The sequence below is a fragment of the Notolepis coatsorum genome, assembly GCF_963971535.1.
Source record: "Notolepis coatsorum genome assembly, chromosome: 19".
NCBI classification, from domain to species: domain Eukaryota; kingdom Metazoa; phylum Chordata; class Actinopteri; order Aulopiformes; family Paralepididae; genus Notolepis; species Notolepis coatsorum.
The window spans coordinates 82,978,789-83,210,128 of NC_140183.1; the positions used below are offsets into that span (position 1 = coordinate 82,978,789).

At 43.7% G+C, this 231,340-nt stretch overlaps 7 protein-coding genes and 1 long non-coding RNA gene across 10 annotated transcripts; 6 read left to right on the forward strand and 2 right to left on the reverse strand.

The window, feature by feature from the left end:
• Nucleotides 1-4,452: 4,452 nt before the first annotated feature.
• Nucleotides 4,453-34,567, forward strand: LOC311246794 (germ cell-specific gene 1-like protein; the record flags this gene model as incomplete). The annotated part of the gene is made up of 6 exons (XM_084337044.1): nt 4,453-4,648; nt 16,045-16,227; nt 21,398-21,445; nt 21,680-21,832; nt 22,455-22,566; nt 34,189-34,567. 6 exons carry the CDS (start codon nt 4,453-4,455, stop codon nt 34,565-34,567), a joined length of 1,071 nt encoding a protein of 356 aa, XP_084193170.1.
• A 1,628-nt stretch (nt 34,568-36,195) lies between these two features.
• Nucleotides 36,196-49,778, reverse strand: LOC311246309 (visinin-like). Its single transcript, XM_084336459.1, has 5 exons — nt 49,665-49,778; nt 43,207-43,258; nt 42,447-43,043; nt 38,262-38,373; nt 36,196-37,662 (listed from the first exon to the last, which is right to left on the reverse strand). Exons 3-5 carry the CDS (start codon nt 42,825-42,827, stop codon nt 37,562-37,564), a joined length of 594 nt encoding a protein of 197 aa, XP_084192585.1. The 5' UTR covers nt 42,828-43,043; nt 43,207-43,258; nt 49,665-49,778; the 3' UTR covers nt 36,196-37,561.
• A 929-nt stretch (nt 49,779-50,707) lies between these two features.
• On the forward strand, nt 50,708-54,785 carry LOC311246310. Its single transcript, XR_014620795.1, has 2 exons — nt 50,708-51,313; nt 51,902-54,785. It is a non-coding gene; the product is annotated as an uncharacterized lncRNA (long non-coding RNA).
• Nucleotides 54,786-57,963: 3,178 nt separating this feature from the next.
• Nucleotides 57,964-154,014, forward strand: LOC311245739 (C-Jun-amino-terminal kinase-interacting protein 4). The gene is made up of 28 exons (XM_084335703.1): nt 57,964-58,094; nt 83,311-83,712; nt 84,993-85,187; nt 88,870-88,990; nt 101,151-101,221; nt 103,295-103,359; nt 104,344-104,419; nt 104,519-104,694; nt 107,075-107,376; nt 107,881-107,938; nt 108,160-108,312; nt 108,438-108,480; nt 108,639-108,766; nt 116,438-116,491; nt 126,075-126,215; nt 127,096-127,228; nt 133,152-133,238; nt 133,525-133,572; nt 133,698-133,839; nt 134,297-134,339; nt 134,844-134,924; nt 135,031-135,098; nt 135,226-135,374; nt 135,953-136,124; nt 149,431-149,544; nt 152,758-152,856; nt 152,994-153,083; nt 153,448-154,014. The coding sequence occupies exons 2-28, from the start codon at nt 83,614-83,616 to the stop codon at nt 153,567-153,569; spliced, it is 3,030 nt and encodes a 1,009-aa protein (XP_084191829.1). The 5' UTR covers nt 57,964-58,094; nt 83,311-83,613; the 3' UTR covers nt 153,570-154,014.
• A 147-nt stretch (nt 154,015-154,161) lies between these two features.
• LOC311245740 (transmembrane protein 238-like) lies at nt 154,162-157,507 on the reverse strand. Its single transcript, XM_084335704.1, has 2 exons — nt 157,369-157,507; nt 154,162-156,556 (listed from the first exon to the last, which is right to left on the reverse strand). The coding sequence occupies exon 2, from the start codon at nt 156,552-156,554 to the stop codon at nt 156,228-156,230; it is 327 nt and encodes a 108-aa protein (XP_084191830.1). The 5' UTR covers nt 156,555-156,556; nt 157,369-157,507; the 3' UTR covers nt 154,162-156,227.
• Nucleotides 157,508-158,195: 688 nt separating this feature from the next.
• ccdc106a (coiled-coil domain containing 106a) lies at nt 158,196-162,281 on the forward strand (the record flags this gene model as incomplete). Of its 2 annotated transcripts, none has more annotated exons than XM_084336116.1 (8): nt 158,196-158,292; nt 159,563-159,653; nt 159,748-159,846; nt 159,979-160,200; nt 161,019-161,075; nt 161,200-161,469; nt 161,630-161,794; nt 161,965-162,281. In XM_084336116.1, the coding sequence occupies exons 2-8, from the start codon at nt 159,584-159,586 to the stop codon at nt 162,279-162,281; spliced, it is 1,200 nt and encodes a 399-aa protein (XP_084192242.1). In that variant the 5' UTR covers nt 158,196-158,292; nt 159,563-159,583. The 2 variants fall into 2 exon arrangements, with proteins under 2 accessions (XP_084192242.1, XP_084192243.1); XM_084336117.1 differs by having other exon boundaries at nt 158,204-158,284.
• Nucleotides 162,282-186,531: 24,250 nt separating this feature from the next.
• On the forward strand, nt 186,532-219,523 carry u2af2a (U2 small nuclear RNA auxiliary factor 2a). Of its 2 annotated transcripts, none has more exons than XM_084337019.1 (13): nt 186,532-187,137; nt 187,958-188,108; nt 192,626-192,682; nt 193,880-193,918; nt 207,481-207,590; nt 207,963-208,114; nt 208,406-208,522; nt 208,643-208,814; nt 208,939-209,018; nt 209,733-209,855; nt 210,253-210,339; nt 218,718-218,969; nt 219,091-219,523. In XM_084337019.1, the coding sequence occupies exons 1-13, from the start codon at nt 187,089-187,091 to the stop codon at nt 219,223-219,225; spliced, it is 1,524 nt and encodes a 507-aa protein (XP_084193145.1). In that variant the 5' UTR covers nt 186,532-187,088; the 3' UTR covers nt 219,226-219,523. The 2 variants fall into 2 exon arrangements, with proteins under 2 accessions (XP_084193145.1, XP_084193146.1); XM_084337020.1 differs by having other exon boundaries at nt 208,643-208,781.
• An 8,922-nt stretch (nt 219,524-228,445) lies between these two features.
• On the forward strand, nt 228,446-228,883 carry cacng6b (calcium channel, voltage-dependent, gamma subunit 6b; the record flags this gene model as incomplete). Its single annotated transcript, XM_084336740.1, has 1 exon — nt 228,446-228,883. The coding sequence occupies one exon, from the start codon at nt 228,446-228,448 to the stop codon at nt 228,881-228,883; it is 438 nt and encodes a 145-aa protein (XP_084192866.1).
• Between the last annotated feature and the right edge of the window lie 2,457 nt (nt 228,884-231,340).

Here is a 231,340-nt window from a genome sequence, read left to right on the forward strand (position 1 = left end):
CATCAGTCTGTCTTGACAGGAGGATAAAGAGTACGACTAGAGAGGTAAGGAGGATAAAGAGTACGACTAGAGAGGTAAGGAGGATAAAGAGTACGACTAGAGAGGTAAGGAGGATAAAGAGTACGACTAGAGAGGTAAGGAGGATAAAGAGTACGACTAGAGAGGTAAGGAGGATAAAGAGTACGACTAGAGAGGCAAGGAGGATAAAGAGTACGACTAGAGAGGTAAGGAGGATAAAGAGTACGACTAGAGAGGTAAGGAGGATAAAGAGTACGACTAGAGAGGTAAGGAGGATAAATAGTACGACTAGAGAGGCAAGGAGGATACAGAGTGACAGGTAAGGAGGATAAAGAGTGACTAGAGAGCTAAGGGTCACGGATGCTCGTTCTGGTGTAATATAGACGGGGGAAGGAAACGCAACCAGAGAGAGAGCAGTGACTGACAAAGGGTTGCTCATGATGGAGGGATGGATGTAGACCTTTCTGCAAGAGAGGTGCATTGGCATAGAAAGCTCTTGACAACCCACACAAGTCTGAGGGATATTTGGAAAAAGGCTCCGTTGCCGGAAGTAGTGACAATCGAAACTACTGGCTTTGTATGAAGTAGCTTTGGGGAACAAAACTGATATGAAGGACTGTTGGAGGGAAAATTGTCACACACAAAAAAGGTATTTTACATCAGATTGACCTAAGGGTGGCTGCTTATTGCTGTAGATATTTGAACTAAGCATAAATATTTGTATATATATACCGTTATATATATATTTATACAGTGTGTGTGTATATATATATATATATATATATATATATGTAATTAGGGCATGAACAGCACCGTGGAGAGAAACGGGGAAACATGGATGAGAGGAGATGAATGAGAATGCACTTCACATGCAACATACAGTAGGTCTCAGTCAAACCCCAGATGATTAAATGATTTGTGCCTTAGCTTGGTGAGCCAGCAGGGCGCTCAGGATAAAGCTCTTCTTTACAAGATGATGCTGCGGACAATGTGATTATGAACTGAGATAAGGAGAGGGTGTTGTGGCTGGTGCCTTGTGTCATCGTGGGACAAGGAGAGGGTGTTGTGGCTGTTGTCTGGTGTCATCCTGAAGGAGAGGGTGTTGTGGCTGGTGTCTGGTGTCATCCTGAAGGAGAGGGTGTTGTGGCTGTTGTCTGGTGTCATCGTGAAGGAGAGGGTGTTGTGGCTGGTGTCTGGTGTCATCCTGAAGGAGAGGGTGTTGTGGCTGGTGTCTGGTGTCATCCTGAAGGAGAGGGTGTTGTGGCTGTTGTCTGGTGTCATCCTGAAGGAGAGGGTGTTGTGGCTGGTGTCTGGTGTCATCCTGAAGGAGAGGGTGTTGTGGCTGTTGTCTGGTGTCATCGTGGAGGAGAGGGTGTTGTCTGGTGTCATCGTGGAGGAGAGGGTGTTGTCTGGTGTCATCGTGAAGGAGAGGGTGTTGTGTCTGGTGTCATCGTGGGACAAGGAGAGGGTGTTGTGTCTGGTGTCATCGTGGGACAAGGAGAGGGTGTTGTGGCTGGTGTCTGGTGTCATCGTGGGACAAGGAGAGGGTGTTGTGGCTGTTGTCTTGTGTCATCGTGGGACAAGGAGAGGGTGTTGTGGCTGTTGTCTGGTGTCATCGTGAAGGAGAGGGTGTTGTGGCTGTTGTCTGGTGTCATCGTGGGACAAGGAGAGGGTGTTGTGGCTGTTGTCTGGTGTCATCGTGGAGGACAAGGAGAGGGTGTTGTGGCTGTTGTCTGGTGTCATCGTGAAGGAGAGGGTGTTGTGGCTGTTGTCTTGTGTCATCGTGAAGGAGAGGGTGTTGTGGCTGTTGTCTGGTGTCATCGTGAAGGAGAGGGTGTTGTGGCTGTTGTCTGGTGTCATCGTGAAGGAGAGGGTGTTGTGGCTGTTGTCTGGTGTCATCGTGAAGGAGAGGGTGTTGTGGCTGTTGTCTGGTGTCATCGTGGAGGAGAGGGTGTTGTGGCTGGTGTCTGGTGTCATCGTGGAGGAGAGGGTGTTGTGGCTGGTGCCTTGTGTCATCGTGAAGGAGAGGGTGTTGTGGCTGTTGTCTGGTGTCATCGTGGGACAAGGAGAGGGTGTTGTGGCTGTTGTCTGGTGTCATCGTGGGACAAGGTCCCTGAAGCATTGCATCACTATTTCTACGGACAGAGAAACGTGTAGATGCTACTGAGAAACCACAAAGCAGTACTCTCATTTAGGCCAGAATACTTGTCCTATTGAAGTAGATTTCTTTAATCCGTTAAGGCTGTAAATAGAATAGGCTAGTGAGATCAAACACGGCCTAGTTCATTGCTGATGGATGTTCTCCCAGCTGTATTAAGAATGTCCCTGCTTGCTTGCATCAAACCTGTTCTTGCTTCAGCACATTGGCAAGGGACAAATCTAGTATTGTCTTAATATACAAAACTATGGCACCCCAGTGTTCTGAATTGACAGACCTTTGTTTTATAATAATTGTATTTGTATAGCACCTTTCATACAGGGGATTGCAGTTCAAAGTGCTTTACACCAGCAGGAAATAAGACATCAAATCAGTGTAAAACAAGCAGCAAGAGCAAATCATAAAGTGGGATAAAATAATGCATATATATATATATATTAATCAAAATCATCTTGAATTTTTGTAATCTGTTACAAAACATGATAAAGGTTAAAGATAAGTGTAAAAGGGTAAAATGAGGACATAAAGTGCAGACATAAAATCACAGTTTTTCACATTAGGATCTAACATCCCAACAGGCCACTTTGTTTATGGGTTGATTAAGGTTGAGTAGAATAGACATGAAATGAGCACATAAAGTGCAGACATTATAAAAGCACAGTTTTTTACAGTGCAATAAAACATTTCTGGATTACTATTTGAGTTGGAAGAAATGACAGTGGTGATACTATAGATGTAGTATATAGTATAGTATTCTACTAGAAGGTGAGGTTTAGTGGAAATCTTACTTCAAATTATATAGATTTCAGGAGTATGCAATGACCTTTGGAACTAAAATAATTTCCTTTCAGATGAAAACATCTGTCTTTCGATTAATGAGAAGTAACTGACTTTATTATAATGATGCAAATTCTACGGTCATCAAAGATCTCAAAGCATAATATTCCTCAGATTTGATACCTTTTCTAAATGTATTATGGTGTCATTGTTTTGGTGTATTTAGTTGTTTTGTTATCTAGCAACAAAAACAACATTTGTGCACCCTCACTCAGATTAGGGACCGCTTTATTTGTCCGCTTGTTAACCATAATATGGTTTCTTGTGTTTCAGGGGTCATGGGCTGACAGAAAGAGAGTCAGACACAGCATGGCGCAGAGGCAGAGTGGGTTTCCCCTCTAAAACACACCTAAAACACAAACAGATTAAAGCAGATTAACAGGGATTAGGAGTAAATTGTGATGCCAATGCATCATTTCATCAAAAAACGTAATCTGTTGTGGTATTTTTTTTTTTTTTTTTTTTACCCCATTCCGTTTTCTCCTTTAATTAAGAGTCCGGCGGAGGAGGAGGGCATAATGACAAGCAGGAGCCAGACTGTCTTAATCAGAAAGCAGGGTCTTAACCTGGGTCACAGAACAGTATGCATTACTAATCCCTTGTGAGCAACAGACAACAGGAGGAGTTACTGTATGTGACCTGGGAACGACCCATACTGATCACTCGGCAGAGCTATAGATGTTCCACCATATGGAGCTCTCGGCCAGAGCTGCCCTCAGGTGCCCCGCGCCTCGGCCCCTTGTCTCAGTAGGGGATGAATTGTTTCTGAGGCTGGAACCTATGCCCACTTCAGGTTTATTAATCGTGCTGAGATGTGACACTAGTTGTTAAATGACCTTATATTTCTGTATATATATAATAGTTTGATAGAAATCAAACGGGGACATCCGGCGGCCAAGGACGGCTCTGGGTACGAGGTCGGAGGTCAAGGGATGTGTACAGTATGACCCCAGGGACATAACAGGATAACGGAGCGGAGCTAACCCGGGCGGACAGGCATATGCCCCTCTCATCCCCACTGTCTTCTCCTATAGTGGAAGCCACCCTCCATCTTAATACCGTTTGTTCATTTGTGCGTTCCATCTGTCCTGCCCCCCCCCCCACGCACACACCAGTATGCATTGACTTCAAACAATCTTATCCTGCTCTCCTCTTCCTCTTCATCCCCCTCTCTTTTAATCTCTCTGACTTTACAACCTCACTTTCTCCAGCCATCTTCCTTCTGTACAGTTACGTCAGCTTCATCTCTTATCCCTCGTCTTCTGTAACCTGGCAGTTTATCCCTTTCTGTAAACATCTCAAAACATCTGGCCCCTCCTCCTCCTCCTCTCTTCCATTCGCCTGGACTCCGCCTGCGCCTCCCTCCGTAGCTATTCCCCTCGCTTTCATCTCCTCTCTCCTGCCTGCTCCTGCTACTTGGCGTGTGTGTGTGTTTGGCAATGCTGGAGAGCCTGTCCCGTCGCTCTCGCTCCCTGCTCTCCCTGACTTTGACCTCTCTGGCTCTGGCCCTCTCCATCCTGGCTCTCTGCACCTCCTACTGGTGTGAGGGCACCCACAAGGTGGTGAAGCCCCTCTGTCTCTCGCCTGTCAAGATGAAGAACTGTGGCCAGAACAACAGCGAGCCTTACACCACAGGTACTGAGCTTGCCCTATCAAATGGTGTCAAATGTCTGCCACCTCCTAGTTCCTCTGTACTATAGATCCTAAATTCCCTCAAAGGTGCACTATGCAGTTGGGGGAGAAGCATTTACAATAGCCTACTGTAGGGATACACGATATGTTTTTTTTTAGGCCAATACCAATATCCGTTTTTTTCCCTCCCCATATCGACCGATGCCTATTGTTTGACACGTGCCTATCAGATAACAAAGTGGTATCATGAGTGTTAAAACACTGCTTGTGAGAAATCCAGTCAAATTAAATGAGCAATTAACTCTTTGTGTGTGTGTGGCCAATATGTTATTGATTGTCATTTAATGCTCACTTGGGTCAAGAACCAAAACATAAATACTGTTATCTAAGATCTTACAGAATGTATCAGAGACTTAAAAGGCAGCTCTCTGATTTTGCCACAACAAAGCATCAGGTCTCGATAGTTTGATTTTGAAAATGTATTGTATTTCATTATCCTTTCCCTTTGTCCCCGTATTAAAACCAATACCCAGAACTACTAATCTAGTTGGATGGATATTTCTGACTTGTTAGATTGTCCTTGGTTTTGATGAGTTTTTAATCCTTTTTCTTTGCACATACCTTGGTCACTGAGGGAACGTAACTTTGGCTTACTATTAATCTGGGAGTGGGTGTGAGTTTGTGGTCCATGTCTGCTGCTCTCTGCCCTTTATTTCCTCACGAGATGTGCCTAATCCTGAACGGGATTATCAGATCTATTCCTCCACACTAGACTCAACTTCCATCACTGTATGTTCTCCGTCTGTCCCCTGGACTTCCAAAATGAGAGGCCTACCTGATTCATGAACACACACACACTCATGGAAGGAGTGGTGCAGGCTGGATGCATGTGACTCTAAAACACAGGAGTCTGTCACTTCTGAGACCATGGTGTGACTCATGGATGCGCAGTGGTTCCTTTAGTTAAGTAAAATTCATTGAAATATAAATGAGTAACTCTGATAAAAGTAAAGGTCCTCCACTTAAGTAAAAGTAGGGAAGTATTTGCTATTGAATGTATTGTGACGAGCCTGGTGGGGTTCAGACTCGTCACGGTTCAAAAACAAACAAATTCAAATGTCCACACAAGTGCAATATCAATCAATAAGAATATTTATTGACTACAGGCAGAATATAGTTCGATGGGCAAATAGAATGTTCGTAATACAGTCCAATGTCCAAAACACAAAACAGGCTCTCGTACAGAAAAAGGATTGTTCAATACTCAGAGTAGTGGTCCGGTCCAGGGTCAGTACACAAGGGGGGTTCTGGCCTTCACCTCTCCTCTCACTACCTCTCACCTCGCAAAACTCTGTACACAACAATCTCTCTCTCAATACAACAACTCCTACCTCACCACCACTCAACTCTATCTGACCTAGTGTATTATAGTGTGTGTGTGGGATGTGGGTGATCTAATGATGCACATGTGTGTTCTATCAGTACTAATCAGCTACCTAATTATAATAATAATAATAATAATAATAACTTTATTTGTATAGCACTTTTCATACAGAGGTTGCAGTTCAAAGTGCTTCACAACAGTAAAAAAAAAATACAGGCATGAGCGAGCATAGCAAGGTATGGTAAATCACAGTGTTTCACATTAGGATCTAGCATCCTAATAGGCTCTCTATTCAGTAATACAAATAATAAAATAGTTTAAAATGATTAAGTTTAAAAATAGTCAAAAAATTATAAAATAGAACGGACATATAAGTAAAAAATACAGGCGAGCATAAAAATTTAAAATGTAAATAGCAATGTTACAGTAAAAAGTGTGATAAGATTGTTCAATCAGATGAAAATGGCCCAGTTAGGATAATCAACCTTGGCTAGGCGGTGAGGTTCACGATGTACCTAACTGGAATGGTAAACAACTTTGCTAGATTTAGGTCAAAAGTCATCTTCTCCTCACAACAGAGCATCACTCCAACATCATAGAACCGACATATGAATTTCATTGGAAGTGTATGAAAGTAGGTAGGGTAAGAATATAGCAAGGTATGGTAAATCACAGTGTTTCACATTAGGATCTAGCAATTGCTTCTACTCCTCCCGTGGCAGTAGTACCTCCTGTCCTTCACATATCCATGAGACGGGGTGATATCTGCCACAGTACTTAAATATCTAAAGTATGTATTCTACATGATGATTATGTATTCCAGTGCTTGGGAGCATTCAATCCTCGACCATTGACCTCTATACAGTAGGTTCTGTTAAAGTGGTACAGTATGTGGTATAGTTATGCTGCTCTGACTAAATTAGAAAAGTGGTATGTGGTCCAGTTATGCTGCTCTGTTTACTTTACGTCCTCTTGAAGTTGACACTCTTCAAATGTGAAAGTATATAATCTTCATACATTATTGCAATGTTTTTTATGAAAAATCTTTTTCTTCAAAGTAACTGATGGGTTCAGATAAATGTAGTGGAGAAAAAAAGTACAGTATTTACTTTGAAATTTAGTGGAGTAAAAGTATAAAGTTCCCTAAAATTAAAGTACAAGTAGCTCGGAATTGTACTTAAGTACAGTACTTGAGTAAAAATTACTTTCCAGCACTGTGGACACGGCAGGATACAATTTGTATGTTACCCCCATGTTTTGAATCTTGCCATCATTTCTTAAACACACATTCTATTTTCTTATTGGACTCCATAGAATGCCACATGCATACCTACAAATGTTTTATTGGCTGAGTTTGGATTTTAGGTGTGTGTGTGTGTTTTGATTTGATTCTCCTTTCTTAGACTTCTGGATGCATTGTGTTATAATATAGACATCAGTGGAATAATAATAATGATGCAAATCCATTTGACACATTCATATAGTTCCACACTGGCTTCTGGGAGAGCATATCACCCTATGTGACTGCATGCCATGTGTACAGTGTTGGGGAGTAGTACTACATGTAGTTCAATCACTGGTATAAAGGATAAGGACCTTTTTCCCCTTCTTTTTTATGTGGGACATTCTAGTAGCCTTGATATGAGTTTATATTTCAGACCTTTGCTCAATATTCTTTTCCATTATAGAGATAACCATTTGGTAGCCATCTTTCCCACAGGCTTCTGGTGTATCTGAACATGTACCTTCAACATCTTGTAGATGTTGCTCAGTACTAGCATCTGATAAAAAATGGTATGCTAACCTGTGGGTTGTGGCTTGAATACTGTTGCTCCTCTAAAGTTTCATTGTGCCATAGTCTAGAAGATGAGGAAGCGGCTCTCTTTGAGAGCATGTTTTATGGTATGATGAAGATGAGGAAGCGGCTCTCTTTGAGAGCATGTTTTATGGTATGATGAAGATGAGGAAGCGGCTCTCTCTGAGAGCATGTTTTATGGTATGATGAAGATGAGGAAGCGGCTCTCTTTAAGAGCATGTTTTATGGTATGATGAAGATGAGGAAGCGGCTCTCTCTGAGAGCATGTTTTATGGTATGATGAAGATGAGGAAGCGGCTCTCTTTAAGAGCATGTTTTATGGTATGATGAAGATGAGGAAGCGGCTCTCTTTAAGAGCATGTTTTATGGTATGATGAAGATGAGGAAGCGGCTCTCTCTGAGAGCATGTTTTATGGTATGATGAAGATGAGGAAGCGGCTCTCTTTAAGAGCATGTTTTATGGTAAGATGAAGATGAGGAAGCGGCTCTCTTTGAGAGCATGTTTTATGGTAAGATGAAGATGAGGAAGCGGCTCTCTTTGAGAGCATGTTTTATGGTAAGATGAAGATGAGGAAGCGGCTCTCTTTGAGAGCATGTTTTATGGTAAGATGAAGATGAGGAAGCGGCTCTCTTTAAGAGCATGTTTTATGGTAAGATGAAGATGAGGAAGCGGCTCTCTTTAAGAGCATGTTTTATGGTAAGATGAAGATGAGGAAGCGGCTCTCTTTGAGAGCATGTTTTATGGTAAGATGAAGATGAGGAAGCGGCTCTCTTTAAGAGAATGTTTTATGGTATGATGAAGATGAGGAAGCGGCTCTCTTTAAGAGAATGTTTTATGGTATGATGAAGATGAGGAAGCGGCTCTCTTTAAGAGAATGTTTTATGGTATGATGAAGATGAGGAAGCGGCTCTCTTTAAGAGAATGTTTTATGGTATGATGAAGATGAGGAAGCGGCTCTCTTTAAGAGCATGTTTTATGGTATGATGAAGATGAGGAAGCAGCTCTCTTTGAGAGCATGTTTTATGGTAAGATGAAGATGAGGAAGCGGCTCTCTTTGAGAGCATGTTTTATGGTATGATGAAGATGATGAAGCGGCTCTCTTTGAGAGCATGTTTTATGGTGTGATGAAGATGAGGAAGCGGCTCTCTTTGAGAGCATGTTTTATGGTAAGATGAAGATGAGGAAGCGGCTCTCTTTAAGAGAATGTTTTATGGTATGATGAAGATGAGGAAGCGGCTCTCTTTAAGAGAATGTTTTATGGTATGATGAAGATGAGGAAGCGGCTCTCTTTAAGAGAATGTTTTATGGTATGATGAAGATGAGGAAGCGGCTCTCTTTAAGAGCATGTTTTATGGTAAGATGAAGATGAGGAAGCGGCTCTCTTTGAGAGCATGTTTTATGGTAAGATGAAGATGAGGAAGCGGCTCTCTTTAAGAGCATGTTTTATGGTATGATGAAGATGAGGAAGCGGCTCTCTTTAAGAGCATGTTTTATGGTAAGATGAAGATGAGGAAGCGGCTCTCTTTGAGAGCATGTTTTATGGTAAGATGAAGATGAGGAAGCGGCTCTCTTTAAGAGCATGTTTTATGGTATGATGAAGATGAGGAAGCGGCTCTCTTTAAGAGCATGTTTTATGGTATGATGAAGATGATGAAGCGGCTCTCTTTAAGAGCATGTTTTATGGTATGATGAAGATGAGGAAGCGGCTCTCTTTGAGAGCATGTTTTATGGTAAGATGAAGATGAGGAAGCGGCTCTCTTTGAGAGCATGTTTTATGGTAAGATGAAGATGAGGAAGCGGCTCTCTTTAAGAGCATGTTTTATGGTATGATGAAGATGAGGAAGCGGCTCTCTCTGAGAGCATGTTTTATGGTATGATGAAGATGAGGAAGCGGCTCTCTTTGAGAGCATGTTTTATGGTAAGATGAAGATGAGGAAGCGGCTCTCTTTAAGAGCATGTTTTATGGTATGATGAAGATGATGAAGCGGCTCTCTTTAAGAGCATGTTTTATGGTGTGATGAAGATGAGGAAGCGGCTCTCTTTAAGAGCATGTTTTATGGTAAGATGAAGATGAGGAAGCGGCTCTCTTTAAGAGCATGTTTTATGGTAAGATGAAGATGATGAAGCGGCTCTCTTTAAGAGCATGTTTTATGGTGTGATGAAGATGAGGAAGCGGCTCTCTTTAAGAGCATGTTTTATGGTGTGATGAAGATGAGGAAGCGGCTCTCTTTGAGAGCATGTTTTATGGTAAGATGAAGATGATGAAGCGGCTCTCTTTGAGAGCATGTTTTATGGTATGATGAAGATGAGGAAGCGGCTCTCTTTAAGAGCATGTTTTATGGTGTGATGAAGATGAGGAAGCGGCTCTCTTTGAGAGCATGTTTTATGGTATGATGAAGATGATGAAGCGGCTCTCTTTAAGAGCATGTTTTATGGTAAGATGAAGATGAGGAAGCGGCTCTCTTTGAGAGCATGTTTTATGGTATGATGAAGATGAGGAAGCGGCTCTCTCTGAGAGCATGTTTTATGGTATGATGAAGATGAGGAAGCGGCTCTCTTTAAGAGCATGTTTTATGGTGTGATGAAGATGAGGAAGCGGCTCTCTTTAAGAGCATGTTTTATGGTATGATGAAGATGAGGAAGCGGCTCTCTCTGAGAGCATGTTTTATGGTATGATGAAGATGAGGAAGCGGCTCTCTTTAAGAGCATGTTTTATGGTAAGATGAAGATGAGGAAGCGGCTCTCTCTGAGAGCATGTTTTATGGTATGATGAAGATGAGGAAGCGGCTCTCTTTGAGAGCATGTTTTATGGTATGATGAAGATGAGGAAGCGGCTCTCTTTGAGAGCATGTTTTATGGTATGATGAAGATGAGGAAGCGGCTCTCTTTAAGAGCATGTTTTATGGTAAGATGAAGATGAGGAAGCGGCTCTCTTTGAGAGCATGTTTTATGGTATGATGAAGATGAGGAAGCGGCTCTCTTTGAGAGCATGTTTTATGGTATGATGAAGATGATGAAGCGGCTCTCTTTGAGAGCATGTTTTATGGTATGATGAAGATGATGAAGCGGCTCTCTTTGAGAGCATGTTTTATGGTATGATGAAGATGAGGAAGCGGCTCTCTTTAAGAGCATGTTTTATGGTATGATGAAGATGAGGAAGCGGCTCTCTTTGAGAGCATGTTTTATGGTATGATGAAGATGAGGAAGCGGCTCTCTTTAAGAGCATGTTTTATGGTATGATGAAGATGAGGAAGCGGCTCTCTTTGAGAGCATGTTTTATGGTATGATGAAGATGAGGAAGCGGCTCTCTTTAAGAGCATGTTTTATGGTATGATGAAGATGAGGAAGCGGCTCTCTTTGAGAGCATGTTTTATGGTATGATGAAGATGAGGAAGCGGCTCTCTTTGAGAGCATGTTTTATGGTATGATGAAGATGAGGAAGCGGCTCTCTTTAAGAGCATGTTTTATGGTATGATGAAGATGAGGAAGCGGCTCTCTTTGAGAGCATGTTTTATGGTATGATGAAGATGAGGAAGCGGCTCTCTTTAAGAGCATGTTTTATGGTGTGATGAAGATGAGGAAGCGGCTCTCTTTGAGAGCATGTTTTATGGTATGATGAAGATGAGGAAGCGGCTCTCTTTGAGAGCATGTTTTATGGTATGATGAAGATGAGGAAGCGGCTCTCTTTGAGAGCATGTTTTATGGTATGATGAAGATGAGGAAGCGGCTCTCTTTGAGAGCATGTTTTATGGTATGATGAAGATGAGGAAGCGGCTCTCTTTGAGAGCATGTTTTATGGTATGATGAAGATGAGGAAGCGGCTCTCTTTAAGAGAATGTTTTTTTTTTTTTTATCCACTTTTTCTCCCATTTTCTATTTCTCTCCCATCCCAATTTTCATATCGTCCAATTCAACCCTCCCCTGTCTTCGAACGTTGTTTCTTGCCTCCCACAAGCCGGCTGCAATGTGGACTAAGTCATACATAGCACGAATCCCCTCCGATACTCGAGGTAACAGCCGTTGCATCTTTTCACCTGCGCGGCTCGATCTTTCAGCGTCGGGGGTCTGCGCTTTGGAGGGGCCCTGCCCCCGTTGCTTCTTGATTCTACTGCGCAGGCGCACCAACCGACCTGTAGGAGTCGCTGTCCACAACGCCCGATCCCCACCCTTCAGTTTCCCTCCCCGTAATACGGCCAATGTGTATTACTGTGGACGACCATGCTGAAAGCAATGTGGAGAGAGGCATCCTGTTCGAGCCTAGTCTCCAGCATTCGTTGCGAGCGCCTTGCCCACTGCGCCACGTAGCCGCCCAGAGAATGTTTTATGGTATGATGAAGATGAGGAAGCGGCTCTCTTTGAGATAATGTTTTATGGAATGATGAAGATGAGGAATGTTTTATGGTATGATGATGTTATTTTAAAGGTCAACGGTGTAGACCCACAGGCAATGTTGGGGAGTAGTACTACATGTAGTTCAATTACTAGTTTAACTACATTTTGCAGTAGTTGGGTGGCAGTTCAACTAAATTAAAATCTCACTCGCTTTTTCATTAACTACTTTGGGTCATGTAGTTTAGGTAGTTAATTCCATATTTCCCCAGAAACGTCCTGATTCCACCTCAACAACGTCTCCCTAGAACAGAGCCCTGGGTCACTGCCGAGATTCTAAAAGCCATCAGAGTGAGAAATGAGAGCTTATCTAAATACAGAAAAACAAAAAATGAACAGCTCTTTGAGACCTGTAAAACACTAAGAAATGGAGTAACCAATATGATAAAAAAAAGCAAAACTGAACTATTTTAACGAAAAAATTGAGGAAAATAAAAAATAATCCTCAAAAATGGTGGAAGTCTTTAAAAACACTGGGTCACAATAATAGACTCAAGACTAAAACCACAAATCTCAACCTGAAAATAGATAACACGATCATCTCTTACAAATTGAGTGTAGCAAATTGTTTAAACACCTTCACAACTGTTGCTACCACTTTGGTGAACAAACTGCCGATCCACTCTGGCCGATATGGCATACAGCACATCCAGGCCTTTTATAAGGAACTGGGTGTATGTGAAAATGATTTTAAATGGACTGAAGTAACTACTGAAGAGGTTATGAAAAAGCTCAGTATGCTGCAGCCAACAAAAGCCACAGGCCATGACAATATTCCCACCAGATTTCTCAGAGACTCTGCTTCCATCATAGCTCCCATTGTAGCCCATATCACCAACCTCTCCATCAACCAGGGTCACATCCCGCAATAACTCAAGCTTGCTAGGGTAACCCCTCTTTAAAAAAGGAAGCAAACTGGATCCAGGTAACTACCGCCCCGTTTCTATCCTTTGTTCCATATCAAAGGTAATTGAGAGGCTGGTATATGAGCAGATAGACAACTACCTGACTGAACATAGACTACTGTACAAGTTCCAATCAGGTTTCAGAAAATCACACTCCACTGACACCTGTTTACTGTACCTGACCGATTATATAAAACATGAGATGGACAAGGGGAACTACTGCGGGATGGTCATGTTGGACCTGCAAAAGGCGTTTGACACGGTCAACCACTCCATCCTACTAGAAAAATTTAGAGCGATAGGCTTTGATAGCAAGTCAGCCAAATGGGTCAAGTCCTACCTGGAGGGAAGAGAACAGGTGGTAGACATCAATGGCACCTTGTCCTCGTCCCTTCTAGTGACATGTGGGGTCCCCCAAGGAAGCATTTTGGGGCCTCAACTGTTTTTAATATATTAATGACATGAAATCGGCATGCGATTGCAACCTGTTCCTGTTTGCTGACGACTCGGCACTCCTGGTCTCTGACAGGGATAAGTCTAAAGTGGAAAGTGTCCTGAGCAGTGAAATGAAAAAGATCTGCTCTTGGCTCAGTGACAATAAATTGTCTCTACATCTGGGAAAAACAGAGGCCATACTCTTTGGGTCAAACGCCAACCTAAAGAAATCCCAGGGTTTTAAAATTAGAGTAGGTGAAAACATTATTGAGGATAAAGAGGAGGTCACCTACCTGGGCTTTATTTTAAATAACAAACTTTCTAACGAAAAAATGGCACAAAAAGTGATTACTAAGGTCAATCAAAAAACCAAATTTTTATTTAGAATTTCCTTGTTCATAAATAGGACCCTAGCTGGAGCCCTCATCCAATGTCACTTTGACTATGCTTGCACTTCATGGTACAGCAACATATCCAAACAAATGAAGACAAAGCTCCAGACCTCCCAAAACAAACTAGTGAGACTCCTGCACAACCTTCACTTTAGGACTCACCTAACGCCCGCCCACTTTAGCAGTCTGGGATGGCTTAGGGTTGAGGAAAGGGTACACCAGCTTAAAATGCTACTGGTTTTTAAAGTACTGAAAGAAACGGTCCCCAAGTACCTAGTAAATAATTTTAATAAAGTAGGAGATGTCCACAAACACGCCACAAGAGGAAGCCCCACGGACCTGGTCCCGCCGAGAGTCAGGACATGCATGGGGAAAGATGCATTTTTTTTTTACTCGGCTACGGTAATGTGGAATGCCCTGCCAACATTCATAAAACTCCTGAACTCCCCTCTCGGATTTAAATCCGCCCTAAAAACATGGCTCAGCAGCAACTCAAATTGGTCTTAATATGTTTTTTATCTCTTTTATCATAACTTGGCTTTTATTTCTTTTATCATGAGTTGCTTTTATTTCTTTTATCATGAGTTGCTTTTAAGGGTTTGCGGATTTTCTTTTAACATTAGTTAACTGTATGAGTTGTCAGGTTAGGTGTTTTTATACACATTTTTAGGATGTGTCCTGTCTAGTGTACATTTATGTGTCCATTTGTGTTTCTGTGCCTTTTTATGTTCCATGTTTGGACCACAATGGAAACAAGCCTTGGCTTTATTGTGTTTTATCCATTTTTTACCAGCGTGTTGACACTGTTATTGTTTTGTCTTTTAAATGTTTTGTCCTACGATTGTGTCAAAATAAAGTATTCAATCAATCAATCCCTGTCCCCTCCTTAAAACACAGCCCTGGACCTATGTGAGGTTTGGCCTGCCCTAGTCCCTAAATCAAACACACCCACACTTTACAGTTCAGTTGTTGCTCTGTGTAATTATGATATTCCAGACTCAGACTTGTGATAATTTTCCGCAATGTAGTTTGGATGTAATTGAACTGCTATTAGTTAGTAAGTCGTTTTAGTTTGACAAACTATGTTTTTTTTTAAGTAGTAGTAGAACTTTGTGAAATAGCTAGTAGTAGTTTTAGAGTAGCTTCCTCAACGGTCCGTGCCCACATGTACAGTTAGCATGTTAGATGTGGTGGGTTTTGAACATCTACAAGGTGTACACTTTCAGAAATATTGTACACCTATGGAAAGTATGAATCTGCCAATATCTGTATAAGGGAAAACGTATTGAACGGTCTGATATACTGTGTCAACTCATATATCAGTTATCATTTAACTACATTTTGCAGTAGTGGAGGGTACAGCATTTTGCTGATTTCACCTAAACAACTGCTTCCTGTCCTCTCCCTGTCCTCTCACTATGAATTGAAAATGGGGGTCCCTGATGTAAACAAGACAAACGTCTTTCTCTGGTCTGCATCCCCTTAACAATTATGTGTATTGAGCCGTACTGTATTGTACCCATTCTGCAACCCCTCAGGCCTGCCCTGACCACTAAATCAAACACCCCCACAATTAACTTGTCATTTCAACTGTTACTCCATGTAGCCTATGACTATAGAATAGAATACAATAGAATACAAATACTTTATTCATCCCGAGGGAAATTTGGCACTACAGATTGCTCACAGTAAACAACAGTAAACATTTAGGTAGTCAAAAACTAAAGTCACGAATAAGAATAAAATAAGACTAAGAATAAAATACGGTCCGGGATATACATTTTCTATGTTGTGTATATACATTCTAATAAAAATATACAGAAATATACAGTAAGTGTATTTGTGTATGACACTCCATACTTTTGTTGAGTTAAACTGCTTTTACAAGGTGTTAGTTTGACAAACCACATTCATTGTAGAGTAATTTAGATGTTATTCAAATTCTTTCATGTCAAAATATTTTCAAGTTTGCAGTTTGCACTTTGTAGTTTAGCCAACTACATTTTGCGTGTGTGTGTGTACTACTGTATGTGCCCCTGCTCTCCTCAGTGCTGTTTCCCTCTTCTCTATCCTACAGAGAGCCCCACTCAGAACCCCTACAACCGCACACTATCTCCAGCCAGGAAGGAGGAGCTGGCCAAGATAAAGCAGAGGCAGCTGGCCAACGCAGTCCAGTATATCTGGGAGACAGGGGAGGACAAGTACACCTTCAGATACTTCCACACTGGCTTCTGGGAGAGCTGTGAAAAACATGACGATGGTAAGACTTTTGGCCCCGACTAACAGGAGCCCTCAAACAATACTATAGTGATGACCACCAGCTGATATCGATCTAGTGTTTTTATTTTTATTTTTTTAAAGCTAGTGCAAAGGTAGCGCTAATATGAAACTAGAGATTTTGAGGAATCCCTAGGTACTGAGCATATCAGGAAGAGGGCTACATAATATTGCTCTAAAGTCTTTGATTGAAAATATTGATGTGAAGAATTGTCACACTACTTTTAAAGGAGTCTCTTGACCTCTGACCTCTGAGATATATGAATGAAAATGGTCAATGGAACCTTTACAGTTTTAGGGACTGTAAAACCAGACGTGTGATCAGTGATTATCACGTTTCTCTTTTTATACATATTCATACACACACGCGCACGTACGCACACACGCATGCACGCACGCTCGCACACACACACACACACACACACACACACACACACACACACACACACACACACACACACACATATATATATAGGCCTTGCCTATTTTTTGACAGTAATGTTAGCAGATCAGGGTCAACTGTACTAGTCATACTCATACAGGAAAACATTACCAGTCAATGATGTCATTACATGTGTGATGTACTGTACATGATCAGTCCATGTGGCCTGTTATATATTGGAAAAACATCAAGAACCCTATAACTAAGTGAACACAAACGTCCCATTAGGCGGCCCACTTTAACCCTTTCAATACCACACTACAGACGGTTAACCTTTCACTACCACACTACAGATGGTTAACCGTCTGTAGTGTGGTAGTGAAATGGTTAACCTTCTGTAGTGTGGTAGTGAAAGGGTTAATGATTCCAAACATGATATTTGCAAGACCTTCACAGACCCTCTCTCTCCAAGGTAGGAATGAGGAGTTCTGCTGTAAGGATAAACTGCTGTACAGCCTACTAAAACTGATGCTTACTACATTTCTATATTTTCTGTGTTTTTCGAGTAGATATATTGTTGGTGTTTTTTCTGCATTGATAGGATATCTTTATGGTTTGACTATTGACACGCTGAACTATTGTGGGCCTATTTTAAGATGTATTTTGCAAATGTTATGATATATTGACTTTAACTGATTAGAGGTGTTCCATAGACTCACAGGAATTGTGTAAAAGTGCCCAAATAGTGAAAGAAATAGTAAAATAGTTCCCCTTTAAGCTCATCTCTGACGCACCTGCAAAAGAAATATTGGATATGCAAATTATTCTTCAATTGATATATTTTGTTATTAACATACCCATATTACCTAATATTACCTCATATGCATTTAGCCTTTTTCTATCAGTGGATAAAGTCAGAGTTCATTTTTCAGTTTCAATGTGATGAATAACAAAGTAAAAATGTATAGGGTGGAAATGTGGATTTAACTTTTCACGTAAAATACCCCATAAAATGGAAATGACTAAAATATCAGAAAAGCATCTGAAGATTACCAACTATTTTTGTTAAGAAGCATCATGTCAAATTTGGTGCCAGTATCTACAAATTAAGGTGAGAAAATGGCTGTTTAACTCAGTTACTTGGTGTACATGATGCAGCTTGTATAAAAATGTAATATTTGTATTTGCTTTTTATGATTGCTTTATATGTTTTATGAAAATACAGTAGTTTGTAGATGCCAAATACATAGTGCATATTGACATACTACAGTGTTGAGCCTTTTGCATTTCTAGAGGTATCACATAGTTTTGCATCAAATAGTGAACTCCACTGTGTGCAGAATGTTGTATGCATGTCTGCACAGTATTATACAAATGTTCATAGCTCACTGTCAGTAAATATTGGACAATAAGTACTGGACTACAAAAGAGTTACAAGCCTGCAAAGGTAGAGTTAAGCCCCTTTCGGACATGCACTGGATTCCTGGTCTTAATCACACATTAATATGAGGGGCTGTATGTTCCAATACAAACATTATTCCAAATTATTCCACACAGTTTACCCATAGATATATATATCACTACTAGATGACTCACCCACGCTGCTGGCCAACAGAGACTGACGTTGCCACATGGCGGCCATCATGTGTGGGTGGAGCACGCCCCCTGATAACATGCGTGTGCATGTGCTATTGAAATAACCATAGCTTGCTCAATTTTCAACCGTTTGGTTTGTTAAAAAACATTAGAGATGTATTTATCATACTGCATACTTATAATGGACTTTCATAAAAAATCTAAAAATCTTCCAAGCAAGAATCATACCCACGTTAATAACGTTTGTAATAAACCAAACCGTTTGTAAATCCGTCAAGATTTCAGCAAGTTAAGAGTATTTTTGTTTGTGCAGATCATCACCTTAACTCATTGACTGCCAGCATTATTGACCATTTTAGCGATGTTTGCAGACCCATCATGTGTTCTGTATTATAGCTATGGAGACAATAGTATGGCTAATTTTACAGGCATTGTTCATAGTCCATTACTGACTATCAGTTAATTTCTACACACTGTAGTTTGTTACACGCTACACGCTAAACATCGCCCCATTTCCAAAATAATCCAGTCTTTTTTCATAGATCGCGAGATATGACGCGTTTTATGCAATAAGCCCAAATCGTTCTGGTTGATCGCTTGAAACCCCAAATACTCCCAAATCAAAGGTATATACCAGTACTGTATTTGCAAATCTGGTATGTCATAAATGTATAGATGTAGCAGTACTGTAGGCGGCTAGGTGGTGTAGTGGACAAGTCACTCGCCACCAGTGTGGAGACGCTAGGATTCGCGTGTTCGAATCCAGCTCTCCACATTGTTTTTCAGTTTGGCTGGTCGTCCGCAGTAATACACATTGGCCGTATTACGGGGAGGGAAAACTGAAGGGTGGGGATCGAACGTTGTGAACAAGCGACTCCTACAAGTCGGTTGGTGCGCCTGCGCAGTAAAATCAGGAAGTGTCGGGGGCAGCGTGAGCCTCCCACGCGTTACTCCTCGACACTGAGAGATGGAGCTGCGCAGGTGAAAAGATGCGACTGCTGTTACCTCAAGTACCGGAGGGGACTTGTGCTATGTATGACTTAGTCCACATTGCAGCCGGCTTGTGGGAGGCAAGAAACAGCGTTCGTGACAGGGGAGGGTTGAATTGGATGATACGAAATTGGGATGGGAGAAAAAATATGAAAAATGGGAGAAAAAGTGGATCAAAAAAAAGATGTAGCAGTACTGTCTATCTGTATGTTGTGTATGTCATATATGTTACGATGAATTGAAAATGGGGGACCCTGATGTAAACAAGACGAAAGTCTTTCTCTGGTCTGCATCCCCTTAACAATTGTATGTATTGAACTGTACTGTATTGTACCCATTCTGCAATCTGTTAATAAACTTTTCAATCAATCAATCAATCAACACATGTGCCTTCACAAAATCATCAAAGGGGGGGGGGGGGGGGGGGGGGGGGGTAGTCTTACCCCGAAAATGCGATCGTTACTAGAAGCGGTTTATGTCCGGTAAGATACGACACTGTGATCGTTACAGAAACATGTTTCAGGTTCGGTAAAGTAGACATAGAATATACGTTACCTTAGCCAGGAGGTACTCCAAAAAGAATAATTCCAATGATCCCATCGGCGATCGCGATTACTCATTTGTATGTAATTACTCGCATACGGGAAACTATAGGTTTTGAGGCGAGGAGATCTCCTAGCGATTGCTTTGCAAGAGCTCCTCCCCCTCAGAGCGAGCCAGGAAAGAAAGGGACCAGGACAGAGACAGTTTAGTTCAGACAATCAGAGTTAAAAAGGTAGGCGATACTGCCACCTGGTGAGATTCGATCGTCATTGCAATTCCAACACAGGTAGATGAATCAAAGACACCTAGAGGGCTCCAGCTGATCGTATAGCACGGGAAAAATATATAAATAATACATTTAAATAAATACATTTCGGGTTTTGGCGTTCAACGCATGGCGAGATCACCCGACTTTTCTCTGGTTTGGCGGGCAAAGAGTTAAAGCAGTAGTCTACTCAAGCAAGATGGCCGCCGGTGAACTATGCGGGAGACTCCGCCTTGAGCCATCTAGTGTTTATATATCTATGAGTTTACCCACCCAGCTCCCTAGTTCTAAATCCACTACGACCCACCCCCATGTCTGAACACGAGCAGATTATTGTCTACAGTATTCACACAGCAAGCAAGTGTATTCCTATAATTAATATAGACTAACCATGTTCCATAGACAACCATGTTGCGTACAGATTTCCTGCTGATAGATAATGAAATGCATGGGTTGTGGATAAAATGTACATCTGTGCTATCATCATTTTCTTCAATTTCATTTGTCTCGTCAAGATTTGAGCAAGTTTGCGAGAAGTTTGTGGAGGTACGCACCTGGGAGACTGCAGCAAAGTTGTACATTCACATTAAATGTGTACTTCTCACAGTGTTTTAGCCTGTATGAAATGATGATTAAGTGGTAATAATTTGTTAAATAGTTCAGCTTTTGCTCAATAATGCTTTGGAACGGGAAATCTTTACAATATCAAGTCAGGATGAAATGCTGGCCACTTTGCTCCGCTGTCTGACTGAGGATGGATGAGAGATATGAAACGTTGTATGGTCGCCATGCTCTCGCTCTACCTAGGTGCCACCCCATGCCTAAACCCAGCGCAGTATTTCCATGTCTGAACACGTCTCCCCCGGATAATTGCATGCTGTGTGCTACTTCGGACAATGCCCGCACCCGATTATCTGCACATTGCCCCAAGTGCATGTCCGAAAAGGGCTTTACTTAAAGCTTTGGGTCGATTTGGTTTTGGATGTGTGGTTGTAGCCAGTGTTGCGTTGCTGATATCAAAGCTGGTTGCACGCTGTTTTAATGACGCCACGTGCACGCGCGCTCCCGTGCATAAATGTTCCCTCGCATAAGCACAGACTAAAGACTATGCCTAATTGCCTCTACGAATGGAATGTAACACATTTCATTCACAAGTTTTGTGTGAATGTATCTGAGAACAAATAGCAATTGTGCAGATTGTCCTGTGGTTGTGTGTTGGGCTCAATATGATTCTATTCATGGGGCTCAAACTCCCTGGTGCCATGTGTAGTTCACCCCCCCCCCCCCTCCCCCCCCCCCCCTCCCTCAACCCACAACCCACAGACACTACAGACACATAGACACTGGGTTGTAATATTGTTTCCATTTTGTCTGCAGGCGAAAAGTGTCGTAGCTTTATAGAGTTAACTCCTGGAGAAACGCAAGGTAAGTAGGTGTAATAAAGTCTATTACGTTTACTAACTTGTGAATGTTTCTCCCTGTACTGTGACATGATGAGTCCATTAGGTGGTTGATTCAGTTTATCATAGTATTAATTACAGTCGTGTACAATTGATCACATATTATTAATTGTGTGTGTGTGTGTGTGTGTGTGTGTGTGTGTGTGTGTGTGTGTGCGTGTGCGTGTGCGTGTGTGTGTGTGTTGTACATGCGCTGCAGGTGTGCTCTGGCTGTCAGTCATCTCAGAGTTCACCTACATCGGTCTGCTTGGGATGGGATTCCTGCTTATGTGGCTGGAGATGTTGTGTTCCCATAAGGAGATGCACTCACTCAAAATCAACGCCTACGCAGCCATCTGCACTGTACTGTCGGGTAAGACCTGTGTCTCTTTATAAAGAATAATTACAGTGAAATACTTGGTTCTGTATGAGCCCCTGAGAACGGGGGTTGGGTTTAGTGTTGCCATTGTGTTGTCATTGAGGATCCTGATGGCCTTTGATTGATTGAAAACTTTATTAACAGATTGCAGAATGGGTACAGTACAGCTCAATACATACAATTGTTAAGGGGATGCAGACCAGAGAAAGACTTTCATCTTGTTTACATCATTTTCAATTCATTCACTCTCAGACTGAGGTGTCAAAGGGGGGGGGGGGGGGGTTACATTGCTTTCTGGGTGAAGTAGTTTTTCCGGAATGGCTGACTTTTTAATGGCTTTGGTTTTTTGAAACCCTGTTGCTCAGAAGGAGCATTGTGGTATCACCATGATTCATAAGACACATATTGAAAAGTATCTGCCCAATTTGTACAAGTGATGGCTTATGTTGAAGGTAAGAGTGTCTGGTCACATATTATCCTCCCAAGATATGTTTGTTTCACCCCTGCCTCTCTACGCCCCTCAGACCTCTTCAATCCCTTGGTCAAAGTCTTCCTCACTTCCAATTCGTAAGACCCAGTATACTGTAAACAGTCTTCCATCTCGTGTCTTCTTCAGGTCTCATGGGGATGGTGGCCCATATGATGTTCACCACAGTGTTTCAAATGACTGTTATCATCGGACCTAAAGACTGGAGGCCTCAGACTTGGGATTACGGCTGGTCATTTGCGTAGGTGGCTTCAAGTTTGAGGACAAATATGACTTTGGTCGGGGACACACACACACACACACACACACACACACACACACATTTGTCAACCTTTCGGGAATTAAGAAAAACAGCCTAATTATGTTATACAGTACATTTGGGTTTATAGCAGTGAAACTTGCTCACAACACAGAGAACCACATGGAAATAATCAAAATTGGATTGAAGACGCAGGGACAGCAGTGATATAGACTAAATCTTGCAGGCATACATGTTAAAGTTAAGTTCAGAATTACCCTTATTGGCTATTTCCTATACTTACCAACGCTATTGTCGATCAGTAGAGTCCTGTCTCTGCACCGTCCACACTGTTTTTCATACTGGATACAATAAATGTTGAAACCTATTCCACACTACATTCTCAATATTTACTTCAGGGCTTGTTGTGACAAACTAAGCAGAACTGTGTATCCAGTGTGAAGAATGGCACGGCTAGTACTGAGAAGGATCCATGGCACCATTGGTGAGTAGGAAATAGGGCCAGGGGTTAAACATTCTGAACGTATCCTTTAAATAGACACGTTAAAAGCAACAACTGTAACATTCTAAAAGGACCCACGTTTTATTTCCTGTTGCAATGTTTGCTAATGCTATAGACCTGTTTGCTGTATACAAACATACCGTGTTCGAGCAATCGGCAACACTTACGGCATTCTGAAATCATGGGAGAGAGCGGGGGGAGAAAATGAATGAATGTGGATGAGAGCCTTGACGTTAAGTGGTTGTAGCTACGGCTGTGGGGGTGCTGGAGACATGATCCAATAGAACACGGAGCGACCAATCCCAAGTCGATCTGCACTTTCTCGGCCAAGCTATAGTCACTTTTCCGCACCTACTCCCGAACTCTGCATGCGCAGATTGACCACGGAGTCTCTGGATTGTCTATGCGTAGTTCGGGAGTAGGTGCGGGAAAGTGACTATAGCTCGGCAGAGAAAGTGCCGATCGACTTGGGATTGGTCGCTCCGTGTTCAGAAGACTCAGGCGTATAAAAGTATATTGGATCATGTCTCCAGCACCCCCACAGCCGTAGCTACAACTCTCATCCACATTCATTCATTTTCTCACCCCCCCCCCCCCCCCCCCCCAATGACTAAGTTGCCTCGGACCTGCGCGAGCTGCTGCGCAAAAATAATAAGATGGGGCTCTCGTGGCTGAGAAACCATGGCACTCCCCCTTTTGTTTCAAACAAAAACGGCTGGATGCCATTTTGCCAAATCAGCATGGCTGTGAATGTGAGTCTTTCACCTTTTACATATCTAGCTGTGGCATGGATTGATTGTTTAGATCGCTAGCATGGCTAACAAATGCATATATATTATAGTCTGCCCCGTTTTTTTCTGACCAGGATTACGTTCCTTTCTGCTCTGGTGATGCACGCGCACACTGAGTCTGACGTATACAGCGAACAGGTCTATATAGACAGGAAATACATTTTACAATACAAATAGTTCCCTAGAGTTCCGGTTCCGGGTCGAGGATGTGAGGTCGCATTCTGCTAAGCTGCTACTCCCTTTTTTTATATTTTACTTTAAAAGACTCCTTTTATACTCTCAACTCGGTTAAACCTGTATGTATACATCACCTTAGGTTTCCAACTAACTATATTGACTGAAAGAACCACAATGGCACAGAAGAAAACAAGCGAAACAAAGAAAGATGATGCTTCCACCGATATGGAATCCATTGCTAAACTAATCGAAGAGCTCACGCAATCCCAGATCAAGCTCACGCAATCCCAGCTCAAGCTCGAGCGCACCTTAACGGACGGTTTACACTCCCTAACCAACAGGCTGCCTCTAACAAAGAATCTATCGAATCCAAAATCGACAACCTCTGGGAAACGGTTGGTGCACAGACCGCTCGTCTAAACGATATGGAAACCGGCTTGAGTACTTGTGCTGACAAGGTGGAAGTGATAGATGCTAGATGTGGAGATCTAGAAAGAATCAACGATAAGCGAATGGCTAAGCTAACCGACGTCGAATACCGACTCCGTCAACCTAATATTTGCATAATAGGACTGGATGAGTCCGTGAGTTGCGACCAACCCAATGTCTTGTTTGCAAAGGTACTGGTTGAAATTCTGGGGGTGGGGATCCTCCCTATGACACCCAAATTGGATCAGTGTTACAGAATCGGGGGCCAAAGCTGCAAATAACTCCAGGCCTAGAGTAGTTATTGCTAGCTTACGTCAAATTGGAATAAAATAAATAATTGTTCGAGAGGCACGGAAGAGGAGGGGTAAACTGGTATACGGAGGGCACACAGTCCAAATCTATGAAGATTACTGCCCCGAAGTCGTGGAGCAGCGTTCCCGCTACAAGGCCGCCATGGCATCACTCTACAATCTAGGTTTCAAACCGTCTCTCCAGTACCCTGCGAAGCTGATCATCATTACCAAAGACGGAGTGAGGATACATGTTTCCTCGCCTAAGGAAGCGGCAACCTTCTTGAAGACCCAAGAGGACACCACGTTATAGGCTACAGTATACTGTTTTTGTGCAGTTAGCACTTCGTTATGGCTTAATTTTCACTATTTGGGCACTTTTACACAATTCCTGTGAGTCTATGGAACACCTCTGTAATATATATTTTTTTTTTATTCATTGTTTTGTATTTCTAATCAAGTCCTCAAAAACAGCATTTTTCTACCTCAAGATCTCGAGCTGTTTTGAGCCTGGGCTCCTAAACCACTGTGTGGCCTGCGCCGCCTCTTGAACATTAACATGCAGCAGTGACTATATGACATCACATATAGGCACATTTTCAAACGACTCAGTTCAGTGAGGGTGAATATTGTGAGAGGAGAATTGGAAGAATGCGCCAATATGAGAATTTTGAAACATAGATCATATTAATATAAGTTCACATAGCTAGGAAACAATGCTAAACACTCAAAAAGGCCATTTATAAGATAGTTCCCCTTTAAACGCCAAGCGGCGTCATATAATTTCGATAACTTTGTTTTTATAAATAGGTTAACTATGTGACGCTGGATATCGCCTAGATACTTTATTTAAATGTTTCGCTACATCTGATATAAGGGGGGTTTGGTCGGTTTTATTTTGATAACCATTGAACGTCCACTAAGGCTGGGGAGATAAACGTTAGCTCTGTTTAAATTATCTATGACTTTTATGCATGTCATTTACGTCGAGCCATGACTTCGTGGGTCCGTGAAGTTTTTTTTTTTTTTTTTGTATTCTTTGTGTGTGTACATATTTTTATTGGACTTCAAGATCTATTAACGTTTCAGACACGTTCCACCAGCCACTCACTCGGAATATAGTGGCGTCCACCACCAGCCTCATCATCTACTATTCACTTGTTGTGGACATACTAGAAACTCCGGCTAGACATATACTAAAATCGGAACTACACAGAGAAGATGCTAAAATGTCAGAGAAACTGTTGCACAACGCCCTCTCCTGACACGATGGTCTAATTGCACTTTTACTAAGCTGGAATGTTCTGTGACCTCTGATACATTCTGCTAACCACACATACGGCATATTTCATCATCTGGTTCATATGCTGTTGATCTACTAGTCGATAAAAAAAATAAGACGAACTGTTGTACAGCGCCAGGGGCGGGGCTAGCTACTTGGGCTCAAGCCCCGAATGTTTTCTGAAAAGCCCCGAATCTATTTAAATTTTTTTTTTTTTTTTTTTTTTTTTTTTTTTGACAATTCATCATTGTTACATGAAAATATGTTTGCACCAGATTTAGCAGAAGCTAATTTCCATCTGTGGTCTATCCAGCTGCTAACTGTATTTGAGTGAGTTAAGTCTGTTATGGTAGACTCAGACCTAAGCTTTATATCACAATCAACAAGTTGACAAAAACGTAATTCTTCCACCTTAGAAACATAGCTAAAGTACGGCCATTTATAAATCAAAAGGACGCTGAAAACCAGATCCATGCCTTTATCTCAAGCCAACTCGACTACTGTAATGCACTCCTTACCGGCCTCCCGAAAAAATACGATGATAACTATTTTATTGCAATGCACTATTGCATTATTTTATTCTATTTTACTAACTATTTTATTGCACTGAACTATTTTACTTTGTATCAGTGATAATCAAACCGTAAACAAAGACGCATATTAACACTTTCAAGGTGGTGGTATAAGTAAAAAATTGTGGTGTCGAAGTAAAAAAAAATCCTTGCCCGCTATCGCGGGCACCTATCTGGGCTAAGCCCCGGATCTCCTACAATCCTAAATCCGCCCCTGTACAGCGACTCTTCTGACACGGCGGTCTAATTACACTATGACAATGCTGGAATATTCTGGAATATTTTGTAACCTCTACTCTATGAATCATAGGAAACAACAGACTTCACAGCTGAACATCGCCCTCCCCTGGCCTGGTGGACGCACTGCACACGTATTATAACCACCCCCCACCCCTTTCTTTTGCAATAATTCCTATTCTAGGCTTTTTTCTTTTTACTCCTTCTTCTTCTTGTTTAAACTTAGCCATGTTCATATAAGGTTTAAGTGAATGTACTCTACTTTTTGAGGCATTTTATATCTTTTTATTTTCTTTATTTTAAGGGAGTGTGGCCAGCAGCCACTGAGAGAATAATCTACTTATGGTAGATTTGAGAGGTTTAGACCCTATGGCAATTTGCATAGGGTTGTTATGGTTGATATGCTCGATATGGGGATACTGGATAAGTATTTTAAAGGGTGGGAGGGGGGTGGGAATAGGGGATTATATGTTTTTTTGTTTTATATGTTTGTTTTATGCTGAAGCTCGGATCTCAACAGGACCTTAACAGTTGGATATATATCTATTATGAAATGCTACTCCAGACGAATTACACTCAGGCATACTGCAACCTGTTTAGACTATGGCTAATTTAAATATCTTGATTTGGAATACAGGGGGTCTTAATATTCATCATAAACGCACAAGCGTTTTAACATGGATGAAAAGACAACAGGTTGATGTGGCTCTTTTAAGTGAAACGCATCTTTTATTGGCTGACAATGTAAAGCTGGCGGATAAAGTATATCAAAACATAAGCTACTCCTCCTTTGGCACCAAATCCTGTGGTGTAGCTATAGTAGTGAAACGGAAGTTGAATATTAAATTGTTGGACGTGTGGTCTGATGCAGATGGTCGAGTAACTATTGCCAAGATAGATTACTTTAAATTGCTTTGGTAGCGGCTTATGCCCCTATTGTTTATGACGCTAACTTCTACGCTTCACTCACTAGAGCGATGCTAGATCTCCCTGAATATTCATTTATAATTGGTGCAGATTTTAATGCCATCTGGGATCCCTTGATTGATAAATCTAGTCTCACCACAACCTATGACCAGAGACAGGCCTCTACGGCACTACAGGCCTGGTCCAAGGACACAGGAGTAAATGATTTGTGGCGATCGCTAAATCCAACGGCGCAAGAGTTTTCCTTTTTCTCAGCAAGACACAGGACATTTTCTAGAATAGATTATGTTTTTGCATCCCCTAGACTATTTGATAGATTTGACGTTGAATTGGGGCCCATTGCACTGTCAGACCACAATTATCTACTCCTAAAGGGCTCATTCAGTAGAATGACATCCCGAGCCCCAAGATGGCGCTTTAACTCGACACTGTTGAAAAACAATGAATTCAACCTGCAATTTAAAGATACACTCACTGAATACCTGCAGTTTAATGCGGGTTCGGTACAAGACCCCAGAACTTTATGGAACTCGGTAAAGGGTTTTATCAGGAATAACACTACTATCTTTGCCTCCAACCTCCGCAAGAAACGTCTCTCCAACTGGAAGTGCTTCACTCTTCGTTGTTCTCCTCTTTACAACGCAACTACTCGTGTCGACTGGAGTCTCAAATGAAAATGTTGAAAAAGGAGATTAACTCCATCTTAACACTTTGAATGCCCAACCCAAGTTTTCTCGGGTTTACCCCCCGCGGGTTGAATGCCCACTCACGAGAATTCTCGTATTTTCTCGTTTTTCTTTTATTAGCGATCTGAAATCATATTTCATCAACCGAGTCTACCGTTGGAAATTCAGCCACTCCAGGCGCTCAGATGTGAAAAAAGCGCCCCCTATCGTCTCCCAGATGGTAATTCACTCTTTTGGATTGAACTCAATGAAAATGAATGAGAAAAAAAATCCCTGACTCCACATTTTACTTCTCACTCACGCAGCTGGGGTCAATCAGCTCCACTAGTGAGCCTCAGAGCAGCGGGGATTATGTGTTTTTACAGTATACACGGTGAATCAATAAAAGGATAGATTTTTTGGAATGGCGATCAGGAATTGGAATAATCCATTTGGATACCATCTTATCTTAGGTAAGGAATCTATGTTACCAGTCTTAGGATAATCAGACTCGTTTTCACGGAGATATAAGCTTTTATGTGATTATGTGATATGGCTGATTGACTGTGCGAGCGGTCAGGAAATGGGAGAATCGATTTTCAGCTTGCGGCCAGAGCGTGCGTGCATGCACATGTACTATCGATGATCTGGCGTTTGTTTGGGGGCGATTCATAAATGGGCCGAAGAATGACAACGTTCTAGAATATTCCAGTAAAGGGCGATTATCATGGAATGTCTTCACTTTTCCATGAAAATGAGTGCTTTTCAAAATGCTAGAAAATGGGAAATGAAGCGATAAAAAAACAATCTGCTACAACAATGTTGACTGGAAAATGAGTCTTTGATAAGCGACGGGCAGATTAGACACATAGCCATAATTTAAAACATAGATTAGGCGATATTAACGTTAACATTGAAGTGGTGCTGGGCATTCAAGGAGGTAAAAAGGAATTAAGTTTGGGCAGTGAAAGTGTTAAGACAACAATCTGAATTTCAGATACACAGAACAAGACAACATTATTACTTTCATGGCTCTAAACCTAGTCACCTACTAGCTATGAAGATACGAGTCAGAAGTGATCTTCGATCATAATAAACTGGAGAAATTCCTTGATCAAATTAACTTACCTCAACTCTCAGAGGAAGACGCTAAACGGTTAGATGCACCTATAGGCAACCCTAGGCACGCGTGCCTGCATAGGCACGCAGGGGCATTTTCATAGGCACAGGGGGCAGCATTAAAAAAATTAAATAAAAAATATTATTATTATTATTATTATTATTGCTTTGAAATATTATAGTGAAATATTTTGCACTGTTGTCGCATTTATCTTGTTGAAATCCTCCCACAGGTTCTTTTTACTACCACATATTTAATTGAGACCCTTTATTTGTTTATTATTTCAATTTAGCTGGAAACATTGCTACATCATTCAGTAACATTTGCAGAGCCTTATAACAAAAACATTATTACGGTCACCATTGTGACCAGTGGGATTAATCAACAAATTTTATTATTTATTTTTCTATTTCATTGAACATTGCACATGTTAAAAGCCATTTTTTTTACTCAAAATGTGAGTATTACCAAGTCAACTTGTGTTCTTAAAATAATGTGGTTGTGTACTTATTTTTCTGTTAACTTATTATGGATTGAAAACTGAAAACCTTAATACACAGTAACTGAACTCAATATGTTTAAGTTCTGGTAACTTATTATTATAATTTTTTTTACAGTGTAGTCTTGCGATCAATCAAACCTTATTTACACAATATACCTCACATTCACCCTCCATTCACATCCTGGTGTTCTCCTGGTGTTCTCCATTAGGCCTGTAGGTGGAGCTATGACAGCACACGTACAGTACACACACCGATGGTGTGTGATGTGTCCAAAAATGAATGGGCAAATGTGAGTGAAATGGTCACACTGTATGCAGCTGTTTGTCTGCATTGCATTCCCTCCCCCCCCCCCAACTCAGATTTAGGGTTGATACAACCGTCATAATAATATTGTTAATAATAACAATAACAATAATGATGTAATAATGTAAAAATTATCATTAAAAAGACCTGATTATGAGAAGAAAAAAATTACGATGCATGGAATATTGTTGAGGCACACTAGTTACAACTATATTTCAAACAGGCACTCCATGTCAAAAAGGTTGCTGACCCCTGCACTAGAGGAACTTAGGGAGGCTATTTCTGACTTGCAAAGTGGTAAAGCCCCTGGCTGGGATGGCATTCCACCCGAACTGTACCTCTCATGCTGGGATGTAATTGGACCCCTATTACTTGATATGATTTTACACTCAGTCAAAGAGGGAAACTTCTCCAGGGATGTCAATATGGCACTCATATCTGTCCTACTTAAGAAAGATAAGGACCCCACCGAATGCAGCAGTTATAGACCCTTAAGCCTCCTTGGAACCGATCTCAAGCTGTACGCTAAGGTACTAGCCATCCGACTTCAAAAGCATATGACATCTTTAGTTCACCCTGATCAGACAGGCTTCATAAGAGGCCGCCTGATCACAGATAATATTAGACGGTTACTGCATGTGATAGATGCCAGCAAGGATGCCGCACCTCCTACGGCTGTATTATCCTTAGACGCAATGAAAGCCTTTGACAGGTTGGAATGGTCTTATTTATGGGCAGTACTTAGAAGGATGGGGTTAGGTGATGGGTTCATTCATATGATCAAAGTACTATATACAGATCCATCTGCCATGATTTTAACAGGTAAATTCTGCTCTCCACCCTTCCCTGTGTCACGCTCGTCCAGACAGGGTTGGCCTCTTAGTCACGGACTATTTGCTCTATCCCTAGAACCTTTAGCACAGTACATAAGACAATCCCAGTCCATAGCACCGATCTCAATTAAGGGCACACAGCATCACATTAGCTTATATGCAGACGATGTAATCTTGTTCATGCAAAACCCTGCCACCTCCCTACCTCATCTTCTCAAAGTAATAGATGATTTTGGCAATCTATCAGGATTTAAGATAAACTGGCCAAAATCGGCCTTCCTTCCACTCAATGTGACTGCGAAGGCTACCACCCTCCCAGCAAATATACCCATGGTAGAACACTTTAGATATCTTGGAGTTGAAATATTCCCTACTACAGTATAAGCCAAACGGTGAAGTACTCCGGATTGCTAGACAGGATCACAAATGACTTCGGCAGGTGGTCAAAAAAAAAAAAAAACTCATTACAGGCCCAAGCGTCAATAGTTAAGATGAATGTTTTGCCCAGAATTAACTTCATCAGCTTGATGTTGCCGTTACACAACCCCCCCCCCGTTGGTTACTGGCAAAAACTACACTCCGCTGCATATACATTTATTTGGAACAACAAACGTCCACGATTAAAAAGATCCACTGCACAGATAAATAAATCCGACGGGGGTTTAGCCTTTCCAGACTTCAACTATTACTTTAAAGCGTTCTCTTTAAGACCACTGATCACCTGGTTTGATTCTCAAGCATCGGTATCCTGGAGGAGAACATGGTGGCACCACATAGAGTGCAGGATATAGTGTACACCAACTTATCAATTAAACAATGCAACTTGAGATTTGGCCCTCTTATTACACATGTGATCCGGATATGGCGTGACACACAGAAAAAGTGTACTAACCACCATAAATGGCACAGGCATTCTCCCCTATTTAATAACAATTTAATCCTTATTGCACAACAAACTATCAGATATCCTGGATGGGAAAAGAAAGGCATACACACATTGGGGGATATCTTCGATGACCATGGTCTCCGCAGTTATCGAGATATATTCAACACATTTAACCTCACCAGTTCCACTTATCTCTTCTATCTACAAAAAAGAGCAGCTTTGAGGGCTCACGGAGTCCCATTAGATATTCCACTTGAGCACCACAGATTTCACAAATTATTTTATGACAAGGAGACGTCGAGAGGCTTCGTCTCTGACTTTTATCACCACTTACTTACGTCCTCATATAAGGTCCTTCCCCTAGACTCTGTTTGGAGGAAGGATATCCCAAACCTGGAAGTAGATTTTGATTGGGATGCAGTCTGGGAAAATGTTCGGCTATCATCACGCAACCCAGATCACCAACAGATTAATCTTAATTTTGTTCATAGGACTTACCTGACCCCTAGACGATTGCACCTAATGGGTCTCAGACCGGACTCTCAATGCTCCTTGTGTTCAAACGATGCTATTGGTACATATATTATGCACAGCGATGCAGTCGTGCACACACACGGTTACACGCCGTTGTAGTAGATCACTGAGGCAGAAGTGCGCGCGGATGTGCACGCGCGCACACAAAAATGCGTTCACAATTGTCACTGGACTCGTCGCGCCGTGCTGCAAGTACCCGGCCGGCACTTATCACCTAGACTTTGCATAATAATAGGATACCGATAGCATAACAACGAGAAGAGCCAAACCAAAATACAAGCCCTGTACCAATTGGTGGGGGGTTGCTTGATCTGTGGTCCCGACTGGAAGGATGAGACATTAAGTTGTGCTTCAGTCTCTGAAGGAAACTGTCCTTCTGTAAACTAACTCTAAGTTACATTGTTAATTTAGTTTGTATTTACTTTTCTAGTTTAAGTTAATTCAATTAAAGAAATTGTAACTACAATTACATTTAAAACATTTATGCATAATAATCATCTGTTCTGTGCGCAACCGAGGGAACATGTATGCTTGTGCGCGTGCACGCGCGTGTGCGGGAGCGCGCGTGCACGTGGCGTTTGGGCAGTTCCCATATTACCACTGCACCACTGTATATGCATATGTATTGGGAATGCCCTCCTGTCAAGACTTTCTGGGAAAATGTCACCACTCAATGATCAGAATTTTTGTCTCTGACCATACCTACACTGCCTTCTGTATTGTTGTTGAATGATGTTTCTCAGTTATCGACCTCTGTACATGTAAAGGTATGGGTTCTTACCTATCTCGATGTGATTTATCTAGAGATATCCACTGCACGAATTTTTGGTGTTAATGAAGCCAGCATAGCAGTCTGGGTAGCTGTGGTGGAGAAGATAAAGGAACGCATATCAATTTGTAATTTTCTGATGTTAAATGAAGTAGTGGATGTATAGTCCAAGTGGGGGTCCTGAGGGGGGGGGGGGTGGAAGAGCGAGCAAGAGCCCATGTATTGTATTTATTATTTTTATGTCTTTTAATCTACATTCATTCTGATTTAATTACTGGACTGTCATTATTGTTATTATTATTTCTGTTATTGTCCTGTGATTTATCATTGATTATTACTGTTACTGTATTGTTTGTCTTGTTTCATGTTAAAAAAGGGAAAATAAAAAAACATTTGTTCAAAAATAAAAAATAAATAATTCCAGTGAAACCTCTTGCTCTTTTATACAACGTTGAGGTGTTTCTCAAGTTTAAGTTCAAGTTTTGTTTTATTTATCACATAAGGTACATGTATATTACAGTGAAATGCTTGGTTCTGTATGAGCCCTGAGAATGTGCTTCATACGGTAAAGAAGTTAAAAGAATAAAGTCCACTCCAAACACTATACAAAATATACAATATACAAACTAAAGTACAACCTAAAGTACAAAATACAAACAATGAAGTACAAAAAAACAATGAGGTATGGATGTAGTGCAAATATTTGTGTAATAAATAGATAAGATATGGTGTAGTGTTAAAAGTGTTTCTCTCCTGGTAACCGCTCTCCCTCTGTCCCTCCTAGTCTGGCCTGGGTGTCCTTCAGTTGCTGCATGGGGGCTGCAGTGGTCACCCTCAACTCCTACACCAAGACCATCATCGAGATCCGGCGTAAACAGAGGCTTCGTTTGGAGGAGGTCAGAGCGGCCTCGCAGGCCCCCTCCTACGATGACGTGGTCGCAGGGGGCGGGCTCTACTCCGTCAGTGGCCTACTGCAGTGTCCGGACGGCAGGACGGACACGCTGTGGGCTCCGGACAGAAGCGGCGTGATGGGAAGGGTGGGCAACGGGGACGTGCCGACGCTGGTGTTGGTCGGGGGCTGTGGACCCGAGGGGTGCGAAGACTGCGAGAGAGAGATGGACGAGATGGAGGAAGCCGTGGAGAGAGCTGACTCTCCTTGTTAAGCGAATGAAACAAACCCTGTCGTCTTTTAAAGTGTGAAAAACTGAAATGAAAAAAGACTTACCTCACTGGGATAAAGGATCAATGTGAGATAACATTATGGAACCGTGTTGTTCCCCTCTCCCACTTTGCCTTTCAACCAGGTTGGAAGGTATTATGCAGGCAAAATCACTCGACACATCAGCATGTATGGCCAATGTACTGTGCATGATTGTACATCTAACATTAATACGCACAATTCTCCATAATTTCTCAGTGCCTCTTAACAATACGAAATTGAAACCAATGTCTGTCTGTGTGTTATTTGTTGTTATATTTTCAGCTGAACATGGACTATAAGCTGATGACGGCCACGTTAATGTTTAATTTCACTGCTTGGTCGGAACGGATCCCATTTCTCCTGTCGATACCCCAGAACAGCCTCTCCCTGTAGATAGAATAATGGCCTATACATCCTGATTTGGCTGAGGGGAGAATTGTAAGCCATTTTTCACCCCTACTACAATTGGCCATCTCTTCTCTCTGTGTCTGTATCGGTTCCACATAAATCTTTGTTAAAGTGAAGTCAATTCAGGTTTCAGGTCAGAGAGGCCTCCCTCTGCTATCTGGTGTCCAGTTGTTACCTACCTAGGTGGATAAAGTATGTAGATTGTAGATGGAGGCCCAGCGAGCACATACTGTACAGCGGAGCCCAAAGATGATACGAGGAACAATATAATATGTCGCCAGATGCACAGAACACACAAGACAGACATGTACAGAAGATATAAAGATGTTTGGCAACGTTAAAAAGAAGATTATGACAGTAATCCCGAGTGGGATGGCAAGAAGGAGCGAGGGACTGAGGAGAGATGTAAGGAGTATGAAGGGATGGGGGGGGGGGGGGCGGATGGAGGGGGGAGGGAGGGGTGGTGTGGGAGGTCACGGAATGAGCTTGGAGAGAAATGCCAGCGTGCATAAACATGCAGAGTGCAATGACATGAATACAAGTGCAGTCTGCGTGGTTAAAAACATCACATCACTTATAGGGCGTGTATAGAAATACACATTTCTCCCATTAATCCCTCTCTCTCTCTATCTGTCGCAAGCATTTAGGGGGGCACACTAAGGAGCGGTGGTGGCCTAAAGGTTAGAGAACTGGGCTTGTGACTGGAAGGTCACCAGTTCAATCCCCCGGACTAGCAGGAAGAATGTGGGTGGAGAAGTGAATGAATACCTCTCTCTCGTCCTTCAATACCGACCGCTGAACTGCCCTTGAGAAAGACACTTAACTCCCAACTGCTCCAGTGGAGTTGCTCAGTGGCCAACAGTGTCAGACTGTGGTTGTACTGGACGGCTCCCAGGTGTGAATGAATGTAACTTTGTGAGTGTGAAGCAGGGACGCTGCTGAAAAAGAGCACCTGTGCTCAGTGAACCTACCCTGGGTAAATAAAGGTAAACATAAATAAAAACAAGACCTTTAGCACCATTTCTGTCAATTGGATTTTTGGCATCCCACATTCCTATAGTACACAGAGTATGTTTCTGGGTCAAAGAAGAATTTATTGTTTTCTATGATAGACATAATGGAATGATTTTCAATGCACAGTTTTTATGAGAAACCCTTTAATCCAGTGCAGCATTTTGATTATAAAGGTTTAAGACAATTTCAGGATAAAAGTCCAAAACTCTCAGGCTACAACTAACTTAGCTAGAAGTATTTGATGTTATATCTACATCACATTTGAGCTCTTGATGTGGTGTAATGACAGCGTATGCATGTATCTGAAGACTTTTCAGACCATCTGATGTGTTTATGTTTGCATTCACAACAGTCCCAGGAAGCCATTACTCTCATCATGGGTTACAATAACATAAGATAACATAGTATCTTCGTTAGATGGCTGCTTTTTTTATATAGAGGCGACAGTGGCTCGGGAGGTAGAGCAGTCGTCTGGCAATCCGGAGGTTCCCGGTTCGATTCCCGCTCCTCCCGGGCAGCGTGTCGATGTGTCCTTGAGCAAGACACTTAACCCTTAATTGCTCCCGATGAGCAGGTTGGCACCTTGCATGGTTGCCTCCGCCGTCGGTGTGTGAATGTGTTAGTTAATGTGTGCATGGGTAAAAATGTGAGTAACAAATTGTAAAGCGCTTTGGATAAAAGCGCTATATAAAAAAGCAGCCATTTCGTTAGATCATAGTTTATTGATCCCCCTTGGGTTACAGTTACAAAAGGCTGTGAAATCAATTTCACAAATTTTACAATTAATTGTAATTGCAATTAAAATGTTACCATTATCAGATTAGTGTAAATATAGTTGTAGATTATACATAGAGAGTTTATATAGACATATAGATATACAGGTTATTTTTCATATTGTTATATAGTCCACAAAAATCCATATCACACCATGCTAGTTACCAGAAACACAGATCTTCGTATCACGTATCTTGGTTGTGGTTGGCATACAATATGCCTCAAAATGACCTATATGTATTCACAAACATTAATACCGTTAGGTAATATCACACAAAGCAGACTGCTCCTCTGCTTACAGATACAGCATTGACACAGATGATGCGGTAAGGGGTTATTGCCACAGCAGGGAAGGAAGGCTCACATCGGGAACAGCCACTATACAAGGGAAGGAGAGAGAGAAGAAAGAGGTAGAGAGACACAGAGAGAGTGATGTGAATAAGGGGAAGGAGAGAGAGGAGAGAAAGGTGGAGACACAGAGAGAGTGAGGTGAAGAAGAGGAAGGAGAGAGAGAAGAGAAAGGTGCAGACACAGAGAGAGTGAGGTGAAGAGGAAGGAGAGAGAGAAAAGAGGTGGAGAGACAGAGAGTGAGGTGAAGAAGAGGAAGGAAAGAGAGAAGAGAGGTGGAGAGACAGAGAGTGATGTGAAGAAGAGGAAGGAGAAAGATAGAGACACAGAGAGAGTGATGTGAAGAAGAGAAAGGAGAGAAAGGTAGAGACACAGAGTGAGGTGAAGAAGAGGAAGGAGAGAGGAGAGGACTCTAGTTCTTGGTCTCTTCTTGCACGGGTTCATAGTGGATGAGACGCATGGCTCCTTCGTTCTCAGTCACACCTTTGATGAACTCTCCTTCCGCCAATCGTTCTGGTGGGAGAGAAAGAAAGATGTTACTGTGTGTGTGTGGGGGGGGGGGGGGGGGGGGGCTTAGCATGTGCTTTGACAACATGACCACATACACCACAGTCTTTGCCATAAGCCCTGAAGTTTCATACTGCATGCTGTGTATATTCTCACGGCACGTTGCTCGCATGACACAAATGATGCTGTAACATGGAATTTGCTACCAGGTGGATTTTCTGTTTGTACTACTGCTTCTTAAGCCAAAGAGCAGATGATGCCTTGATAGACCACATGTAAAATGTAATCTGTGTAATCTGCCCTACAGGATATAGGAACAGCTGCTGAGCAAAGGCAATAAAGGCTTACACCCCTCTCTCTCTCTCTCTCTCTCTCTCTCTCTCTCTCTCTCTCTCTCTCTCTCTCTCTCTCTCTCTCTCTCTCTCTCTCTCTCTCTCTCTCTCTCTCTCTCTCTCTCTCTCTCTCTCTCTCTCTCTCTCTCTCTCTCTCTCTCTCTCACACACACACACATGACCTCTGATTAACTGTATGGGTCTAGTGTGTGTGTGTGTGTGTGTGTGTGTGTGTGTGTGTGTGTGTGTGCATGTGCATGTGTTGCCCCTTACCGTTGTCTTTCTTCCCAAAGAAAGACCACAGCTTCTCGGCCCTCTTCTCAGCCGTGCTCTCGTCGGCCGGTAGCTTGCCCTGCTCCTCCTTGGGGATCAGCTTGAAGATGGCCTGAGAAACAGGGGGCAGGTATGAGATGTGTGTTATATAATGATGCAGAATTTATTTTTATAGAAAAAGACAAGCTGAACTAACGCATTTGACCACTAGAGAGAGGCAGGGAGCCAAGGAGCCTTACAGTGTGTTGTTAGATATCATTTTAGTGAGGCGGATCAATAAAACAACACCACATGGAATTATATCAAAGTCCATCAAAACGAATACGCCTTCGGCTGTGCAATACAACAGAAACTCTTGGCGGTCCTGAGAAACTTGGCTATGAAATGTCATGTGAGAGAAATTCAATTAGGATCACCGAAAATGTCAATTCAGCAATCTACAACAATAATATTATAATATTTTTCCAAAGAAACCCCATATTTCATTTGTACAGAGCCACTTAGCAGAGGTGGAACCATAGATATAAAGCAGTAGATGCAACGTGTCATAATCAATTGACATTCTAGAATGGGAACATGTGGCTCAGTTGGGTCGCCTAGCAATGTCATAGACGTTCATCACGCTGTACATGGCTTCACGGCGATAGCGTCAATTGAATCTGTATGTATCTGTACTGAACTGTTAGCTGTGTCAAGCTATCTTAATTAAGCTTAAAGATTTCCTGTGGACAGGTTTTGCCTTCACGTTGGGCAGAACTACGCCTCTTAGCGTAGTGATATAATAACTATATCCTGAACAGGCTCCAGTATGTGCAGAACTCAGCTGCCAGGGTTCTCACTCACACCAAGCCCTGGCAGCACATCACCCCCACCCTCATCCACCTCCACTGGCTCTCGGCCAAGTCCCGTATATCATATAAGTCGTGACTCTAGTCTGACTCGAATGTCCTCTGCCACTTAGCATCGAGCAGATTGTATGTGACTACACTTTGCCCTCAGTGGCCCACATAGAGAGGACATTAACATCTCCCACATTTAATTGGATTAGTTCCAAGACTTTGGCCATGGTCCCAAATACCAAGATGTCTTTTTCTCCCCTCCCTCTTCTCCCTCTCCATCTCGTGCTCCGCTTGGTTCAGGCTGGGAGAACGCAGATGACCAGTGGATGTCTTGACCAATGATAATCTTGCCCAAAATAGAAGCATGCAGAGAGCTGCCTTTACACCTGTACATCACAGCCTGCAAGACAGCTCTGCCCCAAGTGCCTATTACTGTAACCAAAACTGACTTCCTCAAGCACATTAGTTTGAAATAAAATGTGAGAATAACTTTGAATTGCATGTTCAAACATATCACAATATCACTTAGTATCACAAATAACAAAATATTATGCAGTTATATAGTTATCAGAAAAGTAAATCTTTTCAGCGTATCTTTACCTTTATGGCTGTGTTCATCGTTGTTTCCATGGACACAGTGACTAAACATTAGGGCTGTCCCCGACTAAGGATTTGGATGGTCGACTATGAGTCGACTATTGGTCGACAAAAAATTTTTTTTTTTTTTTTTTTAATTTTTTTTTTTTTTTTATCATTCCATTTGGGCTGTGGGGGGTGCTTAATGTCTGAAGGAGTCGACTGAAGGCTTCTTGTCCTCTGCAAAAGCATGCAATTGGTCCACTGATGGATACATCTTGATATTTGTCTATAGTGTGTTCATTAGATGGGTGAAATCCTCTTTCAGTACCTCTGTGCCTGTTTTCGTAGGCAGTTAGCCTCTGGTATGCGGGCCATTAGCGTTAGCCACGCTTCTAGGCCTCTTTTCTTTTGGAAAGAATGATAAAAAAAAATTAAATAAAAAAAATTATAAATATATATATATATATTTTTATATATTCGACTAAGAGGTTGGCCAGTCGACTACGGCTCCTTTCGACCGATTAGTCGACTAATCGACTAATAGGGGTCAGCCCTACTAAACATACATGCACAGACACCGTGAAGTAAAGTAATTTAACTCTTTTCAACCCATTTCCGGGTCTTATTTGTAAAGTAGGCTAACAAGGATAGGGGGGAGCAATTAATAGAAGATTATTTATTTAATATTAAGGGACAATAATATGAGAATAAGTAGCACCGGTTAGTTTACTTCCTATATGTTTGACGGTGGAACATTGTCCAACTTTCTGTTAAGACATGTGCATCCTGTCCCTGACTCAGACAGACATTACAAGTACACTCAACCCTATTTACCTGTTTCCGTATTGACTAGCCTGGCCCACCCTGCTCCAGTCATCTTCTGTGGTTTAAACTAATTTCCAGAACTGTAACACTATGCAGTACCCTGTAGTACCATGCAGCTCTATCCAGCTATATGCACACATTGCACACACAGAGAGCTGCCTCTACGCCTATACATCACAGCCTGCAAAACAGCTTTGCCCCGCCCCAACGTGCCTTATTACTGGAACAGAAACTGACTTCCGCAACCAAATTTGTGTGAAATAAAATGCGGGAATAATTTTGAATATTTGATATACCTCTCACCTATCGTATTAAGATCCAGATATTCCAGCCAGTGTAATTTCGATCTGAGAATTTTTTCTGAAACCGAAGATAAGAAACATTGCATCTCTCATCAGATTGAACCTTTATTTTATGATGATAATCATAAATCACTGGACAAGTGAAGCATGGTGTCTGGTATGTAAATTAGACTGTCAGACCAATCCCTCCATGAGCACAGCAGTACTGGGATAAGAGAAAGTAGAATTGCCTACAATTGTCTGAGGACTAAAACCTATAATCACACAGATTATGAGGATTGTGAGGCTCAAATGGGCTTGCTAATAGACGATTAGGATTGGGACCTACATACCAAGCAGAGGCTGCTTACCAGGAACATGGTAATACTTATGGTTGCCAACTGTCCCGTATTAGCAGGGCTAATATATATTGGGCTACATTGGTTTCTTCCATACAGGACTTCCCTTGTCCCGTATACTGATCAAATATTGAAATGATCTGTGAAAAGGAGAGGAGAGAAGAGAAGAGAAGAGGAGAGGGTAGTGGAGAGGATAGGAGATAGTGTGATGTTGTTTCAGAGCTGTCTGGTCTATGTGTAGAATACTCTCACACATAGTAGGCCTACCTTTCAGCTTGCCAGGATATTAAACATATCATAATGTTCCAAATGTTGTTTATTTCACAGATATGTTTCCTTTGTGTATTCCTGTCAAATTATTGCATTTTCTGTAATGTTGCTGATTTTGAGTGATTGTCTATAAAAGCAAGGAAAAATAACTTTCAGAGACTGCTGACACGAGTCACATAAGTCAAATATAAGTAAGAGATTCTGCTCTGACAACTACGCATTATTCAGTTCAGACCATTGTTATGATCAAGTTTGGTAAATAGTCTAAAAAGATTCAAGTTCAACATTTTGTTGACTGTTTTAAGATTGTGCAAGTCACATACAACAGAAGGTTAACGTTCCATGGACTATGGGCCATGGAGATACAGTAGGGTTATTTGGTGTTATTTCATGTCTGACTAAGAGAGGCTGTTTAAGAGGTAAAGTGACAGCACAGCAAACCCTTCAGGCCACCTGTTGTTCCTTCTTTGGTAGTAAGTTGACAGCCCTAAAGTTAATCTATTCATGATTATAATGGAAGGTCTTCCCCAGAGAAAAGAAAAGATTGTTGTGCCTTAGGAGAGGGGTTGCTCCTTTATCTTCTGCAGACCATCTGATGATCTGGACATTCAAACCAGCAGCAAAGTTTAAATCTATGGGAGTTATGTCTATTCCCCCAAAGTAGTTGTATAATTCTCTCCAAATCTCTTTCGGGTGGTGTTTCGGAGAGGAATAAATAAATAAAATAAAGTCTAAATAAATGTTTGCTGATTAATCATATTTTTCAGAAGAAGCTAAATGCTTTCACGTGTGACATGCCACTGCTCAATGTGCAGGCCACAAGATGAACAATGAACAACCAATAACTCCTATAGGGGAACCTGCCTCTAACCATGACCAAAACCATCACTGTCCTCTTTTTCATCATAATATCTCAATCATTAGCTCCTTCAGGCCACCCTACCCCATCCTCATATACAAGCTATCAAAAGGCTCATTAGTATATTCCTTCATCATTATTACTATTGCCTGCCTCGTGAGTTTCCAGCTCACCTGGCAGAGATCTGATACTTCTGATTTGGTGATGTATCCATTCTTATCCACGTCAAACAGTGAGAAGGCCCACTCCAGCTTCCTGGTCGTCTTCCCCGTAGAGGTCATGTGCAGCGCAATGATGTACTCCTTGAAGTCCAGCGTGCCGTCTTCGTTGGTGTCAAAGGAGCGAAACACGTGCTGGGCGTAGCACTTGGCCTCGCTCTCCGGAAAGAAGCGGTCGTAGATTTGCTCAAACTCCTCCGGAGTGATGCGTCCGGTTGGACACTGCTTCTGGAAGTTAGCATACCACTGGCAGAGCTCGTGCTCGGTGAACTTGGTGTGGAGCTTCAGGTCCTCCAGGATCTCCTTGGATATTGTGCTGGTAGTGGCATTCCCCATGGCAATGGACTTTCCCTGTGCCTCAGATGTATTTCCACACAGAGTTATGGACAGACTGTGTCAAATGGTGTTGGCAACGTTCTGCCGCTTGCTGTCTTTGGGGATCTTTCGTGGCGGGAGCTCCTCTAGGCCTCTTTTACTGTGTCAGTCAACCCTCTCTCTCTTTCTTGTAAAATCCGTTGCGCCGACTGACTTGGCCTCACTTACGTATCCAGGCTGCGAGAGTCCTCCAAGTAATTGTGAGGGATATTGTCAAAAACAGAGAGTAAATATATATATATATATACAGTATAATAATATATATTTTTAAATGCTACATTTGAACTACACCCTGTCAGAATGAGGGAGAACGGAGACAAAGTCAAGAGACATACAGTACCTGTGTGTGGACTGAGGATGAAGTGATGAGTGAGTTGGGGAAGGGCAATTGACTGCAGGGTGGATAACAGTAGGAGAATGAGCGATGATTAGAGGGAAGGGAAGAGGCGTTGGATTTAGGCTGCTACCTTTGACAGTTTGTAAGTCTCTTAGTACGGATTTAAGGTGGCTGAGCTTTTGACCTTATTAACCCCTCAGGTGTGCTCACCATCTCTTTTCCTCTGCAGTTCAGCTATGGCCCACATGAGGGGCCAGTTATCTAGGGGTCTCTTCTATTTCAGTGATGGCCTTTCAATGGGTTTAGTTGACCACTGGGCAACTAAGTCTGAACCACCATCTGCATAGGCTTCTCAAAGGGAATCCTGGACGTTCTCCTAACCTAGTTAAAGTAATCATTAGTAAGTAAGTGAGTTGTATTTCTAAAGCACATTTAGAACAACTGTAGAAGTACTGTACATATAAATGTCACTATAGTAAAAACACAGTAAGAACATGGAAAATTCAAAAGTGAGGAGAAACAATTGAAATGTGACAAATAAGGCAAATTGCATCCAGACTGTGATTGTTGTACTGTAGATGAGAACCTCACTGTACTATTGCACTATTTTACCCTGTCTATTCTATGCTAATTTATGTATATTTTATTGCAATGCTCTTATCCTGTCTATTTTTATACTCATTCTATGTCTGCATTTCATGCATTGCTTTTATTTTACACGATTCCCAATGGAAATCATTGGGTTGGACATTTTAACACAGACATATATCAAAATCTATAGATGTCTATTTTGTGTCTACATATACAAATTAAGTGTATTATTATAATTATAAATATAACAACAAATATTATGATTAAAAAGAATACAGGGTATAGGTGTGAGATCCAGACTATCCAGATCAAATCAAATCAAATGTATTTGTAAGGCCCGACAACACACGTTAATGTCCCCATGGGCCGGACACGTATTCTTTAAACAAGTCAAGAAGAAACATCACAATAAATCAAGAACAAAACAAAAACACCATAAAGTCCAATTTTTTTTTAAATAAATTAAGGAAAAACTCACTAAAACCTAGCAATAGGAAAAAATGCACCACAGGCAATGTGGAGGAGAGAAATCTTAGAAGGGCCATTCAAGGGGGGATCTCCCTTCTTAGATGTCGGTGATAGTGTTGCAAGCTAGAGACGAGCTAGAGTGATCGTCTGGTAATTGGAAGGTTCCCGGTTCGGTTCCCGCTCCTCCCAGGCAACGTGTCGAAGTGTCCTTGAGCAAGACACTTAACCCCTAATTGCTCCCGATGTGCAGGTGCGCAACTTCCGCTGTCGGTGTCTGAATGAGAGTGAATGTGAGGAACACATTTGTAAAGCACATTGGATAAAAGCGCTATATATAAAATAAAAAATGCACCATTTATCATTTAAATGTCAATTTTAAGAAGGTTATTAGGTCTCGATACAAGAATGTAAGGAATGAATCCCATATTTTATTGATTGTGTATGTAAGCCTTTCAATCGCTATAAGAAAGCTCATTAATCCAAATGTTCAAAGATGAACAAACACTTTTCCATTTTCTGGCAATAAGCCGTTTCACATGTATCAGGCAAAGATTAACCAACTTTTCTTCACAAGTTCTTAGCGTCAATGTTTCTGGAATAAGACCAAGAATACAATGGAATGTTGTAAATTGGAATTACTCCTTTCCAAAAGTCTTGTATGTGTTTGCACTTCCGAAAGCAATTCCTTTCTCTGTTCTACATTGTATGCAACTGTCTGGGATATTAGGATTTAATTTATTTAGTGTTGAATACATACATTCTCATAGACGAATAATATTGAATACATTGAAATATACTATTAATAGATATGTTTGTGCTTAATAATAACACGCTTTTTCCCATTCCTGGTCTGTACAATCTATCTGATCCTCTTCCAACAGCTCTGTCGTTAGCAGGCCAACCCACTGGGAAACCCCCTGGCGCTCCCTGTGGCAGGCCTGCCAATGCTTATGGTCACCAAGCTGTTTACTTTGTGTCTTCTTTGATTAACTTGATCAACATTACCTTCTCTCACCTGTTTCAGACAGATTTAGCACAGTCGTAGTGGTGAGGATACTACGTAACTTGGCTATTGCACATTTGCATTCAAATATAGAAACAGCATAGTATAGTTATTAAGAAAAGTTGCACGATAAACTATTGGATTAAAATATAGTTTGACAATATAACCTAGAATTAGTTTCCCCTTCTCCCTCCTCCTCACTCACCTCCTCCTCCTCACCTCTACCTTTTACAGCACAGTTTTCTCTGCTCTATAAATATGCCCAGAGTCGATCTATTGGATTATCCAATGCCTGCCCTGTACCGCACTATCCAACACTGAGCCAATTACAATTACCATTGTCACGCGACGCCCACACAAGGGAACCATGTCCTTTTCACAACAATCCATGCCACCTGACTTGTAGCCTATCATGCTCTCTAAGCCAGGGTTGATCTGTGTTTCTTTTTATGGGTTGGGATTTTCACAGTGGACCTTGGCACTAGATCTGGTTCTTCTTCTTCTGTTGGGTATATCTGATCTGAACCTCTATCTGGAGCAAGACACTTAACCCCTTAATTGCTCCCGATGAGCAGGTTGGCACCTTGCATGGTTGCCTTCGCCGTCGGTGTGAGAATGTGTGAGTGAATGGGTCAAATGTGAGGAACAAATTGTAAAGCGCTTTGGATAAAAGCGCTATATAAATGCAGCCATTTACCATTGATTAGAACCCAGAAAATAACCTTTAATAAAAACAAAAATCATGCAATTCCCTGTTTCTAATTCATTGCAAATTAATTGAAGTCACACATTTAATTTACATTGCTTCACATCACTTCTCTATCACATCACTGAAACATACATTCACTCTAAACCTGTTAAACCCTAAAACAACAAAGAATAAATATAAAACAAAAACTAGATTAGGTTCATTCTTTTCATGTCTTTTTTTGAAGCACAGTTGTAAATGTTAAGCCATTCACAATGTGTACTCTCCGTCTTTCTGTTTCTCTCTCCCTCTCTCTCTCTGCATGTGTGCGTGTGCGTGTGCGCGTGCGTGTGTGCGTGTGTGCGTGTGTGTGTGTGTGTGTGCGTGTGCGCGTGCGTGTGTGTGTGTGTGCGTGCGTGTAACAGACTACATCAAGCCGGTTATGAAGCACAATGATGTCACTTGAGTCTATTTACATACATCAAACTGTAAGACACCTCAATGTAGGCAAAAGGAACAACTAATTGTTTAATTAACGCTCATGTGTTCCCCTTGTGACATGACAACAAGCAATAAATCTGAACTAAAACATGCATATTTGCTTTGCTGAATTACAGGTGTTTCACATGAGAAAACATAAATACATTTGATCATGTTGCTGCTGGATGATGTTGTTGATGTATTTTGATTATAATGCTATGCTGGCAGGGATGTAAAGTACTTGAGTAATTGTACTTCGTTACAATACTTAAGTACTGTTTTGGGGGATTTGTACTTTACCCGAGTATTATTAGGTTTGTATACTTTGTACTTTTACTCCATTACATTTCAGAGAAAAAAACAAACATACTTGTTACTCCTTACATTTAAAATGCAGACCTACAAAGTACAAAGTACAAATCTCACAGGTCCAACCATTTTAATTAGTATATTGTAATTATTTATCTGGCCGAACTAACATTAACGTTATTAATCCTGTGACCGCAGGTAAACAGCCAATCAAATCCCCATCAATGGAAAATGAACCCGCCCATACCCATGCTGATTGGTCCTTGTGCAAGACTAGAAAGCGGGGATATTTGATTAAACACCTGCTATCAGAAGAATAGACAGTCAGATCCGCATTATGCTGTGGTTAATATTGTGATATTATTCAGGGTACTCCAGTATTCTGTCTTTAATATTGTGATATTATTCAGGGTACTCCAGTATTCTGTCTTTAATATTGTGATATTATTCAGGGTACTCCAGTATTCTGCCTTTAATATTGTGATATTATTCAGGGTACTCCAGTATTCTGCCTTTAATATTGTGATATTATTCAGGATAATCCAGTATGCTGTGGTTAATATTGTGATATTATTCAGGATACACCATTCTGTTTTTAATATTGTGATATTATTCATGCTGTGATGTGAATGCCGTCCATGTTAGTTTACTTTCAATGGAGAAGTGCATTAAATAATTTTAATGCAAAAGAAAGTGTCCTCTGTTCTTTCATTTCAGCATTGTTTATCGCAGAACACATTCCATTGTGGGCAGAGTGTATGCGTGGTTTCAGCCTTGCCTAAACACCAGCTGATGATTTCACTAATTGGCTCACCTCTTCAACTAAATCACCTGGTGCAATGTATAGTTAAAATGAAAACTTGGCCCACGATGGAATGAGTTTGAGACCCCTGGTCTATCCCTTTAAAAAATAATTTACTTTAACTTTTTAGTAGCCTACTTAAGTACATTTAAAAGTAGGACTTTTTTTTACTTTTACAAAAAGTGTGTTTTTAGCCAGATACTTTGACTTTTACTTGAGTCAGATTTTGAGACGGTACCCATACTTTCACTTAAGTATAATTTCTGGGTACTTTTTACACCCCTGTATGCTGGTCATACTTCATGCAGGGGGACGGTGCCACCGTCAGTTAAGCGGTCATCATTGTATTGTACTTATTGATGTTTCGATGGTTAATGTTCATTGATGCAGTGCTACTGTGTCTGTGTTACTTTTATTAATGTGATTTCATGTTTGTTTTTATGTTGCACTTTGTGCTGCACAACCAATTGCCCTTTGGGGACAAATAAAGTTTAACTTTAACAAAGACCAAAGATAAGTTTGGTAAAAGTATTTCTCAAACAATATATTTCATGATAGCTAAAGGGGTATTTAATTGACTGTCATCTATAAGCAAGTGTCCACTGCTGTCTCTGTCACCTGCTGTCAACACCACCATTCCTCCCAGGTGTTCCTCATTCACTTCCATTCATTTAGGGAACCAAGTCTAAATATTATACTTCTGAAGTACAAACATACTTTACAGTAATGTATTTTATAGAGATACACATGACACAGCACATGCAAACATCTACCGGCAATCTATCTGTCAAATGCCAAAACAAATACATACCTTTGACTCAGAATTGTCTGTTTCATTTAAATCTGCACAGCTATAGTTTGTTTATACTTCAGAAGTATGATATGGTCTAGGTCCCCAAAATGAATGCAGTGAATGAGGAGCCTGACATCTGGGAGGAATGGTGGCGTTGACGGCGGACGACAGGGACAGCAGTGGTCACTAGCTAACTTATAGATGCACTTACATAGAGGTAACTGCTGAAACATGACTCAAGTTCTGCTAAAGTGAAACATCCCTTTAAAAATAGATTCAAAGCTATATTCTACCTAAAGATTGGTTGAAAATAGTTTCAAAGCTAAAGTAATCTACGTAAGGTTACAGAATTCTAGAAATATAACTTAATAATATTTATTAACTTAATAAATGATACTTTTGATACTTTGGATTTTTATTTTATTAAAAAGAAATTACATGAAATTCACTACCCATGAAACGGGAAAGAGAGGGAAACAGAAGAGAAAATGTTTTGGAGAGGAAAAATCCACAGTCAACCCAAACAATGCCATGGTGGGACACAACCCAAGAGAGAGAGAGAGAGAGAGAGAGAGAGAGAGAGAGAGAGAGGAAGGGAGGGGGTCCTAGATAAATACCAGTTAATGGGTCATAATGACGCATAATGACAGACGAGACCTTCCTACTGAAAACAAGGAACGAGGGGGAAACAAACAAATGATAACAACAATCATCACAACCACCGCCAGCGTCTCGCTGGGGCCTCAGGTCGTGACGTCTTTGATAAAAAGGTAACAGAATGAGCCTTGGATTCCCCACTTCTACGATGCCTCGCCACAGGGAAGGTTTACAGCTTTAAGGTCTGACTGACTCACGACCCTCTTGTGCAGATTCATATCTGGAATAAACTGTGTCTTTAGAGGGCATTCATCTAGAAGAAAATCTCCACTGATTGGCAAACTTGTGGGTCAACATTTAGGTAAGTCATCATTTAAAATGTTTCCCGGTAAAAATGCATTGTTGTTTTTGTTTTTTTTAAGTTCATTTAAGTTTTCCTAAAGAAAGGACATTTTGGCCTCAGGTAATTCTAAAGTTCTCTCTATAAATATCACATCCAACTGTTTCCTGTTTGTTTAATCAGAGAATATAAAAATGGTGTAGTGGTGTTACATTTTGAAACATAGCCTAAAGCCAACAAGTTGGGTTATTTTCTCCTTTGATAGACAAATGTGAATGTTTCATTATATATGCTTATTTTCTAAATCACAGCTCCATGCCAAAAGACTGGACGCAGGCCAGGGCTGACAACTCAAGACAGTGAGAAGAGAGAGCTGTAAGAAGAACATACCTCATATTTTCACCCGTGTGACGAGGAATAAAATCAACCATGACATCAAAGATGGAAACCCTGGATCCCTCTGCTCTGCAAGCGTCCATCTCCGCGGTGACCTACGACCCCAAGTCTGAAACAGTGACCTTACCGCCGGGTGGGGTCGTTTCAGTGGCAGGCATCACTGTGGTGACCGGGGGAGCTGAACTATCCTGGGGATCCTGCATGATGGCCTTTGGAGTTTGGGGAACTCTTATTGGCTTGAGTGTGGTGGCTGTGGGAATCTGGGACCAACTGAATCATCATTCTGTGGGGAGGACGTCAAGCCTGCTGGGGCTGGGGGCGGTGATTCTGGCCATTAGTTTGGCAGTGGTGGGCAGCGTGGTGGGGTTTTACCTCCTGATGAAGGGGAGGAGAGAAAGGACAAGAGAGGAGAGGGAGGATGGGAAGGTGGTTCTTGTACAAGAGAGTGGGAGGAGAGTTATAAAAACACTCACTGTGTAAGAAGACATTAATGACGATGTTAAAGCTGCCATCACACCTAGTGCTCTGACTTAAATGAACCCTTCAGACAAAGAAGACTAATAGTATATTCAGATACAAATGGAAGAGAAATCTTGTCTTGCTTCGCTTGCATCAGCTTGACAGTTGATATAGCTAGCCCCTTTCGTGACTGCTGATGCACGCCTTGCTTTGAATACAGCAGTCACTTGCCCGACCTAACTAGCCATCGGAACATTCACTCTGAAGCACTGGTTATTTACAAACTGTTCGTTCTAAATGTATCACAGAGAAATGTCAATGGTACTCACAGTTGCACGAGGGTTTCACACACAAAACCGGGGTGGTTTGAAAGCTCGGCGTTGCTAATAAACATTTTAAATATTTTTTTATAAACTGGTCAACACTGCTCAAAAAACGGCTTTAGCCAATGCACCCAATGCCGGAAATAAAGCTGTGTTGACCAGTGTTGACCAGTTTATAAAAATTATTTAAAATGTTTATTAGCAACGCTGAGCTTTCAAACCACCCCGGTTTTGTGTGTGAAACCCTCGTGCAACTGTGAGTACCTTTGACATTTCTCTGTGATAAATTTAGAACGAACAGTTCGTAAATAACCAGTGCTTCAGAGTGAATGTTCCGATGGCTAGTTAGGTCGGGCAAGTGACTGCTGTATTCAAAGCAAGGCGTGCATCAGCAGTCACGAAAGGGGCTAATAACTGGCAAAACTGGCATGAAGACACGCTAGTGCCGTTGGTCTCAACCGCAGCATTGTTGACATTTACAGAAATGGGACCATTTCTAAATGTAACCTATTCAATATCTACAGGCCACAGAGCATTCATAGCAGTCCATTTCATATTCATTGTGAAGATATATACCCATATTTGTTCCATCACGCCAGCCAAATCTCTTGCTTGAGTTTGCCTAGAGTGAAGGTTGATCTGTTTCACCTCTGTTTGCGTCCTGCCATTGACTTTGTATGCATTTGCACCGGCTCCAACTTTCGTATTTGAATGTACTGTTAGTCCGTTTGGAAAATCTTTGAACAGCCAATGAATCTGTAATGCCGTCAAACAGCGACCTCTAGGCAAAGGAGCCCTGCTTGCTATTGCACCATGTGTACATTTTCTTTGTTTTGGTCTGATGCGTGGGTTGGAGTTTAGGCCTAACAAAAATAATAGTTGGTTTCAGGTTGGTTGTCAGTTTGGCCATGGGTAGGTAGGGAATTTATTTTATTTTTATTTTTTTTTATTCTTTCCCACGGCGACTATGGATAGGGAATTTCTTTATTTAATTAACCCTTTCACTGCCACACGACAGAAGGTTAGCCCTTTACTATCACACAACCGACGGCGATGCTCCATCATTAGCATCATTAGCTCCGCATCCGCGGAGCTAATGATGCTAATGATGGAGCATCGCCGTCGGTTGTGTGATAGTAAAGGGCTAACCTTCTGTATTGTCACAGTGAAAGGGTTAACCGGCTGTCGTGTGGCAGTGAAAGGGTTAAAATGTTCACAACAACATGGATGCATGTACTCTGCCAGCATGTTTAATATCCATAATACTAAATGTTTGACTAAGATTTCTATGAAACTTTATTCTAAAAAAAAAAAAAAAAAAAAAAAATGATTTTTTTTTTTTTAATATATAATTTTTTTTTTTAAACTCATAAAATATATTGGGTCGCACCTAAATCGGCAGGGTCGGTCGGCAACCTGAAACCAACCATTATTTTTGTTAGGCCTTAGTCTCCAGACAGACCTCTCTTGGCAGAGCCTGAGGTGTTGCCAGCAATAGCAACCCCTCTAAATGTTTGCTTAGAAGTCGCTGGTTGAGGCGGTCGGGTGGCGTAGCCGAGATTGCGCTCGTCACCAATGCAAGAGGCTGCGGTCTCGAGTCCCGGAGTCACCATTGCCTGCGGCTTGGGCCGATCGTCATACTAACTCGTTTGGCTGAGTTAGCGGGAGGGAAGTCGTGGGTGGGAATCTGGCGTTGTGGACAGCGACGCCTACAGGTCAGGTCTGGGCGCCTGCTCAGCGAAAGGCAGGAAGTGGTGAAGGCAGCGTGACCGCCCACGCGTTACACTTCACCAATGAGAGTCCTCGCTGCCAGGTGAAAAGAGAGCCACTGGCTGTCTCCGCATGTGTCGGAGGAAGCATGCGGTAGGCTTCAGGGTTCCCTTGTACCGACCAGTAGGGGGAACATGCGCACAACGACCAGGTAGGGGAGGGGGGGAATTGGCATAATGACTAAATTGGGATGGGGAGAAAAAGAGAAAAAAAGAGAAAGAGAGGATTAAAAAAAATTATAATCGCTGTTTGATAGCATTACAGATTCTATAAGAAGCAATCAACATGCACACTCTCAAAAAGGTTTGTGGTGCTGGGAGTAAATCCCCTTATGTAAGAACTTTCAAAGAAATTGCAGACTCCCCCGCTCACTTTCCTCTGCTTTATTCAGTCAACGTTTCAGTCAGAAACCTTCATCAGGACATAAAGATTGTAAAAATGGTGCTGTGGGTTCTTTAACACATTGCCCGCCGGGCATTGTACCCATCATTGTACCCAGTCTGCCAGTGCTATAAGTCTATGGAGTGGCTCACCTTCTTTGCAGGGCTATAACTTTTAAAATTGTATTGCTATATTGACATTACTATGGCCCATTCAACATCGATTATCTATCGCTCAGGATGTGGGAACGTTATACTTTTTCATTCATACATTCATACAAAAATACCTTCTAGAATATAAGTATGTTTTTATCGTTTTCTGCAGTAATTCCTAGAATGTGAGTTATAGGCCTAAACGCATATATAGATTATCGATTGCGGTTTCCCCCCTATACACGCTATATTAAAAGATTAAACTGTATATGATCGTATACGTTATGCTTCATCATGTAAATGCTTTATGTAGTATGGGTGGATATATTGATCAGATGGTTTGCAAACAAGGAAACTCACAATTGGGTTGAAAATAACGTTAGTGTCCTCTTACCGTGGGTCAAAGAGACTGGCGGTGAAAGATCCCAAGTATACGACGTCGATCGCCTAGGTCCATTTCCGGTTTGTATGTCGCAATAAACACAGAAATCATATCGATTATTAACTTTAGAAAGCGATCCATTATGTACATTGTGTCTGTCGGGGGCCTTGCAACGATATCTGACGGCCGGATGAATTTAATCGACGCACAGCAGCCATATCCTGTAAGCGAGTGTAACTCGCCCGACCATCCACCAGGCTGCGGTATTGAGCCGTCGTTGCCGTCACCTATAGGGTCCAGCTGGAGCGTTGCAGGTGTATATATGAATTATGAATGCCATGGCGAAAAAATGAAATATTGATCTCAATAACGCTGTACAGCGAGGTCTGGCGGTCAACGCATGGCGGGCAATAACGCTGTAAAGCGTTTCCGGCGGTGGATGTGTTAAAAGAGTATGCGGGAATGTGCAATTTATTTGAAAAAGGCATTACAGATTTACCTTTAAGATAAAAGGGGTCAGGTCAGGTATTACATGTACAGTGCAGTTGTAGACCTATATAGGAATCCCATGACATTGAGAAAGTAGGCTACATGTTACGTCACGCCCCTTTTATCTCAAACCATGAATTTACAACATGACTTTCTTTAGATAATGAGATATGAAACTTAAAATGGACTTGTGTAGTTCTTCAGCCGAAGGACTCATTACTGATATAACTACCTATAACTACCTATAAAGACACATGTTTGTTTCTCAAGCATACACACAGTAATGTTTTAATGTGTTTAGAATGATCGTTGTGGTGGGGAATACATACTGTAAATGTATACAAATTATAATCTTTTGTGATTATTTTCATAGCTGTTGTCCTAGGTGTGAAGGGAATTAGAAATAAAATAAAGTCGAAATCATTTTACACATCTGTGTTGAGCACTCAGTAGTAGCAAGCATTAGCACTCTACCATAGTTAAAGGTAGAATCTGTAATACTGTCAAACAGCCACCTCTATGCAAAAGAGCTTTGTTTACTTTTTTGTTTTGGTTTGACGTGTGGGTTGGAGTTTAGTAACTTATTATCCTGTGAATTTCTCCAGACCTCTCTTGGTAGAGCCTATACCCACTGAAATACAATCCACACATCAGACAAAAACTAAAACTATAAACAAAGCGCAGTACCAAGTTGTCATCTTTTGCCTCGAGGTCGCTGTTTGACAGATTCTACCTTTAAAATAAAACACACACTCATGTAAATAGAACACAAACTAATTTCCCTCTATTCCCAGTCATTTCTCTCTACTTTTTCCTCTTCCCTCTTTCACTCGACTTTAGAGAGGAATGCCACAGGAAAAGGTGGTGAGGGTTTTCCAAGAGAAGATAAAACATCCTCTTATACTTCACTGGTGAAACTGATGAATGCATGTCATTGTGAAATTCTTTGCGTTTTACTTGTGGTGTAAAAGGAAAGGAAAGACCTGTTACAAGCTTTCTAAGCATGTAGTGAGTGAGGTGTGTGCGTGTGTGTGTGTGTGTGTGGGAGAGAGAGAGAGAGAGAGAGAGAGAGAGAGAGAGAGAGAGAGAGAGAGAGAGAGAGAGAGAGAGAGAGAGAGAGAGAGAGAGAGAGAGAGAGAGAGAGAGAGAGAGAGAGAGAGATTTGTGCTTCCACCTGCTGGACAAAGGGAAAACTCTGACAAGAACAAGTTACAGGTTGAAAAAACCCTCAGCTCTGAACTAAGCAAAATCTGCATCTGGCTCGCTGATAACAAACTATCATTACACCTGGGTAAAACAGAGTCCATTATCTTCTGTTCAAATAACAAACTCAGCAAGACCGACGGCTTCTCAGTTAAAATGGGTGACAATATTGTCACAAGGAAAGATGAAGTCTAGGTTCCATCCTAGAGGCAAATCTTTCCTGTGACAAAATGGCATCCAATGTAATAAAAAAAGTCAACCAACAAACTCGATTCTTGTACCGGATCTCCTCTCTGGTAAACAAGAATACCCTGAAGTCTCTGGCAGGAGCACTCATTCAAGGGTACTACGACTATGCTTGCACCTCATGGTACCAAAGCACCTCAAAGGCGCTAAAAACTAAATTACAAACATCTCAAAACAAACTGGTCAGACTACTGCTTGACCTTACTCCTAGAACCCACCTCACCCCTGCCCACTTTGACAACCTAGGATGGCTTAGAGTAGACGACAGAGTACAGCAACTTGCAATGGGCCTGGTCTACAAGATACATCTCCGCGCCAAACATGGCACTCCGCGCCAAACATGGCAGCGGTAATACGCATACGTCTGTCTCAAAGAGTCCTGCATGTATAACAAATGCGCATGTTGGTGAATTTATGACTGTGTGCCATTATTACTATCAATGTAATAATTGTGGAATATTACTATAATGAGCTGTATGTTAAATCTCGTTGTGACAACTGTAACAATGACAATAAAGATCTATTCTACATACACGACTAAGGTACCCATGTACATGTCAAAATACTTCCCAAAGGTCAGTGAATACCACGACCACAACACCAGAGGGAGCTCCACAAATCATGTTAAACCCAGATTCGGCTCAAACAAGGGACTAAACATGTTTCGCAATTATGCCACATCAATGTGGAACACCCTACCCACAGCTGTAAAGGAATGTGAATCACTACCCACCTTCAAAACCACTCTCAAAGAGTACGAGAGACTGCAATTCGAAACTGGCCCCTGTAAATGTCCTCTAACGCAACCCCCTCCAATGTACAATAAATGTCCTATTAAACCCAATAATACACAAGACCCTCTTCTTGGGACCAAGTAAGGTTTCGTCAATAATCCAATGTACAGTTCAATCAATCAATCAATGTACCCCGAATAAATAAATCGAATAAATATTTTTTTGTGTGTGCCTTGTGCCTGCAGATTTGCAATATAATTGATTGTTATTATCATAGTAGACCACATTAAACCATTGATTGATTGATTGATTGATTGATTGATTGATTGATTGATTGATTGATTGATTGATTGATTGATTGAAAACTTTATTAACAGATTGCAGAATGGGTACAGTACAGTACAGCTCAATACATACAATTGTTAAGGGGATGCAGACCAGAGAAAGACTTTCGTCTTGTTTACATCAGGGTCCCCCATTTTCAATTCATCGTAACATATATGACATACATGACATACAGATAGATAGTACTGCTACATCTATACATTTATGACATACCAGATTTGCAAATACAGTACTGTTTGTGATACGAAAAGAGTCCAGAAAAAAAAGTATATACATTTGACGTAGAAACTGTACATTGGAGGAGGTTGGGTAGGTGGGGGACACTGTACATTGGAGGTGGTTGGGTGGGGGGGTTGGGTAGGAGGGGTGGGTGGGGGACACTGTACAACTGTACAAGCAAAACTGTACATTGGAATATTGACAAGACCATACTTGGTAATTTACTGTACATTGGAGGGGGTTGTGTTAGGACATTTACAGGGGCCAGTTTCGAATTGCAGTCTCCCGTAGGTGTTTTTTTAGAGTGTTTTTGAAAGTGGGTAGTGATTCACATTCCTTTACAGCTTTGGGTAGGGCGTTCCACATTGATGTGGCATAATTGCGAAACGTGTTTAGTCCCTTGTTTAAGCCGAATCTGGGTTTAACATGATTTGTGGAGCTCCCTCTGGTGTTGTGATCGTGGTATTCACTAACCTTTGGGAAGTATTTTGACATGTACATGGGTACCTTGGTCGTGTAGTGTATCTTGTATCCAAGGCCCATTACAAGTTGCTGTACTCTGTCGTCTACTCTAAGCCATCCTATAGGTTGTCACAGTGGGCAGGGGTGAGGTGGGTTCTAGGAGTAAGGTCAAGCAGTAGTCTGACCAGTTTGTTTTGAGATGTTTGTAATTTTGTTTTTAGCGCCTTTGAGGTGCTTTGGTACCATGAGGTGCAAGCATAGTCGTAGTACCCTTGAATGAGTGCTCCTGCCAGAGTCTTCAGGGTATTTTTGTTTACCAGTGAGGAGATCTGGTACAAGAATCAAGTTCGTTGGTTGACTTTTTTTATTACATTGGATGCCATTTTGTCACAGGAAAGATTTGCCTCTAGGATGGAACCCAGGTAGGTAATATCTTCTTTCCTTGTGACAATATTGTCACCCACTGTAACTGAGAAGCCGTCGGTCTTGCTGAGTTTGTTATTTGAACCGAAGAGAATGGACTCTGTTTTGCCCATGTGTAATGATAGTTTGTTATCAGCGAGCCATATGCAGATTTTGCCTAGTTCCGAGCTGAGGGTTTTTTCAACCTGTAACTTGTCAGAGACCAGCAGGGCTGAGTCGTCCGCAAACAGGAACAAGTTGCAGTCACAAGCTGACGACATGTCATTTGCATAAATTAGGAACAGTAGCGGACCATAGTGACCTTTCTTTGGTCACATATTGCATTTGGATCATTCCCAATATAATTCTGAGGTCAATTGGACTTGTTTGTGACTGGTATGAAACTTGACACCTGGAGTTAAATATCACTGACATGTTGCGAGCATTACGTCTTTAGATGCCTACTTTACGGCCGCAATGTGGTAAAGAAAACAGAGGGCATGTCAAGTATGTGAGATATTCAGACAGGTATTAGATCAGATCAGCTGACAGCCCACGGCCCTCGCCGGTCACGTGTAATTATTCGAGTTTCAGGAAACCTTTTCTCTGCTCCTTCGGAAAAACAAACCTGCCCAGGTCCCGCCTTCTCTTCGCGCCTATTGGTCGCAGTAGCCAATTCCATAGCTGCCATTGGTCAGCCCAATACGCCGTTCGTTCGTCCAAGTTCTGAATTAAACAACACCCCCGTCTTTAAACTCGTCTGTGTAATTGAGATCTTTTTTCCAAAGTAAACGACTGCAATTTCACTACTATGTGGCAGCGATATAAAACATAAGCAGAACGACTGAGGCGCTAAGGTGAGTTAATTTAATTGCACGCAAACAGACAAGTTTACAAACAAACAACTTTGTAAACTTGGTGCCAAAGGTCTCTCAGGTGTCCACTGTCACTGTCAGTCACGCTAAGGTTTCTTATGTGGATCTCAAACGCCATTCAAACGTTGCATCGAGGGTTTGCAGTAATGATCGAAGTTGTGTAGCCTGTTGCTGTCATTCAATCTCTCTTGTGTGTGTGTGTGTGTGTGTTCGTGATCGCGCTTTGTGTGCCAGTGTTCGTGCGTGTGGACGCTGTGTCTTCTCCCCTTTGTGCTGCTAGACATCACATTATTACATAATATAATAATAATAATAATAAGGAACAGGTTGCAACCCTATTGATAGCAGCAGGTCAAAGGGCGAAGGGGCTTTGCAACACAATAAAAGCCATGTCAGCAATGTATAAAGATAGCCTTGCATATTGTAGGCCTACTGTAACAACTACATTATGTCAGTTGAAGAGAAGATACAAGTTAACCTTTGCAAGACCCATTGCTAAAATGTACAGGCGAATGTGGACGTCAAATGTATATACTGTAGTGACTGTACATAATTCACAAGGAACTCGTTGGGAATGGTAGTTCCCCCCGGACGATTTATTGAATTGATTGATTGAAAAGTTTATTAACAGATTGCAGAATGGGTACAGTACAGTACATCTCAATACATACAATTGTTAAGGGGATGCAGACCAGAGAAAGACTTTCGTCTTGTTTCCACCAGGGTCCCCCATTTTCAATTCATCATAACATATATGACATACATGACATACAGATAGACAGTACTGCTACATCTATACATTTATGACATATCAGATTTGCAAATACAGTACTGTTTGTGATACAAAAGTGTCCAGAAAAGGAGTGTATATACATTTGGCGTAGAAACTGTACATTGGAGGAGGTTGGTGGGGTGGGGTTGGGTGGGTTGGGTGAGGGCTGTACATTGGAGGTGGGGGGGGGGGGGGGGGGGTTGGGTAGGGGACACACACACATTTTACACTGTACATTGGAATGTTGACAAAGCCTTACTTGGTCATTTACTGTACAACTAGGTTAGGACATTTGTAGGGGCCAGTTTCGAATTGCAGTCTCACGTAGGTGTTTTTTGAGAGTGTTTTTGAAGGTGGGTAGTGATTCACATTCCTTTACAGCTTTAGGCAGGGCGTTCCACATTGATGTGGCATAATTGCGAAACGTGTTTAGTCCCTTGTTTGAGCCGAATCTGGGTTTTACATGATTTGTGGAGCTCCCTCTGGTGTTGTGATCGTGGTATTCACTGACCTTTGGGAAGTATTTTGACATGTACATGGGTACCTTGGTCGCGTAGTGTATCTTGTAGACCAGGCCCATTGCAAGTTGCTGTACTCTGTCGTCTACTCTAAGCCATCCTAGGTTGTCAAAGTGGGCAGGGGTGAGGTGGGTTCTAGGAGTCAGGTCAAGTAGTAGTCTGACTAGCTTGTTTTGAGATGTTTGTAATTTGTTTTTTAGTGCCTTTGAGGTGCTTTGGTACCATGAGGTGCAAGCATAGTCGTAGTACCCTTGAATGAGTGCTCCTGCTAGAGTCTTCAGGGTATTCTTGTTTACCAGAGAGGAGATCCGGTACAAGAATCGCGTTCGTTGGTTGACTTTTTTTATTACATTGGATGCCATTTTGTCACAGGAAAGATTAGCCTCTAGGATGGAACCCAGGTAGGTAATTTCATCTTTCCTTGTGATAATATTGTCACCCACTGTAACCGAGAAGCCGTCGGTCTTGCTGAGTTTGTTATTTGAACCGAAGAGAATGGACTCTGTTTTGCCCATGTGTAATGATAGTTTGTTGTCGGCGAGCCATATGCAGATTTTGCCTAGTTCCGAGCTGAGGGCTTTTTCAACCTGTAACTTGTTCTTGTCAGAGACCAGCAGGGCTGAGTCGTCCGCAAACAGGAACAAGTTGCAGTCACAAGCTGACGACATGTCATTTGCATAAATTAGGAATAGTAGTGGTCCTAGTATGCTTCCTTGTGGAACACCACAGCTCACTGTGAGGGGGGGGGATAGGGTACCGTTTACTTCCACCATCTGTTCCCTCCCCTCCAGGTAGGATTGTATCCAGCTCACTGATAAACTATCAAAACCAATTGCTTTTAGCTTGTCAATCAGAATGGTGTGATTGACAGTGTCGAAGGCCTTTTGTAGGTCCAGCATGACCATGCCGCAGTATTTGCCCGCGTCCACCTCTTGTTTGATGTGGTCGTTCAAGTAGAGAAGGCATGTGTCAGTGGAGTGGGATGTTCTGAAGCCAGATTGGAATTCGTAGATTAGATTTTTTTCCGCGAGGTACTTTTCGATCTGTTCGTATACTATTTTTTCCATGACTTTCGAGATGGATGTAAGGATAGAAACAGGGCGGTAGTTACCCGGGTCTAATTTGCTGCCCTTTTTGTGCAGGGGTGTTACTCTCGCAATTTTGAAGTCCTTGGGGACGTGTCCCTGTTTTATGGAGAGGTTTATTATGTGTGTGATGACTGGGGTGATGGCTGCTGCTGAGTCTCTGAGGAATTTGGAGGGGATGTTGTCATGGCCAGTGGCCTTGTTTGGTTGGAGGGCGCTCAGTTTTTTGAGTACCTCATCTGTAGTTACTATTTCCAGTTTGAAGTCGTCTTTGTGGACGCCTAGGTTCATGTAGTATGCTACTATGTGTTCTACCCCATACTGCCCTGAGTGGGAGGGTAGTTTGTTTACCAGTGTTGTGGCTATGTTTGTGAAGAAAGTGTTTAAGTAATTGGCTACATCCAGCTTGTCTGTGATGAGCGTGTTGTCCGTCTTTATGTTTATGTTTGAGAACCTGGTTTTGAGTTTTTTACTGCAGCCTAGTTGATTGTTGAGTAATTTCCAAAGTTCACGTGGTTTATTTTTGTTTTCCTCGGTTTTGTCATTGATGACATTTTTTTTTGCAGTTTTGATCATGGAGTTTACGTCATTTCTTAGTCTGTTTCTTTCTAGTTTGAGTTCAGTCACGTGGTCTTGGAGTTCACTGCTCGTGCTTTTGGTAAGCTTTGACTGACTTTTACGAAACTCAGAGCATTTTTTGTCTCTGGCTTTCATAGCGGTCAGTATTTCAGTGTGCATCCATGGCTCAGCGCGATTTTTTACCCTGGTGGTTCTTAGGGGGGCCATTTTGTTTAGTATTGATGAAAATTTGGTTTTGAAGCCAAGCCAAGTTTCTTCAACCAGTGTACCATTGAGTTCATCTGACCAGTCCAGACTCTCCAGTTCAAGGTTAAAGGCCTCGCTAGAGTAGGTTTTGAGGTCTCTAGATGTGACTGTTTTGTGACAGCCAGCCTTTAGTTTTAGCTTTTTGCGGGTACAGAATATCATGTAATGATCACTTAACCCGCATGCTATAACCCCTTTACTGGAGATCTTGGACTTGTCAGAGGTCAGTATGAGGTCAATGGTAGTCTGAGTTGATTCACATATCCTTGTGGGTTGGGTGATTAGTTGGCTGAGGCCGTGCAGATCACAAAACCTATTGAAGGATTTGAAGACGGGTGCATTTTTTTGTTGCATATCCGTGTTCCAATCCCCAATAAGAATTTTTTCCGCATCCTCAGCTCCAGCTAAGCACACATCCAGAGTATCATAAAATCCAGTTTGATCTGGCGGTCTGTATATTGTGCCGACTAGAACAGATTTTGCCCTTTCAAATAAAATTTCCACCCATACGGTTTCAATTGTCTCATGATGAAGGTCAGTACGGGTAATGAATTTGGTGTCCTTATGTATGTACATACAAACACCACCTCCATACTGGTTTCTGTCATTACGGACTATAGTATAGTTCTCTATTTCTATTTCAGGGTCTGTTACAGATGGATCAAGTTTAGTTTCAGTAAAGCATATTATGTCTACCTTACCGCTCATAAACAGGTTTCTTAATTCGTCCAGCTTATGCTTAATGCTGTTTACATTAAGGTGAAAGATGTGGCATCTATTTTTCTGTAACTCGGGGAGGGGGGGGGGCAGTTGGCAGCATTTCCTTTTGTATGGTTGTTGAACTGATGCTGTTAAACTGGAAAAAAAAAAAAAAAATACCTATAAACATATTGTTTAAAAAAAAGAATGAAAAGGGAACAAGGGAACTATAAAATAAATTGAAATATAAATAAACAAGGTAAAGATAGAATTGACCGTTGAAATATCAAGATAGGGCCGATATGGGCCGATATAATTTTTTCCTTTTTTTTTTTTTTATTTATTAAAATGTAATATTATTTTTTCTTTTTACATGTTTTGGCCTTAAATTGTTTCAAAATATCAGTAATTTCTGAAAATAAGTTACAAAAGTAAAAAAAAAGTATGCGTTTTGGAAAGTAGCTCTTTGTTTGATTATCATAAAAAAGTGTTTTCTGTGCAGAGATGTCGACATCGGTGGATGTCGGTGCCGGCCAGAACAGCAATATTAATGTCGGTTATTGGTATCGGCCACCATTTTCACATCGGTGCATCACTATTCTTTTGGATGTTATAATTTTTTCTTTATTGTTTCTGTCTGTTTAATTGTATTGTCTGAGATGTTTGTAAATCAAAAATGCAAATAAAAATATAAGTTAAAAAAAAAAGGTGAAAGATGTGTAGTCCGTTTTTATTAGCTGTGTTATTGATGTCTTCGAGTTCCAGGTAATGGTCTTCTGGTGCTGCTGTGGGGGAGGGAGGGGGGGGGCTTTGTTGTTGTCTCCGTGATGTGTTGGTGTGTGGGGAGGGGGAGTCCTTTGTCCTGTATTTTCTGGCGGCAACCTTTTGTTCTCCTGGGCTGGTAAACATAGCCAGCCTGGCCAGGTTGGCTAGTTTATCAGGCGATTTGTCCGTGGGGTTGCCGGTTGGGGGGGCTTTGTTGACGTGGGTGGGAAGGGGGGAGGGGGGGGTCGGGACCCGCGCCGTGCTGGTACAACAAAGGACTCGGTCCAGAGTCCTTTGTTCCTGGATGTTTTCGCCGTTAGCTCCGCTGGCTAGCCGGCTATCGGGCGTCGAGATGTTTAAATCCCGCGTCGGGATGGTCGTCATTAGTGATGCACCGATGTGAAAATTGTGGCCGATACCGATAACCGATATTAATATTGCTGTTCTGGCCGATACCGATATTTACCGATGTCGATATCTCTGTATAGAAAACACTTTTTTAACGCATAATTTTTTTACTTTTGTAACTTATTTTCAGAAATGACTGATTTTTGAAACTATTTAAGGCCAAAACATGTAAAAAAAAAAAAAAAGATTAATTTTTTTTTTTTTTTTTTTTTTTTTTTTTAATATCGGATATCGGCCCCATCTTGATATCGGACCGATACAGATGTGTAAAAAAACGGCCATATCGGCCGATATTATATCGGCGGCCGATATATCGTGCATCACTAGTCGTCATGGTTTCGACCCTCGGTTCACCTCCTCTCGTCTCTGCCTCACGTGTGCTCGTCTGCTGCGGCGTCATTTGGGAAGAGTTGCCGTCCGCGCAGTGGATGTAGCCACAGGTTGAGTTGTTGATATTGGTCGCGATGGTAACCTCCCTCGCTTCTTGCGCTGCCAGACCAAGTCTTCTCGCCTGAGTTCTGGTCAAGACCGGGCCTGGGTTTAGATGAATGTCTCCCGAGAGTAGCAGGATAAGGGACAAAAAGGTCTTTCGGTCCATTCTGCCATTCGGGGGTCTGTTCTTTCTTTCAGGATTGGCCGTTAATGTTGCGTGAACGGTCGCTGTCCCCACGGCCAGGTGCTTATGTTCCGTGCCGTTTTGGAAATAAAAGTCGCTGTGTACCTCCTTTTCTATTTTTGCTCTTCTCTCCTCTTCTGTCTGGTTATGCTTCATCGTTGAGTAGAGGTACGAATCCGTTATCCAAAACATAACGAGGAGAAAATGTGCGCAAAATCTCTTTTGTTTACTGTATTGACGAGGGCTCCGGGAGCTCAGGAATTTGCGACCGCTCATGGCTGTGTCCTACAGGCTACACTTCCTGCCACCGGCATTCTTATTTACTGTCGACACGACTACGTCGATTTGTTGTTACGCTGATGAATAAAGGAATTAGGTTTAACTTCGAGACACCGCCTCCGACTCCTTCTTCTCAGCGCTACACTGGTGACCCCGACATTAGTCTCGAAGAAGTTTCCGAGACGGAGAATACGACGAACATGGCAAACAACGCTGGTTTTCTCAGACTGCCTGAGTTTTGGGAGCAGTCGGCGGCCGCGTGGTTCGCCCAGGCGGAGGCGCAATTCGCCCTACGGGGAATCGTGGATGACGCCGCTCGATACTTCCACGTCGTCTCGAGTCTGAACAACACTACGGCGGCGAGAACGGTAGGCTTCATTACCGCTCCGCCGGCCCGGGATAGATATGAGGCGTTTAAGACGCACCTACTCAGGATTTTTGAGTTGTCGCCGTCTGAGCGGGCCCGACGCTTGTTGGATATACGTGGCTTGGGAGACAGCAAGCCGTCGGCGCATATGGAGATGATGCTGAATCTACTGGGCGCCGAGCAGCCGAACTTTTTATTTAAAGAGCTGTTCCTCAGACACATGCCGCCACGGGTACAGACGGCGCTGGCCAATACAAACATTGTGGATCCCCGTGCTCTGGCAGAGGAGGCAGATCGGTTCTACCTGGCCACGCAGCACTTAGCCCCAGAGGTGCTGGCCCCGACACGGGCGAACATGCCCAGAGGGGGAGGGGCGAAGATGGAGAGGGGCGCCGCGGCCGACGGCAATAATGACACAGGCCTGTGTTATTTCCAGGTACGCAGGTACGTCGAACAGGCTACTCTTCATTAAGGACACACTCTCTGGTCGAGAATTCCTCTGCGACACCGGAGCACAGAGGAGCGTCCTACCGGCGACGGTGGAGGACACCGCCGGCGGGGGGGGGGGTCCGCGACTGACGACCGCCAACGGTAACCCGATCCGCACCTACGGCACGAGGACCGTGGAGTTGTGTTTCGGGGGACAGCGGTTCACGTGGGAGTTTGTCACGGCCGACGTCTCGTTCCCACTACTCGGGGCGGATTTCCTCTGCGCACATGGGCTCCTCGTGGACGTGAGGCACGGCCGCCTGGTAGACGCCCAGACGTACGCTTCCTTGACTTGTGTGCGCAATGAAGTGGTATACAGCGGGCTGGCCAGCTCGCTCGCAGAAGGTGACGTGTACCAACGCCTACTGCGGGAGTTTCCCGGCTTGACACAGCCTACGTTCTCGGCCGCGACCACCAAACACGGGGTCGAGCATCACATAGAGACTCAAGGAGCTCCCGTGTACGCTAGGGCCCGCCGGCTCAACCCTGACAGACTAGCAGTCGCTAGGTCAGAGTTCGCCAACATGGAGAAGTTGGGGATTGTCCGACGCTCGGACAGCCCCTGGGCCTCGCCGCTGCACATCGTGCCCAAACCGGACGGGGGATGGAGACCGTGCGGGGACTACAGACGCCTCAACGATGCTACCACGCCAGACCGCTACCCGGTCCCCCACATCCAGGACTTCTCAGGGCACCTGGCGGGTAAGCTGTTCTTTTCGAAGGTAGACCTGGTACGCGGTTACCACCAAGTGCCGGTACACCCCTTGGACATCCCGAAGACGGCGGTGGTAACACCCTTCGGTCTATTTGAGTTCCTACGGATGCCGTTCGGACTGAAGAACGCGGCACAGTCTTTCCAGAGGCTAATGGACTCGACGCTCAGAGACATGCCGTTTATTTTTGTCTACCTGGACGACATCCTCGTCGCCAGCTCCTCGCCCGAAGAGCACCTGGAGCACCTACGATGCCTCTTTACGAGGCTGGGCCAAAACGGCCTAATCATCAACCCGGCTAAGTGTCAGTTCGGGTTGACCTCCATACGGTTCCTCGGACACCTCATCGACAGGAGGGGGGCCGCCCATGAACAATACGTTGACGGCGCCTGGCAACCGCTGGCGTTTTTCAGCCGTCAACTGACCCCCAGGGAGCGCAAGTACAGCGCATTTGACAGAGAGCTCCTAGGTTTCTGGTTGGCGGTGCGCCATTTTCGTTTCATGCTGGAGGGCCGGGAGTTTACGGCCTTCGTCGACCACAAACCACTCATGTTCTCCATGTCCAAGGTGGCTGAACCGTGGTCCGCGCGACAACAGCGCCAACTCTCGTACATTTCCGAGTACACGACAGACATACGGCATATCGCCGGGAAAGCCAACGTGGTCGCAGACTGCCTATCCAGGGTCGTCATCGGAGCTGTGCAGCTGGGCCTCGACTACGTCGCCATGGGCTCGGAACAGGCCTCCGACCACGACATCCAGGCCCTCAGGACAGCGGATACCAGTCTGCGCCTCAGAGACGTCGCGATTGGCGGCTCGGGCGCGTCCCTGCTCTGTGACCTCTCCACCGGGCAACCCCGGCCGCTGGTCCCTATAGGCTGGCGCAGGCGGGCTTTCGAGGCTGTGCACGACCTGTCTCACCCCGGTAGGAAGCCTTCGAGCAGGTTGGTGTCACAGAAGTTTGTGTGGCGAGGGCTCAAGAAAGACGTGATGGCCTGGGTCGACGCGTGTGTGTCCTGCCAACGGGCTAAAGTGCACCGACATACCAAGGCCCCGCTTGTGACATTCGTGGTTCCCGAGAGGAGATTCGACCACGTCAATGTTGACCTCGTGGGCCCGCTTCCTTCCTCTCACGGGTTTACCTACCTGTTCACTATGGTGGACAGGACCACCCGTTGGCCGGAAGCCGTTCCCCTCGCCTCGACGTCTTCTTCCGACGTGGCCCGCGCCTTTATCAGCACGTGGATCGCACGTTTCGGGACCCCGTCTGACCTCTCCTCCGACCGGGGCTCGCAGTTCACCTCAGAGCTCTGGAACGCGGTCGCCAGCGGCCTGGGGGTTAAGCTGCACCGTACAACCGCGTACCACCCGCAGGCCAACGGGCTATGCGAACGTTTCCACCGGTCCATGAAGGCGGCGCTGCGCGCAGGCCTGACGGACGGCAACTGGGTGGATAAGCTGCCGTGGGTCATGCTCGGACTTAGGAGCGCCCCCAAGGAAGACCTGCAGGCCTCGTCCGCGGAACTGTTATACGGCCAGACATTGCGCGTCCCGGGGGATTTCATTCCGGACGCGACAACCCCTTGGTCCGCGGCCAGCCAGCGTTCCACCCTGCGAGAAGCGGCTCAGACCTTCGCCCCGATTCCCACGTCGCAGCATGGTACCCCCGTTTCCCGGGTGCCGCGCAGCCTGCACACGGCGGAGTATGTTTTTGTTCGCCACGATGCGCACCGTGGGCCCCTACGCCCCCCTTACGATGGCCCGTTTAGGGTCCTGCGACACGGTAACAAGGACCTCATGGTCGACATGGGCGGTAGGACGGAGACCGTGTCAATAGACAGGATCAAGCCCGCTCACGTAGACGTTTCACAGCCTTTGGAGTTGGCCCTTCCCCCCCCGCAGGGGTCGTCCGCCGTTGCCCCGGGTGCCACCGCCCACAGAGCCACCGGCGGCCTCACCGATGCCAGCGCCCCCGGGTGTCGGTGAGGGTACGGGCGCTTGCGACGCTTTCCCCTCTCCGCCCCCGGTTTTCCGCGCTCGCCGAGGCCGTTTCGTGCCCCCGGGTGTCGTGGACGGCACGGGCGCTTATGCCACTCCGCCCTCCCCGCCCCCGGCTTTCCGCACACGCAGAGGGCGGGCAATTGTTCCCCCACGCCGGGGGGATTTTGACTATGGGTGAATTCTGGGGGGGCTTGTGTAGTGACTGTACATAATTCACAAGGAACTCGTTGGGAATGGTAGTTCCCCCCGGACGATTTATAGGGTGGCACTTCCTGCCACCGGCATTCTTATTTACTGTCGACACGACTACGTCGATTTGTTGTTACGCTGATGAATAAAGGAATTAGGTTTAACTTCGAGACACCGCCTCCGACTCCTTCTTCTCAGCGCTACAATACTCTCTTTTCTGGACTCTTTTTGTATCACAAACAGTAGGCCTACTGTATTTGCAAATCTGGTATGTCATAAATGTATAGATATAGCAGTACTGTCTATCTGTATGTCGTGATTGATTGATATTGAAAACGTTATTAACAGATTGCAGAATGGGTACAGTACAGTACAGCTCAATACATACTGTAACTGAGGGGTACAATTCCCTGACTGTATTGATAAGTATGGTATCATTAAACCACTACCGCTTTATGTACTTTAACTACTGGCCACACAGTACATGATATAGATATGATGAACACTTTCCCACCATGAAACCAAGTCCACACAAATGTATAAGTCGAATATTTAATATATAGCAAAGGGTATATACAATGTTCACTTAATGACATTTATGATTTGAATGCACTTGTAAGGCAAATGAGTATTCGTAGGCAAATCAACATTGAATGTCCAATCTCTGGTTACGCAGGAAGCAAGTATACAACCTGGTTCTTTAGGGAACTATAGCGATGGTACTTAATGATTATAGCTGGATATACTAAAGGGGGGTCCTGCTGGTTGTAAGTCAGTAAGGGGGGGGGGTTAGGAGAGCCGCCGGCGATATCCCATCTGGCCAACGATTTCTTGGGAGAATTCAGAGTGCTGAACACGGTGCCCACAGAACCTTGGTCCACAGATGAATACAGTTGGGCCCTCTTGTAGACGGTAGCTGCCGGTCCACAACGAAGAGACGTGAGGCGACCTCACTCGGGGTAGAGCGCCGTCTCACCTGGACTCCTCTCGGGGGGTAGTTCCAACACTCACCAGTGTTGGCTGTTATCCATGGCATAAATCAAAGCACCCAAAGCAAGTAGATAATCCAAGCCGTGTAGGGCTCGCCGTCGTCCGGGTAAGGTAATCCAATGTGCAGGTCCACACGTCCTAGCCCAGAACTCCTCGGATGAAAGCACCACACGTGGTCTGCCCAGCCTGGTTAAGACTCTAGATAACGCGAGGAAACGATGGGGGTACTACTCACTGTATAACTCTAACCGAACGATGCACCATACATAATAGACTATTATTAACTTAATAGAAATACGTCCCACTCGACGGTATAGTGCCAAACTATGACAATTCAACTATTAATCCACACGATGTCTCAATGCCATTCTGAGGCCAAGTTGACCATACTGCACCACACGTGTATCGTGGGTGAGGCTTAACGTCTTGCCACTAGGTTGGAGGGTAAAGAACTAAGGGCTAAGGGACTAAAAGAAAGTTCTACTTTACTTGCGCCATATATATATGCGCTGTGAACAAATAGTACCATTCGTATTTCGCCAGACGTATTCCTACGCGGAACCGGGCTAGTAACGACATGTTCGTCGGCACGATTGAACTTGAACCAAGGGGCTTGGCTGCTGGCGCCAAGTTCTTGTCCAATGAGAGAATGAAACTATTATGGGCTGTTAGTAGACTAAAGGGATATTCAGTGTATATGTACAAGGAATATACAAGGGATATCAAACGATATACAAATACTATTAAATATATATCCATAAATAAATATATATATTCGGTTTAATCTGATCCTTCACAACAGCCGCCCCCTAATTAGTCCCACCTAATTAGCTAAGCAGAGACAGATTAACCGCACTGTCTACCACTCAAGGTCCGCTGTAAGGGTCAGTCAACTCACAAAGTCATGGGGTCATGGTCGTCATCGATAGTGTCTGGGAGTCTAGGCAGTTCTATCAGCCTCGCCACGGGTTGTGTGTAAGTTCGCCCTTGGACGAGCACTTCAGCTGCTCGGACCTTTCCATCGGCACCGGTGATCACTTTGCTTACGCGGCCAGCCGGCCACATAGCTCTGGGTAGTGACTGGTCGATAATCATGACGACTGTTCCTTCTGTCAAATTGTCTCTCTCTTTTACCCACTTCTGGCGGGTCTGTAGAGACGGTAGGTAGTGGAGTAGAAAGCTGTTCCAAAACTTGTCGGCCAGTACTTGACTGTACCTCCACATTCTTCGGCCGTTCGCTTCTTCAGGCCTGTACATTGTCTGGGGTAGCGCGGGGTCCAGCCGCCCCATCAAGAGTGTGTTGGGGGTGACTGGGTCGACATCTGCTATATCACTGGAGACGTAGCCGAGGGGCTTGGAGTTCAATACTCCCTCGATCTCCGTGAGGACTGTCATTAGGACTTCTTCCGCTACAGTCTGGGCCCCAAGCACGGCGTACAGGGCTGTCTTTATAGAACGTACTTCTCGTTCCCAGGTTCCACCGAAGTGGGGTGCGTTCGGGGGATTAAACTGGAAGTCAATCTGGGATGGAGCGAGGTGGGTCTTAAGTTCTGGGCCCATAGCTTGGAAGCTCTCTCTCAGCTCTCTTTCTCCGCTTTTGAAGTTTGTCCCGTGATCAGACAACAATGTAGACGGTTTTCCTTTCCGTGATGTGAATCTTCGGAAGGCCATAAGGAATGAGTCTGTGCTCATGGTTGGAAGGAGTTCGATATGTATCGCTCTGGTGGTCATGCATTTGAATACAATACCCCACCGCTTCTCGGTTCCTCTTCCTTTCTTTATATACAACGGGCCAAAACAGTCCATGCCTGTGGAGTGGAATGGCTTGTCGCCGAGTCGGAGGCGACAGGGAGGTAGGTCAGCCATCCGGGGTATGCTGGGCTGCGCGCGCCACTTTCGGCAGTCTAGACAGGTTCGCTGGAAGCGTCGCACTGCTTCTCTTCCTTGAAGTATCCAATAGCGACGTCTGATCTCCGCGAAGACTCTCTCTGCTCCTGCGTGGTGTACATCCTCGTCGTATTTCTTTATGATCAGCTCTGTGACCTTGTGTCGGCTGTTCAAGACTATCGGGTACTTAACGTCATCCGGTAGATTGGGGGCCCTCCGCAGACGACCACCCACTCTGATGAGATTATGGGCGTCGCTCTCGGGTGCCAGGTGGAGCAATCTGCTGTCTGATGGGACGGGCTTTCCTCCCTGTAGACAGTCTAGCTCGTCGGGGAACGAGTCTCTCTGGGCTCGTTGTAGTAGAAGAAGTTCTGCTTCTTCGTAGTCAGCTGCTGAAATGTCGGCAGTGGGCTGAATCTCTGGGTGGTGCCACAGAAATGTCTTTAGTTGCGCACTCTGTAGGGTGAGGCAATCATCTATGTTGGGGTCTGTGGAGGCGACTGTGCTCAGTCCACAGAACATAGGTTTCTTGTTCTCAGCCTCCTCTTTACTCGCCTCCCGTGGGGTGGGCGTAGGCCACTCTCCTTCCGGGAGCTTGAGGAACTCTGGTCCGTCACTGTAGATGTTGTGACGGGTGAGGTCATCTAGGGACATTCCCCGGGTGATGACGTCAGCTGGGTTGTGTTTGGTGTCCACATACCGCCAGCTCGCTGCTTCTGTTAACTCTTGAATCTCTGTGACTCTGACTCCCACGAAGACCTTGTATCTGCATGAATCAGACTTGATCCATGTGAGTACTGTCGTGGAATCTGACCACAAGATTGTTCTGTGCACCGGAATGGTGAGTTCACGTTGGATTAACGTGGCTAGATGCGCTCCTGCTAGGGCTGCGCAGAGCTCTAGACGTGGGATAGATTGTTGCTTTCATGGGGCTATTCTTGAGCGAGCCAGGATGAAGGCGGTGTGTATCTCTCCTCCCTTCTCTTGGGCACGCAAGTAGGCCACTGATCCATAGGCTACTTCGGAGGCGTCGCTGAAGACGTGTAGATCCATCTTGCATGTCTCTGGCCTCACTGTGGGTGGGAAGTAGCTGCGGCGTATATTGACGCCTGGGAGTGAGCGGAGTTCCGTCTCCCACTCTCTCCATGTGGAGGCAAGGGGTGCGGGTATTGGGTCGTCCCAGCCCTGGTCCTTGTCCCATAGTGCTCGTACAATCATCTTTGCCCTGGTGGTGTAAGGTAGAATACATCCCAACGGGTCATATTGTCTGGCGAGTGTTCTGTACACACTCCGTCTGGTGGTCGGTATCGCCGTCGACCTTCCCTGCTCCGTGGTCAGGGGTTTGTGTCTATAGTGGAGCGAGTCTGTTTTGAAGCGCCAGACTAGTCCTAGTGTCATTTCTTGGGCTTCTCCTGGGATTGTCGCCATCCAGGTCTCGCTGCTGGCAGCCTTGTCCGCGGGGGAGAGGCTGCGCAATACGTGCGGGTCGCTGCTGGCCCACTGCCTGAGATCAAAGCCGCCTTTGATCAGAGAGGCGCGTAGCTTGAGTAGGAGAGCCTTGGCTTCCTCTTGAGTCGAAACGCTTTGTAAACAGTTGTCCACGTAGAAACTGTTCTTCACACTGTGTCGGACCTCTTCATCTGCTGCTGGGTCCTCTGCGACGTGTTTCTGTAGTGCAAATGTAGCACAGCACGGGCTGCATGTGGTTCCGAAGGGGAGGACTTCCCACTGGTAGATGGCTGGGTGCTCATCTCCGATCCTCTCTCTCCATAGGAACCGCAGCAGGGGCTTATCCTCCTCCACTAGTCTCACCTGCAGGAATATCCCTTTGATATCCCCGCTGATAGCCACCTTGTCCTGGCGGAAGCGTAGTAGCACGCCTAGTAGAGAGGGGCCGAGTGTGGGGCCGGGCAAGAGCTCTTTATTCAGATTCTGGGATCCGATCTGGTAGCTGCAGTTAAACACAATGCGATCCTTGCCGTTGTGGTGGACCTTGTGGTGCGGCACGTACCATGATTCGGTCGTCTGATCGGCCTCTTTAATGTCAATCTTCATTACGTGTCTCGCTGTGATTAGCTTCTCAATCTCAGCGCGGTACACACTCTCTTGAGCGGGGTCTTTGGCTAGGCGCCGCTCTGTGTTCAATAGATACCGCTCCGTAGCTTCTTTCGTGGCGTGAAAGGTGGGCATTCCCTCTCGCCTCAGGAGTGGAGTTGCGTATCTCATCACTCCGCCGACTGTGACTCTCTTTGTCCCTTGCTCGAGGAGGTTTATGGCGTAAATGTCTTCTTTAGAATGAATGTCTTTCTTTTCGTTCTTAAAGGGCATTGTCTCTAGTGTCCATAGCCTCTCGACATGCTGCAGGAGAGTGGTGTCTTCTTCTGTCACTCTGGAGTGGAGGCAGCTAGTGGCTGCTGTTCGGTTAAGAGATTTAGCGAGGGGGCCTTGTAATGTCCATCCTAGGCGGGTCTCGACTGCTGCAGGACAGCCTCTGGGTCCTGTATGGACCCGGTCTATCGGGACTATGAGGTCTGCATGGTCGGAGCCTATCAGCAGGGTCGGGGTGGCGCCGTCTATGAGCGGGATAGGTAGTTGACGCAGGTGCACATATTTATCCATCAGTTTGGCGATGGGGTAGGTGTACTGTGATAGTCTTATTTCTTGGCTGGTGAAAGCATTTGTAATCCTATACCGTCGCTCTGGCTGCCCGCTTGCTGCGATAGTGAAGGAGACATTCTCGCCCTTTATCGTCTTTAAATCTCTTCTTATTGTCCGAATCGTCATTTGGTTCTCGCTCCCCCGCAGTCCCAGCTGGGCCGCAGCGGACGCGAGCAGAAGGGTCTTCTCTGACCCGTCATCAAGGACGGCGTAAGTGTCCATGACTTTATCTTGGTAGCTCAATGTTACACGGACTACCTTTAAGAGCACTTGGGCGCCGCTGCTGCTGGCGGGGTCAATGTACATGACACTTGCCTTTGTGCTGCTCGATGGTGCAGGTGCAGGCTTTCTTCTGTTACTGTCGTGTAGGACATCTAGGTGGGCTCCGTCACACCGACTGCACCTCTTCTTTAGGCGGCACTCGGCTGCCATGTGACTGCGCGCACATCGGTAACAGCGCCTGTTGGACTTTATCCATTGACTCACTTCTTCTGCATTCATCTTTGTGAACAGGTCACATTGTGACAGCCAGTGTTCCTTCTCGCAGTACGGGCACACCATCTTCCACTTCTCTTTTCTCGAGGGGGTACTGTGGTTCTTACTGCTCGGTACTGATTCTGATTGGTGCATGACAGTCACCGATCTTCTTCCATCGTTTATTCTCCTGGGTCCCTCTCTGGAGCTTGGTGTGCTCCGCACGAACGTATCCAGTCGTAGGCTGCTGACTTCTCTCGCCAGGAAGTCGGCTAGATCGAGGAGGGATGGTTCGGGACCGTTAGGATCACGGTGGTCTCTCTGCCGCCTGAAGCGCTCTTGTCTGGCGGGTGGCAGCTTCTCTAAAATCCTCTCGACGTTAGAGTTGGCGTATAGCTCGTGCATACCCTTTTCTCGTTGCGCTCCCAGCATCCCTACCAGGGACTGCACTTTTATAGACAGGTCGTCTAATGAGCGATTGTCTGTTGCTGGGGGTAGGCGGTCAATATGCCTTATCTCTTGGATTACGTAATCCCATATACGTCCATATCTCTGGTCCAGCGCTGCTAGAGCCGCAGTGTATGGGGTCGTAGAGGTGGCATAGGCTAGCGCTATATTGTGCGCTCGGGGTACTTTCAGGTGCTTCAGTAATATTGCATACTTGTGGCGTTCATCAGCGACATCCACCATCATTGTCTCTAAGCACATCCGGAGCTCCGTGTACTGTGCTCGATTCTCATAGGTGAAGTCTGGAAACGTCGGTGTGCCAATGTATGACGCCGTGGATGGCTGATACATCGGCGAGCGTTGGGGGAGAGGCCTCCTAGGCGAGTCTCCTCTTGCGCCTCTCTGTGGGCTGGTACCGGCAGGGTACCATGGCCCGCTGGTCCAGGTGCTATTCCTCGGGGCTGGTCGTGCGTCATGCTCACCCGTGAATAGAGTCGGGGGTCTGTAGCGCAGCGCCGCAGGGGTATAGCCTGGGCTGTACTGGACCTCCTGGTCCGGTGGAGTACTGTGCTGTCGTCGGGCTTGGTTCTCCTCCTCTCCCTCTTCTTCTTCTATCAGGTCCTCTAGATCCTGTAGTCGTTTATTTAGCTTCTCCGCAGTGTATGCCGCTCCTTCCTTGTAGCTGGGTCTCGCTTGGACCGGTCGGGGAAGGGGGTCTGCGGGGGGTATAGGCTTGGTCTGTTGGTCAAGTTCAGGGTCGCTTGCTCGGTTAGGGGATGCTGCCCTTGACTGTTGTCTCGACGAGTTCCTTGAACCCCTGGCGGAGGGAGAGGGTGTTGCCTTGGTGATCAGCTGCTCCATTAGCTGCGCTTGTAACTTGTCGCGCTCGGCTTGTAGTCTGTCGCGCTCGCCCTGTAGTCTGTCGCGCTCGGTTTCGCGCTGGATGAGAGCGAGGTCGCGCTCTGTTTCTCTTTGGGCACCGGCAGCGGCACGCTGGGTGTCTGCTCGGTCTCTTGCCATATTCTCTTCCGTCTGAAGGCGTCTCATCTCCAGGCGTATGCGCTCTTCTTCGCTCCGTTGCTGTGTCTGGAGTCGATCGCGTTCACCCTGAAGTCGATCGCGTTCACCCTGGAGTCGATCGCGTTCGGTAGAGGCTGTCAGGCTGACGAGGAACGCCTGTGATAGCATCCTCTCCGCTTCGCTGGGGGAAGACGGTTGTAGAGGTGAGCCGCTCCTGGCTGTACTCGTTGGGGAGTCCTGGAGCTCTATCTCCTCGGCGCTCTCCTCATCTTGTTCCGTGCAGAGTTCTCTCTCTGTAGGGTTGTCTTCCTCCCGGGGCTGGTCGGGGACTACTTCTTCGGTATTGGCGGGGGGTAAAGGCATGTCAGCTCCCTCCTGGTCCCCACCGTGAGCTTGGTCAGTTACATTAGAACCCACTAGGGCCTCTGTGGTCGGGGTAACCTGGTCGTTAAGGTCAGACATAATTTTACTTTCTACTTCTACCGCGTTTACCGTTTGTCGAAGGCTAGGTAGTTGACTGACAGCGTAATCCTCTAAGTACTGAGGTGTCTGTCGTCTGCGCCGCGGGCGTTCTACGTTAGGAGGACCGTTTCGTGGAGTGTTCATCATAGGCCATTTCAATATTAATAACACTATATTAATATTACACTAGTTACCCTCCGGCTCGAAGGACCAATTGTAACTGAGGGGTACAATTCCCTGACTGTATTGATAAGTATGGTATCATTAAACCACTACCGCTTTATGTACTTTAACTACTGGCCACACAGTACATGATATAGATATGATGAACACTTTCCCACCATGAAACCAAGTCCACACAAATGTATAAGTCGAATATTTAATATATAGCAAAGGGTATATACAACGTTCACTTAATGACATTTATGATTTGAATGCACTTGTAAGGCAAATGAGTATTCGTAGGCAAATCAACATTGAATGTCCAATCTCTGGTTACGCAGGAAGCAAGTATACAACCTGGTTCTTTAGGGAACTATAGCGATGGTACTTAATGATTATAGCTGGATATACTAAAGGGGGGTCCTGCTGGTTGTAAGTCAGTAAGGGGGGGGGTTAGGAGAGCCGCCGGCGATATCCCATCTGGCCAACGATTTATTGGGAGAATTCAGAGTGCTGAACACGGTGCCCACAGAACCTTGGTCCACAGATGAATACAGTTGGGCCCTCTTGTAGACGGTAGCTGCCGGTCCACAACGAAGAGACGTGAGGCGACCTCACTCGGGGTAGAGCGCCGTCTCACCTGGACTCCTCTCGGGGGGTAGTTCCAACACTCACCAGTGTTGGCTGTTATCCATGGCATAAATCAAAGCACCCAAAGCAAGTAGATAATCCAAGCCGTGTAGGGCTCGCCGTCGTCCGGGTAAGGTAATCCAATGTGCAGGTCCACTCGTCCTAGCCCAGAACTCCTCGGATGAAAGCACCACACGTGGTCTGCCCAGCCTGGTTAAGACTCTAGATAACGCGAGGAAACGATGGGGGTACTACTCACTGTATAACTCTAACCGAACGATGCACCATACATAATAGACTATTATTAACTTAATAGAAATACGTCCCACTCGACGGTATAGTGCCAAACTATGACAATTCAACTATTAATCCACACGATGTCTCAATGCCATTCTGAGGCCAAGTTGACCATACTGCACCACACGTGTATCGTGGGTGAGGCTTAACGTCTTGCCACTAGGTTGGAGGGTAAAGAACTAAGGGCTAAGGGACTAAAAGAAAGTTCTACTTTACTTGCGCCATATATATATGCGCTGTGAACAAATAGTACCATTCGTATTTCGCCAGACGTATTCCTACGCGGAACCGGGCTAGTAACGACATGTTCGTCGGCACGATTGAACTTGAACCAAGGGGCTTGGCTGCTGGCGCCAAGTTCTTGTCCAATGAGAGAATGAAACTATTATGGGCTGTTAGTAGACTAAAGGGATATTCAGTGTATATGTACAAGGAATATACAAGGGATATCAAACGATATACAAATACTATTAAATATATATCCATAAATAAATATATATATTCGGTTTAATCTGATCCTTCACAACACATACAATTGTTAAGGGGATGCAGACCAGAGAAAGACTTTCGTCTTGTTTACATCAGGGTCCCCCATTTTCAATTCATCATAACATATGACATACAGATAGACAGTACTGCTACATCTATACATTTATGACATACCAGATTTGCAAATACAGTACTGTTTGTGATACAAAAAGAGTCCAGAAAAGAGAGTATACATTTGACGTAGAAACTACATTGGAGGAGGTAGGTGGGGTGGGGTTGAGTGGGTGGGTGGGGGGGGGACGGGGGGGCTGTACATTGGAGGTGGTTGGGTGGGTGGGTGGGGGGGGGGGTTGGGTAGGAGTGGGGGACACTGTACAACTGTTCAAGCAAAACTGTACATTGGAATATTGATGACAAAACCATACTTGGTCATTTACTGTACATTGGAGGGGGTTGGGTTAGGACATGATCAAGGGCCAGTTTCGAATTGCAGTCTCCCGTAGGTGTTCTTTGAGAGTGGTTTTGAAAGTGGGAAGTCACGTGTATGTCATATATGTTATGATGAATTGAAAATGGGGGACCCTGATGTAAACAAGACGAAAGTCTTTCTCTGGGCCCTATTCCCCGTACCTGGTTCAACTAAGTCAATCAAAAGTCCCATTATCCAGATTCAATTAACCTGATGTTTGAATCCGCGCTTTCCCTGTTCCTCGAAGGTGGATTCAGTCTCGTTCATTTGAACCAGACTTGATGCTCAGGATAATTGCGCGCGGCCGCCTCAGCTGAAAAGACAGCAGGTGTCGATCGCAGAAATCCTGATTTTCTAACGGCATTGATTGATTGATTGATTTAAAACTTTATTAACAGATTACAGAATGGGTACAATACAGTACGGCTCAATAGCCTCGCCGACAAGTTAAATGCATATCTATAGGTTCATTTTAAGTCCCTCATTACCCCAATAAATCAGATTATATTTCTTTAAACGTGCCTGCTGGCACTAGGCTTAATGGAATGAATAATCAAATGAGATCTTGCTAGCGAAAATAATTTGTTCAACTCTTTCAGAATAAGGATAAAAACAAGCCCAAATAGTATATCTAATTGATACGAATTATATTATGAGGATATCTGTAGGCCTACTGTATGTGCTTATGTATTATGTACTATATAAATATTATACATGGTTCCCAAAGAGAGGCTTGGAGGGAGGCTTGCAGTTACACTATTAATCAGGTTTTAATCTGTTCATCATACATGCATTGAATTGATTAACCTTCAGTTTATACCAGTGACACCTCATGTTCATCATCAGATAACAGTGCTTGAAATGCATTTTCTCAAATTCATTCATCAAAACGTCAAAGGCTCATTCAATTTATCAAGTCACGTCACGTCATCAAATCCATCAAACAGCGCATCTCCTCATATATTTTAAACCCAGTTACAATATCACAATAACGTGTGACACTGTCACAGTGACAGTGATACAATTAAACACTCCACAGATTCAGATTCCTCATAATTCATATCCACAATCCGCGCATAGACGCTTCAGCTTGAATGAAACACAATCCGGGCGCTCCGTTAAGCAAATACACAGCAAAGAATATGAAACTAATCAGAGCCAAATGCCCGATAGGTTTCATTCATTAAAAATATCCCTGCGGGATTCACATTTGCAATTATCTGTTTAGTCCGCTATTAAAATAACTGTGTGTCGCGAGCACCGTATCCGTATAAATATGACGTGCATAATAGGACAACGTAAATTCATAGGCTGAATATGATTTATTATCAGCGTTACTGCAGACCTATTATTTTACATTTCAAACGAAGCACAAAAACATAATTCAGAATGGTATAATGGGATCTAGACTGTGAGAAATATTTCAGGAAGGGAGCTGGCATTTCTTTGCGAGGGTGTGGCCATGCAGGTTATCCAGCTAACTGAACTAAACCCAGGTTCAAACTTTCTGATCTGTTACCATGGCGATTTAGAAAATCCGACGTCGGGGAACGGAAATGTCTGGCTTAAGTCAAGCTATGCTGAAAATTATCCGGCTAACTCAGTTAGCCAGGTACGGAGAACGGGGGCCCTGGTCTGCATCCCCTTAACACTTTGAGAGCCAGTCCGTGTTTTCCTTTTTACCCCCTTGAATGCCCAAATCAACTCCAATGTTAACGTTAATATCGCCTAATCTATGTTTTAAATTATGGCTATGTGTCTAATCTGCCCGTCGCTTATCAAAGACTCATTTTCCAGTCAACATTGTCAAAGCAGATTGTTTTTTTATCGCTTCATTTCCGTTTGATAGCATTTTGAAAATCACTTGTTTTCGCGGAAAAAACAACACATCCTATGATAATCGCCTTTTACTGTAATATTCTAGAACGTTGTCATTTGTCGGCCTATTTATGAATCGTTTTCAAATAAACGCTAGATAATCGATAGTATATGTGTGCGCACGCACGCTCGTGCCGCGCGCTGATAATCGCTGCTCTTATTTCCTGATGGCTTTTACAGTCAAAACAGCCATATCACATATAGGGGAAACGCTTATATATCCGTGAAAACGAGTCTGATTATCCTAAGACTGATAACATAGATTCCTTACCTGAGATCAGATGGTATCCAAATGGATTATTCCAATTCCTGATCACCATTCGAAAAAATCGATCATTGTATTGATCAACCGTGTATACAGTAGAACACATAATCCCTGCTGCTCTTCAGGCTCCGGAGTGATGCCGGTCGATGCCGGCTGCGTGAGTGAGACGTAAAATGTGGAGTCAGAAATCCTTTCTCCCATTCACTTTCATTGAGTCCAATCCAAAAGGGTGATTTACCATCTGGGAGACGATAGGGGGGTGCTTTTTTCACATCTGAGCGCCTGGGGTGACTGGATCTCCAACGGTAGGCTCGCTTGATGCAATATGATTTCAGATCGCTAATAAAAATAAAAAACGAATAAAACGAATATTCTCGTGAGTGGGCATTCAACCCGGGGGGTAATAACACGAGAAAACTCGTGGGTGGCATTCAAAGTGTTAACAATTGTATGTATTGAGCTGTTGAACTGTTCCACAAGAGGGCGCTATAGGCGTAAGGAGACGCAGCTATAGCAGCTGACGTCAGGTAGCAGGTATAAGAGGGAATGTTCCCTCCCCCTCTGTCTCTTTCACTCTAGCTCTCAAGGAGAGCAGGTCTCGTGGTGGAAATGTACATATGAAATAAACCACGTCAGTTAAGGCTAAAGAGGACCTCGTTGTCATGACCAGTTATTTTGCTCCCCAGGTGACTCTGTCAACAGTACCCATTCTGCAATCTGTTAATAAAGTTTTCAATCAATCAATCAATCAAGACCACCAGACACTATAATGACGTGGGTAGCTAGATTCTGAACTTCAGACCCCGTGAGGAATATGATCATACAACTTGGGAGAATATAGGCTGGTATAACTGGTAGATTTGTTGAATACTGGAACAGCAGGGGCACAAGTACAGGCGTGCAGAAAAGGTGTGACTCACTCAGTATATTTTATGTGTATTAAGCAACAGTGCCAATTAGGGGTGGGACGATACATCGATCCAGATCGATACATCGATGTAATTATCAACAATCGAATCGGATCGATGCGATGTAATAAGATCGATTCATATCGATACTCTTATTTTGAAAATCCTGTGGCGAGTCTCATATCCGCCCAAGAACAACAGCAGTAGCTCCGTGTGTGTAGATGTTACAGCATAGCATTCTCCCTTTCTGTGTGTGTGTGTGTGCGCGCGTCTTTGGAAAGACCAGATGAGGTCAGAGGAGTTTGATGTTTAAATGTTATTTAAACATAAACAATATAATACATAATAAATGTAGGCCTATACATGATCATGCAACATCAACAAATTGTTGTAGGAACGGTTTGGGAGAGGGAGGTTGTGAGTTTTGAGTTCCAAAAAATGTAGCTTAAAGTTTAAAGCTCAATATATAAAAACGTGGCACTTTACAGTGAACAGGAGGTCTATTTGTATTAAAAACAATAGATTGATTTTCCTTTAAATGTCTGGAAGAGCTCAAAAATACAAATGTCAAATGATATTTTCATTACCTTTTTTTTGTTGATCTAAATGTTACTGATTGTGTTAAATGGGCATATGATATCATCTCATATCGATCGCAGGCACCTGAATCTAATCGTATCGTATTGTATCGTGAGAGACTTTGTGATATCAGCAAATATCGTATCGTTGTCCAAAGAATCGATATCGTATCGTATCGTGATGAAACTGGTGATTCCCACCCCTAGTGCCAATAGCGAAGCTCAGTCTACTGTAAGTCTTGAGTGTAGCCTATAACTATCATTACACATGGGCAAAACAGAGTCCATTCTCTTCGGTTCAAATAACAAACTCAGCAAGACCGACGGCTTCTCAGTTACAGTGGGTGACAATATTGTCACAAGGAAAGATGAAATTACCTACCTGGGTTCCATCCTAGAGGCTAATCTCTCCTGTGACAAAATGGCATCCAATGTAATAAAAAAAGTCAACCAACGAACTCGATTCTTGTACCGGATCTCCTCTCTGGTAAACAAGAATACCCTGAAGACTCTGGCAGGAGCACTCATTCAGGGGTACTACGACTATGCTTGCACCTCATGGTACCAAAGCACCTCAAAGGCGCTAAAAACAAAATTACAAACATCTCAAAACAAACTGGTCAGACTACTGCTTGACCTTACTCCTAGAACCCACCTCACCCCTGCCCACTTTGACAACCTAGGATGGCTTAGAGTAGACGACAGAGTACAGCAACTTGCAATGGGCCTGGTCTACAAGATACACTACACGACCAAGGTACCCATGTACATGTCAAAATACTTCCCAAAGGTCAGTGAATACCACGATCACAACACCAGAGGGAGCTCCACAAATCATGTTAAACCCAGATTCGGCTCAAATAAGGGACTAAACACGTTTCGCAATTATGCCACATCAATGTGGAACGCCCTACCCAAAGCTGTAAAGGAATGTGGATCACTACCCACTTTCAAAACCTCTCTCAAGGGACACCTACGGGAGACTGCAATTCAACACTGGCCCCTGTAAATATCCTAACCCAACCCCCTCCAATGTACAGTCATTTACCTAGTATGGTTTTGTCAATAGTCCAATGTACAATTTTGTTTGTTTGTACAGTGTCTCCCCCCCCCCCCCCCCTCAATGTACAGTTTTACTTGTTTATACAGTGTGCCCCCCCCCCCAACCACCTCCAATGTAAATTACCCAGTATGGTTGTCAATATCCCAATGTACCCAACCCCCCGGGCCCCCACCCAACCTCCTCCAATGTACAGTTTCTACGTCAAATGTATATACTCCCTTTTCTTGACTCCTTCTGTATCACAAACAGTACTGTATTTGCAAATCTGGTATGTCATAAATGTATAGATGTAGCAGTACTGACTATCTGTATGTCATGTATGTCATATATGTCCTGATGAATTGAAAATGGGGGACCCTGATGTAAACAAGACGAAAGTCTTTCTCTGGTCTGCATCCCCTTAACAATTGTGTGTATTGAGCTGTACTGTATTGTACCCATTCTGCAATCTGTTAATAAAGTTTTCAATCAATCAATCAATCAATCAATCAATCAATCAATCAATCAATCAATGTTGTGAACCAAATATCACCCTTGCTTTCTATTTGCCAAGAAGAACACTTTTCACCCAACTGTCAAGCCAAGAACATTGCATTATAAATTAACTTCCAGCCAAAAGGTTTACTAAATAAAAGCTGAAATTAGAAAATTCCAAGCTTGAGAAATGTGCCAAAAAGTTAATAATACAAAAAAAAAAAAAAAACACACACACACACATTCTCTATATTTGTCATTATATTATATTTGTACTGTTGATTGTCAATATTTCTAATATTTTCCTGTATTCTTTTTCAGAATGGACACTAAAACACCCCCTGACATCAGCTAAACTGTGCATGACAGGAATGGCTAGTGGAGTATAGTCGTAGAGTTGAGACTAGCCTATTCACTGTAGGCAGAAATGAGTGTTTCTGAAGGATGGGTGGTATGGGAGTCGGCGTTAGTGTTAGAAAGCCAGATGAACTAGTTGTATTACTGTGTAGTTGGATAGATATTTATAGATAAGAGGAAGTATTCGGCTCGTCAAATTGCAGGCCCATGTAGCTTTGGGGGTGTGTTGGGAATAAACCAGTAGATAGAGAGAGCTGATCTGAAAGAATGGAGTGTGGAGAGAGTTTCCTGTGTGGGGCCGGCGAGCTGGAATTGGACCCTGACATTGTGAGTGAGGAGGCAGGAAAACTGTACTCGGAACTACAGGTAAACCAGCCCTTATAGTCACATTTGTATTCTTCCATCAATCTCAACAAATGTATGTAAACGCTCCAGGCGCCCTAAACCAACTGATTAAAGTTAATACAGTCATGCTGCTATCCAAGCTCACTGTAGAGACAATTAACACTTTCAGTGCCAGCAGGGGGCGCACGATTTAGTGCTTGAGTGCCACCACCCACTTCAATGATAGCGCTCTCATGTGTCTAATCTCGCCGTTGCTTATCAATGACTTGTTTGCAGTCAACATTGTCGAAACGGATTGTATTTTAATCGGTTCATTTCCGTTTTATACCATTTTGAAAAACGCTTGTTTTTTGAAGGTTTCAGGAAAATATAAAGATTCTGTGATAAACGCCCTTTACTGGAATATTCTGGAATACACAAAAAATTTTGTCATTTTTCTGCCTATTTATAAATCGTTTTCAAATAAACGCTAGATTATCGATAGTATATGTGTACTTATGCACGCTAGGGAAGCTGGCTGAAAAATCGATTCTCTTATTTCCTGATCAGCACACATACACACATACACACAGGGCACACGTTGATATCTCTGAAAAAAGCTCTGATTATCCCAAGACTGGTCAAATAGATTCCTTACCTCAGATCAGATGTTCTCCAAAAAGATTATTCCAATTGCTAATCACCATTCCAAATATCGATCGCGTTTATTGATCCAACGATGGGTACTGGAAACACATTATCCGCTGTTCTGGTGGTCGGCGATGACTTCGATCCTCTCGGGTTACTTGTCTGACAAGTAAAATGTGGAAGCAGGACTTTTTTTTCTCCATGCGTTTCATTCAATCCAATCCAAAGGGGTGCAGTACCATCCGGAGAGACGATAGGGGGCGGTATTTTCCTAATGGAGCTCAGAGAGAGTTCCAGTGGTAACGTGAGGCTAGATTGATGAAATATGAATGGAAATCGCTAATAAAAAAAAAACAAGATCTCTCGTCTCTCTGGCACTCAACGGTTGGCATGAACTAACGAGAAATCTCGTCGTTGGCACTCAAAGTGTTAAAGTTAATACAGTCATGCTGCTATCCAAGCTCACTGTAGAGACAATTAACCTATATCAAGCCCCGCCCAATTTTCTTGATCCTCCAATCACAACAGTTGCCGTTCGCTTTGTCCGAGGGAAGCAACCGTTGTGATTGGAGGATCAAGGAAAGAGGGCGGGCTTGAGATAGGTCATTACTGGTGCCTCTGACTACTCTGCTGGGGTAGCTCTAATGACCCCTCTGCCGTGCCCTCTCTCCCAGACGGTGGTGGAGACCCACGGCGCAGGTGTGGTGGAGTCCCTGGTGCCCATCCTGGTGTGGGTCCTGGAGGGCCTGGCCAGCTCTCGAGCCCAGTTGAGAGAGAGGGAGGAGGAGGCGGAGAGAGAGAAGAGGGAGAGAGAGGAACTGCTGGAGAGATACCAAGCGGAGAAAACGCTGAGGAGAGAAAGTCAGGAGGTGAGGAAGTGGTGCAGAGCTGAAGGTGTGTGTGCGTGTGTGCGTGTGCGTGTGTGCGTGTGCGTGTGTGTGTGTGTGTGTGTGTGTGTGTGTGTGGGGATGTGGAGCCTCGCATGCTGTCGAGATATTGTTTTCTTTTGTAATGTCTCAAAAAAAACATGCATCCGACCTACGAGTGTGTGGCTACTCTTAACCCTTTCACCGCCGCACTACCAAAACGGTTAACCCTTTCACTGCGGCGACACACAGAAGGTTAACCCTTTCACTGCCACACGACAGCCGGTTAACCCTTTCACTGCCACACGACACAGAAGGTTAACCCTTGATAGTAAAGGGTTAACCTTCTGTCGTGTGGCAGTGAAAGGGTTAACTATACTGAAAGTGTGTGTGGACTTGGCCCACGTTGGTCAGTGTGAATCAGAGAATCCCACTAGGGCCTAACAAAAATAATAGTTGGTTTCAGGTTGGTTGTCAGTTTGGCCATGGGTAGGTAGGGAATTTATTTTATTTTTATTTTTTTTTTATTCTTTCCCACGGCGACTATGGATAGGGAATTTCTTTATTTAATTAACCCTTTCACTGCCACACGACAGAAGGTTAGCCCTTTACTATCACACAACCGACGGCGATGCTCCATCATTAGCATCATTAGCTCCGCATCCGCGGAGCTAATGATGCTAATGATGGAGCATCGCCGTCGGTTGTGTGATAGTAAAGGGCTAACCTTCTGTATTGTCACAGTGAAAGGGTTAACCGGCTGTCGTGTGGCAGTGAAAGGGTTAAAATGTCCGCGGAGCTAATGATGCTAATGATGGAGCATCGCCGTCGGTTGTGTGATAGTAAAGGGCTAACCTTCTGTATTGTCACAGTGAAAGGGTTAACCGGCTGTCGTGTGGCAGTGAAAGGGTTAAAATGTCCGCGGAGCTAATGATGCTAATGATGGAGCATCGCCGTCGGTTGTGTGATAGTAAAGGGCTAACCTTCTGTATTGTCACAGTGAAAGGGTTAACCGGCTGTCGTGTGGCAGTGAAAGGGTTAAAATGTTCACAACAACATGGATGCATGTACTCTGCCAGCATGTTTAATATCCATAATACTAAATGTTTGACTAAGATTTCTATGAAACTTTATTCTAAAAAAAAAAAAAAAAAAAAAAAAATGATTTTTTTTTTTTTAATATATAATTTTTTTTTTAAACTCATAAAATATATTGGGTCGCACCTAAATCGGCAGGGTCGGTCGGCAACCTGAAACCAACCATTATTTTTGTTAGGCCCTGGCAAGCCGGGGCACACGGTGGTGGTCGAAGAAGCCATTCTTCGCAAAAGGTTAATTATTTTCTTATGAACCTGAAAATCTTGTAAACTGTCGCCTTTTATGATTTTTAGTCAGCAACTCATCAACATAGGTGTGCGTTTTCCTTTTTCTTTTCTTCTTAGGGTAGGAAAGAAAATTTGCCACCGATACCGATTGTTCAACTAACACAATCGGCCGATACCGATACCGATATTTGTAGCAAAAAAATATAAATGTTTTTTTTTTAATGAAACTACTGTATATTTGTATGTCTCTAAAAATGTTTTGATTAATTGAAAATGGAGGACCCTTATGTAAAAAAGCCGAAAGTCTTTTTCTGGTCTTCATCTTCCAGTCCACTGAGCTGTACTGTATTGTACCCACTCTGCAATCTGTCAATAAAGCTTTCAATCAATCAGACAAATGCATAGAAAAGCCCTTATTATAACCAAATAACAAAAAATTATATTATTGTTTATGAAAATGTTTTAGCCCTATGCTTGACTATTATTTTAGCCATGGCAACAAATAAAATAATAATAATAAAATGAATAAATAAAATATTAAATAAATAGGCTACACGTCTCTCTTTTTGTGTTACAAATTGTGCTCACCGATATGAACATAGGCCTCTTTACTTACTTAAAAAAAGTAAACATCAAGAAATATGTTTATGGTATTAATTCCACCATGCCATGTAGCACTATCTCTCTCCCAGTATGGTCTGCTGGGCTGCAGCTGGATACTATTGTCTCAACCAGAGCTCTCAACCAAAGCAATGCAACAGAACAATTTTGATTGACAGTTGATTCTGCCAATTACGTCACACCGCTTGCACCCGCCTCTGCTGTTACCACCAATCGGCAAGCGCGTATTCGTTTTTTACTTCCTGGATGGACGCCATTGATCTGCAGCGAGAGATTGATTGATTGATTGAAAAGTTTATTAACAGATTGCAGAATGGGTACAGTACAGTACAGCTCAATACACACAATTGTTAAGGGGATGCAGACCAGAGAAAGACTTTCGTCTTGTTTACATCAGGGTCCCCCATTTTCAATTCATCATAACATATATGACATACATGACATACAGATAGACAGTACTGCTACATCTATACATTTATGACATATCAGATTTGCAAATACAGTACTGTTTGTGATACAAAAGTGTCCAGCAAAGGAGTGTATATACATTTGGCATAGAAACTGTACATTGGAGGAGGTTGGTTGGGTGGGGTTGGGTGGGTTGGGTGAGGGCTGTACATTGGAGGTTTGTCAACAACAAACCAACGCGCTAATAACGTTAGCTCCCCGCCGGCCACAAGTAGATTACCAGCGCTCTGCAGGATGACCAAACGAGGCATAATGATTTTACTGCAACAAATGTTATAATAAAACAAAGCTTTTCTATACATTTGTCTGATTGAAAACTTTATTAACAGATTGCAGAATGGGTACAACTCAGTACGGGCTCTGTAAATAATATGCTGATGTTATTGAACGTGTAACACTAACTATATAACGTTAATGCCACAAAACGAATGCCTTTGTTAATCATAAGTAGTAACTTTGATGCAATAGCTTGTGTGTGTGTGGGGGCGGCGTTGTGCAGGTCGCTTGACTGAACTTTATTTTTTTTGCCTTTTGACGCGACACTAATTGATGGATATTTATCGGCTACTGCCATCGGCACATTTGAGCTTATCGGCCGATAGGCCGATTGCAGTCAACAAGGCACTTATCGGCCGATACCGATACATCGGTGCACCCCTAGTATAATGTACTAAAGAAACACACTAACATGGGAAATTCTCCAGAGTCAGACAAGAAGATATATACCAGAAACCGGATAGCTTTCTACTGAACGCACAGATAGGAAACTGGTATCTATCTTGTCTAACTCTGGAGAAGGCGGTAAGCAAATTTCCCATAATGTTGGTGTGTTCCTTCAAAGCTCATGGAATGCCCCCCTGACACTGGGATTTCATGGGCATAAAACATGCCCTGAAAAAAACCCAGTCTCTAGTTTCAAGTTTCTTTAATAGTTGTCATACAGAAGTACAGAATACTTTTATACAAAATGCTTCTTACTGTTACGCTCCAGAGACTGTGCAAGACAAGATAAGTATGATATTAGAAGTAAAAAAAAATGAGGTCACAGTGTTCAGTATAGACATATGTACAATGTACAACAGCTCTAGTCTTTATTTTCATTCATGTGAGAGATTGTGTCTTTATTACATACCCTAGAAACACAGAGTACACTTTAGAAGCCCAGTTCCCCATTCCTTAGAAATGCATAGAAAAATCTGTTCATTTTAACATGTTCAAATGTGTTGAACTGTGATGAAGTAGGTGATGAGAGGTGCTGTTCTTTTCTTCAGAGGTATTTAGAGCTGGATGATCAAACTGAGCAGGAGAGGAGAGCAATGAGGGGAAGAGAGAAGGAGAGAGAGCGGAGAGGGAGAGACCTGGAGAACAAAGCCAGAGAGCAGGCGGACCAGCGTGAGTGTTTGGATTATTGGAATATATATATTTTTTTTTAATTGCACATTTGGAAATTCAGTATATGGGAAAATTCATTAAATGCATGATTGTGGTCCTATTGTGTTTCACACCTCAAAGAAACTGCTCCAGGGTTCACTTGGAAGCTGACTGAGACCACCTCAAACAGGTTCGATTCTGGTGTTCACATCAACCCAAATTAACTGTACCAAGGGGGTAAACGCTCCAGGGTTTGATGCAATTATTTTAAAGATTAAAGAGTACGATTTGAAATAATTTGAGACAGGGTGGGTTCAAGCATGTACAATATCACGTGGAATACACATGTAATTCGGTGGTCCAATGAGGCCTCTTCCTGGCCATCAGGCACTTCAGATTCCTGCTGGAGGGCCGACGGTTTACTGCCTTTGTGGACCACAAGCCACTCACCTTCGCCATGGCCATAGCCACCGAGCCGTGGTCAGGGCGCCAGCAGCGCCAACTCTCCGCCATCTCCGAGTTTACCACGGACATACGGCATGTCGCAGGCAAGGACTACTACGTCGCTGACTGCCTCTCCCGGACGGTGGTGGGGGCCGTCCACTTGGGACTGGACTACGCTGCCATGGCTGCCGACCAGGCCACTGACAAGGACATGCAGGCCTACCGAACAGCCAACACTGGGCTAAGGTTAGAGGATGTGCAGTTTGGTATTGCCAACACCACGCTCCTCTGTGACGTCTCCACCAGTCAGCCCCGTCCGATGGTTCCCGCTGGCTAGCGGCGGCAGGTATTCGAAGCCATCCATGTCCTGTCGCACCCGGGGGTGAAGGCGTCAACTAAGCTGGTCGGTGCTAAATTCGTCTGGCATGGCCTCAGGAAGGACATTGCAGCCTGGGCCGGCTCCTGCGTGGCGTGCCAGCGTGCAAAGATACACCGTCACACCTGTAATGGGAAATATTAAAGGGACAAAACGATGAGTTGTTTACATTAATGATTCTGAGTCATTATTAATAATAATAGGAACGTTTATTTCATCCGTGGCCACAAATGAAAGATCAGTTTACAATCAGAGACAACAATGTTCACACACAAGCGTCTGACCATAAAATGACAAAGAGCCAGACATACAATTAAATACATGAAAATGACGTAGAAGAAACAAAATGGCTGGTTAGAGAAATTAATAATACGACTATCACTGATTCTTGAGAGTCGGGACAAAACACTTTTTAATATTATATTTTGAGAATGCACACTATATTGATTAGAGTTGTATATTGATGTAGAGAAAGGTCTGAGCTATTTAACCATGTAAAGGTGCAGGCTCTACATTTCCAACAAATTCACATGTTTCCCTTTGAAACTTGATTTGTTTTAACTCCGTCAGACACACAAAAAGTATATAATTCTAATTATTCCAGTCCAACAAGAATCTAAAGTTCTGAAGTATGTTGTAATCGTGTTTAGTTACTCTGGTATGCAATCAAATATAATATATAAACCTCAGGTGTAATTTCACACTATTCTGAAAACCCAGATTTAGAAATATTTGCATTTTCAAACTTTGTTTTAAACTTTTATATGATAAAAAAGATCATTAAGTAAATAAGACAAGGGGATGAAGATCTGATGCTCCTTTATTACTTAAACAACATAAACTGAAGACGGAATTTGTATTTTCCACAAAATTAACAAAAACAAACATCTGACGGTGTTGACAAAGATCTGACAGTGTTGACGAGAAACTGACGGAGTTGACAAAATTGTATATGCATCTCTGATAAATGAACACATGCATTTTTTAAACAGATGGAAGTGACAATGATAAGAACTAATAACTCCTTGTCTTATACTGAACATTTTGTTAACTCAATTGTAATAACAACAAACTTTACATACACCGTTTCCAACTATTACGAAATGCACTGTTTCGAACAACAAAAACAGTAATGGAGACCAGGACCCCTTCTTCTCGTCCCTGTTTTCTTCCTGATCTCCACTTTCTCACCCTGCACTTCTCCTCTTCGTTTCCTTCTGCATTTCCGATTAGTTTCACTATCATGTCTTGAACTGGGCAGAAACCGAACCTTTTCTGTTGGACCAGGGGGATGCAGAAATTCCACTTTCACATCTTGTTGATCAGTATCCACATCGATGGTCTTGTCTAGCCACCAGTGGTCATCATATTAGGGCGGGCCATACTTTTGTGCAAACATGAATTTTAAAGACTTAATTCCCTGCATGCTGGTGCAGGACTTTTCAAATGTTTACCCTTTACATGCCATTGTTTGTGATGGCATCACAAATTATTGTTAAAAAAACACACAAATTTAAATATTTTCAATATATCAAATGCAAAGTGGATTTTTCTGGGGGGGATTATTACAGGCTAATAATTGTTATAATCATTATGTGTCAATGATTAGCAACAACACTGATTTTGATGGATTTTTTATTTTTGTAATGTCAGACTTAACAACAAAGTGAGAGTATTTCATTTTAATCTGACATTACAAGAAAAATGAAAAAGAAAAATGGTTATGATCAGGACTGAAGTTGAATAAAAGATTTATGGAAAAGAAAAGTGACAGGGGATGATGATGATGCATGGCAACGTTAGCTATGTTAGCTAGCTAGCATGTTTATTTTTATCACTGACTAACCTGGTGGTCCCGTGGTGCAAGAAAACATTTGGTCAATGTTGCCACATTTAGCGGCATCTCCTGCAAGGGCCTTTTTTATTATTTTTTTATCTCCCTCTCTGCTCCATGCTTCCTCTTTTTTTCACTGTTGAAGTGTTGAAACATTTCATTTCCAGTAATTTCCATCTGACTGTTATGTGAAATACAAGCAGTAAGCAGTATGTATTTTTCTCTCTTTCCCTCTCTGCTCCACCCTTCCTCTTTTTTCATTGTCCATTTTCAAGCGCAGGTTATGCTTGAAATTTTTTGTCTTTCGCTGTCTCTCCCTGTCATTTTGCAGAAGTGCCATCTGCCATTCCATTTGCCATCTCCACTGTCAATCAGTTGTATGGCCTGGTCCCGCCTCCACCAATCACATGCAGCTCCCTTTGTGTGTGTGTGACAGACAGACGGAGCTCCCGATGGCCAGTCCGGGCCGCCTGAATTCTTTCCCCACTACATTTCCAGTTCCGCGTTCGCGTTTTGCGCTCTGATTGGCCACTGACGTTTCTGGTCGCGCCAATCGTGTGACGGCAAGTTCTTTCACCGGTTAAGCTTAGGCACTCTTTCGAAGTTGGTTAAGGTTAGAGTTTGTCTTAGAGCAGGGCGATAGAACGCCAGCCCTGATTCCAAACTCTAACCTTAACCAACTTCGAAAGAGTCGCCTAAGCTTAACCAGTGATAAACTAGACGTTAGGTAGTTTGCAGATGCTCGAGGCGGAAATGGGCGCGTCACGCGATTGGGCGCACATGTCACATGACCAGAAACATCAGTGGCCAATCAGATCGCACCCGGAACCTTCGGTGGCCAATCAGATCGCAGAATGTGCACACGGAACTGGAAATGTAGTGGGGAAAGAATAGACGCGTCCGGGCCTTCGCCATACATGGATGCCAACATGAATCTGAAGGAAATCCTAACATGCAAGGTGTCTAAATGATGTGTTTCTTAATGGGGAATTTAAATACATTTTTGGGATAGGATAACTCTAACCTACATAATTTTGTATTGCAAAATTTCCAAATGTACCCATCCCCTTTCGAAGATTTTAAAAGATATGGGAAATCATTTATAATGACAAAGCCATCATTAGCACTATCCATCGTCACACATCGTCACACGTGCAGAGTTCAGGAAGAAATCCTGGACAGTCTTGTGTTATACCCTGTATGAATGTTGGCTTTTTCTGAGGATGCTCCCTTTCTCTCATTAACTTGTAGGTTAGCCCTAAGTCTTTAATTTGTTGAAGAAGACGATACTTTTTAAGAATCGTGCCTGATGACACACTCAGTGCTGGTTTTTGGCGCCGTGGGCCAGGAGTTTGTTTGTTTGTCTTCAGCTCTCTTCTGAGGATGTGGTGGAATAGCAGGGCCTTTTGGATTTTCTGATTCTTTACTTTGCTTCCTGATAGCATATTCTTTGTTTCCGTGCCTGGAGAGTCCAGTGGTGATGTATTTGTAGCCTTTTTTCAGCACATTATTGTTTTTCTCAGGTTGTTTTGTTGCTTTGTTACATTTGTAATCTTCTCTTTTAAAGTTTGTATTTCTCTTGAATGCCTTTTTCGCATTTTACTTTGTTTCTGTTCCTGTCTGAGAGACTCTCTGCGCTGTCTGGCATTGTTATCTAGAATATCCTGATCTGGGGGGGGTGTCTGCCTCCAGCACCGCACCTTCACAGGACCTTTTCTATCTGCACCTTTTCTGGACCTCTCTCCAATATTTTCTCCGATACCTCTCCCAGCTTGTCTATTTCTATTACTTTTTTGTCTTGAACCCTCTTCTTCCACCTTTGTCTTTCCTGCTCTTGCATGGCATGTTTGCTCTCTTCGTCACTGTGTAATTTTTCTCTTCTCTTTCATTGGTACTCTCTATTTCTTCTCCTTCGCTCCTCAACTGACAATTTTTGTCTAGCCATGCTTTCCTATAATACAAAAGTCATGAAAATGTATTAGAATAAGACTATAAAATCAGGTGTCTATTTACTAAACATGATTGATTGATTGACGTTAAAGCTGCAGTGCGTAGTTTCTACAACTAGATGTTGCAAACATCTTCACACTGGCTTGTGCAGACAATCCATGTTCAGTGGAAGCAGTGGGAGAAAATTCAAGAAGACAGTCATTCCAATAATCCTAGGCTATATTACAACTGATAAGATTGTGACAACTGACTAGCAAAGAATTATCCTGTTGATCACTCCATACCATAATGTATTACACTATGGATGGAAAGTCAGAGAAAGGATGATGCAGCAATCTAGACACGCATGAACCAGTCCTATATTAAGAATTATTATAAAGATATTAAGATGAAATATCCACAGTTTACCACTGTGCACCTTTGCTCTGATGATCTAAGTAAACAGTAACCAGAATAACTTTTCTTCTGTCTTGTATCCCTTCTGGGATATGAAAGGGCAACATGGAACTCTTTCCCCGCTCTATAAGAGGCAAGAGTGTAGATGTTTGGTAGTGAAAACTACACACTGCACCATATTTTACATCAATCAATCAATCAACGTAGACAAGTGATATATTTATATTTATTTATTAACACATGTGCTGGGAAAGTAAGACAATTATTCAATAAGCAGACCACAGCCTGCCCATGCTCTAAAAGTCAGAAGTGTATTGTAATTCATGCTATTATATGCACACTTCTGTGCAGATAAAACTCTGAAATAACATTTAAATCCTTTATCATGTCTGCATTTAAACACCAAAAAGACTGTTTGCATGTTTTTTTACAAAGAGGCTGATGAATACTGTCTCACCTGATGTCTATGTCAGAGGAGAAAGGTTGACAGTTGTATCCGAATATAAATACCTTGGGATAAAAATGGACTCCAACCTTACATTTAAAAAACAAATCAAATCGGTAGTAAACAATGCAAAGTTTCACTTATCAAACTTCCGTCACATCAGAAACTCTCTGTCAACAAAAGCAGCAGCACTGTATTTTAATGCCATTATTATGTCACACTTAACATACTGTCTGACTAGCTGGACACAAGCCTCCTGTACAACATTACGATCTGTACAGGTAGTTTACCATCAGGCTGTGAAAGTTCTGGACAGGAAAACAAACAGCCACCACCATTGTTATAGCATAGTAAACCAGAACCTACTGAGCTGGGACAATCTTGTCAAATTCAAAGATGCCTGCCTTACCTATAAAATCCTACATGGCTTGGCTCCTCCCCCCTCTGTACTTTCATAAAACAGAAAGCATCTGCTGATAGATATACCAGGTCTGTAGTCAGAGGGGACTGTGTAGTCCCAAACAGGAGGTCTGCTTTTAGTCAGACAGCCTTTTCCGTGAGAGCAGCCCACACCTGGAACAGTCTGCCAACAGGGCTCAGGGAGTATCAAAGTTACATCTCATTTAAAACTAACTTAAAATCATGGTTGAGAGATGGTCAAGTGTGCGACCATTTTAACTGAGGGGTTGTATTTTAATGTATTTATTTGTATGTATTTTAGTGTATTGTAACCTATACTGATTCCTACTGTGTTTTAATTACTGTACTATGTTTTTTAACTGAGGGGTTGTATTTTAATGTATTTATTTGTATGTATTTTAGTGTATTGTAACCTATACTGATTCCTACCGTGTTTTAATTATTGTACTATGTTTTAATTATTGTTGTGCTCATGTCACCTGCCCCAGAGACTACAGTTGAAAATTAGCCAACTTGGCTAAACTGGCATATTTACAGTCAAATGTTCCTTAATATGCACTGTCTCTGTATTTTAAACCAATAAATACAAAAATACAAAATACCATGTTCAGAAATAGTATAATAATAGCATATTATGAGGTTATTGATGTCAACTCCGTCAGCTTACACGTCAACTCCGTCAGACACAAAATCTGATGGAGTTGACGTCTGACAGTTGACAAAAGGGCACACATTTTCCCTCCAAGCCTGTATTGTGCAGTACAGCTAGCTAGTTGTTTGGCAGTTGCTAGCTGTCTTAATAATCTCACTGAAACACTTGAATTCAATCCACTATTGTTTTTTAAAAGTATAATAACGGAGAGACGGTGTTGACATGTTCCAGCTGTGACCATCGGAATATTGACGTTGTTTGTCTAAAATATCAAAAAGTGTAAAACTTACCAGACCATGTGTTGCATTCACCACATTCAGGGGAAGGAAAAGGGGTCCTCAGGGATAGAGCTGGCCATGCTATTGCCTGATTTAATTAGGTTTATGAAAAGGTCTGACAGAGTTGACATAAACTGAGGACACAACTTTGATAGGTAGATTTCTATGGACAATATTATTTGAGTTTCATGGCATGCATTGTTTTATACATGTATAACCCTTATCTTTGATTTGATATGTATGTTTTCACAAGTGGAGAGGTCTTTCAAGCTTTTTTCAAATAATGTGACCCCTTGCTGAGGACAAGATAATTAACATGGGAGCTTCTAACCACAGATTATACATTTAAACAAATATCCCCCAAAAAACAAATATATGTGCTAAAACATAACATCAGTATACACAATACCTTTAGATGTAACTTTGTGAGTATGTCAATCATTATGAATTTCTTAATTTCTTATATAAATTAGACTTTTCTATGTAGTACATGTTTTGTCCCAACTCTCAAGAATCAGTGCTATATTATGGCTATAGCCTGGAAGGAAAACAGCTTCGTCTAACTGTTCCCATAACCTTGGGTTATGGCTCTGAAGAAACACAATCCTTGCTAAGAGAGAAAAAGATTTAAAGGGACAGTAGTGCGTCTGCCATATCTGAGCACATTATATGGCTGGTCAGAGTGCACCAGTCAAGCTGTCTAATGACATGATAATATATTCCACGACACTCCCCCCTTTGATAATTAATTATCACTTCATAATGACAACCCAAAATATTATCATAACTCTACTACATCAAAAACTATTTTTATTATTTCCAAACAGTCACTAGAGGGAGACTTTAGTCCACACATAACCGTTATCCTCCGGACAGTCGATCACCCTCTAGATGAGTAGGGACGTTGGCATGATGAGCGATGCGTCGTGATGACGTTCGAGTCCCATTGCAAATGTTCAATGTATCAGATGGTCGAGAAGGACCCAGAGTACAGTGTCCAGCCTCTGTCAATCTCTGCTTTGGTCAAGGGTGTACAGCTGTAAGACAGAATCACAAAAAAAAAAAAACAGTACCTTGACAAAAATAATACCAATTCCCCCTCGTAGAGGAAAGACTCAAGGTTGCTACTCCCAAAGAGACAGCACAAACCAAAACAACCTTGCAAAATTACACTGTGTCTCTGCTTATGAGACAACTGCAGGAAAAACACTACAAAAAATGCTTCATTCTGAACAAAGTTCAGTACATTATTACCTAATATTTTTTAGATGATACTGTAATATCTGTATACAACAGGAGAGTATCTCGCAAAAAGAGAATTTCCCATACAAACTTATTCAAAACAAACATTCTCACAAAACTCTTTCAGTAGAGCGAAAACAGATTAACAGCAAGAAACACGTGACTGCAAACTGCACAGTGCTTGGAATCTCCCCGCAGAGGAAAGGCTCAAGGCTATTCCCTCAGAGCAGGGAGACAGCAAAAACAAAACAAACCTACAATTTGCAAAAACATCTTCATTCTGAACAAATATTATTACCTAATATTTCTGAGAGGAATACTGTAATATTTGTATGTGTGTGATTCAAACTTGCCTAATCATCATTTTTGAAGAATCCCGGAGCGGTCTTTCCTCCTCCCCCCGTCTGCAGTCCAAACACCCCCGTCTGCAGTCCATGGCTCCAGTATGCCGTGGCTCGGTTCTGATGATCCTCCCCTCTGATGCAAGGAGCGGTCCGGTGAATGGCTTAGACCTGCTGGCTTAGATCTTTGTCATCGGCTGATGCTCAAGGAGTCTGGTCAAAAGCCTGCTGGAAACTGTCTCTTAGATCTTTATCTCTGGACCAATGATACTATAATGCTGGGGTCAGCTGTCGGTTGATGGTCTTAGCGTCCCATAGCTGGGTGTTTGCGTTCACTAGCTGATAGGCCCTCTGCCTCCTAGATCTGGAGCAGATAGGGTCAGCTCACTTTCTCAGTAGTCAGCTGTAGTCGGTTCCCCCACCAGGTCCTCGGTTCGTTCCACTGATGGAACAGGCCTGCTGGAAACCGTCTCACAGATCTTTGTCTCCGGCTGATGGTCAAGGAGAACTGTCTCAGTGTCTTAGCTGTAGCTGCAGAGTGGAACCCCGGTTCAGTAGATTAGCTGGGCCAGCACTTGGTCAGTGGTCAGTGGTCCTCTGCGCCCAATAGCAGGGTGTCCTCTTCTCGGGCAGCGGCGGGGTATTCGGACCGGCACAGGAGAAGGAAGAGAGACACGCCCACCGAGAATCCACAAAAGAAAGAGAGCGAGAGAGAGACGGAAAGAAAAATCAAAAGCTGTCCGGTAACATTTTACACACTAAAATGGCAGAAAGGTGTCCACTCCAGGCTTGAAGTTAGGACATTCTATACCCTCAACTCAGCTCCAACGAGCAGGGCAGTTTCCTAAGTCAACAAAAACAACTGTCTCTTAGAGTCTCGTTGGCAAAAACCCTTATAGTACAGACAAACTATATATATATATATATATATATATATATATATATATATATATATATATATATATATATATATATATCTCGTGGTAGGCCCCCGCACCCCGTCTATAAGGCATGAGGCTAATCCCCCCCTAATACATCTGGGACGTACCAATATTGAGAAAACTATAGAAAAACCACTAAAACAATATCTTAATATACCCAAAACAAATAGCTCTGCACAAAAAATTAAAGGGTAGAAAAGTCTTTTGCTTTGAAGTCAAATAACAATTTCACAAACACAATGGCTCCTATACAAATATATTTGCTACCAAATAATCCCCAGATTCTTGAAAACATCACCTTTATGGAGTCTTTTACCACAAGACTTATCTAATTGCATTAGTGACAACTTTTCCTCGACCCCTAAAGCGCGATAGAAGTCTGTCTGATCTGTCACCCTCCTTCTCTTATTTTTCTCTTTTTCTCAACCATGCTTTAAAAGATTTTGCTCGTTATCACATTTCTTTCATCCAAATCATAGCGTCTACAGTGCAATAACGTTGTTCTGAAATGTTGTTAAACAGTTCAAAAGCCGTCTCGACCTCTGTTCGGTATCCCCAGTAAAAAAAACATGACAGTCTTCCCTCCTGTTCTACCCCTCCAACCCAAAACAACTCCCGCAGGGCAAACCTTCCCCTTTGGGTGCAGTTCCCTTTTTCAGCGTACAGTTCTAGGCCTGGGTCCTACACAGTTTTAAAACCTGACGGTTCCTCTTGTTTGATACACAAACAGTGCAATACCTGACAGTTTTGAACCTGTACTACTACTAAAACAATAGACAGAGTTAACTTAGTACAGTGTAAAAAAACCTTCTCTTTCATTTTGCTCCACGAACAGAGCAAGTTTCACACATACACGCATCAAGAAGCAGTGGCTCTAACTACCAGACGGAGCTGTGGTTCCCAAGTCATGGTTTTGATTAGAGGACTCTTATTGGGGATCGTCTGGTGTATTAATTAAACTGACTATTCGTGTGAGTGTCATACTCCTATTTTGGAACTGTTGCCTGAACTAAAAACAATATCCTAATATATCCAAAACAAATGGCTCTGACAGGCACCATGTTCGAGCTTAGACGTCCAATTTGAAATTCAACCGTTTTTAAATAGTCAGCCATACTATTGTTGGAAAACGCCTCATGGATAAAGTTACATGTCTAAATCGTTATCACGGCATGCTTTTATGGTCAATGTAATGTATTTAGCGTATGCTTGAAATAACATCTAATGCCTGAAGCTGCTCTCCATTGTCTATCAATTAACCTTGCAACCAATGTTCTAAATAATACCTCCTCTGTATTAGGAAATCAAGCTTTAAAAATGGGCACCGTTTCTCGTGCCGGAGAGGCGCTTTGACCATGTCAATGTGGACCTGGTGGGTCCCCTGCCCCCCTCCCACGGGTTCACTCACCTCCTCACCATGGTGGACAGAACCACTAGGTGGCCGGAGGTGGTCCCGCTGGCATCGACCACATCCGCCCAGGTGGCCCGGGCGTTCATTGGGTCCTGGGTAGCCCGTTTTGGCACACCATCTGATCTCACATCCGACCGGGGCCCACAGTTTACGTCCGGGCTCTGGACTGCAGTCGCCGAGGGCCTGGGAGTGAAGCTCCACCGCACCACAGCCTACAACCCACAGGGCAACGGCTTGTGTGAACGGTTTCACCGATCTATGAAGGCTGCTCTGCGGGCCAGCCTTACGGACGGCAACTGGGTCGACCGGCTTCCCTGGGTCATGCTTGGCCTGCTGAGCTGGTGTACGGACAGCCGCTGCGAGTCCCGGGGGAGTTTCTCCCGGATGCCGAGGCTCCCTGGTCGGTCACCTCATCTCGGACTGTGCTCAGGGATGGTGCCGGTGCCTTCACCCCAGTCCCAACTTCCCAGCACTGCCTCCCGCAGTCCTACATGCCTAGGGATCTGCAGTCAGCCAGGTATGTTTTCATTCGCCATGACAGCCACCGTACCCCACTGCAGCCCCCTTACGACGGCCCTTTTCGCGTCCTGGAGGCGGGCCTAAGAACTTCATGGTGGACATTGGAGGAAGGTCAGAGCGGGTATTGGTCGACCGGCTCAAGCCTGCCCATTTGGACCTAGACAGGCCAGTTGAACTGGCCCGGCCCCCGCGGCGTGGACGACCCCCTGCCCGGCCCCTGCCAACTGCTTTTCCCTCTCGTCACCTCATATCTCCTGAATCCCCCCCACATGCCCCAATCCCCACCTCTACCCCTGCACGGGTGATACGGAGTCGTTTTGGGCACCTGATCCGCCCCCCGCCTCGTTGACTGTGGATGATCTTTTGGGGGGTTATTGTGAATTATGGGGGGGCCTGTGTAGTGACTCACTTATCACGCACATTTGGTGCAGACATTCACTGGACTTGAGCAGCGGAGTGAGTGCTCCTTTAAGCCTGGGGATTCTGGGAACGGGGTGGGTATTTGGTAACCTATATTATGTCAGCTGTCAGCTGGCTGCTGTCACTTTCTAGTAGTAACGTTAACGTCTCTGCACTCTGTTGGATGTATGTAATTTATGTTGGGAAGTAAAAGGAAAGACTCGACTACCGTCTCCCGTTTCATCCTTTCTTGCGTTCCCACAACATACTGTATATTTTTAAGAAAAAGTATTTATATATATATATATAAAAATGAATATACTATTTTGAACGAAGCAGCACTATGACAATTGTATTACAAGATAAAGACATAAAAAAAATTCATCACATTGTAATTTGTATGGTCAAATACCGTTATACTGTCAAAACTAAGAAGATTCTGTGATATAATATTTTGGACACATCGCCCCACCCTACCAAGGCTGTCACTGAGAGCGATCGACTACTGATCACATCTGTTGTGTCTCCTGCAGTGGTGGCCTTGGAGGAGCAGAAGGCCGGGCTGAGCAGAGAGCTGAGTACACTGAGACACACTCACAACAAGGTCAGACGGCACGCCTCTCAGTGCCGCTTCATTAGTATACACGGGGTTCGCTTGTATATCGCTTGAAGTGCTTAAAAGGGCATTTAAAAAGGATACAATTCACATTTAAATGCCGTTTTTTATTGAAAAGAAAATTTGATCCAAAATGTATGGCTTTCTTTCTGACAATTAGTTACACTTTATATTAAACGGAACTATTTTATCATGGATGAACAACACTTTCAATGCGAATGGTTGATTTGAATTTCAATGACTTTTTAAGCACCTTGTTAAAAGAAATGGGCTGTTTTCAAGGAATTCCAGGCCTGGACTATTTCTTTTTACAAAAATCAAGCACTTTAAAATGGAAAATAGTGCTTAGAAAAGTACTTGAAAGTCCTTGAATTTCATTTAACAATGTCTGTGGGAACCTCTCAACTTTATTTGCAGGACGGCCAGCACAAAATGTATTGTATGTCTGGGGGGCAGAGCATAGACACGGGGGTCTGTATGCATGCTTGTTATTGTGCTGCATATTTCTTTAGACCCAAATTGGGACTTTATGGTGATTCTGTGGTTCTGTATATAAACAAGGGTATTTAAATTGCAGTCTCAGCTTTATAGGAAATGAAAATCACATCTTTGTACAAAACTGCATGGTTTTGACCCTTAACACTTTCAGAGCCCAAGCTTAATCTTGATTTACCGCTTGAAAGCCCACCATCCACTTCAATGTTAGCGTTAATAATGCCTAATCTATGTTTTAAATTATGGCTATGTGTCTAATCTGCCTGTCGCTTATCAATGACTCGTTTTCCAGTCAACATTGTCGAAGCGGATTGTTTTTTTATCGGTTCATTTTCGTTTTATAGCATTTTGAAAAGCCCTTGTTTTCAAGGAAAATATAAATATTCCATGATAATCGCCCTTTACTGGAATATTCTAGAATACACAAAAACGTTGTCATTTTTCGGCCTATTTATGAATCGTTTTCAAATAAACGCTAGATTATCGATAGTATATGTGTACGTATGCACGCTATATAGGCGATCTGAAAAATCGATTCTCTGACTTCCTCAAAGCGTTCGCGCACAAACAGCCACATCACACATAGGGCGAACGCTGAGATCTCAGCGAATACAACTCTGATTACCCCAAGACTTGTAAAATAGATTCCTTACCTCAGATCAGATGTTCTCCAAAAAGATCATTCCAATTCCTGATCGCCATTCCAAAAAGCGATCGCTTTTATTGATCCAACGCTACATACTGTACATATGTATTCCACGCTGTTCTGAGGCTCCACAATGAATCCGATCGGCTCGGGTTACATGCCTGAGAAGTAAAATGTGGATTCTGGATTTTTCTTTTCTCATCCATTTTCATTGAGTCCATTCCAAAAGGGTGCATTACCATCTGGGAGACGATAGGGGGCGGTTTTTTCACATCTGAGCTCCTACAGGGGCTGCATACCAACGGGAGACTCGGTTGATGAAATATGAATTCAGATCGCTAATAAAAAAATAAAACGCTAATCGTCGTCGTGGGCATTCAGGCATTGGGCTGATAAAACGTCTTATCACGTTTTGGGCATTGAAAGTGTTAACTGCATGGAACTAGCATACATTGGATATGGTTGTTATGGTTCCAATGTGCCCACTTACATTCAAATATCTTAAGGTGAGAGGTCAAGAGACCCCATTGTAATTGGGCTTACCGATTTCTTTCCTCGTCAAAATGTTGTGATTTTGGATTACATCACTTTCCCAATAACTTCCCAAAATCTGGCAAGTCCAGATTCCTCAAGGTCTCCAGTTTCAGATGATACTTACTATATCTTTGCTCTAGCCTTAAAACTGAGCTTGCGGTAGCCTCCGAAAGACAGTGATACGCTCATCTACAGAGGGTTCAAATCAAATATATGTTTTCGGAAATGTTAAGTGATATGATAAATGACCTCATGGGCCACTGAGGTTGAGTATCGCTGGTATACAGCCTTTGTTTCAACCTTCAACGCTGTATTATAGAATAATAAATAGAAAAATAACGCTTTTTCTTCCTTTTTTGCATCTTTCAAAACACTCTCTCTTCTAGTTGGTGGTCACTTATCGGGAGCTGCTGGAGAGGAGAAAGGACTCTGAAAGAGAGTCTCCTTTAAGGTTGTTCATCCCCCCTCCCCTCACATATCAAGCCCCACCCCCTTATTCTAATCCTCTAATCACAACTGCTGCCTTCGTTTGTCTGAGGAAAGCAACAGTTGTGATTGGAGGATCAAGAAAAGAGGGCAGGGTTTGGGATAGGTCAAATGTACTTGTACTGTAATGTAGGTATGTCACTCAAGCAAGTAGTTTCAACAAAATTGTGTTTCCAACATGTGTTTTTAACTACTGTACAGATGAACAAGGACTGAGAAGCATTGGGTTATTGTGCAACATTTTCATATACGTATGTTGGGGCAAACACAAAGCAGAGTGACAAATGAAAAAGAAAGAACATTCATATTTCTAAATTCTGTTTATTTGGTGGAAAGACTCTAAAGATTCAAGATTCAAGATTCAAGAGTTTTAATTGTCACGGTATACAGGTATACAATGAAATGCGGCTGGTCTTGCCCGCGACGATGTGCAATACAGTGGTACAACATATAATAGAGTCCAATAAAAATACAGTGGTACAACATATTACTAGAATCCAATAAAACAGTGCAATAAACAGGTACATGGTGTGCCATCTCGGTATCTGTACATTAGTATTTACAGAGCATATAGGACATGCTAGTTAGCTTTAGTAGTGCAATACACTGTTCCTGAAGTTATACTACTTTAAGTGGCCTTTCCTCTGGCCATAAGTGTGCGTGTGTGCGGCATGAGTGTTAAAGTGGCTGCTAGTGTGTGAGCGTGCTCAGCGTGCGTGTCGTGTATGTACTTGTGTGTGGATAGTTCAGTTTCTGTGTCTCTCAATGTTCATTGTTCAAGGCTCTGATGGCCTGGGGGAAGAAGCTTAGCCTAAGCCTCTCCGTCTTAGTCTCTAGTATTCGCAGGCGTCTGCCTGACCTCAGCAGCTGGAACAGGCTGTTATTGGGGTGGTGGGGGTCTTTCATTATCCTGCAGGCTCTAAAGGATTCCTATGTGTACTGGCTTCAGGAACCATGTGCGTGTCAGGGGTTCTGAAACTGCCTCCTCCACCCACACCCTGTCAGACCCCAGTGTAAATGATAAGGTAAGCTGATTTATACTTTACGTCTTTATTTAACATGTTGGATCAGATATTTTAGCCAGCTGGAGCTGCTACTGTTCTCTCCTCCTACTCTGTTTTTAGCCACCCAGTCCAACACCTGAGCCACTGCCTAGCCCCTCCTCTTTGGAAGATCCCGTAACCACGGAGGGAAGCGTGATTGACTTGGCAGCAAAGCCCGCTACCGATCCGGCCTTCATCAATGACATCATTAGCTCTACCCCGGAGCTGGCACAGTTTCATGGCTTCATGAATGCCAGGTGAGGGATCTGGAACCCACATTATTTATTAAGGTTCACAAGGGAACTTTTGGGAGAAAATTGTATGAATGAATCAGAGGTTTTCAGCCCAATTGACCTATCTCAAACTCTGTCCTCCTTTCTTGATCCTCCAATCACAACTGTTTGTCCAAGGGAATCAACAGTTGTGATTGGAGGATCAAGAAAATAGGGTGGGTATGAGATGATGAACTGAAACTGGGATCATGCAGCAATGGCACCTTTTCACTGCCAATACCTATTCTGAGTCTAAAAGGGGCACTTCACCCAAAATCGCTGCTTTATCTTGCATATAAATACAAACATTCATTCCTTGTGTTGTGTTAAGCAATGATGGGGATTGCTATTTCTTCATCGTCATCATATCAAAAAGCAGGGTAGCCGGACCAGCACTCATCATCCATTCATCTTCATCATTCCATTCAGCTGTATTTAATGCAGGATGCAGTGTCCTCCAATGATATCTTCAAACTGGAGGACATATTCAAACTCATTTACCCCTTAAGCCCGGGACGGGCCGGAATTAATATCACGTCATAAATAGATCAATACTGTCCGTATGAATTAATGTTGCATTTTCTTTTCAAATGTAGCCAAGAGTAAAGACCCTAACCCTATCAAAACAGCAGTCAAAGTGTATATTTTCAGCACTACGTTAGTTTACCAATGATTTTAATTGTTATTAGCGAAATATGAGTTCATAAATATCTCTGCGCATTCCGGTGGAAACAGGATGATTTAGACACGAGGAAATAACGTGTCATGAAAGCGTTGTAGTCCTAAGACAGAGGAGACCCAGGGCTTTCAATGGACAACATTTCATAAAACTACACTACGCAGCTCACACCAGCCTCTTGTGAAAGCTGCTGAAAATATTCTTTGCGGAAAGTTCTGACGGTATTTCCATGATTTTCTCTCACGGGTCGAACAAACCTGAAAGTTATTGCCATAAAATACAATATAGTTTGTTTCTTTACCTTTCTGTGAACGTAAAAAAAAATGCGTCTAAATCTGATGAAAAATGGCGGAGCTATTTACATTATAAAAAAGTAACTGTACTTACAGTAGATTTCATTCACGGCTTTTGCTGCCCTGTTACGGGTGCCTGGTGGTACTAAATCAAGATTGATCCAAAAATGTGTTTTTTCTACAGTTAACACCTCTTGGAGGAATGCTTTTGTCTATACAGATTGTTATTTGTGCAGAACTTGTTACCAGAGCACCTTTTTCACATTCTTCTACTGGGGGGGGGGGATGAATGAATGAATGAATGAATGAATGAATGAATGAATGAATGAATGAATGAATGAATGAATGAATGAATGAATGAATGAAAACTTTATTTAACAGATTGCAGAATGGGTACAATACAGTACGGCTCAATACATACAATTGTTAAGGGGATGCAGACCTGAGAAAGACGTTTGTCTTGTTTCCATCAGGGTCCCCCATTTTCAATTCATATAGATTCTCTGTACTTCTCTGTACCCCTGTTTGACGCAACTAATTCTACAAACCTGTCATGATCGCTATTGCCCAGCTGGCCATACTGTCATCCAGGAAATGCTGCTAACTGCTAACATGAAATGCTAACCAATGAAACTCTTGTGAAACTCTTGTGTAAGCTAAGAAGTATTGTGTAGAGAAAAGAGAAAGTTAACTGTATTTAACGTTGAGGGGGGAAGCCTTTTTCATCACAGACCTAAAATCTAGTTTTGCTTACATGCTTATATATTTCACATTAGACATGAAGCACTTTTTCATAAGCTCAGCTGCACTATAAATGTGTTTTTTGTTCAAGTGTTGATGTTCAGATGCACATCATGCACTTGTTTGTTTTTTATTTTATTTTTATATTGAAATGTTGAAGAGGAGATGTTGCAGTTGTTGCACAGTCATAAATGAAGCACTTTTTGCAGGAGATGTTGCAGATGTGGCACATAAATGAAGCACTTTTTTTGAAAAGTATACTACTTTTGCAATGTAGTTAAATAAAAGTTGTGAAAATGTGGTTGCGTGTTGTGTCAAGTGTACATATATTCATAGCACGGGGAGGCGCCTGGCCCCTTGGGTTTCTGACAATGTGGCCCCCTGAACAATTTAGTTGAATAGCCCTGCCTTAGACTATTAGACTATTAAAAATCTATTTTTCTCCATTAGATTTTTCTTTTTTAGTGGCTTTGTTTTGGTTTCTGACATGTTACATGTGAGTTGTGGTATCAGATTTTAGTGCTGGGGTAATTCTCTGATCATTGATGCACACACACACACACACACACACACACACACTCCACACTACACACTACACTAGCAATCTCCAAATGTACTTATTCTTGTTTCATAATTTTTCATTTATCATCAGCATCAGCCCCAGCACTAGCACCAGCACCCCAAATAAAGAGGATACCAAAGAGTCGCCTAGAGATGCCAACCTGGAGGAGGAGATGAAAGAGGTGACAGAGAACGAGGGAGAGGATGAAAAAGAGGAAGAGCAGGAGCAGGGAGGAGAGAAGCAAGAGAGAGTGGAAGAGGAGGAGGCGGAGGAGGAGGAGGAAGATGACAGCATGGAGTGGGAGCTGCGAAACACCGACTCTGTGTTTTCAGAACTATCTGAGCTGAGTCGTGATTATGTGGAGAGTGTGGACCATGGGGCCAGTGTCAGAGGTAAACAAATAGAAACACCATAATAATATTTTATTTATTTAACACATAATATATTTTTTGTATTGACTATCAATTCATTCAACAATTGTAATATACATGAAAGGTAATAGTTTTTATGTATTACTATGTTTTAATAAAAATGATTATTGTATTGCATATAATCAAACATAAACCAATTGTTTCTACCAATCACTGTCAACCTAGGACTTTGTGAGGTGTTTCTCTTGGAGGGCACTTCATGCAAAAGAAAATCTATATACATATGTTTGACGTGTATAATTGATGTGGTAAATGTTTTTTCTTCCCCTGCAAAGTGATACGTATTTTGCATCCATTATGGTTTCTCCACTGACAAGTCGAGTGAGAAAATCCCTTGGCTTTTAGGGGAAGTAGTGAGCCAACTGTACACTGTCAACACAGTTCTTGGGTAAACAAAGTGAAAGCAGTTGAATCAGTATTGCCCCCAGACTTCCAGTGTGTGTGTGTGTGTGTCTGTTTACACAGGCAGCGCCGACCAGTTTGAGGAGATTCTTTCACAGTACGAGGAGCTGAAACGCATGCAGTGAGTCGCCTATTTGAGCACTTCTGACCTAGCGATGACTAATGTGTGACTTATCTATCTATACAGGGGATTTTTCTGCATGCTGGGTTGTTGGCACTGAATCAGAAGAGGGGGGGGGGGGGAACATAATGACTGCCTTATTTGAGAAACCTCCATCTGCGTGACCTACACATAACCATTTATTCATAACATTCCTCTTTTCCGCTCCCTCCCCGTCTCAGTGAGGTGGTGGACGCAGCCCGCAAGGCACTGATCTCTCGGGTGGAAGAGTTGACCAATGACAGATCAGCTGTTGAACTGGAAGCGACCTCTCTCCAGGAGACTGTCACCCGATTGGAGGGCAGGATGAAGGAGATGGAGGAAGAAGCCAAGAGGTAATGAAGAGGGCAGGATCTACGTTTTTGGCTCGACTTGAAAATCTTTAGTTTTCAATAAAACCCTGACACATTTCTGTGCTTTATTATATTTATTATAATTGTATGATTCCCCCCCCCCATAGACTTCGGAAAGAACTGGAAGCATGCCAGTCTGATGATCCTGATGTAAGAAAGCATTTTGTTTTTAATATCCAACCATGATTAAGATGCATGTGGAACAGCGATATTGCAGTGTGACACATAGAATTCAGAGGCTATTAATGTTAATGATTGTAATCAATATGGTTCAACTCTGTTTTGTGACCCAAGTCTTTTCCTTTCAGGCTTCCCTTCCCACCTCCATGCGCCGGTTCTCTCGCTCCGAGATGGCCCGTGTGGTCATGGAGAAGAACCAATATAAAGAGCGTCTATTTGAACTGCAGGAGAGCCTGAGACGCAGTCAGATCCTCAGGTGACTCTTCTATGCTACTTCTATACTACTATTAAACGGTAGTTAACTACATAGATTTGTTCGGTCAACAGTTCAACTTTCATTCAGATCTTTATTGAAAATCGTGAATTTGTAGTTATCCTATAACCCTAGTTATATGATTACTGGCGAAGCGTCTATGGGATTGATGAATTGGCAATTTTATTAACAGATTGCAGAATGGGTACAATACACTGAATACAGTACGGCTCAATACACACAATTGGGATGCAGACCAGAGAAAGACTTTCATCTTGTTTACATCAGGGTCCCCCATTTTCAATTTATCATAACATTTATGACATACAGATAAACAGTACTGTTACATCCAGATATTTATGACATACAATATCTACAAATCTACAGTACTGTTTAAGAGACAGAGTTTCTAAAAGAGAGTACCGGTATATACATTTGAGGTGGAGGAAAACAGATCGCTTCTTGGCCCTGTTTCAACACATGGTTGACAAAATGCCAGAACAATAGTGTGGGTACTGTATTGGGGGGGGGGGGGGTAAATAATTGTTAATATTTGCAGTGGATTTGTATTCTCTTTACATATACATGTGAATTACTAGAATTTATATCAAGAGAACCTAGAAGTAAAAAGTTAATATGTACTACCAGTACCATGTAATACACTGCAGTACTCTGTATTAACCTGCAATACCATGTTGTACCCTGTACTACCATGGTCATATTCTGTTGTATCATGTAGTACGCTATACTGCCATGTAGTACCATGCAATACCATGTAGTACTACTATATATGCTTTATAGTCTCACCCATTCATCTTCTATTTGACTGACATACTGTATGAATATAAAGAACCTGACTAACATTTGATTAAACTTGTGCTACAAAATAACAACACAAAATGTCAAGAGTTTGATACCAAAAACCTTTTTATATACAAGCATAAACACTGAAGACATTCGTTATAATGTACATGGTATGCAGAGCAAGCTTCATGGTCCTTCTGATGTAAGCTGCCTGTAAGTAATGTAAACAGTCAGCATGTGGGTGTGTTGCGTCATTACGCTGTCGGCAACTGAGTGCTTAGTGCTGTCCCATTTCGTAGTGCAATTCACCCCTTGTGGCTCCGCTCTGAAGGGTGACTCCCATCAAGGGCACTCCAAGACGAGGGGTAGGGCCAAGCCGTAGAGTTGTACCCTTCCTGCTGTCTTGTTGTACAAAACTTGTAAGTCGCTTTGGATAAAAGCGTCAGTTAAATGACTAAATGTTAATGTAAATGTACCTGGCAACCTGGTCCCCAAGCAGAAATCGAACCCTGGACCTTCTAGCTGTGAGGCGACAGTGTTAACCACTACACCACCGTGCCGCTCTTACAGACAGGGTCTGAGAATAATTAATGAATGCATGAATGGTTTATTTCAAACAACAATAAAAATAATCAAGAAATAACATTGTTAGAAAACAAGAAAAAATGAATAATAAAGTAAGTAATGTAAACAGTCAAATAGCTTTAGCTCCCCGCTAGACAATGGCCAGGGGCATTTATTTAAGCAAAACAGAAAATTAAGAAAACCAACTCTAAATCATACTGGCTCCCATTGGAGCACCTAACTACCTTTACTGTAGGTTCTTTGTCTGTCCTCTTTGAGAGGCATGCTGATTGCCTAATTGGGAGACAGCTGTGTGTGTGAAGCTGTCAGTCCTCTTCTCTCCATTGGGAGGACCCAACAGGCAGGAACATACAGTAGACTGCATCAGTCACCATTCCCCTCAGCCCCTTACAGTAATAATAAACAAAACAGTCTCTTGTCCGAAAAGGAATGCGAAGAAGCAATTACCTTATCAGGTTTGACCCCTTATTGCAATAAACCCATTTCTGTGTTCAATTGTCTTCCAACAAAATCATCTGCAAACAAAATCATGTGTCCAGTAACAGTTGATATATAATCATTACTGTTAATAAATAATAAGTTATTTTACAATAAATAGGCTACTGTCCATCCAATATCTTTAGAAAGCAAAAGGTATATGCTGACTAGATCAGAACAAAAACTAACAAACAAAAACAAGTCAATAAATGCAACATCTCCATTAATTGATTGATTGATTTTATTTATGGATCCAAAGACAAAACAAATCCAAGGGATGACATGCAAAAGGGACAACACTTATTTCCAGCATGGTTCCCGATGTTCTGACCAAAGGACTTAATACACAAATAACATATAAAACAACACATAAAGCAAAAGTCCAATACAACAAATCCATATTCTACATATCTAAAAACAAGACGATAATTTCCTGACCAAATACCATAAAATAGTGCATTTCTTATACCATCATTAAAACAATAATCCAACAGGCAGTCGGGTGGCGTAGCGGAGATTGCGCTCATCACCAATGCAAGAGGCTGCGGTCTCTACTCCCGGAGTCAGCATTGCCCTGCGGCTTGGGCTGGTCGTCATACTAACTCGTTTGGCTGAGTTAGCGGGAGGGAAGTCGTGGGTGGTGATCTGGCGTTGTGGACAGCGACGCCTACAGGTCAGGTCTGGGCGCTTGCTCAGCGAAAGGCAGGAAATGGTGAAGGCAGCGTGACCTCCCACGCGTTACGCTTCACCAATGAGAGTCCTCGCTGCCAGGTGAAAAAAGAGCCACTGGCTGTCTCCACATGTGTCGGAGGAAGCATGTGCTGGACTTTAGGGTTCCCTTGTACCGACCAGTAGGAGGAACATGCGCACAACGACCAGGTAGGGGAGGGGGGGAATTGGCATAATGACTAAATTGGGATGGGGAGAAAAAAATGTATCAGGCGGGGAAAAAGAGGATTAAAAAAAGAAAAAAAACAATAATCCATGTATGACCTGACGGCTATCTGGCCACTTTACCCCAGAGATATGAGCGAATCTGACCTTTAAACATTCCTCTAGATCCTGACAGTTTTATACTAAGTGGAAGGCTGTTCCACGTTGAGATCCCTGTGTAGAAAAATTTGCTCTGAGCCATAGACTTAACCCGCGGCACCTTACAGGAGCGAACACTGGCCCTGGTATTGTGTCCATGCTGCATATAGACATATAGACTTCAAATAGCTTGGGACTGTACCATTGTCTATGTTCAACATGTGGTTCAGTTTAACCTGTTCAACCCTGAGGTGCACTGGTAGCAGTCCCACCTTTTTTTATTCGGCACTTCCTACATGCGTTCTGGGAGGCACACCTAGTATGTAACGAATAGTGTTGTTTTGCATCACCTGAAGTTTATTTTTTTATTTAGTCGACAGACCACTGTACCATACTGCGCTCGCGTAGTCAAAATGACACTGAAGCAAGGATGACACTAACAGCTTTTTAACAGCAAGTTCAAAAAGCCTGGTATTTCGATACAGGAACTTGCGTTTGCCTCTACACTTTGATAGAATGTTGGCAGCACTAGATTCACATGACACCCCTTCCTGACAGGGAGCGACGCGAGCGAGCGTGATTGCGAAAATGATTAAAATGTATTCGTTTCAATCAGACTATCCTGACCTGCCGCGAGCGACAGCGAACTGAGCAGCGATGTCGTCCACCCCTCAGATATTCGCTCGCTGTGTCTCTAGTTGAGCGATTACGCGGCCGAGTCCCGCCCCTAAACACTTTTTATTGGTCAAGAATCGCAGGCCCCCCCCACGTGTGCTTCCAGGTAACACACACACACACAGACACACTCGGACACGCGCCGCCTCATATCAGGACAGTGTCGCGCGCGATTTCGTCTCTAGTTCGCTCGCTCGCTCCCTGTCAGGAACCGGTGTTAGAGAGACTGCTCTAGTGTAAGTCCTAGGTACTTGACGCTAGTTTCCCCTGTGATTACGGCTCCGTTACAGGAGACTTCCATGCGATCGACTTTGCCTAATCTCCTTGTTGTGCCAAAAAGGATCGACTCAGTCTTGCCTAGATGAATGGACAGCTTGTTATCTATGAGCCACTTTCTGACACTTTCTAGCTCAGAACTCCGAGCTCTCTCAATCTCCCTGACATCCCTACCTGGCACCAGAAGGGCTGAATCATCTTCATACAATAACAGTTTACATTTCACAGATGCTGGCATGTCATTGACATATATCAGAAATAATAGAGGACCTAAAATGTATCCTTGAGGCACCCCACATACAATGTCCAAAGGTTCTGATCTGACGCCTTCCACCTCACAGACTTGAGTTCTCCCTGTGAGGTAAGAAGTGAACCAACTGACAGCAGTCTGACTAAAAACCATGCACTCTAGCTTTGACAACAATATAGTATGGTTCACGGTATCAAAAGCTTTCTGGAGGTCGAGCAAGATCATTCCAACATAATTACCATCCTCAAGATTTTGCTAGATGTAGTTGGATGATTGAGACGGGTCTCTGTGGAGTGGGCTGCTCTGAACCCTGACTGGTGTTCATACAGCAACTTGTTGTCTACTCCCCAACCTGCTCATAAACTAGACACTCAACTATCTTAGATGTAACTGTTAAAATAGAAACCGGCCTATAGTTTCCAACGTCTGTCTTACAATTCTTCTTAAAAAGGGGGACAACCTGGCCTTTTTTAGTTCAGACGGAAATTTGCCTTGGTTAATCGACAAGTTTATAATATGTGCAATTGTTCTAGAAATTACTTTAGCACTGTCCCTCATAAATCGGGCAGGAATAAGGTCAAGACCCGTCGCCTTATTAGTAGCTAGGGCAGATATGCATGCTCTTACCCTTTCCTCCGAGACGGGTCTGATAATGAATGCATCTGGAACTACATTTTTTGTTTTGTAGAACAAGCTCACAAAAGCTTGGCCATAGACTCCTGAGCCACAAGGCAGTTTATCCACCAAGCAGGCAGCGATTGTTGTAAAGAAAGTATTAAAATAGTAAGCCACCTTCCTTTTATCAAAGCACACACTGGGCCTCATGCATGAAGCGATATAAGAACAGATTTCATTCTTAACTAGCATTTCCTCTTACTTTGTTCTTACCTGGGATTCAGCAAAGTTTTCTTATTGTTGCTTTTTTCTCAGGCAAGAACAAATTATAAGAGTGGTCGAGAGCACTCTTACAGAAATAAGAAACTCTTACCCAAAATAAAAATAAAATAAAAAAGCATACCATTGGTTAATTGCCCCCAAATACGACTTAAAAAATACAGAACTTTTCAATAATAATAATAATAATAATTATTATAACTTATTGCGTGCGTTCTGTCTGAAATGGATTATATATTACTGTTAGAACAGTTATGCTCTGGCCGCCCAGGCCATTGATTGATTGAAGATTTTATTAACAGATTGCAGAATGGGTACAATACAGTACAGCTCAATACACACAATTGTTAAGGGATTGCAGACTAGAGAAAGACTTTCGTCTTGTTTACATCAGGGTCCCCCATTTTCAATTCATAATGACATTTATGACATACACAATATACAGATATATATCATGACATTTATGACATGACATACAGATATGCAGTACTGTATACGTAGCATAGAACCCATATTTAGAGATCGTCTATATCAGTGGTTCCCAAACTTCTGTTTTATGTGGACCACTAGATTGTTATCAAGAACATTTGCGGACTACCTCGTATGCAAACAGTAAAACATAAATAAATAAACAACTGACTTAAACCCAGTAATACACGAGACCCTCTTCTTGGACCAAGTAAGGTTTCGTCGATAATCCGATGTACAGTTACCCCCACCCCGCCTACCCATCCGCACCCACCCCACCCACCCAACCACCTCCAATGTACAGTTCCCCCCCCCACCTACCCAACCCCCCCCCCCCCCCCCCCACCTCCTCCAATGTACAGTTTCTTCGTCAAATGTATATACTCTCTTTTTTTTTTTACTCTTTTTGTATCACAAACAGTACTGTATTTGCAAATCTGGTATGTCATAAATGTATAGATGTAGCAGTACTGTCTATCTGTATGTCATGTATGTCATATATGTTATGATGAAATGAAAATGGGGGACCCTGGTGTAAACAAGACGAAAGTCTTTCTCTGGTCTGCATCCCCTTAACAATTGTGTGTATTGAGCTGTACTGTATTGCACCCATTCTGCAATCTGTTAATACAATTTTCAATCAATCAAGACCCGTGTCGCGGGCACTGCATTCCGTTCTCAAAATGGATTTGAGAGAGATGTGTCAGTCATCAGCAGGCTATATATGCGGAGATATTCAGACTCTAAATCTATTTGCAGAGCCAGATGAGATGAGGCAACCTGTGTGATTGGCTCTTGATAACGCACAGTCGTTCAATATTGTCAAAGAATACGGCCGGGGGATCCACAATGCAGACCCACGGCTCTCGTATTATAATGAGCCCGCGAGGCGTGTCTCTGTATGCAAATGACTTGCGCGAGAACGCGCATCCAGTTTAGAATGAGTGGGATTCACCATTAAAATCTCCTGGGTACGCACAGATTTCGAGGTTAAGAAGGACTTGATGAATGTGGCGGTGGCTTTTCTTATTGTTCTCTTAACAGACAGGTAAGCAAGAATATAAGAAAAATAATAAGAGAGTATTGTTGAATGAGGCCCAATATCCTTTATTTCCAGTCCAATATTTCCATATCTAGCGTTGGTCTTTCCTGTACAACCTAATTCACCAAGAATTTTCCACAGTTTCTTGGGCATTTTCCACAATGGAATCTATAAAATTGAGATTTGGCTCTCCTAGTGCTATAACTAGCTTGATTTCTGAAATAAATCTCTCATGGTATGTGGGCAGTTTTGTCTTTTTAAACTTTCTAAAATAAAAATAAATAGGGAAACAAGTCCAGGCACGCCAATAAATATATTAGGCGTTCATATTTATAGGCTGCCAATAAATATGAAAAACCTGGAGTGCGTGCCTGGACTTGTTTCCCTATTTTTTATGTATAGTATCAGGTTACAGCACCGAGTGTCAAGTCTAGTGAGGTGAGCGCGTTCTACTACTTTTTAAAACTTTCTAAAATAGAAATCATGTTTTGTAATCATATTAAGAATATCAGAGGTCATCCACTTTTCACCTCTCTGTTTAATTCTACACTCTGATTGGAGCTACATCATCTAAAACAGTCAAGTAGTGACTTTTAAAAAGATGCCAAGACTCATCAACATCCTTGCTACCCAGAACATCAGACCAGTCTCTCTGAAGTTTCTGTTCAAACGCCTCCTTTGAGTAGGTCTTAGTGCATCTAAAACTAATAGATCTGTGGTTCCCTGGATTGGTCTGTTTATTCGATATTTTCTGAGTGCAATATATCACATTGTGATCACTCAGAGCAATGTCAAGGACTCCTGATTGGGAAATCCTTTCCTGTTCCGATACTAAAATCAAATCTAAAATAGACTGGCTATTTACAGACACTCTAGTTGGCTCCTTTATTAACTGCTTTAGACCAAACACTTTACAAAAGTTAGCCAGTGATTTCACTAGACCGTTTTTGCGGGGGGACATTAATACATTGGAGTTAAAATCTCCCAGGATTAAACATTCTTTCTCCATAAAAAGTTTACTCTTATTACAGGCAGTTTCTAGCTATTCATAAAAATTATTTTGCTTACAAGAATGATGAACAACAACCGTAACAATGACAACAGGAGCAAAAGTACATCAGTAGTCTCTACGTTCCTCCTACTTCATGTTATTTTTATTGTTTTCTTTTAGGGCCACCATGGAGGAGAGGGTGACTGAAGAGAAAGGGACGACTGTATGGAGAAGGTAAATGTTCAGACCATCTCAAAACCGCCCTCTTTTCTTGACCCTCCTATCACAACGTTGCTTCCCTGTGACAAACGGTTGTGATTGTAGGATCAAGAAAATAGGGCAGGGTTTGAGATAGGTCAATTGGGCTGAAAGATATCTGAGATAGGTCAATTAGTGAATGTACTATACAGCCTGAAAGACATACGGTAAAATGAAGAGGACTTGTTTTTCCTGGCTCTTTCAGGATTCATGATGTTGGACTCAACCTGGCTGTTAATATTTACCTATAATAAGCAGGGGTCTACATGGTCTTCAGACCAAGCACATGACCAAGCTGCTTAGTGTGTGTTTACCGTAGGGTGTTGAATAGACACTGACTCACAGATAATGCTGTGTCTGAAATATTAATCGAGAGAATGTGGCATATTTTTTGGCAAAATGAAGATCTTCAATAAACAGTTCAGAGTTCAGAATTGTTAATCTGTTAATCTCTTCAATCTCTTCACAAAATAAATAATTAAACAAAGCACAATTATACCAAGCAGGGATATTTTGCCTAGAGGTCGCTGTGTGACTGCATTACAGATTATACCTTTAAATGTCCTTATTGAGTGGGAGAGTTAGTCAACTTTCTCATGAAATGAACACTTGTGCTCAACAATAATCTAAAGTATATTGAATAAGCACTCAGTGTTTTATCGATGCAGATGAATATCTGGCCCATTACAGTCATATATTATGCTCAGAGCTCTGGGAGGGTCATCAAAGAGAAGTCGTCTATTCTCGGTCCTTGCCCTACAATGGTGGAACGAACTTCCCACCACAGTTAGGACAGCCGAAACCCTTCCAATCTTTCGCTGTTGACTAAAGACGCACTTCTTCAATCATTATCTTAAATATAAAAAAAAATAGAAAATAAAAAAATCTAACCCTAACCTTACTGTCATGCACTTACTTATACTAACCTACACTGTAGCACTCAACACTTTGATGAACATTGTTACTCAGCTGATAGAGTTGTACCCTTCCTGCTGTCTTGTTGTACAAAACTTGTAAGTCGCTTTGGATAAAAGCGTTCCGCTAAATGACAACATGTAAATGTATTATATCTGGGAGACGTAAGTTGCATTGGAATCTTTTTATTTATAAAGCCATAATTGGAGATTGTCCAAATTACATTCTTTATTGGAATGGACCACTGGACGCCAGATAAAAACAGACATTCAGTTGATAATAGATAATAATAGAATAGAAAGAGTATATGAAAATAAATTCCTGGGAGTGATTTTAGACCATAAACTCTGCTGGAAACCCCATATAGAATATGTGAGGGCTAAGATGGCAAAGAGCATCTCAATTATTAGTAAGGTGAGACATGTACTCAATCCCAACTCATTGCACACTCTGTACTGTGCAATGATCTGGCCTTACCTGCATTACTGCACAGAGGTACGGGGTAACACATACAAAACAACCATAAATACATTGACTATCCTACAAAAAAGAGCAATAGGAGTAATAAACAATGCAGGATATCGGGACCACACACACACACTGTTTCTACAATCACACATTTTGAAGTTCATTGATATGGTAAACTTTAAAACTCTGCAAGTTATGTACAAAGCAAGAAATAATCAATTACCGGTAAAAGTAAGAAGCAAATTTCTGGATAAAGATAAATACAACCAGGCGGTCAGGTGGCGTAGCGGAGATTGTGCTCGTCGCCAACACAGGAGATGCTGGGTTCGAGCCCAGCTCTCGGCGTTGCTACCAGCTTGGCTGGCCGTTCACACTAATACAATTGGCAGTATTAGGGGGTGGGGAAGCTGGCGGGTGGGAATCTGGCGTTGTGGACAGCGACGCCTACAGGTCAGGTCTCGGCGCTTGCTAAGCGGGGCAGGACTTGGTGGAGATAGCGTGCCCTCCCATGCGTTACACTTCACCAATGAGAGTCCTCGCTGCCAAGTGAAAAGACGTCACTGGCTGTCGGCGCACGTCTCGGAGGAAGCGTGCGTACCGACTCGTAGGAGAACATGCATACTGCAGCCAGGTAGGGGAGGGGGAGGGGGGGGGAATTGGCACGACTAATTGGGACGGGGAGAAAATCAAAAAAAAAAAAAATAATTAAATACAACCTCAGAGGACTATTGAACTTCAAAAAACCTGTGATGAAAACCAACCTGATAATAATGTGTATCTCCTCTTACGCTCCGCTGTGAAAACATAAATCAATTCAAATCTAGACTAAAAAAATCTATTTTTGATAGGTACAGAAGGGAAGAAGAGCTTTAATGGCATATTAAAAAAAAGAATTATAATAATAAATACGTATGATACTGTATTGTGCGCTATATCATATCACATTATATAATCATTAAAATTAATTTGTATATTATATTGAACTATATTTGCAGTATGTACTATTATATTATGGTACTATATTGTATTGTATATATCATGTACTATATATCTCACATCACATTATATATGTGCTGTATACACTATTATGTACTATATACTATTATATATATACTATTATATACTGCAGGTATACTATACTGTAATGTGTACTGTAATGTGTACTATATGTGTGCACTGAAATGTGTACTATATGTATATACTATGTATGTATGTAAAAAAATAAAAATAAAAAGAATGAAACGTAAGTCTTCAGGGGTAGGGCCCGACAAGCTTAGTGCTTCTCCCTAGCCCTTTTCGGACAATTGGACAATGCTGCAATAGCAGCTGGTAAAAGTGTGGTGATTTATGGAATTACCGTTATGTGTCCAAAGCCAGAAATAAAAAATAACTGAACTGAACTGAACCCTGTCGTACACAATTCAGTGATTGGCTTACACTTAAGAGTGCCTAGAGTTTGTACTGAACTTGGTAGATCTGCTTTTGGCTTTTCTGCCCCTACATCATGGAATACCCTGCAGGAAACTCTGAAACTAGACACTCTAGTGTCTATGGGTCGGTTTAGAACCTTAATGACCAATCAGGCCACCACAATATACATTTACATTTAGTCATTTAGCTGACGCTATTATCCAAAGCGACTTACAGGTTCTGTACGACAAGCATCAGGAAGGGGACAATATATATATATATATTTTTTTTTTTTATTATTTCAGATAGTGGTTGAAGAAGTGCGTCTTTAGTCTACGGCGAAAGATTGGACGGGTTTTGGCTGTCCTAACTGGGGTGGGTAGTTCATTCCACCATTGTGGGGCAAGGACTGAGAAAAGGCAGGTTCTCCTTGATGACCCTCCCGGAGCTCGGATAGGAGTGGGTCTGAGACGGCCAGAAGATGCAGAGCGTAGGGGTCTTGAGGGTGTGTAGTTAGAGACCATTGACCGGAGGTAGGCGGGAGCGGTTCCCTTTGCCGCACGGTATGCCAGGTTGAGGGCCTTGAAGCGGATTCGTGCAGCAATGGGGAGCCAGTGCAGGTCCCTAAGAAGTGGGGTGACATGGGCCGACTTCGGTAGGTTTGAGATCTGGCGGGCCGCTGCGTTCTGAATGAGTTGAAGAGGCTTGGTGGCAGTGGCCGGGAGGCCAGCAAGCAGTGCGTTGCAGTAGTCGAGGCGGGAGATGACTGTTGATTGGACGAGGAGTTGGGTGGCTTCTTTTGTCAGGAAGGGGCGGTTCCTTCTGACGTTGCTCAGGAGGAATCTGCAGGTTCTGGTTGTCGCTGCGATGTGAGCGGAGAAGTTCAACTGGTCGTCAAGGACAACGTCACCAAGGTTCTTGGCGGTCGGGGACGCGGTCACAGCTGCATTCTCGACTGTGATGGAAAGGTCGGTCAGGGGGGAGGATTTGGCCGGCAGGTGGAGCAATTATCTTTTGCTTAGGTTCAGTTTGAGGTGGTTGGTCGTCAGGCGGAGATGTCGGACAGACAGGCCGAGATCCGCTCAGAGACGTGGATATCTGAGGGAGGGAAGGAGAGGAAGAGTTGAGTATCATCGGCATAACAATGATACGAGAAGGCATGAGACGTGATAATGTTACCCAGTGATTTAGTGTAGAGGGAGAAGAGAAGGGGTCCTAGGACCGAGCCCTGGGGGACACCCGTCCGCAGGGGGCGGGTGGCCGACAGGGTCCCTCTCCATGACACTTGGTAGGAGCGGTCATTGAGGTATGATGTCAGCCATGTCAGCGCAGAGCCAGCCACTCCCATTCCTGCGAGGGCCGCGAGGAGGATCTGATGGTTGACTGTGTCGAAGGCTGCAGATAGATCTAGGAGAATCAGGACAGAGGAGAGGCCTTTCGCTTTTGCTAAGTGAAGTGCCTCTGTGACCGCAATGAGGGCCGTTTCTGTGGAGTGACCAGTCCGTAAGCCTGACTGATTAGGGTCATTCTAGGAGGTCATTCTGTAAGAGATAAGCAGTAAGTTGGTTGGATACAGCACGTTCAAGTGTTTTAGAAAGGAAGGAGAGAAGAGAGACAGGACGATAGTTGCCTATGACGGTGGGGTTCAGGATTGTTTTTTTTATGAGCGGTGTGACTCTGGCTTGTTTTAGGGAGGTGGGGACCACCCCCGAGTTGAGGGAGGAGTTGATGGTTGCAGTTAGGAATGGGAGGATGTCTGATGCTATGGTCTTGAGGAGTGGGGAGGGTAACCGGTCCAGCTGGCATGTAGTCGGATGGTTCAACGTTACCAGTGTCAGGGTCTCGGTTTCTGTAATGGGAGAGAAAGATCGATCGATTCTGTATTTGGAATGGGTGGGGGTTGGGAGAAGGAGCTGCGGATGCTCTCCACTTTTTCCTCAAAGAAGATCGCAAAGTCTTCAGCAGAGAAAGATGAGGGGGGTGGGGGGGGAGTGAGGAGGGAGGACATTGTAGCATGCAGTTTGCGAAGGTTCTTGGCAGAGGCCTCGATTATTTTTTTTTGTATTTTATTTTTTTATTATTTTTTAAACAAACACATAAACCAGGGGTGGGCAATTATTTTTCCCAGGGGGCCGAATGAGCAACTGAAAATATGTTGGAGGGCCGGGCCAAAATTCCGAACTCAATTATGCATAATATACATTTTATTTCTATATAAAAAGCAGTAAATGGCATTGTTTTGACCCCTGGTAAGAGTGTATGTTATTATTTGGCAATTAAAAGGTGAGGTTACCTTTCAAAAATATAATTTATTCAAATAGAATTTATTTCCAAAATGATAAACAAAATGTGAAACATTAATAACAAAGGGCATTTTGAGTTTCATATACTATTGAAACAAGGATTTTCTTAGCTTTCTAAAGACATCACATCATCTTATAGCAAAAATAAACAAGACATGTCACTGAACTGTGTAAAGAAAAGTGTCCCAGTTTTGTAGCCTTTTTTACTTTACATGCCTATATTAAACATTTAATGTTTTCAGAACTGTGCAAAAAAAAGAAAGAAAATATCAAGTGTCCCATTTCACTTGTTATATTTCCACGTTTTAGTGTTCTTCAGTTCTTTTTTTTTCATTCAGTGTGAGAAATCCAGTCTGTTGAGCTTTAACAAGTCCATCAAAGTCAGGTTGCATGTCTGAGGTGGAGATGCGAAGCACAGCTGCCAGATGTTCATCAGTGAAAAAGGATCTGTACCTGGACTTGGTAAACGTCATGACTGAGTGTCTGTTCACATAGTTTCAAGTTTCAAGTTTCAAGTTTCTTTAATAGTTGTCATACAGAAGTACAGAATACTTTTGTACAAAATGCTTCTTACTGTTGCGCTCCAGAGACTGTGCATGACAAGATAAGTATGAAATAAAAACATAGTAAAAATAGTAAAAATTAGAAGTAAAAAAAGAGGTCACAGTGTTCAGTTTAGACATATGTACAATGTTCGTAGACGTAGTTACCATCCAATATACAATATCTTCTGAGCATGTCTCCTCATGTTTGGAAAGTTCTCCTCCTTGAGAGCAGAGTAGAACTCTAGCAGTGATGCTGACTTATAGTGCTCTTTCAGTAGTGAATCAGACTGCAGGTCAATGAGTTCAAGCTGAACAACTATCAACACTGCAGGTAAAGGGAGAGGAAACCAGCTGCATTTCATCCTCAACCTTTTTGAAATCTTGAAAACGCCTTGAAAATTCATCATGCAGTGCTCCCAACATGGATGAGTACCTGTGCCGGTGATCAGCTGATGGTTTGACTTCTTTCAGGGTTTTCATGTGTTTGAGATTGTTGCTGCCTAGTTGCCTTGAAATTAATTGCAACTTTGTCATGAAGGCTTTCACATGGCTATGCATTTCATGAGCGTAAGCGTATATTGTGCGTGTGAAAGAATCATCCGGTCAGAATCATCCCCGTACAATGCCCAGGTCTGACATAAACAAACATGACGACACACGATTAGATATACAAGCATTGTAAAACAGTGTACATCAGTTAACTCACCGTTTGGATAAATGTCTTATACAAGATATACCCCTAATACCTGCTATCTATTCCCCTACACACATTATGCTCTTGCTCGCACCCCCCGCCCTGGATCCCCCAATGGATAATCCATCCATTATCCTTCGCTCCTAACCAGACATTACCATTAAATGCTAGCTTTTATTCTCTCCACCACTTCTAACCACATTGTCAATTTGGATTCATTGAGACCCAAAATTCTTGCTGTAGATATTTCTAGATAAATCACATCGAGATATGTAAGAATCCAGACCTTTCGGCAATTTTTTTCCGGTTGAAACCATCGTGATGCTATCAGTTTTTTAGCCACTGTAATACCAGATAAAACCAATCTCTTTTGCTGTATAGGTACTGCATATTCAAAAACATCATTCAGCAGTAATATAGAGGGGTGTACAGGTATATTCCAAGTTAAGAGATTTGATAATTGCTGGGTCACCTCTTCCCAGAATATCTTAACTGGTGGGCAGTCCCAGTACATGTGCATAAATGTTCCCTCGTCCCCATTTGTACATAAGGATCATTTGGAGTCTTGTTTAAGACCCATTCTGTTCAGTCTTATAGGAGTCAAGTATGTCCTATGAATATAGTTAAGATTGATTTGTTGATGGTCCGGGTTCCTTGATGCAAGTCGAACATTTGCCCAGGCTTCTTGCCACTCAAAGTCTATTTCCAGGTCTGGTATATCCCTCCTCCAAACAGAGTCTAGGTGGAGGGTTTCATACGAAGCCGTTAGTAATTGATGATAAAAATCTGATACAAAACCTCTCAATGTCTCTCTTTCATAGAAAAATTTGTGGTATCTGTGGTGCGCAATTGGTATCCTTAATGGAACACCGTGAGTCTTCAAACATAACAATAATTGTGCGTAAAAAAGATATGTGGAACCGGTGAGATTACATTTTTTTTCTATTTCATCATAGCTACAAATACCCTGTTTGTTGAAAACATCTCCTAATGTATGTATGTCTTGCTTTTCCCATCTAGGGAATCTTATAGGTCGTTTTCTAATCAGGAGTGCATTGTTATTGAATAAGGGAGTATGATTATGCCATTTATGTGGATTAGAATATTTTTTTTGTGTTTCACGCCATATCCGGATCGCATGTGTAATTATGGGGCCAAATTTCAGTTCGCATTGCTTAATTGATATTTCGGTGTATACTATGTCCTGCAGTCTCTGTGGTGCTACTATATTTACTTCTAAATTTCTCCAGGATACTGATGCTTGGGGTTCAAACCAGGTTGTCAGTGGTCTTAAAGTGTACGCCTTAAAATAGTGGAAAAAATTTGGGATTGCCATTCCTCCGTCGGCTTTGTTTCTCTGTGCGGTGGATCTTTTTATACGTGGTGGTTTGTTATTCCAAATAAATTTATATGCGGAAGAGTGTAATTTTTTCCAGTAACCATCTGGAGGGGGTAACGGAAGCATTGAGCTGATGAAGTTGATTCTAGGTAAGACGTCCATCTTAACTATTGAAACCCGTGCCTGTACTGAGTTTTTAAGTTTTGACCACCTGTCAAGGTCGTATTTTATTTTATTTTGGATTTCTATGTAATTGTGTTTCACCGTTTGGCTTATGGTAGGGAATACTTCAACTCCCAAGCATCTAAAGTGTTTAACCATTGGTATTTCTTCTGGAAGACTTGTATTCTTTGCAGGGGCGTTCAGTGGAAGGAAAGCCGACTTTGGCCAGTTTATTTTAAATCCGATAGGTCGCCAAAGTCATTAATCAACTTGAGAAGATGAGGCATTGCGGTGTTAGGGTTTTGCATGAACAGTATTACGTTGTCCGCATATAGACAAATTTTGTGTTGTGTGCCCTTGATTACGATTGGTTCTATGAGTTGGGATTGTCTTATATATTGTGCTAAAGGTTCTAGTGATAAATCGAATAGTCCGGGACTAAGAGGGCAACCCTGTCTAGAAGAGCGTGATACCGGAAATATTCCGGAGGTGATTATACCTGTTGTAATCATGGCCCATGGGTCTTTGTATAATACTTTAATCATAAGAGGCCTCGATTCTATGGTGAAAGAAAGAAGCTTTGGCATTAGTAATGGTTTTGCTGAATGTTAACAAGAGGTTGTTACATTGTGATATGTGTCGATGCCAGCAGTGAGGCGTGACTTTCTATACTTCCTCTCAGCCGCTCTCAGGACCTGTCTTTGTTCTCTCACTGCATCCGTCAGCCATGGACTGGGTGGGGAACAGCGGGCAGGTTTCTCAACGAGGGTACAGAGCTTGTCGAAGGAGGTTGCAAGGGCTGAGAGGAGGGTGGAGGTTGCCATCTCTGTGGGGAGAGCAGAGAAGGTGTCACTCAAAGGTAGAGCGGATAGTATGTCAGAGGAGAGGGTGGAGGGGGATAGGGAGGGCAGGTTGCGTCTGAGTGAGACGGTTTGAGTTGGGGTGAAGGCCTTTCGGTTAAGCATGAGAGTTAGTGAGAAGGATATGAAGGAATGGTCAGATACATGCAGGGGAGCTACCGTGGTGTTAATAATGCTGGAGTTATGGGAAAATATGAGATCCAAGGAGATGCCTGCTTTGTGGGTGGGAGGCATGGCAGTGGGAGTCAGGTCAAAGGATTGTAGGAGGGCGACCAGCCGACCACTGTGTCCGACTGAGATGAGTCAGGCAGGTTGAAGTCGCCCATTAGAAGGAGTGGGGTACCATCTTCCGGTAAGGAGCTTAGAAGCATGTCCAGCTCATCTGGGAAGTGATCGAGCGGACCTGGAGAGCGATAGAGTGTAACAATGGTGAGATTGAAAGGATTAGAGACAGATACTGCATGATATTCGAGAGAGGAGAGTGACAGTTCTGGGAGTGGTGTAAAGTTTGTAGCCCATGAAGAAGATGTCATGAGGGCAGTGCCTCCACCCTGTCTGGAAGGTCGATATGTGTGAGTGAAGTTATAGTTTGTAGATAATGCTGCATTTTATTACATATTAATATGTAATTGTTTTTAAATGATTACCTCTGTTTAATTTTTTTTGCAAATTTTTATATATTTTTTAATGTATTTTAAAATGTGCTCTTAATTATTCTGATTGTCTGATGTCTTTATATTTATGAACGCACTGTGATACTTGTGAATGTAACATCTCGACGGCACTGTAAATTAGTTTAACAACTATTTATCGAGTATAAATAAAGATTGAATGAATAGCAACTGTCTGTCTCTTCACTCCAGGTTCAACCGCTTATTCGGCTTGTCCAGGGACACCTTGATCCCGCCCCCTCGTCTCCCGCCTGTCCTGCCAACGTCCCTGTCACCTTATCACTCACCGCTGGGGTCTCCCCGCCCACGGGCTGCCAGTCAAACTCACACAGAGTAAGCCGTGCCAATCTGACGTTTTACAATCAGAGGGCAATTATTAGCAAATGGACTGTGTGTTGCTTTCAGTTTAGCTGGTCGTCCGCACTAATACACATTGGCCGTATTAGGGGGTGGGAAACTGATGGGTGGGGATCGGGCGTTGTGGACAGCGACTCCTACAGGTCGGTTGGTGCGCCTGCGCAGTGGAATCAGGAAGTGTCGGGGGCAGCGTGAGCCTCCCACACGTTACTCCTCGCCACTGAGAGATCGAGCTGTGCAGGTGAAAAGATGCGACTGCTGTTACCGCAAGTACCGGAGGGGACTTGTGCTATGTATGACTTAGTCCACATTGCAGCCGGCTTGTGGGAGGCAAGAAACAGCGTCCGTGACAGGGGAGGGTTGAATTGGATGATACGAAATTGGGATGGGAGAAAATATAGAAAATGGGAGAAAAAGTGGATAAAAAAAAAAAAAGCAAATGGACTGTGTGATGGTTTAAAGAAGTGGTTTTCAAACTATGGGTCCTGGTGGGTCACAGGATGTGGGCAGAAAGAAAACGTCTGTATGAACAGAATGTACTGTGATATGGATTATATATTGATATTTTCACTTACAACTTTGAGTTGAACTTTTTCCCTCTCATCCCATGACCCACATGGCCCCCGGCCCCCCCCTCTCTCTCTCTCTCTCTCTCTCTCTCTCTCTCTCTCTCTCTCTCTCTCTCTCTCTCTCTCTCTCTCTCTCTCTCTCTCTCTCTCTCTCTCTCTCTCTCTCTCTCTCTCTCTCTCTCTCTCTCTCTCTCTCTCTCTCTCTCTCTCTCTCTCTCTCTCTCTCTCTCTCTCTCTCTCTCTCTCTCTCTCTCTCTCTCTCTCTCTCTCTCTCTCTCTCTCTCCAGTGCTACATCCGCTGCTGCTCTCTCTCCACGCGTCAGGAGGAAGGAGATCTACAGAGAGATCCGCTCCCACGTGTGGGAAACTCTGGGAAGACGTCAGCTCCACGGCTGGAGCATGCCGTTATCACACACACAGGTAGTACACACACACACACACATACATACACACTCAGATGAGTACACACTGGCAGGGGGTAGTCTGGGGAAGGGGTTTAAATACATGGCCCGGTGTTAGATCCACTTGTCATCATACTTCAGCCCAAAACGGTTAAATAATAATAATAATAATATATATATTTTTTTAAAGCGCTTCTCAATAACCCGAAGTCGCTGACAGTAGGCAAAAACAAAGAACCACAGGGAAAACGGGGAACAATATGAATGCACAGGAACAGGTAGGTTTTGAGACGGGATTTGAAGGTGGAGAGTGAGGGAGAGTCTCTAATGAAAGAGGTACAACGGCCATTTAGCGGGTAGTGAAACAAAACCCTGCAATGAATTCATGTCTGCATATAGATTTTCTTTTGCTGTTACCACTTAAAGGGGAACTATCTTACTATTTCTTTCACTATTTGGGCAATTTTACACAATTCCTGTAAGATTAAAAAAAAAATTAAAAATGCATTGTTTTGTATTTCTAATCAAGTACTCTAAACAGCATTTTTTTTTCACTTCAAGATTTCAAGCTGTTTTGGGCTGGGCTCAGCCTCCACCCATACTCGCAAAGCGCTTTGAGTGACAGTCACCAACCAACTTTACATCCAGCCTGTTTGAAAATACTAGAATCCAACATAGTCTGGTGAAAACGCACCTTATGTTATGGATAGATCATCACCGTTTGTCCTCTTCATAATAATATTCAATAGTTCGCTCTAGGCGATCGCCTACAATCGCCAGTACTGGAGCACTGCGGACTAGACGGGCGCCTAAAGGGTCTACTGTGAGAACAGTACCCGGCGGAAGGGGTGTTCGGTATGCTGTGCACCATGTCACAACCTCAACAAACCTGACCCCTCCAGCGGGGTCGAGGTTCAAAGGAGAGGCCAACACAATTGGCAGATGTCATGAAAAATGCGGGGCAACACTCTCGGGCAGACGGGGTCAAGCCCGGCCTCAACCCGAGAGTCGACTCTGCTACCAACACACCGGAGAACCAACCACCTCCATATGTTTAGTTTAACAGGAGGCGGTTGTTCCCTTAACCCACCAAGAAAAACCTAGAAACAAAGTGTTTCAGTTTTCAAAGGGTTAACCCAGGCCAACAGGTCGACGGGAACGAGTCCGTATCCCATGGCCGGAGGGAAATCCCGTGACCCACCCATCCTAAAAGGGAGTGGAACCAGGGAACCCCCCCCACCTTCCCCCTCCCTGTGACGCGCTGCCCCTCAGCCGACAGGGAAAACTGACAGGCAGGAGGTCCCACCTCTCGGCCAATCAGTAAAGGGGGGGGGGGTTTATCAGCCCACCCCTCATGACCCCTCACCCCTGATACGATGCAACGACAAAGCAGAGCCATGACACCAGTCATAGCGTGCTACATGAAAGCGCATTATACCTGTTGGGGTAACAGCTTCACATTCTGCACGCCAGCCACAGACGATGACCTCGTCTGTGCGAAAACTGGTTTTATACATGGCTTCAGGCTCATGTGCGAACTTGCCACCTGAATTTTTACACCTTTACCCTAAAGTAAGAAAAACACAGACCAAGACAGGGGCCAAGGGCCCTGGTACAAAAGCTACACATGTAACTTCTGTAGGCCAACACCTAACCCAGTTGTGGATTCAAAGCCACATTTACCTAACGTGAATACGATACACACAACCCTCCATCACAACAAAAAAGGGCAAAAAGTTCACTCTCACTACTGTAAGAGGAACGCCGTTTTTTATGATGAGAGAAGACATAAGTCCTCGATTAAGTGCTGGTCACAGGCCTTGCTAAGTCTACATGACAGCGACCAAACAATTTTCAGAGAAAATTGCCTCTCTCTAAGCAAGAGCACAACCCCAGCAGAATCTGAGGGATTTACACCGTATCCCCAAAAATATAGTGAATCAACACACATTTTGTAAACAAAATCATATTTGAGGGGGGGGGGGGGGGCGGGGGCAAACCAGGGAATAATTTCACCCACCCCTCACCACCTTACCCCTGATACAACGCCAAAATATGTAGAGTAAAAGCTTTACATCATGCACGCTAGCACAGCCGAAGACCTTGTTTGAAACAGGTTTCCCACAGCTCTGCTTATGTGTGAAAATAACTTGCCACTTGTTATTTTCATCATTACCCTCAAGTAAAGAATAACAAGCTAAGAGAGGGACTCAGCCCTCGATTATATGCCACTATGCACAGCATTGTAGGGTAACCCAGCCAGTTGTGGGCTCAGCCACGTTGTCTAAACGTTACATGAAGACACACAACTTCTCATCATACAACAAAAAACCCAGTTCATTTTACTCACATAAAAAACAATGCTGTTCCTAGGTAGAGAGAAAGGCACAAGCCTTGGCCAACGCTAACCCAAGCTATACAAAGCGACCAAGACAATTCTCACACAGCACACGTTGTATCTCCAAATGTAGTGAAGTAACATATGTTTTGTAGACAAAGACATCGTTATTAACAACATTCGGGAGGGGAAGGAAGGAAGAGTGGGGTAATGTCCATTGGACATCTTACCTGCACCAAGGAACGCAGGACGAAAGGCTGCAACACAGGTTGGTCCACCACGTCGACGAAGGCCTCTCGCTGGCTAGGCCAGAAGAAGCAATGGCCAGAGCCTCGCTCCGGCGTGACGCCCCCCTCCTGCAGCCGGTCATGGTGCAGGCCCAACGACATCTTCTGCCAAAGATGATGTCGTAGTCAGAGTGCCAGGGCCTGCTATTCTCACGGCTACGCCAATGGTTGTAGCACAAGCTAAACAGCTAACTCTAGGCTAACTGATAGCATCAAGCTAACGTTCCCAGCCGAGCGCAGCCGGCAGCTAACGTCGTAGCTAAACAGCTAACTGGCTAACAGTTAGCTCATACGGCTATCGCTAGCCACTAGCTAACGCAGAAGCAAGCTAAGCGGCTACTACTGAAAACTGTACAACGTGAGAAAAGCAATACAAGCCAACACTTCAGACAGCCGCTGTCTTTTCCTCTTCTTATGCGAAGAAAAAAGGGAAAAAGGCAACACACGTCCCTCTTCAGAACGGTGTTTACCAGACACAGCGGTGTCGGCACCAAGCCCCTCGTGGGCTATAGCCGACCTGAGCATGGAGATATTCTCATAACGAACACCAAGCTCACCTCCCTCGCACCGGGTGTTTTTCATCTTGAAAAGCGGGGCCAGCACGGCGACAGTGGGTATCCGTTTGTCCAGAGACCCGGAGAATTGAACCGCAGATTCGGAATCACGGTCCCAGGAAAACAAAGCTACGACTTCACTTGAGGAGGAGCTAATGTTATTGTGGGGCATCAAACTAGAACCCCCTCCACGCCGCTAAGGGGCAGCGAAAAGGATCCTAGCCTGGAGCCGACCTTCCTAAGCTGTGTAGTTGTTCCCCCCACAACCGGCAAGACCACCCGCATTTCATTGTATACCTGTATGCCGTGACAATTAAAACTCTTGACTTGACTTGACTTGACACACCTGGCGCCCCCGTCGCAAAAAACATAACCCGCCCAGAGAGGCCGTCAGCCCTCACACGGCCGATCGCCTCCCAAGCAAAGTGTCCAGCTGCAGAGCCGGAGGCAATGCCGGCAGGGATTGCTCAGCGACGCAAGCCCCTAATGCGAAGCGCCGGTGGAGGTCAGAATGATCATCATCTTCTAGACACTCCGGTGTCAAAGACATTATCGCTGTATTTCCTCGAAAAATTGTGAGAGAGAAAACAAAGATATAATGTCAACGCAGCTCCTTTTCTCCAATAACGTAACTCCTTTCCAATAACTATTTCGGCATCAAACTAAAGTGGTGTATACAGTCACTTTTCGGTGGTGAAAATAGGGAAGGAGCTGTTAGTATGGCCATGACCCCGCTTATGTAGAGGAGTGGGTGTGGCCAGGCGGATGGGTGTGTACATGTGGAGAAAATTATTCAGTATTAGATTGATAAAGGGATGTGGTTTCACTAGAGTGCAGAGCGTAAGCTATACGATAAAATAACCAATGGTCACAGGAAAACAAACTCAGAAATGTATTTATAATAAAACAAAAGATTATTGTGCCCTAATGATAAGAATAAGCGCTCAATGAAGAAACCCAATCCCAGTGACAAAAGTAAGTCTGACATGCCTATAGACACTTATACTATGGAACTATACACTGAATGTATTATTTACGTGGCCCATGACAGCCCCCAAACAGCATTGCTAACTTCAACAGACCCACGCCCCTTTTGTGAGCTTAGGTATTTACAATACAGATCCTACATACCCCTACCACATGGCCCCTAATGGCCACCACAAACCAAACATGTAGATAGAGATAGGCAGTGAGAGCCAGCACATCACCAGGCTTATCAAGTGGGTACCGACCTTAAGAAAGGCTAGTCTTACAGTCTGACTATGCCTCAAAGTTGCCGTCGCTGAACACAGTGGACACGATGGGTCCCCCATCTACCCACTGTTTTTAGGTTCTGGGGAGATTCAGATTCAGATTCCTTTATTGTCACTTATTTCAGTACTTTACAGCAAGAAGAGTGAAATTCTATTTATTGTGGTCCCTCGACCACAGCAGCTTCCAATAATAAAAAATACAATACATTTTGCATAGAATAAAATAAGATGACTAAAATAAAGATTACTATATACAGTTGTAAAAGGTGTGCAGTGCAATACAATACATTTAGCATAGAATAAAATAAGATGGCAGCACATCATCATAAGAAGCCCCTATCAGGAATTCTATATGATTTTCCTCCATACTGCACAGGTCCTTCCAGCTAAGCTTCCTCTTCTCTACACTTCCCCAGTTCATCCACTGTCCCTGCTTAGCCTGAGCCACAGCCTTGGTCCACCTCACTACTTCCTCTTGTTGACCTGTACCTGCTCCACTACCAGCTGCCTGCTTTACTCCACACTGGCTTCCCTGAGCTGAGCCCTAGGCCCCCAGGCCTTGTTGAGCTGCCTCTGCTTCCTCTACTCCCCGTCTTGGGTTCCATGTCCTCCCTCTAGTTGGATTTGGGACCATGTTATTAACTACTGTATCTTTGCTCCCTGATAACAACTCTGTTCTCACCTTCCCATACTAAAACTCCTCTGTTAAGACTAGTTACTGGTAGCTGAAGAATGCCTTTCCCTTACAATGCCACACTACTACTAATACACCATGGAACTCAACTCCTAGCCATTTCCTAATATAAGAATTAACCAATCTCTAAAGCCTTTACACTTTTGATATTGGCACTTTATATATTGACAATGGCCACATCAATGTAGGGAATAAACCAAACGGCAAACACCATAACTTCAACTTGCCTGGAAACCCTGACTTCTCTATTCTTCCTATCCCCTCTACAACATTTTCCTAGGTTGCTTTATCGGTTCACTGTCATTCAACTCCCCATTATACCACCTACCCCAACCTTTCACTGTCTTGTCCCTTATAGATGGAATGTCTTCCCCATCTACGTAGAACCTTCTCTCTACTACCTTCCCTCTGGTCAATGAAATGCTTCTCGACCTTTCACTTCTACACTGTCATGGGCACACATACCTGTCCAAGCTTATAAGCATTTCCTCTTCCAGAAAATGGCACTCAGCCTGTTTATTGAATAGGTATTCTTAAAGGTATATTATAGTTTATATTTTGCTGTAATTTCACATACCTCTCTTTTCCTCATTGTGCCGCCTGGCATGATTTCTTTGACGATTCTCTCGCCAGGGGGCTTTCCAGCGCATTCTCAGTGAACGCACAACTTGCAGTTTTTTTTTTGTACTACATGTTGTCCTAAAACGGCCGTTGTTCCCCTTTAACGATAGAAGAGACTGAACGAGAGAGACACACTGACACATTTTTATCAACTTATTCATCACTGGTCTCTTGGTTGTTATTTTTTCATCACAGGAATCCTCAGAACCCATTCCTGAGCCCAAAGATGTGCCTGTCCTTGTGCAGCTCAGACTGCTGGACCAGAGGGACTCTACAGCCAAGGTGCACTACCACACTGGTCTGGAATCAGTAGGCTAGAGTAAAGATATTACAGCCATGGTGCACGTCACTACCACACTGGTCTGGAATCAGTCGGCTAGAGTAACGATATTACAGCCATGGTGCACGTCACTACCACACTGGTCTGGGATCAGTAAGCTAGAGTAAAGCTATTAACAGCCATGGTGCACATCACTACCACACTGGTCTGGGATCAGTAAGTTAGAGTAAAGCTATTAACAGCCATGGTGCAGTTGAACATATTTCCTAACGTTCTTCTTCTCTGCAGCTGAGCTGTGCTGTAGCAGTCCCACCCGGGATCTCAGGGGAGGCCACGGTAAGGTGATCGTGATCTGGCCGTTATTACCACCAGGCACCGTGCGGTCCAGACATAACCACTATTGTAGGAACAAGTCATTGCATGTCAAACGCCATAACACCACGCCTTCTCCCCTGCTGTAGTGTTCTGTGTGGGTGGTTTCTGGCCCCGCCTCCAGCAGTGACATCACAGTGATTGATCCAGCACGGTCCAACACAGTTCTGGATCAGTTCAGCCTCCCTCCCACCTCTCCTGCCCTGTGCATCTGTGCCGTCCCCCCCATGGGTCAGTAGGAGAAACGTTTTAGGGCAGCTGGCTACTGACGTGGCCCGTCTGTTAGAGGAGCACCGACTATACGAGTACTGATCCGAGTGCTTCTGGATTATACGGACATTGATACTGGCAAATGTTCGTCCGTTATAAAACAATTATGTGCATTTGATTGTCGTTGTTCAAATTGAACTGCCAGTTTACAATTACGTCCCGGGACAGTTTCATTTGCCAAGGAAAATGAACATTACATAGGAGCTGGATTGGCTCTGATACTAGTACAGATAGGCTGCTGTTGGTGCACATCTAATTTTATGTCCCATTTATTAACCTCAAACACCATCTAGAAATAACAATTTACCTCACTCTTACCACTCACTACCAGACACTGTGGGTAGATGTACTCTGGTGGCACACTGCCGCTCGGTTGGACTTTGCTTTGACACATTCTGTTGTGCCTCTTCCTTTTCAGGGGACACCTCGGGAACCGTGTGGATCGGAACTCAGGAAGGAAGGTAGGACCTGCTGAATAAGCAGTGAACTTGAAGAAACAACACGACTTGAGCACACCACTTGGAGAGACTTAATGGCAAAACAATCTTTCTGTCTCTCTCATTCTCTCTCTCTCTCTCTCTCTCTCTCTCTCTCTCTCTCTCTCTCGCTCTCTCTCTCTCGCTCTCTCTCTCTCTCTCTCTCTCTCTCTCTCAATTCAATTCAATTCAAAGGGGCTTTATAGACATGGGAAACATACGTTCACGTTGCCAAAGCCAGTGTTAGAACAATCAAAACTTGTCAAAAAATATGTAAAATTTAAATTAAATGTAATATACTGTAGGCCTACTAGACTAAAGACATGTGTGAACAGAGCTGTGTCACATTGCACATCTCTCTCTCTCTCTTTCTGTCTCTCTTTCTCTCTTTGTCTCTCTTTCTGTCTCTCTCTGTGTGTCTCTTTCTGTGTCTCTCTCTTTCTGTGTCTCTCTCTCTGTGTCTCTCTCTCTGTCTCTCTTTCTCATTAGTGTGCTGGTACACTCGGCCTCCACAGGCAGGAAGCGCTGTCTACAATCTATTTCTCTCTCAGAGGGCATTCATTCACTCACGTGAGTTCTGATGTCGTGTCTCTGTGTTTTAACTGACGGAATTATATATATAAATAATATGTATGTAATGAGATGTTTTTTCAACTTTCAAATCTTTATCTTACAGGTATTCACAGGGTCAGGTTATAGCCGGATTATCTGACGGGACGATAGCATTTTTCTCTCACATTTCAGGTATTGTCCTTTTTCTTTCTCAGTAGTATCTGACTGTGACCACAGTCGTATTTACACATTAGATCGCTTAATTTGTACGTACCCCAAAGTTGATCCTTGGTGACTAATCAATACTGTGATTTGACAGGTGGCTGGGATCTCCAATCGCACAAGGTCATGCCCCTTGGATCCACCCCTTTGCAGCCTATTCGCTGTTGCCTAGCAAAAGGCGACCGCTTATGGGTTGGGTACTGGAACCGCGTGCTGGTTGTTGACATAGAGAATCACAAAGTTGAGGTGAGAAACGGAAGAGGGGTCACTATACTTACTATTGACCTATCTCAAGCGCCGCCCTCTTTTCTTGATCCTACAATCACAACTGTTGCTTCCCTCAGACAAACTTTTTTGAAATAGGTAAATTGTTATTCGTCATTTTACCAGAAATGGTCTAGAGGGAAGATCTGCCGCAAGTAAATGAGGCTTCATGGCAAAACAAATTATTGTTGTAGTTATTTCAAACCTTAATGTTTTTGCATTGGAGTTAATGCTGTCTCAATATCAACATCCATTCCCAAAAAGAAAAGATATTCTGACGTTTATTCACTAAGCACAATGGCTAACCAGCTGGGGGAGGGGTAAGGCTCTCTAAACAAAGATTATTATTATTTTCAGAGGAAAGTACACATATTTAATATCTATGTGCCTATTGTATGGTGATAAGAAAACCACTCTTTAAAATAGATTTTTTTTTTTTTTAATGACTTTAGTGTGAATCTCCCATTGATTAATTGTATACTTACTGTGCTTACAGCACCCTCTCCTGGCAGAACCAGAGTGGCTATTCTTATTAAAGGCTCTTTAATCTTACCTTGCAGAAAACATACTCGGTCTCTGAGCGCAGCGAGCAGCAGGTGCGCTTCCTGTGTGCTGCAGGAAGCGGTGTTTGGACGTCCTGTCGGCTTGACCTGACCCTCAGGCTATTTGACTGGTCCACTGGACGACCTCTGCAGCAAGTTGACTTGACTCCTCTGGTCACTAAAACACTAGGTGGGCACAGTGACTGATGTTCCTTCTGTCAAGGGGGATTTAAAAGGATTGAGGGGGGTTGGCATCCCACTTGTTAGCCCGGTATGTAAAAGATTACCCTTGTTAACTACACATACTGTAAGGTTTGATTTGTGGTAAGATAAAGAAAGGTAATGTCTGCACACAGAATACTGCTGTCCTGCTTTATTAGCCTAAACACACAACAGATAAAACATTAAGAACAGGTTTCTTATTTACAATGTCGATCTGGTCCAAAAGGCCCCAACAGGAGTACAAATATACATATACATACATATATATATATACATACATATACACCAATAACAAAATATAAACACAGTTAAGAATCATACACATAAGCAAATAAACAAACATGTGCAGCATGTACAAAAGAAATAAACGGGAGGATTAGGTGTGTGTGTGTGTGTGTGTGTGTGTGTGTGTGTGTGTGTGTGTGTGTGTGTGTGTGTGTGTGTGTGTGTGTGTGTGTGTGTGTGTGTGTGTGTGTGTGTGTGTGTGTGTGTGTGTGTGTGTGTGTGTGTGTGTGTGTGTGTGTGTGTGTGTGTGTGTGTGTGTGTGTGTGTGTGTGTGTGTGTGTGTGTGTGTGTGTGCATGTGTGCGTGCATGTGTATGCAAACAGATGCGTGTGTCTAGGTGCGAGTATGAATGAGTGCTTGTATGTTGTCAGGGAAGTAAGAGCTGTAAGTTTAAGGGTGTCTTGAAAAGCGTTCCAGTCATAAGCTGCTGCAAAGTGAAAGGAGTTTTGACCGAAGGTGGTCTTTAATTTGATGAGTTCGCTTGATCTTGTGCCGTAAGTGCTATGAGAAAGGTGGAGCAGGGAGGAAAGATAAGGTGGGGTCTTGCCCAGGATTGTCTTGTAAATGGAGTGGAACCAATGTTGGAGTCGGCGGGTGTGGAGGGAGGGCCAGTCAACCAGTTTGTAAAGTTCACAGTGATGTGTATTAAAGGGTGCATTGGTGGCAAAGCGGATGGCAGAATGGTGAAGAGTGTCCAGTTTGTGTAGAGCCGTCTTTGAAGCCATTTTATAAATGACATCACCATAGTCGAGGATGGGCAAACAGTCATCTTTACAAGGGTGAGTTTTGCGGAGCGTGTGAAGAAAGCTTTATTACGGAAGAGAAATACCAGTCTGGCTTTCACTTTAGACTGAAGACTGTTAATGTGAACGGAGAAAGAAAGGGAAGAGTCCAGCCAAAGCCCTAGATATTTGTAGGACTTGACAAACTCCAGTTCGGTGTCATCAGCGCAAAGAATCTTGGGGGGGGGCTGGGGGTTCTCTTTTTGCGATCGAATAAGATGCATTTGGTCTTTTTAGTGTTAAGTGCCGAAGGTGGAGGTTATGAAAGGACTGCTCGATGGAAGTGAGACTGTCTTGAAGAGTGGAGGCCGCGGAATGGAGAGAAGGGCCAGAAGCATAGAGGATGGTGTCATCAGCATAAAGGTGGATCCGAGAGCTGCCTGCAGCCTTCGCCACATCATTAATATAAATGGAGAACAGGGTAGGACCCAAGATTGAGCCCTGAGGCACCCCTTTAGTGATGGCAAGTGGCTCAGACAGGATATTCTCTGTCTTGACCTGTTGGATCCGGTTAGTAAGGTAGCTGGCAAACCAGTTGCAGCAGGTGGGGGATAAACCAATGCTGGAGAGCCTACCCAGAAGGGTCTTGTGGTCAACTGAATCGAATGCCTTGGCTAAGTCTATAGCTTTATTAGCCCAAACACACAGAATACTGTTGTCCTGCTTTATTAGCTCAAGCACACGTAATACTGTTTTGCCCAGGAAGGGCTTCGCGATCAGGCGAAACATTGTTTGTTTGATACAAATTATTGGATAGGACGGAGTGTTGCGTGGGTCCTCAATTATACAAACAGGAACCTGGTGCACTTTGGGACGGGTTAGATCAATTATACAAACAGGAACCTGGTGCACTTTGGGACGGGTTAGATCAATTATACAAACAGGAACCTGGTGCACTTTGGGACGGGTTAGATCAATTATACAAACAGGAACCTGGTGCACTTTGGGACGGGTTAGATCAATTATACAAACAGGAACCTGGTGCACTTTGGGACGGGTTAGATCAATTATACAAACAGGAACCTGGTGCACTTTGGGACGGGTTAGATCAATAGCAATTAAGACGTTTAAGTTGGTCTCCTTTGTAGAATAGCTCAATATGTAGCCTTCCTTGATTTGGTCTAATAAAGCAGTATACAGTATGTACTAGGGCTGTCTTAAATACTTCGAAGCTTCGAAGCTTCGTTCGATGGCACAAGCTTCGAACATTAAAAAAATAATCGAAGTTAAAAAGAAAAAAATCAAAAAATGTCAAAAGATTTTTTTTCAACATTTTTATTTTTTTTTTACTTCGGTGTGTGTGTGTGTGTGTGTGTGTGTGTGTGTGTGTGTGTGTGTGCATGGGGCCATTGGGTGGGGCCGGGGGACAAATACACTGGAGGAAAGGAACCCAGCTCAGCACTGCCCAAATTATATCATCACTATTGCCTGTTTGAAGGATATCATCCTTGTAACTGAGGGGTACAATTCCCTGACTGTATTGTTAGATATGATATTTAATACCACTACCTCATGTACTTTAACTTCTGGCCACCCAGTACAAGATATAAGTATGATGAACACTTTCCCACCTGATGAAACGAATCCACACAAATGTACCAAATCGAAGGTTTAATACAGCAAAGGGTGTATACAACGATCACTTAATTACATTTATGATTTGAAATATGAAATATGCACTTTTATGGCAAATGAGTATTCGTAGGTAAATCAACATTGAATGTCCAATCTCTGGTTACGCAGGGAGTAAGTATACAACCTGGAATATTTAGGAAAACGATAGCGATGGTACTTAGATGATTATAGCTGGATACACTAAGGGGGGGGGGGGTCCCGCTGGTTGTAAGACAGTAGGAGGGGGGGGTTAGAGAAGCCGCTGGCGGTATCCCATCTGGCCGACGGTGTCTTGGGAGAATCCAAAGTCTTGGACACGGTGCCCACAGAACCTCGGACCGCAGACGAATACAGCTGGACCCTCTGTGGACGGTAGCTGCCGGTCCACAACGGAGAGACGTGAGGCGACCTCAATGGTGTAGAGCGCCGTCTCACCTGGAGTCCTCTCCGGGGGGTAGTTCCAACACTCCGCAGTGTTGGCCTTTATCCATGGAATAATCAAAGCACACAAAGCATAATCCAAGCCGTGGAAGGCTCGCCGTCGTCCGGGTAGAGTAATCCAATATACAGGTCCAGTCGCTCTTGGCCCGGAGCTCCTCGGATGCAATCACCACTAGGGGTCTGACCAGCCTGGTTAAGCGTCCAGATAACGTCAGGAACGATGGGGGTACTGATAACTTTAGAACTCTAACCGAACGATGCACCATACATAAATAGACTATTATTAGCTTAATAGAATACGTCCAACTCGACGGTATAGTGCCAAACTATGACTATTCAACTATTAATCTACACGATATCTCAATGCCTATTCTGGGCCAAGTAGGCCTTACTACACCACACGTGCGTCGTGGGGAGGCTTTGCGTCTGTCACTCTGTTGGAGGGTAAAGAACTGGACTAAAAGAAAGTTCTACTTTACTTGCGCCATATATATATGCGCTATGAACAAATAGTACCATTCGTATTTCGCCCGACATATTCCTGCGCGGAACCGAGGCTTGCCACGACATGTTAGGCGGCACGATTGAACTTGGACCTAGGGGTATGGCAACCTGGCGCCAGGTTCTCGTCCAATGGTAGAATGAAACTATTATGGGCTGTTTAGTAGACTAAAGGGATATTCAATGCATATTGTACAAGGAATATACAGGGGATATCAAACGATATACAAATACAATTAAATATATATATATAAATAAATATACATATTCGGTTTAATCTGATCCTTCACAACAGCCGCCCCCTAATTAGTCCCACCTAATTAGCTAAGCAGAGACAGATTAACCGCACTGTCTACCACTCAAGGTCCGCTGTAAGGGTCAGTCAACTCACAAAGTCATGGGGTCATGGTCATCATCGATAGTATCTGGGAGTCGGGGCAGTTCTATGAGCCTCGCCACGGGACGTGTGTAAGTGCGCCCTTGGACGAGTACTTCAGCTGCTCGGACCTTGCCATCGGCACCGGTGATCACTTTGCTTACGCGGCCAGCCGGCCACATAGCTCTGGGTAGTGACTGGTCAATAATCATGACGACTGTTCCTTCTGTCAAATTGTCTCTCTCTTTTACCCACTTCTGGCGGGTCTGTAGAGACGGTAGGTAGTGAAGTAGGAAGCTGCTCCAAAACTTGTCAGCTAGTACTTGGCTGTACCTCCACATTCTTCGGCCGTTCGCTTCTTCAGGCCTGTACATTGTCTGGGGTAGCGCGGGGTCCAGCCGCCCCATTAGGAGTGTGTTGGGGGTGACTGGGTCGACATCTGCTACATCACTGGAGACGTAACCGAGGGGCTTTGAGTTCAATACTCCCTCGATCTCCGTGAGGACTGTCATTAGGACTTCCTCCGCCACAGTCTGGGCTCCGAGTACGGCGTACAGGGCTGTCTTTATAGAACGTACTTCTCGTTCCCAGGTTCCACCGAAGTGGGGTGCGTTCGGGGGATTAAACTGGAAGTCAATCTGGGCTGGAGCGAGGTGGGTCTTAAGTTCTGGGCCCATAGCTTGGAAGCTCTCTCTCAGCTCTCTTTCTCCGCCTTTGAAGTTGGTCCCGTGATCGGACAACAATGTAGACGGTTTTCCCTTCCGTGATGTGAATCTCCGGAAGGCCATAAGGAATGAGTCTGTGCTCATGGTCGGAAGGAGCTCGATATGTATCGCTCTGGTGGTCATGCATTTGAATACAATACCCCACCGCTTCTCGGTGCCTCTTCCTCTCTTTATATACAACGGGCCAAAGCAGTCCATGCCTGTGGAGTGGAATGGCTTGTCGCCGATTCGGAGGCGACAGGGGGGTAAGTCAGCCATCCGTGGTATGCTGGGCTGCGCGCGCCACTTACGGCAGTCTAGACAGGTTCGCTGGAAGCGCCGTACTGCTTCTCTCCCTTGCAATATCCAATAACGACGTCTGATCTCCGCGAAGACTCTCTCTGCTCCTGCGTGGTGTACATCCTCGTCGTATTTCTTTATGATCAGCTCTGTGACCTTGTGTCGGCTGTTCAAGACGATCGGGTACTTAATGTCATCTGGTAGATCGGGGGCTCTCCGCAGGCGACCACCCACTCTGATGAGATTATGGGCGTCACTCTCTGGTGCCAGGTGAATCAGTCTGCTGTCTGATGGGACGGGGTTTCCTCCCTGTAGACAGTCTAGCTCATCGGGGAACGAGTCTCTCTGGGCTCGTTGTAGTAGAAGAAGTTCTGCTTCTTCGTAGTCAGCTGCTGACATGTCAGTGGTGGACTGAATCTCTGGGTGGTGCCGCAGGAATGTTCTTTGTTGCGCACTCTCTAGGGTAATGCAGTCATCTATGTTGGGGTCTGTGGAGGCGACAGTGCTCAGTCCACAGAACATAGGTTTCTTGTTCTCAGCCTCCTCGTTACTTGCTTCCCTTGGGGTGGGCGTAGGCCAATCTCCTTCCGGGAGCTTGAGGAATGCTGGTCCGTCACTGTAGATGTTGCGACGGGTTAGGTCATCCAGAGACATTCCCCGGGTGATGATGTCAGCTGGGTTGTGTTTGGTGTCCACATACCGCCAGCTTGCTTCTTCTGTTAACTCTTGAATCTCGGTGACTCTGACTCCCACGAAGACTTTGTATCTGCATGAATCGGACTTGATCCATGTGAGTACTGTCGTGGAATCTGACCACAAGATTGTTCTATGCACCGGAATGGTGAGTTCACGTTGGATTAACGTGGCTAGATGCGCTCCTGCGAGGGCTGCGCAGAGCTCTAGACGTGGGATAGATTGTTGCTTACGTGGGGCTATTCTTGAGCGGGCCAGGATGAAAGCAGTGTGTATCTTTCCTCCCATCTCTTGGGCACGCAAGTAGGCCACCGATCCGTAGGCTACTTCGGAGGCGTCGCTGAAGACGTGTAGCTCAATCTCGCATGTCTCTGGCCTCACTGTGGATGGGAAGTAGCTGCGGCGTATATTGACACCTGGGAGTGAGCGGAGTTCCGTCTCCCACTCTCTCCATGTTGAGGCAAGGTGTGCGGGTATTGGGTCGTCCCAGCCCTGGTCCTTGTCCCATAGTGCTCGTACAATCATCTTTGCCCTGGTGGTGTAAGGTAGAATACATCCCAACGGGTCATATTGTCTGGCGAGTGTTCTGTACACACTCCGTCTGGTGGTCGGTATCGCCGCCGACCTTCCCTGCTCTGGAGCCAAGGGTTTGTGTCTATAGTGGAGCGAGTCTGTTTTGAAGCGCCAGACTAGTCCTAGTGTCATTTCTTGGGCTTCTCCTGGGATTGTCGCCATCCAGGTCTCGCTGCTGGCAGCCTTGTCCGTGGAGGAGAGGCTGCGCAATACGTGCGGGTCACTGCTGGCCCACTGCCTGAGATCAAAGCCGCCTTTGATCAGGGAGGCGCGTAACTTGATTAGGAGAGCCTCGGCTTCTTCTTGAGTCGAGACGCTTTGTAAACAGTTGTCCACGTAGAAACTGTTCTTCACACTGTGTTGGACCTCTTCATCTGCTGCTGGGTCCTCTGTGACGTGTTTCTGTAGTGCAAATGTAGCACAGCACGGGCTGCATGTGGTTCCGAAGGGGAGTACTTCCCACTGGTAGATGGATGGGTTCTCATCTCCGATCTTCTCTCTCCATAGGAACCGTAGCAGAGGCTTGTCCTCCTCTACTAGTCTCACCTGCAAGAACATCCCTTTGATATCCCCGCTTATAGCCACCTTGTCCTGGCGGAAGCGCAGTAGCACGCCTAGTAGGGAGGGGCCGAGTGTGGGGCCGGGCAAGAGCTCTTTATTCAGATTTTGGGATCCGATCTGGTAGCTGCAGTTAAACACAATGCGATCCTTGCCGTTGTGATGGACCTTGTGATGCGGCACGTACCATGATTCGGTCGTCTGATCGGCCTCTTTAAAGTCAATCTTTGTTACGTGTCCCGCTGTGATTAGCTTCTCAATCTCAGCTCGGTACACACTCTCTTGAGCGGGGTCTTTGGCTAGGCGCCGCTCTGTGTTCAGTAGATAGCGCTCCGTGGCGTCTTTCTTTGCGTGAAAGGTGGGCATTCCCTCTCGCCTCAGGAGTGGAGTTGCGTATCTCATCACTCCGCCGACTGTGACTCTCTTTGTCCCCTGCTCGAGTAGGTTGATGGCGTAAATGTCTTCTTTAGAGCAAATATCTTTCTTTTCGTTCTTAAAGGGCATTGTCTCTAGGGTCCATAGCCTCTCGACATGCTGCAGGAGAGTGGTGGCTTCTTCTGTCGTTCTGGAGTGGAAGCAGCTAGTGGCTGCTGTTCGGTTGAGAGATTTAGCGAGGGGGCCTTGGAGGGTCCACCCTAGGCGGGTCTCGACTGCTGCAGGACAGCCTCGGGGGCCTGTATGGACCCGGTCAATCGGGACTATGAGTTCTGCATGGTCGGAGCCTATCAACAGGGTCGGGGTAGCGCCGTCTATGAGCGGGATAGGTAATTGGCGCAGGTGCACATATTTATCCATCAACTTGGTGACAGGGTAGGTGTACTGCGATAGTCCTATTTCTTGGCTGGTGAAAGCATTTGTGATCTTGTACCGTCGCTCTGGCTGCCCGTTGGCTGCGATGGTGAAGGAGACATTCTCGCCCTTTATCGTCTTTAAATCTCTTCTTATTGTCCGAATCGTCATTTCGTTCTTGCTCCCCCGCAGTCCCAACTGGGTCGCAGCGGAGGCGAGCAGAAGGGTCTTCTCTGACCCGTCATCAAGGACGGCGTAAGTGTCCATGACTTTATCTTGGTAGCTCAATGTCACACGGACTACCTTTAAGAGCACTTGGGCTCCGCTGCTGCTGGCGGGGTCAATGTACATGACACTTGCCTTGGTGCCGCTCCGTGGTGCAGGTATAGGCCGTCTTCCGTTACTTTCGTGTAGTATATCTAGATGGGCTCCATCGCACCGGCTGCACCTTTTCTTTAGGCGGCATTCGGCTGCCATGTGGGGCCGCGCACATCGATAACAGCGCCGGTTGGACTTTATCCATTGACTCACTTCTTCTGCATTCATCTTTGTGAATAGGTCACATTGTGACAGCCAGTGTTCTTTCTCACAGTAGGGACACGCTATCTTCCACTTCTCTTTTCTCGAGGGGGTGCTGTGACTCTTACTGCTCGGTACTGACTCTGATTGGTGCATGACAGTCACCGATCTTCTTCCATCATTTATTCTCCTGGGTCCCTCTCTGGAGCTTGGCGTGCTCCGCCCGAAGGTGTCCAGTCGTAAGCTGCTGACTTCTCTCGCCAGGAAGTCGGCTAGATCAAGGAGGGGATGGCTCGGGGCCGTTGGGATCCCGGTAATCCCTCTGCCGCCTAAAGCGCTCCTGTCTTGCGGGTGGCAGCTTCTCCAAAATCCTCTCGACGTTAGAGTTGGCGTATAGCTCATGCATGCCCTTCTCTCGTTGCGCTCCCAGCATCCCCACCAGGGACTGCACTTTGATTGACAGGTCGTCTAGTGAGCGATTGTCTGTGGCTGGGGGTAGGCGATCAATATGCCTTATCTCCTGGATTACGTAATCCCATATACGTCCATATCTCTGATCCAGCGCTGCAAGGGCCGCTGTGTATGGGGTCGAAGAGGTAGCATAGGCTAGCGCTATATTGTGCGCTCGCGGTACTTTCAGGTGCTTCAGTAATATTGCATACTTGTGGCGTTCATCAGCGACATCCACCATCATTGTCTCTAAGCACATCCGGAGCTCCGTGTACTGTGCTCGACTCTCATAGGCGAAGTCTGGGAATGACGGTGTGGCATTGTATGACGCCGTGGATGGCTGATACATCGGCGAGCGTTGGGGGAGAGACCTCCTGGGCGAGTCCCCTCTTGCGCCTCGCTGTGGGCTGGTACTGGCAGGGTACCATGGCCCGCTGGTCCAGGTGCTATTCCTCGGGGCTGGTCGTGCGTCGTGCTCACCCGTGAATAGAGTCGGGGGTCTGTAGCGCAGCGCCGCGGGGGTATAGCCTTGACTGTATGGGACCTCCTGGTCCGGTGGAGTACTGTGCTGTCGTCGGGCTTGGTTCTCCTCCTCTCCCTCTTCTTCCTCTATCAGATCTTCCAGATCCTGTAATCGTTTATTTAGCTTCTCCGCAGTGTATGCCGCTCCTTCCTTGTAGCTGGGTCTCGCTTGGACCGGTCTGTGAAGGGGGTCTGCGGGGGGTATAGACTCGGTCTGTTGGTCAAGTTCAGGGTCGCTTGCTCGTTGTGGTGACGCTGCCCTTGACTGTTGTCTCGACGAGTTCCTTGAACCCCTGGCGGAGGGAGAGGGAGTTGTCCTTTTGATCAGCTGCTCTATTAGTTGCGCTTGTAGTCTGTCGCGCTCTGCGTCTCTTTGGGCACCGGCAGCGGCACGCTGGGCGTCGGCCCGGTCTCTTGCCATATTCTCTTCTGTCTGGAAGCGTCTCATCTCCAGGCGGGTGCGCTGTTCTTCGCTCCGTTGCTGTGCTTGGAGGTGTTCGCGCTCGCTAAGCATCTGCGCTTGGAGTCGGTCGCGTTCGGTAGAGGCTGTCAGGCTGACGAGGAACGCCTGTTGTAGTATCCTCTCCGCTTCGCTGGGGGAAGGCGGTTGTGGAGGTGAGCCGCTCCTGCGTGAGCCGCTCCTGGGGGTACTCGTTGGGGAGTCCTGGAGCTCTAGTTCCTCGGCGCTCTCCTCCTCTTCTTCCGTGCAGAGTTCTCTCTCTGTAGGGTTGTCTTCCTCCCGGGGCTGGTCGGGGACTACTTCTTGGGTAGTGGCGGGGGGTAAAGGCATGTCAATTCCCTCCTGGTCCCCACCGTGAGCTTGGTCAGTTACATTAGGACCTACTATGGCCTCTGTGGTCGGGGAAACCTGGTCGTTAAGGTCAGACATAATTTTACTTTCTACTTTTACCGCGTTTACCGTTTGTCGAAGGCTAGGTAGTTGACTGACAGTGTAAGCCTCTAAGTACTGAGGTGTCTGTCGTCTGCGCCGCGGGCGTTCTAGGTTAGGAGGATCGTTTCGTGGAGTGTTCATCATAGGCCATTTCGATATTAATAACACTATATTAATATTACACTAGTTACCCTCCGGCTCGAAGGACCAATTGTAACTGAGGGGTACAATTCCCTGACTGTATTGTTAGATATGATATTTAATACCACTACCTCATGTACTTTAACTTCTGGCCACCCAGTACAAGATATAAGTATGATGAACACTTTCCCACCTGATGAAACGAATCCACACAAATGTACCAAATCGAAGGTTTAATACAGCAAAAGGTGTATACAACGATCACTTAATTACATTTATGATTTGAAATATGAAATATGCACTTTTATGGCAAATGAGTATTCGTAGGTAAATCAACATTGAATGTCCAATCTCTGGTTACGCAGGGAGTAAGTATACAACCTGGAATATTTAGGAAAACGATAGCGATGGTACTTAGATGATTATAGCTGGATACACTAAGGGGGGGGGGGGTCCCGCTGGTTGTAAGACAGTAGGAGGGGGGGGTTAGAGAAGCCGCTGGCGGTATCCCATCTGGCCGACGGTGTCTTGGGAGAATCCAAAGTCTTGGACACGGTGCCCACAGAACCTCGGACCGCAGACGAATACAGCTGGACCCTCTGTGGACGGTAGCTGCCGGTCCACAACGGAGAGACGTGAGGCGACCTCAATGGTGTAGAGCGCCGTCTCACCTGGAGTCCTCTCCGGGGGGTAGTTCCAACACTCCGCAGTGTTGGCCTTTATCCATGGAATAATCAAAGCACACAAAGCATAATCCAAGCCGTGGAAGGCTCGCCGTCGTCCGGGTAGAGTAATCCAATATACAGGTCCAGTCGCTCTTGGCCCGGAGCTCCTCGGATGCAATCACCACTAGGGGTCTGACCAGCCTGGTTAAGCGTCCAGATAACATCAGGAACGATGGGGGTACTGATAACTTTAGAACTCTAACCGAACGATGCACCATACATAAATAGACTATTATTAGCTTAATAGAATACGTCCAACTCGACGGTATAGTGCCAAACTATGACTATTCAACTATTAATCTACACGATATCTCAATGCCTATTCTGGGCCAAGTAGGCCTTACTACACCACACGTGCGTCGTGGGGAGGCTTTGCGTCTGTCACTCTGTTGGAGGGTAAAGAACTGGACTAAAAGAAAGTTCTACTTTACTTGCGCCATATATATATGCGCTATGAACAAATAGTACCATTCGTATTTCGCCCGACATATTCCTGCGCGGAACCGAGGCTTGCCACGACATGTTAGGCGGCACGATTGAACTTGGACCTAGGGGTATGGCAACCTGGCGCCAGGTTCTCGTCCAATGGTAGAATGAAACTATTATGGGCTGTTTAGTAGACTAAAGGGATATTCAATGCATATTGTACAAGGAATATACAGGGGATATCAAACGATATACAAATACAATTAAATATATATATATAAATAAATATACATATTCGGTTTAATCTGATCCTTCACAACAATCCTCAAACACATATACACCACCTACACGCCTATTCTCAGTCCTTGCCCCACAATGGTGGAATGAACTACCCACCCCAGTTAGGACAGCCGAATCCCGTCCAATCTTTCGCCGTCGACTAAAGACGCACTTCTTCAACCATTATCTGAAATAAAATAAAATAAATAAAATAAAAAAGATCTAACCCTAACTAACCTTACTGTCATGCACTTGTCCTAATAAACTAACCTACACTGTAACACGCAACACTTTCATGAATATTGTTACTCAGCTGATAGAGTTGTATCCTTCCTGATGACCTGTCGTACAGAACTTGTAAGTCGCTTTGGATAAAAGCGTCAGCTAAATGACTAAATGTAAATGCCTTGTAGAATTCCACACATAAGAAAGAAAGATACTGGGATGAATAAACAAAATAGGAAATAAAATGTAGAAATGCATGCAATACATAAATAAATATGAATCTCCATATATGAAATAGAACATTTAGATAAGGTGCTACTGAGATGTTTTGGTGAGTTCTTTGTTTTTTGTGGAAGTAGCCCTTCTTAAAAATGCATGAACATTCACTGATAATTGGTCTGTAGTGGAGTCTACAAGGTCTACATTGCCGGACCATGTATAATCCGGACCTTGTAGACTGACATAATTGTGTGCATAGTTTAGTCTACACAGGCCATATTTCAAATAATCAAAATCTTACTTCATTCATCTTAAACATTCTTGATTTGGGGGATTGGTAGTTCCCATGAAATCTGAAGTTGTTCAAACAACAACAGCGATCCACCTTGAATTAAATCACACAGCCGTGTTGGCTGCGTCAGTCACGAAAGGGGCTACTTAATTCATTAATCCAATCCACTTTATTTATAGAGCACATTTAAAAACAACAAAGTTTACCAAAGTGCTGTACAAGTCCCACAACATAAGATAAAAAAAAATATAAAAAGAAAAATATATAAAAAAAGAAAAAAAAATATTCGAAGCTTTGAATTAAAATCGAAGCTCGGCCCCGAAGCTTCGATTGCCAAAAAAAAATCGAAGGTCAGCCCTAGTATGTACGGACATAGCTTACCCTTTGACATAATTCTATATACATTTTATACTTACTTAAAGGGGAACTATCTTATAAATGGCCTTTTTGAGTGTTTAGCATTGTTTCCTAGCTATGTGAACTTATATTAATATGATCTATGTCTCTAATTCTCATATTGGCGCATTCTTCCAATTCTCCTCTCACAATATTCACCCTCACTGAACTGAGTCATCTGAAAATGTGATGATTTGTGATGTCAGAGAGAGACTGCTGCATGATAATGGCGAGGTACATGATGAGCTGCACACAGTGGTTGGAGCCCAGGCTCAAAACGGCTCGAGATCTTGAGGTAGAAAAATGCTGTTTTTGAGGACTTCATTAGAAATATAAAACAATAAATAAAAAAAAAATATATATTACAGAGGTGTTCCATAGACTCACAGGAATTGTGTAAAAGTGCCCAAATAGTGAAAGAAATAGTAAAATAGTTCCCCTTTAGATACGTCACCAGTTATCTATCAAGAAATGCAGATATTGCCTTGTTTCGTGAAAGGAAAGTGTTTGAGTTTGAACTCACTCTTGCAACCTGTTTTACTGTGTTGTGTCTTTTCTCTGTCTCTCCCCAGGCTCCGCCTTCCTGTCACTCTCTCGTCTCCAGATCTCCTGTCTCAGCGTCATCTCTGGGCGCCTATGGGTGGGAACAGGAAGTGGTGCCATCTTCGCCGTCCCCTTGTCTCTCAGTGAGTAGACTGTGGCTCAGGAGGTAAAGCAGTCGTCTGGTAATTCGGAGGTTCTCGGTTCCATGCCCACTCCTCCCGGGCCGCGCGTCGAAGTGTCCTTGAGCAAGACACTTAACCCCTAATTGCTCCCGATGTGCAGGTTGGCACCTTCCATGGTGGCCTCTGCCATCGGTGTGTGTGAATGTATGAGTGAATGGGTCAAATGTGAGGACCAAATTGTAAAGCGCTTTGGATAAAAGCGCTATATAAATGCAGCCATTTACCATTTAGACTCGCTAAGCCTTTCACTTTGAACACATTCGTTCAATGCCGCCATCAGTACTGACCATATTCATATGGTGGCCATTTTGCTGGGTGGGAACAAGGTTGGAACGGGGTGGAAAGGAATCCCAACCTGAGCATGACATAAGAGTAAAATGGCCGCCGTGTGAATAGTTCAAGTTCAAGTTTGTTTTTATTTGTCAGAACAAAAGACAGGATACTTTATAATGAAATGTTTCTTATGAGCCCCTGAGACTGTGCTGCATACAGTAAAGAGAAAGTAAGTAAAACAATTTGAAAGTATTGTTTATTGTTTAAAAGGATCCCCATTAGCTGTCACCTAAGTGGCGAGCTAGTCTTCCTGGGGTCCACATAGAAAGACAACAGAAAACACAAAACATAACAACATGAGATACATATGACAATCACAATTAACACTTTGGTTGCCTAAGGTTAAATTCATGATATACCATAGATTGCCAGCGCTATTTGTCTATGGAGAAAGTCCCCTTCTTTGCAGGGCTATAACTTTTTAAATTCTATTGCTACATTGCCATTATTAGGGCCCATTCAAAGTCCTATATGTATTGTTCATTGTGTAGCAACGTTAAACTTTTTCATTCACATATTCATAGTAAAGTATGGTCTAATGTATAAGTATGTTTTCATCTCTTTCTGCAGCTTTCTCCAGAACGTGATCTATAGCCCCAAATACATTATATTGATGATGCAATACAGTTTTATGGCAATCGGCGCGATATAAAAAATTACAACTAGACGTACTTCTAGAAGTTACTACACGTCATCTGATGTTGACCGGATGGGCGAGGGGCCGTTTATAATTCCGTGGGCAGCGTTATACCAATCATCTAATGTGGGTCAAATGTTGATAATAGCAGTTAGTATCGAAGACGGTAACGTTACACGCTGAAACTCACCCCAGTCTCCGCGCGCCGTTGGGCGATCATCGTAGAGTTGAAATCTTATCATTATGGGATGTAAATTTACCCGGTCCATCTCCAGCTTGTATAATGGTATATACGTCCAAATCATGTTGTTTATCGAGTTATTGGCAATCGATCACTGTGTAGCGTGACGAGCCAGAGTCGCGGGACCTATAGCGAGCACCCGGAAGTACTACGGACGTAGCACAACCTCTATGCCACTTCCTGTTAAAGCGATTGCGCCGATCGGCCACCAGATGGCGCTCCTGAACCGCCAGAGAGCTCAGTGGGTCCTGCTGGTGGATCTCAGGCCAGCGGAGGGGACATATGAATCCGATTGCAGATTTTTGAAATATTGATATAAGGACGCTGTACAGCGTCCCCCGGCAACTTGAGCATGGCCAGCAATGACGTCAAAACACGTTTCATGGCAGTCAAAGTGTTAACAATGATAATCTAAAAACAGTAAAACATTGTAGACATCATTATCAACATCAGAATATTTTGCTCACATATTTAAGTAGTGCATTCTCAGGTGGTATTTGAAAGACACTTTGCTATTCAATTTACTTATGTTCAGTGGGCAGTTATTCCAATGATTGATGGCACGATAAACAACAGTCCTCTTTAAAGCATTTGATTTTGGACGTGGTAACATAATCTGTCCATCATCAGCTGACCTAGTCAAATAAGAATGAACCTGACTGCATCTGACAATTTGTTTGTATAAGAAAACAGGTTGAGACGAAAAGACAGTGTTCCTGAAAAATGTAACTGTGTTGAAAACAGTAGGTAAAGTCAATATACAATATACAATACAGAGTAAAATGAGTACCAGTGAGGTAGAATGCAGAGGTACAAAACTTGGGGTAGGGTGCAAATGAGGTATGAATGTGGTGCAAATGTCTTTAATAATAGATCAATATAAAGTGTGTTAAAGTGTAAAGTGAGTGGTAAGGTGAGTGTTTGTTTAAAGTGAGTGTGTACATGTGGATGTGTGTGCAATGTGTGTAGATGATGGGTTGTTACCTAGTGTCATTGTCGTTGAGCAGCCTGATGGCCTGGGGATAGAAGCTCCTTCCGAGTCTCTCTGTGCCGGTCACGAGGCTCCGGTAGTACTTGCCTGACCGCAGCGGTTCAAAGAGGCAGTTGTTTGGGTGACTAGAGTCTTTGATTATTCTCTTAGCCTTGGCCCTCCAACGCTTGTTAGAAACGTCCTGGAGAGTGGGAAGCCCACCTCCATTTGTGCACTCGGCCGAACACTCGGTTGTCACTATAACAATTACTCTCCACAGCAGGGTTTGAGTCGATAGACAAGTCAATTCACATAGTGGCTTTTCTTTTGATATGAGAAGGTTGCCCTGTCTAACCTACTGACAAGTAATTGAGAAGGAAAGCTCTATCAAATTAAGTGTAATTTCTGTATCTCTGTTACGTACTGATTGATGGTAGATGGACTACATTTATAAAGCGCTTTACAACTTATGTCTCACATTCACCCGTTCACTCACACATTCACACCGGCAGCAGAGGCAGCCATGCAAGGTGCCGACCTGCAGTTAGGGGTTAGGTGTCTCGCTCGAGGACACTTCGATATGCTGCTGGGAGAAGCCAGAATCTAAGCGGGAACCTTCCGATTACCAGACGACCGCTCTAATTTCGGAGAACCACAGAACAACATGCATTTAATTTAGCAAAGCCTAAGGTGGATTCACTGTGTCAAAATTAGGTTTTCAATCCCTGGGCGATATTTTTTTTAAACAGATGAGAGTTGAGTTAAGTCTCTCTGTTGCACTGCAAACAAACTGTTTTCAAATACTATCGGCTGAAGCTTGATGACGTTATTTTGACGTAGTAAATCCTGAGATCCAGACCTTTTCCAATCAGCAACGCTGACACTTGATCACCAGCCCAAGGCTCTACTGAATCAGGTTTGTTGTTTCCTGACATTGCTTTGCTTCAAGTGATCCAATAGAAGGTGAATAATACTCCTAACACTACTCCACAGCTTCAGAGTCCGTTTCCATCCCGTACTGCTCTCTGGCGTCTGCCCAGCTGTGTTACCATGGGCACCGGCAAGCCGTCAAATTCATCATGGTCGCACCTGGTAAGGACCCAGCTTCATATAACACGGAAGGTTTTCTGTAAAGGCTTGTGAACTTAGAAAGCAGGCTCATCCAGTAAGGGTGCGCGTTGATGTGTTTTCAATGTATCACTGTTGTACTGACCACCTCTGCCCCTCAGACTGTTTGAACACTTCGTCCGGCAGCAGTGCTGTTACCACCTCTCAGCTCGTCCTTAGTGGAGGGGAGGGCTACATTAACTTCCGCATCGGTGAGTCGGTCTAGCAGTCCCATCCAAGCCTCCCTAATTCACCATATTCACACACCGGTTCCCACAGGAAGAGCAGCATGGCCGCCATATGAATAATGGTCAATTGTTTAAAGGAACACGTCAACATGATGCACTTACCTTCTTCTCCAGAGTCAGACAAGAAGATGGATACCAATGTCCTCTCTGTGCCTTCAGTAGAAAGCTATCTGGCTACAAGCTAGCCTAGCTTAGCTCAAATGAATGGAAGCAGATACGGACCACTAGCCTAGGTTAAAGAATCCCGGAGAGGTGTTTTTTGCCAACAGCTAAGCTAGTTTTAATTGAATAAAATATTCTGACTGGGTCCCTCCTTGTCTTTTTCCAGGAGATGATGCCAGCGATGGAATGTCTGAAATGACCCCAGCAACCACCCCTCAGCGGTCTGAACGCAGTCACATGATCATCTGGCAGAGCCCCACCCCCTCCGTGCCCAGCCCCGCCCTCTGACATCAGTCACCTCCCGTGCCTGGCTTTCTAGAATGAGATGAAGAGAAGGAAGGGGCAGACTGGAGGGTGTACTCCAGCGCGCACACAGCTCCCATACATTTGAATAGACCTTCTGCACTTAAGTGTTCAATGTGGCAATCAATAATGAATATTCGAAATATAAAAGTATATATCATCACCCCTCTTTATCTCATATCATATTCCGAGACTTTGACTGGAAGACCCCAGGTGATGACCTGCCCCCACCGTCTGCCTTAATCTTATACAGCATTGCTGTTGAATGTGTCCCCTCCTTTACTTATATCAAGACTTAACATTGTCATCATTATTTTACGACACTAACAACACATTCAGAATCAATGTCATACAACTGTCGGTACCTTTTCTGATTGTTTTGTTTTAATCTTCAAGAAAAACAAAATAATTCACCATCTCATTCCATCAAGTTGGCCGTGGCACCAGTTATTTTTTTTGCTTCTGTCATTTACCTTTCCATCAAACATGTTTACCATTGACCATATTCACACGATGGCCATTTTGCTATTGTGTCATGCCCAGGTTGGGATTCCTTTCCACCCTGTTCCATCAGGGGCCACCATGTGAATGTGGTCAATTAAGGGCAATGCCATCCATTTTAAGAATTCATGTTATGTTCTTCCTGTGCCCTAGGACAGTTCCGTCAGTATTTATGAACACACACCACCACTCTCCTGAAGCTAGGAATGTGGGTGTAAGAGCTCACACAAACATTTTATGGCCTCATAAATTCAGAGCCCCATTCACAGCTCCAGCAGTTCAATCGATTACTGTACATGACCGATTTTAAGGGTTATTTTCGGATTTATAGCTGGTGGAAAACGGTATAGAAACAGTGGTGCGTGTTCATCAATACTGACTGAATATCTGAATTCTTAAAATTGGTGGCATTCCCCTTTTTAATAGTGTAGTTAGCGTTGAAGCTGCTGTGTTAGGCCTCTTGTTGCTAACTGTGAACTGGGGTAGAGCTAGTCTCTCAGCATCAAGACGGGTCAAATATCTATTATCTCCTTTAAAATTCAATTCATTTGGGGCATAGGGTCATTGGATTCTAGATGTGTGTTTTTGTTGTATTAATTCAACGTGTGCCCTCGACACGTAGCATGCAGTGTAATTGCACAGAACTGTCATCTCTATGCAACAGTTTGATTTATGTGTAGGGATGGGCACCTGAAGGCGTATAAATATTAAAATATTCTGTAAAATAATTATTCAGTTAATTTGTTAACTGAACTTCCCAAATGCAAAACATAAAAGTGTGCAGCACATTCATAATGTAGCCTGAAGGGCTTCTGTGATCCTCGCTTTCACTCAATTAATTTGTATTGTTTTCAGATTCAGAGTTTTATTTGCCACATGGAAGCAATACAATCATAGTTTTCATACAAAATCATAAATACAGTTCTACCATGGACAAAAGGAGCAGGCAGAAGAATAAATCTTAAAGTTACCCTGCCCCCTATTCCTAAACTAAACAAGTATCACTTGATGGGCGGCCTACAACCTAATTTACACAAAATAATTATTCATACCATATACAAAGAAACAAACAATCCACAGATTAAACAAGAAAAAAAAAGTATAATAATTGTTCCATTTATTAGTCAAATAAATTAGGAAACCAAATCCAATTTGTTAAATTCATTGGACATAGATGAATATAATCAGTCAGCTGAATCAGTGTAGTTGAGACAAACACTATCAGCTATAGTCTAATACTTACACCATTTTGTACACTAAAATATTCAAATAACGTGTCCATCCCTAATGTGTATGTTTTGAATATGTGTCTTACCCCGTCTTCTGAATTAACTATAATGTATGTTTTGAATGTGTCTTCTGAAGACCGTGTTGCCCATCAGAAATAATTTATTTTCTTAATCTACTCTATAACCGTCTTCATTATTTTGATATTGTGAAACGCATACAGTGTCTTTTGTTTTAAGTTGATTACTGTAACTTTTGATTTGTGAAATAAGGGAGAGAAAAACATAACACTTTTGAAGTGTCCTATGCGGTATTTATGAGCAATTGCATATGTACGTTTGTGCGTACTTGTTGATATCAAATACCCCCAACACATCCTTCATGCAAAGACAATCTACTGTAATCATGACACAGAAGTAAATACAATTATTTTCATTTAAAACTTTGTTGAATGGTTAATTGTCATTCTCATCCAACGTGGCATTGTCCTACTCTGGCAGGAAGAGACTGTGCACGCTTCTCAACAACGACGTACATCTCCAATAGCATATTACTACAATGTTGGATGCAATGTTACACATCTTCATAGATTTGGAGTGCAAATTGAGCAATCTATTCTGTATACATTTTTCCCAGCCGATATAAAACGTCCTATATCGGCTGAGGCGGTGCAAATTCTCAGTACCTGTGCAAAGGTTTCTGTAGCCGAAGTGTGAAAGGCACATAGAATAGCAGTGATGGTGTTACTTTTGACTCCTTAAGTATGGTGAAATGAAAGGAGAACAATGCCAGAAAATGACACTCCTTTCCCCCGGGCACGCGGTCTGGTCTGGTAGAGCCGTTATACTGACGGCCCCTCCTGTAAAACGGCACGGCTGCTCTTCTGCGGTCACTTTTGGGCCCCTGTCCTTATGATCATGGGCTGCTGTGACTCCTGGGGATCCATATCCTGTGGCTGAGAGAGCGGGCCAGGCGGTCCACAGCTCCTCCCATGGTTCCCCCTAACTCCTTCCTGGAAGTCAGTCCCTCGATGTTGCCGGTGTACCACATGACCCAGCCGCCGAGTGACATCAGAACCAGCAGGGCTCCCGAGTACACCAGGAGATCCCCAAAGTCTCGTCCTTTGATCTCCAGTGGAGCGAAGACCCCCAGCAGCAGGGATACCACACCGAGCAGGTCCATCAGCACAGCAAACACCAGGGCCAGCTTACAGTGGGACAGCCCTTCATATTTGTAGGCCATGGCTGCAGTGCAGGGGTTGGAGAGAAGAAGCAGAGAGGGGATCTTTGACTACATTCTCTTTCAGGTGTAGGTTTTTCACTACGAGTTCTATGTACGAGTTCTAGCAACCTCCTGCAAAGCCTCACCTTCCATCATCTTTCTACCTTTTTACCCTATACCCTCCAATCTCCCCCAATCTCATTCAATCTAGTGTTTGCTGCAGCTCAAATGTATCCCCTTGTTGCCCCACTTTGACTTTTATGTCTCTGTCTGTGTTTTGTGTATGTTTGTTTTTGTTTTGCTGCCATTTTGGCCAGGTCTTGCTCGAAAAAGAGATCTTTGATCTCAAGTGACTACCTGGTCAAATAAAGGTTAAATTAAAAAAAAAATTAAATGATGGAATTCTAGAACTATAGCTTTCAACAACCAGTTATGAGAGGTACATAAGTGAGAACATGTGATTACTAATCCACGGCTGTAGCCTATACTTATGTCATACAAAAAGTCACTAATATACAAATTTTATTTTGTCAGAATATCTTACCCAGACGTCCTACTGGGGTTTGGGGGGGGGGGGGGGGGGTAATAATGTAATATGTAAAATCGTTTTTAAATGGTTTTACCAACATGACATTATTTACAATGACCTTTTCCTGCTGGAACCCGATCCTGATGTAAATGTATCTAGTCCAAACAGGTGCCACACCTCGCCTGCCCGGCTGTATACACCCATCGCTATCAACTGCACATTTGTATCCCAGTTCAAATACCTTTAAAATAAAATCTAGTTTATGATTGATGAAAATGTTTTGAGATTATACATAAACCTACTTACCATAAAGTATCTCCCGTTTATCAAAAGATGTTTATCTGTTCAGAAAGAGAGTCGCTCCTCGTAGTCTTTCCGGGTCTACCTTGTGTCGAGCCATGAGTCAACAAATGACACCTGACACCTCTCCACCTGCTCTACTTGGCCTCCTGCGGAATAATAATGTTCACGCAAGAAGAACAGGATCTGCTTGTCAGAGACGAAAGGTGAAACCTAGCAAGAATCTTTCAATCCACCAGCTATGTACCACTCCGCTGTAGACCAATGGTTTATTAAAAACACATTTGTTCTTCAGACAGGCCTTTGGTCATACTGTAGGCACTTTTTCTTGTCCTCGCTGTTCCTACTATAGTTTTGTTTTTTAATTAGTGACTCATGATTTTATCCAAATTATTTTATTCTACTTTTTTAATCTGGTTTCACTGTTTTTTAACTGCTGCTGTTGTTGTTGTTGTTGTTGTTGTTGTTGTAATTTATTTCTGATTTTGTTTTGTTGTGTTTCTTTTTTTATATAAGCTGTAGTGTAAAGCACCCAGCTGTGCATTCGTGCTGTGAAGGGTGCTATATCATTCATTCATTCATTCATTCATTCAATATATCGACTTAAATGTCTTTGGTTGGTTTACTGCACGCAGAATAAAATCACATTTACTGTCATTTGTCATTGCAATCATGGTTTAAACAAACGCAGCTTCAGCAGTACTGTACTACTGTTACAGTCCGACCCATCATTTATTATTATATTATATCCCTTGTCAATCATATTACAACCGGAAATGACGCGGACCAACGCTGGAGAAGAAAACAGCGATCATTGTTATTGTTCGCTTGATAGCCAGCGGAAGAATTCGTGAAGTGGAGATATGACAGTGTAATAACGTCTTATTAGTTACTACGTGTGAACGATCAAGTTATTACAACGGTAAAGTGGTATGTACCAATATGTATACGTTAGAATTTAAGCATAGAGTTCCTATTTCTGAATGACGAAAGTAAACATAATGTAATGATGTGTAGTAAGGGTTGAGATTGTAATTGTATTCGCAGCTAAGCTCTTTGCGTGTCCATTTTAAATGGCAGCGTAGAGCAGCTAGCTGGAGCCGGATTGTAAAAGCTTACAACACATGATTATCATGTAGCTGTAAGCCATTTGTTGGAAATTCAATCAAACTGTTTTTGTTCTATACTTTTACGATTCATTTCTCTACCAACCTATCATGTATGTAACATACATATTTTAGCTTTTGTAACTGGCTGTTGCCAACATTGTTCTTGCATGTATTCATGTACAGTAACGTTAAATTATTATGGAAGCCTAAGCTACGTGTTGATTGATTGATTGAAAACTGTATTAACAGATTGCAGAATGGGTACAATACACAGTACAGCTCAATAACAACTGCTAAGAGGATGAAGACCAGAGAAAGACTCGTCTTGTTTACATAAGGGTCCTCCATTTTCAATCAATCAAGACATTTAATTAATTTACGGTAGGCCTACTGTGTAAGAAAAAGAGATCATAAAAAAATATACATCAGAAGGGGAAGAAACTGTACATTGGAGGGGGTGGGGGTGGGGGCGATTTCCACCGGGCCGTAGGTGCTCTTTGAGAGCGGTTTTGAAGAAGGGTAGGGATTCACATTCCTTTATAGCTGTGGGTAGGGCGTTCCACATTATTGTGGAATAATTGCGAAACATGTTTATCCTTGTTTTTAGCCGAATCTGGGTTGAACGTGATTTGTGGAGCTCCCTCTGGTGTTGTGATCGTGGTATTCACTGACCTTTGGGAAGTATATCGACAGGTACATAGGTATCAGTGGTGTAGTGTATCTTGTAGACCAGGCCCATTGCAAGTTGCTGTACTCGTCTACTCTAAGCCATCCTAGGTTGTCAAAGTGGGCAGGGGTGAGGTGGGTTCTAGGAGTAAGGTCAAGCAGTAGTCTGACCAGTTTGTTTTGAGATGTTTGTAGCCTTGTTTTAGGGCATTTGAGGTGCTTTGGTACCATAAGGTGCAAGCATAGTCGTAGAACGTATCTATCTATGTATCTATCTACATTCTTATAATAACAAAGTTGCTTAATGGCTTGTGAATCACATGTTCAAGCTTGCTTTTCAACTTTTCAAGCACGACTCAGCAACCATACTCTAACTATAATATAATACTGTAACGTCAGTCACATATTGAATTGTCTACTTTCAGTTGTGCAGTAAAGAGTAAGAGATGGAGGACGGGAACAGGACTGACGCTGCCTCTACCTCCAAGAATCACGCCGGCTCACTCCACTTGCAGAGTAAGATTTAAAAGTATACCAAAATATGATTGGCGAGGAGGATGTTATTTAAACATCGTGTCCATTATTGTATCCGTTATGTTCTGTTATTTAGCTCCAAAGAACGAGGAGACCTACGAAATCTCCATCCCTTACGAGGAGAGCAACTTTGAACAGCAAGGGTTTTTCAACCAGAACGACCAGAGTTTTAATGGTGAATATCAGACTTGCAACTTAAAACCAAAATATTTGCTGTTTTCAAATAATTGCATCCGTCACACAGTGATATCAAATTATATAAAGTGATGACAAATTCCAGGCCTTATGATATGTCTGTCCTCTTCAGCGTCGCCCCCCCCTCCCCCCACGGGGCCGTCCTCAGCCAACGGCTCGTATATGCTGATCACCAACTTGCGGACACAACTGCAGATCTCTCTGGAGAAGAACTCATGGCTACAGAAGCGCATCGAGGACCTGGAGGAGGAGAGGGACTTTCTCCGTTGCCAGTTGGACCGCTTCATCTTCTCTACCAAGACCCAGGGACAGAACCAGAGCCCGTACAGTAATGGTGAGAGAAATGTCTGATACCACGGGTGACCAAGTATAGAAAGCTGTTCAGGAGAAGTTGATTTGAAGCAGGGCTTTTGTTTGGTTGATTGGTGTTGTGGTTAGTAGTTAGGGTCTTCGTCGACTTTTAGTGTTTTTTTCTTTTGTTTTGGTTTGTTGTTCTTTCATCCTAAAAACAAGTCATTTCTTGGAAAACCATAACAAGCACATCTCCCCCAACATTTTATGATCTCTCAAAAACACCAGGTTTGAACAGTTCTGCATGACTGTCTATTTGTTGTAGGAAAATAATGTGGGAAACACAATTTTATAGATTTGTTGATTTAGGGGAAAAAATTAAAGGTCCTGCACACTATTGAACTGTATATCACCTTTTTATTCTATAGGATAGGTCACATGACACCTTAAGGACACCTGGTCAATCTATTAGGCATGCCTGCAAACTAGTCACCTTCAGATCACTTTTTGATCCCAAAGTAGGGCAATGATGGTGAATTATTTTTGTGTCTGTCACCTCTCCACAAGTCTGCAGCTATGATTAGGGCCTCATAAGTATACATAAAAACCATGCATGCAAACCATCATATATAATAGGTCACTTATAGGTAAATCCTCGTGGCACTCTAATTAAATATAAAGATGAGGCAATACAATGACAAAAAGCACCCCAGTTGTCACTAGATTTAAGGACAGAGAATTGAGTTGATTGAATAGACTAGTTAGTTCACAACATTCACGGACTATCTGTAGACTAAGAATGGCTTGAATCGAGGATGTGTTTTGGAATGGAAAACTCAACGGTGAACCCTCTCCCATCAGGCTACGAGTCTAGACGATTCAGTTGGAGGGGTAGAAGAGAAGAAGACCGTCCTGCTGGTAAAGACAAATATTGAATGTCCATTTATTTGAGTGTGCATGTCATTGTTTACACAGGCTAAGCTGCATATCACCGTAGGCCACGTGTCCTTCTCACTGACCACATGTGCCTCCTGTTTTACAGAACAGCAGAAGTCCGACTCACAGCATTTCGTCTCGCGTCAGTTTGTCCAGCGAAGGCCTGGCCCTCCAACCATGGCGCCTCCCAAAAACCACGTTTCCAACCCAATCGCCAACCACATTGCCTCTATGAATGCCTTGTTCAACTCCGGGTCTTCTCAAGTCCTGCATCCAGGCCTTAATAGTGCCAACAGCACTGGCTGCAGTGGTGGTGGCAGCAGCAACACTAGGTCAGCCATGAACGACATGAGTGGACACGGCAACGTAGTTCCAGGTAAGACTGCGGCTTGAGCTTACGTTTTTTTTCTTTTTTTTTTACCTAAAGCCGCTATTTCTTATACTAACAACAAAAGCAGTGAAAACATGAGATGTTTGCTTATCTTCAGTGAGTCATATTGACAAAAATATTTGCGTCTTGCACTTTGGCTCTCCAGATTCACTTTCACTCCTGGCGGAATCTGACGATTACTTGGAGCAGGACAGCTACCTTGAGGAGGAGGCGATATTGCAAGGGGAGGATCTGATGTCAGGGAACATGAACAGCTCCAGGCACGCGCTGAAGAGGAGGCGGGTCTTCCATGTGCCCAGGGGGCAGAGAGGTGAGGGTGGACAGACGCCGGGGCAAAACATACACTTTACCTTACATGATCAACATGGAACAATTCCTCATATTCCACCTATCTCCGTATTCCATTCATACTGTCCTTTCATTTCACATTTAATTTGTTATTAACCTAAGTTAACTCTCAACATGACTAATGTCCTATAGTGAAGGATGCTGCCGGAGTGCTGTTCCGCTACAAGAAGATCCTGCTGACCTACCAGCGTCTGAAGAACATGTCCAAGGCCTTCCAGATCCACGGCGTGGACCGCAACACGGTGGCTTCCACCACGCCCATTGCAGAGCTGCTGCTGGTGGCTCCGGAGAAGGTGGCAGAGGTTGGCGAGTTCGACCCTTCCAAGGAGAAGCTGCTGGACTACGCCCGGCGTTGCTACGTCTCCCTGGACGAGGAGACGCTCAGCAGGGTGCAGGCCCTGAAGAAGAACAACCTGCTCCTACCCATCTCCTACAGGTTCAGACACTGAGGGGGGGGGGGGGGGGGGGGGGGGTAGGCGAATGGGAACTCTCTCCAGAAGACAATGGGGTGGGTGGGTGTGTGGGTAAGTAAGATGGGGCTGCAGCAGGCCAGCACTTCACCAGGACTCGGTGGAATATTGGTTGCTATCACAGTGTCCTGGATGTGGCCGTACAAACTGTGGTTCAGACCCCCGTTTATTCGTTGAGCTAAATACCTTTTCTTTCCACACTTTTTTTTATTTTGTATTCAGAAATTGCTGCCAACCTTTCCCCCCCCCCCCCCCCCCTCCTCCCCGAGCACCGGCTGCAGCTGGAAAGGCACCAAACGACAGTTGGGCAAACCAGACTATCCATTTGATTTAGAATCTGTCCAGTGGTCTGTGGACAGGAATATGTGTCTTTTATATACTGATCATGGAGTGGATGACAGTTGCTCATATAGATGGGAAGTCTGTTCGTATGTCGGCCTTGAGGTTTCCATCCATTCAGTTATTTTTCTCTCTGTCTCTTAACTTCTGAAGAAGGTTCGATTAAAAAAGAAATGGACACAATCGTTTCAATTCCACATAGAATTCTTTTTTTAATCCACTTTTTTTCCCTCTTTTTCTCCCATCCCAATTACCCGCTGTGCCAATTCTCCCCTCTCCTGTCTTGAACGTTGCTCGCATATGCCCCCCACTGGCCGGTTGTAGGGAGGATAGAAGCCTTGCATCACGTGTCCCCTCCGATACACGAGGAGGCAGCCTGTCACATCTTTTCACCTGCCAGAGTGGACTCTCATTGGCGAGGTGTAACGTGTGGGAGGCTCACACTACCCCCGCCATTTCCTGTCTCTGCTGTGCAGACGTCCTTAACCGACCTGTAGGAGTCGCTGTCCACAACGTCCAGATTACCACCCATCGACTTCCACCCGCTAACTCTGCCAATTGAGTTAGTATGACGGCTGGCCCAAGCCGGAGGCAACGCCGACAGCCGGAGTCGAACCCGGTGTCTCTTGCGTTTGTGACGAGCGCAATGTCCGCTGCGCCACCCAGCCGCTTAATTCCATATAGAATTTATGATTTGTAAAGCATCTAGCTTTTGAACGGACTGACTCGGAAATCGGTTATTTCTGTGCAATTTTGACACTAAACTACAACAGATTCCAATCAACGTGTTTTCTATAGAATGATATCAATATTGTAAAGAAATCTTTATTCACGGAAAGTGGTTGAAGCTAACATTCCTTTATCTTTGTAGGGCTTTGTTTGTGTGTGTGTTTTTATTTCTTTGTGTTTTTGTGTTATTTCTTGTATTTTCATGTTTGTTCACTTGTGTGATAATCATGCTTAGATTATAGACGATATAATGACAATGAGAGTTTGGGATCCGTTTCCCCATCCAGAGTTGGAACCTAGGGATTCTGTCTGCATTTCAAGAATGCCTTAACGCCACTTCTGTGTCTGTCCCCTGTGAGACAAGTGACAGTGAAGGAACACTTTCACAATTTCTCTCTGCCCCCCCCCCCCCCCCCACTACTGGATTTGAATGCGCAAGTAATCTTTGCATTATCTTCTTCCAATTTCTCCAGGTTGAAATGAGGGGTAGTCTCACATTCTGTCGTTCAGATGTATTCACAAGTCTTTACAATAGCATCACACTTCTGGCAACTAGGACAAGCTGGCTGTTCTCAGGGCAGCCGGAGAGGTGTTGGTGACAGTGCCGATGTAGGCCTCAGAATGACAGTGTAAACTGCTGCTCTTTGTTTCGGAAAGGCCCCTTCGGTCCTGTCCTCTTGGATTGGCCCCGTTTTGGAAGTAGTGCTGCTGTACCCCCAAAAAATAGTACATAACATTTCATTATGTCCTGTAATTGTCTGTTTTTGTACCACTGTGTTCAGGCTCTGAGAATCAGTTGTAAATCTCTTCTGCTCTTCTCTGTGAAATTAATTGTCCAGCAAATAGTGTTCCATTGAGTGTGGGGAGTTTCAGCACAAGGGAATGATTACAATGGTTTTTTGCGCTCATGGAGGATTTTGTAATTGCTTGTCGATGCCCCGTTACAAATGCATGTGAGATGAGCTCTTTGGTGGTCTGTAGTTTATTGAGGTCCTGTCGTTTTTTTTTTTTTAAAGGTTAACTCTTACTTTTAATTTCATAACCCAACCCATGGAAATAAGCAGGGAAAGGTACACAGATATGTCGGACTCAAACCATAATTCACTGTGTTTGATATGGGTCAGAGATTGAAATGTTTCCTTTGACTAATAAACCTCATGTAATGAAATAACTTCAACCTTTCTAACAGTGATGAAACAGGAGTTACAGAATCATGTTAATGTGCAGTGTTTTTATATTTAAAAAGAAAAAAAAGTTTATTTGTTTAAAGTTGTATCTGTTACCCATGAATCATGAGTAGTATAGTCAACATATTTGACTGAGAAAGTGTGTCACAGAAAGAATAAAGTGTATTGCTGATCACGCACCAACTGTACTGTTAAGACTGAAATGCCATTAAAGCATTAGGATTTCATACAAAAAAAATTTCTGTGCAATATATACTGTTCATATTAAATATATTATCTTGTTGTTATAGTACAAAACTCTGGATCTTGTTCCAACCTTATCTACGGGTGGGAAAAGAATGGCTTAAGCCCCTAAAGTGTGTGTGGGGGGGGGGGGTCCCTTGACCTCTCACCTCAATATCTGAATGAAAGTGGGCTCAATAGAACCACAATAGTCCAGATCCATGCAGCTTTGGGCCAAAAGCGTGCAATGTTTCACATGGAGTACAAATGTTATTTTCACCTTTTTTTTATTATCATGTAGGCAATTCACCTATTTCTGCATACTAACAGTTTTGGAATTGCATACATTGGATATGGCTGTTAAGCTGAGACTATTGTGGATCATGTGAGCCAGAAACTAGAGACCTAGGCTATTGGAGGATGTTTGGTTTTAGGTATATTGACAATAAGGGTTTTCTGAGTCATTTTCTGAAAAAGTGCCAGCCATCCAAAACTGATGTAAAATGTATTTATTATTATTATTATTAATTATTATTACCAAATCACAGTATGACATTTTCAAAAGTATTCTTCAGGGTCATGGTGTCTTAAAGGTGGGGTAGGCAATTGACCTGTCTCAAAACCCTGCCCCTTTTCTTGATCCTCCAATCACAACTGTCGCTTACCTCGGACAAACCAAGTTTGTCCGAGGTAAGCGACAGTTGTGATTGGAGGATCAAGAAAAGGGGCAGGGTTTTGAGACAGGTCCATTTAGGAGAAATGAACAGTGAGCATGTCCGGCTGAAATAGAGTATGCTCTTTTCAAGTCTGGTGCCATGTGCAGCAACGATTTTCTACTGACTCCCAGAGGCACAGGTGGTAGTGTTTTCCCATGCAACCGCAGGAACACCACTTGGCGAACACTAAGGCCTAACAAAAATAATGGTTGGTTTCAGGTTGCCGACCGACCCTGCCGATTTAGGTGCGACCCAATATATTTTATGAGTTTAAAAAAAAAATTATATATATTTTTTTTTTTTTTTAGAATAAAGTTTCATAGAAATCTTAGTCAAACATTTAGTATTATGGATATTAAACATGCTGGCAGAGTACATGCATCCATGTTGTTGTGAACATTTTAACCCTTTCACTGCCACACGACAGCCGGTTAACCCTTTCACTGTGACAATACAGAAGGTTAGCCCTTTACTATCACACAACCGACGGCGATGCTCCATCATTAGCATCATTAGCTCCGCGGATGCGGAGCTAATGATGCTAATGATGGAGCATCGCCGTCGGTTGTGTGATAGTAAAGGGCTAACCTTCTGTCGTGTGGCAGTGAAAGGGTTAATTAAATAAAGAAATTCCCTATCCATAGTCGCCGTGGGAAAGAATAAAAAAAAAAAAAAAAAAAAATTCCCTACCTACCCATGGCCAAACTGACAACCAACCTGAAACCAACTATTATTTTTGTTAGGCCCTAACTAATGGTATCAATCCCAAATTTGCTACTGCAGTTTATGAGACAAGGTAATTGAGCATGGGAATGCCGTTAGGCCATTGCATAATGTCCCAAACCCCTCTAATCTACACTAATATTTTCATAATTTGAATAGGTGAGATTCAAGGCATGTTTGACATATACAGTGTTGAGCTGCATCTCAAATCATGCCTCGGTCCCAGCTTTCTGATGTTGTACTCACTGTACTGTATGGTATTTGTGGATCTGTTGACCTTCAGCTCAGGTTAACCATCCTTGCTTATTACCAGTAGGTTGTGTAGGGAAAACAGTGGCCACAGAAACAAGGTATAACTTGAAGATGACAATAAAGAAGAATGTCCGTGGATTATTTGGCACCGACCTAAACTCAAGAGGAATGGAGACAATAATATATTATTTGTATATATATTTATAGAGTTTTGTGAAAAGCGGTAAATTGGATGTCGGAAGAAGCATTGAAAGTCAGTGGATTTGGTTGAGGACAAAAAAAAATCGTTTAGAATGTGTGATATTGTTATCAGGAATTGTTTTATTTTTTACATAAGATGGTAAATGGCTGCTTTTTTTATAGCACTTTTATCCAAAGTGCTTTACAATTTGTTCCTCACATTTTACCCATTCACTCACACATTCACACACCGACGGCGGAGGCAACCATGCAAGGTGCCAACCTGCTCATCTGGAGCAATTAGGGGTTAAGTGTCTTGCTCAAGGACACATCGACACGCTGCCCAGGAGGAGCGGGAATCGAACCGGGAACCTCCGGATTACCAGACGACTGCTCTACCTCCAGAGCCATAGGGAGGTTCGGCATGTGGATATCATGGAAAAAGGGGAGGTAGCATGGGTGGGGGGGGGGGGGGGGGGGGGGGGAGAGAGAGACGCCGGAACTAACTGTTGAGCCTTCACGAGGTGTCGAGGGCCTAACTTGACGAAACACCAGTGAAGGCAGGTGCCCACTTGATAACCCTGGTGATATGTTGGCTCTCGCCGCCTATCTACTGTATCTAAACGTTGGGTTGTGGTGGCTAGTGGGGGCCATGTGGTAGGGTATGTAGCATCGTCATCGTCAATACCTGGAGCTCACATTTGAACCATTTCTTCCTGTACCCTTACCCTGAACCGGGTTTGAATCCTACTCCCTACCCCCACACCCCTTACCCTAGAGGCCTAGACAGGTAAGTAGCCGGTAAGATTTGTATCCTAACCCCCCCACACACACACTCACACACACACACTCGCATATACACATATCATGTTTGGGTTTCTTCATAGGGCACGCGTATCTTGTGTTTTATTATAAGAAGTGAGCCTATTCATTTTCAATATTTCTCCTCTCTAACCCATAGAGACAATGGTATGTCTATCCATCTGTTGATGTCATCATTAATAGTCTGGAGGATGCCAGGGATCTTGGTGATAGGAGATATGATGCTCATTCCTAAATACTTCATTCCATGTCTTCCAGATAAAAGGGGTGCCCATGAGATCAGATTTAAATGCGTGTGAGTTAAGTGGAATTGCCTCACTCTTGTTCCAATTGATCTTGTATCCAATTAAGAACAGCCATGTATTGCACATTGTTTTATTAATTGGTTGTGCTTATTTCTAGGGTGTGAAATTTGGGGGGTGATTGACTTTTGAGACTCTCTGAAAGCCTAACAAAAATTATTGGGTGCGGGTGTCTCTGGAAAAGGTTTTTCAAAATGAGGTAATTAAAAAGTTAATTGAACCCTTTCACTACCACACTACAGAAGGTTGACCTTAAAGAGTTAAAAGATTACTATGGCCATTTATCAATTTGAAATTCACACATGAATACAGATTGTTGTCATGGCGTTTCCTCTTATTCTGCCACTGAATACCATCATGGTGGTATTCAGAACGTATACAGTCACAGTGACTGAGTCACTGTTGAAGGGCGCATGTTGCGTGGTTGTGGTTACTATTGTGGGGATTGAGTGACCTCATCATGTGTGCTGTGACGTTAGTGCAATGTGTTTGTTTTGAAACCGGGAAAAAAACGCTGTATCATCAGTTTTAAACATACAACTGATGGGCTCCTTTCAGAGGTTTGCAGATGACGAGTATAAAAGCTGGATAAAAATCACCATTGGTCTACAGTATTTAAAAGTGCGCCTGGGATGTTTTCTTGAAAACGAATCGGAAACCTTCCACCAGTCACTGCGAAATACAATAGACACCGATGGACCCAATAGAGAGTGTCAAACGAAATGCGATTTAAAAAAAGGTCATTTAAAGAAGTGGACTCCCAGTCACAACTTGAAGGTGAATACAAAAATTTGTATTGTCATGTGCTAAAGAACGATGCATTATTGTGATGATTGTAATCCAATGTAATAAAAAAAAGTCAACCAACGAACTAAATTCTTATACCGGATCTCCTCTCTGGTAAACAAGAATACCCTGAAGACTCTGGCAGGAGCACTCATTCAAGGGTACTACGACTATGCTTGCACCTCATGGTACCAAAGCACCTCAAAGGCGCTAAAAACAAAATTACAAACATCTCAAAACAAACTGGTCAGACTACTGCTTGACCTTATAGAACCCACCTCACCCTGCCCACTTTGACAACCTAGGATGGCTTAGAGTAGATGACAGAGTACAGCAACTTGCAATGGGCCTGGTCTACAAGATGCACTACACGACTAAGATACCCATGTACATGTCAAAATACTTCCCAAAGGTCAGTGAATACCACGAGCACAACACCAGAGGGAGCTCCACAAATCATGTTAAACCCAGATTCGGCTCAAACAAGGGACTAAACACATTTCGCAATTATGCCACATCAATGTGGAACGCCCTACCCAAAGCGATAAAGGAATGTGAATCACTACCCACCTTCAAAACCACTCTCAAAGAGCACCTACATTTACATTTAGTCATTTAGCTGATGCTTTTATCCAAAGCGACTTACAAGTTCTGTACGACAGGTCATCAGGAAGGATACAACTCTATCAGCTGAGTAACAATATTCATCAAAGTGTTGCGTGTTACAGTGTAGGTTAGTTTATTAGGACAAGTGCATGACAGTAAGGTTAGTTAGGGTTAGAATCTTTTTTAATTTTCTTAATCTTTTTTTTTATTTTTTTTTCAGATAATGGTTGAAGAAGTGCGTCTTTAGTCGACGGCGAAAGATTGGACGGGATTCGGCTGTCCTAACTGGGGTGGGTAGTTCATTCCACCATTGTGGGGCAAGGACTGAGAATAGGCGGCTTCTCTTTGATGACCCTCCCGGAGCTTGGATAGGAGTAGGTCTAAGGCAGCCAGAAGATGCAGAGCGTAGGGGTCTTGAGGGTGTGTAGTTAGAGACCATTGACCGGAGGTATGCTAGGTCGAGGGCCTTGAAGCGTATACGTGCAGCAATGGGGAGCCAGTGCAGGTCCCTAAGAAGTGGGGTGACATGGGCCGACTTCGGTAGGTTTGAGATCAGGCGGGCCGCTGCGTTCTGAATGAGTTGAAGAGGCTTGGTGGCAGTGGCCGGGAGGCCAGCTAGCAGTGCGTTGCAGTAGTCGAGGCGGGAGATGACTGTTGATTGGACGAGGAGTTGGGTGGCTTCTTTTGTCAGGAAGGGGCGGATCCTTCTGACGTTGCTCAGGAGGAATCGGCAGGTTCTGGTTGTCGCTGCGATGTGAGCAGAGAAGTTCAACTGGTCGTCGAGGACAACACCAAGGTTCTTGGCGGTCGGGGACGCGGTCACAGCTGCATTCTCGACTGTGATGGAGAGGTCGGTCAGGGGGGAGGATTTGGCCGGCAGGTGGAGCAATTCTGTTTTGCTTAGGTTCAGTTTGAGGTGGTTGGTCGTCATCCAGTCGGAGATGTCGGACAGACAGGCCGAGATCCGCTCAGAGACGTGGATATCTGAGGGAGGGATAGCAGCCTTCACCACGGCGTAATCCTGGGTGTTTGGACAAAGCAACGCGTAAACATGCTGTGCCCTCCCGGTGAGCACACTTTGGAGAAGTAACGTGATCATTAGGCCAATGCAGAGTCGTTGCCACATTTTCAAACATAGAAAAATACTTATCAACATCCTTTTCTAAGAATTGTGGAACCAAACGCAAGTGCCTAGTAACATCAAACCTATCGTCATGTCGCTCTGCACATACCCTTACCCCCCCAATTCTTCTAAGCTCAAGCACGCCGTAGCCAGCTATGAGGTCACCGAGGTCTGGACCTCTGTAACTATTTGTAACTATTAAAAAATATATATAGATATTATAATTTTTTTTTTTTTTTTGTATTTTTTTTTTTTATAATTTTTTAAACAAACATAAACAAACATGACAACACACGATAAGATATACAAGCATTAGTTGACAGTGCACATCCAATGAAATCACATTTTAGTTAATTGTCTTATATAGGATATACACTTAATACCTGTTATCTAAAAACCTACACACATATGCTCCAGCTCGTACCCCCCCCTCCCGGACCCCCCATTGGATAATCTATCCATTTTCCCTCGCTCCTAACCAGACATTACCATTATATGCTAGCTTTTATTTTCTCCACCACTTCTAACCACAATGTCATTTTGGATTCATTGAGAGACCCAAAATTCTTGCTGTAGATATTTCTTGATAGATCACATATGTAATAATCCAGACCTTTCGGCAAATTTTTTCCAGTTGGAACCATCGTGATGCTATCAGCTTTTTAGCCACTGTGATACCCGATAAAACCAATCTCTTTAGCTGTGGATGTACTGCACACTCAAAAACATCATTCAGCAGTAATACAGAGGGGTGTACAGGTATATTCCAAGTTAAGAGATTTGATAATTGCTGGGTCACCTCTTTCCAGAATATCTTAACTGGTGGGCAGTCCCAGTACATGTGCATAAATGTCCCCTCGTCCCCATTTGTACATAAGGAGCATTTGGAGTCTTGTATAAGACCCATTTTTTTCAGTCTTATAGGAGTCAAGTATGTCCTATGAATATAGTTAAGATTGATTTGTTGATGGTCCGGGTTCCTTGATGTGAGTCGAACATTTGCCCAGGCTTCTTGCCAATCAAAATCACTTTCCAGTTCTGGTATATCCCTCCTCCAGACGGAGTCTAGGTGGAGGGTTTCATATGAGGACGTTAGTAATTGATGATAAAAATCTGAAACAAAACCTCTTGATGTCTCTCTTTCATAGAAGAATTTGTGGTATCTGTGGTGTTCAATTGGTTTCGTTAATGGAACACCTTGAGTCTTCAAACATAACAATAATTAAGCATTACATCACGCGCAGGAGTGGTTTGTGAACAATAAACCATGCCTAGGGGTGGTCGTTAGGCCCGAGGCGCAGCCGAGGGTCGTTAGACCCCCCTAGGCATGGTTTATTGTTCACAAATCACGACTGCAAGTGGTGTAAAGCTTTTATACAACTGCCAGATTCATCCAACCTTATTTCTATACAATAAACACACATTAATCGAAGATTTATTGAAAAAACCATCCGCCAGAAAAAGTAGTTCCCACAACTACAAAAAAGACAAGTTGCCTCCATGTGGAAGCAGCTTGAAGTGCATCCAACCAAACTAACACATCCAACTGTGTATTATTGGAATGATTGAGAGAAGTTGCCTCATGTGGAAGCAGCTTGAAGTGCATCCAACCAACTAACACATCCAACTGTGTATTATTGGAATGATTGATTGAAATTTTTATTACCAGATGCAGAATGGGTACAATACAATACGGCTCAATACACACAATTGTTAAGGGAATGCAGACCTACTTTCCATAGAACTTCATTCTTAGATGCTTCTATATAAAGTAGGTAAAACAAATTAAAAAGTTTTCTTTGCCCTATAGGAAAAAAACGTTTTCTTCGCCCTATTCTTTTATTTATTTTTTTAAACCTACTGTAGAGGGCCTAAACTTAACCAGTTGGAAACCAAGCGTACAGTAAGGTGGGTGGAGACTAGAGCGAGCGCTGACAGTCGAAAGGAAAAAAAATTGAAAAAAATTTGAAAATTAATCAATCAATCAATCCGCGATTTTTCTTTTGTTACAGAATGATTCAAGACCCATCAATTACATCATCCAACATTGTTTAAACGACTAAGACATTCGCTGTGACAGAATCGCTTGATATTTAGTCGTTTAGTCGCTATCAACATATCCATTTGTAAAGATTATTGTCCACCTTCTTGTGATCCGGCGGAGTGATGTGATGTGGTTCGGTTGTGGGCGGGTCCTGGGCCAGCAGCGTGGAATTGTTGCCAATAAAGACGTGTAAAATGACTGTTTCAGCCAATCAGAATCGAGAAATTTGCATGCCGTTGTATAACTGTATGTAAAAAAGATGTGTGGACTTGGTGAGATTACATTTTTTCCGTATTTCTTCATAACTACAGAATCCCTGTTTGTTAAAAACATCCCCTAATGAGTGTATGCCTTGCTTTTCCCATATAGGGAATCTTATAGGTCGTTTTCCAATCAAGAGTGCATTGTTATTGAATAAGGGAGTATGATTGTGCCATTTATGTGGGTTAGGATATTTTTTTTGTGTTTCACGCCATATCCGGATCGCATGAGTAATTATGGGGCCAAATTTCCGTTCGCAATGCTTGATTGATAGTTTAGTGTATGCTATGTCCTTCAGTCTATGTGGGGCTACTATGTTTTCTTCTGATTTTCTCCAGGATACTAATGCTTGGGGATCAAACCATGTTTGTCAATGGTCTTAATGTGTACGCCTTAAAATAGTGGAAAAAATCTGGAAATGCCATGCCACCGTCTGCTTTATTTCTCTGTGCGGTGGATCTTTTTATACGTGGTGGTTTGTTATTCCAAATAAATTTGTATGTGGAGGAGTGTAATCTTTTCCAGTAACCCTCTGGAGGGGGTAACGGTAGCATTGAGCTGAAGAAGTTGATTCTAGGTAGTACATCCATCTTAACTATTGATATCCGTGCCTGTACTGAGTTTTTAAGTTTTGCCCACCTATCAAGGTCGTCTTTCATTTTGTTTTGGATTTTTGTGTAATTGTGCTTCACCGTTTGTCTTATGGTGGGGAATATTTCCACTCCCAAACATATTTTTTATTTGTTATATATTTTTTAAGTTTGGTCAACGACCGGCCCACTACTAGGCTGGGACAGCGGCCCATTGGTACTGACTGACACTGGGCTGGCCCAATCACATCTCTTACTAAGCACCCCCCCCCCACCAGTCGTGCTGGTACATGACTGAGATGGGGCTGTGGTACATGACTGAGAGGGGGCTGTGATACATGACTGAGAGGGGGCTGTGGTACATGACTGAGAGGGGGCTGTGGTACATGACTGAGAGGGGGCTGTGGTACATGACTGAGAGGGGGGCTGTGGTACATGACTGAGGGGGGGCTGTGGTACATGACTGAGAGGGGGCTGGTACATGACTGAGAGGGGGCTGGTACATGACTGAGAGGGGGCTGGTACATGACAGAGGGGGCTGTGGTACATGACTGAGGGGGGGCTGTGGTACATGACTGAGAGGGGGCTGGTACATGACTGAGAGGGGGCTGGTACATGACTGAGAGGGGGCTGGTACATGACTGAGATGGGGCTGGTATACAGGACTTTGAGGGGGCTGGTATACAGGACTGAGAGGGGGCTGGTACATGACTGAGAGAGGGGCTGGTACATGACTGAGAGGGGGCTGGTACATGACTGAGAGGGGGGCTGTGGTACATGACTGAGAGGGGGCTGTGGTACATGACTGAGAGGGGGCTGGTATACAGGACTGAGAGGGGGCTGGTACATGACTGAGAGGGGGCTGGTACATGACTGAGAGGGGGCTGGTAGATGACTGAGAGGGGGCTGGTACATGACAGAGGGGGGGCTGTGGTACATGACTGAAAGGGGGCTGGTAGATGACTGAGAGGGGGCTGGTACATGACTGAGAGGGGGCTGTGGTACATGACTGAGAGGGGGCTGGTACATGACTGAGAGGGGGGCTGGTACATGACTGAGAGGGGGCTGGTACATGACTGAGAGAGGGGCTGGTACATGACTGAGAGGGGGCTGGTACATGACTGAGAGGGGGCTGGTAGATGACTGAGAGGGGGCTGGTACATGACTGAGATGGGGCTGTGGTACATGACTGAGAGGGGGCTGGTACATGACTGAGAGGGGGCTGGTATACATGACTGAGAGGGGGCTGGTACATGACTGAGATGGGGCTGTGGTACATGACTGAGAGGGGGCTGGTACATGACAGAGGGGGCTGTGGTACATGACTGAGAGGGGGCTGTGGTACATGACTGAGAGGAGGCTGGTACATGACTGAGAGGGGGGCTGGTACATGACTGAGAGGGGGCTGGTACATGACTGAGATGGGGCTGTGGTACATGACTGAGAGGGGGCTGGTACATGACTGAGATGGGGCTGTGGTACATGACTGAGAGGGGGCTGGTACATGACTGAGAGGGGGCTGTGGTACATGACTGAGAGGGGGCTGTGGTACATGACTGAGAGGGGGCTGGTACATGACTGAGAGGGGGCTGGTACATGACTGAGAGGGGGCTGTGGTACATGACTGAGAGGGGGCTGGTACATGACTGAGAGGGGGGCTGGTACATGACTGAGAGGGGGCTGGTACATGACTGAGATGGGGCTGTGGTACATGACTGAGAGGGGGCTGGTACATGACTGAGATGGGGCTGTGGTACATGACTGAGAGGGGGGCTGGTACATGACAGAGGGGGCTGTGGTACATGACTGAGAGGGGGCTGTGGTACATGACTGAGAGGGGCTGGTACATGACAGAGTGGGCTGTGGTACATGACTGAGAGGGGGCTGGTACATGACTGAGAGGGGCTGGTACATGACAGAGGGGGCTGGTACATGACTGAGAGGGGGGCTGTGGTACATGACTGAGAGGGGGCTGTGGTACATGACTGAGAGGGGGCTGTGGTACATGACTGAGAGGGGGCTGGTACATGACTGAGAGGGGGCTGGTACATGACTGAGAGGGGGCTGGTACATGACTGAGAGGGGGGCTGGTACATGACTGAGATAGGGCTGTGGTACATGACTGAGAGGGGGCTGGTAGATGACTGAGAGGGGGCTGGTACATGACTGATAGGGGGCTGGTATACATGACTGAGAGGGGGCTGGTACATGACTGAGATGGGGCTGTGGTACATGACTGAGAGGGGGCTGTGGTACATGACTGAGAGGGGGCTGGTATACAGGACTGAGAGGGGGCTGGTATACATGACTGAGAGGAGGCTGGTACATGACTGAGAGGGGGCTGGCTGGTACATGACTGATAGGGGGCTGGCTGGTACATGACTGAGAGGGGGCTGGTACCATGTATTGTGCATCATTGTAGGTCAAACCATTAAAAAGTTAACTTCCACGGCAGCCATTTTGGATTTTGTTCTCTCACAAATTGTCCCTGCCTTTTTTTTTTAAATACACCCAGCTAAATTTGTTTATTAACCCTCCTAGATGACAAATCCATTGAGAAATGAAGTGCCACAGATGACCCAACTACTAGGTCCATATCGTATCATCATAATATTATTTAAAAAATCATTAGGATACGGGTTCCCTTGAGGGCGGTCAGGTGGCGTAGCGGAGATTGTGTTCGTCACCAACGCCGGAGGCGCTGGATTCGCCTGTTCGAATCCAGCTCCCGGCGTTGTCACCAGCTTGGCTGGCCGTTCACACTAATACAATTGGCAGTATTAGAGGGTGGGAAAGCTGGCGGGGTGGGTCCGGGTCGTTGTAAACAGCGACTCCTACAGTTCGGTCGGGGCACCTGCTCAGCACGGATAGGATCTAAGGGGGGTAGTGTGATCCTTCCACACGTTACACCCTCTTAGTGAGAGTCCGCGCTGCCAGGTAAAAAGAAGCGGTTGATTGGCTAGACGTGTGTCGGAGGAAGCACGTGATAGCCTCCACTCTCCCAGACCGACTGTGGGGGGTAAGTGCGCAGCGACCAGGAAGGGGATTGGGAATTGGCATAACGACTAACATTGGGATGGGAGAAAATCGGAGGAAAAAGGAGGGGGAAAAAGATCAAGAAAAAAAAAGAAAAAAGGATAAGGGTTCCCTTGATAAAGATGCATGAAAAGGCTGTATAATATACAACACATGTAGCTCAACTGCAAAAACTGCTTTTATTTGATTAGATTTGTATTTGGAAATTAAAAACACATCATAAAAACAAATTATCTTGACCAATTTGTATTCCTGAGGATATCACCTAAAAGCATTAATTAAAACACTTATTTCCAAGGTGGTCCTCGATGGAAGACATAAAAACACAGCACATATAGCCTACTCAACTGCTAATTTTTGCTCAACTGCAAAAATGTATGCCTACTTATGTATTAGCCTACAGGGAAAAACACATTCACAACAGGCAGCAAAGTTTATTTTCGGCCAAGTATGGTAATAAGGTAACTATTAGGATATATATGGCATGGATTACTTACTCTTATAACTTATTACTATCTGTGGTAGCTCTAGTCTCCACCTACACAAATAGTTTTTGTGCTGTCCATTGAGCATGCACCTTCACGTGGTAGGCACATTAACTGTAGGTCAAACTCCCCAAACAAACAAGCACACCATTGATTTAATTGCTTTTTTTTTTATCCACTTTTTCTCCCATTTTCTATATTTTCTCCCATCCCAATTTCGTATCATCCAATTCAACCCTCCCCTGTCACGAACGCTGTTTCTTGCCTCCCACAAGCCGGCTGCAATGTGGACTAAGTCATACATAGCACAAGTCCCCTCCGGTACTCGAGGTAACAGCAGTCGCATCTTTTCACCTGCGCAGCTCGATCTCTCAGTGGCGAGGAGTAACGCGTGGGAGGCTCACGCTGCCCCCGACACTTCCTGATTCTACTGCGCAGGCGCACCAACCGACCTATAGGAGTCGCTGTCCACAACGCCCGATCCCCACCCATCAGTTTCCCACCCCCTAATACGGCCAATGTGTATTAGTATGAACGACCAGCTAAACTGAAAGCAATGTGGAGCGCTGGGCTCGAACAGGCAAGCCCAGCGTCTCCGTCATTCGTGGCGAGCGCCTTGCCCACTACGCCACGTAGCCGCCCACCATTGATTTAATTACTATATAAATCACACATACAAAGATCTCTGAACATGAATATAAAACAAAAAGGTGATCTATTAACTGTGTAAACCTTATGCAATATTCATCATTAATATTTGGATACTTGAAATCTGTATGAACTGAGTAGTTAGTATCAAATGAAATAAGATGGAACAGCTCCATGCATTAATTGAATAAACAACTATTTGCTCATTACCAGTATGGTATTGCTTAAATTGTACAGCTTTTTGCACATCTTTGTCAGGGAATTCCAACAATTCTGGACCTGAATGTACCAGTTAATTGTAATCATCTCTCTCTCTCCTTATGTCTAGTCAAGCCAGGTTGTGGAGGAGAGAGACAGGGATGAACAGGCTATAGACTACTTTGCCCGTCCTGAGCCTGCTATGATGCAGGTGTTTTACATCACCACCCAAAACAAGATTCAGCCAAGAGCGAGTGAGTACACTGGTCCACTTGTCCATGGCACTTACTACCCAGCTTTGTAGTGGTTTGGGGGAATAGTACAGTAGGTACGCATATTTAAGGGGGCCGCAAGGATGGTGTACTGGTGGGTGGTGTCCGACCGATTATGGTGGGCCGGTCTGGGCCAAAAAAAAAATTGACCTCCCTAATTTCTAAACCCTGGCTACGGCCCTGAGCATGCGCACACATTCTGCCTCTGCGTGCTCACGTTCCTCAGCCTGCCGAGCGCACACACGCTCCATCTTTCTGAGTGCTAGCTGATTAGCAGAAACAGGGTCACCTGTGACTTTCTCATCCTCCAAAGGTTCACAAACAGAACACTCAAGGACTTCCTTGATAGTTAAAGCCTCAACCAGCACACATTTTTGCTGCTGTTTTCTCATACTCTGGACAATTTTGACACCATAATGATCTGCTATCACCGACAACTCCTCTTTAGTGCATAAATTCAACTGGGCAACCGTTGGCTTGGCCACAAAATCATCCAATTTCATAGGCATATTTGCCCTAGTACCGTTGCACAACTCGGATAAACGGCGAGAAAAAAAACCACTCCTACTATGCAACTATGATCAAAACAACTAATATATACACAAAAAACAACAAAACGGCTTCACCCTAAATGTTTGTACAGCCTGCTTTAAATGACTTTGGCCACCGCTCCACCATTGTAGTGTTTAGGATCGACAGTGGTCCACCCACTCAACCCTAATCACTAAACAACTACAACTACACACTCCCTAAATAGCAAAGAGCATTGGTATGACCTTCCTAAGCATCCACACTTAAAAATATTCGCAAACAATTAACGAGTGGCGTGTGTTCTACTACAAATCTAAAGCCCATCCCTTAACGTTTCCATCCCTCACTATGAACCCCTATATAACTAACCGCTGACACACGCCGGCCTAGGAGGAGCCTGACAGGGTCTTTCTAAGACCCCGACCTACATAGAGGGTGTGCCTACCAGGCCAATGAAGGGTCCATAGAAAATGGCCCAGCTGCCCTAGCTGGTTGGAAACGCTCCTTATTGGAGATTTATTTAACAGGGTCTAAAACATGGGCCACACACACAACACTGTCAACCATATTCTAAAGTGTGGATTATGCTCAGTGGTAAACACCACATTTTTGCTCAAATTAGTTTGGCACGAGTCCCCATATTACGTTACCATTGACTGAAGGAATGCTCGTTGTCTTGTCAATGTAACATAATGAGGAGATGGTAGCCAAAGTAACCAACAACAGATATTTAATTAATAATTACCATGGTTTTGTAATCATGGAGTAACATAAAATAATGACAAACAAAACACAGAACTGTACAAACAGGATCAGCATCTCACACAGGGAAGAACAGAACAGTTATACATGAGGGAATGATGAGACAAGACACACCTGGGTTGATTCCAAATGGATACACCTGGGAGGGAAAAGATAAGGACTACAAGACCAGGACGCCTGTAGCTGTTCCGCAACCGTTGCTATTTCCGGGGTAGGCCTGATTGGCCCCGACAGGCACGTGACCCGCCGCGGCCACGCCCCGCGGCAGCCTCAGGACGCGGCAACGAGGCTGCTGTGGTTCACAGGCGCTTTCCGCCTTCAACGCCGCCCGCAGCATTAGGAAGGAGTTCGCGACGCCTTTCACAGCCTTTCACATCGCAGTCATCAGTCATAATAATCGCGCCGCAGTCGGCAGTCATGCAATCATTTATCATTTAACATTTGAAAGGCATACATTGTTGTATGAAATAAAATAGCGGGAGAATATGCTCACGCGAGCGGCATCGCTGAGCTCTGGTGACGGTCTTATGTTATTGGAGCTTATGCCGAGAACAGCAGTAACACAACATTGCAACTGTTGTGCTACTGCTTTCTGACCGAATTAGTCATTCATTTGTAGCTATAAAGACATATTCATAATCCAACATATGTGTAAAGAAACAACATATTCCGATTGGAAGGACTCCCAGCTCCTTCCTGCTCGCGTCTCACAGGGCTGAGCTGTGCACGGCTTTAGTCTCACTCGAGTGAGGATGAGGAGCGGAACTTCGGAAGACCGCTGGTTCTCCAACATACAGCGGTGTGCTCTTCAGAATGTACCGGGAGAAACGTTTACTGTACCCCGCAGACATAATAAGTGTTGTGAAGGGCCAGATTAAAGCTGAGAATCTACATTTATTGTTTTATATACATTGTATATTATTTATATATACACGGTATATCCCTTTAAGCCTGCGTTCGAATCATAGTAATATTCGCTTTCCTTATTGGATAACGCCATCGGCGCCAGACCGCAAGCCCCCAAAGTCAGGTTCAAAGGCGAGTCCGGGCATGTCGTAACATGCCCGGAGACAGCGTATTGATTCGAGACGAGAACTGAGGTTTGGCACTAGATAGCCACTTAAGTATATATACTGCGGCAGGTGCGAACAGTAGCTGTTCAGCAGTTCGGTAACAGTGAAGTGAGCAGCAGTGCGTCTAACAGAGCGTTGAGAACCATGTGCGAATTGAATAGTAAAAGTGTCAGATTTAATGCAGTAACGTCAAGTTCGACTTAGCTTAATGTGAAGTAAATAGTCGTTAATTTATTGTGTATCGTGCCAACAACAGTTCGTTCGTGTGTAGCATTACCCAGCAGTTCGTTCGTTTAGCTAGTGGACCTTAGCCAGTGCGCGTGGACTAAATACATTGGTACCAGCACACGAGGAGGCCTAGTCGGAGAACCTACTGGACATGTGCACAGGAGAACCGACGGCGGCGATTGCCGAACCAGTATTGGTTGGATTATATTGATTGTGGAACGTATTACCCGGAGAAGAGCATCGTTAATCTCCACTGTCGTTTGGATTTAACCCCGTGAGGATCTACATTCGGGCTGGCCTCATGGACCGAGGCTAGCTGGCTATCATCGTTGCTATTGGGCAATTGGATTACAGTTATTGCTTTTGATGCTGAGCTTTGGATTACAAGGACTGGCTTCTGTACGTGAATCTCCTTCTTCTTCAATTGATCAGACTGAGTATCCGAACATTCCTCTCTCCTCCAGACCTTACAACTCTGGGAGGAACCCATTGTCTCCAAGCGGTACCAGCGTTGCCCTCTATAATTGCCATTCTACGCCAGGCGGCGTTAGCCTAGTACCCCATCGTAGGAATCATTCTATTCCCATTGACTTATGCTACTGACTGACTTTATGCCTATTCTTCGCCATACAAGCGCGACCCTAATTCTCATATCTGTAACCAATTACTGCATAATAATAAATACCCTCAAATGATATTTCTTTGTCAGTGCCGTGTTATTATGAGTGTCTACCATATATTAGATGTACTGTCTGGCCAGTAATTAAAGTACATACCTAGCAGTGGTTTAATCTATCACAATCTTTAATACAGTCAGGGTTTTGTAACCCCTCAGTTACAATAAGCATATAAGCAGTGCTTACTAACGTTATTAGTTACGTTATTTCTGACCGAATTAGTCATTCATTTGTCTAGCACAGTCTTTAACAGTGTAACAGTAAGAAGCATTTTGGATAAAAGTATTCTGTACTTCTGTATGACAACAATGTATGCCTTTCAAATGTTAAATGATTAAATGATACACAGTGAAATCTACGCTCTCGCCTCTCATCCTGCTTTCGCCAACGGCAGCGATGTGAAAGGCGAAGCGAACTCCAGCAGTAGCGCGCTTGCCGCTGGGGCTGCCGCGGGGCGTGGCCGCGGCGGGTCACGTGCCTGTCGGGGCCAATCAGGCCTACCCCGGAAATAGCAACGGTTGCGGAACAGCTACAGGCGAACACAACACTCTAACTTACCATGTTTAGATAATGAAGTACTCAACCTCTACTGTATTTAACTATGAGTGAACACAACACTCTAACTTACCATGTTTAGATAATAAAGTACTCAACCTCTACTTGTCTACTGTCTGACTGAACACAACACTCTAACTTACCATCTTTAGATAATGAAGTACTCAACCTCTACTGTATTTAACTATGAGTGAACACAGCACTCTAACTAAACATTTTCTAACACAGATTCATAATGGTTCTTCAGTGCAAGGGTTCAATTTACAATCAATAATCCATTGTAGGAAAATCCAGAACACTGTTTAGTCTGTGACGACGCGTCGCGATAATATACATGTATGTATTCCATAGTAAAGTACAGTTGACAGCTGCGCTAATGTTACAATGCGTTGTGTTCACTCATAGTTAAAGACAGCCGAGGTTGAGTAGTTTCTTCTGATATCACTTTCAAACTCCAAGTGATTCGTTGCAATGTACGCGGAAATGCTGCGTTGTGTTGCAATGTACTACATGCATTTGTCTGAGCGGGGCGAAAGGAAAGGTGCATTACCGTACTGGCGTGCGGTGACGAATGCGGAAGCATTCTTGCACTCTTCCGCTGGCAATAAGCTACACGCGACCAGGACAGGGAACTACAACTAGACATAACACATCACACACTGGGAACACCTGATCAGGGCACAAACACACCCCCACACGTAACACTGACGTTCCACCCCCCCCCCCCCCTTAATTGGGTGATATTAATCCGTGTCTCCTGAGCCTTTCAGCCATTGTGTAGTGTGAGGTGTGCCTGGTGCCAGTGTATGGCAGCCATTGAGCCTACGTAGCCCAAGGTTGGGTGCTGCACAGTGGTGGTGAAGGAGGACATTTCCACCCTACATTGGGGGAAAAAGCATTGTATAAATGCAATGATCATTAATTCATTCATATCAACTATAATTTGAATAAAAAAAAATGTTTAACAAATAAATGTAACAAGGGCGGCTAAGTGGCGCAGTGGGCAAGGCGCTCGCCACTAACGCAGGATATGCTGGGTCCGAGCCGTTGCTACCGGCTTGGCTGATCGTTCATACTAACACAATTGGCAGTGTTAGGGGTGGGAAAGCCGGTGGGTGGGGATTGGACGTTGTGGACAGCGACTCCTACAGGTCGGTTGGTGCGCCTGTACAGCAGAATCAGAAAGTATCGGGGGCAGCGTGAGCCTCCCACGCGTTACTCCTCGCCACTGAGAGATTGCGCTGTTCAGGTGAAAAGATGCGACAGCTGCCTCCTCGTGTACCGGAGGGGACACGTGATGCAAGGCTTGGTCCTCACTGCAGCCGACCAGTGGGAGGCAGTCTAGCAACGTTCGAGATAGGGGAGGGGAGAATTGAAGGGAGAATTGGCGAGGCAAAATTGGGATGGGGAAAAAATATAAAAATAAGGAGAAAAAGCGGATAAAAAAATATATAAAAATGTAACACAACAACAATAATAATAACAGTAAATTAATGATGATGATGAACCTGCCTATATAACACAGACTAGGAAAAATTAAACGGCGTGTCAACTCAGAGTTCCTAGTTGCAAACTTGGGTGCGATTTCTCAACCCCCAGTTCAGAGTTGAGACTGATACAACCTTTAATTTCACTGTTTATTTTTTTTAATTTTTTATCAAATCTTTTTTTTCTCTTTTTTTCAAAACAAAACACAATACAGTAACAACAACAATAATAATAATAATAATAATAATAATAATAATATTAACAATAATAAACATAACAATATCAAATAACAACAGTAACAGTACAGTAATGACAATAATAGAAATAATAAATACAGAGTAAAAAAAATAAAAAAAATAAAAAAAACACAAACCCTGCAAAATACATTTCCTCCTCCCCCACGGACCGTCGGACTCACCAGGACCAACACCCCAACCCTGCTCAACCGCATATCTGCAGACCCAGCGGCATGGGCGGGCATTGGGGGACCGGGCCCGCCCACTGAGTCAACTGTGCCCGCCCTAAATTATTATTTGGGGGGTGGGGGGCGAGTCCTCAGCCCTTGTGTGGATGAATGTAACAAGTTCCTAACTTTTTCTTTCCCCTATTATTTCATGCACACTTTATTCATTGTTTTAAATTATTATTTTCTTTTAAGTTATTTTGTTTGTTTAGAATTGTATGCAAATTTGCCATGCATGAGGGTCATCCTTTTGTGTTAAATGGCTGCTTAAACAAAAAAAGGGGGATGAATAGTTCAAGTGTAAAGTTCAACACACTACTGTGTTAGTAATCATTACTATGTAATGTTACAGTTAATAAATTGGTATGCCCATCTGTTATTTTTTTGTTGGGCCTTTTTTTCTTTTACAATGCAGTTTGCACATCTTAGTTATTTGAAGATTCTGGACAGTATTTATCATTGTGGCAATAAATAAACATGCATTTGTTGCATAAAGCAAGCATTTGTCGACTATCATGTTGATAAGAGTATTAAAACTTGAATTTTTCATGTCTGGTCAATTCACAATCAAAGATAAGAAAATCAAATAAAATTGATATTCTCCTTTGGTTCATTACAATTTACTCAAGCCTAGTAACAGACACAATATTTCGGACACTGGGAATACACTCCCTGAGATCCATAGATCTCCCTAGATACCAAGAACATGCAAATGGTCTTGTAGAAGTGGAGCAATCTTCCATTTACTTAGGTATGTATTTTTAGGCGGATTTTCTGAAAATATGGCTAGAGAGAAATGAGATGTTTCAGTTGTCTCTCTGCTGTTTAGTTCAGCACTGTGGTGGGCAGTGCCAAGCAAGCCACAGTGCCACTGTTCCAGCTGAAACAGATGAAAGGGAAAAAAAGCATTTGTTTCTGCAGACGGGTCTGCGCATATGGTGGACTTAACTACCTCAGCCGTTGCGACCCACAGCTCAATGCTAGCCTGTCCCACCCCAATCACCCGTGCAGTAGAAATCTCCAAATAAATAACATCTAGCAGCGTTAGGGACCAGTTAATCAATGTGAGCTTCTCAGGCTCCTTCCACCTCATGGCTATTAGTTTCTTGGCAGCAGTAACGCCCCCGCCAGAACAATTCTCTTTTGTTGTATGGATGCTGGTAGGGTTGTTATGTCGTTCAGAAGTAGTGTAGCCGCTGTGCATGGGATTGTTAAATTACATATGTTTGAGAGCTTAGTCAATTCACCCTGCTGGTCTCTGACAAGAACAAGTTACAGGTTGAAAAAACCCTCAGCTCGGAACTAGGCAGAATCTGCATATGGCTCGCTGATAACAAACTATCATTACACATGGGCAAAACAGAGTCCATTCTCTTCGGTTCAAATAACAAACTCAGCAAGACCGACGGCTTCTCAGTTACAGTGGGTGACAATATTGTCACAAGGAAAGATGAAATTACCTACCTGGGTTCCATCCTAGAGGCTAATCTCTCCTGTGACAAAATGGCATCCAATGTAATAAAAAAAAGTCAACCAACGAACTAAATTCTTATACCGGATCTCCTCTCTGGTAAACAAGAATACCCTGAAGACTCTGGCAGGAGCACTCATTCAGGGGTACTACGACTATGCTTGCACCTCATGGTACCAAAGCACCTCAAAGGCGCTAAAAACAAAATTACAAACATCTCAAAACAAACTGGTCAGACTACTGCTTGACCTTACTCCTAGAACCCACCTCACCCCTGCCCACTTTGACAACCTAGGATGGCTTAGAGTAGACGACAGAGTACAGCAACTTGCAATGGGCCTGGTCTACAAGATACACTACACGACCAAGGTACCCATGTACATGTCAAAATACTTCCCAAAGGTCAGTGAATACCACGATCACAACACCAGAGGGAGCTCCACAAATCATGTTAAACCCAGATTCGGCTCAAATAAGGGACTAAACACGTTTCGCAATTATGCCACATCAATGTGGAACGCCCTACCCAAAGCTGTAAAGGAATGTGGATCACTACCCACTTTCAAAACCTCTCTCAAGGGACACCTACGGGAGACTGCAATTCAACACTGGCCCCTGTAAATATCCTAACCCAACCCCCTCCAATGTACAGTCATTTACCTAGTATGGTTTTGTCAATAATCCAATGTACAATTTTGTTTGTTTGTACAGTGTCTCCCCCCCCCCCCCCCTCAATGTACAGTTTTGCTTGTATATACAGTGTGCCCCCCCCCCAACCACCTCCAATGTAGATTACCCAGTATGGTTGTCAATATCCCAGTGTACCCAACCCCCCCCCACCCAACCTCCTCCAATGTACAGTTTCTACGTCAAATGTATATACTCCCTTTTCCTGACTCCTTCTGTATCACAAACAGTACTGTATTTGCAAATCTGGTATGTCATAAATGTATAGATGTAGCAGTACTGACTATCTGTATGTCATGTATGTCATATATGTCCTGATGAATTGAAAATGGGGGACCCTGATGTAAACAAGACGAAAGTCTTTCTCTGGTCTGCATCCCCTTAACAATTGTGTGTATTGAGCTGTACTGTATTGTACCCATTCTGCAATCTGTTAATAAAGTTTTCAATCAATCAATCAATCACTATGAATTGAAAATGAGGGACCCTGATGTAAACAAGAAAAACGTCTTTCTCTGGTCTCTGCATCCCCTTAACAAGTGTGTGTAATGAGCCGTACTGTATTGTACCCATTCTGCAATCTGTTAAATAAAGTTTTCATTCATTCGTTATGGATTTCCAAAAACGAGCTACGGTGGAGGGCAATCCCAAAACATGTGCATAATAAAGTGCCCGTGGCTCTGGGTAGGCGGGCCTACACGCAGAGCCAGAGCCAATGGGCGCGTTCCTTTCAACGGGAAGTGTAATGGTTCATCAACTTCCGGTGTCACGGGGCGCCTGGGAGACGGAGCTAGAGAGAGCGGGCAGACCGAATTTATACAGTGGCCGTTTTCTCCTCGCCTAAAATCAGCCGCAAAGCGTATACAATTTGCATATTATAAAGGCCAACCAATATGCACGGTCGACCAGCGTACATTTGGATTTCTCCTTGACTTGGCAACAAATCTCCGTATTGATTGTATTTGCTCAGCTAGCTGGCTGGCTAAGTGTGTGCTGCGGCGAGGCCCGTTCCCCTGGACCCAGCTAACCGCTACGAGCTTAGCTAGCTAACGCGAGCGGGCTAACGGTTAGCCCACGAGAACACGTTGTCTTCTCCATCACTATTGTTGTGGGTTAACGGCGTGAAACAAAGAGCAGTTATCTGTTCGACCAAGGCACTGCTATTTCCAATAGTTCTGTGTCTTGGTTACCGATATTTGTGTCCTTGGGGACATACAGCTAGCTGAGCTACGTTAGCAGAGGGTACTTTGTTGGAAAGTCTCGCTCACTCACTCACTCACGTCCAACAACACAACCGTATCTAAGCGCGTTAGTTTAATAAGTCTCAGAGATGTCGGATTTTGACGAATTTGAGAGACAACTGTCTGAGAACAAACAAGGTAAAAAATAAATAAACTAACGTACTTTTGTTAAACTGTTGAATTGTTGTGAATAGTGCTAATAATGCCGCCGTCGTTAGCCCTGCTAGCTGCTGCAGGCGCCGATGGATGGGATGAGTCTATTTCCTGGAACGATGCACTTTTAAAGCACACCTGAATACAATGTGTATACCCCTTCTGTGTAACGCCATCTAGCCGTGTTGCTACTCATCTGTTTCTTATGGATTGTGGGTCTCTAACGCACTGTCGATTTCTATGAAATTAACACGTTAAATTAAAACAATAGCTAGCAACGGTGCGTCTCCATTCATTCGGGGACTAGTCTGTATGAGGAGTGGACTGCTGCTCACTGCCAGCTGGCTGAGCTGGCTGCAGGGTAATATAGCTCTGCTGCTATCCAGGCTGCAGCTGTTTGTAAGCAGTGCACAGCATTCATGTTTATATAATTGTAGCAAACAACTACCCTTTCTGTGTTTATAACTGTAGCCTGGTTGTATAACTAACCAACTTTTCCAAACTGCCTTTACACAACTATTTTATTTGACATTTAGTCAAATGTAAAATATTGCAGTAGGGGTGCACTGCACAGTAGTTTGTTTTGCCTTTTGTAGCCCCTCAATTGGGTATTACTAGTTGGTGGTTGTGAGATGTTAGTGTTACTGGCACATGTTCTGTGTTCGTTGGAAAAGGAGATCCTACTGTGGCTATTGAGTATATAGGCTCTTTCCTTTAATGACCAATTCATAATTTTTTCCCTCCACTCTTGTCATCCACACCCCTCGTCTTTTACATCTATCCTTTCATTTGTCTCTTGATGCAGCTGAGCGGGACAAGGAGAATCGACATCACCGGCGGTCCCCGTCTCGCAGCCGCAGCCGAGAGAGGAAGAGGAGGAGCAGGGACAGGGACAGACGCAGCAGGGACCGCCGAGCAGACAGTAAGGAAAAGCCGGAACGTAGACCAAGACGCAGGTTGGTCCCTTTTCTGTTGTTCCATATAATTGTCCTTCTGGCTTTAAAGCTTTCAACGCTTGTTTGTCATGCCAGTGGTAGTTGCTCCCCGCTGGCATAGTGACATTAAAGGAGCACTTCAAAAAACAACAACGCTGTTCTATCTTGCACTATCTTGTAATGTCACGCATCCCAAAACTCGAAACAGTTTTGCACACATTAATTTAGTTTGACAATATATTTATGGTTTTAATTAACACAACACAAGGATGCAATGTGGCCATATTCAAACTCATTTACTCTAAATAATTGTCAAACTAAAATGAGTGCAAAACAGTTTTTGAATGTGTGATATTATGTGCAAAATAAACCAGCAGTTTTTTTGGCGAAGTGCCACTTTTAACACTTTCCGTGCCAGTCCTATATACCCCGTTAAGTGCCACTGCTCTATTCAATGACAGAGCGCTCACATTTGTGAACGCATAAACTATATCTTAAATTATGGCTATGTGTCTAATACGACCGTCGCTTATCAATGACTTGTTTGCAGTCAACATTGTTGAAACAGATTGTTTTTTAATCGGTTCATTTCCGTTATATACCATTTAGAAAACGCTAGTTTTTTTTAAACTTTCAGGAAAAAAAAGATTTTGCAGGAATCGCGCTTTACTGTAATACACAAAACACGTTGTCATTTTTCGGCCTATTTATGAATCATTTTCAAATAAACGCTAGATTATCGATAGTATATGTGTACTTATGCACGCTATAGAAGCGGGCTGAAAAATCCATTATCTTATTTCCTGATCAGCTACACACTCACAGCCACACACACATATGGGACACGTTGATATATAGGTAAACAGCTCTGATTATCCCAATACTGGTAAAATAGATTCCTTACCTCAGATCAGATGTTCTCCAAAAAGATGATTCCAATTCCTGATCGCCATTCCAAATAATGATCGCGTTTATTGATCCAACGCTGGGTGGTCGAAAGATATATTCCACGCTGTTCTGATGGTGGGCAATGACTGGGATCGTCTCCGGTTACTTGCCTGCCAAGTAAAATGTGGAATCCGGACTCTTTTTTTCCCCCATGCGTTTCATTCAATCCAATCCAATGGGGTGCAGTACCATCCGGAGAGACGATAGGGGGTGGTATTTTCCCTGTTCGAGCTCAGACAGATCCCCACTTGTAACGTGAGGCCATATTGATGAAAAATGAATGGAAATCGATAATAAAAAAAATAACGATTTAAAAACGAGATTTCTCGTCTGCTGGCACTCAACGGTTGGCATGAACTAATGAGAAATCTTGTCGCTGGCACTCGTGTTAAGATACAATTCACCGTTTGCAACTTTTCTACGAGTCCCATCTCCCATAGTTACTGTTGCTATCTCTTAACTCCATCTCTGCTACGAACTTCCTCAGTGAATTAAAATAACGCTACCCTCTAGGGCTGCACGATTTTTGCTAAAATGTGAATCACGATTTTTTTTCTAGGAATTGAGATAACAATTCCTGTGATTCTTATTTTTTTTCAATAAAACATTTATTGCACTCTTTCTTAACTCTTTGGACGCCACAGACTTAAGCATCTTTTGTTCCTACCACGCCAAAGCATCTTTTGTTCCTACCACGCCAACGCTCTAAAAGATAGGAATAAGTGGCGGTGTTTGCAGGGCTATATTATAATCTATATTATAGCTATGGATACAATACTATGGCCCATTTGACATCAACGTCCATACGTTTGCGTGTTATACCGTGGTGAATGTAAGTATAGTTTTAGAGTGATCCTGTCTAATCCCAGAAAACTACGATATGCAGCAATACATGAATTTCCCTAAAAGCGTTGGCGTTTCTCGCCTGGACACGCTACTATTTCCAAATCAAATGTATATAATAGGTATTATGTTATGCATGAGGGGGGGGAGGGGGGTCGTTTTTTGATGCTTTGATCGTCACCAACGGCATACGTTGTGGAGTAACGTTACACACACACACGTTGTGATCGATGTGAAATCATGGTTGGATCAAAGCAGGATTGATATAATTTAGTCCTTACCTTCACTAGGAGGTAGGGCTTTACCGAATGTAATTTTTTTACATTCGAAGCTTCTATTGAAGTATTCGAACGAAGCTTCGAATGTCTGTAAAAAAAAGTGTATATATATATATACACTTTTTTTTTTCAAACTAAATCCTCAATTTGAATAAAGTGATTAATCTGCTTAAATTAGTTTTTTTTTTTTTTTTATTAAATCAACTTTCTTTATAATGAATATAACTAATCAGTTTCGTCAACATAAATAATCCAATAAGGGCACGGTTGGTACGAGTGATGGTGACGTCTTATAGTATAATATTAGTGTAGCCTAAACTTTATCTGCAACTGTGAAGAAAAACCCCATTGGTTTAAACAGATTGAATAGACATACAAAAAAGATTAAAAAAAAAAATAATAATTTATAAAAAATTCGAATGTTGATTTAGAATTTGAATGTCAACAGTATGATCGAAGCTTCGAAGCATTCGGTACAGCCCTACTAGGAGGTACCCCAAAAATAATATTCCAATTGTCTGATCGCGAGTCCCAGAATTGGTGTCCATCGTGTCGCCAACATAATCCACCACAACAGATGCATCGGGGGCATTTGACGCTTCTCAATGCGATCGGGATAACTGCCCGACTCGCCTGACAAAGAAAACTGCACCCGGAGACATTTGAACGTTACACAGGCCAAGATATAAGGGTGCTCGATACTGCCACCTGTGAGGATGTGGCCGGTATTGCACTTTGGGAATCTCCGAATGATTTCTAAGGTAACCCACAGGTCCGTGTGCCTTAAATGAATAAAAAAAATCCATAGTAGGGGTGGGCGTGAGTAATCGATTGATCGATTACTCACGGCTATGAGAAAACTCGATCTTAAAATTATTTACTAGGATGCATTTTTTTTTTACTATGCCAGCTTGTGAGAATTCCTTGTAGCTAGCTAGCGTTGATGCTATTCAATGCTATCGACATTAGCTAAATAGCTAACCAACGAAATACAATGACAGTACCCAACTAACGTTAATGCCATTCAGAATGTATAACATGGCTACAACACACAATAACGTTAATACAATTACATGCATCATTGTTTACAATGAACGGGTGGGGCTAGTCGAAAGGACTGGACACAGACAAGTTAAACATCAATTAATTTAATACAACAGGGCTATTCTATTATATACGGCTTTGACACACTGCCGATTTAAAATCAGCAGCTCTTCCTCCTCATCGTCGATTGCCTGTAGCTGCATCTAACGTTAACTTAAAACTAACCTAACGTTAGTTTTTCACCAACAATCTCAACATTTGTTTTAGCGTTGGCTCAAAAACACAGAACCGGACGACACAAGTTGTCCGCTCATAGATAAGTTCCGCTAGCGATAACAACAATACTTCCGGTTGGGGGGTTTCAAAATAAAAGAGCAAAGTCTAAAACACCGGAAAAGACGTTTATTTTGTACAGCGTTTTCCTTGAGTACATCATGCGATCAATCGATCGTAAAATGCCCATCCCTAATCCCTAATTTATAGGCCTGATATTCTATATTCTATAATCATATTTCAAATTGCATGTGTCCGGATGGCAGAATTCAGTACTGTATCTACAAAACCCTCTGTTTAATAATCTTCCCTTTATTAATTTGCTTAGATTTTTCATGTCTGGTAAAAAAATTTCATGGTGTTATTCACTGTCAAAGATATATATATATAGTGATATTCTCCTTTGGTTCATTACAATTTACTCAAGCCTAGTAACACACAATATTTCTGACACTGGCAATACATTCCCTGAGATCCATAGATGTCCCTAGATACCAGGAACATGCAAACGGACCTTGTAGAAGTGGAGCAATCTTCCATTTACTTAGGTATGTATTTTTAGGAGGATTTTCAGAAAATATGGCTGGAGCTCAAGTGGTTAAACAGACGCAACATAACATATATCAAAGTGCTTGACTTAAACATAACACATATCAAAATATTTTTTGCCGATCATCCAATACACTGTTCAAAAGTTGAATTTGCCGCCTTTCGATCGCCACCACACTCTACTAATTGCGTGCTTCGGGTCTCGAGTTACAAGACGCTATATCCGGCGAGCGTCATTTGACAAGCGCTCTGTCAAATGACCACTTCCGGTTCTGACCGGACCTGAACTGACCAATCACCGCTTATGGCGAAAATGATGGATCACCGTTGTAGCCAACGAGCGTCCGCTCCGAAAGAGATCCCACACTGGAGGGTGAGAGTGGGGGAGGGTTGACGAAGAAGACCTTTGTCCCGACTAGCGCCAGAATGTTATGAAGTGGACGGCCATTTTGGATAATCGTGCTGTATTTCTTTTACCGGTACACACATTACAACATTACAAAAACCTTTCTACAAAACTACCTTTCCATGGGATTTTTATAAACTTTGGACTGTATGACTAATGACTAAGACTTCAGGCTATGAAATCGTTGTGTTTTCCAGCGCCAACCTCTCATCTGGAACCCAAAAACAGGAATTCGGCGACAAGTCAACACAAAAGTAAGAATGGGAGATCACTGATGGAGTTGTATGACGTGAATGTTGAATTACCGTAATTCCTCCAATAGTAACCTCGGCTTGTATTTGTTTCAACTGTAGCGGGTACCAGGCTTGTATTAGCCGGAGGAGGCCTGTATAAGAGGGAGGCCTATATTTCAAATTTTCAAACGGATCATAATGAATAAATCAACATTTTGTGTCAGTTTGAACCCAGTAAAATGTACTGGGTTCATTTATTGAAACCAAGTACTGTATGAAATAGTAAACAGTGCAATTACAGGTGGTCACTGGTCATTTCAACGTTTTCAAAGTGAAATCAAGTAACTAGCTCAGTATGCAGCTCAGTATATTAGTAACCCGGCTTGTATTAGGAGGCCGGCTTATAATTGCTTAGCTCAAGAGCGCACCCGGCCATTAATAGAGACCCGGCTTGTATTTGAGACCCGGTTACTATTAGAGGAATTACGGTAATAGTGTTTTGCTTTACATCGTGTACGTGTGATTGATATAGCAACTGCGATTTTTCCGAAGCAAATAAGTCAACACGTGAATGCAGCGTGACCTGAATGCATAGGGGAATAGGAGCGAGTGTTTTAATGCAACTGATGCAAATGCATATACATCAGAATCGTCATTTAGAAATGAGATCCCATAGATGTATGAATCGAGATCGTGATTTCTTTTACGATCAATCGTGCAGCCCTACTACCCTCCAGATGTTTGGTTGAGTGCATCAGCCATCAGTATAATAAAATGTTCCATAACCTTTTATTTCAGCCCTCATCGATGGCACAGGAAGTGGTGCCTAAAGACCCTCGCTCAGTGCAGCTTCACGGACCGCTCTAGTTAATCATTGTTTTGCAAACGGTCAAACACTTGCAGAGTTAAATCGGAGCATAATATGTCAGTGGCCTATTGATACATCAAATCGCTTGGGATTTAGAAATGTCAGTGGCAGTTGTAGATGTAACCTGCTAAATTAACTGCCATGACCTTACTGTAGGGGTTGACCTCTTGAGTGATTCTTAGCTTTCAGCAATCCATGGAGAGGTAGAGGCTTTGAGATGAGACTTTTCTCTACCAGGAGAGGCCCATAGAATTAGAGGTGGTGTCATTTCTAGTTCCGTGCGGGAGAACTGTGATTGAGCATCATGTGTCACCTGAGAGAAATTTGAAATGCTTCCAATGTCATTTCAGCTCACCAACCAACCAACAACACCAAGAGATCGCTGTAAGGTAATACAGCAGACTAACACAGAGCTGATCTTTTGTGCTCTGTTTAATTTGTATTCTCAATGCACAGTGTTTGAATGTAAGGTTACGTGGTACTTACTGATGAAAAGATGCCTCATTGGGTGTCTAGCACTTAAATGATGACTAACAACAATTGGGTAAAAAAAAAAAATTTGGAAACATATTTTCTAGGTATGGGCACAAGTAATGTTTTCCCAGCTCGACTAGTCGCATGATTTACTCGAGTAGAGTAATTGTTTAGGGAAATCTATTTTTAGAACGTATCTTAAAACGCATGGCAGCAGCAATATCGTCGCGGGCAAGACCAGCCGCATTTCATTGTATACCTGTATGCCGTGACAATTAAAACTCTTGAATCTTGAATCTTGAATCTTGAATAACAAGATCATACCCAGTGCTACATAATATTTCTAATGATTATGATTACATTACCTCCACTCTGTCTGCAGCAGGTCTCTTCGCTCATGGAGCGGCATGTCTTATCAAGTTTATAAAACGCTACGCAGGGCGGCTACGTGGTGCAGTGGGCAAGGCGCTCACCACGAATACTGGAGACGCTGGGTTCGCCTGTTCGAGCCCAGCGCTCCACATTGCTTTCAGTTTAGCTGGTCGTCCGTACTAATACACATTGGCAGTATTAGGGGGTGGGAAACTGATGGGTGGGGATCGGGCGTTGTGGACAGCGACTCCTACAGGTCGGTTTGTGCGCCTGCGCAGTAGAGTCAGGAAGCGATGGGGGCGGCGCCCCTCCAAAGCGCAGACCCCTGACGCTGAAAGATCGCGCCACGCAGGTGGAAAGATGCGACTGCTGTTACCTCGAGTATCGGAGGGGACTCGTGCTATGTATGACTTAGGCCATGTTTAGACGGAGAGAGTCTGAACAGAAACCGCAAAAGTCGACTTGCGGTCTCACTTTTAATGTTGCGTTTAGACTAGTGTTTTGGGATGGAATTCTGCGTGCAGACGAGGCTGTAAAGACTCGAGACGACGGAGCCCTGCTGTCACACGATTGGCGCATATGTCACATGACGTGCTGTGAAGACCCGCCCTACTCTGCCTCTGATTCGCAGACTGTGGGTGGGGGAATGTGATTGGACCAAAGCAGAGTCACTCACAGACAGTGGCTCCAGTCACTAATAGTTGCGATAGCCGCGGGACAGATTCTTGTGTATTTAAAAGTACTGCCAATGTAGCCTTCAGGTGATCGCCATGGATAGAATCAGACATGCTTTGTTTACGCTTCTAGGCTACTGGCGCATGCCTGTGATGTAAGCAGTACGCGACGAGAGCCTTGAGAACCCTTTCGTCATCGTTTTATGCGGTTTGACAGTTTAGATGATAGCGCAAAGGTTTATCGTTTCTAGGAATTCCACCCAGGAAGGTGGTCTCACTTTTTTGCGGTTTCTCCCCGTAAAAACGCCGTTGCCGTATAAACAAAAGGCACATCCAAAAAAATATTTTTGCGGATTCACCTGCTAGTGTTTCCGTCTAAACAGGGCCTGAGTCCACATTGCAGCCGGCTTGTGGGAGGCAAGAAACAGCGTTTGAGACAGGGGAGGGTTGAATTGGATGATATGAAATTGGGATGGGAGAAAAATAGAAAATGGGAGAAAAAGTGGACAAAAAAAAATAAACGCTACGCTAGGGCTGGGCGATACGGCCTCTAAATGATATCGTGATATTTTTTGGCCATATCATGATACACAATATATATTGCGATTAGGGATGCCCCGATCGATCGGCCAGCGATCGTATCGGCCGATATTCAGTATAAATATGAGATTGGTGAATTCCGATAATGCTTCATTTTTGCCGATCGTGAATCCAATTCTCTGCAGAGTTCTTCGCTCACAGCCACACTCAGCTGCTGCACGTCTTGCCCCTCCTCCCCCTCCTCCTCCCCCTCCTCCTCCCCCTCCCAGACCTGTGTCATGTTGTCAACAAACCCTTCGGCAAGAGTCGAGTGCATGAGCACCGCAGAGCTCCTCTTTCAACAACACAAGCATTAAACAAAATGGCCCAGTCATCTATTCACTTTTGTTTAATACATGAGGCGTTGTCTAATGTTATCTAGCTACTGATAGCTCCTGATATCAACGTGACAGTTTGGCATTCGTTTTCGCAAGTGCTGGGTAGCGTTGGCTAACTAGCTATCGCTTGTGAGCTAACATTAGCTACCGAGCTAACGTTACTGTTTAAACAAAACTACACAGTCAACTATTCACTTTAGTTTCATACATGATGCATTGTCTAACTGGCTAGCTACTGATAGCTCCTGATATCAACAAATGCGCAGTTCAGTTTAAGAATGATGGGGATGTGCCAGCATGAGACCTCCGTTAGCATAGGTAGCTAACGTTAGATCACTGTTAGACTTTATTTTAATACATGATGCATTGTCTAACGTCATCTAGCCGGCTAGCAGTGGCTACAGATAGCTCCTGATATCAATGTCTTATAACATAATTGACATTATTCGTTTTTGCAGCTGAACATTGGCTAATTAGCTATCATGCTTCACATCTTATACGTTTCAGGCCCTGTTGAACTATCGCTCTGACTGGGGACGCTGAGGGCAATGCTGAATGTGATTTGACCAAAGCAGAGTATACACACAGACAGTGGAGATAGCGAGCATTTTGACTTGTTGCGTGGTGGCGATGTCTCGCAGATAATACAACTACAAGTATAATTATATAATATATATATTTTATAAATAAAAAAAAAGGTATATTTTTTTATAAAACCAAAAACGATCGGTATCGGCCGATATGGCTCATAGATGATCGGTGATCGGTATCGGTGGCAAAAAACGTGATCGGGGCATCCCTAATATTCAACAATTCTCTCTGAAGAGCTCATTGTGCATCTTGAAACTGCTGAGCAGTACTGAACAGATAGACTAAACAACATAGATTGAAGCCTGCATTTCTAGACCAGGGTGCCTTGCCTACCGTTTTGCTGTTTATTTACGGCTTTCAGGTGAGGAGGAATTTTCATCTGTCGAGTCGGCGGTGATTTTGGAGACTGGGAAAATACAGTTTTCTTACCTTGTAGTAGTGACGTGAATATTTAGGAAATATATAATATATATATATATATATATATATATACAGTGTTGGGAAAGTTCACTTTCTACATGAACTAGTTCAGTTCACAGTTCACAATTTTTAAAATGAACTAGTTCAGTTCATAGTTCATAATTCAAAAATTTGAACTAAAGTTCATGGTTTCAAAAATGAACGAATTTTGTTCTTTTTAGTTATTTTTTGATATATATTTTTTTTATATAGATTTTTCACGTACAGTTACTTACATTACAAAAACACACATTGGGACAATGGAGGGGGGGGGGTCCTCCAGTTCATCTCTATGCCATCATCCACACCATAAGCAAGCAAAAACAAAACAAAAAGAAAAACAAGCAAAAAGGAAAAGCAAACCAAGACAGGCACTGTACAGTATTGCACTTGCCTCGAGCCCATTCACATGTAGACATATATTTATTTTTTCCTATCCTAGGTCTGTCCATACAATGGGGCACTGGGCCTTTAGAAGGATCCGAGAAATTTCAGCAGGAAAATAGTCTAATAGTGGGGCCCACACCTCCTGAAAGGAAGCGTTGTTGCCTCTATGCATTGCACAGTGTCTTTCATGGGGTAGCACACCGAAGATCTCTATACCACATTTGTAAAAATGGAGGCTTATCCTTAATCCAGTTTATCAGAATGCATTTCCGGGCTGAAAGTAGAAGTTTATCAAATAGTTTGAATTGTAAAGGGTGTCACCCCTCCTACCCAACCCCCCCCCCCCAACCACCTCCAATGTACAGTCCCCCCCCCCCCACCTACCCAACCTCCTCCAATGTACAGTTTCTATGTCAAATGTATATACTCTCTTTTCTGGACTCTTTTTGTATCACAAACTGTACTGTATTTGAAAATCTGGTATGTCATAAATGTATAGATGTAGCAGTACTGTATGTCATGTATGTCCTGATGAATTGAAAATGGGGGACCCTGATACAGTACAGCTCAATACATACAATTGTTAAGGGGATGCAGACCAGAGAAAGACGTTCGTCTTGTTTACATCAGGGTCCCCCATTTTCAAATCATGACTGAGCTGTACTATACTGTACCCATTCTGCAATATGTTAATAAAGTGTTCAATCAATCAATCAATCGGCCCCAGAACCTGGATAAACACTTAGATTCCCAAAAGTAGTGATAGACTGTAGCCTGTAGGTACCCAGGTCTGTTTGACATTTCGAACATAAAGGAGATATTGAACGGCCCATTTTGTTAGTTCTTTTTTCAATACGTTGCTGCGAACTATTATTTGTAAAAAATATTGAACCACAGACCAGGGTTTCCGTTAGAAAAAATTGTTGCCGGTCTCCGTGACCTGCAAGATTTCAATCTACCGGACAAATGAGATTAATTCCGGTCATAGTTTATTGAGCTTTAAAACAATTGATAGGCAGGCTATATAAAGAATGTCATCCTCAAGGCATGTAGATTTATAATATTATTACTTAAAACTAGGCTACTTTTGCGTATACAGTCATTAATATATTCCAAATAAAATAAGTCCCTCGATACTCCGTGCTGCTGCTGACTTGAAATAAAATAGACCGCGTATGTGGGCAGTCGGTCCGACACTAAACAGCAGTCTGTTATAATCACATTTTTATGAGCTAACGAATTCCGTTATATTGGACATTTGTATTAATTATATCAAGCGAAGAACTGAGAAATTTGGCAGAGAGAGACAGCAACATTATCGTGGGTTTGCGTGATGTATATCTCCACCTCCCAACGACTTGGTGCTGGTCATAATGTCCGGTGAAAACAACTCCCTCCAAGCACAACTTGACCACCCGAACCGTACCAAAACAGGCCAAAATTAAATAGCCCATGCGACGAACGATTCATTACATTCGTTTCATCGTTGCTCCACCAAGCAGCCGGTCCAACAATGAAAGCTGGTGTCAGCGCGACCGGCCGCAGTTAGTTTGCAAGAAGCATCCAGCTGCAGACCCGCAGAGCAGCTTCCAGGTCTGGGGACCGCACTGTGCCAGCAAAGCTGGTGGGTTCTGTGGGTCTGCAGCTGCATGCCTTCCGCAAATCCAGCAGCAAGCTCTCGCTGACACAGCGTCGTCATTACCAGACCGGCTGCTTGGCGAAGCAACGACAACAAACGCAATGATTGTTTCGTTCATCGCATAGGCCACCCAACTCCAGCCCATCCAAATACAATTCAAATAATCAAACTGTGCCCAGAGGGAACTATTTTCACCGGACACTATGACCGGAGAGATTAAATATGTCGGACTTCAACAGATTTTGCCGGTCAAATACCGGTAATTACCGGCTAACGGAAACGCTGCCACAGACGGCAATCAGAATACTGGCATTTCCATAACGCTTTGCCACCGCGCATTCAGTCCACACTGCAGCTTTCATCTCTACAGTATATTTTCAAAAACATGAGGAACAACTTTGCTTGTATTGTCTTTATTATGAAAACTAAAACAGGACGTTTGCATATTCTCAATGTTGCTGTCGTCGCGTCGATGTGGGGACTTGCTTCTTCAAACCGGGTGGACAAAGTTTACAGACAAACGTTAGATTGTTTCCGTCTGAGTCAGTACTGACTTTAACGTTAAACTATTTTAAATACCCAAGCACCGACGTCAAGAGGTAGAGTTCTCTGAGCGAATGCTGCTCTCGACCTGCTGCTGCGCAGCTCTCGGCTTCTGCTCGCAGATTCAGCTGTTGTTGTGATGAGTCTGATGACGTAGCAGGGGTTGACAGGCGCGTTGCCAGATCGGTTGGTTTTCCACATAATTTTAAAGCCTGTTTACGGTGTGTTTTAACTGGGTTTTCGGCTGAAATACATATGAAATCTGGCACATCTTTGAACGCCGTTATAACAGAGTGCTGAGAATGAACGCACTTTTGAACTCCGTTACACAGCGCTGAGAATGAACGCGTTCTCAATTACGTTCATTTAGCGGATAATCAGTACGTTCAGTTCACGTTCGCCCAAAATACGAACGCGTTCATGAACGATCATTCATTGAACGCGTTCAGGTACATCACTGTATATATATAAAAGTATATATTTTTTTTATTTTTATAAAACCAAAAACTATCGGTATCGGCCGATATGGCTCATAGACGATCAGTGATCGGTATCGGTGGCAAAAAACGTGATCGGGGCATCCCTAATTGCGATATTTTGACATTTCCTCTAAAGCACTTAAAAATGCTAGATTTAACCCTTTGATGCATACAGTCACGCCAATATGATGATTATAATAAGTCCAACATATGTTTGCATTAAACCATGAAGATGCTTTAAAAAATAATTAAATGAAAATGTACTAATAGTCCGGTGGCTTAGCGCCAGATTTGAGAAGGATGTGGACGCGCCGGACAAAACCACCAAATCTTCCCCACGTGTTCCTCATCGCTTTCATTTTGGGGTAGGGGCCACGTCATCATGATGGATTTCAAGATGGCCGCCATGTAAAATCAAGGTTCTGCCCATTAATAAATATCTTGGTCCATAGCGCGCTCAATATTTGAGCGAACACAAAGGTATTGGTATCCCTGTAAACTAGAGAAGCTAAGCTTTCCATTGGTATCATTTTCATTAAGGCGAGACACTACAGGTGAATAGGGTAAAACATGTAACTAATAGATATCACAATGAAACTTCCCCAGTTGATTAAAGACTTTTTTGTATTACAAATTTTCTGAAATTGTATGTTTAAATATGCAAATGAGGTATGATCTACTTAAATATGCACTAATTTGCATATAATTCCAGGACAGAAATCTGAACATTGGATAAAGCCATTTTCAAAATTATAGTTTCATTTTGTTGACATATTAGAGCCAAAGGTTATTACAGAGGGGATTTTGGATATCTCTTATCACTCCATAAATCAGAAAACACTCCATTCAGTCCAATTTTATGGTAAAATTCCATATTTCCCTATGTTTTTAGGAATAAAATGCGATATAAATCAGGGTATGAATGCGATATCAACAAACCCTTCTGTAAATACCTTCAGAACATAGATATGAATAGAACTGGAAGGTTTGGTGTATGTGAGTGCTACTGAAGTGGAGATTTCTGGCTCAGGAAAACTCTTAAAACTCATTTTTGGGAAAACTCCTTCAAAGTTCTGTATTGTAAAATGCCATACTTTTTTTTAAAACATATTTACAAACACAATACCTAATCAAACCATTAGTAATAGACAACCTAAACACATGCCTGATAACTGAATAATAATAATAATGATATTGAACTGAACAGAACTACACACGGGCTACAAACAGTGTAGTAGTGTCGTACCCCCTAATAGGCAATAAATATTTGAATAGATATCACTATGAAACTTTCCCAGTGTTATGTACATATAAACTAAGAAAAAATATATTGCAAGTTTTCTGAATTTTATGTTTATATATGCAAATGAGGCACTTCCCCATTAAATATGTGCACATTTATGGATGCAATAAGGAAAAATGAAGTAAAATAAACAATTAAATGTGTGTTATTGATGATTTATTGTCACTAGTTTCATAGAAGACATGTTTAGGAAGCAAAATATAACGATCTCAAAATCAACAAAAAAAAGTATATTTGCCTATTCACCTGGGGTGTCTTGCCTTAAGCCCAACTGTTGGGAAGGGGGTTTTAATAGGCAATGATTCAAAATGATGTTAAATTTTCGCCTAGAAAAAACTGCCATGCTCATCTTCCAAAAGGTCCCTTGGCTGTTCACATGAATATATCAAATTTCAAGTTTCTTTAATAGTTGTCATACAGAAGTACAGAATACTTTCATACAAAATGCTTCTTACTGTTACGCTCCAGAGACTGTGCTAGACAAGATAGTATCAAATAACATAGTGCATGTAATTTAGAAGAAGAAAATGAGGTCACAGTGTTCGGTATAGACATATGTACATGTTCTGAGTTACCATATAATAATATACAATACTATGCAGTGTACTAATGTACAGTACTATATAGTGCAAAGCAGAAATGGGATGAGGTACAATTTAGGTACAATTTACAGTAAGGTGTACGAGTTGTAGTGCAATCCTTCATCAATAAATATAAAGTGTGGGGAGTGGGTGCTACAGTGTGTTTGTTTAAAGTGGGTGTGTGCTATAAAGTGTGTGGAGTGGGTGCTACAGTGTGTTTGTTTAAAGTGAGTGTGTGGATGTGTGTGCTATGTGCGTTTGGTGGTTGTTGTGTAGTGTTCATTGTTCGTTTAGCAGCCTGATGGCCTGGGGATAGAAGCTTTTTGAGTCTTTCTGTGCTCGCCTTGAGACTCTGGTATCGCTTGCCTGACCGCAGCAGTTCAAAGAGGCAGTTGTTCGGGTGACTGGAGTCTTTAATGATTCTCTTAGCCTTGCCCTTGCAACGCTTGTTGTAAATGTTCTGGAGGGTGGGGAGCCCCCCTCCAATTGTGCGTTCGGCTGAACGTGTCACTCTTTGTAGTCTGCTTCGGTCTTGTGCAGTGCTATTCCCAAACCAGGAGGTGATGTTGCCGGTCAAGATGCTCTCTATTGTACATGAGTAGAAGTTCTTAAGGATCTTCTGACTGACTTGGAACTTCCTTAGGCGCCTGAGGAAGTAGAGGCGTTGTCGTGCCTTCTTCACAATACTGTCAATGTGTGTGGTCCATGTCAAGTCCTCGGATATGTAGGCTCCGAGGTACTTAAAGCTGTTGACTCTCTCAACCGGTGCCCCGTCGATGCTGAGGGGGCTGTAGTCCTTGACCCCCGACCTCCTGAAGTCCACAATCACCTCCTTTGTTTTGCTGACGTTCAGGGAGAGGCTGTTTTCCTGGCACCATCCCGCCAGGACCTTGACCTCTTCCAGGTAGGCCCTCTCGTCGTTGGCAGAGATCAGGCCCACCACCACTGTGTCGTCAGCAAATTTGATGATTGTATTGTTACTCCGCTGAGCCACACAGTCGTGTGTGTACAGGGAGTAGAGGAGGGGACTCAGAACACAGCCCTGGGGGGCCCCTATGTTGAGGGTGATGGATGAGGAGGTGCAGTTGCCTGCTCTCACCACCTGGGGTCTGCCAGTCAGGAAGTCCAAGACCCACTGGCAGAGGTCATAGTTCAAGCCCAGGTCCCTGAGCTTGGCTATGAGTATGGAGGGGACTATGGTATTGAATGCCGAGCTGTAGTCGATGAATAGCATTCTCACATAGTTCCTCTGCCTCTTGTCCAGGTGTGATGCTGCTGTGTGCAGCACATGGGCTATGGCGTCCTCCGTGGACCTGTTGGGGCGGTATGCAAATTGCAGGGGGTCCATGTTGATGGGGAGGGAGGAGCAGATGTAGCCCTTTACTAGCTTCTCAAAGCACTTCATGGCTATGGAGGTGAGAGCTACAGGGCGGTAGTCGTTGAGGCAAGCAGGCAATATCAGAGTGAACATTGGTTTTATAGGTACCCACAAGCCTCTTCTTTCCAGACATACCCACTTTGTCCAACTTGCATGCTATTTGGGGCAATAATCAAGCAGGTTTGTGCATGTGGTACAAATGTGTCGAACATTCTAACAACTGCCAAAAATGTGAATGTTGGGTTAGGGCAGGGGTCAGCAACCTTTACTATCAAAAGAGCCACTTTCCCCCGTCCCACAAAATAAAATGCTCAGGGAGCCGCACAACCTATTTACCCTTAAAATGAAGATAACACAGTGTATAACATTTTATATATCCCCAAGCATACCCCACATTTAGCATAAAACGTCCAAAGTAATTAGCGATTTATTATACTTTATACTTATAGCACACAGTTTGTTGCATTAATGGGATTATAAAGCAACAAAAAGAAAAAAATTTACTTTTTAATTGCTGTTTTTACCTGTTATAACAAAGGAAAACCTCAAACTCTTATGAAGTGGAGAAAAAATACTGGCTGTGTAGACCTATTTTTTAATAAAACACAGAAGAGGAGACAAAACACTGGTGTCTGTAGACCGACTTGGAAATAAAACCCTGAACTATTCAGGTATATTTGAGTCCTTCCCTTATTTGTGGAACATTTATAAAATAAAAGTAGTCCACTTTGAAAAAAGACTACCATGTGTACTGTAGACCTACATTGAAATAAAACACAGAAAAGGAGAAAAAACACTTGCATCTGTAAACCTACTTTGAAATAAAACACAGAACTATGCAGCTCTATTAGAGTCCTTCCCTTATTTGTGGAAAATCTATAAAATAAAAAGTACATTTTGCGTTGTTTGCAAATTTCGCACCACATATCAGGCATACAGGTAAGCCTTTTGTTGACTAAATATCTTAGTTGATGAAATATTTTTTCATTTCAGTGTCACAGTATGACATCGATATCCAATTTTTTTTTTATTATTATTATAAATTTTTTGGACCAGGGAGCCGCAGCTGATTGGCTAAAGAGCCGCATGCGGCCTCGAGGCCGCAGGTTGCCGACCACTGGGTTAGGGTTTGTTGTTAGAATGTTGAACATAGATCAATTTTGGTGTCAAACTACATTTTCTGGCTCAATAAATGTGTTAATGCTATGAAGAATGTCACCAGATGAATATTTGTACCATTCTAACAACATATTTACAAAATGTTTTACTTGTTGAACAGTCAGACATGCATGAATCAAATAGACATTTTATTAGGATCACTCGTTACATTTATTATTATTATCATAACTCTTTAGCCCGTATAGGCGTATTTAACTGTTATGGAGATATTTTCGCAGGTCTTGTGCAGTGGTCTCGTGCCCGCGAAAATATCAGAATGTTTCATAAAAATTCCCACGGTATACTGGCCAGCTCTCAGTGCGCGTCTCGTGACAGCTGTCGTGGCTTAGTGCAGCCACAGGACAGCACGATAAGGGACATGTTTAAAAAGGCAAAACATAATATAACGGGTAAGTCAAGTGTCTTTCCTCTAGTTATCAAAGGTGGAATCTCTGGACATAAGCAATAGGGATGGGTACCGTTCACATTTGAACCGATACGGTACCGGTACCTGTGAATCGATACCGGTACCCAACGGTACCCTTTTTCGGTACTTTAGTCTCTAAAAATGTAATCTACCTACCTCAGTCGTAAAAAAAAATCCAAACTTCAAATAACTACACTGTCGACCGTTTTCGGCTTGCCATTGCCCCGACTGCTTTGTTGTTGAATCAAGTCAAATCCTAGGTAAGCGTATTGTAGAGGAGCCAAAGCTGTATATTTAGGTTATTGTATTATATGAATGTTTATTTTTATAACCTTACATTGAAACGGCATTAGGAATATTGATTGGATTTAGATAAAGTCATTGAACCGTATTAATTGTCATAATAGAACCTTCTAGAACATTTGTGATGTCATTGTCACAGTATGCTGTCATAGTCAAACATTCTAGAACATTTGTGATGGCACAGTATGATGTCATAATGGAACATTCTAGAGCATTCGTGGCACCGTATCGAGATGCGCATCGCATCGGCCTCAGTGATGGAGATGCACATCACTAATTTGTACCACATGCACAAACCTGCTTGATTATTGCCCCAAATAGCATGCAAGTTGTACAAAGTGGTTATGTCTGGAAAGAAGAGGCTTGTGTAGGGATGGGAATCGAAAACCGGTTCCGGTTGGGAACCGGTTCCGGTTGGGAACCGGTTCCTAATTGGCCGATGCCTGGAACCGTGTGGCTCCCGTGACTTTCGATTCCCTTATCGCTGCCAGGTTTTTCCTAGTTGCGTAATAATGTTAGCGTTAGCATGTAGCCATGGCAGACTCTATTTGATTCATTAAGGGCTCGAAATTGCCTGGGTTTTGGTAATATGCTCCCGAAATGCTCCCACTGTTTGGCTACTTCTATGTGCAGTGAAAACTACTTGAATGCTTTAGAACATAGTCATTGATTTAGTTTAGGGTGAGCTAAAATTAGCCGCGAAGCTATCGCTAGCTAACGTGAGCTAACGCTATTTAATCAAGCTCACAAAGAGAGATAAACAGCTGACAGCGGATAGTACAGGTACAAATACAATAAAACAGCGGGTGGGGACTGTTGTGTAAACCTTGTACTCTTTAGTTCACATATAATAAGAGCCGGATTGTTTGTTTATTAAGTCTCTACTCTGAGTCCGTCAGACAGGAAGTACCATGGTGCAACATACAAATGTGTCCGTGTAGCAACACAAGCCAATATCTTACAGGACAGGGGCCCGGGGAGGGAGCTCTGTGTGTCTGTGTGTGTGTGAGAGACAGAAGTCAGAGGAATAACGACTGTTATTCAATAGATTAAATTAGTTTAAGAATAAAAAAATAAATACATTTTAAGAGAATCTCAAATACATTATTTTATTTAAGTGTAGGCTATAGTTAATGTTTTATTTTTTACAGTTTTTGTATTTTTCTGACATGGTAAATGGCTGCTTTTTTATATAGCGCTTTTATCCAAAGCGCTTTACAATTTGTTCCTTACATTTTACCCAATCCATCACACATTCACACAACGACGGCGCAGGCAACCATGCAAGGTGCCAACCTGCTCATCGGGAGCAGTTAGGGGTTAAGTGTCTTGCTCAAGGACACATCGACACGCTGCCCAGGAGCGGGAATCGAACCGGGAACCTCCAGATTGCCAGACGACTGCTCTACCTCCCGAGCCTGACATGGGGGCTCAACAATAAATGACGATCAGAAATGTCAAGTTGCATGTTGTTATTCTAACCAGCTTAGTTCTGTTGCATTTCCAATTTATTTATTTAAATTATAAATTGATCAGGTATCGATAAGAGAATCGATAAAGAATCGAATCGATAAGCAGAATCGATAATGGAATCGTATCGATAAAATCCTATCAATTCCCATCCCTAGGCTTGTGGGTACCTATAAAACCAATGTGCACTCTGATATATTCATGTGAACGGCCAAGGGACCTTTTGGAAGATGAGCATGGCAGTTTTCTCTAGGTCGAAAATTTAACATAATTTTGAATCATTGCCTATTAAAACCCCCTTCCCAACAGTTTGGCTTAATGAAAATGGTACCAATGGAAAGCTTAGCTTCTCTAGTTTACAGGGATACCAATACCTTTGTGTTCGCTCAAATATTGAGCGCCCTATGGAAATAATATTAATTTAATTTATTAATCGTAATCCAGCTAATTACCAGCACATTTCTCTGGCAATCGTTTTTTCCCCTGCAAGGAAAATATGCGCTTCTTCTCGTGAGTTAAAAAAGGCGATTTAATACCCGTCCCCCTCCTGGGATTATTCATGCGCAGGATGTAGTGAGATGTGTATTGGAATACTGTGTCGGCCTCCGTTGATGAAGGGGCGAGACGTGGCAAATACACACAGCTGCCGGGTGGAAAACTCTATCTGAGTTTTTTTTTGTGTTTTTGCCAATGCACGACCCCACTGTCACCTACCCGTGACCCCACTTTGGGTCACGACCCGTAGTTTGAGAACCGCTGGTCTACTCGTTTATCTTTCCTCTCTTCCTCTCCTAAGCCGCTCCCCGCACCGTGAGACGAAGAAGAAGAACAAGGTAAAGAAGTACTGGGATGTCCCTCCGCCCGGGTTCGAACACATCACCCCCATGCAGTACAAAGCCATGCAAGGTGGGTTTGTCGTCCTATTTATTTTAGAGCGTCTCAGTTTCAGATCTTCAAATTTTACATGATGAGTAGAGGTGCGCTGATAGTATCTTTTTTGTATCGATATTTGGCGCCAATCCAGCTCCTAAGTACTCTTGCTCAGGCTGGCAAATGAACCTGGCCCAAAACCAATACTTTAATGATATGTTCTCATTCACAAAATAAATCTGGTCTAATCTGTTTCTTTAAAAAAGAATTATAGTATTGCTGCACTGCTCTAATATTGAGGGGCCAAGTATGCCCTGTTAAAATCTGTAAAGTATTGATGAATATAAACCACAGTTGAGTTTAATTGTTGAAAGCCCAACTGTCTTTGGTTTGACTCCTACCCTCCAGCTGCTGGCCAGATCCCAGCCACAGCCCTCCTGCCAACCATGACCCCCGACGGCCTGGCTGTCACCCCCACCCCTGTGCCTGTGGTGGGCAGCCAGATGACCCGGCAGGCCCGTAGGCTTTACGTGGGCAACATCCCCTTTGGCATCACAGAGGTAACGGGCCAACATATGAAGCACATCATAATGTCTGTATGAGCTGATCAGCCTACATGAACACAATAATGGACACTAAGAAAATGTGCAGAATATTTAAGCATTTAATTTTTTTTTTACGCAAACAAGACAATACTACAATATCCACAAAAGCAGACAAACCAACAAAAGAACAGTTGCTCCCCCCCCCCCCCCCCCCGTACACTGTTTTACGGGTAATCTTGGCACTGAGAATAAACCCTGACCTGCGGTATGAAACTATCTTGATTATCTCCCTTCCTTTTTGTGTAGGAGTCCATGATGGACTTCTTTAACGCTCAGATGCGCCTGGGCGGTCTCACTCAGGCCCCTGGAAACCCCGTTCTTGCTGTGCAGATCAACCAGGACAAGAACTTTGCCTTCCTTGAGGTCAGACCCTACCATCATGACCGGGCTACTGGTCCTGCCCGAATGTTCCTGTGATCCCATAGAAAAGACACAGTATTTATTACCACCCTTGTGAATGTTGTGTTTCTGTGTGCTATGCAGTTTCGCTCAGTGGATGAGACGACCCAGGCAATGGCTTTCGACGGCATCATCTTCCAGGGCCAGAGCCTCAAGATCCGCCGTCCCCATGACTACCAGCCTCTCCCTGGCATGAGCGAGAACCCCAGTGTCTACGTGCCTGGTACCTCTGGCTCATCGCTGCTGTCTAAAATCAGTTAACCATCCCATAAAAGCTTAAACCTAACCACCGGTGGCAGAATTCATAAGTACTATCCTGTCTCCCGCGCTTCTCCGCCGGGCTATCCTCATCAGTCTGGTCTTGTTCTGTTCTGTTGCAGGTGTGGTGTCGACAGTGGTGCCCGACTCTGCTCACAAGCTCTTCATTGGCGGTCTGCCCAACTACCTGAATGACGACCAGGTCAGTGCTAACCAGCTTAGTTTCTTAAAGGGAACCACGGCTAACGTTAGCTCCACATCTTCTCCCAAGTCTAAATCAAGTGTTGATCTCCCTAATTTTAGCAATCGGTCTTCTAAGAAAGCCTCTCTAAATATCTTTTAATTGCATGTGGCTTCACTGGTCATTGGAATAGTTTGAAGTGTGTCCAGATTTGTACTATTAATCCTGTGGAACAGCTGTAATCCAATTACTGTTACTTTTTCTATTGTTCCTTTGATGCCACCTTACCTGTAAAAGTGACATTCTCTCAGGGGAGCTCCAGTAGCTCACCGCATATCTCGACGCTATTTCTGCGTCGGGGAAAACCGTGCTGCGTCACGGATCTGGTGGACTTGAGTTCGATTCCCGGACCCGCCGTCATTTACCAGAATGTCTTCCCCTGCTCTATATCCCGTTTCACCCTGTATCTGTCGGTCATGCTTGGCCAGAAAAGCGATAAACGCTAAAAAAAAAGGGAAAAAAAAAAAATGACATTCTCGGGGCAACCTGGTAGCTTACCATGCTAAGGTGCATTCCATGTCATTGCAACATCAATGGTTTTAATCTGGCCCGAGACCTTTGTTTTGCATGTCATCTCTCTTCTCTCCCTCGATTTCCTGTCGCTCACCATCTTATCCGATAAAAAAAATCTTAAACGTGACATTCTCCCTGTTCTGTTCCGACATGTGCTTTCAGGTGAAGGAGCTGTTGACGTCGTTTGGTCCTCTGAAGGCCTTCAACCTGGTGAAGGACAGCGCTACTGGCCTATCCAAAGGATACGCCTTCTGTGAATATGTTGACGTCAACCTCAACGACCAGGTAATCATGATAATAACAGTCATGTTATCAGGATGTGGCCTGTACAGTAGAGGGGCATAGGTGGTGAACACTCTTTCACCTTTTCTTAACCTTAACCTTTCTGGGAATTGTAACTCATTCAAAAGCACAAAAAAAAATATATATGTAAATAGTTTTTTGGCAACATGGAATATTGAAGCATTGAATAAACAGAAAAAAAGACCAGTCCCACTTGTCTAGTTAGAATGTCTTAAGTGATGTTTGTGATCTTCACGTTTGATATGTACTCAAGTTTGATATGTACTCCATTTTAACCTCCATTTTAACCTATCGCCAAATGTCCTATTCAGGCTCTCGTACTCGTGGAGTATTGAAAGTCCATTCTAAAACCCTTGTGCTAATTGTCTCGTCAATGCAGGCCATCGCAGGGCTGAACGGCATGCAGCTTGGAGACAAGAAGCTCCTGGTGCAGAGAGCCAGTGTGGGATCCAAGAACGCCACCCTGGTAAGACGCCAGGCTCTGGACACTGGGTGTCGGGAGGGTTGTTGTAGTCAGTGAATTGATGACTTCATAAAATAGCCTAAATTAAGAGTGTTCAAAATGATCTTCAATCCAATCAATTGTCACATTTTATACAAATATCTATTGAATCAAAGATATATGAATACATATTAGTAAGTGGCCTAAATAAAATGGGGCCAACCTTTAACCTACATCACGATATGTCCTTTTTAGCTTCCATTCCAGTCACACTTAGAACTCTTGAGTATAACGTTACACCTACAATATCTGCAGCAACACAGCCTTGGCCTTATCTCCGTAGCTGTTTTAGGCTATTACATTGTTTACTACAATTACTGTCCATTCACCTGTCCTGCTCTCCCTGCTATCATTCTCTTCCTAAAGTAGACCGTTATCTAGCCAGCCATGATAAACTCTGCAAGGTTGAACATAATTTAGCAGTGTAATGTGTTATGGTTCTTTTGGCCCATTAACGCTACCCTGTCCAGTAGGCTTGCCGCAGTAGTGATACCGGTGTTACTGTGTTCAGGCATCCACAGAGTACATTCCTTGCCCACCGCCCCCATGTTTTTTTTTTAATAGAAATAAAACCCATTTAGTTCATTTTCACAAAAGTGCACACAAAAAACGCTGATTTGTAAAATACTGTGACGGAGTGGCTCCCGCTACTGACTGCAGGCGGCGCGCACGGCCGCACGCACACACCACATATTGTTCGGAGCCGCACGCACACACCACATACTGTTCGGAGCGGCTCAGACACTGAGTGTGTGCAGTGAAATATACACACACACACCACACATTCCCCGCTCCCAGGGGAGGAAGTTAGGGCCTAACAAAAATAATGGTTGGTTTCAGGTTGCCGACCGACCCTGCCGATTTAGGTGCGACCCAATATATTTTATGAGTTTTAAAAAAAAAATTATATATTAAAAAAAAAAAAAAATCCGTTTTTTTTTTTTTTTTTTTTTTTTTTTTTTAAGAATAAAGTTTCATAGAAATCTTAGTCAAACATTTAGTATTATGGATATTAAACATGCTGGCAGAGTACATGCATCCATGTTGTTGTGAACATTTTAACCCTTTCACTGCCACACGACAGCCGGTTAACCCTTTCACTGTGACAATACAGAAGGTTAGCCCTTTACTATCACACAACCGACGGCGATGCTCCATCATTAGCATCATTAGCTCCTCTTCTAGTTAGCGTTTTAGCTATAGAGCTGTTTGCTAGCTAACGTTAGCCCCGTGTGCGCGTGTGTGTGTGCTCAAAGCAGCCAGCCCCATGTTAGCTAGGTGTATCTGTTATGACTGTTTCCAAAAAAGCACCGGACTACGACATAAGGTTAGACATTTTATTTCATGCTCAAAAGCCCCTGGCTTGCACATCGCAGTCACGAAAGGGGCTAGCTCAACCAGTGCACAACAGCACACCAACCCAACTGACGTTACCGCAACACTTGACGGTACTTCACAGTACTGTCGTAAGACCACCGTGCTGTCATAAAGGCACAGTGAACACCGTTGTGATGCCACTCGGATGCATACACAACATTGACGCGGCTTGACAACCGAGGTTCAAAGTTAACTTGATTTATTGATTGAAAACTTTATTAACAGATTGCAGAATGGGTACAATACAGTACGGCTCAATACACACAATTGTTAAGGGGCTGCAGACCAGAGAAAGACTTTCGTCTTGTTTACATCAGGGTCCCCCATTTTCAATTCATCATAACATATGACATACACGACAGATAGACAGTACTGCTACATCTATACATTTCACATCTATCTATACACTTCACAACATACTTCGTTTTTTTTCTTTCACTGCCCAACCCAGTCCAACCCAGCATCTTTCACTGCCCAGTTCAGCCCAACCCAGTCCAGAATAGATCCCTCTTTCATGTTATGTTTTATGCTAATATTGTGAAGAGTAGAGACACTGTTATTAATGTTTTATGCGAATACATTTTTTAAAGAGTAGAGACACGGTGTGATTATTACCGTACTTTTCGGACTATAAGCCGCAGCTTTCCCCCCCATTTTTCGACCCTGCGGCTTATATAACGGTGCAGCTTATATGTGACTCGACGTGACCAAACCCGAAAATGTTAAAGTCTAAATATTGCTTTTTTGACTGCATTGAAATGTTATTTATCTGTTCCCTTATTTGCTAAACTTAATACAACTTGTAAATGAGTTAATTCTTGTTATTTGTCCGACAGTATTGTGTCCCAATGCTAATTACATATGGTAATTAAACATTAAAACACCTGCAGCTTATAGTCCAGTGCGGCTTATATATGTACACATCATTCAATTTAGCTGCTGCGGCTTATAGTGCGAAAAGTACGGTACTATGATTGAAAATCAATTTAGACGAAGACATACAAAGAAGTAATTACGGTATCACAATTAGCAATTTTTTTTTGGCTGGTAAAAAATCTGTTTGGCTGGTAAAAAAAAATCAAGATACTCGCCAGTTGGCTGGTAAGCCAAAAAGTTTGTTTCCTCCCCTGCCCGCTCCCTTCTGTTCTTTTAAGTACTTCATAAACCTCGTTATTATCCCTCTTTCCTTCACTGTTTCAGTCGCACGACCAAGGCTACTAAACGTGTTATCAAGCGTGTAAATCAGACTACAGCTATTTTTAGGTTTCACTTTCACTTACGGTAGTTTTAACTTCACGTGAAGGAGAGAAAGAAGGCGCTAGAGGCAACAAGACATGTTACACAACGATAGCGGAGGATTCGGATTAAACCCTGCACCAGTGAAAGCTCGACTGGAGAGGAGCTCGGAGGACCAGTCCAGACCAGCAAAAGTATGTTGGCGCGATGCCCTAAATAAGGCTGCAGCTACATTGGTCTGTCAATGAACGGGTGGAAAAGTGACGGAAGGTATTACCGGCTGTTCTAATTAGAACCTAACGTCAACTCTATCCGTCGAACAAATGGATACTAATCATTGAAGATGTATTAAAATCGGATGTACGGACAGACACAGTGGATCAATGTAGCCGTATAGTGAAGTAAGCGCTCTACACATTTGAGCATCACTTTGTATACATTATATGTTTAAGCAGCAAAATCTTGTTTATTAGTTACTACACAGACCAACAGTCAGATCAATGCAATATTTTACAAAGTGCAGCAATTTTAGGAATAATATATATATATATATATTAGTGCTGTCAGGCGATTAAAAAAATTAATCTAATTAATTACAGGATTTGTAATTAATTAATCTAATTAATCGCATTTTAATCGCATAACCGTTTTATGCCTGATATTCTATATTCTATAATCATATTTCAAATTGCATGTGTCCGGATGGCAGAATTCAGTACTGTATCTACAAAACCTTCTGTTTAATCATCTTCCATCTATTAATTTGCTTAGATTTTTCAGGTCTGGTCAATTTGAGCATGGTGTTATTCACAGTCAAAGATAACAAAAAAAATATTGATATTCTCATTTGGTTCATTACAATTTACTCAAAATAAAATTTTCATTCAATCAATCACAGCGCAGATTGAGTGATTGAATGAAAATGTTATTAACAGATTGCAGAATGGGTACAATACAGTACGGCTCAATACACACAATTGTTAAGGGGATGCAGACCAGAGAAAGTCTTTCGTCTTGTTTACATCAGGGTCCCCCATTTTCAATTCATAATGAATTGTAAGTAAGGGTGCAACTTGCACTGTGCAATCCATTCTTTGTGGATCTAGCCCACAGTATTTCTGACACTGGGAATACATTCCCTGAGATTCATAGATGTCCCTAGAATCAGATACCAAGAACATGCAAATGGACCATATTAAAAAAAAATCTGTAAATGTGTATTCTACATTCTTATGGAATGAATGAGATACAAAAAAAATATTATTAAAAAAAAAAAAAAAAAAAAAAAACTTTTTTTTTGTAATTAATTTTGAGTTAATTTTCATAACGCGATAATTTGCTGTGTAATTAATTAATCTAATTAACGCGATAAACTGACAGCCCTAATATATATATATATATAGCGCAAAGAACCTTTTCTCTTCTGAAAGGTAACATTCCGAAGTTTCTTACACAATAAAGAAAAATCACGTTGAGTGCTAATGAAATAGAGTAACAGAGGTTTGAACACACTGAAGTAAAGGTTTTGTGTACTCATATTTCTGTTTAGTGGTTGCCAGATGCCTGTTCCAGCTGAGAGGTAGGAGCTGGAACACAACGGTTCCATAGCCTGAAGCAGCGTTTCCGTTAGCCGGTAATTACCGGTATTTGACCGGCAAAATCTGTTGAAGTCCGACATATTTAATCTCTCCGGTCTTAATGTCCGGTGAAAATAATTCCCTGAGTCTAAGCACAATTTGATTATTTGAATTGTATTAAAATAGGCTAAAATTAAATAGCCTATGCGATGAACGAAACGATCATTACATTTGTTTCCTCGTTGCTTCTAATAATGACAACGACGTTGTCAGCGAGAGCTTAGTGCTGGGTGTGCGAACTTTTGTGAAGCTGCAGAGCCATAGCAACAGCAGCACAATGCAGTATTCCAGCAGTACTCCAATTCAGCCATTTTCAGCCAATGTTGGGTGGGGGGGGCGCTGCTGTGCGGTTCCCAGAAAAGAGCCAATAACAGCTAAATCAGCTGCTCTGCAGCGCCATACTCTTTGCAAATAAGTCGTTGCGAGGTGGAGAGTCGTCACGCAAACCACGATAATGTTGCCGTCTCTCTGCTTTCTCAGTTCTTCGCTTGATATAATTAATACAAATGTCCAATATAACGGAATTCGTTAGCTCATAAAAATGTGATTATAACAGACTGCTGTTTAGTGTCGGACCGACTGCCCACATACGCGGTCTATTTTATTTCAAGTCAGCAGCAGCACGGAGTATCGAGGGACTTATTTTATTTGGAATATATTAATGACTGTATACGCAAAAGTAGCCTAGTTTTAAGTAATAATATTATAAATCTACATGCCTTGAGGATGACATTCTTTATATAGCCTGCCTATCAATTGTTTTAAAGCTCAATAAACTATGACCGGAATTAATCTCATTTGTCCGGTAGATTGAAATCTTGCAGGTCACGGAGACCGGCAACAATTTTTTCTAACTGAAACCCTGGCCTGAAGTCTTATAGTCATACAGGTCCAACGTTTATAAAAATCCCACGGAAAATTAGTGTTTCAAAAAGGTTTTTGTAATGTGTGTACCCTGTACCGCAATAATTCAGCATGATTATCCCAAATGGCCATCCACTGCCTTTATATCACCTCTCGAGTCAAAACAAAGGACTTCTTAGTCTTCTTGTGTCACCTTCCCCCACTCTGAGCACCCGCCTGTGATCGCTTTCGGAGCAGACGCTCCTTGGCTACAACGGTGGTCAATCATTTTCGCAATCAGCGGTGACTGGTCACTGGTCAGTTCAGGACCGTTCACAACCGGACGTGGTCACTAATCCGAACGGCTTGTCAAATGACGCCGGGAATGGAATCGCGCAATAGGTTGAGTGTGGTGATGACCGAAAGGCGGCAAATTCAACTTTCCAACAATTGGGGATGCCCCGATCGATCGGCCAGCGATCAGTATCGGCCGATAATCAGTATAAATATGAGATTGGGGAATTCCGATCGATGACGCGCGCGAAAAACATAACAGAAACACAACTCTCAGCGGAGTTGTAATGAGAGCGGGGAGCGAGCGTGAGTGTGCGAGCGTCTGTGTGCGAGCGAGCATGAGTGTAAGTTACTTACTAAGTGTAATAAACTCGAGACGATGGAGCCCCGCTACACCATAGATATATATTTTACCAGGTAGTCACTTGAGATCAATGATCTCTTTGTCGACCAAGACCTGGCAAGATTATGAGCTACACTGCCCCAGGTGAGTGCAGTGCAGGTCGCTGAGAGACAACCAAGTATGCCGTGAAGACCCGCCCTATTCTGCCTCTGATTCGCCGACTGTGGGTGGGGAATGTGATTGGACCAAAGCAGAGTCACACACAGACAGTGGCTCCAGTCGACATGCATTGCAGACAGAGACGCTGCTTGCATTGGAGAGCGGAAAATTTCGACTTGTTGTGTGTTGCACTGTCTCGCAGATAATACAGATAATGCATATGAAAATGGTTCAAATTCATTGAATTCAGCTCGATTCGATTTAAAATGGCAGTCTTTTTTTTATTATGTATAGGTTACTAATAATTATTTAATAAATATTAATTAACCCAAATCCCACTTTTTACAGTATAACGAAACCAAAAACTATCTGTATCGGCCGATATGGCTCATAGACGATCGGTGATCTGTATCTGTGGCAAAAAAACGTGATCGGGGCATCCCTACCAACAGGCCTGTACAGTGGGCATCCCTACCAGCAGCCCGGAGCTGACGGACAAGAGCAAAGTGCAGCGACGTGCGATAAAATGCGCTGGGGGAATTATGTTTATTTCTTCTGTAGTTAATTCATCTAAATTAACGCGATAAAGTCCCAGACCAGTATAAACCTCTTGTCCCCTCCAGACCAGTATAAACCTCTCGTCTGTCTCCTCCAGACCAGTATAAACCTCTTGTCTGTCTCCAGACCAGTATAAACCTCTCTGTCTCCTCCAGACCAGTATAAACCTCTCTGTCTCCTCCAGACCAGTATAAACCTCTCTGTCTCCTCCAGACCAGTATAAACCTCTCTGTCTCCTCCAGACCAGTATAAACCTCTCGTCTGTCTCCTCCAGACCAGTATAAACCTCTCTGTCTCCTCCAGACCAGTATAAACCTCTCTGTCCCCTCCAGACCAGTATAAACCTCTCGTCTGTCTCCTCCAGACCAGTATAAACCTCTCTGTCTCCTCCAGACCAGTATAAACCTCTCTGTCTCCTCCAGACCAGTATAAACCTCTCTGTCTCCTCCAGACCAGTATAAACCTCTCTGTCTCCTCCAGACCAGTATAAACCTCTCTGTCTCCTCCAGACCAGTATAAACCTCTCTGTCTCCTCCAGACCAGTATAAACCTCTCTGTCTCCTCCAGACCAGTATAAACCTCTCGTCTGTCTCCTCCAGACCAGTATAAACCTCTTGTCTCCTCCAGACCAGTATAAACCTCTCTGTCTCCTCCAGACCAGTATAAACCTCTTGTCTGTCTCCTCCAGACCAGTATAAACCTCTCTGTCTCCTCCAGACCAGTATAAACCTCTCTGTCTCCTCCAGACCAGTATAAACCTCTTGTCTGTCTCCTCCAGACCAGTATAAACCTCTCTGTCTCCTCCAGACCAGTATAAACCTCTGTCTCCTCCAGACCAGTATAAACCTCTTGTCTGTCTCCTCCAGACCAGTATAAACCTCTTGTCTGTCTCCTCCAGACCAGTATAAACCTCTGTCTCCTCCAGACCAGTATAAACCTCTCTGTCCCCTCCAGACCAGTATAAACCTCTCTGTCTCCTCCAGACCAGTATAAACCTCTCGTCTGTCTCCTCCAGACCAGTATAAACCTCTCTGTCTCCTCCAGACCAGTATAAACCTCTCGTCTGTCTCCTCCAGACCAGTATAAACCTCTCTGTCTCCTCCAGACCAGTATAAACCTCTGTCTCCTCCAGACCAGTATAAACCTGTCTCCTCCAGACCAGTATAAACCTCTCGTCTGTCTCCTCCAGACCAGTATAAACCTCTCTGTCTCCTCCAGACCAGTATAAACCTCTCGTCTGTCTCCTCCAGACCAGTATAAACCTCTTGTCTCCTCCAGACCAGTATAAACCTCTTGTCTGTCTCCTCCAGACCAGTATAAACCTCTCTGTCTCCTCCAGACCAGTATAAACCTCTCTGTCTCCTCCAGACCAGTATAAACCTCTCGTCTGTCTCCTCCAGACCAGTATAAACCTCTCGTCTGTCTCCTCCAGACCAGTATAAACCTCTCTGTCTCCTCCAGACCAGTATAAACCTCTCGTCTGTCTCCTCCAGACCAGTATAAACCTCTCGTCTGTCCCCTCCAGACCAGTATAAACCTCTCGTCTGTCCCCTCCAGACCAGTATAAACCTCTTGTCTGTCTCCTCCAGACCAGTATAAACCTCTCTGTCTCCTCCAGACCAGTATAAACCTCTTGTCTGTCTCCTCCAGACCAGTATAAACCTCTTGTCTGTCTCCTCCAGACCAGTATAAACCTCTCTGTCTCCTCCAGACCAGTATAAACCTCTTGTCTGTCTCCTCCAGACCAGTATAAACCTCTGTCTCCTCCAGACCAGTATAAACCTCTCGTCTGTCCCCTCCAGACCAGTATAAACCTCTTGTCTGTCTCCTCCAGACCAGTATAAACCTCTCTGTCTCCTCCAGACCAGTATAAACCTCTCGTCTGTCCCCTCCAGACCAGTATAAACCAGACCCCGGTGACGCTGCAGGTGCCGGGCCTGATGAACACCTCGGTGACCCAGATGGGAGGCCTGCCCACTGAGGTCCTGTGTCTGATGAACATGGTGGCCCCGGAGGAGCTGCTGGATGACGAGGAGTACGAGGAGATCGTGGAGGACGTCAGGGACGAGTGCAGCAAGTATGGCCAGGTCAAGAGCATTGAGATCCCCCGACCTGTAGACGGCCTGGAGGTGCCTGGGACCGGCAAGGTAGGAACCGTCTCGCTGTATGGAAATGTTTATGTAACTGTTCCAAGATGCTTTGGCCGGAGGTCTGATTTACTTCACTCACCGTCCCTCTCGTTTGTCCTCTTTTTCTTCTTCCTACCAGATCTTCGTGGAGTTCATGTCTGTGTTCGACTCACAGAAGGCCATGCAGGGGCTGACGGGAAGGAAGTTTGCCAACAGGGTGGTGGTGACCAAATACTGCGACCCAGACGCCTATCACCGCCGAGACTTCTGGTAGAGGAAGCCCCAAGAGAAGAGGGTGTCGGGGTGGAGCTGCCCAATTCCAAATCAACCCCATAGGTTATATAGCTAGATAGCTGGGCATTTCATAAAGATCTGAGAGTATTAACCATTCTGAGAGTGATTATTTTCTTTTTTTGGTTATATAAATTTTATCATTTGAGATCTACGTGAAATGTCTAGCGGTTCTGGCGAAAAGGGGAGATGTGGAGTTGGGGAGGGGTTTGTATTCTGCCGAAAACCAAGAGGGCTGGGTCGGGTGTGAGGGTCAAAGATTTTTGAGAAATGTGTGTAGTAACAGGTCAGGGTTGGGGGGGGGGGGGGGGTGTTTTTTATACTTTGTGAGAACGGGATGTAATTTAGTTGGGAGGGGGGGGGGGGGGGTGCCGCAACTTAAATGGTTTGTATTTAAATGGAGGTAGCTTGTTTTAAGTACTATTTGGAAGGAGCTGTGATGGGGAACTAACTGGACTATTCTGCTCCAGTGCGAATGATGGAAGAAGGAGAAGAAAAAAAAAAAGTGTTCACATCAGGGTTTCCGCTAGCCTTTTTTTTTTTGGCTGACCAATGTGGCTAATTGGATTCAAATGTACAGGCCAAATGTAAAATTTAACTGACATATGTAATACACATGTGGTCATAAAGAAATGCATGAAAACATGATTAAGGGAGGTAATCACAAGTACTTCATCGGTCATAGGAGTCTCTTGCATAACGTTGAATGGTAACAATATCTTTGTTGACAGGCGACTCCTTCGGACACTTCTAATCCAATGCACCTTTTGTCAAATTTGGTGGATATCTCCTAGCTGTCTGTCCTGTGTGTGTACCCTGGCTGTCTTCATACACAGCCCGTCTGCAATTCTGTGCTCGTGCCCAGAATAGGGATAAGGGGAGGGGAGATTAGGGTGGAGGGGGCAGTGTGAGTGAGGGAGAGAGATGGTAGACAAAACATCAACATTCTTCCTCCAGAATCACTGACTCCACCTTTAATGGTACCGCTACGTTACCTAACGTTAACGGAATTAGCAAAGCATAGTGTAGCTCGTCCTGTCTACTTCATAATCGTCGCATCGCCCGAAAAATCTGTTTGGTCCCCCCCCCCCCCCCGTTACCGCCTCAACGTTTTCCCGCGTGTTCCTCTTCACAGGTCTCTTCATTGTTAACGTTAGTAGCGGGGGTTTTAAAGAATTTTGTAAGAGACTGTTTAACTGTAGCCTACGAGGGGCTTAGTGTGATTGTTGGCAGCGCGTGTCACAGGAGGGCAGTAGTATGCATTTAGTAAGTCACTGCCGCCACGCACTAACGAATATTCACTGTATCAATGTAATAAAATAAAAATACAAACAAGATGGCCGTCAAGATTTATATTTACCCGCCAATTGAAATTCTAGTCGGCCAATGGCTAAACACCGGCTAACGGAAACCCTGGTTCACATGTCATTTGGACACGAGCGGGAGATGGAGAGGAAGAGGTGGGCATTTTTTTTTTGACCTTTGGGCATAGATGTAGTATCATCAACCCAATTTACACCATCTTTGTTAGAGAGGTGAGAGGAGAGCGCCTTGTTTTGCAAAGCATTTTTTTTTCTTCTTTTTCTCACATTTGAACTTGATGGTTCATTATCACCATCCCTGCAGCCGCGCCCCTCAGAGTGAGCGTTCAGGAGAAAGAAACGTTATCCTGTTTTTCATATTGGACTCTAAACTGAATGTCGGCTGTTGTTCCAATACTGTGTAGCTTCACTGACCTGAGCTGTAATGTCACCTTGTGTTGAGGCACCTGAGAAGAGGAAGATTTAACTAAGAGAACTACATTTTCAATATTGGCCATTTGTGTTTGGTTGATTTTGCTTCTTTTTTTTATTAAAATATTTCATGTCGAATCTGCTGTGCGCCCCGTTTTAGCAGGTGGAGGTCATTTTGTGTCAACAATTGAATCCTGAACCATGAACAGGAAGCAAATGATCAAAGAAGTCGCCTTATATGAAGTCAGCGTTCGTGATTTTTTAAAGAGTCCTATACGTTTCGATTGGTATCGAGAAAGGATTTATTCTGTCCTGACCAAAAGCCCACTTTAAAGTCCATTTGCAAACCAGTCAGGCTCTAACCTCTGTCCATTTTTTACTTCCACTCAATGTCACACACGGTTTTAGCCTTGTTGCATTTCCAGGTTCCCTTTCTCGTTTCCCCAATATGTGGGATGTCAGATAAAGAGATGTGTTGAATCCACTTGTTTTTCTGTGCAACATCTCACCTCTTTCAGTAGACCAAATAAACATGACTAATCACCAACGTATCATGTTGTAGTGCTGAGTGCCGTGGGGCAGTTAATCACACAGTGGAACCAAAATATCAAGGCTTCGGTTGTCACGTCATTTATTTTTGCTACCCAGCCTTGCTAGGAAATCAAACAAAGAAAATATGAACCTGGCGTTGGACCCTTCTAGGCTTAACCTAGGCAGGATATGGATTAAACCATCTGTCTGTCAAATGTTTTATGATGGCCTCTAATATGATTATATCACTGCTGAATTAACTACACGATTATATGCACCACGCATCGAAAAGTTGGAATGTAAATCAAAAATGTTATGTCTCCCTGTAAGTAGTGCCGGTAAACCTCTCTCCCTCTCCCTCGTCCATTGTGTCTATAAGGACCGCACTCACACTAGTGTACAGGCTCCAGATCCACACTTACATTTGATGCTCCTGGTTAAAACGGATTTAAAGAGATTGACTGTCGCTGAAAATACTTGTGAAATGTAACTCCTTCTTTTCTGAAATTTGCTTTTTAAATCATGTAATTTAATTTCTCTTTTTTCCTCTGTGAAAATCTGATTTCTTAAGTGAATTAATGGAATTTAAAGAAAAAAATAAAACCGTGCTAAAACTACATGATATTAGTTTATAATAGCAGTCAAGTCTTTTCATTTGTCCCGTATTGTTTCCACATGTTGATTAAAAGCTGAATTTACATGATATGTGGTATTCTGTGTCGCTGCTCTGGAGCCACGTCCACGACCTCACTGCACCACAGTCCTCTCCTATGGAGTGGATTAGTCATATTTAGTCCATTCCAATTCACATGGTGCCATGATCCATGAAGCACTGTAGTTCAAGCTAATCTCCAACTGGCGGCGCTATTTCACAGGCACCCAGATAACTACTGGCTATTTGTGTTGATTGCTCTAGACAGGCAATGTTAGCCTATCGTCTGCCAGGAGCAATATATTTAGTGATGGCTTTGTTATCAAACATCAGCCCCAGTGAATCGACTGAAACAAAGGGACAATTCACGTTAGTTTTTTTTTAGTAGACTGACCCTTTACATTTGAGTCGGCTGCAGTGTACGGTCATCACTGGCCGTAACCAGGACCAGAGAGCCTGTGCTCACCTGAGAATTGCTCATGAGAGAATCCCTATAGAACAGCGTTGACTCTGACATATCATATTCATAATGTCCTGTGTCGGCTCTATACGGCCCATCACTGTCTGCACCGCTGCACAGCCCCCAGCGGCGCTGCTGCCACTGATGTAATGCTCACTAGTCTGGTCCCTATGGACACACACGCAGGACTGCGTGGACCATCTCCAGGGAGGGAGGCAAAGATGGGGAAAAGTGACCTTATTTCAGTAGGAAATTTGGTAACGCGTGGTCCTGCCATGGCATCCTATATAGAACCTTTACGAGCTAAATGGCAGCATTACACTATAGCCCTCCCCACTTCCCCACTAGGCCTAATGCTGCAGTGTTTGTTGTAAATACATTACCTCCCTCTAGTGGTGAGTTTCGGAACACAGTTGATGGTTATTGTCATTCTGAGCAGCACCTCCCCATTGATCTTCATTCGGAAAGATGGAACACTGCAGCACTGGGAGAAAGCAACACTAAAAGCAGAGGACGGATGCAGCAGCAGTGTGTTGTAGGTATCCGTGCACGTGAAAATGTGTGTGGATGCACAGGTGTTGGCTTGCGTGTGTGGTTACAATGTCATAGCAGTTAATCATGCAAAATGCCCTCAGTCATAACATTGCTTTGTAACATCAAAGTAAGGGATGGGTGCGTGCAGCTGTGTGTGCGGAGGGAGGGGGGGGGGGGGTTCGGTGCGGCGTGGGAGCACCGCATGCATGGGTGCATTTATGTAAGAGTGCATGTGTGCATTAGAGTGTGTTGTTGGAGCATAAATCAGCAGCACAGTGCTGACAGGGGACTTTGAGTGATGTGTAGCAGAGAGAGAGAACTGGGGTTGTTCGCATCATCAGCATACTGTATATAATTGATGACCTGAGATATTGTCTAGAGATGTGTCTTCTGTATTCATCTCATATGAGAGAGAAAGTGAGAGATACACAGATAGTATTAATTTTGATAGGTAAAGGGAACAAATGCACATGCATACACTTCATAATGATGTCATTTGACCTTCTCTCTAAGGGATGACTTTAATGGCCGTGCTCCGTGCTGCCTGCAGCCCCTCTTCTCCAAGAAGAGTCCACACCACACCACGCCAACTAGTGCTGGGGTTCAATTCCCTTTCAATTCAGTCAGTCCAGTCCAGTAAATGCATTTTCTACATTAGTCATGAAAAGATTTGTCTTTCCCCCCAACTATTAACACATAACACATTATCAAACAGACTGAGAGTTCTGTTTACATTTTTGCACCGGCTCAATTGAAAGTGTACTGAGCGGAGCCCATCCAGGCTGCCAACTGCACAAGGTGCAGGACTGCACTCCTGTGTGTGTGTGTGCGTGTGCGTGTGTGCGTGTGTGCGTGTGTGTGTGCGTGTGCGTGTCATCCTGCCTTCAACCTCATCTGTCAAATTGCTTTTACTACCCTTTCCCTCTCTCTACAAATATTCTATATTCTCTCTCCCTCTCTCTCTCTCCCCCTCTCTCTCTCTCTCTCTCTCTCTCTCTCTCTCTCTCTCTCTCTCTCTCTCTCTCTCTCCCTCCATCTCTCTCTCTCTCCCCTCCCCTCTCTCTCTCTCTCTCTCTCTCTCTCTCTCTCTCTCTCTCTCTCTCTCTCTCTCTCTCTCTCTCTCTCTCTCTCTCTCCCACACTGACCCCCCCCCCTCTTCTCCCTCTGCCCTCCCAGAGTAGAGTAGCTGGCTGCCAGGCTTGGCCTCTGGCGCAGTGTGCCACGTGTGTAACCTAAACTGTCGGTGGAACAGGCCGAGCAGGGCAGGCCCGCGAGGGGGAAACCTTCCACGAGACCTGGGGCTTTTTTCAGCAACTTCAGCCTGTTTGGGAAATACTCACTTTCCTTCCTTCCTTCCTGGTTGAGGAACTGGTCACTTGGTAACGTTCTATAGGACAGGGCTACAGGGGCTAGAGTGCTTCTCTCTTCTTTTCTTTATTTCTTTTGTTTTACTGTAAACAAACAGCTTAATCTTCAATCAGGCTATACCTCAGTGTCAGACCCTGTAACGTTCTGTATGACACTCTCAGACTCTCTCGCTTTATTTGTTAATGTTTGTATATTTCTCTGTGTCGCTGCCGCCAGCCTCCTTCTCTCTTGTCTCTCTCCCCTCTCGCTCTTTTTTCTGTCTGTCTGTCTGTCTGTCTGTCTGTCTGTCTGTCTGTCTGTCTGTCTGTCTGTCTGTCTGTCTGTCTGTCTGTCTGTCTGTCTGTCTGTCTGTCTGTCTGTCTGTCTGTCTGTCTGTCTGTCTGTCTGTCTCTCTCTCTCTCTCTCTCCCTCTCTCTCTCTGTCAAATTCTCACTCTCCTATCAACAGTGTATTATGTGTTGCGTCAAAACGATATCCTGGCCCCTTTCATATAAACACAGGCTCCTCCTTCACCCTTACTTAATGTCATTAACAGGTGGCTGTCTAAAATAGGTACACACACACACACACACACACACACACACACACACACACAGCTACACTGACACAGTTACAGATTTGTTTTGTTTTTTTACGCTCAAGCTGTCATCGTGGAAGCAGAGACCACCCACCCAGCATCACCTTTGCTTAAAAAACCCATAAAGACTTCAAACACACCAGGGTTTTACACACGGTCCTCCTAGCAGCACACTGTCCACACTGTTGAACGTCAGCTATACACAGTCTGAGGGGCACATGCCAGGCAGCACACACACTTAATCATCAACAGTACCAAGACACCCAGCAGCAGAACCCCCTCCCCTCTTACACTCTCTTTCCATAACCCTTACGTACCTCCTTCCCACCCCTTTCCCTTTCCCCCCCTCTCTCTCTCTCTCTCTCTCTCTCTCTCTCTCTCTCTCTCTCTCTCTCTCTCTCTCTCTCTCTCTCTCTCTCTCTCTCTCTCCCTCCCTCACTGCTCTCCCACATGCTCCGGCCCCTCTATTAAGTTTCAAGCGTCTCTCCCTGCGAACTGAGCAACATAGAACACACCAATCAGGTCAGATAATATTCTTTCTTTTCGCTCTAAAGTACATTAGCCGCTCGTCGTTCCTGCTTTGCTCCCCACATGTTGCTGCACCGGGCGGCTGACGTCTGGTGAGAACGCCGAGGAGGAATTCCTCCTTTTTCACAACCACAGATGTTTGCCTCGTAAAACGTGTCTGTGGTGAAAGTGTACGAGCTAGAGACGTTTCCTTTGCTCAGCTAACGTTGGTGTGACATGACTGCTGTTGTTGCATTATTGACCTGTACTGGATAATTTGCCCCCTCCCTCCCCCCTCCAAAACAAATACATTGGAATATGTGTTATTATCCCTTATTAAATCTGAATAAACCATTTGTCTGTGTTATCTCCGCTGCTGAATGCCCTGACGGGTTCTGACCTGTGTGACCACCTTGTGGTTCATATGGATGTAAGCCGAGAGAGGTGTGGGTAATTCTATGAGCAGTAATTTGGCTGTCAGCGCTGCAGGCTGTAGCCTTGATATTCTTCATTAGGATCAGTGCTGCTCAGCAAGTGTTCTTACGCCATTGGATACCATCCTAATAGGTTCTGGTCAGGTAGAATGTCACATCCGTGGACCTTTGCAGATATCTTCCCAGCGTTATCTCTTTCTGGTTGTGTCGTTGATCTGACTTTATACACAACAACGGTATACGAGGTTACATCCTTCAGAGACGGCTATAGAAACCCATGCTACAGGGCTGCTGCTTCTGCCAGGTCAACCAAGGGTTTAGCCGGTGTGGTGGTCGACTCCCAGAACCTCCTGGACGGTTCCCACAGAACCTACAGACGACGGCAGGTCTGGAGTCTCCCTCGAGACTGACGTTGTCTCGCAGCAGACGGCCATAAAAGATCCGTCGGGGGTAACATAAGCATGCGAGGCGCCTGGCACATGCAAAACAAACCCTTAACCCTTTCACGACCACATTACCAAAGGGTTAACCCTTTCACTGCGACAATACAGAAGGTTAACCCTTTCACTACCACACGTACACCGTTGTCTCCCGTCGCTCACACTGTTGATTGTTTAAGCCGCTCCAAAGCCCCGCTTGCTCATGACACCCCCCCCCCCCCCCAGTGGAGTCCAGCGGCCACACTCTCACATACAGGGATACCACACATGCAGGCGCGCATGTGCGCACACACACACACACACACACACACATATGGACAGACACACATTGCACACACGCACAGATACACACGGCCGCACGGTGGTCGCCTCACAGCAAGAAGGTTCAGGGTTCGATTCCCGCTTGGGGACCAGGTTTCCATGATGCCAGGTACCCAGGTGGGTTATCTCCCGGGCCTTTCTGTGTGGAGTTTGCATGTTCTCCCCGTGCTCGCAAGGGTTTCCCCCCGATAAGAGAAACCCAATGGAAAAACATGCACAACAACAGATCGCTAACGCTGTCGCGTCCGTGACGAAGACGGGCAGGAGCACTTGGATGGTCCCCGGGCGTGGCTCACCGGCATATCGCATCGGCGATCCTACAGACAATGCATGCGTGTGTGTTCCGGTGTGTGTGTGCCGCTAACATTGAGTGTCGTTGCATGCCAATTAAAGACCTCTGCGACAGGTCCTGCATTATTATTATTATTATTACAGACACACACACACACACACACACACACACACACACACACACACACACACACACACACACACACACACACACACACACACACACATACACACACACACACACACACACAAACACACATACATACGGACACACATGGACACACATGGACACACACGCACACACATGCACACATGCACGGTCACATGCACATGCACTTTTACACACATCGGTTATATACATACATATATACACACACATGTATGAACAGTCACACACACACACACACACACACACGTGGCAGATAGTGACTGGGTACATATTACAGTGAGGGGAGGTATCTGTGGCAACCCATTATCCCCTCAGATCAAAGGGGGATCTAGGTCTAAGCCAGAGATAACTGCTTGGGGAAGAGCAGTGTTGTCGGCTCCACTGGGGAAATAATACACTGTCTCTCTCTGGACGGCTCAGACACAGGGGCACTGGACGGGGGGGGGTTATCACTCACCTTGACCTCAAGACCAGCCGACTAATACCCCTGAAGCAGACCATCACACAGTCTGTTGTCCCTTCATCTCAACCGGAATCTGCCTTTCGGGGGAAATGCCATATGGCTTATCTGTCATTGGCTTAGAGAGCATGTCATATGGCTTTTTTTTTTTTCTTCTTCTTCTTCTTCTTTTTTTTTAACAGAGGGATAGATGCTGATGAAGATGTTAGGAATGAAATGTTTGATGGTGACGATGAAGGCACTTTGCTCTTGTGTAACATATGCTGACTGTTCTTTCATCTTTTTCTCTCTCTCTCCCTTCTCTTTTTTCTCTTTTTCAGAGGGTTTGAGTGGGAAAAAAGACAGACGCTGCCCCTTCTGGTTTCTCTCTCTTCATCCGCCCCTTTCACTTCAGTAGAGATCTCTCCGTCTCTCTCTCTCCCCGTCTCCTTAGCGCTCCCTCCTGCTATCTCTCATTCCTCCGTCTATTCTCTCCACCCCGTCCGTCCGTCTCTCCGCCGCTCTCGTCTTTACAAACCTCTCCTTCGTTCATTAGAAAGCGCCGCATCCTAAAACCCATCCTTTTCAATTCCTACTTCATCGCCGTCCTCTTTCCTTGCCCTCTATTTCCTCTCCTCTCCTCTCTCCCCCCCCCAAAAAAGAAATCCCCCTGGTGGTTTGGCCACAGAGGGCGCTGTCCTCTCTCTCTCCTGCTCCCCTGTGGGCCGGCCTGGTTCAGGGGTCACCATGTGGTCCAACTTCTTCATACAGCCGGACGACGACGGGCGCTGCGGGGGGCCGGCGGGGGGCGGCGGGCCGGGGGGCGCGGGGGGGATGGCGGGGGGGATGGCGGGGATGAAAGGCGGGCGGGGGGTCCACAGGCGCGTCTCCGGGATGAGTGACAGCCAGGAGGGGAAAATCAAGCTGGCCTTCTTCGTGGCCATTGTGGGCGTGACCCTGACGGTGCTGGGAATGGGGACGGAGTTCTGGGTGGAGCTGGCCCAGCCCAAGCACTTCAGCAACAACCAGACCTGCCAGACGGCGCACTACGGCCTGTGGAAGGGCTGCGTCAGGACCCTGTGGGTGGCCGACATCGACCCGGAGAGATCGAGCTGCGGCCCAGCTGAGCTACCTGGAGGTGAGACGTTCTGTCTCTGTGTCTCTGTCTCCTCCACTGCCCCCTAGATCTGTCTGAATAGAATGACGGGCCAATGATGGGACCAGGGTTATTATAGTTTTGTATTTTTCATTCGTTTTTTTGTTGTTGTTGTTGTTTTTCTGTTTCAGTGTTTGTTTTCTTTTCGTTATAATATGTAGGGTATTTGTCGGGGGCTTTAAGAAGTTCAGAATAGGTATTGTGTAATACAAATATAGCACTTTGTGAAGGCAGCTCAATGAACATAGGCACCGATATGCCTCCTCATTTTCTGTATATGTGTATTTTATTTTAGTTAGTAAGTACACAATATAGTTTCAGTTAGTTAAAAAAAAAAGAAAAAAAGTTCAGCTACATTTTCTCCCATATCCCCGATTTAGTCATTGTGCCAACTTCCTACTTGTCGTTGTATTGCCCCACTGTCGGTCTGGGGAGGGTGCAGACTAGACACGCCTCCTCCCGTTGTATTGCCCCACTGTCGGTCTGGGGAGGGTGCAGACTAGACACGCCTCCTCCCGTTGTATTGCCCCACTGTCGGTCTGGGGAGGGTGCAGACTAGACACGCCTCCTCCTGAGGGAGGGTGCAGACTAGACACGCCTCCTCCTGACGCCCGGCAGCTAGGAGTTTCACTAGGAGAGCATGACGCACGCGGAGGTTCACGCTATCTCTCCCAGATCCCCTCCCTGCCAAACAGGCCCCCCAACCGACCAGTGGGAGTCGCTGTTGTACCCGCACTACACTACCCATTGATTGATTGATTGACAACTTTATTAACAGATTGCAGAATGGGTACAATACAGTACGGCTCAATACACACAATTGTTAAGGGGATGCAGACCAGAGAAAGACTTTCGTCTTGTTTACATCAGGGTCCCCCATTTTCAATTCATCAAGAACCCAGAGCCCCCTAAAGTTCTCATTTTCCATTTCAGTTCACTGACACACTTCTCACAGCACTATCTGTCTAATTTCTATGGCGACACGGACTCGTCCTGGTGTCATCATTCTCTAAAACTAGTCTAAAACAAGGTGTTCTTTCTCCCCGGCTATCAAACATCTCTACACTGTCGATCTCTCTGGCTGTTTGTACATGAATCTGCTTCTCTGCACTTGATTTCCCTGGGCCGCACAAGCTTACCTTAAAAAGATCTTTAGGAATGAAAGGGAACCGCCGCGGGAACAAAAGGGCCACAGGACGTTTTTCAAGCAGTTGTGAGTTGATGACACTCGGCAGTTTCTGCACATCATCACCACTGATCTGAGCACAGAGGGAGCGAGCATAACTAATGTGGTGTGTGTGTGCCCACTGGGAATATGCATGCATCTGTACAGCCTCCCTCTCAACTGAGCCATGTAAAGGAAAAGCATGAGGCTGACATCATCACAGGTTTGAATTAAAATATTGTAGAATACCTCTGGTACAATCTATACAGCTCGGAGTGACACATTGTCATCTTAGAGAGAGAGAGAGAGAGAGGGAGACATCCTCAAAATCTCTATTCCCCTGTGTGTGTGTGTGTGTGTGTGTGTGTGTGGTGTGTGTGTGTGTGTGTGTGTGTGTGTGTGTGTGTGTGTGTGTGTGTGTGTGTGTGTGTGTGTGTGTGTGTGCAGAGGGATGGAGAGATGCTAGTTGTGTATGTGAGGCTGCCCGCGTATACATGTATCTGGGTCATCCTACAGAAAATGTGCAAATTGACTCATTAAAGAAATACAGAGATGCTGCGAGTCGGGGAGGAATGAAAGCGTTTGACAGCCGGGCTCAGGGCAGGACCAATATGAGAACGCCTCTTCTCTTAACGGCAGCCAATCCCAGTACACACACAGACACACAGGTAGCACAGTATATTACATAATCAAGCCTCATGAAACACAACTATAGTGGCGGAGAGAAAACATTGTTGATTTCAAGGTTTCTACCTTTGTACAACACTAGAACATGTGGTAATCTGCCAATAATATATAGCCCTGTTAATAAATGGGGGGACGGGGGGGGGGTGGGGGGGGGGGGGGTGACCCCAGGTTTTATGGATGGGGACGAGCATCCAGGGTAAATGTTGTGACAACTCGTTCTAGATGCACTTACAAGCCATTTATTCCCCTCGAACGCTGTTAGGCTCTCCACAGCGTGCGTCGCTTATCTGCACAATGACCTCTTTCTGTCTGAAGAGCTTGTCCAGCGACGGAGCGAGGCAGGTATATAGGAGGAACGCGGAGAGGGAGAGACAAGGCGAGCTTGGCTTAAGAAGCGTCCCTGCTGTGTACTCACCACTTATCTGAGTCGGACCACAAAGAAAATTGAGTTATCTGTCTCAATATTTAGAGACCAGATTTTGTTTCGGTTTTTTAGCCCGATTCACTTTTGCTTATGTCTAGTTGGTCTGCCTCTACACAGCTGCTTTCCTTCTGAGTGTTTCGCTAGTTGATAAACATCTACGGCTCGGGGTGGAGGCAGTGCTGGGAGATGGTCTGTGGGGGGGGGGGCTGG

Bases quoted from the DNA above. Each gene is read 5' to 3' on its own strand.
- LOC311246309 (XM_084336459.1), bottom strand. From the start codon at position 42,827: ATGGGGAATGCCACTACCAGCACAATATCCAAGGAGATCCTGGAGGAC. The intron at 38,374-42,446 runs GTGAGCTGGAAA...CCTGTTTCTCAG, and splicing joins AAGTATCAGATCTCTGCCAG to GCCATCTTCAAGCTGATCCC. The intron at 37,663-38,261 runs GTAAGGGGCAAC...CTCTCCCACCAG, and splicing joins CTTTGGGAAGAAAGACAACG to AACGATTGGCGGAAGGAGAG.
- LOC311245739 (XM_084335703.1), top strand. From the start codon at position 83,614: ATGGAGTGTGGAGAGAGTTTCCTGTGTGGGGCCGGCGAGCTGGAATTG. The intron at 133,573-133,697 runs GTAAGGTGATCG...CCCCTGCTGTAG, and splicing joins GGATCTCAGGGGAGGCCACG to TGTTCTGTGTGGGTGGTTTC. The intron at 134,340-134,843 runs GTAGGACCTGCT...CTTTCTCATTAG, and splicing joins ATCGGAACTCAGGAAGGAAG to TGTGCTGGTACACTCGGCCT.
- LOC311245740 (XM_084335704.1), bottom strand. From the start codon at position 156,554: ATGGCCTACAAATATGAAGGGCTGTCCCACTGTAAGCTGGCCCTGGTG.
- u2af2a (XM_084337019.1), top strand. From the start codon at position 187,089: ATGTCGGATTTTGACGAATTTGAGAGACAACTGTCTGAGAACAAACAA. The intron at 188,109-192,625 runs GTTGGTCCCTTT...TGTGTTTTCCAG, and splicing joins GAACGTAGACCAAGACGCAG to CGCCAACCTCTCATCTGGAA. The intron at 209,019-209,732 runs GTCAGTGCTAAC...ATGTGCTTTCAG, and splicing joins ACTACCTGAATGACGACCAG to GTGAAGGAGCTGTTGACGTC.